General features: G+C 48.2%; 3 protein-coding genes and 1 pseudogene across 3 annotated transcripts; 3 read left to right on the forward strand and 1 right to left on the reverse strand.

Annotated features, from left to right (window-relative positions):
* Positions 1-21,037: 21,037 nt before the first annotated feature.
* CCDC12 (coiled-coil domain containing 12) lies at positions 21,038-50,551 on the reverse strand. The gene is made up of 7 exons (XM_066628053.1): positions 50,455-50,551; positions 33,131-33,210; positions 27,508-27,587; positions 26,453-26,514; positions 26,284-26,318; positions 24,251-24,327; positions 21,038-23,614 (listed from the first exon to the last, which is right to left on the reverse strand). The coding sequence occupies exons 1-7, from the start codon at positions 50,548-50,550 to the stop codon at positions 23,535-23,537; spliced, it is 510 nt and encodes a 169-aa protein (XP_066484150.1). The 5' UTR covers position 50,551; the 3' UTR covers positions 21,038-23,534.
* An 8,576-nt stretch (positions 50,552-59,127) lies between these two features.
* On the forward strand, positions 59,128-217,831 carry NBEAL2 (neurobeachin like 2). Its single transcript, XM_066631445.1, has 55 exons — positions 59,128-59,281; positions 123,258-123,346; positions 128,680-128,844; positions 143,019-143,100; positions 143,764-143,888; positions 147,316-147,398; positions 150,011-150,096; positions 152,633-152,939; positions 154,571-154,677; positions 158,643-158,720; positions 163,740-163,823; positions 164,492-164,590; positions 169,759-170,342; positions 171,709-171,841; positions 172,232-172,351; positions 173,465-173,792; positions 174,578-174,660; positions 175,192-175,284; positions 175,784-175,955; positions 177,045-177,178; positions 178,660-178,819; positions 179,071-179,173; positions 180,062-180,215; positions 181,164-181,322; positions 182,473-182,632; positions 184,685-184,770; positions 185,275-186,006; positions 187,305-187,483; positions 188,436-188,595; positions 189,393-189,530; positions 189,822-190,127; positions 191,533-191,682; positions 192,029-192,186; positions 193,712-193,836; positions 195,185-195,305; positions 195,470-195,627; positions 197,015-197,148; positions 197,319-197,426; positions 198,329-198,424; positions 198,539-198,663; positions 198,771-198,911; positions 200,332-200,462; positions 201,259-201,368; positions 202,111-202,228; positions 203,354-203,451; positions 203,918-204,034; positions 204,246-204,335; positions 204,837-204,946; positions 205,062-205,234; positions 206,996-207,090; positions 207,575-207,691; positions 208,227-208,388; positions 208,747-208,895; positions 209,257-209,392; positions 212,340-217,831. The coding sequence occupies exons 1-55, from the start codon at positions 59,231-59,233 to the stop codon at positions 212,439-212,441; spliced, it is 8,364 nt and encodes a 2,787-aa protein (XP_066487542.1). The 5' UTR covers positions 59,128-59,230; the 3' UTR covers positions 212,442-217,831.
* LOC136654488 (5S ribosomal RNA) lies at positions 76,345-76,462 on the forward strand (annotated as a pseudogene).
* Positions 217,832-222,612: 4,781 nt separating the features above from the next.
* LOC136654426 (D-serine dehydratase-like) lies at positions 222,613-242,880 on the forward strand. The gene is made up of 9 exons (XM_066631444.1): positions 222,613-222,759; positions 224,136-224,370; positions 225,467-225,615; positions 227,496-227,776; positions 228,308-228,485; positions 239,203-239,324; positions 241,332-241,521; positions 242,368-242,473; positions 242,649-242,880. Exons 3-9 carry the CDS (start codon positions 225,467-225,469, stop codon positions 242,736-242,738), a joined length of 1,116 nt encoding a protein of 371 aa, XP_066487541.1. The 5' UTR covers positions 222,613-222,759; positions 224,136-224,370; the 3' UTR covers positions 242,739-242,880.
* The last annotated feature ends 913 nt before the right edge of the window (positions 242,881-243,793 follow it).

Below are 243,793 nucleotides of genomic sequence, written 5' to 3' on the forward strand. Positions count from 1 at the left end.
AATATTCTGTGCAATGGTTGAAGTGATCAAGATACAACTGACGGAGGTGGTCAACATAGAGAGGTTGGTCTCCCGTAGTGTATATGCAGTGTCTGTCCATACTGTGAAAATTAGGTCAACTTAAGGAGGTGGTCAATATAGAGAGGTGGTCAACTTTGGAGGTTCTACTGTAGTTAAAGGTGGATTTGGTAAATCGGCCTTTAAGGAAGGAGCAGGTTTGTTAAATTTAATCACGAGTTTTCCTCAGCCTGGCAATAACATGGAATCAAGTTCTGGAGGAGAGCAATTAAATTGGTGGAGCTCTGTGGGGGGAGGGGGGAGGCAGTTTGCTGCCCCGGTTATAAAATGTGCCTGGGTAGCTTGACAGTAATGCAACTTGATTTCTGCCAGGATTCACTCTGCAGCCTATAGATCATACTGATGCATTTCTAGCCCTGCTGACATTAGCTGAAGCAATGGTAGCATTTTAAGTCAGCCTGTATAGTCACTAAACTGTAAACCTGCTAAGCAAACTGGGTTGCCAACACCTTTTTTCTGGTGCTGCTCCAGTGCCTTTCACAATAAGCCTGAACTGGTGGAAATGAAGCAAGCAACATTTCCCCCGCCTTGCCTAGAAAGGTCTCTTCAGTTGCTAACCAAGCTGCTTGTTAAAGGTGCAGGAGCCGGGCCAGGATATGAAGGTGGCTCAGTGCCCAGCAAAAGACATGCTGACGCCTGTTCGTGACAGAGCTTGTGCCTTGCTCAAGCAGACAGAAGGAACAGAACACCCAGCCCAGCATCTTGTGGTCAGTAGGATGCTTCAGGGAAGCTGACAAGCGGGAGAGGAAGGCAAGGGAACCCCTGCAGTGCTGCCCCAGGAGTTCACAGGGATGCAGCTTCCACACATGAAACCACAGCAGGAACAGATGTTTACGACCTCAGCTCTGCTCCCACCCTGGTCCTGAACTGGTTCCTGAATCCAGGTACTGTTCTCCTCCCACTGGGGCTGCAGCCCCCACCCTGTGAGACTCCTGGTGGCACAAGAAGAGTGAAGACCCTCAAGTGAATAACTTGCCTAAGAACATGTGCCAGCCTGGCCTTGGCCACAGGGAGGGATTCCTTGACTGGCAAAGGAAACATGCCAGGGGCCGCACTGGGCACTTGGAAACAATCCACAAGCTGCAGGTGCATAAGACCTTTGCCTTAAGAACATAAGAACAGCCCCACTGGATCAGGCCATATGCCCATCTAGTCCAGCTTCCTGTATCTCACAGCTGCTCACCAAATGCCCCAGGGAGCACATTCTTATGTTCTTATCCACAAGCTGCAGGTGCAGAAGACCTTCTCCTTGGCGCCAACTAAAGGCCCAAACTAGATGCAACTGTCTGTGCATGTGTACACACATGCAGGTTTTTTGAGAAAGGTCACAGGTCTTCTGGGCCTCTTACATTTCGTGGCCATCTGGTCCCGTGGATTACCAATCATTCCCCCCCCCATACATGAATGTATGCAGGTCCAGCCATAGGGGCTGCAGGGCCCAATGCTGAGCAGCTTTACAGGGCCCCCACCACCCCACAGACACCCCCCCCCCATGGGAGGAGCAGCAGCAGTGACAAGGTCAGGGACGATGGTGCCTTGTGCAAACCACGGCTCCCAGAAGTAGATGAGGGTGCCGTGATAGTGTCACTGCCAACTGCTTGCAGGAGGGGTGCTATTTCAGTCCATACAGATCCAGGCTGCACTGGCCTGTCTCATTTCATGCAACAAGTGAGGGGGGATCAGGTCCTGACAGTGTAGGGCACACCAAACTGTTCATGTGTTCCTTCAAGTGCCCCAAAGCCAGTCATGTCCCATTGCATTGTGGTCTCTTAGTGACATCTAGTGGCCATTCAAAAACAGAAAGAAAACCCTGACATCCAGAATGGTGGTGACATGCAGTGGGTTGCTGCAAACACCACAAAGAGTCTTCAGGCATCCTCAGGACTCCTGCATTTGTTTTGACAGGCATGTTCGTGGACAAGAGTTGACATCATCAGATGATCATCATCATCAGATCAGATCCTCAGATGCTCTTAATGTGACAACTACCCTATCCAAAGCACACCCCTCTGTCCACTAGGCCTAACTGTTTTGCAGACCCATGGACAGAAAACAAGGTAAATCATTCTGTTTGTCATTCTGTGAGTGACATTCTGCGAGTCACTGTTAAGCAGTTGTGGGCTCTTTTCCTCTGATAGTACTTAGGAAGATCCTCACATCTGTGGCAAACTGAAGGCGCAGGAAATGCTTTCTCCTTCTGTTCCTCAGCAGGTTCATCTGAGCCATGGAAAGTCTTTCTGTGGCAAGATGCGGAGAAGCCACATGCAGGTGTGGCTACTGACTAGGAGGGCATCTCCTTGCTCCAGGAAGAAAGGAGAAGGCAACACAGACCTGCCCTGGGCAGGCTTTGCCTTTCCGCTGGCTCTTCATCCCCTCAGCTGCTTTAGTTATTTGATTTTTCTCTGTAAACCGCTTTGTGAACTTTTAGTTGAAAAGCGGTATACAAATACTGTTAATTAATTAATTGATTGATTGATTGATTAGAAAATGAGCCCTTGGGATGGCAGTGAGGGCTGCGTGCCATTCCTTCCTCCTCTCCCCTTCCCAGGCCTCTGCACTCTCTGCCCCTGAGATGGAGAAATGCAAAAGCAGGATGCAGGAGGTTTCCAGGTCTGCCCAATGTGGGAAGGATCAGCTGTGTTGCATTTACTCTTTCCTGTAGTGGTGGCAGGCTTAGGCTAGGAACCTCTGTTGTGGTTGCAACAGAACTGCAACATGTGACTAGCTCTCCTTTAGAGCACACGTTTACCATTTGTTGATTTCGCTTATTTTTTTTGCACCTTTCCCCAACCCAAGGCAGCCGTGCAACCCACCTTTGTCTCCTTAGAATTCAGTCCCAGGGCTGGAACTGCCAGTCCCAAGACTGACAAGGGGCTCAGTACTGAGCCAACCAAGAGACCCACCCAGATGCCTTGCAGGAGGGCACCCAAAATTCTGAATCTAGTGATGGCCTTGGAAAAGGTGCACAAGTAAGTGTCCTTAGAGTTATGGCCCAGCCTTATGCATGTCTATTCAGGAGTAAGTTTTACTACACTAAGGGCCCAATCCTATTCCATTTTCCAGTGCTGGTGCTGGTATGTCACTGGGGGGTGTGCTGCATCCTGTGGTTGAGGGGCAGTCACTGGGGGCTGCTCAAGGTATGCAACATGTATTCCCTTACTACAGGGCTGCATTGTAGCTACAGGGGAGCTGGAAAGTTGGATAGGGTTGGGCCTTAAATTGTTATTCATGATGATGATGATGTTGATTTGTAAACCAGTTTTCAACAAAAAGTAGTTCAAAAAGTGGTTTACATAGTGTGATGAATATGTACAGTTTAGGCCTAGTGACATGTAAAGCCTGAACCAAGCTGAAACAGTAACACAGAAGTGGCTTGCAGTCCTAGCTGCTAAGAATTTACAACTCAATGGAAGGTGATTATGTAGCACCTAGACAGCCAGAAAGATGCCCATCAAGGATGGAATGCAGCTGTAGATCTCCAGGGGGGAGGGAAGAGCTGAGAGGGCGAGCATCCAGCCCCACTTCCAGAGGACAGGGTCTTTTTGGTCTTTGTCTCTTGGTGGAAAAGGTGGTGGGTGCACATCCTGCCCCGCCAGGACCATGTGGCCTCTGAGGTAACTGAACTGAGGATCTACAAAAGAAGCTGACCCAGGTGAGAGTTACAGAATAATAGCCAGTTAGCTTTGTTGTTTTATGCTGATATGTTTCCTAGAAGTTTTTATGCCTCTAGCATTTGCTGCCTTTTTGTAACTCTATGTACTTAATAAAGTAAAAATCTTTTTACCATGTTGGTTCATTGTCTGTTGGGGACAAAGGTTCAGAATCCTGCCTAGCCGTTCAGCAAGCTACCAAAAACCCTCATTGTGGACTAGTAACTTGAGGACTGAGACTTTAAGTAAAGAAAGTGCTCAGTGCCTACAACGGAGATAGTTAAGCCTAGAGGGTCTCGGTGTCCCTGGACCGAGGCACTGGCTCTTACAGGGTGGTGGCAGTACTACCGAACAGGGATCTTTGAGGGCTCTAGGGTTCAGAACCAACAACTCTGAGCACCCCAAAACCCTGGGAGTGTAAGACAAGTATACGACACATAGCACAAAAAAATCAATAAATGGAGTTTGGTGGCGCCAGGTTCTGAGCATGTGTGCACAGGAAGACACCCTGAATGCTGCAATGTCAGTTACAGGGTATTCACCTGTAAGGTTGGTTCATTAATATTCGTACCATCCATATCAAGGGCATACAAAGGACCGTGCACTAGGAAGCATCAGGTTGTGCTGGGCTCTTGCATACTTGCCTCGTGGGCCCCTGAGTGCATGCACTGAGAGCGGGAATGAGCGGTGCTCCCACGGCTTCCTTCAACCCTCCACTTTCTTCCATTATTGCCACTGTTGTCCACACAGCAACATGGACAGGCAAGTGGGTGGGTCAGTAGACAACTTGATTGGCTGGGGGGGGTGGTTGGAGGAAGGAGGCAGGACCTGTGTGAAATTGGCACTAATCCCCCCACTGCCCCCCATTTCCCTGGCAAATCAAACTCATTTCTCCTGGAAAAGAACCCAGCAACCCCCAAGGAGGCAGCCATAGAGTGAGGTGCTCAGCTGCTTACATCATAAGGGCAACTGTCAGGACACTTCACAGGCTGGTCAGGTAGGAATTTTGTAGACCCTCAGCCAGTACCCGCCAACCTGGACAACCTCTGGCACTGCCCATGAACAAGACACGCTGTGCCTGGTTTCAATGATATCCGATGAAGGTCTCTGGATGGCCAAGGGTGAGAGATGCCCACTAAAGACCCAGACTGTTCTCATCCGTATAAGCCCCCTTGAGAAATAATCACATCATAAGGCAGAGAACCACTTTTTAACAAAATAAATCGAACAAGAAGCCAACTTTTTCAAAGTTCTTTACTGAAACCCACAGCTGCACACTATTAACATGTGGCAAACTCTGGGAGGGATGGGGGGGTACAAAGCCTTCTGGAGCAGGAAAATATTCCTTTGACCCACAGGATCATGCAGGCTGGCCCCCTTTGTTAAGCTGCTTGTGTGCACGCCCCAGTTGTGCTTCCCAGGAGGCCTGGAGGTCAGGTTCCACTTTCTAGTTGGCAACAGACAATATTATCTTGTCTTTTCCACTGAGAAAAGTCTTGCAACTCGGCCGCCATTTCCAAATTTTTCTGCCATTTTCCACAACCAAGTAAGAACACCCACGCTTTGGGGGGGCGGGGTGCCGCACCCTCAGTCCCTGCAAAGAAGAGACCTGTGGGAGAGAACCCGAGCTGAATGGTGGGAAATGAGGGGGAGAATTACATGCGTGCACGCACAGAGCAGAGCTGTTCCAACAGGTCGCAATTCCTCGCTAACGTGATGGAAAATTGCTAACATTGTGGAACTGTTACCCTGCAGATGGCTGATCTCGTCTGATCTTGGAAGCTAAGCAGGTTCAGGCCTGGTTAGTACTTGGATGGGAGACCTCCTGGGAATACTGGGCTTATACTGTAGGCTTATACCATAGTCTTTCGAGAATGAAGGTTGCCAACCATGTGGAACTTTGTTTCTGCTCTCTAGAGCAGTACAAGCAAGGCCACTGGTCCAACCGCAACACCCCTGCTCTCAAGGCTCTCCCCCCAGCCCCAACACATGCACACATTGCAGAAGGCTGGAAGCTTTCTAGCACGTGCAGTGCCACATCCTTGGGCAAACATGCTCAAATCCCTCCAAAATGTTGACAAATCACTCTGAGCTCTAAAGGGCTCTGAAGCGCAATTGAACTGAACAAGCAGCCTGCCAAAAACCTCTTGCTCTGCAGTAGCCTGCCCTAGCCTGACTGAAAGAGGAAGGGGACCCTTCTGCATTTGGTCAAAGGTGAAAAAGGAGCCAAACATAAGGAGAAGCTGTGAATGGACCAGCATGAACCAGGGACATGCAGTGGGTGGAGAGGCAGAGCCTCCCCAACAGAGTCCTTCAAAAAGTACCTTACACAGCAGCAGCAGCAGCACTCTTCAAATGACTCCAGTGGGGAGGCTCTGCCTCACCCGCCTCCCCACCCACCACATGTCCCTGCCATGAACCTCCCCAGCTGTATGTCAAGCAGCAGGCTACATGCAGAACAAACAAGCCTGGGCTGCCGAGTCTGCCCTCCGGCATCAGAAGGTCTTTGCTCATCCGACCAGGGCCTGCTTTGTCCAGTCTCCTTTGCAAGACTCCCAGGTCCAGGCTGTTCCCCCCTAAAAAGGCCTTTCCTGACCAGCTGCAACTTCTTTCCCACCCAGCCCTGCTGCAGCAGCCTTCTGTGTGGCTGTACCTGGGTACCCACTTGCAGGTGCCTGCACCCCATCCCAGCCCATGTGCAGAGGGAATGTCGAGTGGCAGGGCCAGAAACTCAGGCCTCTCCCCAGCCAGGAAGCGCTTTTTGTAATCAAGCAGGTATCACATGCCCCAGCTCTGCACTCACCCGCAGCACCTCCTTTCGGGCTCCATCCTCTGGATTTTCTCCTGCTGCTTCCAGGGTGGAACCTCCAGAAGCAGAGGGGCCTTGCCTGGGGGCAGCCCAACCCAATTCCAAACCCACCATAAGCAAGAGCAGCCAGGCACAGTGCATGGCCTCCTGAGACCAGTAGGTTGCAGGTCTGCAAGCCGAGAGCCTCCTTCTGTCAAGGAGAAGGAACAAGACGGGGTGGTTTGAGGGACACTGCTTCGGGGGAACTGGAACAAGGAACATGAAACCGCCTCTCAGCAGTTGCCGCCCCAAGATTTCCACACTGCATGAAAACTCAGTGTGCAGTTGGAGTGTCCTCAGGGGGCTTGCACAAGAAGCGACAACCTTGGCTGCGGACTTGCCAGCACTCAGTTCAGGCCGGCAGCCACATAGAGAAACATGCACAAGCCTATCCTTGTTCTTCAAGATCCGTCCACTGCTCCTACAGGCTGATCATGCAGACTCCCAAAATGGGACATTGCAGGCTGACTTTCCCTGCCTGTCGGTCATCACAAATGGCTCTACAAGTATTTTTTTATTTTTCCCCTAGTGCGAGAGCCCTTAGGCCTGGCGCCCAGCTGGGAGCAATTGATCCAATTGTCTGAAAGCTGACTTGGGACAAGGGCTTGTATGAGGCAAGCTGGATCTTCAGCCCCTCCACCTCTCCAGGGAAACATCCACATTCCCCAGAGGGAGGATCAGATGTGGGGTGACTGAATGCAGGAGAATTCACACAGGTGTGTGCATTGCAAAATGTCTGGCATGTGCCAGTGAGCCATCCCACATCTTGCCAATTTGTGAAGTGGCTTGTGTGCGCTTCCCTGTCATGTTTCCCAAGAGTCCTGAAGGTCGGGTTCCTCTTGCAGACAATATTTTGTTCTTTTCTTCAGATCCACAACTAAGGCTACACCTGGAGTATTGTGTCCAGTTCTGGTCGCCACATCTCAAAAAGGACGTAGTGGAAATGGAAAAGGTGCAAAAGAGAGCGACTAAGGGTGCAATCCTAACCCCTTATGTCAGTGATTTCCAGCACTGACATAAGGGCAATGCAGCTCTGAGGTAAAGAAACAAACATTCCCTTACTTTGAGGAGACCTCCGTGAGTGACACTCAACTGCAGGATGCAGCACATGTCCCATTGGCACCGCTATGCCAGTGCTGGAAAGCACTGACATAAGGGGTTAAGATTGCACCCTAAGATGATTACTGGGCTGTGACATCTTCCTTATGAGGATAGGCTGCAACGTTTGGGCCTCTTCAGCCTAGAAAAGAGGCGCCTGAGGGGGGACTTGATTGAGACATACAAAATCATGCAGGGAAGGATAAATTGGATAGAGAGATGCTCTTTACACTCTCACATAACACCAGAACCAGGGGACATCCACTCAAATTGAGTGTTGGGAGAGTTAGGTCAAACAAAAGAAAATATTTCTTTACTCAGTGAGTAGTTGATCTGTGGAACTCCTTCCCATAGGATGTGGTGATGGCAAGTTTCTGGAGGAAAAATCCATTACAGGTTACAAGCCATGATGTGTATGTGCAACCTCCTGAATTTAGAAATGGGCTATGTCAGATGCAAGGGAGGGCTCCAGGATGCAGGTCACTTGTTGTCTGGTGTGCTCCCTGGGGCGTTTGGTGGGCCGCTGTGGGATGCAGGAAGCTGGACTAGATGGGCCTACGGCCTGATCCAGTGGGGCTGTTTTCCCTGTTTCCAGGGTTCACGGGAAAAACTCAAGCAGCCAGGTCGCCATTTCAAAACCTTTTTGCCGTTTTCCACTACAACGTAGGAGCACCAATGCCTTGTTGGGTTGGCAGAGCGCTGCACCTTCTCATACTCCAAAAAAGATATCTGTGGGAGACAGCAAGAACCCAGGCTGAAGTGGTGGGGAATGAGGCAGAGAAGGCAAGCATGTACGTACACACACAGACTTTTCAAAGAGTCAGCTCTAGCTGCACAATTCTATTTCCTCACACACCCTTCTGCTGTCCACACTCCCCACCTCCCTCCCAGGGGGTGATTGTGTGAGACAAGAATCCTGCAGCAGACCTCTTCCAATGGGTCACAATGTATCACTAACAGCTCTCTGGAGCAGCACAAACAGGGCCACTTTGGCCAGTTCACAACACTCCAGCTCTCAAACCATGGATCACTCATTGAACCTTCCCCCATCCGCCCCCCAACACATGCACACATTACACAAAGCTGAAAGATCTTTTGTACATGCTGTGCCACTTGCCAGAACAAGCCACCATAAACAGCACTGCGTGCTCTGGAGGGAGCAAAGGGAAAAGGAGGCGCTCGGGCCCTTTGGAGACATTTCCAAGTATCTACCTGGACATTTCCTGTTGCTCTCAATGAACACAATGAATGAAAAAAGCAGCTTGGATGAAGATGCTCAAGTCCCTCCAAAATGTTTACAACTCACCCTGAGCTTTAAAGGGCGCTAAGAGGCAAGAAGCTCCTCTCCCCGGCTCCTGCCTTACCCTCTTGCTCTGCACCAGCCTGCCCTAGTCTGGTTGAAAGGGAAAAGGGGATGGATCCTTGTGTATTTGGTCAGTGGTGCAAGAGGAGGCGAAAGGCGCTGTCATGAATGGACCAGCATGAACCTGACCAGCTGTGAGTCGAGCAGCAGTCTGGGGGTGACCACAAGGAATCACCAGGCCTGCACTGACTAGCGCCAATATTGTCTGGCCTGTTTTTTCTTTTTACTCAAATCACCATCATCGCTAAAATTGAGTGTTCTAAAACAAAAGAAACTGTTTCTTTAACCAGCGTGTGATTGGTCTATGGAACTCCTTGCCATGGGATGTGGTGATGGCACCTGTAGGCCTAGATGCCTTTAAAAGAGGTTGGATAGATGGATGGAGAAAAAGTCCATCACAAGATAAAAGCATGACGGGTGTGTGCAACCTCCAGGTTTTTTAAATAGGCTACCGCAGAATGCCAGATGCAAGAGAGGGCACCAGGATGCAGGTTTCTTGAGGGCTCCCCAAGGCGTCTGCTGGGCCACTGGAAGATACAGGAAGCTGGACTAGGTGGGCCTTTGGCCTGATCCAGCAGGGCTCTTCTGAAGTTCTTATGTTCTTATTCAGCAGTGCAGATTCAACTTGCAGAGCAAGTGAACATGGCCTGCCAAGCCTGCCCTCTGGCATCAGAAGGTCCTTGCTCATCCGACCAGGGCCTGCCTTGTCCAGTCTCCTTTGCAAGACTCCCAGGTCCAGGCTGTTCCCCCCTAAAAAGGCCTTTCCGTGCAACTTCTTTCCCACCCAGTCCTGCTGCAGCAGCCTTCTGTGTGGCTGTTCCTGGGTGTCCACTTGAAGACGCCTACATCCCATCCCATCCCATGTGCAGAGGGAATGTCAAGTGGCAGGGCCAGAAACTCAGGCCTCTCCCCAGCCAGGAAGGGCTGTTTGCCATCGAGCAGGTATCACGTGCACCAGCTCTGCACTCACCCGCAGCATCTCCTGTTGGACTTCATCCTCTGGATCTCCTCCTGCTGCTTCCAGGGTGGAACCTCCAGAAGCAGAGGGGCCTTGCTTGGGGGCAGCCCAGCCCAGTACCAAACCCACCATAAGCAAGAGCAGCCAGGCCCAGCGCATGGCCTCCTGAGACCAGCAGGTTGCAGATCTGCAAGCTGAGAGCCTCCTCCTGTCAAGGAGAAGGAACAAGACGGAGTGGTTTGAGGGACACCTTCCTCCAAAGGGAAGTGCCTGAACCTCTGACTGCTCCAGGGGAAGCAGGGATGGGGAACATGAAACCGCCTCTCAGCAGTTGCCGCCCCAAGATTTCCACACTGCATGAAAACTCAGTGTGCAGTTGGAGTGTCGTCAGGGGGCTTGCACAAGAAGCGACACCTTGGCTGCGGACCTGCCAGTGTTTGGTTCAGGCCGGCAGCCCCACAGGAAAACACACAAGGGCCCTGTCCTCCTCCTTCAAGATCCGTCCACTGCTCCTACAGGCTGACCACACAGACTCCCGAAACAGGACATTGCAGAGTGACTTTCCCTGCCTGTCGGTCATCACAAATGGCTGCAGATGTTGTAGATTTGGGACCAGGCTTTTAGGAGGGAAGCTGGAGCTTCAGCTCCAGGCCTTGCTGAGGGAGAGTCAGCATGGCTTCTGTAAGGGTAAGTCTTGCCTCACAAACCTTATAGAATTCTTTGAAAAGGTCAACAGGCATGTGGATGCGGGAGAACCCGTGGACATTATATATCTGGACTTTCAGAAGGCGTTTGACACGGTCCCTCACCAAAGGCTACTGAAAAAACTCCACAGTCAGGGAATTAGAGGACAGGTCCTCTCGTGGATTGAGAACTGGTTGGAGGCCAGGAAGCAGAGAGTGGGTGTCAATGGGCAATTTTCACAATGGAGAGAGGTGAAAAGCGGTGTGCCCCAAGGATCTGTCCTGGGACCGGTGCTTTTCAACCTCTTCATAAATGACCTGGAGACAGGGTTGAGCAGTGAAGTGGCTAAGTTTGCAGACGACACCAAACTTTTCCGAGTGGTAAAGACCAGAAGTGATTGTGAGGAGCTCCAGAAGGATCTCTCCAGACTGGCAGAATGGGCAGCAAAATGGCAGATGCGCTTCAATGTCAGTAAGTGTAAAGTCATGCACATTGGGGCAAAAAATCAAAACTTTAGATATAGGCTGATGGGTTCTGAGCTGTCTGTGACAGATCAGGAGAGAGATCTTGGGGTGGTGGTGGACAGGTCGATGAAAGTGTCGACCCAATGTGCGGCGGCAGTGAAGAAGGCCAATTCTATGCTTGGGATCATTAGGAAGGGTATTGAGAACAAAACGGCTAGTATTATAATGCCGTTGTACAAATCTATGGTAAGGCCACACCTGGAGTATTGTGTCCAGTTCTGGTCGCCGCATCTCAAAAAAGACATAGTGGAAGTGGAAAAGGTGCAAAAGAGAGCGACTAAGATGATTACGGGGCTGGGGCACCTTCTTATGAGGAAAGGCTACGGCGTTTGGGCCTCTTCAGCCTAGAAAAGAGACGCTTGAGGGGGGACATGATTGAGACATACAAAATTATGCAGGGGATGGACAGAGTGGATAGGGAGATGCTCTTTACACTCTCACATAATACCAGAACCAGGGGACATCCACTAAAATTGAGTGTTGGGCGGGTTAGGACAGACAAAAGAAAATATTTCTTTACTCAGCGCGTGGTCGGTCTGTGGAACTCCTTGCCACAGGATGTGGTGCTGGCGTCTAGCCTAGACGCCTTTAAAAGGGGATTGGACGAGTTTCTGGAGGAAAAATCCATTATGGGGTACAAGCGATGATGTGTATGCGCAACCTCCTGATTTTAGGAATGGGTTAAGTCAGAATGCCAGATGTAGGGGAGAGCACCAGGATGAGGTCTCTTGTTATCTGGTGTGCTCCCTGGGGCATTTGGTGGGCCGCTGTGAGATACAGGAAGCTGGACTAGATGGGCCTATGGCCTGATCCAGTGGGGCTGTTCTTATGTTCACCACCACCTGTCCTGGGAAATACAGAAGTACCAGAGGGAAGGTCAGGTGTGGGGTGGCTGAAGCAGGAGGATTCACACAGGTCTCTGCGTTGCAAAATGAGTGGCCTGTATCAATGAGCCATTCCCGATATCTCCCCACAGACAACCTCCTCCAACCCAAATCTAATGGAGGAGGAGGACTAAAAGGTCACTTTCATCACCAAGGCAGAAAAGTTCAGATTTGAAGGAATTATGCAATGGGGTTTCATGTGGGAATGAGGCCCGAATGTCCTTTAGGGCAGCAGCTTCTTCAGCCTTTTGCTGACCTTGCAAAATCTTTTGCCGCAATAACTCTTTTGAAAGCTGCCTTCTGTTCAGTGGTGTAGCTAGAAGGGGTGCAAAGCACTAAGTTTTGCAGGAGCCTCAATGCTCCATGCAAGCGGTCTCCTCAGGGTAAGGGGACATTTACCCCCTTGCTCTGAGTTAAAACCCATCAGCCACTGTGGGTCAGAAGTGTGAGTTTTCTGTTCAGGCGGATCGGGCCCAGGAAGGAAGTTAAGATTCCGCATATGCTTGCTGCTGAAACTACCTCACTCCCAGACCTGATCCCTAGTTCACCACTGTGGGAAGGGGCTGGACCTTTGGTGTGACCCACCACGGCTCTCCTTGGGGAGCCAGGACAAGGGTTGCCGACCCAATGCTTTCCATTCACCCAAGTCACACAGCAGGAGTCAGCAACATACCGCCCCCAGGCCAGATCCAGCCTGCTACAGAAAGTTATCTGGCCCATGCAGAGCTCAGCGAAGCCTCCCACCCAATTTGCCGTATGCTGCACAAGCCCCAGGTCACACAAGCAGCTGTGCCGCTTCCTATATGGCAAACAGCAGTGATCCTTTGCAGTGGCATAGCTAGAAGGGGTGCAAAGCACTAAGTCTTGCAGGGAGCCTCACCGCATCATGCAAGGGACCCCTCCCCCTTGGAGCCATTCTGGGCATACACCTCCGTTTTGCTCCCACTACCTGAAATGGCTCTGAAGGGGAAGGGGAGGAGCCCCTTGCATGCTGCGGTGATGCTCCTGCAGAACTTAATGCTTTGCACCCCTTCTACCCATACAGCTAAACCTTTACCTCCCAGGCCAAGCTCCACACAGCCGCTTCCAGGAGCTTGGCAACCCAAAAGTTTGTCCCCTTTGCCAACCCTTGCCATACAGGGTGGTTTGTTTTAAATATCAAGGGTTGCAGTAGATCCGGATTGTCACACCCTTTGCTACATGCTCATGCTGGACTTGCAACTCCCCAACCTCACTGATGGGGCATGTACTTATGCCTTGCCACCCCAGCACCAGAACATAAGAACATAAGAACAGCCCCACTGGATCAGGCCATAGGCCCATCTAGTCCAGCTTCCTGTATCTCACAGCGGCCCACCAAATGCCCCAGGGAGCACACCAGATAACAAGAGACCTCATCCTGGTGCCCTCCCCAGGTAAGCCATAGGACACATGGGGGAAGTGACTGCAGTGCCAAGGAAATCTCTCCTGACTTCTGAGTAGGTGAGGGGTGGAGGTGCAGGCACGCACCCCTAAAATAATGCCCCCAACGAGGCTTGTGCCCCAGGGCTCCCACCAAGCTGGCATCAACCCTGGCAGTGAGAGTTTTTGTATTCCCAACCTCTACAAACTTAAAGGGAAAATGTATTTTGCAAAAATCAATGAGTTTGGCAGTTTCCTCTTCCCCGCATGCTGTGCCCAACTGCTAAGTTTTTTAGCAGGGCACAGGGAGAATGACATCTTTAATAAAGATAGGAAAGAAAGCAAACTCATCACCAACGATCACTCCAAGAACAGCCACTCGTGCTCAGGGTGTCGCTGTGTTTTCTCTCTCCCACCTCACTTTCTGGCTAACCACTGGGTTTTCTGGTTCTTAAGCTCCGCCTTTCAAGATAGCAGCAGGTGACTGTTCAAAAGAAACTTCCAAGATGATGGTTTTCAAGACAGCAGCACCGAGCTCTCCGTGACCTGCTGAAAATAGGCTCATAGCCCCCAGATTGGGAATGACCAGCACAGATCAACACTGCCACCTGGCTGGATTTGAAGGGGCCTTTTGGAGCCCAGCAGCAGACCACACTCTTCCAGGTGTCTTAGCTCCAAGGCCACAATAGCAGTTCACTCCAGAGTTGGCAGCCCAGGAAGCTACCCAAGCAAACAGGAAGGGGCAGAGCCAGCTAGCCCAGCCACCAATTCAGTAAGCTTCAGCTAAAGAGTAGGGGGGAGTACTACCAGCTTCCATTCCTGCTTGATTCTGACCCCTGAGCAGAGCGATTATCACTCTGCTCCAACCTTCAATTTTATTTTTTGTTCACATGAGAAGATTCCTGCATCCTGGAATTGCAATGGTCTTCATCCTGGGTGTCGCACTTTATCTACTTCCAGCCTGCTCACCCAGTAAGAAAATACCAGTGTTTTGTCTTCTGAGGTTATTTTCTCTTTTTTCATACTAGGAACATGAAGGCACAGGTAGATTACCCCTTATTCAGACATCCAAAATCCAGAAACCTTCCCATCCCAACCACAATAGAAACTATCAGGGAAGGGTCACAATTAGTGACCGATGCATTAACCGAAACATGTTACTGCAACAATAAAATTATCATTCATTAGAGACAAAATAAAACTTGGACTTACACAGCACCCCTGCCATTTATTTACCCAGCATGTCATTGATCTGTGGAACTCCATGCCACAGGATGTAGTGATGGCACCTGGCCTGAGTGCCTTTAAACCATTCTGCCCAACGTTGCATATACACAACAGGGATCAAACGTGTATGGCATCGATCTGTGGAACTCCATGCCACAGGATGTAGTGATGGCACCTGGCCTGGGTGCCTTTAAACCATTCTGCGCAACGTTGCATATACACAACAGGGATCAAATGTGTATACCTGTGGGCTGGGCAGAAATGGGTTAAAAGGGGATTGGACAGATTTCTAGAAGAAAAGCCCATCACAGGTTACAATGGTTATGTAACGGTTATGGTTGTGTGTCACCTCCTGGTTTTAGAAGCAGGCTACCTGAGAATGCCAGGTGCAATGGAGTGGCAAAGGATGTAGGTGTCATGCAGATCCCTGAGGCATCTGGTGGGCCCTGTGAAATACAGGAAGCTGGACTCGGTGGGTCTATCCAGTGGGGCTCTTTTTATGTTATGTTCTTTTTTCATTCTAGGAAAACTGGCAGATCACTCACTTACCCAAGCAAGCCAGATTCATGCAGTGCTAAAGAGGTGAGAGACTGGCAGTAAAAAGTGGTGGACATTTCAATGGTTGGACAACCACCTGCTCAATAAGCAGTGGTGGACTAGATGACCTTCAAGATCATTCCCAGCTTGAACATTCGACAAGGACACACTGGCCTTGACCACCTGAGCATTTAGTGAGTGGAAAGCAGAACGAAGCACCTCCACAAGTTTAGTGGGTTGAAAGGAGGGAGTGGCAGATGTGGCCTGAAACCGTCTTGATAGAAGCCACAGTGGTCATGCCATGCACAGGACAGCCTCACTTGTATGTTCACCCTGAAGAGGCGGTCAGTGAACAGGATCTCTAAACCACAATGTTTTGTGGGAGCAAAGTTTAGATGACTAGTTTTAACTGAAAACCAGAAACAATACAGTACTCTGACAAGTGCTTAATGTCCCCATTTTTATTGCAATACACCCTGAAATACCACATCAAATTCAGCAGAATTTCAAGACACGAAGATCCACTTTCCAAGACTAAAGCAACAGGACAATTTCAGAAATTTGTAGGCATCTTGCATGCAACGGACAAAAATTAAGCACCCTTTCAATTCAGACCTGCATCTTCATCACTTAATGCAGTTTTTCTCAAACTGTGGGTCAGGACCCACAGGGTGAATCACAAATCAATTTCAGGTCCGTCCCCATTCCTTTTAATGTATAACCGCCCTTGAAGACGGTTCGGAAACTACAATTAGTACAGAATGCGGCGGCCCGTGTGGTCACTGGAGCTAGGCGGTTTGACTCTGTCAGTCCGCTTCTCCGGGGGCTATATTGGCTGCCCATTCGTTTCCGGGCCCAATTCAAGGTGCTGGTTTTGACCTTTAAAGCCCTATACTGCTCTGGGCCAGGGTATCTTAGAGACCGCCTACTCCCGTACAATCCGGCTCGCCATCTCAGGTCATCAGAGAAGGCCTTTTTGCAAGTGCCGCTACCCAAGGAGGTCCGGGGGGCGGCTGCAAGAAATAGGGCCTTCTCAGTAGTGGCACCAACATTATGGAACTCCCTTCCCCTTGATTTGAGAATGGCTCCCTCTCTTGAGAGTTTTCGGCGAGGCCTGAAAACACTGTTGTTTAAACAAGCCTTATGATTTCTGGCCTTCTTAACATTTTTATACATCTTTTAGTTTGTTACAGGCTTGATTCCTTGGTGACTTGCTCTTTTATTCTGTCTTTTAATCTGACTACTGTTTTTATGGCCTCTGTAATGTGGTTTTAAATGTTTTTATCTGCTATGTATAAATGTTTTTAAAATCTGTTTTTTTAATATGTTGTTAGCCACCCTGGGTCCCATTAGGGAGAAGGGCGGGATAAAAAAATTTATTATTATTATTTTTAATGTATTAGACTTTATGCTACCTTGGCAGGTGACTGCATTTGGGAAATGTTACAAATCTGTACTTTTAACAGGCTACTCTATAGCTTGCTCCCAGGAAAGCGTGGATAGGATTGTAGCCTAAGAATGATAATGAATGGGGCTTACTCCTGGGCAAGTGTAAATAGGATTGCAGCCTTTGGGATGTTTGGGGAATTTTTTTTGAACAGATCAGCCTCTGCTTGGGAGGGGTAGGAAGGTTCTCCTTTATTTTAAAAAACAAATTTTTAAACTTATACTTAATGTAAACTACTTGATTCTGTTGCATGGGAGGATGTTAAAAAAATTTCCTGCTTAATGATGTCACTTCTGTTCATGACATCACTTCTGGTGGGTCCCAAAAGATTGTCATTTTAAAAAGTGGGTCCCGGTGCGAAAAAGTTTGAGAATCACTAACTTAATGGATAGCCAAGAAATGAACCATCAGGGATCAACTGTTATAGCAGAGCTTGTACATCACTCAACGTCCCCCAAACGCAAGCCGCAGCAACGGCAGTTTCACATGTTCAGCTGTCAGTCACTGGAGGCTGAGCAATGAAGTGCCACAGCCCAGACATGTTGAGCACCTCTAGCTGGAGGTATCCAATTGTACCCACTTAAGTCACGCGCAAATAAAGTTTCTGAACTGCAGCGAGTCATGGACTCTTCGCTCACAACAGGAGAGGAAACCGAACGCTTTCCACATGCGCTGCCTCCGATGCATCCTCGGCATCACCTGGCAGGACAAAGTTCCAAACACAGTCCTGGAACGAGCTGGAATTCCTAGCATGTATGCACTGCTGAAACAGAGATGCCTGCGTTGGCTCATTCATGTCGTGAGAATGGATGATGGCCGGATCCCAAAGGATCTCCTCTATGGTGAACTCGTGCAAGGAAAGCGCCCTACAGGTAGACCACAGCTGTGATACAAGGACATCTGCAAGAGGGATCTGAAGGCCTTAGGAATGGACCTCAACAGGTGGGAAACCCTGGCCTCTGAGCGGTCCGCTTGGAGGCAGGCTGTGCAGCATGGCCTTTGCCAGTTTGAAGAGACACTTGGCCAACAGACTGAGGCAAAGAGGCAAAGAAGGAAGGCCCATAGCCAGGGAGACAGACCAGGGACAGACTGCACTTGCTCCCGGTGTGGAAGGGATTGTCACTCCCGGATTGGCCTTTTCAGCCACACTAGACGCTGTGCCAGAACCACCTTTCGGAGCGCAATACCATAGTCTTTCGAGACTGAAGGTTGCCAACATTCAAATAAAGTTTAGTGTTATGGTAAAATACATAGAAAATTCGGAGCGCCCTGTAATGTTGGAGAAGGCAGGTGTCTGTCTGTCTGGTCCAGAGAGAAAATGCGACGCCCTCCTGCAGAGCTGGCTGCAGTGAGAAACGGGCAGTTTGTAGAGGCGCAGCAATTCTGTAACACCCCCAGAAAACGGTGCTGCAGCAGACTTTGTGCCCATGGTGGTCAAGGCTTGCACCTGCAAGGTCAAAAACCCCTTCCAGGGCCACTGTTACCAAAGGGAGAGTACATCCCAGGCCGAGGTGTCCCCTTCTTCCACCAGGCGTGGGGCGGCCGCACAGTTGGTCTCTGAAATACAAAATCCAAGACACCAAGAGTTGGGGTGGAGCTCGGGTGGCTCCCGAGGCTGACCTGAATCAACTGGCCCCAGGAACTATCCTGCCCTTTGGCCCTGCTCACTCCCCCTGGAGAGTATGTGTCCTCCCTGGGTCCCAATATTTGGCTTTCTAGGATGGCAGGGTGACCTCTTCTGGGTGAGAGCAAAGTCATTTCTCAAGTCTCCACGTCCTTCCCAGGGTCTTAAGATGTTTAATCCCCCTCTATGCAACTAATTGCTAGTGCACATGTAGATCATTGGGGGGGGGGGGTTTTGCTCCTCTGAGCACTTTGAAAGAAACATGAATGAATAAATGGAAAGGGTCAGCTTCTATGATTATGTCATCTTTTCCTGAACTGGACCACCACTTTTAAGTGACAAGAGAAGTGCACTTCACACATGCTCAGACAACCTCTCCCCATTGCTGCTAATTTCTGTGAGCCTCAAGAGAGAGAACCTGAACACTTATTATTCTCTGACTGGCTTCAATCCTGACATCCCACTCAACTCCCCACCCCCAGAAAACAAGTTCCTGGCACCACACTCAGTACTCACCACTGGCTGCTCAGGAATGGACCCCCCCTCTGGCTGCGATGCCCCTTCTGAGGTCCCTGGCTCCTGCACAACTGGCGCAGCCAGGGTGGTCATTGCCAGGAAAAGACTGGCCAGCAGCGCCCACAGCAGCCATGGTCTCTGCATGGTCCCTGGATCTCTGCACTTGGGAGAGTGGACTCAGCCCTCTGGACTGCCTTCTGCAACAGAACCGCTTCCTGGGCACCTTTTAATGTCTGCTGCCGAGTGCGTCAGAAATTCCCTTCCTTCCTTCCCAGGGTAAACAAGACGTGTTGCAATCTACTTCTTGGGAGATTCCTCATCAGGTTGCCTCACCACAGACACCTGAGCGTCACCCCTTGCAATTCTCCCCACACCCACTTATCCTCCTTCCGCCAGACAAAAAACCCTGAAGTTAGCTGGATTTCCCCAGGCCAGCCAGCCAGCCAGGATCCTTCCTCAGGATCCGCCCAGGGACTGCTTTTCACATCCCATTTATGGAATTTGCTGTCATCAGATATGGTGATATTTCTGTAAACATTTTATTTTTCATAATTAGATCAAATGGGTACAAGCTGCAAGAGAGGAGATTCCGGCTGGACATCACAAAGAAATTTTTGACAGTCAGAGTGGTTCAGCAGTTGAACAGGTTGCCAAGACAGACAGTAGATTGGGTCCCTTTAGGGAGAAGGGTGGGATATAAATAAAGTTTATTATTTTTATTATTAGATTCTCCCTCCTGGAGATCTTCAAGCAGAGGCTTGACACGCACCTGCTGGAGATGCTCTCAGAGGATCTCCTGCTACAGGCAGGCAGTTGGACTAGATGAGCTGTGGGTACCTCCATGCAGCAGCTGTTAGAAGCATGGGAACGTGCGAGCTCAGCCCCCTTGCCTGAAAATGTTGCCAACCCATTCTCCCAGGTGGTTTGTTTCAATGGTCAGGGGTGCAGGAGTGTAGAGCTGGATTGTCACCCCTTTGCCACAAGTTTACGCTAGTCTTGCAACTTCCTAACCCGGCAGCCCAGAATCCAATCTAATGTCTAAAGTTTGAATTTGCCTGTCTGAAGAAAGCTCACTAAAAGATCACTGCTTCTCCAGGAGAGTTTGTTCTAACTGCTCTTGCAAAAGCCCCTGTGGTGAAGAACCAATTCCCCTTGGGCTGGATCAGGCACCGATCAGGGATCTCTTTGGAGACAGACAACACGAGACTTAGAAGCAGTTGCCCGTCAGCTCATGCAATAATTGAGGTCTCCCATCCAAGTCAATACATGAAAAGAAACTGTTCAAGAGGAAAGATTAGTCAGGCCTCTTGCTCAAGGAGAGGAAGTTCCACCCTCATCTGCAAGACCAAAAATGCCACAGGCTTTCCAAGTTGGGCCAAGGGTGACCTCACATTTAGGCACATGGACAGTTTCCTGGAAGTTCTCAGATGCAATCGGTAATAGGTCCCCTGAAATCTCTGATTTTGTGACAGAGAGGAACATATGTCTGAGAGCCCATTTCATCAGATGCATTAAGTGGACAGTGGACAGAAATGCCACACACACAGGAGACACTGTAAATGGTGGAAACCAACAGCCAGGAGATGCAAGAGGTACAGCTCAAATGTGATAGTGACTTTCCAAATTCCACATTTCAAGCGGGGGTCCACATACATACAGAACACCACAGTAGTCCAGTTGGAAGGTTACCATCCTTCTACGGGAAGGAGGGCAGCTGGTGTATCCTCAGAAGCTGATCCAAACAGCACTTCTGGCTAGTCTCACCCAGGAGTCCAACAGCAACGCCCACTACAGTGCTATTACTTGGGAGCAAAGCTGACTTCAGCCAGGACAGCCAGTTTTGCCCCTTTTTCAGCAAAAGAGCAACTTCATCTTCTCAGGACTGCCCTTCTTCATTCTCATCCAGCCCATTCCTGACTCCAACCAACCAAAGATAAGACGAACACGGCTGTGTTTGGTGTCCCCTGACACTTAATATCAACAAAACTTAAGATACCTTTTGGAATCCGTTGGAGAGTATCAGTGTGAACAGCAGTGACCCCACTACCAAAGATGGAATGACCATCTCCTCTACACAGATAGAACTGATGGGACAGAATTGAAAATTGAAACTGGAAGAGACTTCAGGCCAACCCCCCCCCCCCCCCGGTCATCAACAGCTTCCTCTATCACACTACTTTGCACATTAGGATCCTGCATGTGGAAGAAGAAGAAGAAGAAACTTTATTTATATCCCGCCCTTCTCCCCGAAGGGACCCTGGGCGGCTTACAACATATTAAAAACAGATTAAAAACATAATTTAACCGCAAATAAAAACATATTAAAACACATTAACAGATACCCATAAAAACAGTAATCAGATAACAAGTCAGATAAAAAGAGCAAAACGCAGCAAATCATAGAGGAATCAAGCCTGTAAAAATACTAAAACAGGGGTGCTCACACTTTTTTGGCTCGAGAGCTACTTTGAAACCCAACAAGGCCCGGAGATCTACCAGAGTTTTTTTTACAATGTTCGCGCCATCATAACATATAACATTTATGTGTACGATGTATGTTGGTGTACCTTGAGCCCCACTGAGTATAACAGGACTTACTCCTGAGTAGACATGCCTAGGATTAGGCTGTGAGGCTGCAATCCTAGCCACACTTACCTGGGAATAAGCCCCATTGAGTACAATGGGCCTTACTCCCAGCTTTCCTCCCAGAGACACCTGAAGGGGGGGGGGGTCGGCACTCAGCGATCTACTCATTTTGCCTCGCGATCTACCGGTAGATCGCGATCCACCTATTGAGCACCCCTGTACTAAAAGATATAGAAAAGATGTTTAAAAAGGCCATGAACTCAGAAGGCTTGTTTAAACAAAAAGGTCTTCAGGCCTTGCCGAAAAGTCTCCAGAGAGGGAGCCATTCTCAAGTCAAGGGGAAGGGAGTTCCACAACGTTGGTGCCACTACTGAGAAGGCCCTGTTTCTTGCCACCGCCCCACGTACCTCCTTAGGTGGCGGCACTTGTAAAAAGGCCTTCTCTGATGACCTAAGAGGACAAGCCGGATTGTACGGAAGTAGGCGATCTCTGAGATACCCTGGCCCAGAGCAATATAGGGCAACACGTGTATTCCCGTACACCAAGGGTGACCAAACTTGCTTAACTTATGCCACATATGAGAAACTTCAAATATTTAAGAGCCACAATATTTGAGCATTTAAATTCTCAAATATATGCATTTTAATCCAGTGGGCGCTCAGTTTATACCTGGTAAATAATTATATACAGCTTAATTTTTTTTAATTCACTTTTTATATTACTTGTGATGCAAAAAGAAGCTTGGCCAACATATTTCTGTGAGTTGCACATTCTGTGTTAAAAAACTGAGTGTGGTTCTGGGACTGCAGTATGGCCACCTCTGCCATATGTCAACACTGTATGGACAAGTACAGGTCAGACATCTTGTCATTACCCATCCAATAGACATACCCATTGGAGTTTGAGTTTGTATATGTGACCACAGTTTGGAGGTAGCTAAACAGCAGGGGGAACAAGGCAAAACAGAGGAGGAGAAGCCCACGTCAGCTTTGGCCTGACTGGAAAATACTGGGAAATTTTAAAGCCCTGCGGAGCTGATCTTCAGCCATGAAAGCTTCCATGCAGCACAAGACATTGTACAAAGTCAGCCTTTTTCCAAATGGGGACTCAACAAGCAAAGGAAGTATACAGAATTGAGGATCAAGATTTTATTGTAAAAAAATAACACAACCCTGCAAAATCAGGGGGAGGCAAAGGGGTTTATAGTATTTTCATAGATCTGAAAACAAGTAAATTAAAGAGCAGGGATTCCTCCTCCAGGCCACAATGCAATACAGACACAGCCTGTAGCCATCCACCAAGAACCACTCAGCTGTTAAACTGTCCCACATATTCACAGAAAACCTCTCTCACACACAAAGGTAAACATGATCGCACAAGGCAGTTGCAACACCAGCCATTTTGACACAGAGGCCAGGTCTTCCTTCCCAGTTGCACACACCACTTGCAGGGTTGCAGCTCCTGGTCCAGGCAGCAGGGCACCCCAGCACCTTGGCCCCCTCAGCGTACAAGCCAAAGGGGCAGCAATGCTCAGGACAACCCCGACTTCTACACTGTGTTCTCAACACAAACTTGTGGTTTTGGTATGCCCCTGCACCCCCCCCCCCTTAAAGTCTTGCACTAAGGGCTGCAAGTGTCTCAGCTCGGTCTGCAACACAGACGAGATGGGGAGAGGACAGGCTCGGCTGAGAGACTGAAGACCTCTCCACTCCCTCTCATGGCTGAGGCATAAAGGGAATCAGTAGGGAACAGCATTTAAGAGCAGTCAAAATTACCAGCCAGGAGTGCAGATTGCTTTGCCAGCCTCATCCCCTTTCTCCCCTCTAATCTGTGGTCTTTCCTATTGAAAACAGCTCTCCGAGGCTGCCCTGCTTCATCCCAATCTCACCCATTAGCTTGCAGTCTGTGAGTAACAGCTCCAGGTGCCTGCCTGATGGAAAGTAAACCCCTCCCTATACACCAAGCATGCCCTGGATGTTGTGAATTTGCAGTACAGATGTTGGGGCTCCTTGATTCACTGGTCCAGAGTCCATGTCAGCTTCTCAACAGGCCACCTGGGTTCAGGCTTGCTTGGCAGGTTACACCAAGAGCATCCATTTCCTGATGGTCTCAGTCCGAATCACTTCCTTCTTGTTTTGCTGAGTCAACTGCAGAAGCCAAGTTCTCCTCCTGGCCCCTGAGCCTCTCTCCTGCAAGGGAAACAGTGGCAGCACACTCAGCAACCATTAGGTTACACAGGTTCACTGGAGTACAAAGCCTAAACAACATCACTGCAAACGTTAGAGGGCCAGCTGATTTCTAGAAAGCCTCCTCACAAGTTAAGTGTAGCAGCTGAACAAGCACCACACTACCCAAATACTCTGGGATCTGGGAAGATTCCATAATCAAAGCAGATGAGAAGCCCTTCCAGGGCCTGCTTCCTCCTCTCCCAGCCTGAAGCCAGAGATGATGGGAGAACATTAATGCCTCTGGGAGATGGGCAATAACCAGAAAATAGAATACAGATATCTAGCAAGCCCTAATCTCAGATAACCCTTGCATACTAGAAGGGAGCCTGAGATGGGCAGTAACACTGATAGGATCCACAAAGGACCTGCCCAAGCCCCAAAGAAATCTGGCTCCTCTCAATGTGGGGGGGGGGGAGAGAGAACACAACTGTGTGACTATGTGCATTACTGAGTCACCAGAATACTGTTGGAAGTGTGTTGGGGGGGCAGTTTGCAATACATGGCTAAAATCAGATGGAAAGGAACAGTTTTCTGCTCCTGCAAAAAACACCCCCCCCCCCTGCTCAACAACATTTCAGCCTGTACATGCTCACGCACTTATTAACTCAGCAATTGCCCTTTGTGTCCGCTTCTCAAGCTTCTCCAGTTTCTTGGCTACGTCTCGCTTTAAGTCCCTAAAGAGCAAGAGGGAAAAAGTGAGACAAATCAAATGTATGCAAGAATATCTGGCAGAACAAAATCCTTTACCACCACACAAGTCCTGGTCTTAGGGCAACAGAGTTTATCCTTTGTACAAGTGGTGCTGGGGTAGGGGTGGGTTAGAACCTCCTGTGCAAGACTGGGGTTGGGTTGGATAGTCTGATGCCTGATACTTTGTGCCAACCCAGCAAAAGGGGGGAAGAGGGAAACTAACTGAATTGCCAATCTTTCAAAAGGAAACCCATCTGATTTAAGGTTCATTCATTACAAAAAGTGCTCAGAGCAGAGAAGGATGACATTCCATTATGAAGAGATATCCACAACTACAGTGTATGCACACCACTCTAAAAATGGGAGAAGCTGCCCCAAACCAACATGTAAACTCTGAAAGTTCGAGACCTAGTAAGAGCTGCTGGGTGCCAGTTATACAGCCCTGAAGCAAGGATTAAAACAGATTTCAGAAAACACAAGGTGAACAAGTTCACACAGGTTCATTCAAATTCGCCCTTCAGCACTCGCCCTCTGGAAAAGCATGCCATTCAAAACAGCACAGTGTGACACCAAGGGCACCTTTCCCTTATGTATGGCATCTGCAGCATGAGATGAATGAAAAGGAGGGGTTGCTACAGCTGGGGAAGGGGCTTTTCTAGGAAACACTGTACTGGAAAACTTCCCATGTTCTAAATCAACTGGGTTCAGACACAGCATGTCCAATTCATATTTAGTGAACTGGTTTGAAAACACATGTGCCATGTCAATTTTACATGCTGCATACAGAGCAGAACCATTTCTTAGAAATGTGGCTAGAAAAGATCCATAAGGTAAAAGTGACAAAAAGTGACTAAACCACTTTTCCCAAAAGACCAAGGGATGTTAAAACTGAACCTGCTGTTTGCCAAGCCAATTCTGAAGTTCAAAAGGTCAAAATCCCCCCAAAATAAAATGGCTCCCAGTCAAAAATCTGATAAATGGCCAAATAAAGTGGGCACAACTTTGCATCTATTATTACATTGTCAATACGCACTAACAGAATTAACATATAGAAGTTTATTTTTTAAAAAACCGTTGGCACCAAACTGTAGTTTGAAATGCATTGTACACATGGTTTTTAAGCTATTTCTATCCTGAGACAGGCAAACAAAATCAAAGTAGGTTTTCAGTATACCCAAATTGTGCAGAAAAAGGCACCACATTTTAGGGTGGGGAAAAAACATATTGTGGAAGGTAGCTTAAGAGTCACAGAATGGGAACCTGAAAGCAAACAGGGTAGAGAAACCAAAGAATGACCCTAGGTGAGCACTAGAGGTGGCAGACAGAAGCTTTTGCAGACTAGTCAGATGCAGGGAGTAAAATCCTCAGTTGCCACCCAAAGAGAAGAAAAAGGAAACCAGGAATGTCAAATGGTTGAAAAAGAAAATGGCTTAAACACACACAAGATAAGCAGGGGGACAGTTCACAGCCATGCTGGGTTAATGGGCTATAACCAACTGCTGCTGCACTGGGTGGTCATAGCTAGGAGCTGCAGGTAGCAACTGGGGAGTCCCATCATTTTCCCTTTGGGGTCTATCTTGCCGTATGCTGTCCTTGGGTACTAGACTGGCCCTGTCAATCCCTCTTCACTTTCCCAGTCAAGTACTATAGGTTTGTGAATGACTACTGTCACTTAAATCCTTCAGATGCGAGTTCCTGACCACTGAACCAAAACAAACATGGTTGTATCATCGGGCCTGCTATAGGTAATAGGTCATGCAATGTGTTCTGAGTGCAAGCAGGGTGTCTAGCACTATGTACTTTCAGAAATAGGAATATGTCCCACAAAAAGAAAATACTACTTTTACTGGCTGCAGTTAAGGAGATACACAGCCATTTTAACCCAATCTAATTTTGGAGTGATCACCTCAGAAAAAAACAAATCGACCCTTCAAACTCACCAATCCGGTTTTCTGGGTGCCAGATTTGCCAAATCCTAGGAAAGGGAACAAAGGTATACAAATCTTTAGTAAAAATCCTTAGATAAGGGATATTCATTTCTCATTCAAAACATGAGACACCGCACTCAATGGCCTAGATGAAGACGGCTTGAAAGAACCAGGAACGTACCACTTCTTCAATGATGGGCTCCGGCTTGGCAGCCTCCAACTGGTCTTTCACCTTGTCCTCCACTAGAGGGAGAGAGAAGACCATGCAGTGAGACCATGAGAACACAGAGAAGTCAGCAGAAGACAAGACAAGACTCCCCCCCCCCCGCCACAAACAGAGTCCACTAAGAGGCCAAGTTGCACTTGGGGAATTTCTAGTGCAAGTCAGTGGCTGCCTTCACTGATGCTGGAGCACAAGGCGACTGGAATTCGCTTAGCTGGCATCCCTTCCCGAAGGAATCCTTGTTAGAGCTCTGAGACTTCATCTTCCCAATGTTTTTAGCTCCCATGTAAAACTACAATCCCCAAGATGCCTCTGGGGGAGCGATGACAAGTTGGTTTATAACTGTGTAATTAGTAGATGCAGCCTCAACCCCTCCTCAAAATTGTGTTCAAAGGGAACAGCAATCTCCAAATGGCTGATCATCACCCTCACAAAGGGCCCCCATACCTTCAGCAGATCTTGTTCTTCAGTATAAACCAGAACTGCCTTACCCCCAGGGCTCAGAGCAAATTAAGAGTTGCTGGAAAGATGCCAACCCATGTTCCCAGGAGAATGACACTCATTCCTGAAGGACAGCAGGTCTCCAGTATTTTTGGCCATGGGAGCTAAGTGGAGCTTAACAACCCAATCCTAACTATGTCCACAGCAATGCAGTGACATCAATGCGGCTACCACTGTATCCTGCAGGGGAATTTAGAGGCCTCCTCAGGGTAAGGGAACACTTGTTCTCTTGCCCCAGAATAAAGCCCAGCAGCCACCATGGGTCAACTCAGACCTGTGCTAGCTTGATGCCTGGCTCAAGTCCACATTAAGCCATACAGATGAACAGGCCTGTGAAGGGGACTAGGATTCTGTGGGTGTGGCTGCCACTGAACCCTGCCTTCCACACGACCCTTGCAAGGCTTACTCGCTCTGACAGGTGGCCAGCAGTCTTTGAGAAAGTTCTGGCCTTCCCACCAGCGCTCCCACTAGGATTGGGCTGCCCCCGTTCTTAGTTCGAGATGATCACCAACCTGAGGCAGGCTTGCCTTGAGGTACCACTCGAGTCTTGAGCTCTTCATCTTCTGGAGCATAATTCCGCAATCTGAGCTCCCTAGAAAGAGGAAGGAAAAAGAGATGCTTCAGCTTTTGCACACTGCCTGCAACATTTTTATACCACTTCCCAAACAAGCAGTTCACAGCAATGTCAAACTCACAATAAAATCAATCAAGTCATATACTAATCATATGAAGTCATAGAAGCCCAGAATTCTTTTAAACCTTACTTCAGCAGTTCACAATTTTTACACAGTGAACAAGAATTGCAACTGTATAGTAACACCTCCCAATTCACATGTTTCCCTGCACTCCCCACAGCAACTCAAACATCCAACACAACACACAGCTAAATTCAATAGAAGAGTGAGAGGTCAGGTATCGGAAAGAAACTCTGTTGGTCTCAGGTTAGCCCTGAAGGCCAAATGCCATCTGGAAGACAGTCGCCTTTGTTAACAGCCTAAAGGTAGCATAGAAACTGGTTAGACGAACCTCCCCGGGCAGATCATTTTCTAACCTGGATGCCACTACAGACTCTACCACCTTTTGCCACATCTTGGAGCAATTGGGGGGTGGGGGGGGGAGCCAGTGGCAGCTTCCTCGCAGCAAAGCCTCCTCAGAAGATAACAGACAAGGGATGATACATTTAGGGCACAATCCTAACCCCTTATGTCAGTGCTTTCCAGCTCTGGCATAGCGGTGCCAATGGGACATGTGCTGCATCCTGCAGTTGGGTGTTACTCACAGAGGCCTCCTCAAAGTAAGGGAATGTTTGTTCCCTTACCTCAGCGCTTCATTGCCCTTATGTCAATGCTGGAAAGCACTGACATAAGGGATTAGGATTGTGCCCTTAAGGAGCTATTTCCAGATTTCCCAGGCCAGGTCACACAGGGCTCTGCATTTTAAAACTAGCACTTTTAATGTGCTCAGAAATCAACCAGGCATGAGTTCCTGAGTACCTTCAGGTGTGGAATATTTCCCCCTGGAGCCTTAGGATCCAAGCTGTGGTATTCTGACCCAGCAGTTTCTTGACGGTCTTCAGAGGTAGCCCCACACAGAGTGCCTTGCGGCAATATAATCAAGACGTTTCCAGGGCTTGTTTTAGGATGGCAAGATCTCTTCTAGCACCAAGAATAAGGAGCAATGGATGCACAGCAAGCCACGTCAGGAAAGGGCGCGCTTGACTCCAGTCGCCACTCAAATCAAACTGCAAGGCTGGATGCAGGAGAACCTTCAGACCTCAAACTTGCTCCTGTGGAAGGACTGCAGCCCTACTAAGACACCTCTCATTCAATTTATTTGTCTCATCCAGGACTGAACTTCAGAGTATTAGCCCTCAACCAGGCCATTACAACTACTGGCAAGTAACTATATCAACTCAGTGAAGTGCTAGGAAAAAGGGAGCAAGAACCATGCACCAACTGCACATGGGTAACACTGAAATCCATAGTCTCTCCTCTATATCATGAAAAGCACAGGCGACAGAAGAGAACCTTACAGTATTCAGCCAGGGATCCCCATACCAGGGTGGGCCAGCCATCTCCCAAGCACCTTGTTTTGGGCCCCACCCAACAAGTAGGAGCAGAGCCATAACAAAGAAGGCACCTCCAATCCTGTCGGGGGGGGGGGGCAGATTTCATGTTCAAAAGTAGCAAAAGCCTTTCAGAAGTCAAGGAGAGTCAAAAAAGAAACATTCACCTTACCCAACTCCCAGCAAAGTTGTTGATTAGCATGACCAAGGTCGTTTCTGTTCTGAAACCAGGCCCAGAGATGGCACAGTGGCACACACAAAGGCACAATGGCCTCCAAGAGGACAGAGAGCACTGCTCTCCTTGAAGAGGCATTAACCCAGCCATTTTCAACCACTGTGCCATGGCACACTGGTGTGGCGTGAATGGTCCCCAGGTGTGCCGCAGAAGTTTGGTGGAGGGTCATTTATTAATAGAACCATTGGGGGATATGAGCTCCCTGCCAACAGTATGGTGTGCCTTGTCAATTGTCAAAAACCGATGGTGTGCCTTGACAATTTTAGTACCTTGTCAGTGTGCCATGAGACAAAAAAGACTGAAAATCACTGCATTAACCAGTCATTGAATGGCCTCAGCCAGCCTCTCCTGGCATCACTCACTGCTCACTACATCTGCAGGTGCAATCTATTTATCCACGGATTTTTTGTCTCAAGGTGAATGGGGGAGGGGAACTGAAAGTCACACACACCTCTGCCTCCTTTGCCCTGCGCTGGCTTCTCACTCTGTTTCCAGGCAGCCCAAAACACTGCAAAAAGGCTCTGCCTCTCCCAGGCAGGGAAATAGCCCTGGAAGAGGTTCCCCTTGCGAAGGAACTGTAACACTCTTGGAGCTCCTGAGCCCGCAGAGGGGCTGAGGAGGGGAAGGGGGGACGGAAAACTTCTGTAGCCAGAGAACGTGCAGCAAGGTGGAGCGCTCTCTCTCTCTCTCACAGACACACAGGGGCAGGTGCGGTAGCAACAGAGGGGATAGCTTCAAAAAACCCAGGGAGTGTTTACCAATTTCCCCCTCCCCCTTGAGAAGGTGCAGGCTCTCCAGCCTACGGAAACAAAACAGTCCAGCAAGCAAGCCTTCAAGCAAGCAAAGCATGAGATTTAGGCTACAATCCTCTCCACACTTTCCTGGGAGTAAGCCCCATTGACTACAATGGGGTTTACTTCTGAGTAGAAACGCATAGGACTGGACTCTTAAAAGCTCAGCATCCCACCTGTGAAAGGGGGAGGAGGGGGAGGCAAAGGAGCTGAGGGGAGGGGATTGAGAACAGCTGCCTTAGTTTCCTTCCAGCCCCAAGTGATAGGCTGTAGCGTATTTGTGTAACTCTATGGAATTTAGCACGAGTTTTTTGTTAATTGCACCGAGTCAACGGAACTAACTCAGATAAATAGGCTCCACCTATACTTACTGCTCGCACTCCCAAGTGCTAGAAGTTATATGGGCAATTGCAAGACCAGGTCCACATTCTCAGCCATGCAAACGTGGTATGGCAAAACCAAGGACAGCTCCACCACAGGAGCCATGGCAGCTACAGCAAATGGCAGAGGTTTGATCTCCAGAGTGCCTTGCAAGCATGAAGGAGCAACTCCCAAGCAGTCTACATTCTCAGGAGGCAACCTGGAATTAAGGAGGCCTCACGCTAATTGGAGAAGCTCTGCCAGACAGGACTGTGCAGATGCAATTGTGGTGGGAAAATATCCACATTTCATCACCATAGAGCACCACAGAGCAGAGCACCTCAAACTCTGGCCCGCAGGCTGGATCCAGAGCTCCAGCATAACAATCTCGGGCGTGGCACGGCAGCGGCGAAGCCTCACTATCCTTTCTTCACATCCAACCTTTGCAGAGGGTCACACCAAGCAATTGCTTCTCCCGGGCAATCGGGGCACAGAGCCTTCTGGGGCAATATGCAGCAGGAGAGGCTGCCTGGCACAACTTTCTGCAAAGATCGGTTTCCAAGAAGGGAGGCTGCGGCATGGAACAGTACAGCTTTACCACTGTCGTGGCATGCCCTACACCAGCCATTTTCAACCACTGTGCTGTAGCACACTGGTGTGCCGTGAATGGTCCCCAGGTGTGCCATGGGATTTGGGAGAGGGTCATTTAATAGTAGAATCATTAGGAGATGTGAGCTCCCCACTGGAAGCACAGCGTCATTTGTCAAAAAATGGATGGTGTGCCTTGACCATTTTAGTGCCTTGCCAGTGTGCCATAAGATGGAAAAGGTCAAAAATCACTGCCCTAGACCATGATGCTGGAACACTGATCCAGCCTGTGGCCACAGTTTGGAGGCCCCTGCAATAGAGTAACCTGGGGTCTCTAACCCATGTCTTCACTGTACCATGAAGCACTGCAAATTCTAGTCAGTAGACAAGAACACAGTTCCAACAATCTGTGCCAGTTCTCCATTCCAGCAGCTTCGGAGCAGAGGTGGGGTAGGGGAGGCCACCAAACAGAGAGTGGAGATGGGGGAGGGGGACACACAAGCAATGTGTCAAGCTCTTTCCCAGGACTAAATGGGGAGCAAATTAAGTGGGCAGACCTGGCACAGCTCAGATGGATGGGATTTAAATACAAATATTTTTAAGCAAGGTGAGCTAAGGCCAAATATGTGAGAGGATTGTAACAGCAATATTCTAATGTGTGAGATTGTGCAGAATTGGACAGGAACTTGAATTCATGTTCAGAACTCTTAAATAACAGAACAACATTTTTAGTAGACAGCATCAAGTTCTGGAGATACTTGAGCGACGGGGCTCGTGACATTTTTCACAGTCACAGGTGGCCAAAGGAAAATGTTTCTAGTGAGCAGCGCCATGCAGCAACAGACCTTCCCTTTCTCAGGTAAGACACAGTCTCTCTACCACTAGACATCATAGAAAAAACCAAACAGGGCTTAGTCATCTGATGGGACATTTCCACCTGCACATCATATCAGACAACCAGAGTGTTTATTGGCCCCTCAATGTTCCTGCGATGCTGCCTTGCAGGAGACATGACACTCAGGGTACCTGTTTTTACAGTGCATTCCACTAATTAGCCCCGAATCAACAGAAACACCAGGAAATGCAATCGCAAGGTCATTTATTATTCACCAACCTCGGGATCACATAACACACCACCAGGCAGCTCGCTTTCCTCAGACATGGCAACAGGAAAAGCATGTTTGCTCACGACAAACAACGCCGGTCTTTCCCTCCTCAGCAGGGGGGAACAGGAGGTTCGAAGCATGGCTCCCAGTTTGCAAAACACAATTCACATGGAGCCAGATCAGATTATACTCGGCTCAGCAGGGGAGAAGGAACATGGTTTCCTCCCCCTGCACATCTGCCACATCCCCAACACTCATATGAGGATATCACCTTCAGATACAGTCTATACACACAGGTTAGGGCTTTTCAAACTGGGGCGTCGCGACGCCTCAGCCTGTGGGCCCTGGCTTCTGTCCCCTTAAGGGGTGGGGGCAGCCTGGAGGCAGGGAGAAGGCAGAGGCACGATCCCCAGGATTGCGCTGCTCAGGGGGCTGCAGGGGCTTGGGTGCACTTACCCAAGCCTCCTGTAGCCTCCCAGGGGTGTGGGGAGCCCAGCGCGACCTTCAGCAGGGCTCCCTGCAGCAGTGAAAGTGACAGCGGAGCAATCGCGCTCCACTTCCTCTTTAGCGGAACTTTGGGTTCCGCTAAAACTTTAGTGCACTTTGGGTAAGTGCACCCAAGCCCCTGCAGCCCCCTGAGTGGCGCGATCCTGGGGATTGTGCTGCTGCCTTCCCCCCCCCAGCCCCACTGCCCCCCCACAAGCACTTACAGTGGCTCAAACTCTCCACTAGAGTTTGAAAACCACTGACACAGGTTATAATCATTTCTAGGGCATCTGCCATGCAATTTTGACTGAGACTGTACTCAAAAGTGACCGTCTTGTAAGGACATCTCGGATGGGGCATACATAATGGGGGTGCAAAAAGGGCAGAGGCACTCCTGTTCCCCTCCACCTCATGGGCTGGATTGGGGGGGGGGGTGTAATCTGACTAAGGAAGCATATCTGCACAGGTTAAGACAGCCAAGTTATGAACATAGAGAAAACCTACTTGTGCTTCGCCACCTCCTCTTCCTCCTCTTTAGTGTCACCTCTGAAATGCTTGACCTCTGGTTCACCATCACCTTTATTCTGCAGGAGAGAAAGAAAACTGGGTCAGTGAGAACGCCCACCAAGCCTGAAGCTAACCTAGCACAGCAAGGCAAAAACAGGGCTGCCGCACGAACTGCGTGTAAATGATGGCTCAGGCACCAGCATTTGGGCTTCATCTTGTTTTGCTCTAGACTTGCCTCTCAGCAATTTCCCACTGCGTGTGCTCCGCATGAAAGAAATGGAAAAGGAAGAGCTGGGATGCACCAAGCAGTTATATTTCTATTATTGCTGGTTGCCTGAGCCCATTCAGCAAGGCAAGCAGAAAGCAGGGCCTTTGTTGATACTGGAGCAACTTTTAAAATTGTGGTCCACAGACCAAAAGTGGTCTGGACTGCATCATCAGGTGGTACGAGTAGAGGCACTGGTTTCCGGTGAGCAAGACAGGATTATAGCCTTAATTTTACCGAACACAATGGACTTACTTCCGAGTACAATAAATAACACTGTTTTCAAATACCTCCAGGTACAAGATTATGATAAAAAACTAGTACACTGCTGGAGGCCCTTTTTGGAATGAGAATAATGTCAAAATCATCCTGCACTCCAGTGCAACGATGCATTTGTGTAGCGCTTTCAGAACATGCAAAATGCTTCACATTATGTTGAAGAAAACCCAACAACCCCGCTGTATGTTAAGAATAAATGTGGCAATCCCTAAAGGATGAGCAAACCAGAATCACGCACAGAGTGCTCAATACAACAATGCTGAAGATTAAAAAAACAAAATGATAGAAGGGAGACTGAGGAACAGTTTTCCATGCAAAGTACTTTGAAAACTTTTTTTTTAATTGAAAAGCAGCATATTCAATATTTCAGTAATCATCAACCTGCTGATCAGCCTAGAAGTTCTTCTAATGGAACGGTGGCAGGCAAATTTTTCCAATAAAAGGTTTCTATCAAATGATGCTCAAAACATACACGTTGTTCTATCACTGGTTAAATCAGGTATCAGCACAAACAAGACTAGAACCTCAGTTCTTTAGATCCAGGGAAAGAAACCTGGGAAACTATGTCTACCACCTTCTTGGTCTCCTTTAGGAATTCCTGACAAGCTCCCTGGTCAATCTTCCAATTGTCTGAGAGCTGGATACAAGCCCCACTCCTGAAAATTCTCCTGGTGACCAGCAAGTTGAGACCCCCCTAACTAAGCTGGCTCCCCTGCCCGCAGCTCCTCTTCCCCACAGGTTCCAAGCTTCAACATAAACCTTCTCGACTACAGTCAGTTTCTCATCTAAGAAACCTAAGACCCCTTCTAGAAACTCAACCCAAAGGCTAGTTTGGGCCCAACACACAAGCAGACTTATAAGAACCTGTGAAACAGCCTTACACCAAGGCTGACCACCTAGTCCAACATGGCCTACACTGCCTGGTGGCAGTTCCCCAGGGTGCCAGTTCTTTCTCCATCACTTGCCACCTGCAATGCGTGGGACTTTGAGCCATTTGTCAGCAGAGAAAAACTGGTCCCAATTTCCAAGATTCTGCTCAGCTTTTTAGTGACATTTCCCTGCTGTTTCAACAAGCCTTCTGATTTCTTGGCCTTCTTAACTTTTTTTATACATCTTTTAGTTTTTTACAGGCCAGATTCCTCTGTGATTTGCTCTTTTATGCTCTTTTTATTCTGTCTACTGTTTTTATGGTCTCTGTTAATGTGTTTTTAATATGTTTTTTATCTGCTATTTATTGCCAATTTATGTTTTTTAAATCTGTTTTTACATGTTGTTAGCCACCCTGGGTCCCTTTTAGGGAGAAGGGTGGGATACAAATAAAGTTTATTATTATTATATTATTATTCCCCCTTTTTTCTGCAACTCTCTTGTCTCCAGCAACAGTTTCAGTCTTGTCAGCCCTCTGGGACCTTTATCAGAGGGTGGAATTTTCGAACCGAGCAAACTGGAGAGCTTACTCACTGCATCTGCTGATGGACAGATGGTGACAAAACTCCACTTGGCTGCAATACACTAAACAGATGGCAGGTGGCGACACAAGAGCCAATCACAGACAGAGGCAGGGCCAAATGCTCTCCTCTTCCCTGCTTCTGGAACCAACTGCTTTGCTCAGGAGTTTAACTCTCTAAGAACCATCTAGGTGAGCAGAACTTCTTCAGACCCCTACAGATCAACAGCAAAATCTGTTTTCTGGATTCCCTTCCCCACTTCTGGGGAACATATGGAGGACTATTTCCTTTGCTGCTAATTTTTGTTTAAATGTGGGCACTGAGCACACCCAACTCAGAGTAAATGGGGTAAACTTTGGGGGATGGGGAATTTGAAGAATGCCGCCTTGCCTGCTCACAAAGGCAGAAGTTTCTGCACCCCTGCCATTCCAAGGTACTGCAGGGGCTCTTGCTACAAAAGGGCCACTGTCTGTTTTGCTTGGGCTGTCTGAAATTCCATTTATACAACTGATGTAACATACACCTCCTCCACACCTGGTATTCAAGATGGAAAGCAGAGGTATTTCACCTCATTTTCCAAGCAAGCTACAGTTAGCAATCAGAGGGTGCTACCCTACTGCCTTCGAGCAGATGCTCAAAAAGATTAGAAGCAGGGCGAGTTTCATGGCTTGCCTCCAAGCTTGGCAACCATCCAGCAAGGAGTCAAGGATCATGCCCCTGCCTCTTCATCACCACCAATGCACAGAAGACGGTTGCGACACTGGGGCTGCAGATCTGCTGCAAGCGAAGGGAGATGCTGGAAACATTCCAAGCACCCAGGAATAAGTCAACTGGGAAAGCGTCTCCCAAACCTTTGCTTCCTAACTGCTGTAGGGCGTTCAGTAACGGTACCCAGGATTGGAGGTTGCTGCTTTGTTCCCCCCAGCCCTGCTGTAAGGGCACGCAGGATTTAAACATCCTTCAGACATGCCCACCTACTTGGAGAGGAATGTGCTTATCTCCTCCACCAGTTTCCCCAGAGCCAGCTTGCCTGAGAGTTCTCTTAAAAGCTCCGCGGCTTGGCCTTCTTGAAGTCATAATCCTTGTTCAAGCACGGTGGGTTGCTATGGAAATGACTGATATCACCAGCCTGAATGTAGGACTTCACACAGGAAAACAAACAGGGGGAGGGGGAAGACTTAAAAACCAAAGGCCCTTCAGTGCTTCCATGAAAGTCAAATCCTTGCACTCCTCCCTACTGAGCCAATGCAAGCACACGTGTGCATCAGTCACAAGGGCCACAGGTATTTTCCCTGTAACAGAACAGAGAGCGGGGCTGTCAAAAGGTGGAATCCTCGCAAAAAATCTGCTGCCCTATACAATGTATAGCATTATGGCGCTAATGGGGAACCACAGCCAATGGCCCAGTAGGTGAAGGGAACTGCCAGTCAAAAAAATTTGGGAATCGCTGAGGTAAGGGAATGACTGTTCCTCGTCTCAGGCCTGGACTGCAGCTGCATCAGCGCTAGAAAGCTGGATGGCATTGGGCTCTTACAAACTCTCTTAAGCATGGTTCCACACATTCCTACTCTCATGGGTCCCAAAATATGGTCACAAGGGGCAACCACCACACTCATTCTGGAGACCACACACCTCTGGTTTCCCACAGGAAGGAAGCCTTCAACTTTCCCTGTATTCTCTGGGCACTGCAGAGAATACAGGGAAAGGTGAAGGCTTCCTTCCTGTGGGAAACCAGGTGTGTGGTCTCCAGAATGAGTGTATTCTCTGGGCACTGCAGAGAATACAGAGGCAGAAGGAATCTCATTTGGGGCTGAAGATACCCACCACTCCCACCCCTCTTCTGAGTACTCTGCTATTTGCAGAGGATTCAAGAGGGACAAGGCTAGTCTTGCAGGGCATGTCAAGACATGGGCACACTCAGGGGCAGCCACAGAATTTCACCGTTGCTTCAAAAGCTCAGCTTGAAGGGAGAGACTGATCTCCTCTTTCTTAAATTGACTGCATGGGCTAGACAGGATGGGGGAGGGAGAGGAAATCAGAGGCTGTAAGTCATGGCTAGCTACCAACACCAAGAAAAAACCGTAGTCCAGAGGTTCCCAAATTTGTTAGCATTGGAACCCACTTTAAAAAAGCATCAAACTATCAGCTGCTCAAAGCTGTGTGGTTATAATGATGATTGGGCTGCAGTGATCCCCCCCCCCCCAGTAGCAGGTTGTTTAACCTATAATGCACAGAGGCAAATCCACCTTGTCAATTTCACAACCCAACAAAAACTGGGTCCTGGATCTAGTTTGGGAACTGCTACTGACTTTATGTCCCCATCCTCTTGACTTTATGGAGAATGTCAATAAAACCCAAACAGTAGCTTAGTAGGGCCCACTGCACTGCGAGAGAGAGTTTAACGGGGAAAGAAAACCTTGTCCAGGCAGCCACATTCCAGAGGCAGCCCTATTTTAAGCACCTCATGTTTGCTCCTCTTCCCGCTGTTATCAGAGATTGCAGGCTTCTGTGCCACCCAACTAAAGGCTAAAATGTTCCCTTGGATTTTCACAGTGCTGAAGCAGGTGGTGGCGTGGAGGGAAACACAAGCCAAAATCCCATCCACTTGAAAAAATCTAGATTGTGCAAAAAAGGGCAGTATGACCAGGACAAAACTGGAGAGGATGCAGAAAATATTCAGATTTTTAAGTTATGCCAGTTAAAAACCCACTTCCCCCCACCAAGACAAAGAGGTGAGACAACTGCTAATGATACACACAGCTGATGTACCCTCCCAAGGAGAAAAAGGGGGATAAGGGAAACTGATAGTACACGTATGCAGAACGTATTTCTCAGAAGGTAGAATTTGTAGGGGGACGGGGAGCCTCATCTGCTCACTTTAGGATTCTGGGTTCTTCCCATTTACACAGTCACAGAACAAAGAAGAAGCTTAACTTCCTCAGCCAGGGCTGTGCCAAAAGGGATCATAACTGAGAAATATAATCTACCATAAGCTACTCAAAGGCAAAAGCCTCTCTTGAGCACGGTATCCACTGTCAAGTGCCGTGTACAGCAACATGGCTACGTTAACTCTCATATTTAAGTCAGGAGCAGCTATTTATATATGTATGATACACGCACACTCATAATAGGTTAATTTCCAGCAACACCAGGGACTCCTTTGCAAATGTAACTCACATGCTTTACACATACCAATTAAGCACCCTGACTTGGGTGCAAGACAGATCTCACTGTGCATTTATGGACGTGATCATTAACCAGTTTCTTGAACCTTTTCTCCCGTTCCATCCCGCTTCAAAAACTAAGTGAAAAGGGCCTGCTGCAAAAAGCCAAAGCTACCTGACAAGGGACAGCTCCCCAACGCTGCAAGCCTCATTAGCCAAGTCAGGGCTTGTTCTCCTCCCCCCACCCATTTTTAGAAAAGAAGCTTCTCTCTCACAAACTCCCCTTTCCTGGTAGTGGTTGGCTTCTTCCCAAAAGGAGTCCCCTCTGCTGGTATCTCTGGAAGATAAGCTTAAAAAAAGAGGGGGACTGGGGATGGGTCAATCATGCAAGATGACCTTGGATTTAAGCAACTCCTGCAGTCAAGCGCTCCAGAATAGGGTCAGTGTGTGCCAAGTCAATGGAAGCATACAGGTGGGGGGGCACACTTGACCACTGCACCAAGCTGCCACTATGAAAGAGAATTCTCTGGAACCAAGCCCACTGGCGTCAAGAGGGCCACCTTGGGCACTCAACATCTATTCTGTCAGCACTGAAAAGCAACAATGAAAACTCTTACTAGTCTGCCCACCCACCAGCACATACCTATGAAAGTAACTTGTTGATGCAAAGGAAACAAGAGCCCTCTTTTTGTTGGGCAAAGATCACCTGGAGAAGATCCTGACTCGCCAACCTGTTCCGTCAATTGACAAGTTTTGCCTTCTAAGAAATCTTCTTGCATATTTTTACTATTCAACATTCCCCCTTTTTCCCCTAATAGTAAAGCAGACCAGTGCATTTTAACTTTCCCCCTCCACTGTTGATAGTATCTAGAACAGCAGTCTTCAAATGATGGACCGCTGCTCTTTGGAAAACTTGTCCCCAGAGCAAACAGAGCTAACCAATTTGTAGGGCAGCCTCATATCTTCCTTCCTGATCTCCCCAGAACCTCGTGCTGGGCAGTCATGTCTGTTTGTGCTGGGCAGCCATGTCTGCCCAGAAATACAGGTGCAGAGCCTGCTGGGGAAAAGGGCAGAGAAAGTGGCTTACTGGTGCAAAGTTCTGGGGAGATCAGGAAGGAAGATACTAGGCTGTCCTGCAGGACAGTAAGTTTTGTTCATGTGGGGGCTGTTCTTGGACGCTGGATCTGGGCCACAGGCAGGTGTTTGATGCCCGCTGATCTAGAACATTCAACTTCTAGCTTGACTTTGCTACTCAAGGTCAAGCATGCATGGACATGCTTCTTGGATGTCTCAGTATCTTGACTCAGCCACCTAAGAATTTGAAACATTTTTCAGCCCTGTGAAAGCCTGGCACTTCACATTTTGAAAAGCTTTCCTGCCCAAGAATTTTTTCCCCAAAAAAGTAAGTCACTAGCAGCCAACAAGTACAAACTGAGCCATCTGGGAGTAGGTAATACACTCTGTTGGTGATTCACAGAAGAAGATTGCAGCTTGTTTGTCACAGGGACATGGCATGCACACAGTCCTGCTGCAATACATATGGTTGATCCTGGCTTGAGGCAAGCTCATTCCATAGGGAGAGAGTGCTGCGGGTCTCCGACTGGAGAGCCTTGTGGCAGAGCCCAGGCACCCGATTCCCTGAGCCACCCAGACTGAAGAAGCTCTTGGCTCGATCTGCACTGCAGACCTGCAGCAACACCACCACCACGGCCAGAGCTGGTACTGCTCCTTTTGTGCCCAGGGAATCTGAACAGAAAACAAGAGCCTGGTTAGATCTCCACAGCAGTTTCTACAGGCCCAGGTCCCTTAGTCCGAGTAACATTACTCAGCTGAAGTTACAAAACAAAATGCCCTGCCTCCTTCAGTACTCAACCCCACACCATGCTTAACTAAGCTTTCTCTCTCTGACCCTTCTGACTACAGACTGAGCCTCATTATTCCCTTTTGAGTAATGGGTTCTGTTCCCTGAATTCAGTGGATGGCAAAAATCCCACTAAAGCAAATCAATTTTAAAAAACAATGTAACTATGTCCCTTTGCTCAGTGATTTAAAAACAGCCTTGCTGACCTTTGTTATGTTAAGACAAAGTCACTATCAGTCTCTCTCCAGGAGAGCCAGCAACCCCTCCCTTCACCCAGAGCAAAGTGATCTTTCTTTCATGTGCTGGGGGAAGGGAGGGGTCCCTTTGCCTTGGAGTGAAGCTTGGAAAGAGAATGATTTCAGCTGGCTGCCCTCTCTCACATTAAGGCTATTGTTAAATGATGGTTTTCCTTTAATTTAAAAAGCCTTTCTCATGAGCTGAGAAAGAAAAATCTGTGGAATCTGGATAATTAGGTTATACCTATAATCACTTACATGACTGTCTCTCTACAATAGTGAAAAAACAGGTTTTTAAACTGTGATTTTGAAGGGATGCATTTTTCCCCTTCTCTGCGGATCAGCACGTTCCTTCTCATTTGCGATGGCCATTCCTGTTAAGTCAAATCAGTATATAAAAAATCTGTGTATAACAAGGCTAGACCTGTATTGTCTGTCTGACTCAGCACTTGATCCCAGCCTGTCTTGACTACATTGGCAAGCTCCACAATTGGACCCCACTAGTGGCAGTATGGTTCCAAGCCAGACCAAGGCCTGACAAGGAGTAGGGGATGCTTGACACACATGCAACTGATCAAAAGATAGTTCAAGTGCACTATTGCCCCTCCTGGCAAAAATTCCCTCAAGTAACCATTACACAAAAAAAACCTGAATATACAGAGGGAATAATGTGACCCAGTGGAAAAATTTATGGACTCTAAAAAAGAAACAAAAGGAACACAATGGTTATATGTGGAAGGTATTTTGCTACAAATCCTTCCATTTTCCAAGTACTTGTAAAATGTGTTTAGAAAGTCCTCTCACAATCATGCCTGCTCACCCACTTCATGATTTATACAGCACACTGACTGGCGCCAACAGGTTTAAAAATACAACTGTTAATTCTCAGAGTTGTCACATTCACCATGCTGAACCTGAGATATTTCAGCATTTTTCATACCATCAGCTGGCATCCTGAGAGTCTGAACTTCCTGCTGACTCCAAACACCAGTTCAACACTTCTTAGAATCAGTATTTTAGGAGAAGGTGACCTGAATCATAGCCTGGAGCTTGCTGGAAAAGCGAAAAGATACAACTTTCTAAACCTGAAGGGGCTTTCTCAAAGCAAGGCAGCTAATTTCCTTAGCAATGCCAAAATATTGTAATTACTTACAGTACAGGCCAGTGGTTCCCTAACTTACTAAAATCACAGTGCCCTTCGTCCATGGCACTCTGTCGCAGAGGCACCAAAAGCCAGCACTCCCCCGAAATTGCACAAACTTTGTACAAGATCTCGCAAGAATCCCATGAGCTCTCTCATGACCTGAGGTTAGCCAAGATGGTGGAACCTGGAAGAGCCGGAAGAAGAGGCCACCAGGGACTTTCCGTGACACCCCTATGAGTTTGCCACAGCACAGTTTGGGAACCACAGGTATAGGCTACATCACAAACTTGGCTCACGGTACTTTACCAGGCATTTTCTAAGACATGAGTAACATGTGCCTACGGTGGAAATCTACTATATGAGCAGGGATCAAGTGCAGTGGCTCAAGGCCCAATCCCACTGAATGGGATGAAATGAGGATGAGGACAAAGATATGGGTGCAACAACATACAGCTTTTGTTGCAGGGATGACATTGTTGCACAATGACTGGGGAATAAAAAAGAATACCATCACTCACCCAACTAGGTCTCACCACCAGGAGTTTCTAGGCTGGAGGAAATCCTTTACAAGGAGAAGGGAGTGCATAATGGAGGGACGGAGGGGAGAGGGAAGCCAGATGTTAGCATGGAAACCAGAGAGAATACCTGGAGAAACAGAGGCTAAAGAGCGGGGGGGGGGGTTACGCAGTGGCAGAAGGATTATAATGCCGTTGTACAAATCTATGGTAAGGCCACACCTGGAGTATTGTGTCCAGTTCTGGTCGCCGCATCTCAAAAAAGACATAGTGGAAATGGAAAAGGTGCAAAAGAGAGCGACTAAGATGATTACGGGGCTGGGGCACCTTCCTTATGAGGAAAGGCTACGGCGTTTGGGCCTCTTCAGCCTAGAAAAGAGACGCCTGAGGGCAGACATGATTGAGACATACAAAATTATGCAGGGGAAGGACAGAGTGGATAGAGAGATGCTCTTTACACTCTCACATAATACCAGAACCAGGGGACATCCACTAAAATTGAGTGTTGGGCGGGTTAGGACAGACAAGAGAAAATATTTCTTTACTCAGCGCGTGGTCGGTCTGTGGAACTCCTTGCCACAGGATGTGGTGCTGGCGTCTAGCCTAGACGCCTTTAAAAGGGGATTGGACGAGTTTCTGGAGGAAAAATCCATTATGGGGTACAAGCCATGATGTGTATGCGCAACCTCCTGATTTTAGGAATGGGTTAAGTCAGAATGCCAGATGTAGGGGAGAGCACCAGGATGAGGTCTCTTGTTATCTGGTGTGCTCCCTGGGGCATTTGGTGGGCCGCTGTGAGATACAGGAAGCTGGACTAGATGGGCCTATGGCCTGATCCAGTGGGGCTGTTCTTATGTTCTTATGTTCTTAAGGAGAAGACTGGGGAAAAGGAAAGAAGGAGCCCGAAGATTCCAACTACAGCACAAAACCATGGCTGAGTCTGTGTTCACTGTGGCCTAAATCACAGCTACAGGCAAGGAACAATCCCCTTGGTGTGCTACCCAAACTCTTGCAGTGGGAAAAACGTGCCTCTCTCACCAGGCAGTTCCTCCTACCCAACACTGCAGGTACTCAGTGTCATTTCAGTTGGGCAACCCAGCTGTTCAAGCAGCCACAGCAATGGCTGAGGCAGTTCACAGTATGCCTGAGGCCAGGCTCCCTTCCTTAACTGGTAAAAGTTCTGGACTCCAACACACATAACACAAAGAAAAGGATAGTAATTCTAACAATGTTGTCAGTTTGACTGTATACAAGACACAAAAGATGGGGGGGGGGCAATGGACAGGGTTGCAGAGGCCAAAGGATTTACCTGTATCTGCTGGGAGGAGGAGGGGATGTTTCAGAGATTGTGGGGCTGGGGTACTAACACTGTGATCTCCAGGTTCGGTGATGGGAAAAGGCAGACTAGCCTCAGCTAGTTCCAAGGAGGGAAACCAGCAAAGGGGGAGGGGAATATGTGCTCTAATGAAATAAAGCTTGGTCTTTTCCCTAAGGGTCTGCAGGACCTGGTGCTCTGCCATCAGTCCAAGCAAAATCACGCAACTTACACAAGTGAACAAGGCTGCAACTAGCAGTGAGTTCTCTTCTGGAACCAGAGACAGATTCTCACAGAAAATGGGAATTCACTGGTTCTAGCCCCTCTATCATACTGGACCTTCTACGGCCTTCACACTGGCCTCCAAGAGTCAGCAGGAGACCCTCAATTCTATCTGTCCTACCTGCCCTCTTGTCATACTTCAACTGATGTACTGGACTAGAGCCAAGTAAAGGAAAAAAAAACCAGATTCAGGTCAGACCAAAACCCAAGGGCTTCCCAGGAAAGAGACAGATGGAGCCTGGCAGTTTAGCTCCCTTTCCCCCCATTTATATTCTACTGCTCAGTTCCTACATCTATTTGTGTGTCACTAGGTCCCATGACAGGTCTGAGAACCAGGGCTGCAGAGTCAATCCAAAAAGAAAAAGGGGCCAATTTAAATCATGTTTCCAACTTTCTGAATATGCATGTAACTGTCTAGTTTCTGTAACAAACAAAAGTTTCCTTTACAGCAGAAGCCTTGTATTTGTCAAGACCACCATTCCAAATCTCTGGTCATGTATCCCAAAGGTCTGGTCTCTTATCCCACAGGATATGGGGGAGCAATTATGAAATTAAGAATTTCTCTTTGGCTCCCCTTATACATGTGGGGACACTAAGCATGACCACTATTTGAAAATGAAATTCCCAGAAGCAAAGGTTGGCAATCATGGCAGAACAGCATTTTCCCATCACATCAAAAGTAAATGTTCAGGCTCTTTGGCTTACACCATATGAACAACCACCACAAGACATGGTCCATTTTAAAACACCAGAAACCACCATGCATTTTTGTCCCTGGTTTGCTTTTTTTTTTTTTTTTTAAACAAACACATAGGAAAACAGGCTGTAAGGACTTTATGGGTGTCCAATGGGTGTCAAGAGATTTAAACACATTCTTATCTCTTCTGCTGTAACCAAAGCATGTGCTTATATCCCTGCCATTGAAATGAATGGGGTAGTTGACAGAACCCTGCCCAATGGGTGGGATAGTAGGGTTATGAGATAGTAGGGTTATGAGATTTTAAGATATGTTTAATATGTATGTTTGTATTACACTCAAATATTTTAAACCAGGTTTTTAAGAAACACTTAATGTAACATTTTTAAACCTAAATTAAACTTGATTTAATTTTTTAAAGAGACTTTCCCTTTTAAAAATCACCAGTTTTTATTCGTCCTAAGTCTTGATAATGACTGCTTGCTAAAACAATGAGCAAGTCCAACAGCCAGTTAAATTTATTATCTGCAACTTGATTCCTGAATTTAAACAGCAGCGCATGAATTAAGCTTCCTCCTTCAGCCAGAGCAAGCCACATACCTTATCACACCAGTCCAACTAGTGTTCTCTTTCCTTTCTGTATTATTTGGGAAAAAAAAAAAAAAAGACTTTGCTTACTGTGAGCCAAAGCTGCCTGTGAAGACAGACAATGCACCAGTGAAGCACACACAGGGACTCCAACACATAGCCAACCAGAGCTGTTGCACCCATGACCAAATGCAACCAGAATAATTTACTTGTGTAAAATGCTACACTTGGTTTCTCAGAGTGAGAGGAATGAAGTACAATCAATTACTAGCAGAGCTGCAAGACTTTCTACCCAGATTTTAGGAAATTTGAACTGAGACACAAGGCAAAGTATCAGACCACTTACAACTCCTGAGCCTCCCCTTTTGGATTGGCGCAACTAGTTGTGTGGGGTCCAACACACTTCCATCCTTGATCCCCAATCCCACCATATTGAATAATATTGAATTATGCAGGGAGAATTCCCTTGGTGGATCTGACCAAAGACTTACTCAATCTAAGAGGCCGTCTTCCCCCAAATGAACCTGCTTACCATTTAGTTCTGCTTTAGTGCCTTCCTTTCCCCTGGGGGCTGCGGGATAAGAATAGGCCCTAAGTTTGGCTGTACTTGTTGTAAGAGGTGACTAAACAGCCACCGGGTAGATGGGACTTGTCAGACTGGGAAGGCAGCTCATCTGAGAGAAGGAAAACTCTGATCCCAAACCTCCACTGCCTTGTGGCTACATCCAGTTATGGAAAAGGCTTCAGGAGTCAACCTCCAGGCAAAATCTGGAGCCGGAGTCCCTGAGGCAGTTCATGGTTGAACACAGTCATGTTCTGGCAACTCCTGCGACACCGCTGGAACCAACCGTATTGGCCTCTGCCTTTCCATTGGACCATTTCAGCGATGTAGAGAGGGGGGATTTGCTGCATGGGTAACAGCCTATCCTCCATACCTACTTTACCCAGGCTTCGCACACTGGAGAGGACACTCTGTTCCAGAACCACCATTCAGAGTGTGACACCATAGTCTTCGGAGACTGAAGGATGCCAACACACAGTGCCTTCCTCCACTCACCTTCTTAGGTTAGGTGGGTGGCTACTAAAGAGAGGGTCTCTTCAGTGTCGGTCGGGTGTCCAAACTGTAGAACTCCCACCCACGCATGTGCACCTGGCACTCATGTTGCTATCCTTTAGGCACCAGGCAGAGTCCATCCTGGTCTCTGGTGCCCTGAATAACTTTTAAAAATGCCTGAGACCTGGCCAATCAGGTTTTTTGCTGCTTGCTGATGTTTTATTGTTCTTCCCTCCAATTTTAAGGCTTTTTTCTACTTTTGTTTTACTGCTCTTGTCATGTGCCTTGAGATCATCTGGTGATAAGACAGGTTACAAATCTTATAAATGCATCACTGAACAGTCTGTTTCCAATTGCAGCCAGTCAGGCACCTCTGGAAAGCTTACAAGCGAGGCCATCCTAGTTCAGTGATTTTCAGCCTTTTCCATTTTATTGCACACTGAGAAGACATTAAAATTGTCAAGGCACACCATCAGTTTTTTTGACAATTGACAAGGTACACTGCCCTGCTGATCATGGGCTCACATCTCCCAATGGCCCTACTAATATATGACCCTCCTCCGAACTCCTGCAGCACACCTGCAGACCATTTGTGGCACACCAATGTGCCACAGCAGAGTGCTTGAAAATCACTGCTCTAGTCTATTGTTTTGGCCCAGCAGATGCTATTGCTGGAATACACTGCCTCTGTCTGTGGAGACCACATTTAATCCTCAACGACCAGGTTATAGTTAATTTATAAATGGGGCTCAATTTTTGCCCACACCAAGAGCTCAAGAAAGGTGACAAATGTGGAAATTCCATTCACATCAAAAAGACCATCCCCCATGCCAGGAGTGCTTGGTGGCACCTTTTAACACCTAAAAGGTCACCCAGGAGGTTATCAGAGTTCCCCAAAGCAAATTCCAGCAGAACTTCAGAAGCAAGGCTTGTCCCAAGCAATCTGTTTTCTGGAACTGTCAGAAAACTTCATTAGTCAAACTATTAATAAACCATGAGCTGTGGGGAAGGCAGCTTATCTTGCCAGCCAGGCCAGACAGATCACTTTATTCTGAACATGGATAATTCATAGAAACACAGCTTCTCAGGGGCACCAGAGGCAAGGAGAGAGCTGTCAAAACCTCTGCTATCATCTTTCTTTTTAATTAAAAATGTAAAAGGCTTACTAGTGACAAAAGCAACCACCACTGAAGTAGGCAATAGCACAAGAGAGAACAAGGGCCTAGTTAGCATGAAAAAGCCTCAACTGCAAATGACCAAGGCTACCCCTCCTCTATGGTGAACTCCTGCAAGGAAAGCGCCCTACAGGTAGACCACAGCTGAGATACAAGGACATCTGCAAGAGGGATCTGAAGGCCTTAGGAGTGGACCTCAACAAGTGGGAAACCCTGGCCTCTGAGCGGCCCACTTGGAGGCAGGCTGTGCAGCATGGCCTTTCCCAGTTTGAAGAGACACTTTGCCAACAGTCTGAGGCAAAGAGGCAAAGAAGGAAGGCCCACAGCCAGGGAGACAGACCAGGGACAGACTGCACTTGCTCCCGGTGTGGAAGGGATTGTCACTCCTAGATTGGCCTTTTCAGTCACACTAGACGCTGTGCGCAACTTTCAGAGCGCGATACCATAGTCTTTCGAGACTGAAGGTTGCCAATACAATACATCCCCTCTCATGTAAAAAAACAAAATGACCAATTCACTTCTCACTGGCCAGTTAACTCAGTGTTTTGCACAAGTTTTAACAGAAAAGAAGAAAGCTATACGAACCTTCTTATGTTAAATCCATGTGGAAAAGCTCAGAGAAGATCCACTCAAATAATGTAAACAGATGAACTGCCTAATAACTTACTCCAGCCCAGCAATCTAACAGAAGCTGGCCAGATGCCCCTGGGAAGTTCACAAGCAAGGCATGGTGGAAATAACCAACTCTCATTTGCCCCCACCATCTGGCAAATCAAAAGACTTCTGAATAAGGAGGCTCCCATTCCAGCTATCCCGGCTAAAGGCTACTGACAGACCCCATCCCTCAAGGAATCTGTCAGATTCTTTTTAAAGCAATGTATTTATTTCAAAAGTGCAACCCACTCTTCATTGAGAAAGTTCCCAGAACAGCTAACAATAATTACAATACTGTACACAATGTTAACAATTAAACATAAGCATCCAAAAACAAAGAGCAACAATAATAAAAACTTAGTTTAAAAAATGAAACAGGCAGGAAAACAAAAGGATCAGCAATAGACACCAGCAAACTGCCAGGCTGAACTGTTTGGGCAAATAAGAAGGGTCACTGCCAGCCAGCAGAAAGTTAAGAAGTTTGGGCTCCAGCAAGCAGGCTGCACAAGCTAGTCTACTGCTGGTGGGCACTTTTCTACCAGGTCCAATTTAAGGTGCTGGCTTTGAGTATCCTGAACCTGGGGGTCTCCATCTGAATCTGCTGGTCAGCTGAGGTTATCTGAAAAGGCCCAGCTCCAGATGTATCTCATGGGAAATTGGGGGTGGGGCCTTTTTTGCCATCATGACAAGGCTATGGAACACCTGTCTCCCAGGAGGCTCACTGGACCTGTTCAATTTCATTCTCCAGCAGTAACCACCCTGTGTCACCAGGCCTGTAGCTTAAGGTGAGAATTCTAGCTAGTACAGAATTTCTGTTTGCTGTTCTAGTCCATTTCGGTTGACTTGTTTTTATTTCTGTTTCAGTAATGCTAATCTTGAAAATGTTTGTTTCTAAGCTTGTACACAGTATGGGATATTTTGGAGAAAAGCAATCTATACATTTCTAAAAAGATCACATTTTGAAATGCTCCCCTATACAATAAGGTCTCTGACTACAATAAATTAGTACATCACTGAGAAATTTTAGATTGAGGAGGTGCGTTTAAAACTGTGGCAAGTGTGTGAAACTGAGAAGCTTCCAATAATTATATCTCCCTCTTATGATCCAAAAATGTAGGGCCCAGAATTCAGCAACCTCATTCAGTTATATGCAAAAACCATACCAAATGAGAGGCATAATTAAGTTACAAAATTCACAACCCACAAGACGCAGTACTAGTCACTGGCATGCAGACAGCTTTAAAAGGGGTTTGCACAGATTCATGAAGGACAGGGCCTATCAACAGCTATTAGTGGGGGTTGCTAAGTGAAATTTTCATGATCAGAGGCAATGCTGTAGGACAAACAGAAGGAGATGGTTGCCACCTTCACCTCCTGCTTGTAAGCTTCCCAGAAATCTGACTAGAGGAAGGGACCTCATTCTGATCCAGCACGGTTCTTCTTATGGACCCCTGGGGGAGAGTATCGCACTGCAGCTATTAAGCAGAATAGCTGGATGAAATCGCCATGCTCAAATATGCAGTATACCTCTAAATACCCGATACTGAAAAGCAGCAGTAATGCATCTCTGTCCTATCAGCAGGTTAGATAATGATGGACTCATCTGATTTAGGAAGGTACTTATTAGCTATGATAGCTAAGTGGGACCTCCAAATTTAGGGACCATATACCTCTGAATACTGCAGCAGAATGCAGCAGACCTCTTCAGATAGCAATAAATAGCCCCGTTAACAACTCACAGCAAAGAGCAAGTGAGGCAAGGTCCCCCGCCTGCGTCCTTCATAAAGCACTGCTGCCATGTGAGATGAGGCAGAACCTCCCCACCAGAGTACTTTGAAAAGTGCTGCTATCACCAGGTTAGGTGCTTAAGCACATTCAACCCATGTACTTCATGTGTGGGTTGAGTGTGCTTGAGCACCTCCCATGGTGGTGGCAGCACTTTTCAAAGGACTTGTGGGGAGGCTCTGCCTCACCTGCCACCCCACTTCATGAAGGGTTCCAGGGGAGGCTCTGCCTCACCTGCCTCCACACCCACCTGCTGTGCAGCAGCGCAAGCTCCAGTTGCTGCTTTCCTGGCTTCCTAGGAAGCCCCAATGCAGGGGCTTCTGGGTGGCCACTGTCTGGGACGGTCCTTCAGCCAGACCGACTCCCAGGACTGCTCCCCCCTGGGGTTGAGGGCAGGGCTGAGCAGCAGCCACCAGGCCAGCCAAGCGGGGCAAAGCCACGTGGTCAGCCCCTCCCCACTGCGTGCCTGGCTCAGGGGGCAGCAGGAAGCAGTGGCGTAGCTGGAGGGGGTGGAGCGCCCAGTCTGGCGGGGAGTGGGCAAGCGGCCCCTCCCTTCGGAGCCATTCCCGGGGTACGGCTCCGTTTTGCTCCCCCCGCCGGGAATGGCTGCGAAGGGAGGGACCGCTTGCCCGCTCCACAGCTCCAGCTACGCCACCGGCAGGAAGCCTCCTTTGGGCGCCTCTGCTGTTCAAATACACGTGGAATGACGTCCCCACGCAAGGCCCCGCATAATCTGCATAGCCACGCCCACTTTCCAACGGCGCCCCCACAGCACTGAGGCAGAGCCCGCGCGCGCATGCGCACTCCGCCCCAGCCCTCCCTGCCCGCACCCGCGAACCGACCTCCCGCACCGCCCGACCTGTCTGGCCGCCGCCCCGGTGCGCGCCCGCAGAGCCTTCAGCCGCTCCTTCCGCTTCAGCGCCTCCTCCTGCAGCCCTCCCGGAGCAGCCGCCATCTTGGTGTGCACTGCGCAGGCGTGCGCGACGTCTTCGGAGCAGCCGCAGGCAGGAGCAGGCGAGCGCCGAGCCATCGAGCGAGCGCATCAATCGGGAAGCTGGACCTTGAGGAAGGGCTGGGGAGTGGCACGTGTGCCTGTGCAGGGGGCAGCAGGGGCTATGGCAGGGCTGCACAGAAGGGGAGGCTCAGGCGGAAGGCCTCCTTTTATTATTTATCATGGTTGTCCTCTTAGCTGGAAGAGTTGATGATCTCAACTCTTAATAAACCTTTACCCCTGTGACTGTTTTGGTGGGCTGGTTCTCAGGCGGGATCTCAGCCTTGTGACAGAGTCCTGGGGGCAATGGCATAGCTGGAGGGGGGCTGAGCGCCCAGTCTGGTGGGGAGCGGGCAAGCGGCCCCTCCCTTCGGAGCCATTCCCGGCAGGGGGAGCTTTCTCCCTGCCCCCCCATACGGCTCTGTTTTGCTCCCCCCCCCGCTGGGAATGGCTCCAAAGGGAGGGGCCGCTTGCCCGCCCCACTGGACAGGCTGCTCCACCCGCCCTCCAGCTACACCAGTGCCTGGGGGCAAAGACCCTGCCATTCCCCCCCCCAAGGTCTCTTTTCTAGAATGCCTCCCTGCTTCTCTCCTCCCTTTCCTGCTTCCGGGGTGTGCACATCACTGCTGTTCCCACTGGCCCCTGGTGCCAGAGTGGATGGTGCAGAACAAACCCAATTTCTCCACTCCAGAAGCCCAGCTCCCACCACAAGATCTGGCCTGAGCTCTTGCTCCTTTTATAGGTCCAGCCAGATTGCAGTCAGAACAAAGTAAGGCTCACAGGGTCCCTTCCCCTGCCACCCAACTGTTCCATAACTTCACAAATTTTTTCCCCAACTTAGGGACCAATCCTATCCAATTTTCAAGCTCTGGGGTAGTCACAATGCAGCCTTGTGATAAGAGAACACATGTTCCCATACATTGAGAAGGCCCCAGTGACCACCCCACCACCACAGGATGCAATGCACACCCCACTGGCACAACTGCACCAGCACTGGAAAATTGGATAAGGTTGGGCCATTAGGGCCCAGTCCTATCCAACTTTCCAGCATCGGTGCAGCCCAGAGGCAAGGGAACAAATGTTCCCTTACCTTGTGGAGGCCTCCATGACTACCATCCCACCACAAGATGCAATGCACTCCCCATTGACACAGCTACACCAGGACTGAAATTGGAAAGGATTTGGCTCATACACTCTCCTGACAGTGTTCCAGGGAAGCAGATCAAGTTAACTTTAGAGTTCACGACAGTTTCCTTTATTCACAGTCAACCCATATTTGCGCTCTCTGGGCACAACCAGTCATACCTTATGCAATACAACCCTCACAATCTGTGGATGTACCATCCTGGTATCTCGCTTCTCTGGGAAGAACGGAAGCTTGTCATACATGGCTACTCATTGTAGGGTTACCAGCTCCCAATTTACAGTTGGGCCAGCCTGTCTCAACATTCGTCCCCAGGCATACCACTTCACATGGCCCACCTATGAAAAATACCACCAGAAGTAACTAGTGATGATGTCATCGCCAGTTACTTCTGGATTAGGAAGCCAGATGTGATACAACTAAGGGCACAATCCTAACCCACTTTCCAGCACTGGCATAGCTGTGCCAGTGGGGCATATGCTGCATCCTGCAGTTGGGGGGCAGGCACAGAGGCCTCCTCAAGGTATGGCAATGTTCGTTCCCTTACCTCGAAGTTGCATTACCCTTATGTTGGTGCTGAAAAATGGGTTAGGATTGCACCCTAACACAGGTAAGAGGCTCATGGCAGATGGGAGGGCTTTCTGAAGCATGGCTACATGTCATTTCTGTCCTGCTGTGTTCAACACACAGTATGTAATCATATGTTATCTGTTTATTTTCTCATTATTACTCATGGTTACTCATTATAGGGTTACCAGATACAAAGGCATATGCCTTTTGCTCTAGAGCAGGGGTGCCCAAACCCTGGCCCTGGGGCCACTTGCAGCCCTCAAGGACTCCCAATACGGCCCTCAGGGAGACCCCAGTCCCCAATGAGCCTCTGGCCATCTGGAGACTTGCTGGAGCCCATGCTGGCCTGATGCAACTGCTCTCAATGTGACGGTCAACTGTTCGACCTCTTGTGCAATCTGTGGGATGAGGGCTCCCTCCACTACTTGCTGTTTCACAGCTGTGATGCTGCAGCAGCAGAAAAGGAAAAGCTGGCCTTGCTTTGTGGAAGGCCTTTTATAGTTCCATCTCTAAAATATTCATTTATGTAAATTTATTCAATTTGAAATGTAAATTAATTCTTTTTTTTCCTGGCCCCCGACACAGTGTCAGAGAGATGATGTGGCTCTCCTACCAGAAAGTTTGGACACCCCTGCTCTAGAGGAATGGCTCTGAAGCAGAGGGGGAGGGGCCGCTTACACACTGTGCTTTGCACCCCCTCTAGTTATGCTACTGCTGAGAGACAAAACATTGGCAAAGCCACTTTGTGTCTGTGGTCACATTCTTCAGCTCCCAATGTACAATTAAGCCAGCATTTCTCAACATTTGTGTCCTGCCATACCACTTCACATGGCCCACCTATGAGAAGTACCACCGGCAGTAGCCAATTACTTCCGGATTGGGAAGCCAGATGTGACACAACAAACACAGGTAAGAGGCTCAGGGTGGACAGGAGGGCTTTTTCAAGCATGCAAAAAGCGCGTGCTGTGGCTCTGCCCACCAAGCCAAGTCTCCTACTGTGCTGCTGGCCTCACTGCCAGGCAACAGGGGGTCCCATGAGTACAACCAGACACTGCCTCATGTACCACTGGTGGTACTAGTACAAAAGAACATAGAAGAGCCCCGCAGGATCAGGTTATAGGCCCATCTAGTATCTCACAATGGCCCAACAGATGCCTCCTGGAGCACACAAGACCACAAGAGACCCGCATCGTGGTGCCCTCCCTTGCATCTGGCATTCTGAGGTAGTCTGCCTCTAAAATCAGGAGGATGCACATACCCATCATGGCAGGGACATGGGGAGTAAATGGTGAGTAAATATATTTAAGAATGTAAATGCTTCTTAAGTATTGCATTCCGCAAACATCACAAGATGCCTGTTTGATGACAAAATATGGTTGTCTTTCACAGAACCGTTAGAAATGGGTCCCCTGTGAATGCCCAAGGCACCACCAAGAAATGTTTACATAATGGTAACTCCACCTCCCAGGGTCTCCAGCACCACCCCACTGCCTGCAACTGCCATCACAGCCACTGCACTGCCTGGACCCACATGGCTGCCCCGCTGTCTGCCAGGTGGCTTGATCAAAACAACCTTCTGTGGACACAGCTCCTGCACTTGCTGCAAATTGTTAGAAAGAGAGTAGAGAAGCCAGTGCGCCACTGTAGAGCTAGGAAAGCAGCCCCTGTGAATCTTCATAAGAAAAGTCCCGCTGGATCAGGCCATGGGCCCATCTAGTCCAGCCTCCTGTATCTCACAGATTTGGTGGTATCACCACCAAATGCCCCAGGGAGCACACCAGATAACAAGAGACCTGCAGATCATGAAATCCATGAAGTGCTTCAGCTCTGAACCCCTGAATTTGTGTCACAAAAATCCCCCTCCAGCTCTCACCCAGTCTCAAAACTGTCAGTATTTTTTCATGCTGCTCACAAGTAAGAGGTCATTGTTCCAATTCAGTCTTACAACTAAAGATGTGCAAAGCCAGTCTCAATTTTTCTGGCTTATTTTATTCAGATGTTTGCATTTTAAATAATTTAGAAGGCATTGTATGAAGCAGACATCAAAGCAAACAGACAGGAGTAGCAGAGTCAGCATAATGAGGCATTGGACAAAGGCATCTCTGGCTACACTTTTAAGTGCCAAAGAGGATGAAGGACAGAGATTAATGCCTCTTCCTAGAATAAATTACTCAGCCTTTCAGAGGTTATTTCAGAGAGATTCTGCAAGATGAGACACATGTGAATATGAAATTCTGCCCTTGTGAACATGACTCTTGCTGTGTTGCAATGTAATAGACTGCTTTACTGAGCAGTTCACCAGAATATTGTGTGTGTGTGTGTGTGTGTGTACGGGCCCAGTCCTATCCAATTTTCCAGCACCAGTGCAGACGCAATGCAGCCCCAAGGTAATAATAACAATAACTAGGTATTTATATACTGCCTTTACGGTCATCGGTTTACTCCTCTGACTTTATTCAAGGCGGTTTACATAGGCAGGCGTTTCTAAATCCCTCAAGGGGATTTTTACAATCATAGAGGTTCTCTCTTTCAAGAACCAACAACATTTCAGAATGGATCTTCCTGATTTGGTCTCACTTCTGGCCTCCAGTTCTCCCAGCAGGCTGGCAAGCAGCTCCATCTCTCACACGAAGGGCAGCCAAGACGCTTCTTGCTCACACCAAGAGCAGGTGGAATCACTCAGCTGGGCTTGTCAGCTGCTTCGAGTTCTCGCCATTCTCAGCCGTTCAGGTTCAGGGAGCTGCCGGTGTCCTCGAACTGGCGACCTTCTAATGTTATCTTCGGGCTAATGGAGGCTCTACCCTCTAGACCAGACCTCCTGCCCATACCATGTTCCCATACCTTCAGGAGGCTTCTGTGACTGCTGCCCTACCACAAGATGCAGTGCATGCCCCATTGGCACAGCTACACCGGCACTGGAAAATAGGATTGGGCCCTGTATGTGTGTGTGTGTGTGTGTGTGTGTGTGTGTGTGTGTGTGTGTGTGTGTGTGAGAGAGAGAGAGAGAGAGAGAGAGAGAGAGAGAAGGGTTTCTTCCCATTGTTCAGAATGTTCATAGAGAGAAGCTCGTAACTCAGAGCCCAAACCTGAGCTTAGTGTGCCAGCCTCATGCCGGCGCCAAGTGTTGAAAATGTGCCAGAAGGCACACCTGCAACACTCAGCTCTGGGTCAGCACTGGCACTGGTCCAGCACCAGTCCAAGCTGAGCCCAGTGCCAGCCAGAAACTAGCAGCACACTGCCCAGAGCAAGGGAAGAATTCCAGGCAGCAGTTTACTGGGGTGGGGAGGAAGGGGGCACTGCCGAATGCTGAACCCTGTGTTGGATCTTCTGACCCGACATGAGTCCTCTTAACTCTGCACTGGCAAAATAGCCAGCTCTGAGTTGAGTAGACCCATTGCAGGGCCAGGGGAAAGGGATGAATGTCCCCTGGTTTGAGGAGACGCCGGTAGCTGCCTGGCATGCATAGGATGCAGTGGCAGCCTTTTTTGTGCTGCTGCTCCTCTGGGTGCTGGGCAGCTCAGGATTGGGTTGTCAACTACAAAAATGTCTTGGAGAGATGCCCTCCGTTGTATGTTTGCATGTCCCATCTTTTAATGTGATGCTTTGCTGTAGATGAAATTGGGATTCTGATATACGGTGGCCATGAAGTGCCTGTTATCCAGTGGCTGTATTTGGAGCAGAGGCAAATGGAAGTATTGATCTCCCTCTGCAATACCGGGTAGATGGGACTCGTCAGCCTAGGAAGGTAGCTCATCTAAGAGAAGGAAAACTCTGATCTCAAACCTCCACTGCCTTGTGGCCATATCCAGTTGTGGAAAAGGCTTCAGGAGTCAACCTCGAGGCAAAATCAAGAGCCGGAGTCCCTGAGGCAGTTCATGGCTGAACACATTCTGGCAACTCCTGCGATGCCGCTGGAACCGTATTGGCCTCTGCCTTTCCATTGGACCATTCCAGCGACGTGGAGAGGGGGGATTTGCTGCATGGGTAACAGCCTATCCTTCATACCTTCTTTACCCAGGCTTCGCGCACTGGAGAGGACACTCCAACTTCGCCATACAGCGTCGGCACAACCCAGAACCACCATTCAGAGCGCGATACCATAGTCTTTCGAGACTGAAGGTTGCCAACAAAAATTTGAGCAGATAAACTAGTGAGGAACACAGCTATGTCCCAAGTTATTCAAATGAAAAAATGAAAATAAGAAAATGTCCATCAGCTCTGAAGGCTTTTCTCACATTCACTCTGGTCTGGTTTCTTTCAAGGAACAACAAAATGGAAGCCTGCATTTCATCTTTGCTGTACTGCCTGCTACACGGAGGCCCCCAAAACCTACTTAGGGGGACTAGATACCAATGAGCTGTCCCTTATATTGGTGGGTCTTGGGGCAGCGTGTGGTATGCTTACCTTACTGGCAGTAATCTGGTTCTTTAGAAATTCTGCCAATGTTCAGGAGGTGAGTGGAGAAGACCTTAACCTGGAATGAGGGACTGCTTACCTGGAAGAGGTACCCTAGAGAGGCTTGCAGCCCCACTGCTCCAGTGCTGGATAGGATTGGGCTGCCCAAAACTTAGATATCTCAGAATGCATATATGAACCAGCCATTTATTGTTACACATTCCCCCTTCCTCAAGCTTTCAAGTAGTTCTGATGCCCAGCTTTTCAAGATGCCAGAGCCCAGCACTCTGCAACTCCCTGAAAACTGGCTTATGAACCTTGGGCATCAATGACCCTAGATTGGGAACCAGTGCATTAGTGAGACATAGGGCACAATCCTAACCCCTTATGTCAATGCTTTTCAGCACTGGCATAGCAGTGCCAATGGGGCATGTGCTGCATCCTGCAGTTGGGTGTCATTCATGGAGGCCTCCTCAAAGTAAGGGAATGCTTGTTCCCTTACCTCAGAGCTGGAAAGCACTGACATAAGGGGTTAGAATTGCGCCCATAGCCTCTCAGTTCATTACCTGTAGAATGGCACATCTCCGTCTCCAACCTGCTGTATCGGGCAAACACAGAATCCAGCTCAGGCACGCCAGGTTAAGAGTGCTAGCTCAGCCGCTGCCAGAGCATGAGCGTCCCGTCAGTGGTGTAGCTAAGGGGGTGCACGGGGTAGCAATTGCACCAGGCAATGCTTTAGGGAGGCAACAACCTGAGCTTGACACTAGTGGCCAAAATTGTGAAAACCTTGGTATTTTTGAATAATACCATCATGGTATATAGCATTCAATGCAGAATTTAACGCAGAATGCAGTGAAACAAGCCACATCAGAATATCTCTATTCTATCAAAAGTTATAGCCAAATATCCAGAAAATAAAAACACAACTGCATTATGTAAAAAAACTGGATTTTCTTAACTCAATACTGACCAATGAGACTGATTGTTTCAAGAGCCAATTAGGAGTTATTATGATACAGCAGGGAACCAATAAAGTGTTAATATGGGAGGAGGTGGCAGAGCAAGTGGGTGGCAAGCTGCTGGGAGGAGAAGGTGGATTTTCTCCCTTTTTCACTTTTTTAAAAGCCCGGGCCTGACGTCACTTCAGGGGCATCATTCTGAGCTCAGCACCAGCTCACGATTATTAACTACACCACTGCACTCCATCATGGATTCCCCCATGCCTCCAATACAGTGAGCTTGGCTAAGGGGGGAGCCATCCTGTGCCACTAGCTTTTATTCCGGCTGGATTTTGAGCCCTGAGCAGAGACAATTAGGACGCCTTAGGGTTAGGGCCTTAGGGTTGGCAGCCGATTCTAGATGTGATGCTGAGCCCCTGCAGGGACCCTTCCACCCCCTTTTGCCCTAACCTGGTTTTCAGACCAAAAGAAGTACTGGCTGCAGTGGCATAGCCAGAGAGGGGGCAAAGCATGGCTCCAAAGGGGAGGGTCCCTTGCACGCCACGGTGACACTCTCTGAAAAACTTAGTGCTTTGCCCCCCCTCTGGCTATGCCACTGATCATGCTTCAGAGGAACTGAACCCCACTGAACTTGGGGGAAAGCTGGGTGGCATCACACTGCACCTCTAGAGATACGCAGCCCAGTCCTGGGCAGGCTTACTCAGGAGTAAAGCGCTCCCAGTTAAATGGAGCTGGCGTACTTGCTTGGGTACCTCCCAAGTAAGAGTTTGATTTTATGCCTGTCTACTCAGAAGTAAGCCCTATTCTAGTCAATAGGCTTTACTCTCTGGTCAGTGGGTACAGGATTGCAGCCTGAGAGGCTATGCTATGCTTGTCTACTCAGAAGCAAGTCCCACTATAGTCAATGGGGCTTACTCCCACGAAAGTGTGGCTAGGACTGCAGCCTCTGTGAGCAAAGGATTTCGGGTCTCTACTCCCCTACTCGGGAGTAAGTCTCAATCCAGGTCCGACAAGTGGACCGGTGATCCAGCCCAGCATGCTTAGTGTACCGTACTCTCTACTCGGAAGTAAATCCGACTCCAGCGAGTGGGGCTTACTTCCGAGTAGACCTGGCGGGCTCCAACCGCAAAGGTGCCGGTCTGCCTTCAGCGCAGAGGCGGAGGCAGCGTTTCTCCAACGGGTCTACTCTAAAGCCAGCCGGATCGGGACCGCGGCGCCGGGTCACCTGACTGCCGGGCAGCAGCCGCGGGAGGAGGCTGGGCCGTTCGCACCTGGAGGCTCCCTGCGCGCCTGCCTCCCCCGCCCTCTTCCTCCCCCGGGGCCGGGCAGGGCTGCGAATCAGGTGCTGCGAGAGGAGGAGCCGCAGCCGCCGGAGGGGCCGAAGCGGCCGCTGCTGCCCGCGCCATGGCGGAGGAGGCGGCGAAGGCGAGCCGGGCAGCCCGGAGGAGGCAGGGGCGCTAGAGCCGGAGCGGCGCGGCTGGCTGTGCCCGGGGACGGCGCTGCGATGGAGCCGGGCGCGGCTGGCAGGCTCGCCGCCGCCCTGTGAGCGGGAGGGCGATCGCCGGGCGTGCGCAGCATGGCTTCGAAGGAGCGCCTCTACGAGCTGTGGATGCTCTACTTCGCCAAGGTAGCCGCGCTCTGCCCCTCCGGGCACCTGGAAGGCGGCTCCTGGGGGCACCCGCCCTCTGCCCCCTTCCCAGCCTCGCCCCCCCCGCCTCCCTAGTCCTGAGGCAGAGCCTCCCCCCAGAGCCCACTGAAGAGTCGCTGGCAGGCGAGGCAGAGCCTCCTGGCTGGAGTCCTTTGGAAATTGTGGCTGCCAGGTGAGGCAGAGCCTCCCCGTGGGAGTCCTCTGAAAAGTAGTGCCACTGCCCTGTGAGGTGCTGCTTTTCAGAGGACTCCCGTGGGGAGGCCCTGCCTCACCTGGCAGCCACACTTTTCAATCAACTCCACCAGGTGCCTCGCGTGGTAGCAGCACTTTCTGAAGAACTGTCATGGGGAGGCTCTGCCTCACCTCCTGCATCAGTGGTGCTTTTCAAGGACTGTGCTTTTCGGGGGGGGGGGCGTTCTGCCTCACCAACCTCTCCACCCCTTGTAGCCCCCTCTACAGGTTGCTTCAGTTCTCCTCCTCAAAGCTCCTTTCTGGGGCGCCAGCACCATGTCTCAGGGTACCTGCTGCATCCCCCCTCAGGACAACAGCTTTCCTGGCCAGGTGGGGCTCCTTGTCTCCAGGGTCTGCAGCATTTCTCCACCTGGAGTGACCTGCACCCCCACAGCTGTCCCTTGGTTGTTCACCTCTGCCCCCTTCTTTGTCTCCTCTGGGAGACACCCCCCCTTTCTTGCCCCTTAGAATCTCTTCATTGGGTTTCAGCAAAGCCCCTTCTGGTCCTGGGGGAGGCCTTGGACTCCACTAGGTTCCTTAGTTCTGGGGGGGGTGTATTTCTGGGAGGCAAATCTGCCCTCTCTCCATTAGGGCAATGGGTCTTTTTCAGCTACCTCTTGCTTCTCCCCCTGCCCCAATTTTCTTTGACTTTCACATAGGGGGATATCACTCCCTTCTGTCACTCTCCTGCTCCCTCTTTGCCCCACACCTCTTCACTTCCCTGTTCTTTCAGACGCTTGACACTGGGATCTCTTCATGCTTTGGGGTGGGAATAAGAGTCCCCTGTTGCCTGGGGTGAGCTGCTGCCCCACTTCTGGGCTCCCTCCCCCTTTTTCCTCTACACTGTGGGGTGTCTGCTGTATCTCTCACCTAGCCCAAGGCCTCCCACTCCCCCAGCCTCTTACAGGAGACCCCTGCCACTTTTTGTCCTTCTCAGGTCCACCCTGCCACTTTGGGGGCATCTACAACCACTCCCCTCCTTCTCTGCCCCCATCGACCACTCCAGTGTTGCTTCTTGCCTACTCACTGCTCTTTTTCCCTCTCCTCCCCCCCTTTCCTAGACTTGGATGGGGGGGGTTGGGGCATATCTTTTGTTGCAGCTTTTCTCATGATTAAGAGCAGAATATGCAACCTGAACAGAGGGTCTCAGTTCTTCTCTTTCTGCCTTCTGAACCCTCCCACCCCCCCATGTGCTGCTTTGCTTTTTCTTTGCACTTTAAAGTCTGGATTGTTTCTGCATCCTTGTTCCATAGAGAGGTTCTGGCGGACAGTGGACCTTGCTGTTCTCCTGGAATCCACATTCCAGTCCCCTTTGCATTAGCAATTCTACGTGACAGTCTGGGGTGTGTTGTTTGTTAGCTCAAGGGCTGGACTTGATGACCTTCAGGTCACCCCCTTCCCTCCCTGGGATAGTGACTGGGCTATTCCTTTTTTGCTGAGCTGCTAGCTTTTCTTTGATATGTGTGGAGTGGAGAGGTCAGTGGCAGGGGTTGGCTTCTAATACCTTCCTCTTTCACCCTCCCACCACCCCGTTGCACCTGAAGCAGGCAGCAGGGAATTGTGGGGTGAGCTTGGGGGCAGGGAAGGAGAGAGAAATCCGAAGGGAGCAGCTGGTCTACTTCCTGGGTCCCTGTTTGTGTTTGTAATGTTGCCTGCCTATTTGACATGGCTTTGTTCCTCATGCCCTCCTCCTTTTTCATGAGTAAGAGTGGTTTGGAAATGTTTGCATGCACTGCTGCTTGTGGCACCAAGATGCACGCCTGACCGCTCTGTGAGTGTGTGTTAAAAAGCACAATAGCATGAAGAAGTTTAGGTGGCAGCGAGGAAGGCGCGGCAGCTCTCGGAAATCCTGCTTTGTGTGTGACTACAGAGTGCCTCTTTCCAAGGAGGATCCCTATTGGCTGTGCAGAAACAGTTAAAAAGAAAATGAGATGGGATTTTGTGAATGATCTGTGAAATGCCTTGAATTGACAGTCTGACTGAGGGTGAACTGATAGCCAAGTTGGTGGGGGCCTGGGGACAGCATATCTGAAAGTGATATTTAGCTAAACTCTGTGTGTGTGTGTGTGTGTGTGTGTGTGTGTGTGTGTGGTTCCTTTGGATTTGGGCTCACTGATGTAATGGTGTAATATTTGGCTCAGTAGCTGACAAGCCGATGATGGCTCACATGCTGTGTGTGGAAAATCCTAGGCTGATTCCCCTTCCCATCTCCATCTGATGCAAAGCTTGGAGGGCGAGCCTGGTAGCCTTATCCTTTGTGTTAGCGACTCTCTGGGGGGGGGGGGAGTGTGATTTGGCTAATATAGCAGGCAGGGGGGAGTTACTGCTCGATACCTTCTGCCCATCCGGAAGTCCTCGGTTGGATAGACCAACAGTGTGATTTGGTGTAAGAGAGATTCCTATGAACATGTTCCCATTTGGAAAAGGTGCTTCAGCTCATTGGTACAGCTCATGCTTTGCCCATTAGAAGTCTCCAGGCGCAGTCCCTGTTGTCGCCACCAAGAGATTTTGGATAGTGCTTGTCAGAAAAGATTCACAAGAGCCTGTGGAACCGCTAGATAGACGTGATATAAGGCAGCAGCACTGTACATTCAAAGCTAGCCATGGGATGGGGCAAAAGGCCCTTACTTAGGCCCTTACTTAGTCTGATTGGTCTGGCACATTTTAGGGTTGGGAACTGATTATCTTTTGACTTTATTTCATATGTGTCTATCCCACCTTGTTTCCATCATTCTGCAGCTGCCACTCTTTTAGGCACTGGCCAAATGTAGACCTGTTTCACTTGGTAGCTTGGAATAATACAAGCAAAAAAGCAGGTCTCTGCCCCAAGGATCTCGCTCGAAGGTGGAGGGGCTGAGACAAAAGAGGGAAGATGTTGTAAGGCAGGGGAATAAGAAGGAAGATGTCAGGACATAGGCTGCAATCATAAGAACATAAGAACAGCCCTGCTGGATCAGGCCATAGGCCCATCTAGTCCAGCTTCCTGTATCTCACAGCGGCCCACCAAATGCCCCAGGGAGCACACCAGATAACAAGAGACCTGCATCCTGGTGCCATCCCTTGCATCTGACTTCCTGACATAGCCCATTTCTAAAATCAGGAGGTTGCATATACACATCATGGCTTGTAACCAGTAATGGATTTTTCCTCTGAAACTTGTCCAATTCCCTTTTAAAGGCGTCCAGGCAAGATGCCGTCACCACATCCTGTGGCAAGAAGTTCCAAAGACCAACCACATGCTGACTAAAGAATATTTTCTTTTGTCTGTTCTAACTCTCCCAACACTCAGTTTTAGTGGATGTCCCCTGGTTCTGGTGTTATGTGAGAGTGTAAAGAGCATCTCTCTATCCACTTTATCCTTTCCATGCATAATTTTGTATGTCTCAATCATGTCCCCCTCAGGTGCCTCTTTTCTAGGCTCAAGAGGCCCAAACGCTATAGCATTTCCTCATAAGGAAGGTGCCCCAGCCCCGCAATCATCTTAGTCGCTCTCTTTTGCACCTTTTCCATTTCCACTATGTCTTTTTTGAGATGCGGCAACCAGAACTGGACACAATACTCCAGGTGTGGCCTTACCATCGATTTGTACAACAGCATTATAATATTAGCTGTTTTGTTCTCAATACATTTTCTAATGATCCCCAGCATAGAATTGGCCTTCTTCACTGCTGCTGCACATTGAGTCAACACTTTCATTGACTTGTCCACCACCACCCCAAGATCTCTCTCCTGATCTGTCACTGATAGCTCAGGACCCATCAGCCTATATGTGAAGTTTTGATTTTTTGCCCCAATGTGCATGACCTTACACTTACTAACATTGAAGCGCTTCTGCCATTTTGCTGCCCATTCTGCCAGTTTGGAGAGATCCTTCTGGAGCTCCTCACAATCACTTCTGGTCTTCACCACTCAGAAAAGTTTGGTGTCGTCTGCAAACTTAGCCACCTCACTGCTCACCCCTGTCTCCAGGTCATTTATGAAGAGATTGAAAAGCACCGGTCCCAGGACAAATCCTTGGGGCACACCGCTTCTTCTCCATTGTGAAAATTGCCCATTGACACCCACTCTCTGTTTCCTGGTCTTCAACCAGTTCTCAATCCAGGAGAGGACCTGCCTTCTAATTCCCTGACTGTGGAGTTTTCTCAGCAGCCTTTGGTGAGGGACCATGTCGAACGCCTTCTGAAAGTCCAGATATATAATGTCCACGGGTTCTCCTGCATCCACATGCTTGTTGACCTTTTCAAAGAATTCTAAAAGGTTTGTGAGGCAAGACGTACCCTTACAGAAGCCAGGCTGATTCTCCCTCAGCAAGGCCTCTTCGTCTATGTGTTTTGAGATTCTATCTTTGATGAGGCATTCCACCATCTTACCTGGAATAGATGTTAGGCTGACCAGGTTTATAGTTTCCCGGGTCCCCCCTCCTTCCTTCCTTCCTTCCTTCCTTCCACACTTTCCTGAGAGTAAGTCCCATTGAACAAAATAGGACTTATTTCTGAGTAGACCTAGTTAGGATTGCACCCTTAATATTGGAGTGGCTGGTAAGCAGAGCACAGCGACAGAGGTAAGAGAAAGCTCTTCTTGTGATTAAAAATGATTTACTACCACTGGGCTGCTTGTTCTTAAGGAATAAAAACTTAAGGCGGAGGTTAAAATACTTTTCTTACAGTTTTTAATTACTTATTTGTGAAGGATTTTGTTTAGGACCAGAGATTCTAACAGCTTTGTAAACATAAAACATAACCTAGTTTGTTACTTACTCCTGCTTGGAGAGTACTAGAAAGAACTAACTGCTGAGAGAGCCCAACAATGCACATCCATTGATTAAATTGTCACAGGTGATTGACAGGCTGGTAACTGCTTCATGGAATGTTGTCGCTCTTGGCTGCAGCCGATGTGGCAGTTTTTTCTAACTTTTGAGGCGTGGTATTTCTGTGGTACCCATTGCATGTGCAAAGCGCTTCATAAGTTGCCTTTACAACAGCCTTGCAATGTAGGGACAGTAAGGGAGAGCTTCTTGGTATTGGATTATGAGCTTTGCCAGATGCTGTCCAGCCCTTGGTGATCCCTGGATCATTGTTACTCTGGTTACTGCCCTGGTCTAGCAACTGGGTCACCATGTGCATGACTGCCAAGCTGCTTGTCCCCAGGCAGCTTCCATAGCCTGTTACTGTGGCGCCATCGCCAAGCCAGACTCAGCATGCATGCACGGGGGCTGACGAGTTTCCAAGCTGGGAGTGCTCCTGGGCAATTTGGACAGCAGTCTGTTGGGAGTGCCAGACAGTTGGATCTTGGACTTTCCAAGCGTTACTGCAGTATTATACCTGGATTGTTGCTGTGCCTTAAGAGGAGACCGCCTGGTGAGAAGAGACCACAGCAAAGGCAGGCTCTGAACTGGGAAGGTTTGGTGTCTCTCAGCTCTCGACCAATGCTTTTGCAGGTGCTTGAGCACCACTTTGCTGGTGATGGGGAGCAAAGGGGTTGTGCCAAAAGATGCCCAGCTGAGCTGGGTTTAAAGGGAGAAAGAGGTTGGCACCATCTCCATGGTCTGGGAGGAGCACAGAGGAGCAGTTGCTGCTGACAGGTGGTGGCTGCCTTTCCCTGTGCATACAAGTGCCGACCTCGGCACATAGATTGCTTCAAAGTTGCCGCAGGACCAGTCTGCTGTGTGAGGGTAATAATAATAATAATAATAATAATAATAATAAAACTTTATTTTTATCCCGCCCTTCTCCCAAAAAGGGACCCAGGGCAGCTAACAACATATAAAACAAATTAAAACATAATTTCACAGATAAAAACATATTAAAAAACACATTAGCAGGGTAACGGATTCTCCTCCCTGTCTGAATGCCTCTGGAATTCTTGCTGGGTGATCATGAACCTGAAAGCCAGAGTGTGAGGCCTGCTGTGCAGAAGGCTCTGGTGCCCAAAGCTCAAGGATTATGCTGTGGGGCGCGAAGCATGTTTGGGGCAGAGAATTCTGTCCCACGGCATTTGCTGGCTGGGAATTATCCTGGAAATGGCTGGAGTGGGGAAGAGAGAAATTGGGCAACACAGGGTCTCTGCACTGGTCTCATATACATTATCACAGGTGGAACCTCTTGTCCTGATCAACTTTTCTCCTGTGTTTGTATAGTCCAGGGGTGTCAAGCATAAGGCCCGGGGGCCGGATGCAGCCCGCAGAAGCTTTTTATATGGCCCTCAGGCTTTCAGTTGCTGTGTAGTGCTGAGGTGTTACTGCTGAAAGGGCAGCCCACGTGAGAATTAGGCTCTCCCATATCTTGAAATATGATCAAGATTCATATATTTTCTCTTTTGTCATTTGCAGCTAATGAGTTCCTAACCGGAAAAAGTGTTTATTTTTGGTTATGACCTGTTTAATGACATCACTTCTTGCCTGATGACATCACTTCTGGCCCTCAACAGGCATCTTGAATGCTATGTGGCCCTCCGTATGAAATGAGTTTGACACACCTGGTATAGTCTAATATAGATATGTGTTGATGGTCTGCCTTGGCTGGATTCCACCATATATGTATACTGGATTTTGAAATTCTGCTGTACTGGAAACATTTCTAAAGCAGAACTCAGACCTTCTGCCTATATGGGTCCCCTGATAGATTTCTGGGATTTTGCAGACTGGAAGTGGGGAGGGCTCATCTCTCACTTGCACCGTAGCTCAGCCGGAAGAGAGAGAAGACTTGTCCTCTTGACTTTTATCTTCCCCAAACTGCACAAATTTTTAAAAAAGAGAATAATATGAAAGTGATGGCACATGGCTGAATAGATTCCTCCACCATTCTGAAATCTGAACCTGTCACTGGTATTTACTGTCACTGCTCTGGTATTTAACCAGAGCAAGACCAAAGGGATGTGGAAATCTCAGAATGACAATGAAATAGAGCAGAGAGCATCCACTCACTATGCCCCCTGCCAACAGAGAACAATACTTTGTGCCTCTAATGAAGGAGGCCTTCAGTGGGTCTGGCAGTGACTGTAGAGGAGAGCTTTGGGTTGTGGTGGGCAGCTTGAGGTGAGCCTCAGCTCAGTGCACAGTAAGGGAAAGGAGAGGTGCCTCCCATGTCATGCCATGCCATTACGGAAATCTATGACGCAGCAGCCTGAATACACTGCACAGGTTTACAGGCCATGATGACCGTATGCAACATCCAGGTTTTAGAGGCAGCCCTTCTCCAAATGCCAGGTGCGAGGGAGTGACGACAGGTGCGCATCAGGTTGTCCCGAGTGCTCCCTGAGGCATCTTTTCTGGAGTTGGCTCACATCACATCTTCTGCATGCAAAGCATGTGCTCTTCCACTGAGCCAAGGTCTGTTCCCTGTGTCGGATCACCAATTTGTAATTCAGATTCCCAAATCCAGTTGATGCTTCACCTCCAAGCATGGAGATAGAAACCAAAGGTGCTTCTGTTTCAGCCCAGAAGAAGTGTGTGCTTCTCCAGCCAGGCTCCCTTTGCTGCTCTTATCTCAGGGTCTGCACACTGGGTAGGTTATAAGATAGTCTCTTCACCTCCAACTTTTTTTCTGGTTTTTTTGGCTGAAGTCCCTCATTAGGCAAACTGGTCTCCTACAACAAGATCTTTGTGTTCGTTCTGCAAAGACTCTGCTGCACGGAGGGAAAATTCCTCTTTTTGTTGTTGTTGTGGAGAGGAGGAAGTTGCCGTGGCTTACAGCATACTAATAAAGCTAATGGAGGAAAACGAACATTTCTGATTGGCTTGAAATGAACATCTACAATAATTTTTTGAAAAGCGGAGCAGGCATGCTGCAGCTCAGAATCAGTCCCTTCCTTTTGCTTTAGGTTTGTACAGATTGGAAGATAAGGGTGGCAGAAGAGGAGACTGAAACGTAAAATAAATTCAGATAGCAAGATAACAAACTGGGTCATGCTGTTTCCAGCTAGCCTGCCTCTACTTATTCCATTTTGTTACTGATTGGCAGCATAATAGCGCCACCAATGTGCTGCTTTTTGGAAGATAAGAGGCACTTCCCTGTCCCGAGGAGCTTGCAGTCTGAAATGGGACTCGCATAGGATATGAGCTAATCTTAAACTACAGCTTATTCTCAGGGTGGTGGTGGTGGTTCTTAGGGCAGTGTGAGCAGGTCGAGTGACTGGTCCCCCATCAGAGTTTCTGGGCTCCAGTCTGGCATCTGTTTGCAAAAGTACCCAGTCTGATGCCTCAGGGAAGCTCACAGGCAAGTTCTGCTGTGGGAAGCGATCCCCTCTGAACTGCCCCACCCCCTGGCTTTAAAGGTCTCCTGCCTCCTTACATGAAGGTTCCCTGAACTCTTGTGGGCAATAAGTGTTTATGGATCCCCCCTCCCAACATGGAATTGCCTCATTTCCCTTGAAAACCAGGAAGGGTGGAGGGCATCCTTCAGACATCTGAACGCAAAGGTTCTTGGACTTGATTCCTGTCATCTGCAATTTAAATGTGTTCAAAGAATTTGAGACCCTGGAGAGCAGACAGTGCTGGGTTAGGCAGACCAGTGGCAGCACCATAGTGAACTACGCACTGCACAGAGTCCTTTTGCCTGACCTGAACTGTGAGTCTGCTTCAGAAGGCGATCCGGAACCCCTGGTCTCTTTGGGTGTACATACACAGAGGCACCAATGAAGCTTCAGTCTCTTGATTCTCTCTACTCCGTTTTATAGATCTCACTTGTGCCTCTTCAGAAATTTCTGTGCACCCTGCACAGGCAAGTTTTAGAAAGGAAGGAAAAAACACCCTTTGTTCTCCAGTACTGCCCCTTCTATGGAACCATAAAAGGTTGAGGTTTGGGGCTGGCTGCCAACCCCAAACCAGACCCTCTAGCTAGCCATTCCTCCTGCAGCCAAGTATCTGAGGTCTCCCATCTTCCATGCGACTTGGTGAGGGCAACAGCCAGGCTTGCCATCTGAAGAATCCTGTAGCAGTCCTGTTAAATGGGCATATGCACCATACGTCTGTGTATTTAAAAAGCACTTCTGTGGGTGTCTTGCCTTGGTGGTTTTCTGCTCTTGAAAGAAATGAACACATGTCAGTTGCTTTGAGAGAGTGTTCCACTGGAAAATGACTAAAGTATTGAATCAATAATGTCTAGCACAGCAGGGGAGCGTTTAGGACCTGAGAAAGGGGAGTGCTATTTTTTCTTTCTCTGCCTACCCCCTGCCCCCCTCTGAACAATAACTACAGGGACCTGGAACCCAGAAGGAAGGCTGCACTGAACAGGCACCTATGAGGTTGTTTGATTCTATAATTATAGCTACACGGAGCGTATCCTCCTAGGTAATATTAATACTCTTTGTAATTGTAAATGAGCATGGCTTTGTGGTCAGATTATCCAATTAGCATGCATAATTGTTTAGGAATGTAGAAACTTGATTTAACTTGATGGCAAGTTTTGGGCAAGATTTAACTTGATGGCTGACTTAGCCTCTCTTTGGGGGTTATTTTAGTCATGTTTGAATTGGCCCTGATTTTATATCAATCTACCCTATTGTGTTTGTATGCCGCTATCGCTGCAAGGGAGTACAGGTTGAGTACCTCAACAGCCCTGTGAGGTTGGCTGGGCTAAGAGGATCATACATAAGAACATAAGAACAGCCCCACTGGATCAGGCCCTAGGCCCATCTAGTCCAGCTTCCTGTATCTCACAGCGGCCCACCAAATGCCCCAGGGAGCACCCCAGATAACAAGAGACCTCATCCTGGTGCCCTCCCTTGCATCTGGCATTCTGACATAACCCATTTCTAAAATCAGGAGGTTGCGCATACACATCATGGCTTGTAACCCATAATGTAACACATCATGGCGGCTTGTAACCCATAATTGGTTCTGGTATGTGAGAGTGTAAAGAGCATCTCCCTATCCACTCTGTCCATCCCCTGCATAATTTTGTATGTCTCAATCATGTCCCCCCTCAGGCGTCTCTTTTCTAGGCTGAAGAGGCCCAAATGCCGTAGCCTTTCCTCATAAGGAAGGTGCCCCAGCCCCGCAATCATCTTAGTCGCTCTCTTTTGCACCTTTTCCATTTCCACTATGTCTTTTTTGAGATGCGGCGACCAGAACTGGACACAATACTCCAGGTGTGGCCTTACCATAGATTTGTACAACGGCATTATAATACTAGCCGTTTTGTTCTCAATACCCTTCCTAATGATCCCAAGCATAGAATTGGCCTTCTTCATGGAGAGGCTTCTCTGGAGGAGGGAGTGCTGGTCTTGCAACAGAGGCCTGCTGTAACCCTGTTACAGGAGGCTTCAAGGTTGCAATAAATGGCCTAATTCCTTAGATACCATTGGGTTCCAAGGGCGCGCCTCTAGTATGTTGTGCTCTCGTTCTCTCCTTCGCCCCCCCCCACCCCACTCTTGGTTTTACGCTCTGTTTAATCTGACTCTTGTAACCTGTAGCTCTGGGTAGCATAGCCTGCAAATGTGTTTGGGTGAAAGAGAAGTACGTCTAGTAAAGTGGCACAAACGCATGCAAGAGAGAATGTGCCATGCTAGCCAGACTTCCACAGCCAAGTCCCAGCCTGTCTTCGGTTTGTGGCTTTCCAGTCTTGCAAGAGAACCGAAAATGTCTTGTGCAACCCAGGTTTTGAAGTTCCCCAGTTTTGCACAGTGCTAGTAATCGGAATACAAGTTTTCTGGCTGCCCAGTTGGAGGCAATCAGCTGGTGTGCAATTGCTAAGACATGTGCTGAATGCATATGACACAACTTAACTCCAGCTCCTGCACCAAAGTTACCCCTAGAGCATCGTCCACAATGTGGACTGGTACCACAGGTGCATGCAACATGGATGGGGCTTCTAACTGAAGAAGGTGGTGCCACATGCCCCTGTAGGTGTTCGAGAGGAATCATCAAGTCCACCTTTTGGCATCCTTCCCTTCTCATGGTAGCTACTAATGCTGCTGGAACTGATCGCATTTCCTGTCTCACACTCCAGTTCCTCTTTTGCAGGAAGCCAGAGCTTCTTGCTGCCTAGAAGTTGGTGAAGGGGTCCTGAGAGAGAGACTGGCAGGTGCCTCTGGGTTCCTTGATGAAAGAATATCAGCAGCTGACTGGCGCTCTGTGTGGCTGGTGGCAGGGCCTAAAACGCTGTGGTGTAAAACCATTCCAGGACACAATCCTAACCCACTTTCCAGCACCGGCATAATGGCAATGCAGCTCCAAGGTAAGGGAACATACGTTCCCTTCCTCTGAGGAGGCTTCCATGAGTGCCCCCCCAACTGCAGGATGCAGCACATGTCCCATAGGCACAGCTGTGCCAGTGCTGGAAAGTGGGTTAGGATTTGGGCCCCAGTTGGTTAAAACTTGGGAAGAGCCCTTCCCTCTGAATCTCAGTCCCTGGTGAATGTGTTGAGAGAGAAGCTGCATCACAAAGGGATCCTGGTAGGGAGCTCCAGAAATAAAGGGTGACATGGGAAAGGGATCAGTGACTGTTTCCCATGATCTTGGCCAGGCATCTGTGCAAAGCTGGAATTGGAGTTCCTCCTTCTTTGAAATCCAACATGAACTGTAAGCAGCTGCCACCTTCTTCCATGTACCCTCACCCACTTCTGTGATTCAGACTGGCTTAGGATAAGTGCCGTGGCAGTCCCTTATGGCCTCATCCAGCCATGAGAGTCTGGGTGTGGTCGGTTGTTTCAAGGTGCGGCCCAGAGGAGCAAAAGCTTTGGCAGCCTTCCAACTACTGGTTCTGGGATCGACTCTGAGCGGCCTGTGGTTACCTGGTGTGTGTTATCTGCCTTCTGTTCCCATTCTGCCCCACACACCCTCCCAAAATCATTTCCCAGCTCATCAGAAGGGAGTATTTGCCCAGGGACATTCAGGGTGTTTAATATTTAATCGAGAGTTTCTTGCCTGAACACTTTCTGGACTGGCTGTATTGGGAGTTCTCCCCGTCACTTGTGGTGTGCGGGTGAGGCTGCAGAGACCAAATGTGCCCAGGTAAAGTTCTGCCACTGAGCACTGATGACAACGGCAACCTGTGCTCCTTGAGGGTCTGTTTCGGTGATCAGGGGATCCTGGATTACAGCTTCTATTTTGCTTACAGGTACCAGGAGTGGGTCAGAGCAAAGGTTGAAGTGAGGTGAGGCTACTGCCCCAAGCAAGATCAGGAGTTCTGGGGTAGTGATTCCTGTAGCCTCTGACCTTGGTGCTGTACAGTGGTGATATAGCAACTTGCCTGTGAGCCTTTTATGGTTTGAATAAGAAATGGGGACGCCTTCATGGGCCTGCCAGTTTTGCTGCTTGTCTTCCCTTCAGTGGTCAACAGCAGGGTGGTTACCTCTGACAGGCAGACGTGACCAGTCCTACAGCAGAGGAACAGGAGATCTTTAGAATGACTTGGAATAATCAGTGAAGTCCTGTGTCCAGTTCTGGGCACCTCACTTTAAGAAAGATGCACCCAAACTGCAGCGGGTTCAGAGGAGAGCAATGGGGATGAACAGAGGGCTGGAGAACAAGCCCCATGAAGGAAAGGTTGAGAGAAATTATTATGTTCAACATGGAGAAGAGAAGGTTGAGAAGGGAAATGATGTCTCTCTTCAAATACCTGAAGGGCTATTATTTGGAAGAAGGGACTGTTTGTTCTCAACTGCCTCTGAAAGTAGAACTAGAGCCAGTGAGTACAAACTGCAAGAGAAGAGATTCCGACTGGGTATCAGGAACAAATTTCTGATGGTCAGGGCAGTTTGGAAATGGAACAGATTGCCAAGGGAGGTGGTGGACTCTCCCTCACTGGCCATCTTCAAGCAGAGGCTCAACAAGCACCTGTTGGAGATGTGGGAGGATCTCCTGCGACAGGCAGGGGGTTGGACTAGATGACCTCCTGGGTCCCTTCCAACTCTAGGATTGTATGTATGGAATATCAATATGCCTTGTACATCTTCAGCCAAGAGTGTTCTAGGCCTTGGCCAGGGTCAGGGCAGGTGGATCTTGGGACCTGAGGGAGCTGGCAGTCAGTCTAGTCAGTTGGGCAGGAGGTCTGGTCTAGAGGGTAGAGCTTCCATTTGCCTGAAGATAACATCCACAATGTTGTGGTTCTTGTAAGATAGAACCTTCTTTCAATTGTAAAAATCCCTATGGGGATTTAAATAGCCTGCCTATGTAAACCGCCTTGAATAAAGTCTTGAATAAAGACCAAGAAAGGTGGTATATAAATACCTGTATTATTATTAGTCCAGACAGATGGGGAATTGAGCAGCTGGGCAAAGGCAGGCACACCTTGGTCAGAGTCCCGAAGAGCCCCCGTTTTCTGGTTGCCCCCACTTTTTGCTCCCTACCCCTGCCTTGTGCAGCAAAAAAAAACCCACCGAAGCCTTCCTCCTCCCCATCACGCTACTCCTCTATTTGCCTTGCCTTCTGGAACCTACCCTCCCACCACATCTGCTCAGAAAGGTGGCGGCCTCCATCCAGATCCCCACAAGGTCTTATGGCGAGACGCAGGAGCGGCAGAGAAAAAAAGCTCGAAATGACTTTGAGTCGAGTACGAGTCTTTGAAGGACATGATTCAAGTGTGAGTCTTTGAAGGAATTGACTCAAGCGCAACTTAAGGACAAGTCACACAAGTTGAGTGCCCATCCCTGGTATAAACTGGTCTTTTTCAAACCCAGACCGAAACTCAAATATCAAGCATGGTGCCTTAAAAACTTGGGGAGAGAGCCAGCTACTCTGCAGATGTATACCACTCCTGCAGCACATTCACCAGTGCTTTTCAGTTGGAAATGGGGAAGCCTTATGTAAATCGTTGCAAAAATCCTTGCAACTCCCCCCCCCCCCGCATATTACTGAAGATTCTCTTCTGAAGCAGTCTTATTATCATAACATGATGGAAAATGTCCTTAAAAATTGTTTAAAGCTGAATGCCTTCCTTGATAAAGTGGCTCAGAATTCTGAAGTCACAAAAGACCCTGCTGCTTTCTCCATCTGTGCCTGCTTCCCAAGGTGAGAGCAACAGGACTTCTCCCATGCATCCCAAGACAGGTGGATTCCTTCAGGTGGAGACGTTCCCCAAGGATGCAGACCTCCAGGGATTTAGGGATCCTGACATTAAACCGGAGTCTCACCTTGGATGGATTGTCCCGTGGGCAGAACACATACAAATTCTTCACATGCATCATTTAAGGCTCTCTTACTCATCTATGCAAACAGTCTTGGGAGGTTTATAGATGGGGAGCAGAGGTTGAGAAGGAATGACATGTCCCAATCTGCCTGTCATTTCTTGCCTTCCTAGGTCTGTGTCCACGACTCTTTCCATGGCTATTTCTTGGAGAGGAGAGTTAAATGGTGTGAAGTTTGGCAGGGAGTAAAAACATTTGTTAATACAAGTATTGAGCAAGAAACTCAATACTTTCATGCTGCCTCTAAGGAAAACTCCCCTCCCGTTTCTGCACCCTTTTGCAAAGTGTGTTGTCAGGATTCGGGAAGGGAAGGGTAACTGGACAAGCACTTCCTTGCCTCGATTCTGTTGCTGCAGAGTAGGGGGTGTCCACTGAAATGGTTAAGCTCATCCACATTGTGCCGTAACTAGCCAAGTATAACTGTGCATGACCAAAGCTGCACCAATATTTGTTCCCCTGTCAGCCCTGAGTTACAAAATCGGATGTAGGAAGAGATCTAGAGAGAGAACTAGGACTGAGACCAGCCCATTCATCAGACAGGTGAACAATTGTTCATTGTGCCAGGCCAGCTTGAATTCATGGACCGACGCGTGACTACATTGGCTGTGGTATAAATGGCAGGATAGGCAGGAGTTCAATCTGCAAACAAAAACCCACCCTAACACCGTTGTGGCTGCCATAGTGTTGGAGTGGTTGTTAAGCAGAGCAGAGCAACACGGGTAAAAGAGAGCTTGTAATCAAAAATAATTTGCTACCACCAGGCTGCTTGCCACGAAGACAATATGATGCACTTAAGGAATAGAAACTGAGGCTGAGATTAAAAGCTCGGACAAATCCTTCACAGTATTTAAATGCTTATTTGTAAAGCATCTGGCTTTGGACCAGAGGTTCTAACAGCTTTGAGAACATAAAACATAACCTACTTTGTTAATTACTCCTGACTGGAGAGTACTAGAAAGAACTAACTGCTGAAAACTTAGCAATGCACGACCATCTCTCTAGAAGTTCAGTTAAGGTTGGTTAAACTGTCAGAGATGATTGACAGATTGGTAGCTACTCCATAGAATGTTATGTCACTCTTTGCAGCTTCTGTAACAACAACAGTATTTATATACCACTTTTCAACAAAAAGTTCACAAAGCGGTTTACAGAGAAAATCATAAATCTAATGGCTCCCTGTCCCAAAAGGGCTCACAATCTAAAAAGATGCAAAAGAACGCCAGCAGACAGCCACTAGAAAAGACACTGCTGGGGTTGAGGTGGGCCAATTACTCTCCCCCTGCTAAATAAAAGAGGAGCACCCTCTTGAAAAAGTGCCTCTTAACCAGTTAGCAGGGGTAACTGATGTTGCTCTTATTCTTACACCCTTCTCTACACTGGATGCAGGAATGCCCTAGGTTTAGTTCTTCTTGCAGACTCCGAAAATGCTTTCCCAACAAAGGCCTGGCTGTGGTGTCTGCCGCCCTGGTCTGCCCTGGGAACAATGTCTTTGCAAGACAGAACACTCCATGTTTTGAAGATAGTATGCCTTTAGTTTCTCTGATGATCTTCTGGCCTGTTGCACTGGTATCCGTTCTGATATTCAGTGGCGTCACTGGCGGGTGCGGGCCCCTCCAGGTGACGCACATGGGGGGGAGTAACACTACTACTGGACAAAATTTTTAAAATCTTGGTGTTTTTGAATAATACCATCATGTTATATATCACCCGATGCGTAATTTCATGCAGAATGCAATGAAACAAACTGCATTGAAATTATTTTATCAAAAGTTATAGCAAAAAAACCAGTGAGGCAGACAATGGTGCATCACCACGCCCATCGCCTGGGGCGTTGCCCCACCCACTGCATGGGACGAGGTCCATCATGGGTGGCACTGTACTATAACTCTTCATCTGTTACCCTGCACATGCCCAATCTTGTCTGATCTTGGAAGCTAAGCAGGGTCATGCCTGGTTGGTACTTGGATGGGAGACCGCCTGGGAATACTGGGTGCAGTAGGCTTATACCATAGTCTTTCGAGACTGAAGGTTGCCAACCGTTTGTTTCTGATGATTCTTGAATGAAGCTTTGGCTCATGTATTTTTTCACGTTCTGCAAAATATAATGCATGTCATTTTTCAAGTATATGGATCTGTAGCCTTTAGTATTTTGAGCATATCCAACAAATATACCTGCTTCTGCTTTGACATTTAACTTTGATCTCTTATCCTTTGGAATATAGCTATAACCCTTACAAGCACATACCAGCAGATGCTCCATACTAGGTGGTCTGCCCTGCCACATTTCATAAGGAGTCTTTGCTGTACCTCTCATAGACAGCCCATTTTGCACATAATTTGCTATAGTCACTGCTTCTCCCACAAATTTGTAAGTTTTGCACTTACGAGCATGCACCCGATTACTACAATAGACCTGTTCTTCCTTTCGGCCAGACTGTTTCGCACTGGTGTGTAAGGTACTGTATACCTAGGTGTAATGTCTTGGTTCTCTAAATATGACTGAGTGAGGTGTGACACATACTCACCTCTGTTGTCTGTAGGCAGCACCTTCAGCTCTCTCCCAAAAGTGTTGCTTAGCACCCACAGACATCTTGATCATGTCATATGTTTTGTTTGTGTTCTTCAATAAATAAATTGTGGTGTACCTCAAGTAATCATCTATAAAGGTCAGATTATACTTATTCCCTATTGATGGCACTAATCCCTGCACATGCCCACTCTCATCTGATCTTGGAAGCTAAGCAGGGTCAGGCCTGGTTAGTACTTGGATGGGAGACCGCTTGGGAATACCAGGTGCTGTAGGCTTATACCATAGTCTTTCGAGACTGAAGGTTACCAACCAATCAGTTCTAATGGTTTATTGGTGTGAGGCTCATTCCTCTGTGGAAAGGATGATCTGGCACCCTTTTCTTCAGTGCAATCTGTGCATCTTGATTTTACCTTTGTACCTGTTGCATGGCTACTTCTCTGAATGTCTAAGATAGCATTTGTGTCTCTGTGCCCAAGACATTGATCAAGAGACTCCCACTTGCAGTTGTCCTGTGTAGACATTATCTGATCACACTAGATCTAATTAAGCCTTCATGTTGGAAGGCTTGAGCAATCAGCTCATCATCCTTTCTTATAATACATTTTATGACTGGAGAACAGTAGGCCTTTGTTATCCAGTTGTGAAACACTTAATATATTTGCATGTCATTCCAGAATAAACAATACCTCCTTGGCAATTGCACTAACAATCCTTCTATTTGCATTACAACTGAATTCTCCTTGACCTCTTCCATTGATCTCTAATGTTTCTCCACTTACTACAGATACCTTTCCTATAGTTTCATCATTCTAGACTGAAAAAAAATATCTGAGGAGTTGTGACTAGAAGCTCCTGAGTCCACTAACCAAATTTTCTTAACTGTTGTCTTTGGTTGATGTAAGCGCAGAAGTCTTTCCCTCACTTGAAAATGGCATTCTGAGTTTGATCCTTTGCTTTGTTTGGGAACCGCTGCTGTCGAAGTTCAGTTAAGATCAGTTAAACTGTCATAGATGATTGACAGGCAGATAAAATTCTATCATATTAACAATAATTTTATTAAAACAAAGGAGAATGATTTTCTTATTCAATGCATGACCTGCAATATATAAATGCAGTTACTTAGGACTGGGCAGCAATCCTTTGGGTTGCTGATGGAACAGACCCTTGTTGTCTTACCGGCATCAGTCCAAAAGACTGAGCCCGAATGGAGCTCTCCTTGCTCTTTTATAGCCCCTCTGTGGAAGCTTCTGGCAGAATGTCCTGACATGGGCCGGGCTTCCTGTTCAACCTCAACCTGATCGTCTTCCCACAGGTCAGGGGCAAAGAGAAAAGACAGTTGGAAAACCCTTTCCCACCTGCCTACCCCCCTTGATCAAGCTTCTTTGAGGTAACTTTTACTAGTCAAACCAATGACATTAAAATATACAATAGTCACATTGCTTTAGCAGTTTAACTTCTGCCTTTCTTCTCCCACAAGGTGAAAATAATCTCTATTGATCTTGAGGTAATAAGATCTGTCTTTCATTTTTATTATTATTATTATTATTTTAAAACAATAATTCCCCCTCCAGGGCACATCCCTGATTATAGAAAGGGATATAGTTCTCAGCTGGGTTGGTTATGAAATGTCTCTTTTTCTCCAGGTAAGTCAAGTTCAGTTAGTGGTAGATTCAGCAGGTTGGTTATCCTAGGATAACATTTGTCAATGAAGGATTTCCCAAACCATTTTCCTATAGAGGTAGGGTATATGGGGTTTTGTGAAACTAATGGGCTTATCCCTGGTAGTGAAGTCGGTGTACCTGCCAATACCCTACAGTCCTTGTCACTGAGGAATTTCACAAGATTCAGTTTGATGGAGTGTCAGTTCTGAAGTGTTAAGATCTTTATTCCTTTTGTCTTGGTTTTCATTCTGTAAGTACATCACCAGTATTTTGCAAATTTTATTATTCCCTTGGCTCAGTGAGTCAAAATACTGAATGATTGGTTTTGTTAACTCTATAACTTGTGGAACTCCTTGCCACAGGATGTGGTGATGGCATCTGGCCTGGATGCCTTTAAAAGGGGATTGGACAAGTTTCTGGAGGAAAAATCCATTATGGGTTACAAGCCATGATGTGCATGTGCAACCTCCTGATTTTAGAAATGGGCTACATCAGAATGCCAGATGCAAGGGAGGGCACCAGGATGCAGGTCACTTGTTATCTGGTGTGCTCCCTGGGGCATTTGGTGGGCCGCTGTGAGATCCAGGAAGCTGGACTAGATGGGCCTATGGCCTGATCCAGTGGGGCTGTTCTTATGTTCTTTTGTTCTTTTAACAGCCAAACCCCAATGTACCTTCTCATATAATGGCTCCAGGATTATATCATATTGGAACAAGTCCTCTTTTTTGTCTACTTTCTCACTTCCTGGTCTTAACTTGGGGTAGAAGAAGGTATAAAATACATAGAGTGTTGGTAGCTCTCCATTTTGTCTGGGTTTCACTAAAAGGTTAATACAGAAATTGATGATCACATCACTGAGCCATCTGTGATTGCCTAAGGTCTGAATGTCCCCTTTTGTAAGTTTCAGTTCAAAAACTTCTTGGACCACCTGTTCTATTGGTCCATCATTTAAGGCGTTATCTATGTCCTTATTCATTTTCTCAGTTAAGTTTGGAAAATACTCTTTATATCTGCCAGTAGAGAGTCTGGTCCAACAAGAAGCTGACGGAACATACCAAGATCCAGGTCTACAGAGCTTGCGTCCTGAGTACACTTCTGTACTGCAGCGAGTCATGGACTCTTCGCTCACAACAGGAGAGGAAACTGAGCGCTTTCCACATGCGCTGCCTCCGACGCATCCTTGGCATCACCTGGCAGGACAAAGTTCCAAACAACACAGTCCTGGAACGTGCTGGAATCCCTAGCATGTATTCACTGCTGAAACAGAGACGCCTGCGTTGGCTTGGTCATGTCGTGAGAATGGATGATGGCCGGATCCCAAAGGATCTCCTCTATGGAGAACTCGTGCAAGGAAAGCGCCCTACAGGTAGACCACAGCTGCGATACAAGGACATCTGCAAGAGGGATCTGAAGGCCTTAGGGATGGACTTCAACAAGTGGGAAACCCTGGCCTCTGAGCGGCCCGCTTGGAGGCAGGCTGTGCAGCATGGCCTTTCCCAGTTTGAAGAGACACTTTGCCAACAGTCTGAGGCTAAGAGGCAAAGAAGGAAGGCCCATAGCCAGGGAGACAGACCAGGGACAGACTGCACTTGCTCCTGGTGTGGAAGGGATTGTCACTCCCGGATTGGCCTTTTCAGCCACACTAGACGCTGTGCCAGAACCACCTTTCAGAGCGCGATACCATAGTCTTTCGAGACTGAAGGTTGCCAATACAAATAGCCATACACTGGATGTTGAAGCAGTAGCTACTGGCACCTTAAGAACATAAGAACAGCCCCACTGGATCAGGCCCTAGGCCCATCTAGTCCAGCTTCCTGTATCTCACAGCGGCCCACCAAATGCCCCAGGGAGCACACCAGATAACAAGAGACCTCATACTGGTGCCCTCCCTTGCATCTGGCATTCTGACATAACCCATTTCTAAAATCAGGAGGTTGCGCATACACATCATGGCTTGTACCCCATAATGGATTTTTCCTCCAGAAACTTGTCCAATCCCCTTTTAAAGGTGTCTAGGCTAGACGCCAGCACCACATCCTGTGGCAAGGAGTTCCACAGACCGACCACACGCTGAGTAAAGAAATATTTTCTTTTGCCTGTCCTAACCCGCCCAACACTCAATTTTAGTGGATGTCCCCTGGTTCTGGTATTATGTCAGAGTGTAAAGAGCATCTCCCTATCCACTCTATCCATCCCCTGCATAATTTTGTATGTCTCAATCATGTCCCCCCTCAGGCGTCTCTTTTCTAGGCTGAAGAGGCCCAAACGCCGTAGCCTTTCCTCATAAGGAATGTGCCCCAGCCCCGTAATCATCTTAGTCGCTCTCTTTTGCACCTTTTCCATTTCTACTATGTCTTTTTTGAGATGCGGCGACCAGAACTGGACACAATACTCCAGGTGTGGCCTTACCATCGATTTGTACAACGGCATTATAATACTAGCCGTTTTGTTCTCAATACCCTTCCTAATGATCCCAAGCATAGAATTGGCCTTCTTCACTGTCGCCGCACATTGGGTTGACATTTTCATCGACCTGTCCACCACCACCCCAAGATCTCTCTCCTGATCTGTCACAGACAGCTCAGAACCCATCAGCCTATATGTGAAGTTTTGATTTTTTGCCCCAATGTGCATGACTTTACACTTACTGACATTGAAGCGCATCTGCCATTTTTCTGCCCATTCTGCCAGTCTGGAGAGATCCTTCTGGAGCTCCTCACAATCACTTCTGGTCTTTACCACTCGGAAAAGTTTGGTGTCGTCTGCAAACTTAGCCACTTCACTGCTCAACCCTGCCTCCAGGTCATTTATGAAGAGGTTGAAAAGCACCGGTCCCAGGACAGATCCTTGGGGCACACGGCTTCTCACCTCTCTCCATTGTGAAAATTGCCCATTGACACCCACTCTCTGCTTCCTGGCCTCCAACCAGTTCTCAATCCATGAGAGGACCTATCCTCTAATTCCCTGACTGTGGAGTTTTTTCAGTAGCCTTTGGTGAGGGACCGTGTCAAACGCCTTCTGAAAGTCTAGATATATAATGTCCACGGGTTCTCCCGCATCCACATGCCTGTTGACCTTTTCAAAGAATTCTAAAAGGTTCGTGAGGCAAGACTTACCCTTACAGAAGCCATGCTGACTCTCCCTCAGCAAGGCCTGTTCATCTATGTGTTTTGAGATCCTATCTTTGATGAGGCATTCCACCATCTTACCCGGTATGGATGTTAGGCTGACCAGCCTATAGTTTCCCGGGTCCCCCCTCTTTCCCTTTTTAAAAATAGGCGTGACATTTGCTATCCTCCAATCTTCTGGCACCGTGGCCGTTTTGAGGGACAAGTTGCATACCTTAGTCAAGAGATCTGCAACTTCATTCTTCAATTCCTTAATAACTCTTGGGTGGATGCCATCAGGGCCCGGTGACTTATTGATCTTTAATTTATCAATGAAGTCTGAAACATCTTCTCTTTTAACCTCTATCTGACTTAACTCCTCAGTCAGGTGGGGCCGTTCGGGCAGCGGTATCTGCCCGAGGTCTTCTGCCATGAAGACAGATGCAAAGAACTCATTTAATTTCTCTGCCATCTCTAAGTCTCCCTTTATCTCCCCTTAAGAACATAAGAACATAAGAACAGCCCCACTGGATCAGGCCATAGGCCCATCTAGTCCAGCTTCCTGCATCTCACAGCGGCCCACCAAATGCCCCAGGGAGCACACCAGATAACAAGAGACCTCATCCTGGTGCTCTCCCCTACATCTGGCATTCTGACTTAACCCATTCCTAAAATCAGGAGGTTGCGCATACACATCATGGCTTGTACCCCATAATGGATTTTTCCTCCAGAAACTCGTCCAATCCCCTTTTAAAGGCGTCTAGGCTAGACGCCAGCACCACATCCTGTGGCAAGGAGTTCCACAGACCGACCACGCGCTGAGTAAAGAAATATTTTCTTTTGTCTGTCCTAACCCGCCCAACAATCAATTTTAGTGGATGTCCCCTGGTTCTGGTATTATGTGAGAGTGTAAAGAGCATCTCCCTATCCACTCTGTCCATCCCCTGCATAATTTTGTATGTCTCAATCATGTCCCCCCTCAAGCGTCTCTTTTCTAGGCTGAAGAGGCCCAAACGCCGTAGCCTTTCCTCATAAGGAAGGTGCCCCAGCCCCGTAATCATCTTAGTCGCTCTCTTTTGCACCTTTTCCATTTCCACTATGTCTTTTTTGAGATGCGGCGACCAGAACTGGACACAATACTCCAGGTGTGGCCTTACCATAGATTTGTACAACGGCATTATAATACTAACCGTTTTGTTCTCAATACCCTTCCTAATGATCCCAAGCATAGAATTGGCCTTCTTCACTGCTGCCGCACATTGGGTCGACACTTTCATCGACCTGTCCACCACCACCCCAAGATCTCTCTCCTGATCTGTCACAGACAGCTCAGAACCCATCAGCCTATATGTGAAGTTTTGATTTTTTGCCCCAATGTGCATGACTTTACACTTACTGACATTGAAGCGCATCTGCCATTTTGCTGCCCATTCTGCCAGTCTGGAGAGATCCTTCTGGAGCTCCTCACAATCACTTCTGGTCTTTACCACTCGGAAAAGTTTGGTGTCATCTGCAAACTTAGCCACTTCACTGCTCAACCCTGCCTCCAGGTCATTTATGAAGAGGTTGAAAAGCACCGGTCCCAGGACAGATCCTTGGGGCACACCGCTTTTCACCTCTCTCCATTGTGAAAATTGCCCATTGACACCCACTCTCTGCCTCCTGGCCTCCAACCAGTTCTCAATCCAGGAGAGGACCTGTCCTCTAATTCCCTGACTGTGGAGTTTTTTCAGTAGCCTTTGGTGAGGGACCGTGTCAAACGCCTTCTGAAAGTCCAGATATATAATGTCCACGGGTTCTCCCGCATCCACATGCCTGTTGACCTTTTCAAAGAATTCTATAAGGTTCGTGAGGCAAGACTTACCCTTACAGAAGCCATGCTGACTCTCCCTCAGCAAGGCCTGTTCGTCTATGTGTTTTGAGATCCTATCTTTGATGAGGCATTCCACCATCTTACCCGGTATAGATGTTAGGCTGACCGGCCTATAGTTTCCCGGGTCCCCCCTCTTTCCCTTTTTAAAAATAGGCGTGACATTTGCTATCCTCCAATCTTCCCCCTTTCCCTCCCTCACCATCCAGAGGGCCAACCGCTTCTCTGGCGGGTTTCCTGCTTCTAACATATTTGAAGAAGCTTTTATTATTCCCCTTAATGTTGCTGGCCATGCATTCCTCATAGTCTCGTTTGGCCTCCCGTATCACCTTCTTACATTTCTTTTGCCACAGTATGTTCCCTTTTATTCTCCTCATTATGGCAAGACTTCCATTTATGGAAGGAAGCTTCCTTGCCCTTCACAGCTTCTCTAACTTGGCTGGTTAGCCATGCGGGCACCTTCCTGGATTTAGTGGAGCCCTTCTTTCTTTGCGGTATATACCTCTGCTGGGCCTCTATTACTGTTGTTTTAAGCAGCCTCCATGCACTCTGGAGAGATTGGACTCTTTTTACCCTCCCTTTCAACCTCCTTCTAACCAGCCTCCTCATTTGAGGGAAGTCTGCCCGTCGGAAGTCAAGGGTTTTTGTTAGAGATTTGCCTGGTATTCTTCCCCCAACGTGCACGTCAAAACGGATTGCAGCATGATCACTATTCCCCAATGGCTCAGTAACGTTTACATCTCTAACCAGGTCCTGCGTACCGCACAATATTAAATCCAGAGTCACCTGTCCTCTGGTGGGCTCAGTGACTAGCTGCTCTAAGCCACAGTCATTTAGCACATCAAGAAATCCGGTTTCCTTATCAAGACCAGAACACAAATTGACCCAGTCAATATGAGGATAATTGAAGTCCCCCATGATTACAACCCTGTCCCTCCTTGTCACCTCCCTGATCTGTTTCCTCATTTCAAGGTCCCCATCCGATTTCTGGTCTGGAGGACGATAGCACGCCCCCAGTATTACATCGCTGCACAAGCCTGGTAATTTAACCCACAGAGATTCTACGGTGGAGTCGGACCCACCTTCAATCTCTACTTTGCTGGATTCTATCCCTTCCTTAACATAAACGGCCACCCCACCTCCAACACGCCTCTGCCTGTCCCTCCTGTAGAGTTTATAGCCCGGGATTGCGGTATCCCACTGATTCTCTGCATTCCACCAGGTTTCCGTTATGCCCACTATGTCAATATTTTTCCCTTGTCACCAGACGTTCCAGTTCTCCCAACTTTGCTCGTAGACTTCGGGCATTCGCATAAAAGCATAAAAGCACCTTAATACTCCTGACACTTGATAGTTTTTTCTTCCCCCTGTGCTTCTGACCTGAGAAGGAGGCAAGCTCGGTGCTCCCTGCTTGTGTGTTGTCCAGATTTTTTTTCTTTTATGGCTGCTTGGGCAAGCGTCAGTTTTTGATTTTGCATGAGGAAATCTTAAAACTTTCATTTCCTCCCTTGGGGGTTTCATTTTCACTTGAGTTTTAAAATTCAGATCTTTCTTCCACCAAACTGTTTATTGGCCTAGCATTCTGTCCATCACTTGGACCCTTCTTTCCCTTTCTCAGATAGTCTGGATTCAGCATGATGGAGGGTCTTACTGAGCATGTGATGGATTTTACTTTCACATCCCATCAGCAGCAGGCTCGCATTCATATACTGGTTGATTTTCTCGTACGTACTTGTTGGAACCAGCAGAGTCGAGGCACTCTGTAGTACCCGTGTGCTGAAGACCATCTTCAGATAGTTTATCCAACCGTTTGGGATTCTTTTCCAAGGGTGCCCCAATTTCTAATTCCGTTTCCCAAATTACAGGCCAAATTAGAGTTTAACTGACACAGGCGAAATTGAAAATTTCTTCCCAGAGTGGAAGTCTGCTCTTGCCAAGGTGTGTACCTGCCACTGGATACCAGTAGGGGTCTGTTTAGGAGACCCGCATTTCTTCTGAATTGCAGTTTAGCCCAGCTGTATCCTGCCTTGGAAGGGTAATGCATTTTGACCCACTTGGCAACTCCAGCCCAAAATCCAAATTAATTAATTAATTAACAGTATTTATATACCGCTTTTCAACTGAACGTTCACAAAGCGGTTTACAGAGAAAAATCAAATAACTAAATGGCTCCGCTTGGAAATCAACTCCGCTTGGAAGTGGAGCCAAGGCACTCCAAGATCTCGGTTGAGCTAGAGCCCTTCCTGGGACTCCCAGTGCACTGCTGTGATAAAAATCAAAAGTGCAACCCCACCCCCCTTTCTAATGAGCATACAGTGGGCCAAGCTTGCTTTGAAACCCAGGGCCCAAAGGAGAGCTGCCAGGGATTGACCCTGTGTAGGCCTGGTTCATTTGGGAAACCCGGATGGAGGTTGTTGGGGACGCTAACCCCCTATACATGCGTCTTCTATATAGCACCTACCAATAAAAGTATTCTTATAAATAATCGTACTCCCTACTGTGCCCCTTTCATCCTCCTTTTTTCCAAGCACTCCAGTCTGGTGGGTATGAGAGTAGAAAGTTGCCCCACTGGCTCTCCAAACACCCCTGGCTGTTGGGTTTCCCCTCACAGTATGTCTTGAGTGGGAAAGAGAACACTACACTAAGGGCTAACTTGAAATCTGAGTGTGCACAGTCACATAGACATCTTAGGTTGTGTTTGGAAATGTGCAGGCCTTAACTCTTGATGTTTGAGAATTACTGCGAAAAATCCTTGGGTTGCCTTCGGCCCCTTCAGGGAAATAAAGAAATCCTTTCTGGCTCCAGTTTTCTTTCCTCCTTCACCATCAGGAGTTTCCCACTTCATGAAAACAGCCATTGGGGCAGTTTCCCCTTTGCTACTTTGGATGAAACAGTGAAGTCACCTTAGGGGGGTTGGTTGGTCTTGGTTTGCAAAGGGCCTTTTTTGTGGTGACCTCCACCATGTGGGTCGCCCTGTCCGGGGATAGTCTTTCACTGTGCCTTTGATGTTGTTCCACTGCATTTAAAAACATGTCTTTTTCACCAAGCCTTTTGATTTCTGCAGTTTTTCCTTTTTGAATGGATTTGTCCTGCTGCCCTGCTGCTTTTTAGTGATGTTGTTTTCGATGGAGAGTTTCTGGTGCTGCTTCTACTATGGGCCACTGAGTGCAGCTTCAAAGGGGAAAAGTGGGTTATACATTTGTAGATAAAGAGAAATGACCCTTGAGGCTCTTCATACAAAGTGGTGGGTGTGAGAACTGTTCAGGAGGCAAGTTCAGGGCTCCATCTCATCTGCAAGAGGGATCTGAAGGCCTTAGGAGTGGACCTCAACAAGTGGGAAACCCTGGCCTCTGAGCAGCCCGCTTGGAGGCAGGCTGTGCAGCATGGCCTTTCCTAGTTTGAAGAGACACTTGGCCAACAGTCTGAGGCAAAGAGGCAAAGAAGGAAGGCCCATAGCCAGGGAGACAGACCAGGGACAGACTGCACTTGCTCCCAGTGTGGAAGGGATTGTCACTCCCGAATTGGCCTTTTCAGCCACACTAGACGCTGTGCCAGAACCACCTTTCAGAGCACGATACCAGAGTCTTTTGAGACTGAAGGTTGCCAACACGAGTGTGTGAGAGAGATCTTTTTTCCCATAGGAGTTAAACACTGTTCAAACACCAGCTGCGGCTACTGAAGCGAGCTCTGCAAGCACCAGCTACCCAGTTTGCTGGTGCATTGGATGATTAGCAGACCTCCCCTCTGGAGAAATGGCTGGCATGCAGGGCCCAAACAGTGAGCACAAATATGGGGTGGGAAAGCCCCATGAGCTCGCCCTTGGTTGCTCTGTTTGCATGTCAGCCTTTTCCCTGAAGGGTCAGCTTTCAAAATTCCTCCCCCAGGGTCTTTTCTACACATCTCTGCCTGCCAAGCACCCTTTATGTGCATTACAGGGGATTATGGGACACATACTAGAGCAGCTCACACAAAGTGCTGTTTATGGTCCTAACAAAGCCTCTCTGTTGACCGCGCTGCAGACCAGGTGCAGCATCACCTTAGAATGGTTGCATGCTACATCTTCAAGGTGTGAGTCCAGAAGACCTCAGGATGAGAAGGCCATGTGAGAACTGGAGGCAAGAGTTTCGGTTTTGCCACAGAAGTGAGTGGACCATAGAATGTTCTCAGGGGCTGCTGGACTAGAAAGGGTTGCAGTTGTCCATTTTGGCACCTCCCGGGCTTGCAGCCTTCCTCTGGGTGAAGTGAGGACTGCTGCCTTCTCCACGTTTAGTGTTAAAGGTGGGGAGGCAGCAGCTGGCACTGTGTCTCCGCACTTGCTCATTGAGGGAAATCCCCGTCCAAGTGTTTTGGCTGCAGGGGTTTGCCACAAGGTGCACAGACTGTCTACTGAAGTATGCTTAAATCCTGCTTCTGTTTATCCTCTCTAGAGAGAGGCAGCATTTGTTATGCACAAGGCCTTCTGCAGAAACTCTCGATTGCGTGAAGCCGAAGATAAATGATTAGCCAGACACCTGCCTGTGTACAGGAAATGCAGTCCCTGAAACTTGGTCTGCGATGATGTCTTCACCCATAAAATTCTGAACTAGTAAAAAACACATTTGTATTTACATTTTGAATTTGAAATGGTGCTTAGCATTCGGCAAGAGGAAGGTCTCTTGCCAGCTGAGGCAGATGAACCCAGACTTCTGACTAGGCACTTGGCTGTAGCAACCAGTTGAAGACACAGGTGAAGGAGCGAAATAAGGAACCCACTGAATAGGGTCCTATCCTGCCTGCTTTCCATCCTGGAATGCATGCAGCAGGCTGCAACTCATCCAGGTACTGACCAGATCTGCTTAGCTTCAGACCATACCTAGAATGTCGGGACTTGAGCAGGCTGCCAGCCCATAGTTCTGCTCACTGCTTTGTGAAGGAGTACCCTCTCCTTCTGCCATTGGGCTGATTGTGATGGCTGAGTGACACCCATGCTTCAAAGGAGCGGGTCTGTGCCCTTTGGGAACGTTTTGTAATGGAAAAATTCAGGAGAGCTTTTGGAAGCTCCTAGAAATAGCTGGACATGTTCCTAGTGTTGCCACAGTCTTGGTGTCTATTGATTAACCTAGAACTTCCTCTTCCTAGACATCACCCCCTTATTTCAGGAAGCTGAGTTTGCAATATCTGGGAAAAAGCTTTCCTGACTCTGAAATAGAGATGCCTTTCTTGTGGGATCTGGTTCTTTTGGAAAAGAGTGTTAATTCATACTTCTCTGGCAAGCAGAATGATGATGAGATATGTGTGATTCTGTCTGAGTGACCAGAAAGGGCTCCACTTGGGTCATCTTGACCAATGATGTTTATGAGAAGGGGGATCATTGAACCCCTTTAAATATGCAATGACTTTTGTGGACTGGTATGCCAGGCTTGGATTAAGGCTTCCCAGGGAGGAGTGTGTAAAGGTCTGTCCAGAGACCACTGAAGGCCTGGAATGTGTGATGCTCTTACAGTGCATGGGGAGTGGTGGAATGCATTCTGAGGGGCAGAAGCTGAACCTTGACCGTGGTTGGCCTGACATTACAAAGAGAAAAAAACCCAGCTGTGCTTTGGGGCAGAAGGAATCTCGGATGGAACATACAGAACAAATGTAGCTCTGTCTTCTCCTCGTGTGTATTGCTGTAAATTGCCAAAGAATAACCCTCCTCCTGCTGTTTTGACGGAGGTGCTTTACTGGAGTGATAGTTGATAGTTTTACTGGAGTGACCAGTTGATAGTCTGGCCCTGGTCCTGCTCTTTAGGCCAGGCTTAAATGGCAAAGGCAGTCATGAAGCAGATCTGCTCTGATGGCAGATGACCTGTACAGAGTGGATCAGGGCACCTTGGGGTGGCGCCAGCCAAGCCATATGTCGCTTGTTGACTCACAGTGTCTCAACGGCTGGCTGGCTCTTGTACGACTTGCAATTTTGGAGAATCAACAATGTGTCTAAAAACACCCTTTTCCTGGCATTTGCATCAATAGCTGCCTTAGGATGCAGATGTCTTTTGCAAATACTGTGGTGGCTAAACAGTCAACCCTGTGCTTACCTTGCATTGTGGCTGTTTTTCTTCGTCATGCTGTTTCATTGTGTGGTTGCAGACGCATGCGTCACAGAAGCCCCTGCAGCCACCTGTATTATGTTGGTTTGTAACATAGAAAGGCTTCCCTCCATGTCTAATTTCTCATGAATGGGGATCTGAAAAAGGCACTACTAGTTTCTGCACCACCATATAGTCTCATCTGGCAAGCTTGCACGATGGTGTGCGCTTTCACAAGGGCAGGCTTGCGTTATGCTATATTTCATTGTGAAACTTGGTTGTGTGTTTAAAGGCTTTGCACGTGGGCATTGTCAAGACTTTGGAAATGAGGGTCAGTCTGTGAAATGAACAGGAAATGGAAGTGGTTCTGCAATTCTGTGCTTCTGTGCCTCCTTTGCTAAACCTTTTAGCAGAAAATACGACATGGCCTGAAGCTGTTTTTCGATGGTGTCATGAGGACAAGGGGTTTTTATAAGTGACCATGAAATTTCGGTGCCTAATGGCAACATTTTTGTGAGGCAGTTGGCTCCACGGAGTTGAGAACTGGAGATGCATTGTTCTATGCTTGTCTGCCTCTGCGTAGAATTTAGCATCTTGGAGACTCTTGGCTTTTTCTCTCTGTGTTACGTGCTAGTTTCTAATCTTGAGAGGGGCCATAGTTCTGAAACGGCACATAGTCTGCCTGCTAAAGGTTCAATTCAGGAAAGGACTGGGTAGCAAGTGATGAGAAGGGCCTTCCTGTGCCCGACACCTTGAAGGTATGCTGCCTGTTAGAGCCAAGAGAACTGAGCTAGAGGGACCAATGGTCTCACTTGGTGGGAAACAGCTCCATGTGTTCTGAAGACTATGCCAGTACTGGAAAGTTGGTTAGGATGGAGCCCTATGTCAGTTGACTCTGCAGAATGAAGGAGGCCCAAAGTGAATTTGTGTATATTTGCTTAGTGTCATGAAGAAAATTAAAGTCCTGCATGTTGATTTCTGTGACTTAAAAATTTTTTTATATATATAAAATATAAATTTTATATATTTATATAAAATATATATATGTTTCCATAGCCTTGATCACTTCCAAATATCACCCCCTGAACTGGCCTGGAAGCCAGAATTTCAGATATGTGGCAGCAGGGTTGGGCAGTTGTGCATCTGCAAGAGATTATGAGTGGTGGCTCAGTGAAGGGGAAGGGGCACTCTGCATATGCTCCATGATGCACTTCCATTTGATGGGAATGAGCAGGAGAAGAATGCAGATTTTCAGCAGGATGTGCTTAGACGCGTCTTCCTGCACCTGTGGATTAAATCCTGGCATTAAGAACAAATCCCCACACTGAGCCAGAGTGAGCCCTGGCTCAGACAGAGCCTGGAAGGCATGGAGCCTGCTCCAACCCACATATAGCTCACTTGGGAGCTTGATTTTTGTAAGGACTATACCAAGAACTAGGCAGTGACATAGCTAAGTGGGTGCAGGGGGTAGCAGGGCATCAAGTGGGTGCAGGGGTTACACCGGGCATCAAGCTTTAGGGGGGCAACAAGCTGAGCTTGACACTAGTGACCAAAATTGTGAAAATCTTGGGATATATGATTAATACCATCATGTTATATATCATTGGAAAGGTAATTTAATGTAGAATGCAATGAAACAAACCCAATTGGAATATCTGTATTCTATCAAAAGTTATGACCAATTAATGAGAAAATGAAAAAAACAATTGCGTTATAGAACAAAAAGTGGATTTTCTTAACTCAGAACTGACCTATGAAACTGATTGTTGTTCAAGAGGTGCCCCTCTTATATTTAGCAAGAGAAGAATAACCATTCCTCTTCACCCCAAGACAGTGTCTTGAACCTACCAGGGGCACACTTTTTATTTATTTACTTAATTAATTTGATTTTGTATGGAGGGTGCTATAAATCTTCTTTGACCCCAGGTGGCAGATGGATGCCTTTTCACTTTTGAAAAAGCCCAGGTGTGACATCACTTCCGGTTGTGACATGACTTCTGGGGCAACATTTTGAGCTTGGCACCAGGCTACACAATCATTAGCTACGCCACTGGAGCAAGGTGTTCATTCTGTCAGTTTTTTCCTGCCTCAAGCAACCTTCTTAAAGGCGTGTCTTCCTTAATTTGCATTATAAAGGAGGAAAATGTCTTCAAGAGATTATCTTCTTGGTGGCTCTTCGCTCTCTTTTGGGTGAACCAAGAGTATAGACAAAGGTGGCACACACGTTGAAAACATAATGTATCCTTCCACATGCGGTGAAAATGCCTTAAAATGCCATGCTGCGGGCCCCTCTTTGATAGAAAACCAAGGGGCTGGTAGCATCTTGTGATGACTCTCTTCTTCGGAACTAGATCATGTCAAGACGCTCTTCTTTCATCCCTTCCTTGCTGAGTGCTGCTGAAATGGGAATTGCAGAAAGCGACACAGGTTAAAAATGCTGGGGGGGGGAGAGGTGGTCTGCCAAGATGGCACCAGGGCCGGCCCATCATTGAGGCAAACTGGAGCAGTTGCCTCAGGCAGCTGATTGGTGTGGGAGTGCCCACTTGCCTCCACTACTGCTCCTCTTCCTCCCCCTTTTTGGATAAGAAAAGGGGGACAGAAGATGTGTGGAGGAGAAGAAGGTGGTGGGCCAGAGTGTTGGAGAAAAGAAACTGCAGATTGCCAGGTAAGGAGGCAGTATTTGGTGCAGTGCCAGGACGCCTTGGGCCAGCCCTGCATTGCACAAATGTCAACACTTCCTGAATTGGTGAGATGGGCAAAATTAGTGAGAGGAGTGCTTTGTATTTCTTCAGTCAACATAGAGTCCACTTATTTGATTTCTGGGTGAAACAAAACATTGCATTGCTAGAAATGTGGTTCAGTTCCATAATGCTAGCTTAATTGTTTACCTTTCAAAGTGTGATAAAAACTTGTTTATATTGCTTTCTTGGCGCCAGGCTGGATGAGCAAAATTCCCTTTGTGTGTGGGGGGGGGAGGGGAAAAGGCCTCTAGGGGGAAGGGGCTTAACTCTTTGCCCCTGCACCTATTCCCCATCTTACAGCTCAGTTCTATGCTCTGGTGGTGCCCAGTGGTACAACAGTGCTGAAATGGCTCAGTCTCCTCAGGGTAAGAAAACAAACGTTCTGCCTATCAAAAAAGTTTGGGAACCACCACTCTAATGTGTAGTTCTCCAATCCCTCCCATCTGGACAGGCAGTTGCAGTGGAGAAGGGAAGCAATGCACAGGTGTTCAGATGTGCATACATGTGCCCTCAAGTCCAGCTGTGTCCTTAAATTCTGGAAGATGGGATTAGCAACTGAAGAATGGCAACAGATCTGGTGACTTTGTAAGAAGGCCTCCTTAAAATATTTCCCACAATAAGCACAACGATTTAGCAGAGGAGGAGACCCGAACATGCAGCCTGGCTTTGGTAAATGGAGACAGTTGGAGCATATGTGCTGATGGGCATCGGAATAGCCTGTGTTGTCATGGTTGCTTTTGGCCTTGAGACTGCTCTGTGTTCAAGAGTCCCCCAGGCTTGGTATCTCTTTTAAAGAAGAAGCCTTGGGGGGGGGGGATGCATAAAGTTTATCAGAGCGGCTGATTTTGGTTTCACTTGATTCGCTCCCTGCAAAGTGCATTCCCAGAGCATGAGTGAGCAAATGAGTCAGAGGAAAAATATAGCTTGCTTCTCACCCCCACCACAGCTTGTCAGTTTGATCAATTTGAACTTTACCACCCCCAAATTAGAGAGGCGGAGGAGAGGTGATAAATCAACTGCTGACTGGTGAACAGCAGGCAAGAGGGGAAAAAGGTTTTTTTGTTTAATCTGTTTCTTTGCAGTGATAGGATTGCGCATGCTGGCAGGGCGGGGAGGTCGTGGGTTTGATATGAGCCGGAAAATCTGCTTCGGCAACAAACAAGTGTAGGCAGGAAGGAGGATGGTGGAAACAGACCCTCTGGCTGACTGTTCCTGTACCTGTATATTCAGCTGGTGGCGCTTAGAGCTGCAGACCTTTCAGGATCTTATTGACCCAGGCTCTAGTCCAGGCCCTGGCTCGGTGCTGAAATGTCATATGTGTTTTCACTGTGACTTCCCTCCTTCCTACAAAATCGGGAGTGCACTACATGTGCTTAAGGGCACAAAGAGGAGTCCCTGTGGCATGTTCAGAATGTTCCTTGCCAGTTTATGTGCCTTGCTCCCGCTGGTAGTGAGGCACTCGGCATCAGTAGAGTGAGACTTTGTGCTTCTGGCCTATTTTTAAAGTAGTCAATTCATAAAGAAAAAATTTTTTGCTCATGTATTATTGAGCATTTTGTATAGCACTTTCTGAGTATGCAAAGGACTTTGTATGTATATTATATTGTTACGCTTACAGCAAGCCGGTCAGGTCTCCATATTGCAGCTGAGGCTCAGAGGGAGGGGGTGACTTGCTCCCCTTGGTGATCATGGCAGTGGCCAAGCTTGAACTGAGAGAACTCGGTTTGTAACTCGGTTTGTAACTCGGTCTCTTGGCCGCTGCACTGCGCCAGATCTGATAACCGGAACTGTATCCTGGATGCAGCTCTTCTTGGCTACCTGAGTGTAACAAGCTGGCAAGTACTGGCTGTGTTGAAACAACAGTCTTCCTCGTGGAAGGTCTGCTGTGCATATAATGAGAGGTGCTCAACTGGAAATGTCACAATTTTTGAAATGTGGTCATGTTTGTGTTGTATAACTGACGTTGCTTGGATCGTAACTGGGACTTGTGGGCCTGCTTGTTCCAATCTGGGCCTGTTCAGTTGGATTGTACCTGGAATGCGCAGAGGCTTCTCCTTTCCCGTGAAGCCACTGGGGCACTCTCTTCACCCCCATAGCTTCCCGTGGTTGAGTCCCTGTATGTGTAACTACATTTTCTTTTTCTGTTGACCCCTTTCTTCATTTGTTTTTCCAGGGACAAATTTAAGTTGTAAGCCACTGGGGGAAGGGTTTGGTCATCCTGGACTATGTGAAGTGCCATGCTCACTGGTGGTAGTGTAAATAATAGCAGTTGCTCATGAGGGTGGGGTGGGAACCAACCCCAGCAGGAAGCGTGTGAACTGGGTTAGTATGTTTCAGAATCAAATGCATGCCATTCTGACCAAGGGAGGCGGTGAACGATCTGAGATGCCTTGAGCAAGCTGCCATTATAGACATACAACCTTTCTATAGACATATAGCCCAGGTGACTAAGGGCAACCAAGCAGTGAATGATCAGCAAAATAAGTTGATCCATATTTATCTTACTGCTGTCTAAAGCAATTTGGAGATTAAAAACAACAGCAGCTGGGTCTTAATTTAAAAACAGCACTGGAAAAAAATGCTTGCTGAGCTCACAACCTTTACTACGCACTAGAAGGTGACTAGCAGTGGGGTGCACAAACCTCTCTTGGGAGATTGTCCCACCACACAGACACACAAACACACTCAGCAAAAGGGCCTTCCTAGCCAATCATGTTGCATGGGTTGGTTCATCTTGGGGAAGGGTTAGTGGAAATGGAAAAGGTGCAAAAGAGAGCGACTAAGATGATTATGGGGCTGGGGCACCTTTCTTATGAGGAAGAGGCTTTGGGCCTCTTCAGCCTAGAAAAGAGACGCCTGAGGGGGGACATGATTGAGACAATCAAAATTATGCAGGGGATGGACAGAGTGGATAGGGAGATGCTCTTTACACTCTCACATAACACCAAGAACCAGGGGACATCCACTAAAATTGAGTGTTGGGAGGGTTAGGACAGACAAAAGAGAATATTTCTTTACTCAGCATGTGGTCGGTCTGTGGAACTCCTTGCCACAGGATGTGGTGCTGGCGTCTAGCCTAGATGCCTTTAAAAGGGGATTGGACAAGTTTCTGGAGGAAAAATCCATTACGGGGTACAAGCCATGATGTGTATGCGCAACCTCCTGATTTTAGAAATGGGCTATGTCAGAAGGCCAGATGCAGGGGAGGGCACCAGGATGCAGGTCTCTTGTTATCTGGTGTGCTCCCTGGGGCATTTGGTGGGCTGCTGTGAGATACAGGAAGCTGGACTAGATGGGCCTATGGCCTGATCCAGTGGGGCTGTTCTTATGTTCTTATGTTCTTATGTAAGGTGATTCTTAAGAAAGGCTGGTTCTATTTAGTTGCATGTTTGCAGTTATTTATTTAATTGGAATACTTGCATAATTTAACTTTCATACTGATGGCCCCAGTAGCTATGGTGTGTCGAGGAACCCTGATCCTGTTTTAGCTTCAGACTCTTTCACAGATCTCCACCCAAACAGCAGAGCTTAATTTAGTTCTCGAATTTCCTTCTTAATGTGTTTGTTTAAGGAAATGGGAAAGGTGGACCAGAGCCAGTGGATTATATCTCTGTGTCATCCATGAAAAGCTCATGGAGACCCAGCAGGAGGTGAATCTTTTGTTTCATACTCTCATGGAAGTCGATCATGGGAACTAACTTTGAGAACTAGATTTGCGGCTGTATTTGCTACAAAAGGCTGGTGCAAAGAAACATTTGGTGACAAACAAAATTATCTTTGCCCCTCTCGAATCTGGATTCTTTCAGTTTACATAATGCAAATTAATTTAAAACTTCTGTTTCCTTTGCATTTAGCTTCCCTGTTCCAGGACTGAGTTCCCAACACAGTCACTTTTAGCACCGTCTCTTGTTGAGCCCTGGCTAATGTAAATCTGGACAAGACTGACAAGCAGCCCAATCCTAACTTGCCCTGGAGCGGACAGGCTAGCCGGCCTGCGCTGCATCCGGAGCAAGGCTGGGCCAGGTTGCAGCGCAACTCAGAGTAAGGAAAATTAATTCCCCTTACCCCGTGCCACGCGGCAACTGCCCCTATGGGGCTACTCAGATCTGCACCACCTAAAGAGGTGATGCAGATCTGAACAGCTCGGTGTAAGTCTGGGCTGCTCAGGAGGGAGTTAGGATGTCAGGGTTAGAAAACAACCCGGGGAAATTTGGCCTGGATAAGGTTGGGCCTAAGCTGTGTAAAATGCTGAATCACCAAGAGTCAGGTGGATAGAGAGCTCACTAAACGTAATATGTGTTGAGCTAGCAACAGGAGGAGGAGACACCACCCTTCCTAATTCATGCACAGTGCTTCAAAAGGACTGCAAGAGCCCTCATGTGTGGGAAGGCAGGGGAGGCTGGTGGTCATGTATATTGCACGTTGTGCCATCTTTAGGTTTCTTTGCTATGCTGCTGTTATTTTTCCGTTACCTTGTAAATACAGACTGAAATAATGAAGGATTTATTTCTGAAGTGCTCTTTGTGTGGGCTGAGTCTTTGAGGCTGCATTCCGCAGGCAGCAACAGATAAGAAGCTGCTCCTCCCTCGACATAGGATCCGGCCTAAGTGCCAGATCCTGTTCCCACCTACCCCTGACCTGGTCTTCCTACTGCCCTGAAACGCCCCCAGATCTCCCTCCCTGAACCCCTGCACCAGTCGAGGCAGGCTGGCGCAAACTTGCTGGGTGCTGGCGCTCCAGAGGCCAGCAAGCATCTGTGCGTTGGCCTGCCTACTTCCGCGGTGGTGCAGAAGTGCCTTATGGCGTTTTTGTGACACCTGGAAGCAGCCTAGGGCACCATCTGGGTTGCATCCTAGATCTCCTAGTCAGGAGATCTACTGATTCAGAAACAGTCTGTTTACTTGTTCTGGATGAGTTTGCATCCAATGAAAATCTAGGCATTGGAAAATCTACTATTTTATTCAATTTTTTCAGATTTTTAAAATACCACCCTTCCTCCAAGGAGCTCAGGGTTGTGTGCATAGTTTCTACCCTTGTGTCCTTGCAACAACCCTGTGAGGTAGGTGAGGCTGAGAGGTAGTGACTGACCCAGGGTCACCCCAGGAAACTTTATGGCTGAGCAGGGATTTGAACCGGAATCTTCCACGTCTAAGTCCATCACAACCACTACATCATCCTGGCTCTCATTCGATAAACAACATTTTCAAAAAGTGCCCCATTTCTCTTGGTCCTAGTAAACTGGCACCAGCATGTGTGCATGTCTAAATCTGAGCACTGTGGCTTGAGAAGGCTTTTTGCTCATAGGCTGCTGCTGCCTGGCCCCCGTCACACTTCCATTTGCATGGGGAAGGCAAGCGGCAGTTGATGGCAGCCTCTTAGGAAGCCCACAGGCTGCCTGTCGTGCTCTCTGGCCAGGCCCCTGGCAGGCAGAAGCGGATGCCACAGAGGCTCTTTTCCAGCTCATTTTGCTTTAACCATCACTAACAGACTCAACGGGATTTGTTGTCAGATAGAATTTGCCTCTTGCCATCCCTGCGTCATAATGCCAGAGACCTTGTTTGCTCCAGGTGGCAGGGTGGCGGCAGGCACTAGTCTGATCAGAGGAGGTGCAACCTTGCACAGTGTGCAAGTTTATGAAACACTCAAGATACAGGAATGGTGGATGCAGGGTAAGATATGAGTGTGTAAAACAAGGGCACTCTCTTGTTCTGTGTGAAGGGGGAATTTGTCGCTGCCAGGACCCCAGAGGGAGTTGCCATCTGTCTTTCTGTGCCAGGTGGGAATTGCCGGCAGCAGGCCAATGTTTCCAACAGCTCCATTCCCATGGCAGGAAAAGCTCTACCTGTTGAACTGCATGCCTGTCGTGCAGCTTCCACTCTTTCCGATTTCCTTCCAGCATTCAGGTGGGCTGCCGATAGATTTCTGGACCTGGCAGGAAGATGGACAAGTGCTGTACCCGGTGGCGTAGCTGGAGGGGGGCAGAGCGCTCAGGCTGGCAGGGAGCCTCCGCGAGGAGGGCAAGTGACCCCTCCCTTCAGAGCCATTCCCATAGGGCTCTGTTTTACTCCCCTCACCGGGAATGGCTGCGAAGGCAGGGGCTGCTTGCCCACCTCGCGGAGGCTGCCTGCCAGCCTGAGCGCTCCGCCCGCCCTCCAGCTACACCACCGGCTCTACCCTTTTCACCCCCCAGCACCACAGGTGCTCGGGTCAGAGCCCTGGGTCTTCAGCTCTTTCACGTGGCCAGTGAGAAGAACACCGGCAAACCCCAGTTGCTGGGTCAGGGGCAGATGAGCACCTCTTGAGGAGGCCATTGATGGGCCCGGTTACCATGGCAACCTGAGCAGCTGCTGCAGTGGAGAGTCAACATGAGGGAGCCCTTCCTCCTCCCTCTCCCCTCTTGTATCTGATGATGCTGAGCAACTCGACCTAGAGTCAATATTGAACAAGGGTGTCTTGGAGCTGTGGGATCAGATCAGGGCTTTGGGTTTTTCTAAAGATCTACCCCGCGTATGCTGGAGGCTCCACTGTGTTTGGGCAGTTTTCGGTACCCAGGAGGGAAGGTGTCATTGTGCGCGCGCGCGTGTGTGTGTGTTGTCGCCCCCCCCCCATATGCTGCTGTCATTCTTGCCACTCTGGGCGCATTCCTAACAAACTTTCCAGCACCAACATAAGGGCAATGCAGCTCTAAGGTAAGGGAACAAACACTGCCTTACCTTGAGGAGATCTCTGTGACTGTCCCCTAACATGCCCCATTGGCACCACTTTGCCAGTGCTGGAAAGTTGGTTAGGATTGCGCCCTGTGATTGCTAAAAAAACCAACACCAGCAATGCAAAGCTGCAGAGATCACCCTCCGCCTTGGTGCCTAGTTGTGTGTTGACCACAAGCAGCCCTGCAGCTCTTTGACTTTTCAAGAAACCAGTGCTGGTGCGTTGTGGCTGCAAACGTCTCTCCAGTTCGCGTTTCGCGTCCGCCATGAGCTCAGTGAGAGGCCTTAGGCAAGCTGGTTCCCTTGGGCTTAGCCTCTCAGTTGCAGTGTACCTCTGGCCTACTTTCTAGGGTTGTTGTGAAGGATGCAGAGTTGGTACAATATTAGGAGAGTGGAATATAAATGCAACTCGGTGTGAGCTGGAAATGCTCAACATCAGAGTTGGCCAACTGTCAGCCTGCAGATTGGATCCAGACTCCAAAGCAAGCTTATCTTGTGCATGTAAGGCCTGAACAAATGTTGGTTAATGTGTGGTGAACATTTGACTCCAGGTGGATTGATGTTCAACTATTATTTAAATTGTCAAAAGCCAAAGGCTGCTTTTAAATCATTGATTTGAACAAATTTCACATTGGTACTTCATATATTTTTTAATTCTATTGTTATAGTTAACACTGTGATATAAAGATCACTGTATTTGTGTTTTTATTGGTCTTAGTATTTTGTTACCGAGTTCATTTGGAAGTCAGGCAGGATATAAACTCTTTAAGTGTTCTTTAGTGTTCCACTCAATCACAGTAGTTCAGTGGTTCTCACACTTTTAGCAATGGGATCTACTTTTTAGAATGAGAATCTGTTGGGACACACTGGAAATGATGTCATGACAGGAAGTGACATCAAGTAGGGAAATTTTTAACAATTCTAGGCTGTAATCCTACCCACACTTACCCAGTAGGAAAAAGCATAAACATAGTAGCCTGTTCAAAGTACAGACCTGTCACATTTCCCCAAATGCAGTCACACACCATGGTAGCATCGTAATATAAAATTTTAATTTTGTATTAAAAATAAAATATTGAAATGAATGGGGGCCCACCTGAAATTGGCTCATGACCCACCTAGTGTTTATGTCACTGTTTGAGAAACAGTGCAGTTGTTGGTCACTAAACAGAGACACATGCAGGGGCAACTTCAGAGGGCAGCCAGTTGGGACACTGGCCAAGGGCCTGCACCCATCAGAGGACCCAGCTGGTCAGGCCAACCCCTGAACCCTCAAAACTGGTGGTAGTGCCCAATGTGCTGGTGGGGGCCTGGAAGGGACTTTGCTCCCAAAGTCCCCAACAACCTGACGGAGTATGTGTGCATGAGTATATGGTCTCACTTGTGCACACAATAGTGGTTCGGGTGTTAGACCTGGAATATCCAGGTTCAGATCCATGCTCATTTCTGGATGACCTTGGGCTAGTCACAGTCTCTCAGCCTCACCTACCTCACAAGGTTGTTGTGAGGACAAAAGGAGGGAAGGAGCTCTGTACACTGCCTGATCTCCTTGGAGGAAGGGTGGTTAAAAAAATGTGAAAAATATGATGTTGTGGAAAATGTTCACATGGTACAATGGTTATTGAATAACTTGGCTCATTATGTATATCAGAAGCATGGGTCGGTTGATGCCAGTCGGAGTTGTTTCATAATATGAAAAGGAAACACTTGTTTTTATAGAGTAAATATCCATAATGTAAGAACAGCAAATTGCAGTGCTTGGGCAATTAAAAACGTAAGCCCTGGTTGCCTGCCAGATCGCTCTGGTTGCACAGCAGATGAGACTCCTGGAGGGATGCATAACATAACATTCCTTGGAGTTGGGGGGCCGGCTGGCTGGCTCCCAGCGCACATGGCAACTCAGTACATGACCCCACATTAGGAAGCCTATAACAGCTCAGTTCAGCACTTCTGTCTGGTTAGAGACCAGAGTACGGGTGCAAGTCAAAAATGGATGAAAGTCAAAGCAGACCCCGATTTAGCTTGCAAATGTATTTTGGCCAGTGAAAAACATGCATAACTTAATTTATTCGCAGTAGTATTCCACAGAGGAAATCTTATAGGTATTTGTTCTCTCTGCAGAGCAAATAGGAGTGGTGGGGGGAGCAATTTTAATTGGAGAAATTGACGGAAGAAGAATTACTAGGTTGAATTCTGTGAGGTTTCAAGCTCTCCTTGGGTGTGAGAGAGACCTTGATCCCACTGAGGGGAGTAGGAGCCCTCCAAAGCTCAACACTGTATAGTGCTTGCATTTACGACTAGGGGATCTGGTACTTGGCTGGAAACAATCTTGAGAATAACAGAAAACTTGGGAGGTTGGCCAAGGGGGACTGAGTAACTAGAGCATTTTGGGGAAAGTGTGTGTTTCTGCTGCTTTTCCTTGGTGCAGTGCAAAGCCCCAGGAGCCTTTGGACGCCTTTTGAAGAGGCCTCTGCTCTCAATTGCTCTTATCTGCCAAGCTCTCTTCACAGTTTCTCTTCTTTTGCCTGGAAGGAAATTGATTTCTTCATTGTCGCCAAATGCTTGCAAGAGATTCTCCCTTCGCTGGCAGGCAAAGGAGCAATTTAATCTGTTTGTGAGATGGGAAAGATACCTGCTGTCTTTCCTGCAGAGGAGGCGGCCAACACACCCACTTGTGTCTCTGCCACAGCTTCCGAGACGAAGACGGGCTTTGCTTCTCATGAAAGAAAAATGAATGAGCCAGTCCAGAGCTCCCTTTGGGCTCAGTCCCAATATCGCTTCTTGTACTTTGACTGAGACCTGGATATCAATAGGAATTCCGCTAAGGAAGTGGTTCTCAAACTTTTTAGCACCGGGACCCACTTTTTAGAATGACCATCTGTCGGAACCCACCAGAAGTGATGTCATTAACCTGGAAGTGATGTTATGGCCAGAAGGAACATCAGCTGAGGCTTCAAACCCAAGCCACGATCAGCCAAAGGTCCCAATTGTTATTTTTTTGCATAGCTCAGAATTCAAACACTCCAACTCGGAAGTGAAAGCGGAATGCAGACTTGGGTCCGTCTTCCGCCACACAGCCCTTCTCCTTTTCCAGCATCCCATCTTCCCACTTGTTCAGGGCCAAACACCAGGCCTCTCTCCCAGTGGAAGCCTGCCGTGCTCAACTGCTCTGTACCCTGTATTTTCAGCTCTGTGTTTTCAATGGCGGCTGAGCTAGGTGCTATACGACCCACCTGAAACTGGCTCGCAACCCACCCAGTGGGTCCCGAGCCACAGTTTGAGAAACACTGCACTAAGGTATTAGTCAATCAGGGCCATAGCGTGTAATCAACAACTTGCTGATTAGATTCATTAAATTTTTAACTCCCATTTTGCTTGATTGACAAAGTGTCCCCAGTGAATTGGGAGGAAGGGTGGAATTTTTAAAACACGTGCTTACTGCAGGTGACAAAAGCAGGTGACCCTGTGAGAGGCTTTCCCTCTCATGTGTGAGATAGAAGAGGGAATGCCTTGCATGCATGCATCTTACCGGTTCTTGCTTCAGAATAATCATTTCACTCAAATGCCAGTTTCACGGATTAAAGACCTCCTTCCCTGAGGCTGCAGTCCTAGAATGCTTGAGAGTGAATTCCATTGAACTCAGTGGGTCTGAAAAGACACAGCTAGGATAGTACCAAAAGATTTCTTTAACATGGTGACTGTCCTAAAATGAATTAATATCTTGATAGGTGCAGAACGGCTACTATCTTGGTTCTGTCACTGAGAAGATTTTTTTTAGAGTTTTCTTGTACACTGTTTTCCACTTGTGCCATTTTATTTTGTGCAGGGAGCTGTTGGGAAAGCAGTGAGTCAGGGAATTCCCATCCTGAAGTTTGTGAAGGTATATCCAAGGACGACTGTACCACTTCCCAGCATGTAGTTCAACCTTCAGTGGCCGGATGCTCAAACTGCTGGGTCACTGAGTCTGGGGAAATCCTAAAGACCTTTTCTGTGTGGTGTTTTGTAAAACCAACTTCTGGTCCTTACGGCTACTCAGGAAACAATTAAGTAACACCTAGTGAAAAGGGAGCATAAGTTGGATTTGCAGCTCCCAGGAAGTGGAGCTTTTAATCTCTTGCACTGGTGTTTGTCCCCAACCAGCTTATTTCCGTTGGTGCTCTTTGATGTTGAAATCACTGTTGTATTGCATGTGAACAAACACTGGGAGGGGATGCAAGCAGGTACTAATGCATAAAAAGTCTGTTCCCAGACTTTCCATCACCCTGGCTTGTCCAGGAAACAGCACTTGTGGGGTTATGCAGTTTGAGAGGCCCATGCTAATATTTATTATTTAGAATACTGAGGTAGTGCTATTCAACAAACAAGATGGTTTCTGTCACTATTGTTGTTGGCAACCTTCAGTCTCGAAAGACTCTGGTATCGCGCTCTGAATGGTGGTTCTGGAACAGCGTCTAGTGTGGCTGAAAAGGCCAATTCGGGAGTGACAATCTTTTCCACACTGAGGGCAAGTGCAGTCTGTCCCTGGTCTGTTTCCCTGGCTATGGGCCTTCCTTCTTTGCCTCAGTCTTTTGGCCAAGTGTCTCTTCAAACTGGGAAAGGCCATGCTGCACAGCCTGCCTCCAAGCGGGCTGCTCAGAGGCCAGAGTTTCCCACCTGTTGAGGTCCACTCCTAAGGCCTTCAGATCCCTCTTGCAGATGTCCTTGTATCGCAGCTGTGGTCTACCTGTAGGGCGCTTTCCTTGCACGAGTTCTCCATAGAGGAGATCCTTTGGGATACGGCCATCATCCATTCTCACGACATGACCGAGCCAATGCAGGCATCTTCTGTCGCTAAATAAATGCCTCCCAAAAGTTTCCACAGTCTTGAAAGGGGCACAGAGCCAGTCACTGGAAAGGAAGTGATGCTGGTGTGAGTAGGGGCAGTTGCTCTCCCCCTACTAGATAGAAGAAGCTCTTGAGTTGTTGCCTTGGCTGAATGTTGGAACTGTTTCCCAAGGAAAGCATTCGTTCCATTCAGACCGTGCTTCAAACTATGGCTTTGGAGGACTGCAGACAAGGCACACTCCCTCTCTTAATGCACACCATTTGTCTCCTATTTAGCACTAACCATAGTTTGCTGTGACATCTAGGTCATCCCACTAGGTTGAAACTGTAGCTTCCAGTTTGGGGGCTCCAGTTTCCCAGCTGGCCACATCAGATATCGAAGCAACTGTCCTTAGCACTAAGGAAGGGTTGGAACTGGGGAGTGCACCATTCTCAGCCCAGGCCCACTCTTTATAGTCTCCTGGCTATGGCAGGTCCCCCCCCCTTCCTGGTTCCATCTTCCCTGTCTGGACACACTCTGGATCCTAAGCCTCCTTTCAGGGAAGATGGGGAGGCTCCTCCAACCACTTGCTGTCCCTGGCTGCTCCTTGTCCACTCTAGCCTCTTGCAGCCCACACCCAGCCCAGGCTGCCTCCTCGGTCAGACAGGTTCAGCCCCGGATGCTCCCAAATGACTTGTTGATTGGAAAGTGAAGGTTCCAGAGGTTAGTATGGGGCCCCGTTCTGGTTTCTGTACATTTTTGGGTGGGGTGTACTATATGCGAATGTTGAGGATAAGGTGTGAGGAGAGATGCAACAAGGGGGTGATCAGGGGATGGAGAACATACCCGAGACTTGTGTGCCACGTGGTTTCCTGTTTTAAATGTGGACTTTCACAGAGCTAATCTTGACTCTGAATTGAAATATTAATTGATGGAATGATCTGCCCAGCCCAGGAACAGCAGCCAAACAGGCTCTGCAGGCTGGGCCGGGCCCCAGGTTGGGAAGGGAAAGGATGATGATGTGGATCAAGGCTGCTGCTGCTCACCTGAGAGGAAACACCCGCGTATGTGTGTGTGTGTCTTGAGGGCCACCAGGCTGCCTTCCACTTCCCTACTGGAGCGTGTTGGTACAGGAGAGCTGAACTCCAGGCGCTCCAGGGAAGCTCTCTCCCTGCTGTCTGTTTGCATAGTTTGGGTTTTTGCCTTCAAAGGGCTTCAAGGCAGCTCCACAAGGAGTGCTCAGCATTCTGTTTAGGTAACTGTCCAAAAATCCCACAGGTGCAATTGGGGCCCAGCCATGTGGAGGTGCCTGAGCATGTCTTTCTGACGACAGCACAGGCGCAGCCCATTCCCGGCGTGGCGCTAAGCCACGCCCCGCTGCCTCAGAGGAGTAGGTGAGCCAGAGCCGGCAAAGGTGGACTCCGTGGAGCGGCTGTGATGCTTGAGGTGGGGACCTCCCAGGAGAGAACGGCTCTTGGTGGCACTGATACTGGGAGGACGGTAAGCAGTGGCAGCAGCTAAGCTGGCTTGGTTGCTTTGCCTGTGTGGGGGGGAATGTGGGACACCCCCCCAAAAAGGAGGTCTTTGAGATGCAGGGCAGGTGTCAGGCCAGGCTGGTGGCTTGAGGAGAGCTGCTGCCAGGAGCCGGACTGAATGCAGGAGGCTGCCAGAGTGGGGGCTGTCTGGCCAGCTGGGCTGACCCTGTTCCTGCAGGAGCGCATCCGGGATCAGTTGACGACAAGGCCGAGGCCCTTCTGTGGCGATAAAGGCCTTAGCTGGGCTCTGTGTGGGGAAGAAGCTTGTGGCAGAGTGCCAGGAGCAGGCCAAGGAGGCTGGGAGCCCTGGGGAAGGACAGCTGGGGTTGGATGTAATCTGGGCGAGGGCGGCAGGCGAGGCCTCAGGCTGGCACCTGTTTGCCATGGCCTGTCCAGGTGCCTGCATGGGGATCCTTGTCCATGAGCCCCTCGGGGCCTGAAGAGTCTCCAAACCAGGAGAGCTGGGGCAGTTCCATGACTCTGCTGGCTCCATGGTGAAGCCATTGCCAGGGGGCATAGCCGTGGCACTGTGCTGACATCAGACACCTGTTCAGCAGGGCATTCTGGGGTCAAGCCCAAAAGGAGCTGTCAGTGGAAAGATATTTCCCAAATGGGAAATTCAAAGCAGTGGCCCCTTCAGCTTAAAAACAGAACAATAAGCAGCCTTGGAACAGGCAGCTGCATTATTGGGTTGACTGACTTTGACTGACTGACTGACTGACTGATAGGCATTGGGCTATGTACCTGCTGCAGCCTACTTTGTGTGGGGGCTGATCCCTAAGGTGTTAGGCAGGGGTCTTTGCCCATCCTCTTGCCAGAGCTCCTTTAGCTGGAGATGTTGGGACCTGAATGTGGAACCTTCACACGGCAGGTGCCCTGTTCCTGAAAAAAATTGCTTCTCTCGCACTTCCACCGAACTGCCTGGTAAGACTTCAAGCAGACAGAAGGAAATATTTATTTACCCAGCATGTAGATAAATCTGTGGAACTCCTTGCCACAGGATGTTGTGATAGCACCTGGCCTTAGCTGCCTTCAAAAGGGGATTAGACAGATTGTTAGAGGAAAAGTCCGTCGCAGGTTACAAGCCGGGATGAATATATGCAGCCTCCAGGTTTGAGAGGGAGCCTCTCTCCGTATACCAGATGCAAGAAAGTGGCAACAGGATATGGGTATCTTGTTATCGTCAATGGTCTCTGAGTCATCTGGTGGGCAGTAAGTGAGAGTTAGAGGAAGCTGAATGAGATGGGCCCTTGGCCTAATCCAGCAGGGCTGTTGTGTTCTTATGAAGTGGTGGTGGTGTCAGGGATGGACAAGCCGTGAGGCTATCTTTGAGGTTGTCTCAAAGCCTCTTCTATCCAATTATTGATCTCCGCTGGTGTTCTTCGAAACACTTTAGCCTGGTGCCTCGGTGCTTTCCGCCTACTCCATCCCCAGTACAGGGAGGGGTGGGAGCAGCTGAGGCTGGCACATCACCAGGAAAGGTGGGGCAGGATCTGACCCACTTCTTAAGGCACCAGGGATCTTGGGCTTGTCTTTACTGGTGCAGCCAACCAGGCCTGCAGACACTACTCTTCCCCTGGCCTCTCCATGGTTGCATCAGTGGCAGATTGCGGTGTGGGAGGGAAGAGGGTGAAGAATTCAGGGTCCCTTCACCCTGGGTCTGCCCCCACCTCCCTCCAGACTGCTGTGGATGCCAGCTGTATTCTGCCCACTAAAAGTATCTGTCTCTTTATCCTGCTCCTTGAGGACTTTCTGCAAACACAGAAGTGCAGAACTTCCAGTTTGATTTACAGGGAAATGGCGATCAAAGGAGCTCCTTTGTGTGTGCAGTTTCTCCTCTGTAAATAAAACTGGAAGCCCGGCACGTCCACATCTGAAGAATCCATGCAAGGAGCCTAAAGGGGGGCTTGTTTTTATAGTGCAGAGAGGAGCATTGGGCAGCATTATGGACTGCATCACACCCACCCCACCTGCTTTTCTCTGAAATGCATGTTGCCAACCCCCCCCCCCCCAAGTGTGGCATATAATTGTGCCTTAACTTCAGCTTTTACTGCATTTTGATTTCTGCTCGTCATGCCCTTCCTACAAAGTCCTTCCTCAGGACAGCTTACCCGGGGCTATTTAACAATAACTCTGGAAGGAGAGTGAGGCGAAGACGATGGTGACTGGCCAATGGGCAAGAAGCAGAATTCTGATTCAGGTGATAAACCCACATTTGGACTGCATGTGGGGCCCCTACTAAGCATTTGTGTAGTACTTCAATGCACTTTACGGGTAACAGGTGCAAAGTGCACAAGCAGTGTAATCCCCATGTTACTGAGGCTGGCGCAGAGTTAGATTGACTTGCCGAAGGCCACCTGGGTAGTGCATGGCGGAGGCAAGATTTGAACCGGGGACTTGTGAGTCATAGCTCAGCCTTTTAGCCCTTAAGTTACACCAACTCGGTTAGTAGAAAAAACCACCCTGTGTGCAAAGCACCACAAACCCTGAGTCAGAGAAAAGGCTCATCTAGGAGTGTTCTCACCAGGGTGCTTGTTCCTGTGTGCAGAGATCTTTGGCGTAGAGGAACATGAGAGCCAAGCCCCTGCTTGCTGCCTGATGTGGTGTGATCCAGTCACAGGTATGCCGTTGAGCCACAGTGACTGGTTTGTGGTTGAGAGGGCAGTCGGCCTGAGACAGATGGAGATTTCGACCCAGCTGTCCATGGGTCAGGTCCCAAGTCAAGCCATTTGGTTGATATGTTCCCCAGAGTGCTCTTCAGTTTGCTGTGACCTTGTACACTAGTTGCCCCAGGCCATGGGGGAGGGAGCCCTTGTGCCACTGGTGTGTCTCTCCTTTCTCCAGGTCCGCTTCTATCTTAGGGCCAAAATCAGGAGGCTGCCGCCATGAGGACCAAGCCAGGCAAAGGGACCGTGCAACGAAGGAGAGGGTAGCAAAGCGGATTGCCCCTACCCATGTCCAAAAAAGCTACGTAGGATTATGTGAGGAAGGAGCAAGGGTAGGGAAGCAGCCCCTTATCTCTTTCTTTCCTAGTCAGCCCTAGTCAGTGTGCGGTTGCACAGGTTATGCTCCCAGCATGTCCATTTGGTCAAAAAAACGGATCGCGGTAGGTGGCTTCATGTTCTTGGAGGTGAGCAGTGAGTGTGGCACAGAGACCAGCGGCTTCAGACAGTGGCTCTGGTTGGGCAGTCCATAGGCATTGGCGGTAGACCATAGCTACATCACAAGCAGGTGATTACAGGCAACCTTAAAAACAAAAGAATTCCCCAACACACCTACATGTCAAGTGCCCTAAGCGGCATTGTACTTATTCCGAGTTCAGCTTGAAGAGTTTGTCAGACCTCCCTGATCTCCAGGAGGCTGGTGAAAGCTTTAGCCACACACATAGATACCGCCTCTGAGGGAGCTGAGCATCCAGGCATGCTTGGCCTTAAGAAGCTTGGGGTTGGATGATGTCACTGGCCTGACTGACCTGATCAGGTGTGCCTTGATGCCCAATTGGCTGGTCCATGCCAATCCCAGCAGGTGGGCTGGCTAGGGCTGTTGTCTTGGCTGGACCCAGACATAGAAGATGGTAGAGCCTGTTACTGGGTGTGTGTTTAAACATGCATAATGTGCACGCGTGCAAAAACTAATTCATGTGCGGGGTCCTGTGTAGCCAGAAGCTTGATGGGGCAGGAGGAGGGAGGCCAAGATGTCAAGTGAGACAAAACAGGCTTTATTGTGGGTATAGCTTGTAATAATGGGGAAGGAGCAATCCAACAAAGCAATACAATATCATCTAGCTAGCGAGTGCACCATATCTTTGCTGTTCCTTTGCAAAGTGCGAGTGTATGGTCCATGCTATAAGGGCCAGGGGCAGGAGAGGAGAGGGGAGGAGAAAGGAAGTCCCTGGAAGGGAAAAGGGTGCATCATGGTCCAAGTGTGTGGGGGGGGGGGGAGAAGGGAAGTAAGCAGTGATGTGGGCTTCCCAGAGAGACCTGGTGTTGGGGAAGTGGAGATTTTGTGGCATGCAGAAAGAAGGAAAAGAATGGAAGTTAAGGAAACGGAAGGAAGAGGTTCCTGTGGTTCATGCCTTGGAAAAAGGCCATGGCTGGAGAAGGGGTCTCTGTGGCCTGAACCATGGATAGCAGATAAAGGAACCAAGGAAAGCAGATAAACAAAACACTAGTGTTGAAGGAGCTTGTCTCTCCTACCAGACAAACATTCCTAACCATCCTGGCAGCTGTTCGAAGGAGCTCAGTTGAGCAAACTGGATGTGAGTAACTGGGATGTTGGTCAAAGGAGGTCCTTGATGGAGGCCTGGGTCTGATCCTGAGTTGCCCCTGAAGCAGTTTCTTTCACACACAGCAGAAAGGAGGAAAATCACAAGCACTGAGTATGTGGCCATTTTGACTGTATACGCAATGAAAGATAGTGGCGAGTCTGTGGATTTGTGGCAAGGCTGCTCAACAGGTCAAGGTTACCAGTTCATACTCAGTCCAGCCAATATGGTATGTTGCAGCAGCCCAGTGCAGTGGTGCCAAGGCCAGGCAAAGCTCTTGATTTAAAAGAGCACAAAGGCAGGAAGAGAGTTTTTAAGCCAGTCACAGGAATTAGGCAGTAGTCTGGCTTCACCTGGGGGAGGGAAGCAGGTGAGAGAGCCAGAGAGAAGGGGCACTTGGGCTGACACTGGGGCTTTTTTCCACTCAGGGAGGGAAGCGGGGAGACAAGCTGGAATGGAGACAGGATTGGCAAGTCTTGATGCCACTTGGCATGGTGGGTCCTTGGTTTGTGGCTGGAATGGGGGTGGCAAGGCAAGGAGCGAAAGATGGGATCCTCCTGATCCAGGTTTTTATACTTTCCTCCTTAGGGATCCTCCATGGGATCTTCTGTGGTGTGAGCTGATCAAGGGATGGGTGCTGTTTTTATCTCTGCACTTGGCAGAAGTAGAACTAGCCAGTTCAGGAGGTCCATTGATTCATTAACTGACTCCTGAACTGAGCCTAGCTGCAAAGTTGTTGCAGACAGTGAGTGTTGGAGATGCTCCTTTTGTTTTGCTAACAGCTGGATCAGGAGGTTCCTAGGAGGTTTCTGTTGTCACTGGGTCAAACTTGGGCGCAGTGGCTTCATTAGCATTTTGGAGCGGGCAGCACTCCACCTAAGCCGGAAAGGGTGGGGCAGTTGGTCTGATACATCCAAAGGGTGGCCCTCCCTTTGGCATGTGGATCGAAAGCCTCTTGCCAACCGTCCCAGAGCCAGCCTCATGTTACTGGCCTGGACTGTTCTCTCATGGCAGGCACCCCAGCACGCACATGTGTTTGCTGCACACCTCAAATAAAAACCGTCACGGTTCCAGCCACAAAATCTGCCTGCTGGTTCATGCAATCTTTCTGCATTGGATGGATTTCACAGTGTCTCAGGGAAGTCGCTTTCCTGTTGAACCCTCCTGAAGAGAAGTTGGGGCCAAAAGAAATGAGCAAGGCGCATTGCTTCATCACACCTGGCAACTCTCCTTGGGACAACAAAGGGTCAGTGCTGGGCTGAACATGGGTGGGAGTCTTAGGTGTGAGTGTGTGGTGTACTGATAGTGCCATATCACCCCTCCTCCCTAAAGCAATAATTGTACCCAGTATAAACAATGTCCTTCCTTCCCACAACAGGTCACATACCTGTTGAAATGTTCTCATTGGCTTATTTGTGTGGAAAAGCTTGGATCCTTTTGTAAATTTATGGCCTCCTTTCTTCTTCCATCCCACCCCAGCACTAGCAATCTGGTTTCACAGCAGAGCCTGTAGAAATCCTTGCACCTAGTTGCATATGTGCAGCTTACCACTTTGTACAAATGTCTTGCCTTGGGTTACTAATCCGATGCCGGCATTACAAAGGGGAATTGAAAAAGATACTGAGGAGTCCCACCTACAACCACAAGCAGGGAACCAGCAGCAGCTCTCTCCAAATTAAGAACATAAGAAGAGCACCACTGGGTCAGGCCAAAGGCCTGTAGTCCAGCTTCCTGTATCTCACAGTGGCCCACCAAATGCCTGAGGGAGCACACAAGACAACAGACACAACCTGTGTCCTGGTGCCCCTTCCTAAGGTTGGGGTCCCCTTCCCTCCCCTCCCCTCCCACAAATCCGATATGAATCAGGGATGATCCCCTATTGAAAGCTTGGCTGGTTTGGGCAGGAATACTCCACCTGCCTTGGTGCTCTCTCGCACAGGGACTTTGTGCACACTGGTGTCTTGTGCTCTTCGTGAAGACAGTTGGTCCCATAGCTTAACAACTACTGCATTCAGGTGAAGAAGAGCAAAAAAGCACAGATGGCACTGCAATGGAGCATGCAGTGAAAGAGATCCTTTCCACTATCAGTTGTCCTTCCACTCTGCAGGGCCAAGTTGGGTACAGAGACTGGGAGGTGATCAGCAACCACTCACTGAGCCGTGTTGTCAGAGCCATTCAAAGCAGGAACCTGAGTTTCGGTTTTTGGCTGGCAGGAGCAGAGGAAGTGGTGAGAAGCCTGTTTTTGCTGAAAGAATCGGCGGTCTTTCAGATCCTATTTGCTGCATGTGGGGACTTTCTCTTTTTACTCCAATACTTTGAGAAACATCTCCATTCTCCAGGGCTGTCTTTGATGTTGCTTATCCAGGCTTGTTGGGGAAGGGGAGAGAAGTGTCCCTCTGCCCCTGTCACCAGAGCCTCTCAGCATTTCTTTTGAGCAGTTGATGGAGAGGGCCCTGGTGGTCTCCCATCAGGGCACTCAAAGGCTGAGACTACCTAAGCTATGCAAGGACATTAACCCCCTCTGGTGTGGGGTTTCTGGTGCCTTGCAACCAACCAAATCTGCCACAGTAGTGGCATTTCTGCTTTGTATGTGTGGGAATTGGGGCTGTGGCTCAAATTTAACCCATTTTTGCCCAGCCCATTTGGTCCCTGATGCTTATATGCAACATTGTGCAGAAATGGCTTAAGATGCCTTAGCTGATGAGTTGTTGCCCCTGGAAAGTCACCCCAATTGCGGTACGTCCTCCGTCAAGCTGCTTGCCTGGCATTGTTGGTGATCTTTTAGGCACCAGGTAAAGTCAATCCTGCCCTTTGGTTATGGGCTGTGCCGTCCTTCCTCCCCCTCCACCCATGTGTGTCCTTTTTCATTGATTGTGGTCAGTTGTTGTGTGTTATCTGCTTGGTTTTGTACAGTATTAAAAAAAATCCATGTATTTCATTCAGTGCAGTGTCATGCTTTTCAGAGTATTCAAGGTCAGGTCCCTTGCTGGAGAGCTTACAATCTAAAACTTGACATATGAGACAGAGGAAGTGGAGGCAGGAGAAAACAGGGGAAGGATATGCAATTATCTGTTGATTGTTGGCTGCCTTCAGGCGCTACTGAGAGGCAGAGGATGCACTCTTAACTGAAATACTTGGTTTTAGTCCATGTCACAGGTTGCACTTGCCTTTGAGTCCAGTGGTAGAGCTGAAACAGAGGGCGTGCTTGCTTTTGTGTTTGACATGCGGGCACACAGATGTGTCTTATTTTAAAAGAGCAGGTTGAGCTAATTGGGTAACTGATGAGTAGCGAACCAGTGGACCTGGGGGAGAAGGCGGAATTTTTGCGAGACTCTCCCTCTCATTTTGTTTAGCGCGTGTCTTACCTGTCTGTGTGCTGTGCTATAAAGAATCCCAGTGCTTGATGTACAGTGCAACATATGAATCTGCGTTAGCCTGCCTGGGGCCATCGGTCACCTAGCCCTGGATTGGCTCCTCTGACTGGCGGTTGCTCCCCAGGGTCTTCTGTGCTGCAGCAGCAGGTGATGTGCCCAGTCATCCTAAAAGGGATTCTTCTGCTCTGGGTTTGCTTTTGCAAAGTTGCGAGGTGCAGGCAAGCTGCAATCTGGCCAGCCCCTCCTTTCCCAGCAAGCTGACTTGTTTAATCACCACTTACCCAATTGGGGGGGGGGAGTAGGGGAAGAAGGGCACTGCAGGATTGCAAAACTGCCGGTGAGGACTGTCTTTTTGTCCAAGCCGTTTCCCTGATCTCCTCTCCTGGGTTAGGTTTCCAGGCTGCCTGCCTTTGGTTCTTGCTTCCCCCCCCCCCATTTTTCCTCCTCCTCCTCAATTCCAAGAATCCAAGGAGACCCCCAGCTTGCGGCAAGAACCAAGAGGTAGCCAGTGCTACAAGACGAGGCCCCCAGTGTAAAGACTGGCTCTAAGAATAAGAGTCTGACTTGTGGAGGAGGAGCATGCCGTCCACAGCCGCTAATCCCAGTGGAGCACCACTGTCTGGCACTCTGCTTCAGAGTGCCCATTCCCAGGAAGTAAGCGGTAGACAAAGGCCATTGTGGCCATTTCCAAGAGCACCGGGATAATCATTCTGGGAAGCTGGATGAGAGAGACCTTCAATCAGATCAAGCAAAGCAGCTCCTGTGTTCTTAGACGCTGCCCGGAAGCCACATCCTTCATCTAAAACTGGTGTTGTTTGTATTCCTGTTCTTAAAGGAAACGGCCACCCCAATTACCTGCCGAGGCAGCAGAAATTTTGCACAAATTGCACAGACCTTGCAGATTGAGTGTTGCTGTAATTTGCCCTGTACAGGATTGCATTTTTCAGCTTTTGCTAGTCGAAGGAACTACCTGGAACTCTGGCAGGCAGTGAAGCCCAAGGGGGCCAGACGTCCAAGCCATCAGGTTTGGAGTTCATGAGTATTGGTTGTCAAAGGCCAGAGATAAGTAGCGCAGTCCAGGCAGGCATAGGTCAAAAACCTGAAACAGCTGCCAGAGGAGCACGAGGCTGGTCATGTAGTCCAAACCCAGAAAGGAGAGGCTGGCAAGATGAAGGTTCAGGCTCTGGAGCGCATCTGCTCTGGCTATGGAGTTGCTCAAAGGGCGCCACGCCTGATGCAGCTATGCTATGCGTGGCCAGTAGGGTCTCCCTCCATTGACTCCTGGATTGCCAGGAGCCTAACGACCTGCACTACATCTCCCCTTTCCCAACCATGATCAGAATAGCGCCTTAGAGCAGGAAGGATCAGACCTGCAGTTTCGTTCACCTGTGAGCTGTCCTGGTGATGTAGGGAGTACGAGGCCTGTGTCTGGTTGCCAAATTCCCTAGTTTTCAAAGCCACTGGTACTAACAATATGGAAACGAAAGTCTACATAAAAAACCTCATTTCCCCAAACAATTTAGTACCAATATCAACAGTTAAATAACACTGTTATGCTCATAAAAACTGTGTATTAAAATCTGTTGCTGTGTTACTTAAAGACACCTTTTTGATTAAAATCTTTTTTTAATTGGAAGCTTAAATGTTGCATCCTTAAAGATGCTCATCAGTCTCCAATGTTGAATATCAGAGAATTCAGTAGAATTGATGCATGTTGCAGTTCCACTGGCAGAGCTGGGAGGCTGGTGTGGTATGGAGATGCCCGTAAGCTGGCTGTGAGATTTTCTGAGCTTGTGGGGGAGGGGAAGGATGATGGGGGATCCCAGAGATCAGCATTGACAGCTGTTCCTCCAAACACGGTGGTGTAGTTGGAGGGGGGCGGAGCACCCAGAGCCCCCGGGGGGTGGAGCTTCCCCGCCGGGAATGGCTCCGAAGGGACGGGCCGCTCGCCCGCTCTGGGTGCTCCGCCCCCCTCTCCAGCTACGCCACCACCCAAACACGCCCTTTGTGGAAAGGGCGGGGCTTTCAACCACAGCCTTGCAAGGTCTGTTTCTGCGAGGCAGCAGCCATGAGCACCGGAGTGGGTGACTTGCTCCACGATTGGGACTTTGCATCCTTCTCCCCCAAACCATGCCTTCTTAGAGGCACCCCCCCAGCCACCTCTGCTTTAGCAGGGTTGGGCCAGATGGGGCAGTGCAGTGTGGTGGTAGTGGGTGCACTGGTTGAAAACACTGGTGCTGGCAGCCTTTTGCCTGGGCTGCCACACCAGCCTAGCAGTGCCCTACGTAAACATGTGAAGTGACACCTCTGCAGTCTTGCTGGCCATCAGATCCAGGAGCTTCCAGACTGGCTCTGGATATAGCAGGGCTGTTGGCAGGCCAGACTCCTGTGTCAACAAAGTCGAACGCTACAGGTTTGCAGGACTCTTAGGCCTGCAATAAAGTGATGTGTGGGTGAACCCTGTGCCTGCGAGTGGGGCCCTGCTTCAGGCTGTTTTGCACCCAGCGAGAAGGATTGTCGCAGACACCAGCGTCTTGAGACAGTGTGTTCTTGTGGTGGTTCTGTTGCAGCGGAGAAAGGAAGTGTTGTCGGTTGTAGTGACTTAGCATTTCCTGACTCTCTTTTTTACTCAAGAAGCCTCACTCCTCCAGAGCCGCTTTCTGGTTTAGCTGCTTTCTTAGAGTTCTTGCAGCCTGTGGTTGGTCCTGGCTGCTGGCTGTGAACACTCCTCCACATGGACTCCCTCCTGCCTGTGTTGTCCACAGGGATCAGCGGCCTCTAGAGTTCTCCCAGCCCCCTCCACTGGTCGAGATGGAGCTTCTGGGTTATCTGCCAAAGTTCCCTGCTCTTCCCTGCCAGGTAAAATTTATGGAGTAGCAGTTTCTGCAGTGGCTGCTGTGCGTCTGCCTCTAGGGTGCGATGGGACAGTGCTGGAATGTTTGTCCTTGCAGACTTAATGGAGGAATGTTGTGTTGAGACACTGCAAACAGAAGGAGAGAAACATGCTACTGAGCCCCGTTGGTTGTCATGGGTGTGTGTTGTGGATGATCAATCTTTTCCAGACGTCTTATATTTCTGAGCGGCAAATTGGTCCAGTCCAAACTTCTCCGCCCCATGACTCCCCTCCTGGCTTTGGTCTGTTGCAGGCATAGGATACCCACAAGAGTCAGGTGACTGTTCTGAATAAGTAGAGGAGCCTTTCTATAGGCAGTGGCTGACTGTCCAACTGTGTAGAGAAAGACTTTCTAGAGAAGAGACCGATCTCTTGGCCCTGCTGCACTGTTGAATGGTTTTGGCTGCTGCATTGGGGACATACCCAGGTGGGCTTCTAAAATTCATGTGTTTCCACTCAAATTTAGCAGTCTGCCTGGCTTCCTTCCATGATCCTCCCACATTGCGTCTTCAGATATGATGGGTGATGAAATGCCCTGGGTTGCTACTGCTGCTCCTGTATGCTGAAGCTCCTGGGTGGAGGAGGATGCTTCTGTACCGAGTCCTGTCTTTGGGGTATCCAGCCTGATGATATCTGTGTCAAACAGCAGCAGCTCTCTTGGACCTTCTCTATGCAAAATGAGTGAATCGTCATTGCACTGTTACGGCCCCTCCTCTAACTAATCTTGTTTGTGCTGTGACTACATTGGTGGTGATGGGAAGGCTTTCTTGTATGGGGTGTGTGGCAGTGAAGGCTGACGTTGGCTGAGCTGTGTGTGGTTACCCATATTTCAGCGACTTTAAGGAGAAAGCTATCTGAGTGTTTGCAGTTCAGTTTGTGAGGGAAGAAGACATTGTTGGTTTTTCTGGGATTAAAACTTCACTAAGGGTCGTTTGAGGACTGAGATGAGGCCCTGAGTGTAGGGGAAAGCCAATGGACAGGGGGCCAAGAGGCTAAATGAAGGATGCAGTCTACGGGGCCATAGGCTGACAAAATGGAACCTGGGGGAAGGGTGATTGGGAAGTGTGGCGTAAGGGGGGAGCAGTGAAAGGTGAGTCTGGAAAAAGAACTCTGGATTGATCAAGAGAGGTTTTAAGTGTTGCCAGGAGGGAGATATGCAGGACTGAGGCTGACCCAAGTCCACAGGAAAAGGGCTGATGGAGAGAGAACTGAAGAAGAACCAAGAAGAAATTGGCACTATGGCCCAGGCAAGAAAGTTGACACAGACAGGCAGGGGGAGTTGGGGAGGCTGAGAACTGTGGGTCAAGGAGCCAAAGAGTTGCTAACGCTTTCAGCTACTTTCAGAGAGACCCAGAACCTGCCACTTCTCCCCGTTGTGGCTTCTACTGTCCCTAGTGCATTGTGACCTGACAGCTGAGGAAACAAGAAATGGTGGGTAGGGCCAGGGGGAGGGGGGCTGGATTTTCCATATTGATTTGAACCAGCCAGCCAATTTGGCTCCTGGTAGCTTAAACCTCTCTGGAGGTCTACCAAGTCCTGCGTCCTGCTTTCCACAGTGCCCAACAAGTTGCCTCTGGAAGCCCACAGGCAGGACTTGAGAGCAACTGCTTTTCCCTGCTGTGTCGCCTGTTCCCAGCCGCAGGTGTTTAGCGATATACTGGCTCTGCGCATGGAGGTTTAGGGCTTCTCCAGTTCAAATCTTACCTCTGCTGTGAACTAGCTGGTTGACTTCTAGCAAACCCCACCTCCTAAGCTGTTGTCTTATGTGCTCCCCGGGGCATTTGGTGGGCATTTGGTGAGATACAGGAAGCTGGACTTCTTCTTTTTCTTCTTTGGTGGGCCACTATGAGATACAGGAAGCTGGACTAGATGGGCCTTTGGCCTGATCCAGCGGGGCTCTTCTTATGCTCTTACAAGGTGGGTGGGTGGATATCATAATTCTTACAGAGTTGTTTGTAAGGGTAATGTACACATCAAGTGTGTTGCACACTGAAGAGCCCTGTGCAAATGCTAAATATGACATAGCCACCATAGCCCTTTTAAAATGCAGACCAGCAGCCAGTAGAGTGAAATCCAAAAGGAACTACTTGCCTTTGGCTTTTGGGCTTGTTTCCGGCTTCTGAATTGGAAGAAGTTCCCAATGAAAACAAACCAAAGCAAAGCTGATAGAAGAACCACATCGGGGGCCAAAACGCCCATCCTTTTCTCCTCCAGACAGCAGTGGACATGCTTTCAGCAGAAAGGAGGCAACCATCCCCTGGCGTTGTTTTTGCCCTTGTCTCCTGCGTGAATTTTGGCTGTAAATAGTGAGGGAGCCTGGCTGTGCAGTGCAGCCCCATCTCCTCGTGTTTGCCAACAAAGATTAGCATCAAGCATTAACTCTTGTTTTCAGAGAACTGTCGGTCTGGAAACAAACCTGAAGGTCACCTGCTTTGATGGCAGAGAACACAGAGGGCGGCACTGCCTGCTTCTGTTGCTGCTAGAAGCACCCTTGGTATAGAAGGCTCTGGGAATCCCGCCTGGGCGCAAGGCAGCGGGAAACGGGGCTCAGTGCTCTGCATGCTGCGGGGCCCTGCCAGGTTCCATTCTCCACCTGAAAGTCTCTCTGGCAGCAGGGCTAGGAGGACACTGCTGTCAGTGGGAGCAGGCAATACTGGACCAGTGTTCTGGCCTGGTTAGGGCAGCTTGGCACATGTGGCATTGGCCTTAAAGTCAAATTTTTCCATGGTCACTTTTTGGTCCTGGGTATCATAGTTGCTATAAGAAGATCCACTGAAAAGTGAGATGTTCCATTAATGATGCGCATTTGACACACTGGCTGCAAGAGGCAGCTGTTCCCCGCAGGAATTCAACCACGCAGTGCAGCTGTGGTCGTTACCAGATCACAGTGTGGATAAGTGAAGACTGTTGTGACAAGGTGGCACTTGTACTTGTCACTATCCATATGCTGCTAGGTGGGGATGGGAATGTGACCACTCACTTGCTCCCCTAGATTCCACTTGAGTTTGAAATGGGTGGTAGAATTCTCCTTAATTGGCTGGCTATTCAGGGAAGATCCTCACCTTGTGATGGAATTTATTTATTCGATTTATTCAATCCTTGGGCCTCTTCAGCCTAGGAAAGAGGCGCCTGAGAGGGGACATGATTGAGACATACAAAATTATGCAGGGGATGGACAGAGTGGATAGGGAGATGCTCTTTACACTCTCACACAACACCAGAACCAGGGGACAACCACTCAAATTGAGTGTTGAGAGATTGTTGAAAGAGTTAGGACAGGCAAAAGAAAATATTTCTTTACTCAGCATGTAATTAGTCTGTGGAATTCCTTGCTGCAGGATGTGGTCACATGTGCCCCCATGTGAGGTGCTCAAGCACACTCCACCCATGCGCAGAGCATGTGTGTTGAGTGTGCTTGGGCACCTCATGCAGTGGTGCTGCTTTTTGAAGGACTCCAGTAGGGAGGTTCTGCCTCACCTGCCTCCCCACTCACCACACGTCCCTAGGATCCTGTAATAAGTTACAATCTGAAGCATAGCACAGCTCAGGAGGGCACAGAATTGCTAAGTGCTGAAAGCATTTGTAGGCCCCAAAATTGGATGTAAACCTATATCTAGCAGACAGTGGTAATTATGTTGGATTTATAAAACTTGCAATTTGGGGTGGGGGTGGATTCACTAGAGCCGTAGCCAGATCATTATTGGCACAAAACTTTTCTATTTGGTTTCCTTGCAGGGGGGAGGGGCTGGGGGCTTAAGCAAACTAGAACTCGACTGCATTCAGCTATCTCTTTGGTAGGATTGCAAAAGTGGGAAGGACATTATTGTTAAGAATATATACCACTTTTTTCAACAGTCAAAAGAAGTTCTCAAAGCCATTTGCATAGCAAAAGAATAAGAAACTGAATCTGTGTTATTGCAGTCTTTTAAAAAAAAAAATAGAAGAGACTCCAGCAAAGTCACAGAGAGGAATTCTCTGCTGGGATGAAGAGACGTTGTGTCCTGCTCTCCCCGTCATGAGAGCCCCCACTTCAAAATGTGCCTCTTTGCCCAACTAGTGGGGTAATGTGGAGTTTAATCCACGGCTGCTTCTTCCCTGAACTAGGATTCCCAGAAAAAGGCTGTTCATGATAGCTGAATACTCTGTGCTCTTGAAAAGAGGTTGGTTAGTATAGCCTGGCAGCTCAGAGACGGAGCTGCCAGTTGGGAACTTGCCAGTTCAAATCTCACCTCTGCCGTGAACTCACTAGGTGACCTTAGACCAGCCACCCCCTCTCAACCTCGACTGGGATATTTGTCCTACACAGTGGTTGCAAGGGCAAGATAATGCCCATGAAAAGCTCTGCGCCCTCGGAAAGGACTCTATAAATATTATTATTCATTACTTTACAAATATGTATTCTGCAAGTTGATGTTTCCAATCCTGCAAAAACTGAGGGTGGCCTGTCAGTGGCATTAAACTGCTATTCAAATGGAAAAGTAAACCATTAAAATGGCAGCAAAAACTCCAAACAAGAACCAGAAAAAAATGGGCTCCTATTATATATTGGCAACCTTCAGTCTCGAGAGACTCTGGTATCGCTCTCTGAAAGGTGGTTCTGGAACAGCGTCTAGTGTGGCTGAAAAGGCTAATTCGGGAGTGACAATCCCTTCCACCCCGGGAGCAAGTGCAATCTGTCCCTGGTCGTCTCCCTGGCTATGGGCCTTCCTTCTTTGCCTCTTTGCCTCAGACTGTTGGCCAAGTGTCTCTTCAAACTGGGAAAGGCCATGCTGCACAGCCTGCCTCCAAGCGGGCCGCTCAGAGGCCAGGGTTTCCCACCTGTTGAGGTCCACTCCTAAGGCCTTCAGATCCCTCTTGCAGATGTCCTTGTATCCCCCTTAAAATCTCTGCGGTCCACTAATATGCTAAAATTACCAAAGGAGGGTGTTAGAGCTGATGTGATTTTGCATTTGTGCTCTTGCTTAAAGACTATCTTGCTGGATTAGACAGAGGTTCCCCTGACACATCATCCTTTACACAGCCTTGGCACTGGATGCTCTACCAACAGTTGGCAGGTGTACCACTTTCTGCCCACCCATGCTATGAAATCCAAGGTACAAATTGCCTTCCTGGATTGAACTAGGGTCTGTCAAATCCAGTGTTTGCAAGAATCCACATAAAGAGCTTTGTCACTATATAGTCCACCAGGAACTGGCAAGTTGACCTGCTTCCTGCCCGTCCCTGCTTTATGAAATCTGCTGCTGGTTCTTCTAACTTAGACCATACATCCCAGAACACCTCTCTTCTTTCTTCAAAACCCACCTGATCTGCAAAGGTTTAGGCACAACAGCTTTGCCCCCAAACTGTGCTGTGACTAGGCGGAAGAATGTGTGACTGAAATCTCTGCACGATCTTTCCTTGTCTTCCACACCTCTGATTTTCACTGTTGCCTTGTCCACCTAAAGTTTTAGATTGTGAGCTCCTTGGGGCAGGGACCTGTCACCCTCATTCTTTGTAATGGGATGTTTAAATAGATGTTGTTGCTATATAAATAGAATAATAATATTTAGAATAATAATGCGATCTTAGCAATGTTGGCAGGTACTGAGGGGCACACTAAGAGTTAGTACAATTCTGTACAATTAGTACTAACAATTACAATTCTGTACAATTAGTACAAGAGTTAGTACATTCTGTACAATTAGTACAGAATGCGGCGGCCCGTGTGGTCACCGGAGCCAGGCGGTTTGACTCTGTCAGCCCGCTTCTCCGGGGGCTGCATTGGCTGCCCATTCGTTTCCGGGCCCAATTCAAGGTGCTGGTTTTGACCTTTAAAGCCCTATACTGCTCTGGGCCAGGATATCTTAGAGACCACCTACTCCCGTACAATCCGGCTCGCCATCTCAGGTCATCAGAGAAGGCCTTTTTGCAAGTGCCGCCACCCAAGGAGGTCCGGGGGGTGGCTGCAAGAAATAGGGCCTTCTCGGTAGTGGCACCAACATTATGGAACTCCCTTCCCCTTGACTTGAGAATGGCTCCCTCTCTTGAGAGCTTTCGGCGAGGCCTGAAAACACTGTTGTTTAAACAAGCCTTCTGATTTCTGGCCTTCTTAACTTTTTATACATCTTTTAGTTTTACAGGCTTGTTTCCTCGGTGATCTGCTCTTTTACTCTTTTAATCTGACTACTGTTTTTATGGCCCTGTAGTGTGTTTTTAAATGTTTTTATCTGTCTGTATTAATGTTCTTTAAATTTTATTGTTTTTAATATGTTGTTAGCCGCCCTGGGTCCCGTTAGGGAGAAGGGCGGGATAAAAATAAAGTTTTATTATTATTATTATTATTATTAAGAGTTGGATTCTTGAGCTCTACCACCACCAGCACCCAGAATTTGTGGTGAGATGTGGTGAGAGAATGTGTGCTTGGAAGCATTCACATATTCACACTCGCAATGAACAAGGCTGGGAGCTCTCTTCCAACAGTGTTGTGATACTCTGGCTATTTCTTGGAGTTGAGAGACATGTGATTGAGATGCAATGACAGTGCAGAGTACTGGGCTACGTTCTTGAGGCTGGGTGGCTGGCTTGCACATAGGGATAGTCATTGGAGTTTGACAAAGCTGTTTGTGTGCAAACTGATGTATTGAACTGGGGAGGTCCAAGGTATTCAGAAGTGATGTGCGGCGGCAGTAAAGAAGGCCAATTCTATGCTTGGGATCATTAGAAAAGGTATTGAGAACAAAACGGCTAATATTATAATGCTCTTGTACAAATCGATGGTAAGGCCACACCTGGAGTATTGTGTCCAGTTCTGGTCGCCGCATCTCAAAAAGGACATAGTAGAAATGGAAAAGATGCAAAAGAGAGTGACTAAGATGATTACTGGGCTGGGGCACCTTCCTTATGAGGAAAGGCTATGGTGTTTGGGCCTCTTCAGCCTAGAAAAGAGACGCCTGTGGGGGGACATGATTGAGACATACAAAATGATGCAGGGGATGGACAGAGTGGATAGAGAGATGCTCTTTACACTCTCACATAACACCAGAACCAGGGGACATCCACTAAAATTGAGTGGACAAAAGAGTGGACAAAAATAGAACAGACAAAAGAAAATATTTCTTTACTCAGCGTGTGGTTGGTCTGTAGAACTCCTTGCCACAGGATGTGGTGATGGCGTCTGGCCTGGACGCCTTTAAAAGGGGATTGGACAAGTTTCTGGAGGAAAAATCCATAACGGTTTTCAAGCCATGATGTGCATGTACAACCTCCTGATTTTAGAAATGGGCTATGTCAGAATGGCAGATGCAAGGGAGGGCACCAGGATGCAGGTCTCCTTATCTGGTGTGCTCCCTGGGGCATTTGGTGGGCCGCTGTGAAATACAGGAAGCTGGACTAGATGGGCCTATGGCCTGATCCAGTGGGGCTGTTCTTATGATGATGGTCTCAAAGCAGTGGAACTAAGGCCATACGGAATATTTGGTGGTTCAAAATTTCCAATCAAAGCTTGAGATCTTGATAAGCTGGAAGACTCTGTGTGGTTTGCACTTTGCTGCTGATTTCTCCTTTCCAAACTGGTAAAATGTTTGATTCCACCCAGCAGGCATCTGGTACTGAATAGGTCATTGCCATATTACACCTGACCAATGATGTCAATGTGTTGGCTCATCCAGTCAGATTTGACCCAAGGTGATGGTGCTGGTGGCAGCTGAGAGTGAGGGCAGCTTTAATGAAGTGAATATTTTTGCTGGGACTGCCAACAGGTTGCAAAATGGGGGACAGTGGTTGGCACTGCCAAAAATATTTATGGAAAACTGTAGTTTGGGCGCTATAGAACTGGTTTGGTGTGCAGGGTGAGGGTGGCTAGGAGGACAGTCTGAAGTGGTCCTCTGGCTGTCAGAAACACATCTGCCCCCTCGACCATACCTGCTTGAGGAGCTGCACAATGCGTCTCTGTGAAGAGCCATGAACTTGTACTCTGGAACGTCAGGCCTCTGACTCTGGTGCCACCAACCGGAGAGCTAGCTCTGTGAGAGGGGGCTTGGGGGAAAAGATGGCCGTCTCTTACCATTTCCCCTTTTTGTTCTTTTCCAGAAAGATTTGGCATATCTGCAACAATGGCTGGAAGCATTTGTCACAAATTTTGAGAAGATCATCGCTGTACATTCGTTGGAACCAAGAAGGTAAAGCTTTCTCCTGCAAGCCCAGCGCAGCTAAATGATTGAATGCTTGGCACACAGAGTTGAGCTCTGGTACCTGAGGGTGAGATGGACAGAGGTGGCTGAATGAGAATATATACCAGGGGTGGCTAAATGTGCTTAACACAAGAACCATATATGATATACTCCAGATGTTTGAGAGTCACAGAATTTGAGAGGCATTGAAATTCTTAAATGTATTTACTCACCATGAACATTAAACTTATGTTTTAATCCAGTGGACTCTCAGTTTATACCTAGTAAATAACACAGGCCTAGAAAATTGAGGGTCAGAAAAGTTTTTCCCAAACTTTATGGTGGTTTGATATGAATTTGGGGTGCCAATTCCAAAAATGGCATCCATTTTGCCCTATCACATCTAGTTTTGGAGATATAGTATAGCCTCATTAGTGAATGGTTCAAGCAGCTTCCTCATGAGGAAGCCATGGTGTAGGCTTCCTCATGAGGAAGCTGCTTGAACCATTCACTAAAGAGGCTATGTTGTGTCTCCAAAACTAGACATGATAGGGCAAAACGGATGCCATTTTTGGAATTGGCACCCTAAATATACACAGGAATTGGTGTAACTTTTAAGGAAGCGAAATGTGTGTTGGCCTGTGTAATTATAAAGCTCAAAAATTATTAAATTATCTTTTTAAAGTAATTTTGATGCAAAAGGGAGCTCAGCCAACATATTTCTGAGAGCTGCAGTTTATATGTCAAAGAGCTCCGTTTGGCTCCCAAGCTGCAGTTTGGCCACCCCAATATATACATACAAGAGGGGTTCCATAGCAAAATGTAACAGTATGCGCAACTTCCTGTAAGACCTGCTGACTCAAACGTGTCTTGGATTACAGTTTTGGGTCGCAAGATCCAGTATTCAACAGACCATCTTGCCTTTCTCTCCCTCTTTTGCTCTCTGCTTCCAGTCCTTTAGCCAGTTTTTTCTTTGTGTCTCCAATCTCTTCCTCCCCCCCCCCCCTTTGCACATAGTATGTCATGAAGAACAGTTCCAAATTTTGCTGGAATAACCTTGAAAATGAAACTGGAAAACCTTCCCAAAAATTCTAAGTCATAGTCTAATCAAGGTATCCTGGATGCAGCATGTGCTGTGACTCTCTCTCTCTCTCCCCCTCTCTCCTCCCCCCATTCATTTTTCTCTTTCTTTCCAAAAGTGTCCTCCTCTGAAGTTCAGTACTCAGAAATTTCCATATTCCCTGTGGGTGATTCTGTGTTGGCTACATTTCCTATTGGCATAGATGTGAGGGACTTTAGAAATAGATTATATACGTACAGTACTTCCATATAGACTATATGTGTGCAGCAGCCGTCAGGATGCCTAGCTGGCAGGACTGGGCTGCTGCCTGTTGGTGACTACTTCTGTGTAACTTTCATTTTTTGTAACAGAGACATAGACATTATCCTCCCTCACTCTGACTTGGCAACACCAGCTGTTTGATAGAAGTTGCTTTGCTTACTACTGGAACTACAAAAATCTGCCCTGATTTTTCATTTCATTTTATTTCAGCATTTCTGTTCTGCTCTTTCAGTCCACAAGAACCACTAAGGTGGCTTTCAAAATAACATAAAACAGAAAAGAGTATTAGATATTATGACTTCCTTTGCACAGACTTTGGTTGCCCTCTTTCAGCATCCTTTCCAGCTCTATGATTTCCTTTTTTGTTAAGGGACAGCCAGAACAGTTCACAGAATTCCAGATGTGACCAGGCCGTAGATCTGTGTCACGGGGCATGTGCCTGTGGGCATGGTGGGAAATGGCCTTTTTCAGGGGGAAAAAAGGCAGTTCTCCAAACAAGAAGCAGAAGTCGTGGCGCTGACTTGGTGCCATCTGTATCTTCATTGCATGGGAAGGGCTGCAGTTTGCCCAACAGGTGAACTGGGCCTCGTCAGGCCAGCTGACCAAACTCTACTTGGGTGTTAGCTGGTACAGCAGTCTCTTTCCGAATCCTGCTGCCGTATGCTGAGCAACATGGGCGGGGGAGGCAGCCTTGTAAACCATGCAAGGTCCATTTGGAGAAGCCACTGGCGCCAAGTCTTCCATCTGACCCCCCAGCTCCCTCTCCCCTTTCTTCTCTCCTGTTTGCACTTAGCACAGAGAGGGTGCTGATTTCCCCACTGCCGCCTTACCAACGGCAGTGCCTGATGCAATCGCTGCTGCTTGAGACGGTCCATCTGCAGAGCAGTTTCCTGCCCCCCTTCCACTCTCTTTCCCCTTTTGCGTGCATATTTAAGAGAGAAACTAGGTGCTGGGCTGGAAGGACTCTTTTTGCCCTGTTGTGCAGAGCGATATTTCTCTACTCTACAACCACCTTTCCCAGCTGTGCCTCTGCCTTTGCTTTGTGGAATACCACAGTCTGGGTGCTACAGGTTGACCTGTGTGATGATGTCAGACGTGTGGCCTTGCCCTTGGATAGGGGTCCGGGTTGGGAGAACTTAGCTTCTTGCTGCTCTGGTGTTATGATTGGTATATGATGCAGAATTTCTGTTCCTACACACTATCAGTCTCCCTCCTTGTGAAAACAGGTTTTAAGATCTCATGGCTGTAGCGAGGTTTGCAGGCTTGTGAAACCCAGCAAAACTAGACATCCTGAGAATAAGCAGCGCTTCTCATCCTCACAGTTGCAGAGACAGGGTTAAAAATGCATAAAAAGTGTCTCAACAGATTCATGACATTGAACCAAAAGCTGACAAAAAGTGTGAATCTTGAGGAGAGTGGGCCTGTGTGTCCTTACTTCTGCCTCTAACCGCCTTGTTCCTAGTCACAGTTCCTTTTCCTGGACCAATATTATGTGACTTCACTTCTGAAAGCAAAATTGTGTAACAAGGCATGCCAATCTGCTGCAATATTCTGAGAACAAAACGAGGAGTCTTTGGAGCAACGTTTTTGAGTCAATGTCTTTTGCACCAAACGTACAGAATTATTGATCGACTCACTACACTTCCAGGCTGCCTTTCTTCCAAAACGCATGATGTGGTTCACAGTTGAAAATAAATGGCTTGCAGTCTTAGGTTGTGTGATACACAAGGTGTCACGTATGAGAAACCACCTCTCACTCTGCTGCAGCCGGACGGAATTATCACTCCTGTTTTGCTATCATTTGAGTGATCTCATTTGAAGTAAAGAACACTTATTAAGAACTACCTTCCTATTGTATCTAGTTAGAGGTCTTCCATTATATCCAACAGATATGCATGGTAGTGTTTTTAAATGAAAATTGTAAAGAGAAAATCGTTGCTACAAAAGAGATCCTTCTCTGCAGTAGGTTGTTACGATTTCCTTTCCAAAGTGTTGTCAGTCTGTGGAATTTCTGCACTTCAGCTACTGAAAGTGTTTTTCTGAACATGGAGTTTAATAGTCCATGTAGATTTCCAGGGATTTGCACCAACAAGATGAGCGGTTGCTGGCAGGCTTTCAGTAAGAACCTGATCCCATGTATGTGATATGTGTGCTGTAAAAACACAGCAGCATACTTGTATCACACAATCAGCCTGGTTACAACTTGCATCTGGTTTTGTTAAATGAATGGCACAAGGGAGAAGCCTAAACCCTGTCACCCAGTTTGGAGAGGCCATTTTGGAGCCCTTCACAATCTACAACAATACTCTGGTTTTTATGACCCTGAGAAGCTTGGTATCGTCAGCAAACTTGGCCACCTCATTGTTTACCCCTAACTCCATCTTGCTTCTGAGCAAGCTAAAAAGCACCTGTCCAAATACAGATCCTTGGGGGACCCCACTTCCTTCCACGGTGAAAATTGTCCATTTATTCTTACACTCAGCTTCCTATTCTTTAACCATTACCACAAAAAGATATGTCCTCTTATTCCATGACTACTAAGTTTATTCAATTCTTGGAGGAATTTGGTTGAAAGCTTTTGTAAATCCAAGTATACAACATAAACAGAATCACCTCTATCCACACTTCTATCCAACTGTAGAAGGTTGGTGAGGCAGGACTTCCTTTTGCAGAAATATACTGACTCTTCTTCAGCAATACCCAGTCTCCTATTTGCTTAATTGTTTTTTAATTATACATTTCGCCAGTTTACTGGGAACAGATGTTAAGGTGACCAGCCTTGTACTTTCGTGGATCCTTTCTCAAATTGGCTACCTTCCAGTCCTCTAGCATGAAGTCTAATTTAAAGGAAAACTTACATATTTTTAATCAAGATCCACAATTTCACATACAGTACTTGGGTGGACGTCATCTGGACCCAGTGGTTTGTTAATGTTTGTCAGTTAGCTCTAGAACCTTATTCTTGTCACTTCTGTTTGACTTGGTTCTTACATCTTTTGTCAGAGTTTGTGTTCCTTTTTGTTCTCATTTTGGAAATGTATTGCTGAACTTCTCTTTGACCTTTGTTAGGGCCAAGGAAGAAAAGATCTCCCACCTCCTTTTCTGAATTTCTGCAGAGAGTAGTCAGTGGAAGCCACATTTAGATTGGGAGCATGGCCTGGGGAGAGAGGGAACTCTACTCCTACACTGTTTCCCAATTGAAAATTGCCTCCCTAGCTACTGTTTGACGCATCAAGGTTTATGCCTAAATTTTCCCTAATGGGGCAAATTGCAACTAAATAAATTTATTTTTTTCACCAGGAAAACAAAGGCAAATGAGTGAATCCCTTCCCTCTCCTAGTGCTGCAGTTCTGATCCAACTTCTCTGTTTCTGTTGCTGTTGCTGGAAGTTTGATATAGAGATCTAGTCACCTCTAGTTTGACCAGCTTCTCTTGAGGCTGAAAACGTTTATGCAGTTCTGTGATGTGTGTAGCTTTATATTTCATGAATCTTGCACTGTACTGACATCATCTCAGGTTTTTGTGGCCAATCTTTGCTGCACTGGAACAGCATCATGGAACATTATGTAGAGCTTTCTAGATCTGCAACTTCCTCCCTAATCACTGCTGTCATGATACTGCCTGGTGGCTGTTTGTTCATCTCATAGCCTTGAAGGATGTTTAGTGTCTCTGACAGTTCCGTTTTAAAAAGTCCTCTAAGGAAGTGGATGGCTCTTTCCACTTTCCCTCCAATGATTAGCCTTCTAGATCTCTTGCCATAGTTGGAGATGCTCCTGAAACTGTGGTGCTAGGTAGACCAGAGGAGAGCTTATCTGTTAGACTCATTTGTGTGTTGTCACTCAAGGCAGTGTATGTATAGTTTTCTTGTGATATGTTATCTCCGCAACTCCACAGCTGAGTCAGATTTCCCTGTGCTAGTTTAGAACTGTGTGGTGTTTTCAGCAATTGCTTCAATGGGGAAAGAGTTTGGAAATGTAATACTTTTTCATCCCTGTTCTAGGCCTGAGGAGTCTGTCTCTGAGATTCCACTACTCCCCGACAATGTCCTCCACTTGCTCACCCAGCAGCTGACATACTGCGTTTCCCAGATTTCACGTCAAGATGTGGTTGAGGTAGGCCTCAACCAGGCTCTCCTGCTTGTCAAGTTCTTCATCATTATTTGCAGGTATGTGGGTTGAATTGCCCTGGGCGGGGGGGGGGGGTCTGGCTAGGACTGGTTTTTGTATTTTGAATGTGGTCCAGTTGCCATAAAGTGATTGTGCAGTGTTGGTTTTACAAAGAACCATTCATACAGAAAGTGTGTGTGTGATGGAAATCCAGCATTTTTTTAAACACTTCAGGGAATCAAGGATTTACTAGTGTGTTTTCTGACTTTTCTGTACAAAGACACTGAAATTAAGCAAAAACTGATATACAGGTCCAGCCTAGTTATACACGGATTTTTTATACAGGAATTTGACTCAACAGGAATGGCCACTACAAATGAGAAGGTATGTGCTGATCCCTGGAGAAGGGGAAAAATGCATCCCTTTAAAATCAGTTTAACAATAGCCTTCTTAATGAGGGGGGGGGGGAAGCTGGCTGACAATCCATCAATCCTTCTCTCTCCAGGCGACCCCTCCCTTCCCCTGAACATGTGAAAGAAAGGTGAATGCTTTGCATTGGTGAAGGTAGGGGCTGCGTGAAGTGCCTTTCCAAGTGCTTGGAGGATGACTGATTGATGGATTGTCTTCTTAATGACTCTTATCTTACATCACAAAGGTCAGCAAGGCTGTTTTTAAATCACTGGAGCAAAGAAACTTTGTTTTTTAAATTGATTTGCTATAGTGTGTTTTTTGACATCCACCTGAGTGCTTGGAAGGGAACCCACACGAATAGTGAGGCTCAACCTGTAGTAACATTGGTTCATTAAAATATGGTTTTAAAAATGCCTTAACAATGCACTCTGTTCCTTTCTGATCTGTTTCTTTCTTATCTCTTTTCCCTACTTGAATTCTAAGAAAGAAGATGAGGTAGTCATCTCTTCTCAGGCATCCAGTCTTTTTTTCCCTGGGAATGGTCAGGCGTGAACCTGAGATATACCTGAATATAGCGGAGTTCTTAGAACTTGCCCGCATGCAAATCTTGGGCACATCTGAGGAGCCTGTCTAGATGTGGTTCATTTGGTTTCTTAACAGGCTGAGTTGGGGGGAGAGAGCACCTGAAATCAGACCTTTTGGCCTTTCAAACCTATATCTAGCTGGGACTTAATCCTCTCTCTGACTGAGGCATTCAATTTTTCCTTCCCTTTCTAGCAGGGTGATAGACTTAGAAAGGGGGGGGGGGTGAATAATGTTGCAAAGAAGAAGGTGGGGGGCAGAGCATTGGCTCCCCCTAGCAGCTGCCCTGCATAATCAGAAATTTCCCATGATATATTTTGCAGAGTAGCAAAGGACACTGGAATGCTATTCAGTTCTTATCACCTACCACCCGCCTTCCCCTAAGAATATTGCCAACCCTTGCAAATGTTTGGATTTCTTGTAGAGGCAAGTTCCCTGGTTGAGGATTAGATTTGAAACTGGTAAGGCAAGGTATGAAAACCTAGAGCTGAAGAGGCTGTCCTTTCCAGAACTTGCTGTGGGGCACGAGAAATGTAGAATGGAAATGCATCAAGTATAGGAATTTTCGTGATGGCTTCTTTACTTAGACTGACATGGGAATTTGTCTGGTTCTTATGTGTTACTTCAAAAGCACTTATCTGCTGAGTGCTCGTGTGTTGGCATCCTTCAGTCTCGGAAGACTATGGTGTCACACTCTGAATGGTGGTTCTGGAACAGATTGTCCTCTCCAGTGCGTGAAGCCTGGGTAAAGTAGGTATGGAGGATAGGCTGTTACCCATGCAGCAAATCCCCCCTCTCCACGTCGCTGAAATGGTCCAATGGAAAGGCAGAGGCCAATACAGTTGGTTCCAGCGGCGTTGCAGGAGTTGCCAGAACGTGACTGTGTTCAGCCATGAACTGCCTCAGGGACTCCGGCTCCAGATTTTGCCTCGAGGTTGACTCCTGAAGCCTTTTCCATAACTGGATGTAGCCACAAGGCAGTGGAGGTTTGGGATCAGAGTTTTCCTTCTCTCAGATGAGCTGCCTTCCCAGGCTGACGAGTCCCATCTACCCGGTGGCTGTTTAGTCGCCTCTTACGACAAGTACAGCCAAACTGAGGGCCTATTCTTATCCCCAGCCCCCATATAGCACATGCTGAGTGCTATACATGTGTAAAAGAGCTGGTGAGCCTTTAGGAGAGGAGAATCCAACCTACCTATATTTTCAGCAACCCCCTGAGCCCAAGGAATGGGGTGATCATATGAACTGTGGAATAAGTAGAGTCTCGGGATACAGGACTGGGGCCAGAGGTTCCTAGAAATTGCAAGACAAAATATTCCTAGCCAATAACAATGAACATGGTGAGGAGGACAGAAAAGAAGAGGGTACATCCTTGCTTGGGACGGGCTTGCTATCTAGACAAGGGGAGGGAAATGGAGGCTGAGTGGATTTGGGCATCGTGTACGGGTATGCCCAGCACTTAACTAGTGACTGGTCTTTCCTACATTTTGAATTCTTGGATGCATGAACAATTTTTTTTCCCTAAGGTATAGAAAATGAGCATTTGTGATGAGTAGAAATGAACATTTTTGTAGGTAAAACTTGTGAAAGTTTATACAGTTGTCAAAGGCAATCTTTTGAATTGCGAGTGTGCGCTTGGTGTATGTGTGCCCGTGTACATTCATTACAAATATATTGGTATATATTGGTAAGGATGAAAGAGAAGAACCTTAGTGGCTGCTTGAAACCTGCAAAAACCTAAACTTAGCCCTTGTCTAGTAAAACCCAAATTCACCTAGGTTCTACTGTTTTATACAGTCATTGTTTAGGGCAGGGGTGTCCAAACCCCGGCCCTGGGGCCACTTGCGGCCCTCGAGGCCTCTCAATGCGGCCCTCAGGGAGCCCCCAGTCTCCAATGAGCCTCTGGCCCTCTGGAGATTTGTTGTAGCCCACACTGGCCCAATGCAACTGCTCTCAGCGTGAGAGCAACTGACCTCTCGTGTGAGCTGTGGGATGAGGGCTTCTTCCACTGCTTGCTGTTTCACGTCTGTGATGCAGTAGCGGCAGCAAAGGAAAGGCTAGCCTTGCTTTGCGCAAGGCCTTTTATAGGCCTTGAGCTATTGCAAGACCTTCATTCATTTATATAAGTTCATCTTTAATATATTCATTTCTGTAAATTTATTCAAATTTTAAATGTAAATTAATTCTTTTTATCCCCAGCCCCCAACACAGTGTCAGAGAGATGATGTGGCCCTCTTGCCAAAAACTTTGGACACCCCTGGTTTAGGGCATCACAGCACATGGTCATGTCCCCATGGATATGGCTGCGTTCTTTTTTCGGTTCTAGTATGCCAGCCATGCTAGAATTTTTCCTACGAGATTAGAGCTAGAAAAAATGGCTGCCATTATTCTTACCTCCCTTCTGCCTCTCTTCGATAAAAATGAATGCAGGAACCTGTCAAGAATATGGCGGCCTCCGTAGTGTATGCAGTTTATGGTGACAACATGGTGACCTCCGTACAATTGATTTTAATGACAGGGTGCCATTTTGTATTTTTTAAAATAACTGTGCTGGAAGCATGTTAGCAGCATGCTGGAAGCATCACTTCCACTTTTTTCTAACGATAAAAAGCATGCAACCTAAACTATTTCCCTGGGAGACTGCCATCCCTACACTCCCTACTTTTAAGCAGTTCAGACATTCTTAATTTGTAAGGGGGGGTGTGTGTGCACGTGTCTGTGCTTCTGCCTTTGTTCTAGGGACATGCAGTGGGTGGGGAGGCAGGTGAGGCAGAGCCTCCCCACAGGAGTCCTTCGAAAAATGCTGCTGCCGTGTGAGGTGCCCAAGGTGTCTCACATGGTGGTGGCACTTTTCAAAAGACTCTGGTGGGGAGGCTCTGTCTTATCTGCCTCCCCACCCACTGCACGTCCCTGCTTTGTTCTGGTCTGATGTTTTTACGTCACTTATTTTATTGTACTGTATCCTATAGTTCTGACATTGTACATGGGTCGGGGGGAGGTTTCCTATTTTTAAATGCAATATAATTTCACAAGGCTGTGTAGAATTTGGATGTAAATAGGGCATTCCTGGATGCTGCAGCCATAGACCTTGTGTGGTTAGCTGTTTGATTCAATCAGAAGGCTCCTGATCATGTCATCTTACAGGCTTGCTTTGCGCTTGAAAACCTCCATGTCAAATAGATGGTCCTGGCTGTTGCTGAGCCACAGGACACAGTTTTTCATGGGTCTTCTCAATATCACTGTTTTTGGTTTGACAAGCCCAGTTTCTTCCAAACCCATAAGGTTAGAGAGGCATTGAAGGGAACACTGTCAGTTCCTGGAGGTCTGGCATTCCTCTTGCTCCCTTCACTGAGACCTCCGCCTGTGTTTCGGCAAGAGGCTGTTCTCCACCACCCTCCCTTATCGTTCAGAACAAAACTTGGCAACATGGAGTTGGATGTCTTCCACGATGTCTGTTTCCATGGAAACCAGTCCACCATCATTTCCAGCACATCCTTCAATTCTTGAAGCAAGATCCTTCTCCCGCTGCTCTGGCCTTAACCCCGATCTTTGCCCTCAGAGCATTTGGAGAGCCTCGGCCTCCCAAGAGCTGGACGTCTATCTTGTTGCCTGGGAGAAGAGACCTGTCGCCCAAGCAGGCCTGCTTGAAGTTGTTAATCCCTCAGCCTTGGTTCTTCAGCCAAGAGTGCCCATAACCAATTGAGAGAATGGCTTTCAGTCACTTGGCCTCCTGAGGAGCTGAGGTGGGGCTCCTCCGTTTTGTCCTGAACCAGTTTTCACCAGGGACGTGCAGTGGGTGGGGAGGCAGGTGAGGCAGAGCCTCCCTACAGGAGCCCGTTAAAAAGTGATGCCGCATGTGAGGTGTGCAAGCACGTGGGTTGTGTATGCTTGCCCACCTCATATGCACTGACGCTTTTCGAAGGACTCCCGTGGGGAGGCTCTACCTCACCTGCCTCCCCACCCACTGCATGTCCCTGGTTTTTACCCTTGAGCAGGTGGGCCCTCTGCATCAGTTTCTCAACCCAAAGAGATGAAGAAGCTGAGATTAGGTGGCCGGATCAGAGTCTGTCTGTGCAGTCTATTGCTGTTTGTAGTGTCTGAAACTGTCACAGTAGATCAAAAGCCACAGAGCTGCTTAGTGGAAATCACTGTAGGCTCCTTTTGTGTGTTTGACCAGTTTCAAGACAAAGCTGCTGCCTTGGGGTGCAGCCCCACACCACTGGGGAGAGAGTATTATTGTGGCTGAGTGGGCTAAAGCACTCTTGCATGTGTTCCACTGGAAGGCCCTGGGTGACCCAGTAGTTTATCTGCATGCATTGAGGCTGAGGGCTGGCTGGGCTGCTTCTGAATCTGAAATTATGAGCTGTCACAGTTTCTCACAATCTGCTTTAGGCTTTGTGGCATTGCTGGAGCAGCCTGGTAACAAGGCAAGAGGCCTGGGCATTGCTCTGGCTCCTCTTCTCTATGTGGCCCCGACCTGGGTGCCAGGATTTTCAAAATCAAGCTGACAACTCTAGGTGTAGAGGGAGTTTGTGTGGTAATAAACCTGAAAGGTGAACTTGTCCAGCTGCGGAGTTCCAGCATTCTCCACTTGTTTTCACATAGTGGAAGGAAATTGGAGAGTCATAAACGTTTAAGCTTCTGCTGCTAAATAGTAGTATCCATATATAAGCCCCTACAGAGAGATCTACACAATCTATATGACACACAGGCCGCAATTGTAAAGAGCAGTTACAAATGTGGCACTTGAGATGGCTCAGGTAAATGAGCCCAGCCATTTGCTAAACATGTGGGCTCAGGTAGCAGTAGCAAGGGGACAGACCAGCAGGGCTGGAAAGGGGCTTGGTTCCTTAGAGGACAGCATCAGTTGTTTCTCCCAGGAGGAGGGGCATGGGTATTCAGTCCCACTGGTAAGTTGAAACCGTCCTGTTGAGTTCAGATGCCAGCCTTCCATCTTGGTTTATGCTGTGAGCTACTTCTTGCAAGGGAGATAGGAAAGGTTCTCTACTCCCATGAATGCTTGGAAGCAGAAACAGAAGAGTTAGGACCAGAGGGCCTTTTCTATGCAGAATTCAGCTTTGCTTTGCCCTAGCATCTCTCAAATCTTGGCGTGGGGAGGCTTGGCAGAATTTTTTAATTAAGCATTTTTCAAATACTTGATAATTCTGCACCCTTTTCTACAATGCAAAGAACAAAGCAAGATTGCTACCCCAGAGCAGGGTGACCACATGCAGTGGAAGACAGCATGTCTATACCTTTAGCTATTGTATAGAAGAGGCAGTTTTGCACGTGCAGCTCAACATGGAAGGGTTTTTAAAGCTGTACCTGCCAAAATTCCCTTTTCTAACAGTGTTAAAGGTATAGGCACGCTGTGGTCACCCTGCCTCAGAGGTACCCGCAAGGTAGATAATCCCCAATTTCAAAGGTGGTGGACAGACTGAGGGGAACTGCTCTGCCCAAGGATCAAATATTTATGGCTGGATAGTGTCAGGAATTTGAATTTGTCCAAAGCCTGTCCCTGTTCTTTCCTGTCCAAAGCCGTCCCTGTTCACTGCTGCTCAAGAAATAATGGAAGGAATTGGATGCTTAGTGACCCATTAGAAAGCACAATGTGCTTCTTACTATTAACATTGCATGTTAAAATATGCAAAGTCAAGATTAGCATTAACAGTGCATACCTTATTTGCTCATCATTCCCCATGCTGCTAATAGCTTTTACGCCAGCACATCTTTAAGCAATGCTCCTGCTGATTGCAGAAAAGCCAAGTGATAAGAATAAAAATGCAATGTTACATTTAACAAAAATGTTCTGACTCCCTGACTAATGTAGATTATGCAGTAATGCTGATACATGCAGTGATATGAACTAGTCTACCAAGCCTGGCTACGGCCACCCGGTTGTTCTGGGATTGAACTGTGCTGGCGCTCCCATTGTTGGGTCACAACTGCTGCTAGGGCATGCATGGAAACGTGTTGCCCTTTGTGCCAAAGCCAGCTAAAATTCATGATTTTGGTCCCCTGACTCTAAAATGAGAAACCTCCTGGCTTTTTCTAAAAAAAAGTCCATGAAACAAGGTGATGGGAATGCTCTGTGTATCCCTGTGCAGGATACGAATTGAAGAACACAGCATTTTTGGCCCAGCGTTAAAAAGGTGGCAGAGCAGCTTTTAAACTGATCCCTGGGGGAAGGCCGACAGGAGCCGAGGGGCATCCAGTTTGGGACTCCTCATCCCTATGGGACGAGGATGGGGAGGTTAGAGAACAACAAGGCAAAGGCAGAGTAGGAGAAGAAATTGGGAATGGTAGCATGATGGGATGTGATAGACGGTTTGGCACAATGAGAGGATGCGGGGACAAAGGAGCGAATAAGCAGCCCATCCTGGGGCATTCCATGTACAAATGCTTTTATGCAAATGCCGAAGTCTCCGAGCAAAGATGGGAGAACTGGAATGTCTGGTGATAAGGGAAAACATTGACATAGTGGGCATAACGGAAACCTGGTGGAATGCGGAAAACCAGTGGGATACCGCAATCCCGGGCTATAAACTCTACAGGAGGGACAGGGAGGGGCATGTTGGAGGTGGGGTGGCTGTTTCTGTTAAGGAGGAGATAGAATCCAGCAAAGTAGAGATTGAAGGTGGGTCCAACTCCACCGTAGAATCTCTGTGGGTTAAATTACCAGGCCTGAGGAGCGATGTAATACTGGGGGCGTACTATTGTCCTCCAGACCAGAAATCGGATGGGGACCTTGAAATGAGGAAACAGATCAGGGAGGTGTCAAGGAGGGTTATAATCATGGGGGGACTCCAATATTATCCTCATATTGACTGGGTCAATTTGTGTTCTGGTCACGAAAAGGAGACCGGATTCCTTGACATGCTAAATGACTGTGCCTTAGAGCAGCTAGTCATGGAGCCCACCAGAGGACAGGTGACTCTGGATTTAATAATGTGCGGTACTCAGGACCTGGTTAGAGATGTCAATGTTACGGGGCCATTGGGGAACGGTGATCATGCTGCGAACCGTTTCAACAAGCATGTTGGGGGAAGAATCCCAGGCAAATCTCTCACAAAAACCCTTGACTTCCGACAAGTGGACTTCCCTCAAATGAGGAGGCTGGTTAGAAGGAGGTTGAAAGGGAAGGTAAAAAGAGTCCAATCTCTCCACAGTACATGAAGGCTGCTTAAAACAACAGTAACAGAGGCCCAGTGGAAGTGTATACCGCAAAGGAAGAAGGGCTCCACTAAGCAGCCAAGTTAGAGAGGCCGTAAAGGGCAAGGAAGCTTCCTTCTGTAAATGGAATTCTTGCCCTAATGAGGAGATTAAAAAGGAACATAAACTGTGGCTAAAGAAATGTAAGAAGGTGATACGGGAGGCCAAGAGAGACTATGAGGAACGCATGGCCAGCAGCATTAAGGGGAATGATAAAAGCTTCTTCAAATATGTTAGAAGCAGGAAACCCGCCAGAGAAGCGGTTGACCCTCTGGATGGTGAGGGAGGGAAAGGGGAGATAAAAGGAGACTTAGAGATGGCAGAGAAATTAAATGAGTTCTTTGCATCTGTCTTCACGGCAGAAGACCTCGGGCAGATACAGCTGCCCGAACGGCCCCTCCTGACCAAGGAGTTAAGTCAGATAGAGGTTAAAAGAGAAGATGTTTCAGACCTCATTGATAAATTAAAGATCAGTGTCACCGGGCCCTGATGGCATCCACCCAAGAGTTATTAAGGAACTGAAGATTGAAGTTGCTGAGCTCTTGACTAAAATATGCAACTTGTCCCTCAAAACAGCCATGGTGCCAGAGGATTGGAGGATAGCAAATGTCACGCCGATCTTTTAAAAGGGAAGGAAGGGGAACCTGGGAAACTATAGGCCGGTCAGCCTAACATCTATACTGGGTAAGATGGTGGAATGCCTCATCAAAGATAGGATCTCAAAACACATAGATGAACAGGCCTTGCTGAGGGAGAGTCAGCATGGCTTCTGTAAGGGTAAGTCTTGCCTCACAAACCTTTTAGAATTCTTTGAAAAGGTCAACAGGCATGTGGATGCGGGAGAACCTGTAGACATTATATATCTGGACTTTCAGAAGGTGTTCGACACAGTCCCTCAACAAATGCTACTGAAAAAACTCCACAGTCAGGGAATTAGAGGACAGGTCCTCTCGTGGATTGAGAACTGGTTGGAGGCCAGGAAGCAGAGAGTGGGTGTCAATGGGCAATTTTCACAATGGAGAGAGGTGAAAAGCGGTGTGCCCCAAGGATCTGTCCTGGGACCAGTGCTTTTCAACCTCTTCATAAGTGACCTGGAGGCAGGGTTGAGCAGTGAAGTGGCTAAGTTTGCAGACGACACCAAACTTTTCTGAGTGGTGAAGACCAGAAGTGATTGTGAGGAGCTCCAGAAGGATCTCTCCCAACTGGCAGAATGGGCAGCAAAATGGCAGGTGCATTTCAACGTCAGTAAGTGTAAAGTCATGCACATTGGGGCAAAAAATCAAAACTTCACATATAAGCTGATGGGTTCTGAGCTGTCTGTGACAGATCAGGAGAGAGATTTTGGGGGGATGGTGGAAAGGTCGATGAAAGTGTCGACCCCATGTGCGGCAGCAGTGAAGAAGGCCAATTTTATGCTGGGGATCATTAGAAAAGGTATTGAGAACAAAACGACTAATCTTATAATGCCGTTGTACAAATCGATGGTAAGGCCACACCTGGAGTATTGTGTCCAGTTCTGGCCGCTACATGTCAAAAAGGATATAGTGGAAATGGAAAAGGCGCAAAAGAAAGCGACTAAGATGATTACTGGGCTTGGGCACCTTCCTTATGAGGAAAGGCTACGGCGTTTGGGCCTCTTCAGCCTAGAAAAGAGGTGCCTGAGGGGGAACATGATTGAGACATACAAAATTATGCATGGGAAGGATAAAGTGGATAGAGAGATACTCTTTACGCTCTCACATAACACCACACCCAGGAGACATCCACTCAAATTGAGTGTTGGGAGAATTAGAACAGACAAAAGAAAATATTTCTTTACGCAGCGTGTGGCTAGTCTGTGGAACTCCTTGCCGCAGGATGTGGTGATGGCATCTGGCCTGAATGCCTTTAAAAGGCCGAGCCAGTTGGACAAGTTTCTGGAGGAAAAATCCATTACGGGTTACATGCCATGATGTGTTTGTGCAACCTCCTGATTTTAGGAATGGGTTAAGTCAGAATGCCAGATGTAGGGGAGAGCACCAGGACGAGGTCTCTTGTTATCTGGTGTGCTCCCTGGGGCATTTGGTGGGCCGCTGTGAGATACAGGAAGCTGGACTAGATGGGCCTATGGCCTGATCCAGTGGGGCTGTTCTTATGTTCTTATGTTCTTAACCTCCTGATTTTAGAAATGGGCAATGTCAGAATGCCAGATGCAGGGGAGGGCACCAGGATGCAAGTCTCTTGTTATCAGGTGTGCTCCCTGGGGCATTTGGTGGGCCGCTGTGAGATCCAGGAAGCTGGACTAGATGGGCCTTTGGCCTGATCCAGTGGGGCTCTTCTTATGTTCTTGACTACAATTCCCAGGATGCCTTGCAGGTCTCTTGTGATCTGGTGTGCTCCCTGGGGCATTTGGTGGGCTGCTGTGAGATACAGGAAGCTGGACTAGATGGGCCTTTGGCCTGAGCCAGTGGGGCTGTTCTTATGTTCTTAACTACAATTCCCAGGAGGCCTTGCAGGTCTCTTGTTATCTGGTGTGCTCCCTGGGGCATTTGGTGGGCCGCTGTGAGATCCAGGAAGCTGGACTAGATGGGCCTATGGCCTGATCCAGTGGGTCTGTTCTTATGTTTTTAATGGCTGGTGGCGTAGCTGGAGGGGGGTGGAGCACTTGGTCTGGCAGCTCCCCTCACTGGGAATGGCTCCGAAGGGAGTGCCACTTGCCCGCCTTGCTGCCAGCCTGAGTGCTCCGCCCCCCTCCAGTTATGCCACTGCCAATGGCGATGCAGTAGCTACAGTGTTAAGCATCGATGTCCACCTTCTTCCCTGGTGTTCCCTTTTGGTCGACTCCACCTCTCACACTTGCTATGAAGCGAAAACATGCCTCTCTGAACTCCTTGAGAGGAAGGGCAGGATACATATCTTATAAACAAGGTTGTGGCTTGATGGAACGGAGGAAGTTTAATTTTTGGAACAGGAAATGTTCCAAAATCTAGGTGGGTTTTCTAGCAGCAGCTCACTCTGGAGAAGGAAAAAATAAGTTTGACTGCAATCTCAAACTTTCATATGCTTCATTAATTTACTGCAGCCAACTTGCTTCCCCCTTGCTTAGCATTCACAGTTGCTGATGTCTCCACCTCTGAACGTGTCTTGGTGGTGAGGAGCCGAGATTGCAAGCATAGGTCTGTTCCTGCCAGTTTGAAGGAGGAGGCCAGTAAAAAAGATCAGGTCTGGGGAAGTCTGGGAGTGCTCCGTTTTTGACATTTTGAGAAGTCTTATCCCTAGAATAGAGATGCAACTTTGGAAGATGAGGGAAGATAAAGCAATTCTGAGCATGTACAGAGTTTTTTGCTCGCTGTCAAGCAGCATGGAAGGTCTCATAGCTCAGTGGAAGAACATCTGTTTTGCAGGCAGAAAGTTGCAGGCTCAATCCTTGGCATCTCCCAGTGGGGCAGAGAAAAAATCCCGCCTGAAATCTTGGAGAACCTCTACCAGTTAATGCTAATAGGTGCTGAGGTGATAGAGCAAGCTTCTGACAGTATAGGGTAGCTTTCTGTGTCCTTCCATGTGGTAGCCTGTCTGTTTGGTGGGGAGTTGGAGGCAGAGAACCACTCTGGATCTTGCTGTGAATCTGTCTTCTGTGCCTCTGCAGTGCCTCCTGGTGAACAGATGACAGAGCTGCCTTGAAATCTCCCTTGCACTTTTCTTTGAAGGAAGGTGACCTTGTTTGATGTCAACTTCCCACCTCCTAGGGAGGAGAGAGCATGGGACAGAATCTTGCTGTGGAGTCCTCCAGCCCTTCATTGCTTGCTTTTGGATGCTTGCCACATGGGTGTCCGGTGGTTTGGAACCTGGGGTCACTCTTGCCTTGCCAATGAGCGATCCTTTTGCTCAAAACCCCCTTTCCTTCCTCCACCCTGGAGTGCGTTGCCTCCTCTCTGCCCATTTTGTTGCCACTAAAGTGTTGTGGCTGCGAGTCAGGCTCCCTGGGGCCCTCTCTAAGACAGTAGGTTATTCTTGGCTTAGCACATAGGAAAGGCTTGCACTCAGTGGTCTTCCTGTGAGGCCTGTGCTCTGCGAGCAAGAGATAAGCCCAGCTGATAATTGCTTCCCTCGAACAGTTACCAAGACTGGGGGCAGGGACCTGGGGGGAGGTTTGGCAAGAGCTGCCCTGATTAATGATGCAGGTCAGGAATGCCTTTGAAGGAGACTTGTGGGGGGAGCGGGCTGCCCACCTGCCTCTTCTGGAGTGCGTTCTTGCAGGAAACCCTCCCCCTTCCCCCCCTCTCTCTCTCTCACACACACACACACACACACACACACACACACTTGGTGGAGCTGCCCGTTCTGGAGCCCTGCCACTTGCAGACGGCATGTGTGAGTGTGTGTGGTGCCTGTGTGTGCGTGCCAGGAGCGGAGACAAGTTTGTTCAGAATAATGGAGTTCAGTGAGAGGTGCCAGCGGAGGCCTGGCGGACTGGTTGTTCTCCCCTCACAGGAGGAAGGCAGAGGAAACCGTCCGCTTTCTCCAGGGACAATTTTCAGGCTTGGCCGAGCCGGTTTTTATTCCATGCGCAGCTAAACATGGCCTGCAAATTCAGGTCTTGAGCCTGCTGCCAGTGCGCATCACACAGATTGGGACGGGGGTGGGTGGGAAGGGGGTCCAAGTGCTGGATGATTCCCCTGTTTAGTAGCTCAGGTTAGGGCACAGATATCTCCTCCCTTTGGAAGATGCTTTTCCCATCTTCTGCTGAATAGTATCTGTTACCATTTTGCCTGCTGTGCAGCTCTGAGGAAGGGGAGCTCCACCAGGAACATGGGGGTGGGGAAGACAAGTGCCTCACACCCTGCCCTATTGACAGAATCCATAACTGAAAATCAAAATAAAGCTGCAATCTTAAGTATCCTTACTGAAAGGCAACTCTATAAAACCAATAGGTCTTCTGCAAGCCTGAGTTTATAGGAAATGTAGCATTATCTCTCAGAATCTCTCTCAAAGCTTTCCCACCCTCAGGGTACTTTTATCTCTTCTGTGCCCCCTGAATGTGCTGCCACTGGCCAAGGGAACTGTGGTAACCCCAGGAGGAATGAAGGGGGAGGAATAATGCCTGCTCTGGGTTAGAGACATGAGGCGGAGCCTGGGCACTGGGGAGTCCCTGTGACAGAAGCAGGTGCTTGTTGTCGTTAGGGTTGATACTGGGGGTTTTCCGTGGGGAACGTTGTTGATTTTTCCCTCTTGTGGTGGCAGAAGCAGGACAGGCTTTCTCGTATTGCAAATTGCCATGACTATTTTGGAAGGGCGACTTAAGTTAAAAGCACGCTAGTAACTTCCTCACTGAGGACTGACTGGGCTGTGTTGCATTTCAGCCTAATAAGTGCCGTCTTTGCGCTCCTCATTTGTCTCTTGTGCGCAGCCACAGGCGGGCTGACAGATTTCCTCTGGGGACAGTCTGACCCCATGGAGACAACTTGTTCATTCTCAGGCTTGCTTTCTGATGAGCCTGTTGGTGGTTCTGCGCAAAACAAGTTTGCCTCTGAATCGTGAAAGGGACTGTATTGGTCAAGGGGGAGCAGCTAAAACAGAGCTAGGGAACTTTGCCCCTGCAACACTGAAGGTTTTGCAAAAGAGCATCCTCGATCTCCACAACCCTGAGGCCCGGAAAATTTGCTGTAGTTAAAGCTGAGGTGTCCAGGAATTCATGCTCTGTAAATTGATGTTCAAGAATTCATTTATATGCAAATTTCTGCCTGTGAAGAATTGCAGACCAGCAGCCCTTCTTCCTCACCTGCTCCTCACACGCACACTGCCATTCCCCCTCTCTGCCTCTTGCAGCCACAATGGAGGGGACTTAGTTGCTGCACAGCGCCCGGTGTTGAGGCGCATCATAAATAATAAATACGATCATTATGGCTCTGTTCTCTACTACATTAGCATTCAGTAACTAAATTTACTGGGTTGGGATTTGCTGTTGCAGATTGGGACGGACACTGCGCCTCCCCAGACAACTGCTGGAGCTCTGGATTCTTTCTCATGGTTTCATGTTGCTTTTCTGCAGGAATCTAGAAAATGTCCAAGGGGACCGGCTTGCAGTGTTCATTCGTGAAGTGATCGGTTTGCTGTCTGCTTATTCAAACAAGGTAAGCTTGCACTTCTGACACCAGGTAACCAGGGCTGGGTGACCACTTTAAATGTCTTGGAGCCAAAGAGGAGCAGATTGTGGAAGATGGCAGATGAAATTCACCTGCCCCACATGGAGTCTTTAAGGGGAGGCCTGGGGGTTCCGCTAAGGAAGAGACTGAAGCTGGCTTGGCACTTGCTGTAGGGTGGACCTTGCAGGAGCTAAAGCATCAGTTGCAGCTGAAATTAACTTGGCTCTGCTTCCCCCCTGCCCCGCCCCGCCCCCCATTCACTGTTCTTCGCTACATCCCTGAACAAGTATGGACCAGCAGGATGGTGGGACCATGCAACTAATCTTCCTGGACGAAATTTTTTTTTTGGTCCCTTTCTGGATCATTATTGCAGTATACAAAACTGTGTCCAAAGGTGACCTTCTAAAGGCTTTTGCTTCAGAGCCAGAGTTGTTTGTGACTGTTTTTCTTTCCTTTTTAACTCTGAAATGGGTTTGTTATCAAATGAATCAAATTGACCCCAATGGTCTATTTCAGTGTTTTGTATCTTCAAAGCACCCTTAATTATATGAATTTATCACACCAGCGTGTGTTTGCTGGGGGGAGGGGGACTTTTTTTTCAAAAAGAAAACCCAATCAACAGATTAACTAGGCGTCATGTGTCCCTCGCAGCTCAAGAACACCCAGAGGCAGCCATTGTCTTTCAGGAGTCAGTTGGACAGTGTAGCCCTCTATGCTCTGCACCTCTGCGAGTGCCTCTTTGATCCGTACCAGACGTGGAGGAGACAGCTGAGTGGGTGAGTATCCCTTGGCTTTGACTGTCTTGTGAAGGGGGCTCCTGCTGCCATGAGTGGACTGGCCTTTGTCTGGCTCTGGCTGGTGTTTAGTGGGCTCTACCTTGCAGTACGTCACGTTTGCAAAGGAACTTGCAGGTCGCTGGTGCTGCTTGGCTGTAGAACTGATTCTTTTCCTAGTGCCAAATGTCATTGCGTTGCTCTCTGTGACTGAATTGTTTGTTTTGCTGCTTACATGTTATATTGCAAAGCCAAGGAAATGTTAAGGTTTTACATGAACACACAACATAACAACATAAGAAGAGCCCCATTGGATCAGGCCAAAGGCCCATTTAGTCCAACTTCCTGTATCTCACAGTGGCCCACCAAATGCCTCAAGACAAGACAGCAAGACACAACCTGCATCCTGGTGCCTTCTCTTACATCTGGCAATCTGAGGTAGCCTACCTCTTTAACCAGGAGCTTGCACATACCTACCATGACTTGTTACATGTGATGAACTTTTCCTCCAGAAATTTGTCCAATCCCCTCTTAAAGGCATCTAGGCAAGATGCTGTCACTACTTCCTATGGCAAGGAGTTCCACAGACTAATTACATGCTGAGTGAAGAAATATTTTCTTTTGTCTGTCCTAACACTCCCAACACTCAATTTAGTGGCTGTCCCCTGGTTCTGGTGTTATGTGAGAGAGAAAGGAGCATCTTTCTATCCACTCTATCCATTCCCTGCATAATTTTGTATGTCTTAATCATGTCCCCCCTCAAGCACCCTTTTTTTTCTAGACTGAAGAGCCCCAGACACTGTAGTCTTTCCTCATAAGGGAGGAGCCCCAGCCCAGTAATCATTTTGGTTGCTTTTCTGCACCTCACCCATCTCCACTATATCTCCACTAAATTTTCCACTATATCTGTCTTATACTGAGTTGGCTGTGGATCCTTTAGCTCAGTGCTCTGACCACTTCTGCAGATTCCACCTCTAAGCCGCAATAAAGGCCACATTCGTGTTCTTTCAATACCTTTAGAGCTGCTTTTCATTTGAGATTTTGTGTGAACACATAGCATGTACATTGCAAATGATGGATGAGTGTGTTTTGAAACAGTTTCATCACCCCCCCCCCCACATTAAGATTCATGGGTTACATTCAGACAACAGTTTTGTCATAGACCTTCCATTGATATGGGATAAAATACTGGATGTGTGGCAAATTTTCCTTTATCCTTGGCAGGCTGATAAAAATTATGATGTTAACCTGGATAGGTTAGAGCAGTGATTTTCAACCTTTTTCATCTCATGGCACACTGGCAAGGCACTAAAGTGGTCAAGGCACACCATCAGTTTTTGACAATTGACAAAGCACACTGTGCTGTCACATCCCCCCAGTGGACCTACTAATAAATGACCCTCTCCCAAATTTCCAAGGCACACCTGGGGACCAGTCATGGCACACCAGTGTGCCATGGCACAGAGGTTGAAAATGCCTGGGTTAGAGCCTACTTAATGAAGACTTTTCCCACCGTATTGGGTCAGGCAACCAGTTTACCAAGAGGTTAAATGTTTATGTGTTAAGCAGTGGTGATTCTTGTATCCACCCATGAAAGCCCGAAGTTTGAATTCTTGCCTGTCGAGCACTGCAGAAGAGTTTCAGATTTTTTTTAAGCTTGCACCCAGTTACCCAAAACACATGTGTCTACTGTGTCATCTGAACCTGTGTACATGGAGGTGTTGATATGCAGATGCTGTTCCAGAACCACCATTCAGAGCTCGACACCATAGTCTTCTGAGGCTGAAGGATGCCAACACATTCTGCCCCAGTAGTCAAGCAGGGAGAGACAAGATGCTTGGCAAAGGATGAAGATGCTACTTGCACCTGATTACTGGCACTCTCTAAAATGCCCCTTTCCCATTCTCTGGCTCCACCAGATTTCAAAGCAGTCATCTGCACTACCAGTGCCAGGAACCAAGGGCAGCAGCTGAGGAATACATTACTTTAGAACAGTGATTTTCAACCTTTTTCAGCTCACGGCACACTGACAAGGCACACCATGCTGCCAGCGGGGGCTCACATCTCCCATTGGCCCTATTAATAAATGACCTTCCCCCCAAATTCCTGTGGCACACCTGAGGACCACTCGTGGCACACCAGTGTGCCATGGCACAGTGGTTGAAAATGTTTGGAATGTTCATTTTGAGATCAAGGTTTCTAAGCATGGCCTGTTAGGATATATTCTACATTAGTGAAGCACCTTGTTAAAATGGCCTTTACAGTAAATGGTTGGTATTGAATATGGCTGTGGGAATTGAATTGATCTTTATCAACCAAGTTGCACTGTGGATTTTCTCAGTCAAGGGTATAGTGAAGTTAGATGTGTGTTATCTTTCCAGTCCTTATTGACAATGGAGGGTGTTTGGAGATACAGTTTGAACTTGGAACATAAAATAATATCCTGAACATGCACACCAACATCCACTGCATTTCTCCATTTTTAAGGGAGATATTCTATTGAAGTATACTTCTCCTTTTTCTTCCTTGTCTAAGAGCAAGCAGTTGCTTCAAGCTGATACTTGAATTTGAAACATAAAATGGTATTCTAAGCACACGTGGCAGAATCAGATTTGTTATCTTTTCAGGAAGAAATAATCAGTTTTATTTTTTTGCAGATTTTAATGTTTTCCAAAGATAGAAGTGTAGAAAGCAGTATTATGTGTTTTTATTCCAAGGGTGCATTTTTGAAAGTTATAATTGTAAATTATCACTTTAAAAGTGTTCTAGGTAGGTGATATAGGTAGTGTAGTGTCAACATATGCAGACACGTGCATGAAGAGGTGTTAGAGAATATGTAGAGGTGTTAGAGAATGGTTTTATATTTTCACAGGTTTTACAGATTTTGGATTTTTTTTTTTTTTTTACAAAAGCAGGTGCAGAAAGCAGTATTATGTGATTTTATTTCATTATCACCAAAAAAACCCACCTCCAATCATCATGTTCTAAACAGGGAATGCCAAGCAGGAGAATTAATCAAAGCTGTCAAATTTGTTCCCATCCAGTGACAGTCTAGGAATGGTTCGATATGCTTTTTTATTCACCAGTTGTGCTTCTTTAACTGGAAAACTGGTACAAACAGTGAAGGTAGTGAGGTCTAGAAACTTACTTTTGGTAGATGCAGGATGTGAGGAGATGAAGAAGAAAGTGAGTACTCTGGTTCTCAGACTGCTGAATTTTGTGTGCCAGATGCCAAACTCCATTTTATTTGTTTGTTCTGTGATCACAGTCATATGGGAATATTATGGCCCTTTTTCCAACTACTGTAGCTCTTGGCCACAGGAGCATTTGTCACAGGGAGAGGGGTACGTGTGTGTGGAACTGCTTTCAAGACAGGAGTGCTGAGTGTGAAGCCTCTCTCATGCACTTCTTCATTTCTTGCCTCCCTCAGGGAGATTGTCAGCATGAAAGAGAAGAGCAAATACAAATTTGCACCAGCTGTGTTGCCTCCAGAGTTCAACTCTTTCTTCCAAGGTAAGTCTTACCACATCAGACTCTTTCCTCCCCTCCTCTTCAAATTGGCAGCCTGCCTGTCTCCGTGCCAGTGATCTCGCTGTTCAAAGAGCTCTTCTGTTCTGGAACATCTTAGTGTCCCAACTCTGTGTTCCAGCATTCTAGTACAAAGCATCAGTTTCCTAGCTTTGTGTTTTGCCGAGCAAAGCTGCCTTGACTTCAACTCCTGCAAGCTTCCGCACTTCATAACCTTTTTCACTGTACAGGATGGGAAAACCAGCTGTTGTTCTGACCTGACAGACTTCTGTTTAACTCAGCATCCCTCTTCCTTTTGCAAGTCATGTTTGTTGGATTGCCATTTAGCTTAAGAGACTGGATTTCTGTATGGATTTCTCAGCCTGCACTTGTCCTTTCTGGAGCTATTTTCTCTGTTCTGACTCCTTTTCTTCCCAACAGAAACTAACAATATTCCAGTCATTCCTTCCCCTTCTTATTGTAATCTTAAGTGTAATACGGGGTGGGGGCCATATCCGCGGATCCCATATCCTTGCCTAGGCATCTTACTGTGCTTTTAGTCAATGTGGAATACACTCAGCCCTTATTGTACCAGAACTGTTCAGGAGTTTGTAATGTTGGACCAGCTCAGACCTAGAGGGAATCAGTTTATCTTCTAGGGTTGGTTTTGGGGTTTTTTTTTTGGGGGGGGGGGCGTAATTCCCCACCCCAAAAAAGCAAAACCCCAAAACAAACCCTTGAAGATAAACTGAGTTCCTCTAGTTGTGCATTTTAGAAGTGGGCTATGTCAGAAGGCCAGATGCAAGGGAGGGCACCAGGATGAGGTCTCTTGTTGTCTGGTGTGCTCCCTGGGGCATTTGGTGGGCCTCTGTGAGATACAGGAAGCTGCACTAGATGGGCCTATGGCCTGATCCAGCAGGGCTGTTCTTATGTTCTTATGCAGTTCTGGTCACTTCAGGTGTTTGCAGCTCGCTTCCTTGCTTTAAGCCTGCTTCTGAAAGTGCTAAAGGCAACCCTCTGACTGTCTATTTAAAAAAACCCAGGGGTTGAAGGGTAGTCAGTCTGTATTAGCATTTTTTTAAATGTCCGCCCTGGGAGATGGGGCATCCCAAGAATCCTTCTTTGTCACTTTTAGCCAGCTTCATCTCCTGCCAAGTTAGTCATTAGATCCACATATGAGCTTCAAAGGAGTTCAGTGCAAATTTTATATATAGATCATCATCTCCTCCTCTTCTGGTAGATTACATCTCTGAATGATTAAATTAAAAAAAAAAGCAGACAAGATGCAACTTTTGCTGTTTTGCCAGGCATTGTGAAGTACCATTATCTCTCCCCTATCCCACCGATCCAAATTTGATTTTCTCTTTTTGATTGCTTTATTTTTTTCTGCTGGGATGTTGGAAGGATGTCTGGTCAACTAGTGCTTGGCTAAATCCCATGAGAAGAGGAATCTGTGCAGTTGGTGATGCATGTGAATCTTCTCAAAAAGCATCAAATTGAAAAAAGCAACTGGAGATACAGAAAGCGTGTCAGATGTATTTTTTATTTTATCTTCTTTTAATTCCCTGGGAGTTTTAGGGGCTTTTCTGCCAGGTGTCTGTGACTGAGAAAGACTTGAATTGTCTTTTTATGGTTTGGTGCAGAAGGGGGATTTCTCATGGTCACTTTGGGAGCTGAGAGGAGCCACAGACACTTTCAGCAGGCAGTTAAGCAGCCATGTGATTGCCTTGCCATCTGTGCCTGTGGGTGTTCCCCCTGTGCTTGCCCTGCTCCCAGTGGCGAAGCTGGAGGGGAGGCAGAGCACCCAGCCTGGCAGGGAGCCTCAGCGCGGCGGGCAAGCAGCTCCTCCCTTCAGAGCCATTCCTGTATGGGGGAGCAAAATGGAGCCACCCACCCTCCAACTATACCACTGCCTGATCCATCCACTTTATGAACTTCACTACATTTTATAGACTGCCTTTCTGACAAAGCACTCAGGACCTTGAAGGAGACCAAATGAAGGAGACCAAATTCTCACCAAAATTGGCTGGAGGAGGGAGCAAAAAGCATTCATACTGACAGCCCTCAGTAGAATGGTGATTGAAGGAGGTGTGCTTAGCTGGAATCTGGGTCGGTGGGTTGGTTGGTTTTAGATGTGGGGGGATGGATCTGGAACTGGGACAGCTAGTCATGTCCAGGGCTATCACCCCCCCCTTCCGCTGTCCCCTCCTGATTTACCTATTGTCAAAATATCATGAATGAAAGTCCTTTCATTGCTTCTCAGTGTGGTAGCAGAAGGACTGTTGCAACTTAGAGCGACTTGACATTCGCTCACAGCATTGTCCACCTCTGTAATCAAAGGGTTCTTTCCATGCAGTCCAAACTAACCAAGTCTCTCAAGACAGGTCATCTTTTGGGGGCACATCCCCCACACAGAGTGATGATTGGACAACACTTGGGTGTGGAAACATGTAGAGATGAAAACTGCTCTGCAATGTCCAGTCCAGTGTGGGAAGCTGGGGGACCAGACTGGTCATGGGAACTGAGGTGCCTGGAGTCCAGCTGTACCTTCTGGTTCTGTCTACTGCTGGCACTCCATTCACAAATCCAGGCTAAATGTCTCTCTCCTTGTTTGCTAGAATCTTTCCAGGAGGGCGACCAGTTTCCTGAGGCACTTCAACTGCGGCTAATTCATCTCTTTGGAGCAGTTATCTCTGGAGCCAAGGCAAGGTTTTTTCTTGCTCTTTACCTCGTTGCTTTGTGGACGTTATGCTTTATGTTCCACAGGAGCTGAGCAGGAGTAGCCTAATGCCGTAGTACTTCTGTTATTGCTTTTTTGTTTGTTCTGAAGCCTCAAATGTGATGTGAGGTCTGTGACCAAATGTGGATTCTGCCTTCCTCATTATATTCTCTCAGTAGGCTAGGCTGAGAGAAAATAAGAGTTCTGCCCCACGGCACCAAAGGATCTATAGGACTGATGAAGCTTGAGCCCAGATCTTTCTAGCCCACTTGCAATGCCTACTCCACCATGCTCTACTCCACCATGCTCTACTCCATGCTCTACTCTCTACTCCACCATGCTCTACTCAATATTGATCCAATGCTGACTCCAGTAAAACTTCCTGTTGATGAACTTTGGATCCCAATAACGCATAATCTGTCAAGGGAAATCTCTCTCCATCCTTGCCAGGGAAATGTTCTTGATTGTTCAGGGGCCCCCCAAATCTTACCCAGACAACATGAATATTTTTTTTAGAAACCCAGGAACTTCCGGAGGGATACGGGTGTGTGTTTTGCATGTTGCAGAAAAACAGTCTTGTTACACCTTGGGCCAAAACTTTTATTGAAATGTACACTTTTGTTCAAGAGCCCACTTCATCAGGTGCATAAAGAGTTCCTCACAGTTGGCAGGTATGCATGGAGTTGACGCACTTAATACTTTAAACCAGGGGTGGCCAACCCACAGCACACATGCCACTCGTGGCACATGGACACTTTCTAAGTGGCACATGCAAAGTCACCATATGTTTTTGAAAAACATTTAAATAATAACAAAGAAAGCACTGCAGCCGTTTACAGTGTACTTGATTTCTTTGCTACTCCTACACAATGTGCCTCCAAGTTTCTAATGCTATAATGGGCACATTCAGGACAGCCATGCCTACTCTGCTTGATTTGCTCTGGTTGAAAAATGGGGGGAAAGCTAGGAAAAGAATGATGGACAGGAGAGAGAGCCAACAGGGGCAGATGCTTGTGAGTTGCATTCCATGAATTGGCAGGTCACTCATTTACCCGAGAGAGACTATATTGGTGGAGTGCTGAATAAGCAAGAGGCAAGCTGTAGAGGGCGGCAAGGGCTGGGTGGAGCAGCACAGAGATGTCTAACGAGATGGCAAAGCCCAGGTGGCCCAGCAGGGTGGAGATACCATCTTCAATAAAATCATCTGCAAAGAGATCATCTTTGAAGACACAAAGGTGGGCAGGCAAAGGGGGGCTGTGCAGAAGGGCAATGAACACACATTATACACACACAGCCTTCTGAGTTCCTGGCCATTTTAACATCTTTTTAACATATTTTAATATCTTTTTTAACATCTGGTCACAGGCCTGATCCTTTTCTAATTTGCTGCGCTATGCTCTTTTACCTGGTTATTTTTTTCTTATCTGACTACTGTTTTTATGATATGTTATGTTTTTATCTGTTTTTAAATTATGTTTTGTAAGTTGTTTTTTTAACCTTGTTTGTAAGCCGCCTTGAGTCCCTTCGGGAAGACAGGCGGGGTAAAAATAAAGTTAGTAATAATAATAATAATAATTATTATATGGACCTTGGAATGAGTCCTACTGGACCAGACTAAAGGTCCATGCAGGCCACCTTTGGCCTTCATTGGCAATCAACCAGGTGTCTTTGGAAAGCCTCCAGTAGGCAATAGCCTGTTCTCTACCTTCTGTCTCCTGTGATTCTATCCTTGGCCTGTACTTTCTGGTGCTCGGAGATATACTGCCCTTGAACTTGGAGGCTCTATTTAGCTACCGTGGTAATCGCTAAAAGCAACATTAAGGTGGAGTGGCACATTGAAGATTCTCCACATAAAAAGTGGCAATTTGCATGCTGAGGGTTGCCCACCCCTGCTTTAACTAATACTAGGAAATATTGTTACTCTATTCAAGCTCAGCTGTAAAAATGAAGGAATCCTAAAGGGAACTGTTGACTAATCCTCTGAGGACATACTACACTAAAGCCTTGTGCTAGTTTAAGTGTCCAGGCTCTTCCCTGCTCCAAAAAACAGTTCTGGAAACTGGAATTAGGTGAGGGTGCTGAGAATTCTGTAACAGATCCCTGGCCTCCCTTGCTGAATACAATTCCTTGGACAGAGGATGACAGTCAAACTGGTTGAAAGTAACTGGAGAACCAACAAAGTCTTCAAATAGTGCTTAGAGAGGAATGGAGGAGGATGTTTAGAGGGGAGAGGCACACTGCAGCAAAGGCCTGCTTACCCTGATCCCCCTACTCCAGGATCTCTGTTAGTGGTATGTGCAGGGCAAGGTGCAAAGAGCTGGAAAACAGTGAACTGTCTTAAAAGGACTCTCCTGTTCTCCATCATGTTTATACACTGCAGTCTACTCCTTGCATCACCGAATTTTGATGCTTTCATGAGGTCTGTCATGCACAGGTTCTGCAGCATTTTCCTCAGTTGTACCTTTAACCTGCTGTTCCACATTCACTGGGTTGTAAAGCAGACCTTGCTTATTCTTCACAGGAAAATGCGCTTCTGGTGGTCACTCCATCCTCAGTTGAGGTTCTCATGTTGGTGCTCAGGAGGTGGTGCTCCCCGGCAAGCGGCGCACCCAAAGACCCAAAGTTACTGCAACTAACTCTGAAGAGCCTGGTTGGGATGGTCCACGTTCTCCATGCTAGCAACTACGACCAACGCAAGGTGGAGATCAGGGCCATCCTGGACAGTTACTTCAAGGTCCTCAACTCGGACCAGCCCATGGCCTCACTGGAAGGTTCACCAGGCCCTCACTGGGAGGAAAGGCTAATTGCCCTCAGGGTGAACATGCTGGGTAGGTGGCTGTAGAGGGTTACTGCATGTAGTTGATCAACCATCGAGTTCAGGAGTAGATTCAGATCTCTCAGGTCTTTACCATGTCATTGGAGGGTGTGTTCATACCAGTACCCCCCCGCCCCCCGCCCTGACCAAAGCTGCAGCCGCTTGGGAGCTCCAGGTACCATGTGCCCATCTTGCGCACATGTTTCAAAATGTCAAACGTTGTCATTTTTAGCTTGTACTGTGAGGAGCACACATGAAAAAATGTAATGTATGAAACAGTCCAGTTTGCCCTGGACTGCAAAATTGGCCTGATTCCATGCAAGTAGTTCTCTAGCCCTTTGAAAAGGAAACATTCAGGATTTGGCTGTCCAGGAGTGCCTGCTACAACTCTCTCTGTGGTTTAAGTAAAGGGCAGTCCCTGAAGCTCTTCGAGGGAAAATTTAACTTGCCAGTTGAGTGCTGTTCTAGAATTAAGGTGGAAGGGTTGCCATAGAAACAGATTATGTTGCTAGAACAGGGTGTTGCACGATGGAGAGAATCACTTGGGTAAATGGAATCAGTTTGGTACTTCTCTGGGGCGTTAATGAAAATGAAAGAGATCGTTTATTGTGCTGAAGCCCCCTCAGGAACATCTTTCTGCTAGCCATTACCACCTGAACAACCTGGAGTATCGCACTGCAAGTGGAATGATGGAAAAAGAAAGGTTCCCTCTGTTGCTTTTGCTGTCGCAGGCAGACCCAGCCACGATGCCCCATGTCTTGGTTGCCTGACAAATAGGTGGCTCTGTTGTTGTTGTTAACATTTCTGCATCAGTCCTAGTTCCTGCAGAAGGTACATAATAAGCAGCACAGTTCCCAGCACTGAGCACGGCAGTTGTGCTTGGTGATAACAAGCCTTTAGATGTTGCCTGTGGTCAGCTGCGCGAGGCTCCGTGCCCGGGGCATTTGCCCCATCGACTAAATGGGAGGTCCGCCACTGGAAGAAAGTGCTTATCTCTGGTCATGACCTGCTTAACTACATCACTTCCGGCCCTTCGGCCAGCTGTATGAAACAGGTTTGGCACCTCTGAGCTAGAGAGAGTGCGCATGTGCTTTTGGGCCTGCTGCGCTAGTCTGCTCTGTTCATCTGCACATCACAGCCATTTTGAGATTTAAGGAAAGGTCTTCTACAACCCTCGGCACAGTGAGAATAGAATACTGCAAGGCGCTCTGCCTGGGGCTTCAGCTGGTCCACATTGTGGCATCCTGGGTTTCTTGGGAACATGTCGCTCCTATTTTGTATTGCCTGGGCCGGCAGCCAGTTCATTTCCAGGCTCCATTCAACTTGTTGCTTTGGGCTTTTAAAGGCCTAAACAGCCTGGGACCAGGTTACGTGACTGACTGTCTATATGTGAACTCTAAATTTTTAATTTATAGTTTTAATTTTGATATGTGAGGGGTATCTTTTGTAACTGTTCAGGGTTTTGCAGAATTCCTGTATTCTTTCCCCAGTGCTTTAATGAGCAAAATACTGGACTTCTTTGTTGATCTTCATTTCTTTATCTAGTTCTGCTTAGGATTTTGAGGAACAGCACCATGATGAGCCCAGCCTGGCAGATTCTGCCTGGTTTAATGAGGTCCTCTGTCCTCTCTCTCTCCACTTTAGATGCCATTCCGGAAATGCTTAACTGTGATGACCGACCTGCTTTGCAGGCCATCTTCCTCAGCAATAACTGCTTTGAACATATTATCCGGCTGATCCAGAACAGCAAGGTATGGTAGCAAAGCTGCTCTGCCCGGGGGCATTCACATCTCTTCTGCCGGAGTAGCTTTTTCTCTTTGTTCTGTCTCACAAAAGATCAGTCCTTGCTTTGCCCAGGATCTGTGGCCACTTTCACAGTAGATGGTTGAATGCATTTGAACATCCCATGCTGGCACCAAACTAGATGCAGCATTAAGCATCATCTAGTTGGGTGTGTGGGGTGAAGTGTTTTGCTTTAAGATATCGGGGGGGGGGGAGAAGTGGGCCAACTGATGATTTTATTTATTCATTTATTACATTTTTATACCGCCCTTCCTCCAAAGAGCTCAGGGCGGCGTACATGGCTGCTCCCCTCCTTTTTTCCTCACAACAACCCTGTGAGGTAGGTGAGGCTGAGAGAAAGTGACTGACCAGGGTCACCCAGGAAGCTTTGTGGCTGAGGGGGGATTTGAACCTGGATCTTCCAGGTCTGAGTCCAACCCCCAAACCACTACACCACCCTGGCTCTCACACCATCCTGGCTCTCTGCATCAGGACTATGGTGCATACTAGAGGATATTTAACCCTTTAATTCTGCACTATCTTCCTGCCAAAAATACCCCCATAGTGGCTGTTTGCCCCCAACGGTACAACTGGCTGCAGTGGTACATGCAGTGGCAAACAGCTAATGTGGGGGGAGATGGTGTAGCAGGAAAGCAGCGCAGAATTAAAAAGTTAAACAGCCTCTACCCTGACGCTGAAGTCTCAAATCTGATCAAGACCCTCTCCATCCACAATTGGTACTTTAGAGGAAAAGGGGTGTTGCCCTATTCAGAACACCTTGCACACCATTTTCTAGTGCACGAGAGGCCACTAGAGAGGCCACCAGGAAAAGAGCCAAAATTCCTTTGTCTACAGCAGTTGCACTCATTTTAAGATGGTAATTCTTAGCATTTATGAAGTGCTTTACAGTGCAGTCCTATATTCAGAATTAAGTGCCCTTAATAGAACTTTATCGCAGGTAAATGTGTAGGATTGCAGACTTAGAGTGTTGAAAATGTACTTCATGCATGTTCTCAGTAATCCCTGTAGCAGCCTTGTGGGCTGAGAGTGCTTGCACACCTCCCACGGTGGTGGCGTTTTTCAAAGGTCTCCGGTGGGGAGGCTCTGCCTCACCTGCCTCCCCATCCACTGCACATCCCTGTTGGGGACATTGACCAGTTCTCACAAGGAGCATGACAGAAGTCTGAGGATGACGGGGTCACCACTTTCCATACGCCCAGTTAGACTTGGGGCCAGTTCTCGCATGCTTGTTCATCGGTGGCGATGAGCAAGCAGTGACTTGTTTGTGTGAAGGGAGCTTGGTGGCTCAAGCACTGCCAACAAAAACTTTGTACTGCCTCAAACATAATGCTCTTCAGTGGAGGCAGCTCACACTTTCTGCCATGCATGATCCTTGGGGAAGCTTCCTAACTGAAAGAGCGCTTCAGCCATGGAGTAAAGAAGTCTTTGGTTGTTATGAGATCCCCTTCCATGGAGACTTTGAAGTAGAGGTTGGCCAAGGTGAGCATCTCTCTACAGCAACACAAGGATAGAATATCCTAATTCAAGACAAGATCTTGGATATGGACATGATGTTGCAGAGGGCCTCCTTCAGTTCTGCTGTGACAGTGATATCACAGCACATGGTGTGTCAGACAGTGTGATTGCTCTTCTGAGCATTGTTCTTGACTTGGGGGGTATCTGGCTCTGGCTCTGGCTTTGGGCCCATACATGGCCAGCCATGTCTCTTGAAACCCTAATAAATCTTGGGAGTTTGTACATTTAAAACGAAAGATTTATGTGTGTTATGATTAAACTGAAGCAAGACACCCAACAGAATCTTGTGCGCACACTCAAAAGTTTATTTTTAACTTGTTTAAACAAACTAGGTGCAGTTTTTCTTTCCTCTCTTCTTTGGAAATGTTTCTGTTTTAAGGCTGCCTTTATGTACCTGTTTTACATCGAGACCGACCAGTGGTCCATCCAGCCTTGCTCCTATTTGCTGCACCAACTTTTAAGTGTGTTTGGGATTTTTAAGTTTTTGAAATTTGTGTAATTACATGTTGTATTGTATTGAGTGACATAAGCCACCTTGAGCTTCTGGAAAGGCGAGGTATAAACGTTCAAAAGAAATAACTTGATCCATTGCCTGGTGGACGTTCTCCAAGATCTTGGGCAGACACAGCTTTCACAGCACTGCTCCCAAGGTGTGGATTAACCTGGAGGCTGGGTCCCCTCAAAAGCTGCCCTACCATGGGGTTAGATGTGGGGTTCTTTGTGGTCCTGGAGGAAGAAGCCTTGACTAGCCCAGGACATTTGAAAAGTACTGATTTTGATCCAACTTTCTCCACCAGTTCCAGGATCTCCCCCATCTTGGCTTACCCCCAGTTTTGACTGTTGGTTGACTGGCAGCCCTATATTATTCAACTCGTCCCCGGTCTTGGATATTCTGTTAGCAACCCATGGAAGCAGACTATTTCCTTCTCCAAATCACCGGTGTCACTGGCTCCCATTTTCCCTTACCTGCCTCTCTCCCCACTCCTGATATTTCTTTTCAGATCTCATTACAAATTTCTGCTTGTCCAACTGTGATCAAACTTGGTGTGGGCTCTGAATCCACCCAGCTCCCAGTAGGAACAGCTGTTTGTCAGTGCAGCTCTCAACATTAAATCCAGCAATCAGAGCAGGCAAGAGATGCTTAGCAACCTTCTAAGGAATACATCAGACTGGGGGCATGGTCCCCTTTTCTACTCAGGTTGCCTTGCTGCTTGGCTGCTTTCTCTGCCTTTTGCCTTGAATATATGCAGCTGAATCTCTGGTGAAACTTCAGAGCGGAGAGAGGGAGGAGATGGTCAGGTCTTCCTGCTGGTCAAAGCAAGGTGCTTCAGTGCTAGAAGCACAAATGTACCCACTTGGCCTTTCTTCATGGCTATCTGGAATAGAATAAATTATGCAAATATATGAATTTGCATAATCTTGCTAAGCATGGCATTTGCTTTTCTTGCTGCATAATTTATGTAGTGGACCTTCCTGCAATCCTCATCCTTGGAGGGGATTGTGTGTATATGTTTTTGTTTTATTTCACCTGGATGCCAGTTTGCTACAGGCAGGTTCAAATCTACCAATCTAATGTTGTAGAAGGAGTAGAAATGACTTGCTTGTTCTTTGCTTCCCTGGGTCAACTGCTGAGCTGGCCTCCCAGAGGTGTTACGCTCCCATCTCAACAGTAAATGCGTTTGATGCTATTGGCTGCAATCCTCCTTAAGGGGATATAGCGTTGGTTGAAATCTTCTCCCTTCCTCTACCCTGCAATTTAAGCATCAGTGGAATGTCTGTGCTGTGGGAAGCCTGAGGAAAATCGTTTTATAAACCATGCTGTAGGCTTTTATTGCCACTACTGTTTCTAAGAGCTAAAGGCAAATTCTCATTTATTTAACCATCTTCCTCATGTACAAAAATGTGGGTTTTTGTTGGTTTTGAATATATAAATCTGCCTTGTATGAAGTCAGATCATTGATATCTGAAAGTTGAGACTGGGGAAGTGGATTTGTAGTATTCCATAGAATATGCTTTTTGTCCATTTCTGCGTATTCTTGGCATACACACAGTCCTGACAGTTACCGTTCCCATGTAACGTACATAATCCTCATGCAACAGTGTGGGCTTGCATGGATCAGTGTTAAAAAGGAAATCAGCCCTAGAACTGGGATCCAGCTCATGTGCTCTCTGTGTCATGTACTTCTGGTTCCAGTCACATTCTAGACCACTTGCATGCCTTGGTCACCTGAAAATTTTTCTATATTTGGAGCAGCGTTGATACATGCGGTGCACAAGGCAGCTGCATCTAACCTTCTTCCAGCTTGTGTTCACCCTGCTCCTCTCGGTTCTCTTTCCACCTAACACCCTCTCTCTCCCCTTTTGAATGACGTTGCTTTTCTGACCCCATTTCCGACAGCTATATCTGAGCGGTGAGTGCAAAGCATCTGGGAGTGATCTCGCCATGCGGTTGCTGACTGAGATGGATGTCCATCAGGTATTGCCTGCCGCTTGTGGTGTGATAGGTTTGCACGTGGGGTGCATGAGGTCAGCTGTCCTTTGCAAGGGGTGCCTCGCCAACCTTTGCCTACTTAAATAAATGAAGCTGTCACCATTCAGAAAGCCTAGAGGGGAGGAGAGCAGTGATCGTCTTGTAATGAGAGGACTGGGTTGAAAGGACTTGTGATTGGGTAAAGGAGGAAGCAGGTCCTTGTTTCCCTGTAGCCGTATTTCCTGCAGACTAGACCCTATGGGACAATGGGTGGAACTGAGAGAGTAGCACCTGGTGGTGGCTGCCTCAACGCAGATCAAGGTTTCTCCATTTTTCTGGGATCGCTGGCTTAGATGACTTTAAAGAGGGCGCATTCATGGAGAAGGAGAGAGTCCATCAGTGGCAGCGCATCATGATGGCTCTATACTGCCTGAGTCCCAGTTGCAGAGGAGCCCTGTTATGGAAAGGGGATGCTTCAGCTACTGTTTGTGGGCTACCCAGAGATAATTGCTGGACCACAGTAGGAAACAGGATGCTAGACTAGATGGAGGGTTTTCAGCCTGGTCTATTGGGGGTTTTTTTGCATTCTTTTCTTATAACTGGATTATTAATGTGTGGGGCAGGTGCCCTTAAGAGTGCAAGCAGTCTCTAGGTGGGTACAAACCTTTCACTGGCACGCATGTAGCACCCTTCCAATTTGTGCATGTCTTGACCCCCAACGCCAGGAGCGCTATAAGAGTTTAAGAGATAATGAAGCAACTCACCCGTGCTTTTGTAGTATCTTCCTTTCTGCCTCTGTGTTCTGTTGCTTTTCAGCACAAAACAGTTTGTATAGCTAAAGAAACGGTTCCCTGTGCCCAGAGGCTCACAGTCTAAAAATGCTTGACATACAGGAAGCTTGCAATGCGCACAGTGTGCTTGGGTGCTGATTTATCGGGCCTGGTTCTTCTTGTATGTTGTCTTTTTTTCGATGTGTTGAAGTTGCAAGATCAATCAGTCTTCATCTCTGTGCTGAATGTTTCTTTCTGAGCACTCCCTCGTGTGGTCAGAGCTGGGATTTACCAAATCATTGTTTTCCTTTTGTGTGGTAAATATTCAGCTCTGGTCTGCGGGTATGTCTAGCCAAGTTTTGACCATATGCCAGTGTTCTTCAACCTGTAAGCCATGACCGCAATGGGGTTGCAAAGTCTCATTTCAGGGGGTCACGGTAAACTTTCAAAGCCTGAGCCAGAGAGGATTTTGATCCAATCCAACCAAAACTAAGTTCTTGATATAATCCTGCACAGACTTTTCTCTCTGTCTTGTCCCACATGCAGCTAGCTCCTAAATCTGGCCCAGCTCAGGCTGCTATCTTACAGGGTTGTTGTGAAGACAGAAGAGGTAGGGGAAGATGGGGGGGGCAGGGGCAGAGGGTGGGCAGTGACAGGGGTGGGGAGTTGGTAGATGTGGTGCCGGGAGGGGGACAGGATTGCCGGTGGGTCTCATTATTTATCTATTAATTGGGGTCATGGCACAAAAAGGTTGAAGACTACCGCCATATGCAGTTACCTATCTTGAATTGCCTGTGGCTTCTTGTGTTGCTGTTTGATGTGAGCTGTTCTTTGGGGGTAGCGAAAACGACCTGGCTCTTGATTTGGGAATCAGTGTTGCAGGGGAAGCTGTCTGTCTCTCTGTCATAGCCAGGAGGTGGACTCTGCTGTGGCTATTCTAGGGTAGCTGGCTTTGTTGATGCCTCTGGGCCAAGGCATAAATGCAGTTCCTGTTCTTTTCCTTTATTCAGAAGTCTTGTGTCCTGCTTCCTGCATGGAGTCCCCAAAGTGGCTCACAATAATCCGTTAATCAAATGAAAGAGAACCAGTAATCACTCTGGTGATTATGCAGGGGATGGACAGAGTGGATAGGGAGACGCTCTTTACACTCACACATAACACCAGAACCAGGGGACATCCACTAAAATTGAGTGTTGGGAGAGTTAGAACAGACAAGAGAAAATATTTCTTTACACAGCATGTGGTTGGTCTGTGGAACTCCTTGCCACAGGATGTGGTGACGGCATCTGGCCTGGACGCCTTTAAAAAGGGATTGGACAAGTTTCTGGAGGAAAAATCCATTACGGGGTACAAGCCATGATGTGTATGCGCAACCTCCTGATTTTAGGAATGGGTTAAGTCAGAATGCCAGATGTAGGGGAGGGCACCAGGATGAGGTCTCTTGTTATCTGGTGTGCTCCCTGGGGCATAGGCCAATTCTATGCTTGGGATCATTAGGAAGGGTATTGAGAACAAAACGGCTAGTATTATAATGCCGTTGTACAAATCGATGGTAAGGCCACACCTGGAGTATTGTGTCCAGTTCTGGTCGCTGCATCTCAAAAAAGACATAGTGGAAATGGAAAAGGTGCAAAAGAGAGCAACTAAGATGATTACGGGGCTGGGGCACCTTCCTTATGAGGAAAGGCTACGGCGTTTGGGCCTCTTCAGCCTAGAAAAGAGACGCTTGAGGGGGGACATGATTGAGACATACAAAATTATGCAGGGGATGGACAGAGTGGATAGGGAGATGCTCTTTACACTCTCACATAATACCAGAACTAGGGGACATCCACTAAAATTGAGTGTTGGGCGGGTTAGGACAGACAAAAGAAAATATTTCTTTACTCAGCGCGTGGTCGGTCTGTGGAACTCCTTGCCACAGGATGTGGTGCTGGCATCTAGCCTAGACGCCTTTAAAAGGGGATTGGACGAGTTTCTGGAGGAAAAATCCATTATGGGGTACAAGCCATGATGTGTATGCGCAACCTCCTGATTTTAGGAATGGGTTAAGTCAGAATGCCAGATGTAGGGGAGGGCACCAGGATGAGGTCTCTTGTTATCTGGTGTTCTCCCTGGGGCATTTGGTGGGCCGCTGTGAGATACAGGAAGCTGGACTAGATGGGCCTATGGCCTGATCCAGTGGGGCTGTTCTTATGTTCTTATTCTGCACTTGGAAAGCAGAAAAGGGGAGTGATGGTGTCTTCCTCTGCATCTGTCCCACTCCAGGGCAGTTGATCTTAACAGCTAATGGTGGGCAAATACCCTGCATGGGAAGGTGGAAACTCTCCCTAAAAGTAGAGGCTCGAAGTTTATATCTCTCTTTTGACTTGGGGACACGCTCTGTGACTGACTCTGAGACTCCTTGTCCTTGTTCCTGTAGCCAGGATGGGGCTCTTAGCCTTCCAAAAGGAAGTTTAACACATGGGTAGGCAAGATCAAGCAAAAAAGAGGTGAGGGAGAGGACTCAATAACCAAACCTCGAAGTTAAGATAACAATCAGTTTTTTATACCCAGAAGAGGGTCTACTGGGGTCTGTCTGGTTCTGCCATCCAAGACTGATTGACAGTCTCCCAAGAGCTTTACCAGTTCAAGAGGTGTGTGTGAATTTGATCTTTCAAAATGTTGGGATGCCACTGAACCCCTGAGACACCAATGACCTGGAAGCTCCAAATCTTTTGCCTTCAGTGTTGAATGTGTTCCAACTGAGATACTGGAGCATTCTTATTGTGGAGTTTGGGGGTTGGAAGCAAATTTTGCATCTGGAACATATCTGTTGGTTACTGTCACCCAATTCTGTTTTGTGCCGGTCACCATCCCATGTTGTAGACAGCTGTGAATGCAGCAGGAAGAACTTTGTGGCACCTGAAAGATGAATTCATTCATTGCTTTTTGCAAACCAGAACCTACTTGATGGGATGTGCTAAGGCAATAGCAGCACACAAACTCCTGCTCAAATGAAGAGGGACAAGCTGTTAGTGCTATTCCTGATTCAGAAGTACCTGCAACGCAAACTGTGGTTATAGCAAACCACGGGCAGAGAGGGAGCGTGCAGGCTCTTAGCATCTGCCTGGTATTCAAACTGTGTAGAGAACTCGTGCAGGGAAAGCGCCCTACAGGTAGACCACAGCTGTGATACAAGGACATCTGCCAGAGGGATCTGAAGGCCTTAGGAGTGGACCTCAACAGGTGGGAAACCCTGGCCTCTGAGCGGCCCGCTTGGAGGCAGGCTGTGCAGCATGGCCTTTCCCAGTTTGAAGAGACACTTGGCCAATAGACTGAGGCAAAGAGGCAAAGAAGGAAGGCCCATAGCCAGGGAGACAGGCCAGGGACAGACTGCACTTGCTCCCGGTGTGGAAGGAATTGTCACTCCCGAATCGGCCTTTTCAGCCACACTAGACGCTGTTCCAGAACCACCATTCAGAGCGCGATACCGCAGTCTTTCGAGACTGAATATTGCCAACTACATGTCTGAATTGAGCCTGTGTGTTGTCCCAAACCTATTGTGACCAGCAGCAGCTTTTTCTATAACAGTAAGCCACTTTCCCTTCCCCCACAACCAATATGGCCCAGTTCCATGCCAGCATTACTGGCAATACAGTACCCAGGGAAACAGGCAAAGGGTCTTCAAAAGTTGCCATCTGGGCTCCAAGCAGCAAGTCTTTGGGGTGCTTTAAAATTACATTGGCCTGGAGAAGCCAGTCAGATGCTATCCAAGAGAGAAACAGAGAGAATCCCTTAACCAGTTGGGTGATCTTGACCTAGCAGGTAAAACAGCGGATTGCAGAGAGCCATTCCCTTTAAAAATGTGATTTAATAGCACAAGATAACACTAAACACAACAGAACAGAAAACCCAAGTGAGTGTAAAGGTTCCTCTTTCCTCATTGCCTCTCCACCCTCTTGAATATCTATTGTATTCATTAATTTGATCTGTTGGGTGGACTTGCCATTTTTGTCCGTGGTGCTGTGGTGTGTGTTGTAGCTTGATATAGCAGCTGAAGTTCTTTTGCTTTGCTTCCTCCTTGCTCACCAGATTTAAGAAGTGTGTCTCTTTGTTTTCTGTCCTTCCTTGGTACGTACCTATTAACATTTCCTTGCAATATTTCCATTTGAAAACGAAGAGGCTTGATTCTCCATGGTGTGTTAGTGTCCCTCTTCTAATTCCCTAAGAGGCTGATGACCTTTGCTCACCTGTTGCCTTCCTTTGTCTTCAGGTCTTTGACAACAGTTCTGATGCCATTGCCATTCATGCCATAGGGGTGCTGACCTCGATCATGAATAGTTCTCCCTCAGCCAAGGTAAAAGAGCCAGTTTTGCTTTTTGAGAATATTTTGAGTAATGGCAAGATGGAGTGGGAAATTATATTGTTGCTCTCAATAAAGAGAAGGACAAAAAGTAGTCTCAGCCCAGAAGGTTGAAGAAGCAAAACGTAAATTATCTGAGGTGGTCTGTTGACCAAAATCCTGTTTGCCTCATTCTGGACCGTCTGAAGTTGGAGACTGCCTTCAAAGGCAACTCCATGTAAAATACATTATTCACTCCAACCTGCACATATACACACAATCATTGGCGTAGCTGGAGGGGGGGCGGAGCGCTCAACCTGGCAGGGAGGTGGGCGAGCGGCCCCTCCCTTCGGAGCCATTCTCGGCGGGGAGGCAAAACGGAGCCGTACGGCTCCATTTTGCCTCCCCGCCGAGAATGGCTCCAAAGGGAGGGGCAGCTCACGAACCTCTCTGCCAGGCTGAGTGCTCTGCCCCCCCTCCAGCTACACCACTGCACACAACAGAGCGGATGCCGAAATCCCTGGGACAGCAGGCTTGTCTTCTATTCATGCAACAAATCTGCTGTGTCAGCTTTTGAGCAAAGTTAGTGTCCGAGGAAGGTTTTTGTGATTTCATATCTTTGTAGCATGATTATCTTAACTGAGTTTTATGCTTTTTAGACCTAACCGCTGTTCCTTTTTCAGGAGGTGTTCAAAGAAAGAATCGGTTACTCCCACTTATATGAAGTTTTGAAGAGCCAGAGTCCACCAACCAGGAGGCTTCTGCAGGAGCTCTTGAACATGGTGAGATCTTAACCCGCATTGACCTGGTGATCATGGTAACTTTGGTCCTCCCAAGGCAGGAGAGGAGAGCTAATGTGTCAGAGTGATTTGGCCCTTCACATCATGGCCTTGGAGATGGAACATATGATTATAAAAATGACAAAATCCAGTTCCTGCAACCTGGATATGAGTTATCAGTTGATCATATCAGAGTGCATTTTCTCAGTTTGTACCTGGCAGCTATCTGGACCTTGGGAGGAGGAGAGGTTAATCAGGAACTTTTGTTGGCATCCTTCAGTCTCGGAAGGCTATGGTATCGCGCTCTGAATGGTGGTTCTGGAACAGAGTGTTCTCTCCAGTGCGCGAAGCCTGGGTAAAGTAGGTATGGAGGATAGACTGTTACCCATGCAGCAAATCCCCCCTCTCCACGTCGCTGAAATGGTCCAGTGGAAAGGGAGAGGCCAATACGGTTGGTTCCAGCAACGTCGCAGGAGTTGCCAGAACGTGACTGTGTTCAGCCGTGAACTGCCTTAGGGACTCCGTCTCCGGATTTTGCCTCAAGGTTGACTCCTGAAGCCTTTTCTATAACTGGATGTAGCCAGGAACTAATTGGCAGAAAATATGCCATCCACAGAAACCTTAGGAGCTCTTCACAGGGGCTTAAGTAATGCTTTTCGGTAGAAAGCTGCCTTTGCCAGCCCGTGTTCTGAGCATTATGACTGTAGGAATGCAAAATGGAATCTTCCTCATTGGTCCCCAGTCAAGAACCTCAGCAACCTGGGTGACCTTGTGGAACATGATAAATTGCCCTCCCAGAAGCTGGTGGGTTTTGTCTGCCTATAAAGCTGGCTGGAGCATCCTAGAACAACCAGCTTCCCTGTCCATACATCTGGAAGTACAGGGGCTGGGGCTATGGGTGAGACTGGCTACAGCTCCAAGAGCATATTTTAGTGGAACAGAGCAAGCATTGGAACTCATCGGTTGCATGGAGTTCCAAGAAAGGGGGGGGGAGAGTGCTGGTGATGTGAGTTCTTTCCCATAATTAGCTCTCTGAGCTTAAGCTAATCAAGAAGAGAGGAGCCCTATTGCTGAGGGATTGTGAAGCACATAGTGACAAGGCTGCAGAATTTTTGATGTAGGCAAGGGGAATGCTGGTGAATTGCTTTCCCTGGAAGTGGAAGATCAGGGAGGTGACAAGGAAGGAAAGGGTTGTAATCATGGGGGACTTCAATTATCTTCATATTGACTGGGTCAATTTGTGTTCTGGTCACAATAAGGAAACCGGATTTCTTGACGTGCTGAATGACTGTGGCTTAGATCAGCTAGTCACGGAGCCCACCAGAGGACAGGTGACTCTGGATTTAATTTTGTGCGGTACGCAGGACCTGGTTAGAGATGTAAACGTTACTGAGCCATTGGGGAACAGTGATCATGCTGCGATCCGTTTTGACGTGCACGTTGGGGGAAGAATACCAGGCAAATCTCTAACAAAAACCCTTGACTTCCGACGGGCGGACTTCCCTCAAATGAGGAGGCTGGTTAGAAGGAGGTTGAAAGGGAGGGTAAAAAGAGTCCAGTCTCTCCAGAATGCATGGAGGCTGCTTAAAACAACAGTAATAGAGGCCCAGCAGAGGTGTATACCGCAAAGAAAGAAGGGTTCCACTAAATCCAGGAGAGTGCCCGCATGGCTAACCAGCCAAGTTAGAGAGGCTGTGAAGGGCAAGGAAGCTTCCTTCCGTAAATGGAAGTCTTGCCCTAATGAAGAGAATAAAAAGGAACATAAACTGTGGCAAAAGAAATGTAAGAAGGTGATAGGGGAGGCCAAGCGAGACTATGAGGAACGCATGGCCAGCAACATTAAGGGGAATAATAAAAGCTTCTTCAAATATGTTAGAAGCAGGAAACCCGCCAGAGAAGCGGTTGGCCCTCTGGATGGTGAGGGAGGGAAAGGGGAGATAAAAGGAGACTTAGAGATGGCAGAGAAATTAAATGAGTTCTTTGCATCTGTCTTCACGGCAGAAGACCTCGGGCAGATACCGCTGCCCGAACGGCCCCTCCTAACCGAGGAGTTAAGTCAGATAGAGGTTAAAAGAGAAGATGTTTCAGACCTCATTGATAAATTAAAGATCAATAAGTCACCGGGCCCTGATGGCATACACCCAAGGGTTATTAAGGAATTGAAGAATGAAGTTGCAGATCTCTTGACTAAGGTATGCAACTTGTCCCTCAAAACGGCCACAGTGCCAGAAGATTGGAGGATAGCAAATGTCACGCCTATTTTTAAAAAGGGAAAGAGGGGGGACCCGGGAAACTATAGGCCGGTCAGCCTAACATCCATACCGGGTAAGATGGTGGAATGCCTCATCAAAGATAGGATCTCAAAACACATAGACGAACAGGCCTTGCTGAGGGAGAGTCAGCATGGCTTCTGTAAGGGTAAGTCTTGCCTCACAAACCTTATAGAATTCTTTGAAAAGGTCAACAGGCATGTGGATGCGGGAGAACCCGTGGACATTATATATCTGGACTTTCAGAAGGCGTTTGACACGGTCCCTCACCAAAGGCTACTGAAAAAACTCCACAGTCAGGGAATTAGAGGACAGGTCCTCTCGTGGATTGAGAACTGGTTGGAGGCCAGGAAGCAGAGAGTGGGTGTCAATGGGCAATTTTCACAATGGAGAGAGGTGAAAAGCGGTGTGCCCCAAGGATCTGTCCTGGGACCGGTGCTTTTCAACCTCTTCATAAATGACCTGGAGACAGGGTTGAGCAGTGAAGTGGCTAAGTTTGCAGACGACACCAAACTTTTCCGAGTGGTAAAGACCAGAAGTGATTGTGAGGAGCTCCAGAAGGATCTCTCCAGACTGGCAGAATGGGCAGCAAAATGGCAGATGCGCTTCAATGTCAGTAAGTGTAAAGTCATGCACATTGGGGCAAAAAATCAAAACTTCACATATAGGCTGATGGGTTCTGAGCTGTCTGTGACAGATCAGGAGAGAGATCTTGGGGTGGTGGTGGACAGGTCGATGAAAGTGTCGACCCAATGTGCGGTGGCAGTGAAGAAGGCCAATTCTATGCTTGGGATCATTAGGAAGGGTATTGAGAACAAAACGGTTAGTATTATAATGCCATTGTACAAATCGATGGTAAGGCCACACCTGGAGTATTGTGTCCAGTTCTGGTCGCCGCATCTCAAAAAAGACATAGTGGAAATGGAAAAGGTGCAAAAGAGAGCGACTAAGATGATTACGGGGCTGAGGCACCTTCCTTATGAGGAAAGGCTACGGCGTTTGGGCCTCTTCAGCCTAGAAAAGAGACGCTTGAGGGGGGACATGATTGAGACATACAAAATTATGCAGGGGATGGACAGAGTGGATAGGGAGATGCTCTTTACACTCTCACATAATACCAGAACCAGGGGACATCCACTAAAATTGAGTGTTGGGCGGGTTAGGACAGACAAAAGAAAATATTTCTTTACTCAGCGCGTGGTCGGTCTGTGGAACTCCTTGCCACAGGATGTGGTGCTGGCGTCTAGCCTAGACGCCTTTAAAAGGGGATTGGACGAGTTTCTGGAGGAAAAATCCATTATGGGGTACAAGCCATGATGTGTATGCGCAACCTCCTGATTTTAGAAATGGGCTATGTCAGATGCAAGGGAGTGCACCAGGATGCAGGTCTCTTGTTATCTGGTGTGCTCCCTGGGGCATTTGGTGGGCCGCTGTGAGATACAGGAAGCTGGACTCGATGGGCCTATGGCCTGATCCAGTGGGGCTGCTCTTATGTTCTTAACTACAATTCCCAGGAAGCCTTGCAGGTCTCTTGTTATCTGGTGTGCTCCTGGGGCATTTGGTGGGCCGCTGTGAGATACAGGAAGCTGGACTAGATGGGCCTATGGCCTGATCCAGTGGGGCTGTTCTTATGGTCTTAACTACAATTCCCAGGAAGCCTTGCAGGTCTCTTGTTATCTGGTGTGCTCCCTGGGGCATTTGGTGGGCCGCTGTGAGATACAGGAAGCTGGACTAGATGGGCCTATGGCCTGATCCAGTGGGGCTGTTCTTATGTTCTTATGTTCTTATGTTCTTAAGATGCCTATGAGAGAATTTCTGCTAAAATGCTTCCTTTGGTTTTTCTGGATTCCCCCTTGGAGACATTTGGCTGCCTTATGGAACAGAGTAAAATTAAGTGAAGGACATAACATGCCATTTTACCCCTATTTTATTGTTCACTTTTAGTGGATGAGGGGGGCACATTAGAGACTGTCATGGGAACTTGTCTCTTTTCTCACCCCTATTTTTTCCAAGACTCAGCCATACTTCCCCCCCCCCCCGACTAGGAGTGCTTGACTCCCTCTTGGTGCATCATATGCCAGATTGGTTAACTGCACAGCTACCCTGTCATAGCACCACCTTATCCCCTTTCATGTCCTAAGAACATGAGAAATGCCTTGCTGGGACAGACGAAGGGTCCATCTAGCCCAACATCCTCTTTTAACAGTGGTCAGCCAGGTGCCTCCAGAAGCCCACAAAAACAGAACAAAGCTCTTTCCCCTTTTACCCCAACATCTGGAATCCAGCAGTTTTCTGCCTCTGAAGATGGAGGTTTCATTCGACCATGATCAACAAGTCTATAAACCGTTGTTGGTCCAATCTTTTTAAAGCCATTTGTCTGGTGGCTGCTGATTCAGTTTCTCATTCAGGTAGTGGAACCTTGAAAGGCTCAACCTTAGCGAGACCAGGAGCTCCTGACTTGTGCACCTAGGTTTTTAGCTAATGTCATGGAGACATTAGCAGGTTTCTGTTTTGGGTGGAGCTCACTTTGTGACCCAAATTCAATGGGTTGCTGACCAAAACATCTCACAGTTCCTTGGTTGTGTTGGATGGATTTATATTGGATGGAGAACCTTCGCTGGAAATATTGAGGATATAGAAGTTCTGGGCCTGGACTTACAGAGGATAAACCCTGGCATAGCAGTACGTTATGGGATAGAGATGGTTATGGTAATCCATTTAGGATATCCCACAATGCAATGTAGTTGGACAATTATGCTTGAAACAGGGTCAAAGTTCAAGAAAGGGCCAGCCCTGCTGATATTTTACCCCATTTTTGCCTGAGGGGTGTGAGTGTGCTTCCGATATTTAACTGGGAGTTGATTAAAACATGACCCATGAGCTTGTTTTTTTATTTGTTAGGCAGTTGAAGGTGACCACAGCTCCTTTCCTACGCGTCGGATTCACAATGAACAGCCGCTTTTGATTCTGATCATGTGGATTCCAGAGCTGAAGTCCCGGGACCTCCAGGTTTTCCTTTCTGACTGGCTAAAGAAAATATGTGACTCATCCCTTCAGAGTCGAACTACATGTGTGAAGGCAGGGATGGTCAGCTGCCTCTTGGATGCCCTGCGCACCGCCGAGCACGAACTGGATGCGAAATGTGCTGAGAACCTCATCTACCTGTTGCAGGTCCTGGGCAGCCTCTCTGTCTTGCCGAGCGAACTTAAGCAGCTCATCAAGTTGCTCCGGACTGACCAGGGGAAGGGAGCCCATCCGTACACCAACCAGGTTATCCGGGCTCTCTCAGGGATGGCCCGGAAGGGTGGGCCAGAGCGGGCTCTGCAATACTTTGATCTCACCCCAAGCATGGCTGGGATTATGGTGCCTACCATTCAGAAATGGCCGGGAAGTGGATTTTCCTTCCATGCCTGGGTGTGCCTCGTTGAAGAGACAAAGGAGTCCTTAGAGGAGGTGGCCAGGATGAAAAGGAAGCAGCTGTACAGGTATGGGGAAAACTGGAGAGGAATGGATGTATGCTGTTGGGACCCCCAGGATTTTGGGACCCCAGAGCAAACAGGTGCTCACCCTCTAAACTGTGTTTAATAGTTTTTGTTTTATGACAGTTTTTATAAGTATAAAACCCCAGTTTTTATTTCATAGGTATAAAACCCAAGTATAAAATTTTTTTATAAGTATAAAACCCAAATATGTCTACAGTCATCCTCCCATATCCACAGACCCGATATCCATGGATTCTCTTATCCATGGTTCCCTCTCAGCGCAGTGTATTGTTCTTTATATAGGGTCCCCCATATCTGTGGTTTCCGTATCTGCAGGAGGGGCTTGAACAGAACCCCTGTGCATACAGGGGGACACCTGTATGTATTATAACTTGTCTCACGATGTAGAAAAGAAATATTTCATGGTGTTCTATAATCCTGGAAAAACCTGAATATAGTCATTTGTGTTTAAGTAATTTTCTCAGTCATTCAAAACACCAGTCACAGCATTTGCAAATTAGTACTGGGAATTGTACAATCATCTAAACTGCATCATTCTTTAGTCGAAGATGTGCCTGGATTCTTACAGTTGTCTGGTAACCTCATTCAAATGCTTGCTGACAAATTACTAACCAGATCCTTATTGTTTTAGACCCAGATCTGTAAAGTGCTCTGTCATCTGTTTCCCCCACACAACCAAGTTTTTTCCTTACTACTTGTGCGCTGTTAATGGGCTCTTCATCTTGCACTCCCCCTTGTGACAGTCTTTGGAATATTCCTGCATCTTTTCTTTTCAGTTCTTCCATCTCACTCTTGATTGCCCCCTCCCCAAAGCCAGCAGGTTTTTTTAATCCCTAATTTAAAATCCCCAAGGTGTTGTGATAGGCACGCTCCAAGACCAATCCCCGCCTAGGACAGCTGCATCAGTATTGCCCCATGCTTTTCTCCCAGGCAGTGCTTAGTTGATCAAGGGTGTGCATTACACCCTGCCTTCTTTGTCTCTATATTTTGAATAGACATTTGAATACAGGTATACTGTGTTCATGGTCCAATTGCTTCTCAAGCATTGACGGCTCTTGTACTTGCCTGATTTTTCCCCAAAACAATAAAGTGTATTTTCAGGGGAAGAAAAGGTGGGGAGGAGTGCTGTGCCATCAACCATCAAAGGTTCTGAAGAAAGGCTTCTGGCTGTCCATTTTTCCTCTCAAACCCCAGCATGACAACATAATTGCTCATGCAACCTGAGAGGAGCTAGGCATCAGCTTGCGGTTGGGCTTCTTTGGCCTGCTCTGGGAGGGAGGAGCCTTGCCTTCCAAGCTGTAGCCAGCTCAGTTCTCTGAAGTTCTGTCTTTCATTGCACCCTGATCAGCTTCTTCACAGCCAGCGGGACAGGCTTTGAGGCCTTCTTCACAACTGATGGGATGCTAGTGGTGGCTGTCTGCACCAAAAAGGAGTACATGACAGTGGCCCTGCCGGAGTTCCCGTTCAGTGATGCAGCCTGGGTGAGTTAAACGCTGGACCAAACCAGATTGTACGTTCTTGCGCATTTGAGTTCCAGATTTCAGACGGCTTCCCTGGAGCCTCGCATCCTGCTGAAACAAAACCGAAGAGCCTGGAACTGCATCTGTGCCACTTTTACTTTTTTCTCTCCCTCTCCTTTCCCTCTTTTGAAATTTTTATTGTAAGCTCCTTGGGCGCAGGGATGTCTCTGTAAAGCACTATGTACACTATTGGTGCTGTGTAATAATTCAAAAATACAAAATGAGTAGAGAGACTTATTGGAATAAATACTTTGTGGATTTTGCAAGCATTTCGTAGCTGCCCAGTTGCATAGAGGTGACGCACTCCATGGATAGCCTAGAAATGCTTCCTTTTTCATCTTCTTATTGTAGCATTGCATCGATATCCTCCACATCACTGGCCGCCGACCCTTTGGCCAAAACCTTGTGAACATCTACGTGGATGGGCAGCTCCGGAAAGTGGCTCAACTGCGCTTTCCCTCCCTTGGTGAGGTAATGACTTCCCTGGGCAAGGGCTGTAACTTGGTGGTAGAGCCCCTCTTTGCACACAGAAAGGCTCAGGTTCAGTCCCTGCCTGAAATTCTGGAGTGCTGCTGCCAGTCGATGTCGCCAATACTGGGCGTGATGGACCAGTGGTCCGACGGCATTTCAGAGAGCTTCCTCTGTTCGTGCAGTGCCATAAATGCTGCGGTGACAGAGGAGAATGTTAAGACTCTCCCCTCTTCCCTGCCCAAGTCTGTGAAAACATTGTCCTTGATAGTGGTGTAGGAGCTGGACTGTTGCATTTGCTATGAGCCAAGAGAAGCTAGAACATGGAAACTTCTCTATTCTACCCTTCCCTTTAGCAAAAGAAATAATAATTTGTGTGTATTTTGAAGCCTTCACAGCAGTTTACAAAATCAGTAATTTTGTACAAAATCTTAGATCATAAAAGCAAGTGGAAGCACACAGACCACAAAATGTAATCAAGCTAAGGGTTAAAATCAATTAATTTCCAGCTGCATTTATGAAACAAACTGTTAGCCTGATATCTCATGCCTTAATACACTAGTCAGTGGTTCCCAAAATGTGAGCCAGGACCCACTGGTGGGCCATGACCTGATTTTTTGTGGGTCGCCAAAGGATGATAGAAAGATCTCTAATTGCCTCAAGCCTTGTGGCTGTTCAGAAACCAGATACTGTAGCTGCTACTTATCGTGTAAATTACCCTTTGCAGGGTATTTAGCAGCTACAAACTAAGCTGAGAACTGCTCAGCTCCAGCAGTTTGCAAGCATGTGTAAATGTAGGGAGATAAGTTCTCTTGTCTGGTTATTATTACTTATAAATAAATCTTATAATGCTAAGTGGGTCCTGATAGAGTGTCATTTTTAAAAGTAGGTCCCAGTGCTAAAAAGTTTGGGAACCACTGCACTAGCTACTACGGGATTAGCACTGTGGAAAAATATTCCGTAGTTGTGGGTGGGGGATAACTGAGCCACCCCTCTTCTGAATGGCTGCCCAGTGCTCCTTTGGCATGGCACTAGGAGAAGGGCACATCTTGATGCTTGTGAACCTTCATGTATTGCTTCAAGATTTAAGCCCTCCTTTCCCTTTTTTTCTTCCAGTCCTTCACTTCTTGCTGCATTGGCTCCGCCGGCCACCGGACGACCACCACTTCCACCATCTACCCCTCTCCGTCTCACTCGCCAGATCTGGGCTTCCCTTCTCACCCCTCACTGAGCCGCTCCCAGTCCTTCCCAGCCTCTCTGGCACCTCATGCTTGGACACCCATCCCCTCCCAGCCCCCCAGGGAAGGCCTGGTTTCCACGATAGTTGCAGGAAGTCAAGACACCGAGTGGGGGACACCCACATCTCTAGAGGGACACCTGGGATCAGTCGCCATCTTTTATGAAGCACTCCAACAAACGCAAGTGAAGGCGCTCTTCTCATTAGGTATATGTCTAGCAAAGAGAATGCATTCCTGGGGGCGGGGGGAGGGGAGAATGGGAATCCATCCTGTCCAAACTTGCCTTTTGAAATGCCAGGCTGGAGAAATGGACCTATAAGTGGGTATTAAGTCTCTCTGATCCATTTATCTTTCAATGTGTGCCACAGCCCTTTGTTCTAGTATTGACAAATACAGATATGTTCTGAAAAAAGCACACACAGGGAAGAAATGAGAGGAGATGCCATCCATGTGAAACAAAAGAACCGTATGCAGAGCTTCAGACCATTCCTGACTCCCCTTTCCTCCAAAAACTGGAACCCGCTTCATATATAGAAGCAGCAGCGCCTCGCTGATGAGGTGCCACCAGTTGACCTCTGCGTCCAGATTGCAGCTTTTGCCTGCTGCACTGACTGTAGAGGCAGCCTGTTCCACATGGCTACTTGGCATGTGTTGGACCAGGAGAAAGCTCTTGAGAACCCATTTCACTGTACCCCCCCCCGTACATTACATGTGCAAGATTCTTATTTGGGTCTGTATTGGAGGTGCTGTTTTTCCAGCACTGAAAGCAGAGTCCTTCATGCCAGTGGGTGCGCGTGAGTCGCTCACCACGGGTCAGTGGGCACCATTTGCAGGCTTCTCTTGCACCCATTTAATTATGTGATGGTGCTCTGACTCAGGGCAAGTTTAGTTCTTCTGTACGTTTTGTAAATGAAGTGTGGTTATGTCGTGCAGAATCTTGGTTCTTGTAAGGCATCCTTTGAGGCTCTTCCATTTTTCATCCCTCCTGCAGGACCAAATGTTACATCACCCTTTAAGCCAGAAGGGGATTTTCTGGAGCTCAGTAGCAAACTGCTCTTGTATTACACGCCACAGGTAAGGCCGGAAACGCTCTCTTCCTGATCCCACTCTACCACCACCACCACCCCATGAAAGTTATTAATGCAGCTATATTGTCTGCTATTGCCAGGCACGTGCAACCACTGAAGATGAAAAGGACCGTTTATCCTGCCTCCAATATATTGAAACTTAAATCACGTACAACAGTCCTGACAAAATGCTGAAGTTGCATTTTCACAGTGTCATTGAGTGACCTACAAATATTCAAGCTCTTCTGTCCCCTTTTAAGGGTAGCAATTGTATTAAAGTTTTCATGAACTGAAGCATACTTTAGCATATGCATGATATTATCCTTAATGGCCTGCCTTTAAGTTACAGCCTATATAACACCTGTTCAGTCATATTGGGCAGTTCTTTACGGGGGTGGGGGGAGGGAGCCAGAACCATTCTAAGCACTCAGGCAGAAGATTTATTCTTGTTTACATCAATGATTTCAGGATATGTGCGAAATCTCCAGGATGGCATCGGAGCTGGTACTAAAAGTCTCTCACCTGTTTGGATTTCTAGGCCTATAAACCCAAAGGCTGCCTGGACCTGTCTCCAAACCACTTCTTTGATGGAAGGCTGACTGGACACAAAGTGGTGAACTGGGATGTCAAGGTACAGGAATTGTGTGTCTGTGGGATATAAAGGTAGTGCAGAGACCTGAAAAAATACAGAGCAATCCATTGAATCCTAGTACTGTCAGTCAGTACTACATAATGCACTCGGCTGCCTGATTTCAAGATGCCAGAGGCTTGAATAAATGGGGCCTAATTCAGGCCATGCTATATTACTGCCCCAGTATTTTGCCGTGGAATATGTGAGGCAGTAGTAAAGAAGAGTAGCATGCTCTTGCATTCTAGTAATCCGTCGGTCCAGACAAATCTGGAGCTGCAGAGCAAGGCAGTCCAGATCAAAGAGCATGGCTTCCAACCCTATTATGTTTCTTGTTAGAAATCATGGACTGCTCAGTGAAATTTGGAGCTTCTTTAGGAAGCTCATTCACCATTTCCCTTAGGAATCTGTTTGCAGGACACTTGGAGGTCTTTTGCAATTTAAAAAGGGTGAACAGTTATGGTTTTCTGTGAGCCACATGATGACTTTGTGCTTCCTGTAGGATGTGGTGAACTGTGTTGGTGGGATGGGAGTGCTGCTCCCCCTACTGGATCAGCTGGCATCTCAGAGGAAAGAGCCTGAAGACAACCAGGAAACACATGACTTGGTTGGCCCAGAACTGACGTCTTCGCAGAATGCCCAGGGCCTGCTCATCCCACTGGGGAAGTCCTCAGGTGATCAGGGCAGGGTTGGGTAGTATGGGCAGTGTATTGTAAGAACTTAAGAACAGCCCCACTGGATCAGGCCATAGGCCCATCTAGTCCAGCTTCCTGTATCTCACAGCGGCCCACCAAATGCCCAGGGAGCACACCAGATAACAAGAGACCTGCAAGGCCTCCTGGGAATTGTAGTTAAGAACAGAAGAACAGCCCCACTGGATCAGGCCACAGGCCCATCTAGTCCAGCTTCCTGTATCTCACAGCGGCCCGCCAAATGCCCCAGGGAGCACACCAGATAACAAGAGACCTCATCCTGGTGCCTTCCCTTGCATCTGGCATTCTGACATAGCCCATTTCTAAAATCAGGAAGTTGCACATACACATTATGGCTTGTAACCCATAATGGATTTTTCCTCCAGAAACTTGTCCAATCCCCTTTTAAAGGTGTCCAGGCCAGATGCTGTCACCACATCCTGTGGCAAGGAGTTCCACAGACCAACCACACACTGAATAAAAAAATATTTTCTTTTGTCTGTTCTAACTCTCCCAACACTCAATTTGAGTGGATGTCCCCTGGTTCTGGTGTTATGTGAGAGTGTAAAGAGCATCTCTCTATCCACTCTGTCCATCCCCTGCATAATTTTGTATGTCTCAATCATGTCCCCCCTCAGGCATCTCTTTTCTAGGCTCAAGAGGCCCAAACGCCGTAGCCTTTCCTCATAAGGAAGGTGCCCCAGCCCAGCAATCATCTTAGTCACTCTCTTTTGCACCTTTTCCATTTCCACTATGTCTTTTTTGAGATGCGGCGACTAGAACTGGACACAGTACTCCAGGTGTGGCCTTACCATTGATTTGTACAACGGCATTATAATATTAGCCACTGTAGAATTAGCAATTGTAGAATTGCACTCTAAAAGAAACCAAAACAATTTCACAATTGTGTGTCTGTAACTGGAGTTCACTATTACATGGGTGATGTTTCTTCTGGAGCCAATATTTTTCTCTGAGCCTCTAGGTCTCTTTAACTTAAGTGATTCCCTCCTTTTCCTATGGGCAGACAATGCCTTTTTGGAGCTGACCTAGTTGTCTTGCTTACATTCCTAGAAGGCAGACTGGAGAGAAACGGGGTGGCTGCCTTTCTGCTGCTAGTGAAGAACTTTATCCGAGGTCATCCTGTCAATCAGGAGAGCCTGGTGCAGTGCCATGGGCCAGCGATCATTGGAGCCCTGCTCCAGAAGGTAAGAACTTCAAGGCTCATGCCAGAAAAGGCCAGGTGTTCAAGGACCTAGGGCAGGGATCAGCAACCTATGGCCCTTGGGTCAGATCTGACCCACCAGCCAAAGTCTGACCTACACAGAGTTCAGCTTGGGAGATGAAGCCTCCCACCCAAGTCATGTGCTGGACAGGGAATAACAGAGCTGCCCTCTGGGTGTGTGGAGTGCTGCTGTGCTTCCGGCAACCCAGAAGTTCAGCAGTGGCATGATGACATCACTGCTGAATGTCTAGCCCAGCCATTTTCAGCCACTGTGCCTTGGCACACTGGTGTGCCGCAAGTGGTCCACAGGTGTGCCACAGGAATTTGGGGGAAAGTCATTTTTTAATAAGGCCAATGGGAGATGTGAGCCCCCTCTGGCAGCATGGTGTGCCTTGTCAATTGTCAAACACCTGGTGGTCTGCCTTGACCATTTTAGTGCCTTGTCCGTGTGCCATGAGATGAAAAAGGTTGAAAATCACTGGTGTAGCCCCTTTAAAGGTTGCTGAACCCTGACCTTGGTAAGGATGGGTTGTGAGTGAGAAGTGTCAAACTTCTCTGGGTAAAGCTGTGCACAGTCTTATCCCACCATGCCTGCCATAAGAGCAGTTTCACTGTTCAGCCACCATTATTATAGAGCCATGAAATAGGCAAGTCTCCTTTCCAGCTTAAAAAAAACTACTCAAACAAGACACATGGTGCGACTAATACTCAGTCCTTTGTAAGCACTCCGCTTCCAAGAGCACTCCTATGATGCTGCCCACCCAAATTGGCTGGTCAGTTCCCAAGTCCTTCCCGTGATGCCTTATTGACATTTGCTGGTTGATCTTCTGTAGCCCCAGAGCTCACTGCTCCAAAGCTCCCAAAGCTGTGGTTGTCATCTTAAATTTAGTGGGATAACTGTGCAGCTAATGGGCAGGGCAAAGCCGCAGCAGCAAACTAGTAAGGGTGTGAAGAACTTGGCCTTTTGTGGAATCAAGCAAGCCCTTGTCCCTCCAGCTCAGATATCTACACTGACAATCAGCAGATCTCCAAGAACTCGAGCAGAGAGCTTTCCTAGTATTTGATGCCTGGTCCTTGTGACTAGAGATGGAATCATAGAGTTGGAAGGGGCCTAATAGGTCATCTAGTCCAACCCCCTGCCTGTAGCAGGAAGTCCTCCTAGAGCATCTCCAACAGATGCTTGTCTGGCCTGTGCTTGAAGATCTCCAGTGAGGGAGAGTCCACCACCTCTCTCGGCAATCTGTCCTTCTTCTTTTGCAGTTTGTACCCACTGGATCTAGTTCTACTTTCAGAGACAGAGATCTTGAGCCTTTCTCCATGCAAGGCATGCTATCTAGCACTGAGCTACAGCCCCTGAACTCGGGGCTAAGGGGGAATGCAAGCAAGTGTTGGCCATGCCATCTCAGCCTGCTTGTTTGGGCCACGTTTCCCTCATACAAGCTGCCAGACCTCTGTGTTCCACAGGTTTCCAGCCAGATGATAGACATGAGTGTATTGATGGCATCGCAGATCCTCATGGAACAGGTGGCCTCTGAAGGAAACAACCTTCTGCTGCACTTCCTGTACCAGTACCTGCTGTTCGACTTCCGCATCTGGAGCAACAGTGACTTTGCTGTCCGATTGGGTGAGCATAGACTAGTCCTGGTCAGATCACTGCAGGGATCCACCAGGTCACTGAACCGACTCTCTCCAAGCTGAGAGAGAAACTGAAAGCAGGTGGCCCCCCAGCAGCAGCAAAAGGAGGACGAAACCATTCACAAGATGCAGGTTGATGTGAGCGGCTTTGGGAGAGGATGAACTTTATATTTGAGGTCTCTCAAATGAGCCAGGCTGTCCTCTCTCTCTCCCTCCCCCACCCCACTCCCTCTCTTACAGGGCATATCCAGTACCTGTCAAACATAATTAAAGATCACAAACAAAGAATCCGCAAGAAGTATGGTGTTCAGTACCTTCTTGACTCTATCCGGACATATTATGGGTGAGTCAAGTCTTCTCTTCCCCAACTTGAAATGAAGGCACTGTGCAGGTGATTTTTGTAATGTCCACGTTGTGCTACTAGCTGTGACTTGGATCACAACCATCTGAGCCACGGGTGGCCTTGGAGAAATCCAATGTGTGTTACCTCCTAACATGGGGTTATTTTGTTTGGGGCAATAGTGCCACAGGTTTTGGAGGGGCATTTAAGAAACCAGATCTGTCCTAGGGCAGAGGATGCAGAGTTTACACAGACTCTCCTGCAAATGTTGATGACTCTCCATCATACTGTTGATGACTCTGTGACTAGGCCCTCCACATCCCTGAAATGTAGATTTAGAATATTAAGGCTGGGTTGGGACAGTGGCCATGTCACTAGCTGCCTGGGCACCTAAGCCCTGTCTGCTGTTTTCTGATGTTTGGAGTTTGGTGCTGGTTGTTGGAACCTCTGTGGAGCCCATGTTGGAAAACGGGGGCTGATCTAGTGTGGTGGCCAAGAGGCAGAGCTGCAAATTAGGACTTGCAAGTTCAAATTTTGCTTCTGCTCTGGGTGGCCACTGCAACTTAGGGTGACAATACTAACTTACCTTACATTGTAGGTGTAAGGATAACATCGAGGTGACACTCATGAAGTGCTTTACACACTTGGAAAGTGCAGCCAAAATGCGAAGTGGTGGTGTTGCTGAGTGAAGCAGTAGAAACCATCCCATAACCTTTCCCACTAGCACAGTGCCCATATTTGTGTGACCTCACATCTAGCCCTGTTTTCAGGGTCATATGAACCACACTGTTGGTCTCTGAATGTCAGTGTTACTTACCATTGGCAGGGATGGCGGGCCTTTTGTCTAATCCAGCAAGACATGTCCTACCTGTGATGCTTTTCTCTCCTCAGAATGTATAAGGAGAAGCCAGTAGCAACAGATGACATCAAGACAGTGCAAACATCCCTCTTCAGCCTGATAAAGGACTTCTTCTGTAGAAACTTCTCCCCGGAGGAGATGCAAAGCACCCTGAGCTATCTGGCTGCTGTGAATGATGAGCAGCAGGTAGGGAATGAGAAGCACAAGCAGCAGCCTGTTTGGGGCAGAGAATTTCCTAGGTTTTCCTGGGTGGAGGGGTGAGGATTTGAGAGTTCAGTGGCAGTAACAAAAGCAAACCGTGTTTTACTTCCAGTTTTCCTTGATGCACGTTTTCAGGAATCCAGAGTGCAGGACTCTGGAGCAAAGCCTCTGGTCTGTGTGCTGGTAGATCCAAAAGTTGGGTATCTTTCCGTCAGAAGGCTTCTCCTGATTCACCTAGTAGCCTACCTACTGGGGGGTGGGTGGGTAGGGTTTTTGTATGTGTGATTTTATGCCTGACTCTGAAATGTGCTTGTGAGAATCCAGTACACATTCTTGGAAGCTCTAAGATGCTGTTTATTATTGCAGATTTCTATAATGATCAGCACTTCTGGGGCATTATTGTTAGTCTCTTTTCCTCCACATTCATGGTTCAGTTCCCCTTCTCTCATCCTCCCAGGAGTGGGTGGAAAACAAAAACAAGCACTGCGATGTTTGTGCACATTCACATTTCTCCGCAGTGATTAAAAACACTGTGCTTGTATTGCCTTGGGCTGTTTTGGTGGGTTTATGTAGGCTGGCATGAAACATACAGAAAATATGCCAAACAGCAATAGTTGGGATGAGGGAGGAATGGGGGCGGGTGTCTTTGCAGACATCCCCATCAAGTTCAATTCTCTGAAGCTGGAATTGGTGTATCGGGTTCAGTTATACCCTGGGCTTGCCTGTACTTTATGCAGCCAGAGAATAAATCCTCAAAAGTGCTAGGGAGAATTTGCATGTAAAGCAGAACTGATTCTGAGTTGATGCTGGGTGAGATTTGGCCCTGCCTAGTGCCACGCTGGCAAGCTTCTAAAAGACATGACTACAAATGGAGTCAAGATTTAGAGACCAGCAGGCCACTTTCCAAAGCAGTTCTTGTTATATGTCTTGCAGGTGTGCGGGATACTGGAGGTGATCCATGGCCTGCAGAAGAGCTCCCCTTCCCAGGAGCAACTTTACACTTTCTTATTTGAGCCCGGAAATGTGGAGATCCTGTTCTCATTGCTTATTCAGAGGAAGTTCTCAGATGACGTACGCGAGAGAATTTTCAAGGTAAGGGAACTCTGGGGTTTCCCCCACCCGTGTTTCTAGTCTCCCTTGCTGTGCTCTGCTAGGTGGGTCCTGAGAACTGTACCTGATTCACCCAGCATCATCACTATAAAATGGGAGTTGATTCAAGCAGCCGTTCTACGAGAGTTCATATGCCTGTGGCCCACAATCATGGCTCCTAAGCACCCCTTGGAGTCCTAAACACAAATGTGTCCTGTTTGGCAGGCAAGGCAGACGAAAAAGGTGAAATCTGCTCAGACCCAGAGATGGGTCTTTTCAGTGTGACAGCCTGTCTTTGGACTGTCCACAGGGAGGTGTGACTGGCTCACTCTTTGCCCATCTTTCAATGGAGGTAAAAAACTGTTTATTGCATAACATTTTTTAAAATTACATGCTTTTAATCCACTGAACAGGGTTTGTGTTGCCACATTGCTACTTGTAATGTTGTGCTGCCATTTTTGAATCTCTGAATTTTTGGTGCTTTTTATTGTTTTTTATTTTATTTTATTGTTTAGATGCCTTGAGCTGGTATTTTTACAGAAAAGGCAGGATGCAAATGCTTAAAATGGAGACTAAATAAAAACGCCACTATGCAGTTCACATTAGGCTGCTTTCTAATGTTAGCCGTGTCAGTTTTGTGTTTGATAAATGAGGCCGTAAGGAAAGCTTTGAGCCTTAGGGGAGCAATTTTCATGCGCTTGCATCTTCACCCCATGCAGTCCAATATAAAATATCCATGAGATTGCCCTACTGATTAAGAATAGTAGAATAAGTACCCCTTAAGGCTGCAATTAGATATTGACACAGCCAATACGTGGTTCCTCTGAAAACAGCAACCTGAGACTCCACCGGAAATGTCAAATACTTGATATAGGATCGAAGCCCTCTGTTTCCTCTCCTCCGCCAAGTGGCAGCCAGTGCAATACAGCATGGCCATGGAAATACAAACACAGGGGCGCATTGTGCATTTTGTATTGCTAGATGTTAGGGAGGGGGGAAGACTCAGGGCTGCTGTTTTCAGCAACGGCAGCCAGGCAGCTTTCATCACTTCTGGGTAAAAGAAAAAATTTAAGTTGAGAGGAGTTTGTTCTTCATCACAATAAATAAAGGGAACCAGGTCTGATATTGTCTGCATTACCTTTGCTGCACACAGATCCTATACAAATTGCTGAAGTATGAGAAAGTGAATGAGCGGAGCAAACACCGTTTGAAGCTGAAGGACATTGGCTATCAGGGCTTCATCTCCTACCTGAATGACATCCCAGTCTCCATGCTTCTGTCCCGGTGCCTCTTGGAGCAAGTGCTTGGGTCAGGTAAGGGATCAGCACATGACAACGGCTGATTTTGCCTATTTTTGTTTGTTTTATATCCCAGTGTCAACTGTTGGGTCCCCAAAGCAGCTTACAAAATTTCCAAATACAGTTTTAATTCGCAGGAGCAGGGCACTCTCTCATGTGATTCTTCCTTAGCCAGACCAAGGCTAGTCTAATGTGATCTACTCAGACTAGCAACAAATCTATGGTTGGTTGGTTGGCAACCTTCAGTCTCGAAAGACTATGGTATAAGCCTACAGGACCCGGTATTCCCAGGCGGTCTCCCATCCAAGTACTAACCAGGCCTGACCCTGCTTAGCTTCCGAGATCAGACAAGATCGCAGGGTGCAGGGTAACAGTCAACAAATCTATGAAGCTTCTGAACTGGAGGTACTGCCTGGAATTGAACCTCGACCTTCCTTGTTCACTGTAGGCCCTCTCCAGTTGCCTTGTCAGATCATTAGTTTGTCTTATCCAGATTTGTCTAGTGAAAGGTGGTTCTCCAAGACCTCAGGCAGGAGATGGCTCACAGCTCTGCTCCCTGAGCTGCTTCTAGCTGATGATGTCTCGGGCCTTACCTTCTACATGCAAAACATTACTAGTGAGCTGTTGATTGACACAACAAAGGTCATGCACAGTGCATCCATTTACTAGGTTGCTTCAACAAACAGCAAGATAGTCGTATACATTGGTTCCAAAGCCACATACTGGCCAGAACTGGCACATTTTTCTGGGCTGGCTGGCTTCTGGAGATAATACAAGGCAAGTTACTGTTTCTGTGCCCCCAAACCACCCCACCTTGTGGGTCAGTAGCTGCTTCTGCCTGGTTGTACTTTAGCTGCTTAACAGAAAACTTGTGTTGTGGTGGGACTGGAAAAACCTGCCATTCTGGTTCCACATGGCTGTCTTGTTTGAGAGGTTGTCTGTGGAGCACAAGTATCCACACTGCTTGTGTTCAGCAGTTGTAGCAGAGGGGGAGAAATGTCATAATTTCCTGAAGAGAGTATATTCACTGAGTAACTATGTTCACACTTGAGATGAGAGTGGAAGTCAATACTCATTAACCCCCTTCCCTCTTTAGGGGTAAGCATGAGTATGAACTCACCTTCAGCGTAGGGCTGTCCAATTCATGCAGGTAGTACATGGTGGCATGTGTAGAACACATTGTGTGCCTGAACAGGACTGTATATGCTTGTGCATATGCAAGTATGTTCCTCCTATGCAATTTTTCTGCCCCAAAAGTGCGTATTTATGGATGCATACACCATGAAGAGAAGCAGTGGCTCGTCACAGAATATGTGCTACATATATGATGGGACCATATGTCTGCGCACCTGGGTCCTGTGTGAACCAGCCCTTGCATTAATTCTGCACTACTTTCAGCCACACTAGACGCTGTGCCAGAACCACCTTTCAGAGCGCGATACCATAGTCTTTCAAGACTGAAGGTTGCCAATACAATACATACTTCCTCATGCCAGAGAAAGTACAAATCGATGGTAAGGCCACACCTGGAGTTTTGCGTCCAGTTCTGGTCTGGTCCAGTTCTAGAAAAGAGGCACCTGAGGGGGGACATGATTGAGACATACAGAATCATGCAGGGGATGGACAGAGTGGATAGAGAGACGCTGTTTTCCCTCTCACATAACACCAGAACCAGGGGACATCCATGAAAGTTGAGTGTTGGGAGAGTTAGGACAGACTGAATAAAATATTTCTTTATCCAGCATGTGATTAGTCTGTGGAACTCTTTGCCATAGGAAGTAGTGATGGCATCTTGCCTGGATGCCTTTAAGAGGGGATTGGACACATTTTTGGAGGAAAATTTGGAGGTTGCGTCTTATTGTCTTGTGTGCTCCCTGGGACATTTGGTGGGCCACTGTGAGATACAGGAAGCTGGACTAGATGGGCCCCTGTCCTGATCCAGCAGGGCTCTTCTTATGTTCTTAAAGTATGAAAAATTATGAAAATTGTGCCCGAGATGCAAAACCGGGAATCTCAGTGCTTCCATTCGGTCTAACTTTGTTCTCTCTCTTGCTTTCTTCTCCCCAGACTCTCCAAATTACAAGGATTTGTTGGCTGTGGTTTACCTCTCTCACAGGGCTGATTTGACCGTCAGACTGGACATCTGCAGGAAGGTGAATAGGAACTTTGGGCAGAAACTTGTAGCTCCGAGATGGTTCAGTTAAGTTGAGTGAAGTAGCCACTTCCCACTGAAGCATACAAAACTGACTTTATCTGTTTAACGTGGTATTATCTACTCTAACTGACAGTATCATGATCTCAACCACCCCACTATTTCCCAGACCTGCTTCCCAAAATTTGTTGTTAAAAATGTCAGAGACCTTCTGCATGAAAAACGTATACTCCACCACTGAGATCTGATGTTCTTGGAGATCATGCAGGAGGGTTGTGGATAATATTCCCCCCCCCCCCACACACACACACCTATAAATACTGTAATTCTCACCTGCCTCCAATCCCAACAGATTTGTGGCCTGTTTCTATAAATTGCCCACCATAAGAGGAAGGCACAATGGCTGTTCCTAGCAGGTCCCATCTTGTATTGTCTTTCATCAAGCTAATCATTTGCTACTGCAGGCTGGTCACTGATGCCTTACTGCTTTTCTTTCTCTTTCCAGCTCTTCCACCTGATCTACTCCCAACATGACCTGGTGAAGCAGCTGGCCAAGCTCGCGGGCTGGCAGGACACTCTCACCAAGCTCTATGTCAAGGAGTCCTACGAGTCTCGCCAACACAGCTTGTCAGGCTCTGCCAACAATGGAGGCTGCCTTGACCTCTTGAAGATCTCTGATCAGTCAGGTGCAGAAGTGGGGAAGGAGTCCATTGACTCAGTAAACCCCTCTGCTACTGACCTCCAGGACCTGGATGTCTTCCTTCCGCTGGGCTATGAGACCCCAGACCAAGACCTTTCTGAGGGATTTTCAGATCACTCCATATCTCCCACAAACCAAAAGAGCAAGTCCTTCCACCCTTATGGCTTCAAGTCATTTGACTCCTTAGACCTGGCCAGCCATTCCTCCTCTTCCAACATCGTTGATTTTTCTGGGCAGGCGGAGGCCCAGGCTGGTGACACCTTCCAGGCAGACAGGACCTACCACCCCCTCTCTCCTTTCTCCATGTCACCCTTCGATCTTGGTTTGGATTTGGGTAGTACAACCTCTGTGACCACAGCAGAGAGTGGAAACCAGACACCAGTGAGCCTGCCAGGAACCCCATCCCCTCTTGAGAACTTCAAGCCTTTCCCAGGGACACGGGTTAGAAAAAGCTCAAGCCTCTCCAATGTGTTGGATGAAACCAGCAATCAAGAGACTCTGCCCAGTGACAGCATCTCTAATGCAAGCAATCCTCAGGTGAGCTTTGTCTTCTTTTTCCTTAGCTTGCTGTGGGCAGAGAAAGCCATTCAGCTTAGCCAAAGTACAAAGCCCAGAGTGTCTCACTCGAGTGGTGGGGCACACACTTTATATGTCAAAAGTCACTGGCTTTGGCATTGCCTCTTAAGAGCCACTTCCAATCATGGTAGACAATAAAGAGGCTAAATGGAGCAGTGGCCAAACTCTGTTTCATAAGTACTTCAGATGGCAACCACAGCTTGGTAAGATGAGATAGAAGAGAAATGCTTGAGTGTGGCGTGGAAAACCCTAACAGAAAAATATTCAGTGGTCTCTCGGGAGATTTCAGAAGCGAAAACCTTTTATTTGGCTGAGTAATCTACAAAATACTAAGTAGGATGTTGGACTATATCTTCACTTCTTATGTGTTGAAGGCATTTAATTTCAGCAGTGTCAGAGCATTTTATAGCCATATAAAGTTCGTGACACTTTATAGCATAAGCACTAAATCGTTTTCCTGCTCTGCTGTGCTTACAGCCTGCTAGTGGAGAGAAGACAAGTAAAAGCAGTCAGGGAAGACACAAGGTTGGAGAGGAATTGTCAGACAAAGGCAGTGACACCTGCTTAGGCTTTGTTATGGTGGCAGCTGGACAGGTTCAGACCCAGCTCTCTGGCCTCCTAGACCTTGAGGGGGCACCCCTGCATAATCTCATCCACCCCTATTTTTCTTTAAAATTCCTGAGTATGGCCAGAGCGCATCTCTCTGCCCCTCTCCTTGGGTTCCAAAGCTCCACTCTGATCTTCTGGGGCAGCAGTAGTGGAGACAGCAGCCACTGCCAGTGGAACTTCCAATGGAACCAATGCTTCTCCTCCCTTCTGCCTCGGGTCTTGCCCTCTGCAACATCAGCTTCCTTGCTTAGGCCATCCAGCCTTCCTGGCTCCTGCAGTTTAAGAGCAGCAGGTCAAACACAGCAAAAATGAAGTGAGGGGGAGGAGCCCCTTTTCCTTCCCTCCTTCCTTCCTTTTCACTGGTCTTCCCCTGCTGTTCTTTTTTTATAAAAAAAAACTCTGGGGGGGGAGGGTAGAGGTAATCTGGACAAGGTGGAGGAGTGCATAGTACAGGTGAACGGGGTGGGGATCAAGGAGCGCCCTGTCCTGCAAGTGACAAGGGACCCTGACTTGGAACTTGTGAGGCAGGCTGCCAATGAGGCTCTTTAAAGCAGGGGGCCAGAAGGTTAGTGGGAATGTACTGCAGGTGGCCAGGACTTGGAAACAAAGACCCAGAGGGCCTTAGCATCTCTCTTGGTTTCACCCTCCAGCAAACCCCAGAAGAAGAGCTCTGCAATCTGCTCACCAACATTATATTTTCTGTGACCTGGCGTGGGGTGGAAGGCTGGGATGATGCCGCCTGGAAAGAGCGGGGGCAGGTCTTCTCTGTCCTGACCAAGCTGGGCTCGGCCTGTGAGCTGGTTCACCCGCCAGATGAGATCAAGCGGAGGTAGGTAGGCCGGGCGGGTGGGTGGACAAAGCAGAAGGTCCTTGGGACAGGACGAAACAGCTTGGCTCTCTGTCCAGGGTTCTCCTGCGAGGGCCGTGGCCTGCCTTGTGTGTTGAGCAGAAAGGGCAGAAACTGTGGTTTGTGTCACAACAAATGCCAGTTTGTTCAGCTGAGGTGGGCTGGTGTTGGGAGGGCTCCAGGATTAATCGCTGGAGAAGAAAATGCCGTGAGGAGTCCCTAGCAAAGGAGGCAACTGGGGAAGAAAAGAGAAAGGAGGAGCTTACAGACCGAGTTTGCAGGTCTCTCCCACCCAGAAAGGTCTTTGTAGGGCCCTGCTAGCCAAGCCAAAGCCTCCCTTGGCTTGCAGGCGGGGCCCGGTCTTCTCAGCAGCAGCACCTGGACTTTGAATTGCTCTTCCCCTGGCAAGTCCCCTGCTGCTTCCTGACTTCCAGCTGCCTTTTAAAGGTGGCTTTTGACTGCTGAGGATTGGGGGGACTGGTTTCTGTGGTGCTGAGTCTTTATCCCGTCTCTAGCATTCCATGCTGAGCTTTTCATTGTACATTTAATCTTGTTCTGGTATTGCGATCAGCTGCTGTGAAGCCTTAGGATGAAAAAGCGGCATGTAAAACCTTAAAACAAAATTCCCCCTGCTGTGGGCCAGGGGCAATATCACAGCTCTGTTCTAATAAGGACAGGAATCCTAGATGGCAGGAGATGGCCGTTCTGGGGCCAGTGCAGACTGCAGGGGGCCAAGGAGTTGTGCCTGGAAATGGGGGGGGGGGGAGAGAGAAATGTGTCTAATGTGCCCTCTATACCTTGTTTCCTTAATCTTAATGGTTAAGCGCATGAGCCATGAGCACAGTGTGAGAAGCTGCCACCTGAACACTCTGTACAGGAGATGCTTAGAAGCCTGGTCCTGAACCCCCCTCTTCTGTCCCTCTTTCACTCCCAGCCTCCTGGAGATGATGATGGAGTCAGCATTGACGGACATCAAGGAAGCCACCTCCGCCATGCTGCCTAGCCTTGCCCAGAACGCACTCAAGCTGCTGCGGCTCCTTCAGGATTTCTTGTTCTCAGAGGGCCACAACAACCAAGCCTTATGGAGTGAGAAGGTGAGTTGTTTGTGGCTCCCTGTGCTGTCTGAAGCCATCTAATCAAAACAATCCTCTGGCTATATGCCATGGAGCCCTGACTGAGGTCACCACCGACTAGCTGCAATGCCTCACTGCTGAGGTTCAACCCACGGCACTTGCCTCCCCCGCTTGACTCCCTAGAGTGCCCCCTTAGTTCCAGATGTCATACTCCGTATGTAGCAACTGTTACGCTGCACATGCCCGATCTCGTCTGATCTCGGAAGCTCAGCAGGGTCAGGCCTGGTTAGTACTTGGATGGGAGACCACCTTGGAATACTGAGTGCTACTGTAGGCTTATACCATAGTCTTTCGAGACTGAAGGTTGCCAACCAACCAACCAACTCCGTATGCCTGCCCTCTCTGACATGGAAACCAGCCTTTGCACTATTTTTATGCATGTAGTTTTTATATTTGATCCTCCTTTCTATGAAAAATAATGGAAATAAATCAGTAGGATTCTGTGGGGATTTACCTGTTATATCCCCAAATGGTATATTGGAAAGGCAAAGCTTGAGTTTACTGGGAGGTTCTCATCCCTGACTGCAGCAAGGAGTCAGATGCTAGACTGCACCCTTGTGATAAAAAGAGCATTCTGGATATGCTCAGATACTCTAAGAATCCTGTTGGGCTCAGATAAGCATCCATATCAGTTTATTGGATTTGAGGGCTTGATTTCGAGCATTTATGAGCCTGACAAGTCGAGTGGAAGGATTTGAGGGATGGAATGTGATTCTTGTAACTTACCTTAGTGACTTTTGTTTGCCCTCTGGCTCTAGGTCTTCGAGGGTATCAACAGCCTCCTGGACAAGTTGGGCGTCTGGTACCATTTGGCAAATGGCACCTCTGACTTGAAGGAGATGGCGCAGATAGGCTTGCGTGTGCTGGTTGGGTATATCATGCTGGAGGATGCACAGGTAAACCACAAGAGCTCTTTCCCCACTCAGGGGTGGGTGTGTGTGTTTGTGTGTGTGTGTGAGTTCTTCATGCACTTTAGAGTTTGAAGTGTGCAGATGAAGGCAGACATAATTTGTTCAAGTGGCAGAATTTAGAGTTCCAGGTTAATCAAGAATTCTGTTCCCCTTCTGGCCCTACCCACACCTTCAGTGCAGGGAAAGTCCTCTCCGTTACTTGTTCAAATTCTGGTGCACTTCTGCGGCTCTTGTCTTTCACTGAACCCCATTCTCTTCTGTGTTCTCTCTGGCCAGTTGCAGTCCATGGCTTATGTGAAGCTGCACAGTCTTCTCCAGACAGCCTCCGTTCCCAAGAAGGAAGAAGCCTGTTACCTCCTGGGCAAACTAGACACCCCCCTTCGGCGCTCGCTGAACACCAAGTCGGATACTTTCTCCTGGCTGGTGCCCATCATTCGCACCTTGATGGATCAGTGCTATGGCACCTTGCAGCTGCAGCACTTCCTTCCTTCTCTGCCCCCCACTAATGGCAGTCCCACCTTCTATGAGGACTTCCAGGTGTTCTGCACTAGCCTAGAATGGAAGACATTCATTGAGAAGCATGTAAGTGGAAGAACATACAATCCCCAGGTGCCTGGTAGTATCGGAAGCACCTAGAAGGGCAACCAGATGGCCAGCTTGGCCAACCCAAAGCAGTCTTATTCACTCCACTCATTCACGCAAGCCCAGCCTGAGCACCTTTTCTCAGGCTTGGGAGGCATGTTGCAGATAGCATGTTGCATGTGCAGAGTGCACAGCAAGTGAATCAAATTACCCTTTACAGCAAGGAAAGCAGAAAACAAAGGAGGTCTGCAATCATCAGTGGAATGAACTGGGAGATTAGATGGCCAATCCTGTGATGTGATAACATGCTAGAGCGCTGTGTTCATGTTCCTGGCCTGTATGCATTGAATTGCCTCTTGGAACACTTGTGTGATGCCAGATCCCTCCTTGAAATCCATCTTTGCTGTGAGGCTTTTGGCACAGTCTCCTATTTTCCCCATAGCCTGTGGTAACCAACAATGAATGTTATTCTTCCTCCTTTTTACCATAACCTCCATCTCCTCCCCCTTTCCCTGTGTCTACTTTTAGACTGTAAGTCTCTCAGGGCAGGGGCCTAACTTCCTGATCTTTGTAAAGCACAGCGTATGTTGATGGTGCTGCTGTAATTAAAAAAAACTTTCTTCTCTTCTGCCAGCTTCCCTTAAGTTGGAGTACTAGTTCAGTGCAAAATCCTGTCCAGTTTTCCAGCACCTGTGCAGCTGGCCAATGGGACATCCTGAGGTGAGGGAGCAATCATGGAGGCCTCTACAAGTAAGGGAACATTTGTTCCCTTTCCTCAAGGCTGCATTATTATTATTATTATTATTATTATTATTATTATTATTATTATTATTATTATTATTATTATTATTATTATTATTAACAGTATTTATATACTGCTTTTCAACTAAAAATTTACAAAGCGGTTTACAGAGAAAAATCAAATAACTAAATGGCTCCCTGTCCCAAAAGGGCTCACAATCTAAAAAGATGCAAATGAATACCAGCAGACAGCCACTAGAACAGACAGTGCTGGGGTGAGGTGGGCCAGTTACTGGCTGCACCAGCACTGGAAAATTGGATAGGATTGGGCCCTTAGATCGCCCAAGGCCACTCATGCACTTTGAACGCAAAGTTCTTTGACACTAATTTACAAGGCATGGCTACCCCACAAGAAGTCCAGGAATGATAGCTGAGGGTGCCAAGAAATTCCTTGCTCTTTTTGTAAAACGGATGTTTTCAGAATTCCTTGGCTGGAAGTCATTGCAGGTAAGCAGGCTTGAAAGTGGCCTCAAGCTAGGGAGGAGGCCAGCTCCCAAGCCTGTTTGTGACACATTTTGTGTGTGCGTGCACATGCTCACATGCTGCACACACTGGTACAACCTTGCAGTGATTTCCCTGTAACCGGGTCCCCCTTCCTCACCAGGTGCAGCCTACTATGGCTCAGTTTGAAATAGACACGTTTGCAAAGAGCCATGATCACATGTCGAACTTCTGGAACTCCTGCTTTGATGCCCTGATGAGCAGTTCTCAGAGGAGGGAGAAGGAGAGAGCAGAGAGCAGGAGGAAGTTCCAGGTAGGAAGCAGCAAGATTGGGGTGGTTCTGCCACAGGCCTTTACACACCAAATGCTGTTATAAATGATTATGTCCTGTTCAGTACAATCCAACAACTGTTGCAGCATCCTGAGAGCAACTGTGGTCTTCTTAAAGAGCAAGTTTCTAACCCTTGGGGTGATTCAGATCAGGCTGCAAGCATTCAGCAGCATCTATGCAAGGTTCCAGTGTTTGCAAGCAAGACTCCCTTGTCTTGCTTTCTGTTGCTACCCAACAGAGCCCCTTTAGGCTATCCTCTCTCTGTGTTGCACCTTTTTGCCTCATTTTCCTCCCTTTCCCCGCCCCTTTTGGTTTCCTCCTTTGCTAGGAGCTCATCTCGGAACCAGTAATGAAGCGGGCCAAGTGTGAGAACATCCGGCACACAAATATGCTGAAGCAAGTCAACAACCACCACAACACCGTCTTGAAACACTGGAAGGCACTGAGGCGCCTGCTCACCTCCCAGCGCTCTGCTTGGGCTGACCGGTATGGGCAAAATCCATCTTGGCAGATAGGAGAGAGATGGCCTTAGAGAGCCATGCTGTAGAGAACAACCATTAAGCACACAGGGTCCCTCCAATATGTAACTAGCTAGAAAAAAAACAAGCCCTGTCTTCATCTGCTCCTAAAAATGGTCTGTGCTGGCTTCCAGGGATTTGGGAAGTGGCTTGCCCTGCCGGGGTTCTGCCCTGACCAGAGTGCCTACACGCCTCAAGATGTTGCCTCTGATAGCTACAAAGCTGACAGTGGCAGCTGGGAAAACGCTTCTAAAACGGAAGCTCTGGTGGTACTGGTGTCCAGCACTATTTTTAGTGCTCATTTTCTTTGACAGACGTGTTCTGCTCTAAAACTTGATGAGGGCAGCAGGAGTCAGGTTTGGCAGTTCACATTTTCTTAGCAGGCAGAACATCCAAGGTTCAACCATGGCACCTCTGCCCCATTGGTGTCCCCAGACACTGCAGTCATTGTCAGGGGCTCTCCTTTGGGTGCTCTTGCCCCCCCCCCCACGAGGCAAGTGGAAATTGGAGGAGGAGGCTGCCTCAGCCTTCAGAACACTCTCTCCAGGGAGGCTCACCTGGCGTCTAGCTTGGCTTGTCTTACTATCCTTGGTCCTGGGTGTTAAGCAGGAACAGTTTAATCTGCTGTGCTTTTGTTTTGTATTTCTTGAATTCTCTGAACTATGCTTTTGTGTTGCAAGGCAGGATATAAATTTGTGTTTAAAAAAATCAGCCAATCTTTGATGAAAAATTGATTGGGTGGCAAGTGATGAGAGAGACCACTTATTCTGAAACCCTGGAGAGCTACTGTTGGCATAGATCAGGTGTGCCCAAACGCCGGCCCTGGGGACACTTGCGGCCCTCCAGGGCTCCCAGTCCAGCCCGCGGGGAGCCCCCAGTCTCCAGTGAGCCTCTGGCCCTCCGGAGACTTGCTGGAGGCCATGCTAGCCCGACACAGCTGCTCTCTGCTTGGGGGTGACTGTTCGACCGCTTGCATGAGCTGTGGGATGAGGGTTCCCTCCACCCCTTGCTGTTCCATATCTGTGATGCAGCAGCGGCAGCGAAGGAAAGGTCAGCCTTGCTTTGTGCAAGGCCTTTATAGGCCTTGAGCTACTGCAAGACCTTCATTCATTCATATAAGCTCCATCTCTAATATATTCATTTATGTAAATTTATTCAAATTTGAAATGTAAATTAATTCTTTTTTTTCCTGGCCCCCGACACAGTGTCAGAGAGATGATGTGGCCCTCCTGCCAAAATGTTTGGACACCCCTGGCATAGACAATGCTGGACTAAAAGTACAATCTTAGGGATGTTTACTCAGGAGTAAGTCCCACTATATTGAATGGGATTTACTCCCAAGTAAGTGTGCAGTCTAGTGGACAATGATCTGGCTTGGTATGAGACTGTTTTGTACAGTGGCTTTGTATGAGTGACACTGGAGCCTTCTTCTCCTTAATGCCAGGTGTTTAGGAGGGGGAATGATCCCACTAAAAACTCCCCTCTCTTTTCAGGAATCCTCCAGAGACACACTGGAAGTTATCAGGTGCAGAGACTTACTCTCGAATGAGACTCCGGCTGGTGCCCAATTACAACTTTGACTGCCACGCAGAGGCAAGCGCTCTTCGTGACAATTTGGGTAAGGGTGAGAGCAATGAGTGGCTTTGGCCAATTGGCTTTGACAATTTGGGTTGCTGTGGGAACAATGAGTGGCTTTGGCCAGGAGAGCACTGAGCCTTCAAGGAAGGGACAGACAATTTCTTCAGGCAGCGTGATCAGTTTGCCACATCTTGGCCACTGTTCCTTCCCAAGATACTCTTTGAAGCAGTGACCATTTCAGTCCTATGCTGGTACTGACATTGCTCAGTTCCAGAGCAGGCATGTAAGTAAGTAGCATGTTTGTAAATAGCATGTCTGTGTAGAGTCTGATTCTGCAGGTGCTGTCTTCCAAAGTCCATGGGAATGTTTTTTCCTTTAAAAACGGAATCCATGGGGGGGATGCAGTTCATATTGGGACTACAGCAGAGACAAGGTGTGACAGCATCCTGCCCCAGTCCTCTTCTGGATCTCATCCATTTACAAAAGAAAATAACCTTCATGTGGTTGCAGTGAGAGCTGAGTGTGAGTTCTCCATGTGATTCAGAGCCTTGCTTTGAGTTCAGACAATGCAGGTGCAGTTGTGAGTTAATCGTGTTCTGGCCCCAGTTTCTGCCATGGATTTGGGGAATGAGTAGAGTACTGACTTGAGACTAGCAAGACCTGAGTTTGTCTCTGGAGTCCCTTGGGTGATCTTGGTACCAAGTGCTCATTTGTTACTCCGATCTCTTTTCTCTACACTCAGTGTGGTTGGAAGAATCGAATCAGTGATGAATGTTCTGTGCTTTGCCTTGAATAAAGGATACTCAGCAATACAATTTCCACTTTTGCAAAAATGAAATATAGTTGTAGTTATTGACAGTAACTGTTATAGTGGTATCTCTTGATCAGGCAGTATTGGGAAATTGAACTTAGAGCTCTAATCAGCAACTGGTTTTGCTGAGTACTGTTTGAGTACTGTTTGGAGGTTGGGGCACGAAAACGTCACAGCAAGAGGGCCTTGCAGTGAGCCCCTGGGCCACCCCTCCCCGTGTGCACAGACTTTCTGTTGCCAGGTTGGAACTTGGACCGGGCTGGGAAATGGCATCCTTCTATGGGATAAGATTGGTTCAGTGGTTGTAAGTTGCTAATCTCTGTCCTGAGTTCAGAGAACAAGAGCAAGTAAGAATCTATAGCTCTTGACCTCAATGTCTTGGAATCGAAACAAAGTGACTGGTGACATTCCTAGCAACTCATAGCCTACATGATGGGATCTGATAGCTCATCTTGTGACACTTCCTTGTTTTCCAAGGAAACAAGTTTCCCATTAAGTAAGGTAATTGGCTGCTTCAATACAGCCTGCCTGTACCCGGAACTAGCAAGATGAGACTCTCGAACCCTTTCCCTTCCAGGTGCTGACTATTTGCACAACCCAGCAGAGTCCCTCCCCTTAGCAGTTGCCAAGGAGGCGAAGGTCAGTGAAATGCAGGATGACCAGTTGGCAGAAGAAGATCTCTTGTTCCTGGGCAATCAGTGAGTTCTTCCTGACCACTTCTTGGTGCACTTCCACAGGGAGGAGATTCACTTGGCAGGGGTTCAGATATCTTAAACCAGAAAACTGGATGTTTAGGAGGATGGAGGAGCCACTGATCAGCTCTACTCCAAGGAATGCCCATTAAACCTTCCACTTCTTCTAGGGTGGAGCCCAAAGAACAAAGTCAGCGAGAGAAGCTGGTGATTTCAGAGGACTGTGAACTGATCACCATTGTGGCTGTGATCCCAGGGCGCCTGGAAGTCACCACCCAGCACATCTATTTTTATGATGGCAGCAGTGAGAAGGAGGAGACTGAGGAAGGTAAAGTCATGTTGGAGGAAATTAAAAATAGTTTCATCTTTGGGGGGGGAAGCAGAGTAGCTTAAGCAGCAGACCCCCTTTGGGTATCACCCAAGGGAACCTCCCTCACCCAGCTGACTGCTAATCAATAAAAAAAAAGACAAAGAGACAATGGCTTGTTAAAGTTGCAAAAAGGAAGTTGTTTACTTACAGTTCCATTGAGTGTATATTTACAGCATCTGATTAGGATCAGAGGTTCAGCTAACACTTAGAGATAGCAAGGCCCTGGAGCTGCCTCGCCCTGCATGCCTTGTGCTCAAGATGGGCTGGGCATCAGAGCCCTGGTGTGCCCATCTTAACAAGTTGGTCAGAGGACAAGAGGAAGTGCTCAGAGGAGAAGGGAAGGATCAAGGGTTAGGGCCACACCCCAAAAGGATCACAGAGAGAATGGGTAGAAAGGTCAGAGTCACTGGGTCATAGCTTGACCCCTTCTGGACAGCATCCTGCCCCCTCTGGACAGCAGACGGAGTTGCATCAACTCCAACAAGTCAGAGGCAGCCCTTTTCTCAGAATGCACTGCAGCTAAAGCCATTCTTAGGTTAAGGAGGGTTTAGAATCACTTTTTGTTGAAAAGCAGTATGAAGTCTTACTAATAAGAATAAACTGTGGTTTCATCGCCTTCTGCCATGTAAGTGGGGCAGCAGGACCTGGTTCTGTTTCTGTGTGTGCAAGGAACAGAGGCAGTGTCATTTCCAATCAGCCCCTTTCTGGATGGCCCCTCAGAGAGGTTTGGCTTTTGTTGTCTGTTGCAGACTGTTCTTCCGTTAATGCGAGCCCCACGTCTTCTGGTGTTTCCGCATTACAGATTTTGTATGTATTCTGGCTTGAAATGCCCGAATGCATTCCAGATGAAGTGCTGAGTCTGAATTAATGAAAGCATGGGAAGGGGAAAGGTCCAGATCTGTGAGGCTGTCCTCTTCTTAAACTGGCTCTGTATGTGCAAGTGGCACTCCCTTCCTCTATGCCAGCCACCAAGATCTGGAGTGCCTGTGGCACAGTCCCTCAAAGAGAAAGAGGCATTGCCCCTTGAGTTCTGAACCCCAACTGCCACTGAACTACAGGCTGCTTGATGTCAAAGGCCACAGCTTAGTGAGAGAGAACCTGCTTTGCATGTGGGAGATCCCGTGTTCAGTTCTATTACACCTTCACTTAAAAGGATCTTGGGTGGCAGGGAGGGAAGAATCCCTGGAATGAATTTTTGGAGAGCCACATCCAGTCAGACTTGACATTATATACTTGGCTCAGTGGCCTTAGGTCTAAGGTCACTTCATCTATATGTGCCTTACAAATGTTGGTTAGTTTGTTCTTGAGAGAATAAGAGCTGTGCCATCTTTCCCCCCCTCTCCAGGAATTGGTTATGATTTCAAGCGCCCCCTCTCTCAGCTCCGGGAGCTACACCTCCGCCGCTACAACCTGCGTAGATCTGCTCTGGAATTCTTCTTCATTGACCAGGCCAATTACTTCCTCAATTTCAGGAAAAAGGTGATGGCCACCAGATCCTGCCAGGTCCTCCTCCTCCTGTATCTTTTGGACTTGTAACAGACTGTATATAATGCATTTGTGACCATGCAGCATTTTCAGAACACGTTGACCGAAGCCACCTTGAGACATGGATGATTTCCTAATTTCATGGTGTTGTTTTGCACCTGCAGGTTCGGAACAAGGTTTATTCTTCCATTCTCGGCCTACATCCACCAAATCAGATCTATTTTGGTAGCCGGTCACCACAGGAGCTGCTGAAGGCCTCGGGGTTGACTCAGGTGCTTGATTTTTTTTTCCGAGGGCAACTAAGGCCCAAATCCTAACCCACTTTCCAGCACTGGCATAGCTGTGCCTATGGGACGTATGCTGCATCCTGCAGTTGTGTGGCACTCATGGAAGCCTCCTCAAGACAAGGGAATGTTTGTTCCCTTATCTCGGAGATGCATTGCCCTTATGTCGGTGCTGGAAAGTGTATTAGGATTGCGCCCTAAATCTTTTATTCCCTGCCCTTCTCCCTCCCCATCCTTCAGTGTGAACACTTTTTCAATTTGGAAAAGCAGGAAGTAGTTGTCAACAGGGTACCATGATTGTGGCACTGGCAGACCCAAACTTGAATCCTTGTTGAGTCATGCAGTTTTGGGGAGAGCTTATTTAATATACTCCTGCCCTGCCCCAAGTCCTTGGCATAGGAAAGCAGTCTCAGTCTAGGCCAGGCTTCCCTTGTGCTGAGTCTAGTCACTTTCAGGTTTGAATCTGATGCAAGACTAAGGAGATGGAAACATTTCTAGTGGAATTTAGCATTCCTTTGACCACCCACAGGGTGCATTTTCCTTATTGCTGTCCCAGCAACCCCCTTCCCGAAGCTAAGAAGTGAGGGGGAGCAGCTTCTGGGTAAAAGAGTAGGATTTGTTTTGGGAGGAGTTTACTCCCAGCATGTTTCACTTTAAAAACTAGGCACTCAGGATTTTGTTTTGCTGTACCTCTGTGATTCTAATGGCTCAGGATTTCTTCAGGGCCCAATTCCCCTTGATGTCCTGCATGACCCAGACCACTTAGCAACACAGGCAATTATCACACTCCTTAATTTTGATCAAAAGTCCTCCCATGTCCCTTGGAGGCTATTACCTCCCCCATGTTTGTTTTTTTTAAGAATGACTCAATTAAGTGAATTCTCTTTCAGAAATGGGTTAACAGGGAGATCTCCAATTTTGAATACCTCATGCAGCTAAACACCATTGCAGGCCGCACATACAATGACCTTTCCCAATATCCTGTGGTAAGCATCTGAAACCAGAGGGCAGGGTGGGGAAAACTGTGAGCGTGAGCCACAGGTGTTGGTTAGACACACACTGGACCAACCGTGACACCATTTCTCTCTCTTTCTGTGAAGTTTCCATGGATCCTGCAAGATTATGTCTCAGAGACACTGGATCTCAGCAACCCTGCCGTGTTCCGGGATCTTTCCAAGCCCATTGGGGTAGCCAATGAGAGACATGCCAAGGACGTTAAGGAGAAGTGAGTGAAATGTTTTCTTGGAGGCAAACGCTTCCTTTCATGGGTTGGGTGCAGCAATGTACTCGGAGTTTGGATGCTGACTGTTTTTACCTTTCCGTCCTCCTCAGGTATGAGAGTTTCGAGGATCCCACAAACACGATTGACAAGTTTCATTATGGCACCCACTACTCTAATGCGGCAGGCGTCATGCACTACCTGATCCGCACAGAGCCATTTACTACCCTGCACATCCAGCTTCAGAGTGGAAGGTGAGCAGAAGCCAACAGGCTTGGGTAAGCACCTCTTGGCTCCAGTTCACGTTACACACAGCAGTGCCCTCACCTCAAGTTTTCTGGGCAATAACTCATTTCACTACCTATTTGGACACTTAAGATTGCACACAATCTTGACTATGTCCTGCTACCTTCCCCTCACCTTGTATTTTAAAAAGTACAGGTCAAGAAATGGTGACTGCCCCCTACCACATTCTCACAGCCTGGGAATTCAGGAAAGCAGGTCGCCCTCAGCGTTTGGTCATGCGGCAAGGCAGCTCCCCCCAGGGATGGGAGAGTCCTGCGCGGCTTGACTCAGGTTGAGTCACGAGTCTCTGCCCCCCCCACCTCAAAAACAACTCAAAAACAAGTCCTAATGGGGGAACTTTCCAGGTCACCCAGAGCTTTTTGGCAACTCTAACAGACAAGTCCCAAGTATTTCCGCTAAAAAAGCCAGTCATGGCTCAGCAGAAAAAAATGGAGCAGCTGTTGGGCTGTGTGTGTGTGCCAGAGTTCTCGTTAACCACTTTCCTGATATCCCCATCCCATCTGTAAACAAGGTGGGAGGGGGTAGGACGGACCGCATGAGAGTGGGGAAAGAAGTGGCAAGAGGGAAGAGAGTCGCACACAGCAACTGAGAGGCTTACCAGTATAACCCAATCCTTTGCAGCTCTACTCAGAAGTAGTCCCATGTGTGCCAGTTGTTCAGTGAGCTTCCTCCTCCCAAGTAACAATAGAGCCAAAAGGAGCCATGTGTTTGGAAGCATGATCGCTATGAACCGCCTCTCCCTCCCCGGGCTTCTCCAACCAAGTCTAAAGCAAAAAACCCCCTTGGGCTCCTCCTTCTGTCCTCCCTCATCGAAAGGAAAAAATTAGACCACCCATCCTTTGTTCAGTGACCATTGGTTCCTTCAGAGACAGAAAAGAGAGCACTCAGTGCAAAATAAAAACATTAACTCTTTCCTGGCTCCTGGTTGGAACTTCCCTGCTGCTCGCCCGGTCTGAATGATGGACCCACGAGGTCTTTCACACTGTGAAAAAGTAAGCAAGCACACCCAGACACAGACAGACTAGAGTCTGCGTGTGTGGGGACCAAAAGCCAAGTCAGTGTCCTCAGACTCAAGTCAGTGCCAGCGTCATCGACGCAGGTGACTGAAATGTACACGAGTCAACAAAAACACTTGTTTTTGTTACTTGGACTTGAGACACTTGACTCAAGTTCCCATCCCTGGCTCTCACCTCATCTGCAACCTATCATAAACGCCAAAAATTGTCTCACCATTTGACCAACTGCTGCTCAAGTCGTTGCAAGTCTGTCCCTTTTGAAGCTTCCAAGGGGTGACCCCATGATAAATGGCGACCTGTAGTTAAACTCTGGACCGGTCTTCAGAGTCCCTTCTGTGTACTTTGCTGACAGGTTTGACTGCTCTGACCGCCAGTTTCACTCTGTTCCTGCTGCCTGGCAAGCCCGCATGGAGAACCCTGTGGATGTGAAGGAGTTAATCCCAGAATTCTTCTACTTTACAGACTTCTTGGAAAACCAAAATGGTAAGAACATTTGTGCTGATTCAGGCAGATAGACCGTTGATCTTAGTGTTATATTGACCAACAGTGACCAGAAAGATGTTCACCTTCATAGAGTTCATAAGCAAGGCCCAACGGTGACAGCAGTCCTTGGCCATTTCCAGCGTCTGGGAGCTGGAAGCCCCCCTTTTCAAACATATTGGCCTTCAGTGGACACATCCCACATATCAGCATCCCATCCTCATTTTCTTTTTTTTTAGCAGTTAGTGAATTACAATTGTACCATCCTGCTTTTAGAATCGTTGTTTAGTTCTAGCCATGTGTTCGATGCTGTATAGAAGTGCTTGCAGACTGCGCCAGAAAAAAGTGCAAACATTCACAAAATCCAATGATTTGAGTGATGGGGGGAATGTGTTGTGATATCACAGGTGCCAACCAATAGACACCATCCAGATGCAGGTATTTCTCATTTAAGAACCAAAAAGTCACAGAATGGTTTTTTTTCAGAGTGCATTTTGGTCCAAGTGTGGTGAGAGTGTTTCCAAACAGACCCTTGTATGTTGCTGTGTCTATTTTGGTCTTAGATGGGCAAAACAGGGTTTGGGATCATGGATTGCCAATAAAAGATGTGGGGGCAGGGGGGAAGATGTGAAGCTGAGTTTCACTGGTTGATTGTGCATCATGTGAAGTGCTTGTGCTTGATTCTTCTGTCCAATTGTCTTTGGAGCTTCAGTGAGCAAAGGCTTGGCAGGGAAGTTGGGAGGAGAGGAAAGTTAGTATGGGCCTGATGCAATATGAGCCTGTGTCTTTTTCCCTCCAGGTTTTGATTTGGGCTGTCTTCAAATTTCAAATGAAAAGGTGGGTGACGTCGTCCTTCCCAAGTGGGCCCAATCCCCAGAAGATTTCATCCATAAGCACCGTAAAGCCCTAGTAAGAGGAACTACATAGCTATATGCTGGGAGGGGGGGTTGACTGTGCATCTTGTAAAGTTCTTGTGTGATTCTTCTGTCCAATCATCTTTGGAGGGAAGAGGGTGGCATATTTTATGAATTCCTTGTTGCTTTTTCCCCCCCAATAGTTTAACTAAGGGCTGTTTGCTTTTAATGAGTGATGCCCAATATTAACCGGAGAGGGGAAATTTTCATCAGTGTTGCTGAGGGCTAAGGGCATATTTGTGTGTCGATTCTGGTGTTTTGCTGCAATTAAGAGCAAAAGAAGGTCTTTGCCATGGCCTTTCCTTCTAACAGTCAGCAGTGGGTTTAGTTAAATTGCTTCTTAGCATTGCAGAAAGCCACATGTGGAGGTCTTAGTAATATACAGACTGACTTCAGTCAATCAATCAATCAATCAAAAAGTAGATGCTTTGAGCTTCAAAAACGTCACAGCAGGGCTGCCTGTCCTCTGATAGCATTGAGTCAAGCAACCCTCTCCTCCTCCTCTGCTGCTTCTCCAGGGCTTCCTGTGCCAGGCTTTGGAAACTCCATAGTTTGTAATGATATGACATTGCAAGTTAATTTCCCCTGCCTCTGAAAGCCAAGCATGTTCGCAAATGTACAAACTCTTGTCAAGAAACCAGCCTGCCAAGGTGTTTCTTCAAAGCCCAAACTGGAGGGGGAAGGAGTGCAGGCCCTGAGCCCAGCTTATATCCCTTCCTGCATTGTGTCCCTGGTAGGAGTCGGAGTATGTCTCTGCCCATCTCCATGAGTGGATTGACTTAATTTTTGGGTACAAGCAGAGGGGTCCAGCAGCTGTGGAGGCGCTGAATGTCTTCTATTACTGCACGTACGAAGGTAAGGCTGGATCCCAGTGGATGCTGTCAGGGCACTTGCTGGGCAATGCCTGTTCTGTGTCCCTTAACACGGTAGTTCTGGGCTTCTGCTTCCTAGCAAAAGTTTCCAGTTCTTGCAAGGAGAGTTGGCTCTTTCTTTCCTTGTCCAGTTTTCATATGCTGGATATAACTTGGGTTACGTACAACCCTCTTTGGAGAAGGATTTCATCTTCATTTACACAGGAGTGGGTAAAAATATTCATGAAAGCATAAATTAACCAATGAGTTGTTCTAATCTGCTTCTTGGCAAGCTCAAATTCCCTGAACAACCTGGAAGAACACTTTACAGAGATGGAGAAATGGCACTATACAGACTGTCAAACGAGTAAATAAAGTTAAAATTATGAGGCTGAAGAGCATGTCAGCCTCAGTGAGCAAAAAGCTGTCTGAACACAAAGCTCAGGCTTTGAGTGGATAGGGAGAAGCTCAGGCTGCTGCTGGGCGGGCCGTCCCTCCAACCCAGGAGAGCTGGTGATCTCAAGATGACCTTGACTCATGTTCAACTAGCTATACCTGTGACGGGCGCAGAGAAGGCAAGCTCACTATGGCTTCAAAGCTGTGATCTTGAATTGTGTCCAGAAGCAAATGAGCAGACTGCCTTACATTAGAATCACCTCATCTATCTGTGTAGCCTAGTACTGGCTGCACAGAGTGGCTGCTCTGTGCTTAGCAGGTTGTTAGTAGCCCCTGTAAAGGGGAAGGGTATCAAAAAGGAGGGTGCCATGATGTTGGGGGATGTTGGGGCAGGTTAGCTCTTTCCCAATGCAAATTTCCCTACTTGGAGCTGCTGTTAGCTACAAAGGTGAAAACGTACAGGCTACTTATATTTTGCCTCTGTGTTTTCCCACCTGCTAGTAGCTTGTGAGTCTTAATGCCTTTTTGATGCTTTTCTAAAACTTTCCCCAAGGTCAGAAAAAGGACAGAGATTCACCAGAGACTGCCTCTAGTAAATGTGAATTATTGGCGTGGGTGAGCATGGTCAGCAAGCACCAAAAGCAAGGCTGACTTGCTCTGAAGGTGCTGAATAAGCTGCAGACCTCAAAGGAGAGCTTCTGCTAAGCTGAGGTGTTCTCCCTTTTCTTTTAAGGGGCCGTCGATTTGGATGCCATTGCTGATGAAACACAAAGGAAGGCTTTGGAGGGCATCATTAGCAACTTTGGCCAGACCCCATGCCAGCTGCTGAAGGTAGGAGGAGTTGGCTAGACAAGCAAGATGTGTTTTGGCTTCCTCTTTGGGAAGCCTGCTTGGAAGGGCAGCAGTGCTGGCCTAAAATGCAGCTTGTAGACCGGGTGGTAGCAAGGAGGTTCTTTGCTAATACAGGACCATCAGCCTGTAGTTCTGGCCTTTGCCTGAGAATTCACCTCAGTCAGGTCCTTGCAGGAGAGATTGGCTTCCTTCTGGAAGGAAAAGTGGGCCATAAGCAAGACTGATGTCACAGGTCAGTCAGGTCAGGCACTAGCCAAGGGTTTACGTGGCAGGACTGACCTCTCATACTAGTGGCAGTGGTACCACCCAGTGCATCATCAGATACAGGACAGGACTATGCCCCAGGGTGGGCAAAGAATCCCTTAAAATAAAATGTAGATTTAGGCTCAAATTACACAGGAGGGGAGATTTAAGTGTTCTATCCTTCCATGCCTCCTTCACGCAGGAGCCCCACCCAGCTCGCCTCTCTGCCGAAGATGCTTCCAGGAGACTGTCTCGGCTGGACACCTTTTCGCCCAATATTTTTGAAAACCTTGACCAGCTGAAATCCTTCTTTGCTGAAGTAAGGGCACTTCTTTCGGACAAGGGATAATCCAAGACTTCATGTTGCCACCAACCTTTGGCAGGTTGTGGGTGACTTATTTTGGGGAATAGGCAGGAGGGTGGAAATCTTTCTGTACAGAAGGGGGGAATAGTTGTGAAAATTGTCCTCAAACATTCCCTCTGTTTGACCATCGTTGAGGATCTCTGCCAAGCATATCTTTTCATTTTAGAGCATCAGTGAAGGAATCCCACTGGTGCAAGTCGTGGTCCCCAAGAACCAAGCCCATTCCTTCATGACTCAGGGATCTCCTGATATGCTGGCAAGTACCCAACAGTTCCTGATTTCCTTCCAGTAGCTTCTGTTTCTGATCCTTGTGACCTGGAAGTGTGTGGCGAAGTGGTGGGTGGGTGTGCCAGGAAACTTTTGTGCGGTGCTCTGCTTCTCTTTGAACATAAAAGTTGTCTTGCTGGATCAGACCAAGGTGGGTTGATCTAGTAGTCCAGGAAACAGCTTCTCACAGTGACCCAACTAAATGTCCCTAGGAGCCCCACCAGCAGGACACAAAGGTGACAGGATCCCCACCCCTGTCCTCTGACAGCTCATAACGAGAACCTGGAAGTTCAATGTAGCTATTAGGACTTCAGTTCTGTGAATTAATCTCATCTAAAAGTAGCAGCCATCATCACATCTGTTAGCAACAAATGCCATAAATTCTGGGTTGTGTGAAGCAATGCTTGTCCCTTAAGTCGCCCCTCGCGATGCATACCTTCCCAACACATTGGTAGCAAATCTTCATTTGCAAATCTTGCCCTCCCTCTAGGTCACTGTAAGTGCCAACGGCCTGCTGGGCACCCACGATTGGCTGCCCTATGATAAAAACATCTCCAACTATTTCAGCTTCACCAAAGATCCTACCATCTCCAACGCAAAGTGAGTCTGTCTCTCTTCTTCTTGGCATCTTTGCTCTGACCCCAGACTTCTTGTTTGCTCCAACACAGGCCCCACCGCACAGTAGACATCCTTTTTTCTTTCTCTTTCCTGCTAGGACCCAGCGCTACCTGTATGGCCCCTTTGCTCCGGAGGTGGACATATCCTCAAAGACGCTGGCCATTTCCCACGATGGCAAGCTCCTCTTCAGTGGCGGGCACTGGGACAACAGCTTGCGTGTGACGTCGCTGAGTAAAGGGAAGGTCGTGGGACACATCAGTAGGCACATAGGTAGGGGGCAAGAAAGAAATTGGCTACCTAGTGGGCTGTGCACAGAAAAGGACCAGGCCGCTGAAAATTGAGGAATTTGAAAAAGAGATACTGCAAGCTGTGTACAGTGGGGGAGGAGGGTGTCCTGTTAATCTGCGCTGGACAGAATTTGTTTTCTGTTTTTTGTGTCTTGAAAATGTATGTGTTTCGTCTTTGTGGGTGTAGAGAGAGAAGGCTGAAGGTGTCTTCGTGCTGTTTTCTTTTCAATGAAACTGCTACAGATAATAACAATTATGGGGGTCCCTTGCAGCAAAAAGTGGCAGTGTTGTTGCCACCTCTGCGCTGGTACCTTTTGAGCTGACTGGACTGATGGTTCCTCCCCACCCCCCCCACCCCCGTTATAGAGGTCATAAAACCATCAACTGCCCTTCAAGGAGAAGGAGCGAAGAGATTGTTTGTTTGTAAATTTACAACATCAATTAGGCATAACCTCCCCTCCCCCCATACGTACATGCTCACCCCTTTTCCTGTTGTAGTGATTTCCCCAGTGATTAACTTTCAGCAAGTAACTCTGGGAGCCTTGTTGGCTGAAGAATGGGAAAGAAATGCTTTAAATAAACTCTGAACCATGTTTTCAAAAATGCTAATTGAAGCATTTGGATATAGGAATGCAAGGTACCTAATGTGATCAGACTGCAGTTACCTGATCGGATGAATGGCACTCACCTGGCCACTACATCCCACTCATTTGTTCAGACAGGTTTGGCTGCACAGTCAGTAGGTACCGTTCTCAGTAGGAGCCATAAATACCAGGATTCGAGGCTGAGGAGGAGCAAGATTTGTGTTCACAGACCAGCAGTGTTTGTCTCCTAATTGTGCAAGTTTCAGCACATGGGGTTCTGCATGCTTTGAATTTTCTCAGGAGTTGAGAAGGCCTTGGCAGTGCCTGAGATAGCGGAGGGAGAGGCAGGCAGTTGCCCTTGGTGAGAGGTCAGGAGGAGTTTTTATTTTGTCCACATTGGTTGGACAGATACTCACTGCTCACTGAGATTGTAAACCCCACTTCATACTGCAGGCAAGAACCTTTGTGCTTGAATGTTGCTTAATGAACAAAAAAAACCTCCTGCATATAGAAAGCTAGCACGTCAGGTGACTCAAGCCTCATTGTCTAGTTTTCCGTGTGAAGGAGCATTCCGCCAACAGAGAGCCATCTCTGTGGCTGGATGCTGTGGGCTCATAGGAACTTCCCAGTATGAAATTGGTTTCTCTTGGCACTCTGGCAGCACTCTGGGGACTCCCTTAGGGCACGACCCTAACCCCTTATGTCAGTGCTTTCCAGCATTGACATAGCTGTGCCAACGGGATGTGTGCTGAATCCTGCAGTTGGGTGGCACTCACGGAGGCCTCCTCAGAGTAAGGGATTGTTTGTTTCCTTACCTCAGAGCTGCATTGCCCTGATGTCAGTGCTGGAAAGGGGTTAGGATTGCGCCCTTAGTGTGTTTGGACACCAAGTTTGGCACCTTGGTCTAGCACGGTGATTTTCAGCCACTGTGCTGCTGCACATTAGTGTGCCGCAAATGGTTACCAGGTGTGTTGCAGGAGTTTGGGAGGAGACCATTGGGCGATGTGAGCACTCCCCATCCCCCACCAGCAGTGTGTTGTGCCTTGTCAGTTGTCAAAAAACTTTTAGCACCTTCTCAGTGTGCTGTGAGATGAAAAAGGTTGACAGTTGCTGTTCTCGCGTCTCTCCAGTTCTCAGACCTGCTTCTTCTCCTATTGCAGATATTGTCACTTGCCTGGCCTTAGATCTGTGTGGAATCTACCTCATTTCTGGGTCACGGGATACCACCTGTATGGTGTGGCAGGTCCTGCAGCAGGTGAGATGTGGTGGCTCTTCCACTTGCTCTGAGTCAAGAAGGGGGAACCCTCACCTTGCAACTCTTTCAGTTTGGAGATACGTCTGCTGGAGACTTAGAATGCTTCCTATTGTGTTTCCCATGGGGTGCTTGGTGTTCTAATGTGCCGTCGTATTACACTGTTCCCATTGGAAAGGTTGTCAGCCTTTTCTTGCTCATCTTGTGGAGGTGAGTTCACAATTGTTCCAAGTGAGTGTGACTGAGATGCAGCAGATCTTTGCAGACCACCCCCCCCCCCCAGCTTCATGGCTGAGGTGAGGTGGGAGTGGAATCCCAGCATCTGCATCCAGCTGTCTCCTCCTGCCTTGCTCATTCATCTTGCTTCCCTCAAGCTGCTAGCAGGCTGGACTGGGTTTTGGGGTGATGTAATCATTGCTGGCTGCTTTGCAAATGCTCGTGGTAGTCCTGAGACTTTCCCCACAACCTGTGTTCTTTTTCTGTCTAGGGTGGCATCTCCTGTGGCCTGGCCCCCAAGCCTGTTCAGGTTCTCTACGGGCATGATGACGAAGTCACGTGTGTTGCCATCAGCACTGAGCTGGACGTGGTGGTGTCAGGGTCAAAGGTGAGTTGCTGCTGTCTCTGGCTTCTTTGGAGTTAGCTGCTTCCATAGTAAACCCTTTGTCGTCCCCCCCCTTGAATGTGATCTGACTCATTGGACCTCAAGTCCTATTTGAATAATGCTTTGCAGCTACCTTATGGAAGGCCCAATGGTCATAAAGTTCCATAAGTTGACTTTTTCCCATGTCCTCGCCTTCCCCTGCACATGATGCAGGACAAGAGCAGCAATAGGCATCTGGCACAGGTCAGCATTGGCCTTAAAATTCCCCTTGGCTCTCAAGCGGAGCCGTCTTTAGTTCTGGGAAGAATTTCCTCTGGGATGACAGGTGGGCTCTTCTAGCAAGAGGGACCACAATGGAAGGGGTTTTCCCTTTTGTTACTGGATAGGCCCTCTCTGGCTAACAGGATTCTGGCACTGCTGAGCACTACTGAATTTTATTATCTTGACCGTTCTCTTCCTTTTACTGTCTGCTCCTGCGGGTGTCCTTGTTGAGCAGCCATCACTGTGGAAGTGTTCTCTCCTCTCCCTCCCCCAACAGGATGGCACCATCATAGTGCACACCATCCGCCGAGGTCAGTTCATGAAATCGCTCAAGCCCCCCTGTGAGAGCTCCCTGCCCATCACCATCTCCAACCTTGCCATGGGCCAACAGGGGCAGATCATTGTCCAGACAACTGTGGAAGGGAGAGCTTCCCTGAAGGTGGGTCATACAAGGTGTGGGGTGAGAGAGAGGAGAGCACTCTGGGATACACTGTGAGGAATGAGTGATTTGCTGACAGCAGCCAGCATTTCTCTGCAGTCCGGGGGAACTTGAAGACTTGGGAGCTTGGAGTGGGAGTGGGGAAACCAGCTGAGCAGTCTGTGAGGTCCCCACATGAGTCCCCAGCAGTTGCCTGACATGTAGGCAGGCAAAGCTTGAGTTTGGCCCATTGGCAGAAGCCAGAGCAGTGGGGCCAGAGGGTGTCTGATGAGGAGATGGGCTCCCGAATGACTTTGTGTGCAGTTCTAAAGAGTTTGTGAATGTGCTTCACTAACCACTTGCCTCTTACTCACTGAAGGACAAGTTTGCCCTGCACCTCTACTCCGTCAACGGCAAGCACTTATCCTCCATCCCCCTGGATGAGCAAGTCACTTCCTTGTGTGTCACCGAGGACTTTGTGGTGCTGGGGACCATTCAGTGCTCATTGCAGATCAGGGACCTTCTGAGGTAAGTATCTTCCCTCCAGGCCCCTCTCCCCAGTGTTTTCCCTCCTTAATATATGACTGATACAGTCCCACGGTTCTGAGTCCAGCGCACATCACATCCTTTGGGGGAGCCAAACAGCCCTTATTCACATCTTATTTGAATACTTCTGATAAGTTCTCCCTCCTCACACTGTTAGTTCAAATAGACTCCCAGCATCTTAGTGCTTGTGCAGTACTTCTCCTTCAGTCTGCTTTTCAGTGTCCCGCCGCAAGACTAACACGCATAACACACACGTGCCTTTTCCACGCCCCTTGATGATGGGGTCCATATTTCTACTCCTCCAGGACTTCAGTGCTGTTCTTGCCCCTTGCTCTCATTTCAGCCTTCAAGCAGTTGTTGCCCCTCTGGCCATGAAGGTCCCCATCCACAGCGTCTCTGTGACCAAGGAGAAAAGTCACATCTTAGTGGGCCTGATGGACGGGAAATTGATCGTGGTTGGAGCAGGGCAGCCCTCTGAGGTGAGTGGTGGGCGTTTTCTGCTTTTCTTTGCTTGGCGTTCTTGGCGCTCAGTTTGGGTCCTGCAGAAGCACTGCAAGCTGGCATAAAGGGTGAAAGACTGAAAAGTACTTCTAGCCACAGCAATGCAGTTTTGTCTTTGACCAAGCAGATAGAAATGTGGTTGGTGGGATGTGATGGTGGGGCAAAATCCCCATGGATAAGAGGAGGAGAAAACGGTTTTATTTTTTTGTGAATTGCAACATTTTGCGAAGTTGGAAGTGTAGAAAGTGGTGTTGTTTTTATTCAAAGTCTACATTGTAATATAATAACTTTAAAAGTGCACTAAGTACACCTACTTAGTACATTTTTGAAGTTATATGTATATATAATTGTGTCAGCAGATGAAGCCAGAGATTACCCGTGCATCCACTCCCATTCAATAATAAATAAGAACCAAAGGCTGTGTTCTTGCACCAACCTTGTTTGGGATTTTCTTCGCTGTCCTGCTGAAGCAGGCCTTTGGAACTGCAACAGAAGGCATCTATCTCCGGACCAGATCAGACGGAAAGCTCTTCAACCTCTCCAGACTGAGAGCAAAATCCAAAGTCCAGCTGAAATGTCTGCGTGACTTCCTCTTTGCCGACGATGCAGCTGTCACTACCCACTCTGCCAAAGATCTCCAGCAGCTCATGGATCGTTTTAGCAAGGCCTGCCAAGATTTTGGACTGACAATCAGCCTGAAGAAAACACAGGTCATGGTTCAGGATGTGGACTCACCTCCCTGCATTACAATCTCTGAGCATGAACTGGAGGTTGTCCATGACTTTGTGTACCTTGGCTCAACGATCTCCGACACTCATTCTCTCGATGCCGAGCTAAACAGGCGCATCGGTAAAGCAGCTACCACGTTTTCCAGACTCACAAAGAGAGTCTGGTCCAACAAGAAGCTGACGGAACATACCAAGATCCAGGTCTACAGAGCTTGCGTCCTGAGTACACTTCTGTACTGCAGCGAGTCATGGACTCTTCGCCCACAACAGGAGAGGAAACTGAGCACTTTCCACATGCGCTGCCTCCGACGCATCCTCGGCATCACCTGGCAGGACAAAGTTCCAAACAACACAGTCCTGGAACGTGCTGGAATCCCTAGCATGTATTCACTGCTGAAACAGAGACGCCTGCGTTGGCTTGGTCATGTCGTGAGAATGGATGATGGCCGGATCCCAAAGGATCTCCTCTATGGAGAACTCGTGCAAGGAAAGTGCCCTACAGGTAGACCACAGCTGCGATACAAGGACATCTGCAAGAGGGATCTGAAGGCCTTAGGGATGGACCTCAACAAGTGGGAAACCCTGGCCTCTGAGCGGCCCGCTTGGAGGCAGGCTGTGCAGCATGGCCTTTCCCAGTTTGAAGAGACACTTTGCCAACAGTCTGAGGCTAAGAGGCAAAGAAGGAAGGCCCATAGCCAGGGAGACAGACCAGGGACAGACTGCACTTGCTCCTGGTGTGGAAGGGATTGTCACTCCCGGATTGGCCTTTTCAGCCACACTAGACGCTGTGCCAGAACCACCTTTCAGAGCGCGATACCATAGTCTTTCGAGACTGAAGGTTGCCAATACAAGAACCAAATAAAATGGTTTTATTTTTTTTGCAGATTTTGGGTTCTTGTGTGTGTTGACAAAAATGAGACGTGCAGAAAGCGGCGTTATGTGTTTTTATTTCATTATCACCATTTTCTCCCACCAATACCTGTGATTTATTAGAAAGGGATTGAGAAAAAGACTGCCCTTATCATAATGTCCATTATACAGATGTCAGGTGCCTGCATTTAAATACTATCTATAGTTCTGGTTGCTACATTTCAAAAAGGACCAACAAAAAATGCAGAAAAGGGCAGCTGGATGATCAAGGACTTGAAGCACCTTTCTGAAGAGGAAAGACCAGCACATCTGAGGAAAAGATCACCTCAGAGGGCTGCCCTGCTCCAACCACGATCAATTTCCCATCCATCAGGCCCACTAAGATGTGACTTTTCTCCTTGGTCACAGAGACGCTGTGGATGGGGACCTTCATGGCCAGAGGGGCAACAACTGCTTGAAGGCTGAAATGAGAGCAAGGAGCAAAGAGCACATCTGTCGTTTTGAAAAATGACAGCTAAGGGTGTGATGTGATGCGGATCTCTATAGTTAGGCCTGGTGCAGAGAGACAAGACAGCTCCTTCTCCCATAACTAGAACCCAAAGTCATCCCATGAAACTAATTGGCACAAGATCTGGTGTGCTCCCTGGGGCATTTGGTGGGTCGCTGTGATATACAGGAAGCTGAACTAGATGGGCCTATGGCCTGATCCAGTGGGGCTGGTCTTGTGTTCTTAAGATCCAGGGCAAGCAAAAGAGAGGGCTTCACATAGTTTGACTTAGGTGTTGCTACAAGATGTGATGATTGTGACAAGGTTGGGGGTTTTATAAGGGGATCGCCAAAATTTATGGAGTAGGGGAGATTGGCCAATGACTCCTGACTGTAATAGCTAAATAGAGGTGGGATGTCACTGAACGCCAGTGACTGGGGAAGGATCTTGTACAAGCTGTACTTGTGGGCTTCCTGTTTGGGGCATCTGCTTGGCCACAGTGGGAAGCAGGAAGTGGGATCAGATGGGCCCCCTTTGGCTTGGGCAACGCTGCTGCTCTTCTGTTTACCAGTAATTTTTCCACTGCTCTACCTGGGATGTGAGAGGGCTTTTTGGCCCAGCTGTTTTGGATGTTTGTGGTGGTAATGCTCTGGATCACCTGGGATCCCTTGAGAATCCCAGCTGGAATTACACCCAGTCATCCTAGTTTGGGGTCGAGACCCTCCGTCCATCAGACAGCATACCTTTAAGCAAACCCCACAGAGGCAACCCATTCACACAGTTCTGCAGATCAGTGTCTAAGGCTGCTGCTCTCCCCTTGACTATCTTGTCTTTCTCCAGGTAAGGACAGGGCAGTTCCACAGGCGGTTGTGGCGCTCAACACGGCGCATCTCCCAAGTGTCATCAGGCGAGACGGAATACAACCCGACGGAGTCCAAATGACTGGCTTGAGTCATCTAACCGTCCTGTTGCCTTGTGTCCTCTGTGGCGCACACACAGCTGCAACATTCATCCAGCCTTTCCTGCAGGGGGAGTTCTGAGCTGCTCCCCTGCTAGAGGCCCTGCTGCTAATGGTCTCTTTGTGCTGTCCCTGGCGTGTGGCAGTCTGCAGAGTTCGCACATGGAACCTGCCTTGAGAAACTCCTTTGCAAGCCAGAGGTTAATACGCATCTAGAATAACCCTCTGAGTGTGGGTGTGCACAGGACAATCTCGAGGGGATTTCTAGAGTCCATCCAGCTGTTCCCCATTTCCTGATTCTTGTTGTTTGATTCCTGTGGAGCTTGAAGTGGCAAATGTTTGTATTAATCTTACACTGGAAAGGGAGGACTGTTTGAAGTGGAGGGGAGAGCATGTACATTTGCCACCTCCTGCTGTTCGGCAGGGACAAAAAAATGCAATAGACAGACCAGCCTCAAAACTGCAGCCTGGTCTTTTTCTGGTGGCCTTAAGCAGACCCTTTCTTGCACTACACAGAACCCTTGCACCAAAACCAAGGACTGCTGCTTCTGTTTGCCCAGGCGGGAGGTCAGTCTGCTCTCTCTGCAAGAAAGCTTTAACGGTAGACAGAAAGATTGCTCAGAGGAGCCTGTTCTCAAGTTGGTTGCAAGGGGGCGCTCTCCACTCGGCAGAAAGCTTGGGCAAGGCAGCAAAGCCTGCAAGCATTAAGCCAGAGACTGATGGCAAACCACCAAAGCCACACTGTTGCTTAAGGAAGAGAGAGGCGATTCATTCTGTGGATTGGGTTTCTTAGCACTGGTGGCCCCAAGGAGGGGGTCTGCTGCTTGTTGGGGTGGAATGTCTGTGGACCTGGTGCACCTCTGGATAGCAGGCTGGGGTATGGGCTCCACAGGTGGTTTCACCAGCAATAAAACCCTGCTGCTCATCCTCAGCCTTGTGTCTTCACCCAGCCTTAGCTGGCTTTTATTTCCTCCAGCCAGGTAGCTGTGACTTGTCTGTCCTTTGCATAACAGGGGAGGCCTGTGTAAAATCTTGTGCTCCATGGAGGGGAAGGTAGCCTTTCCTTGCAAAATGTTGTTCAGAATGGAGTACCCTTGGAAGGCGAATCCGCCTTTTGGCCTGCCAGTCTCACTACCTTGCACCGTGACCTCCAGATTAGTCCAGTGGTCCCTCCTTGAAGAGAGTTCTTGCGCTGCCTACCCAGCCATGAGCCTTAAACATCTGGGTGGCAGCTGGCTGAGCTGCTTGTATCTGAGACCTGAGGAGTGTCTGGCTTGGGCTGTTGGTGATATTGCAAAGAAGGACCTCAGTGACACCTGTCAGTTTCTAGGGCAGAGACAGGTCGTTATCTGTGTAGTTCTCCTCTGATAACCAGAACTATCCAGGGTCTACAAGTGAAATGAAATAGAGATGCCAGAGGAGACTTCGTTGGTCCACAGCAGGAAACATTTTTATACCAGGTTTGGTGGAAAATGTTTCCTATTCCCTTCCTCTTGCAGCCCTACATGGTTTTCTCCAGCCTGCCCTGAAAATAAGGTTCTGCTTCAGTTCCTTATGTTGTTGAAGTCTTGCCATGATGTGGGTGTGAATGAAGGCTAAAGTCAATATTGGTGGAATAGAACAAGGGTTGGTTTGGCACTGAACCCTGGAGTCTGTCTGGTTGTGCTGAGATGCTACATGCAACCTATAGCAAGCACTCCTTGGATTCCGTTGGTTTGAGAAACCAGTTGAAGTTGCACAAGGCTAGAGAAATCACTCCCCATAGTCTTCTTCCAACCCTTTCGGGCATTCACATCCGTGTGTTCATCCATCACTTGGACAGAGAAGACTGGACTCTCTCTAGGTTTCATGTCAATCCTCGACCAGGAGTGGCCCATTCATGAAGCTAGGTGACATAGGGAGAACAGGAGGGTGATAGATTTGGGGTGCCCTTCACAGAGTCTGCTGCTGCCACTGCCTCCCCCCAGTCTGCCACAGATGTGATCTGCACTGTTCCACTTTCCACCTGCTAAAGCCAAGCAGGAAGTGCATCATCTGCTTCTCTACCTGGCACCTGGAGTGGCTTCTTCAAACAGCTGTGGAGAACTTCCAGTTTGATTGACAGGGACCGCGTGAACAAAGGCGCTCCTTATTTGCACAGTCCCTGTAAATCAAACCAGAAGTCCTGCTCTGATGTGTTTTGAAGGAACCAAACCAGGAGTTGAGGCAAGGAGCACTCTGTGTGCAGAAGTGGCAGTGGCTGACCCGAGGCAGCAGGGGGCAGTGTTCTGGGTTGTACAATCCCTGCCCTCCACATGCCACCTTCAGTCAGCCATCCCTTGTACCCTTCCCCAAAAGGACAACTTCATATCCTTCTATCACATGAATCGCCAGTGATCAAAATTGAGCTTGAGTTGGGAAGACACGGGATGGTTTGATAGCTGCCCATTGGGTCTTAAGACTTAGTTCTTTGGCACAGGGGAGAACAGGACTGCAGAAGTCTGAAGAGAAACTCATGCTGTGGCTTCGAACAGTTTCCCTGCATTCTTCCATGCAGCAGAAACTCCTGTTATTCTCCCCACAACATAAGGATTGCAATTCCTCCCAGCTCCACATTTGCAGTTCTTGAACCTGTTGGAGGCTTCTGTGGGTGACCCTGGAAAGCCCTCTTTCCCTTGAGCACTTATAGTTTCACTGGTGACTCTTGGTTGCTCCCAAGCCCTGTGCTTCTCTGTTGCCTCTGTCTGTTACAATGTGGGTCAGGAGGGGGGAAAACAGCACTGCTGTTGGGGATGGTTTGTTGCTTATGAAGCTGGTTCAGGGACATTTAGCACTTTGCAGGCTTTGTTGTCTGTCACTTATTTGCTAATGCCATGGCGGGTGGGATAAGAGGACAGCCTGTGCTTCCATTTTTTTCAGACCATTCAGTCTGATGGCTTTAAAATCTACTGAAATGTAAAAGGGGCATCAGCTGTTCTGGAACTCTGGCTGTTTCATAGATTCTTTCCAGCAGAGTTCAAAAAGGAAAAGGTGACACTGGGCTGCATGACCACCTCACAAGAAGAAGCGTGTGCTGGTGGTGGGACTGAGGACAAAGCACTGTGACTCTTGACATGATATGAAGGAAGATGGTTGGGACTTAACTGTTGACTACTAAAGGGCTTTTAATTGCATAGAGGATCCCTTGATTTGCAAACTTTTCCCTCCCTTTGATGACCCACCAACTCGCCTTCTTTCAAGTGAGTGCCAGGCTCAGTGGAGGATGGCTTGGGATCATAACATATGGACACTTGCATTGGTCCATCCTTTTTATAAGGAGAAGATCCAGGCTCTTAAAGCAATGCCCCTGCGCCCCTCTTCTCTGCCCCCTGCACCTCTCCTGAAAATAATCATTCCTAGGGGAACACCAAGTGCAATATTTGCATTTTGCATAAAAATCTGTTCTTTTCTGCCTGTCCTGCTGTATCACTGTTTTCTGTGTACATAAGTATATATAATATATAAATCAGGTTTTGTAATTTTATGGATAATGTCAATCCAATGTTTTCTACTTTTTTGTACTTAATGAAGAAAAGAGTTGCTCTGAGTTTAAGATTCCTTCTGGCGTTGAGAGGGCATAGATCCAAATCTCGGTGTGGATTTGTCCTTGGTTCAGAGTGAGCATCCAAGAGGAGGGGGCTACTGTCCTCTTTCCTTGCTGCAAATGCCTTCCTGAAATGGCTGCTTGGTGGCTGAATGTCCAACAGATCTCTTTTTCTCCTTGTCTTGCTTTGCTCCTGATGTATCTGGATTTATGGCAATGACAAAGGGAAATGGGGGGGGGGAGAGAGAGAGAGAGAGGCTGCAACTCTGTGCTGATACTTCTGAGACAACATTGGAGTGGTCCTTTGGGTTTCCTGGTGAACCAGATTGGCTGTCAAGATTGGAAGGTTGAGGTCACACCTCAGGTGACACTTCCCAGAGAGACTGGATTGCTGTGGAGGGTCAGACTATAGAAGTGATTCAGAAGCTCTGATCTTTTTCATACTCAAATCAGCTACTGCAGGGGTGGGGACACAATTTGGACTGGGAACATGGAGCTGGCAGAGTAGGGATTTAACCTTTTGCCCCTATGCTGATAAATTTACTCTTCCTCCCCCAGGTGCTCTAACTGAAAGGGAAAATTTGCCAATTGGTACTCATAAGTATTCCCTTCTGTGACTTAATAGCAGGTCTGATCTGGACTGGGGCCACAGTGCCAGATAACGTTGCTAGATCTCTCTCCTCTTCCTCCTCCAGTGCCTTTTTCCAGAGCACTCCCCCTGTCTTAGCTGCCTGTGGAGAGAGAAAAAGTCACTGGGTGCTTCAAACAGAACTTACACATCTAGTTTGTCCTACGACCACATCTTCACACTCCTAATTGAAGTGCAGGAATAATGAGAGAGATCTGCAAAGGTTTGCAGGGTGGGGAGAAGACAAAATTAAGTGGTGAGCCATTGCTAGTATCTGTTCATGGGGCTTTGTGTTTTCTGTTGGGACACTGAGGTCTACAGGAAAGATCTCACACATGAGATGAGTTTAGGATTTCAGAAAGAGGGAACCTTTCTGCAGTCTTGACAGGTGCATGTTCCATTCACCTGAATGATCCCATTCATAGAATTGCACAGAACACCCCTCAAAGGACTAGTGAATGGAACTTTTTTGGGTTTGGGGGGGGGTATTAATAAGCTTTGGTTCCTTTTTCTATGCCTGCATGCAGTCATTTTTTTTCTGGTGTTCAATGAAATCTGGCATCTATGGGGGCCATATAGCATATTGCAGCCATATGGAGGGGGAGGGCTTGGATGCTTTAAGGAACAGTACATACCTTAATTTAACCTCCTGGAGTCTGAGGTTGTTCCCAACATCTGGATTTAAGTCCCACTTTCCCTTCAGAACTTAATTAGAGATTACACAAAGACAGACCAAAGTTCTGATGTTGAGGGAAAACCTGGATCAATTTCCATTTCCAAATTGGTAGCTTAATGTGGCCACAAGTGGTTATTGATGGGCTTCTATCGCTGGCTTTGCTCCTTGTTGGTGTGCAAGGCTAGTTTGCACTCAGAGGTTCACAGGACTTGCTCTCTATAGCGCTGAGAATTCCCCCCCCCCCCAGCAACAGATGCAGAAGCTTGGAAGAACAGGACAAATCCACCCCAGATTATCTCCTCTCTGGAAAGCAAATGTGATGCAGGGGGTTGAGTCTGTCCACAGCTCTACTTTCCCAAAAGGAAATAAATAAAGCACAATCTGAACTCTTCAGTTGGGGAAAGGAGCTTATGCCTTAAACTTGAAAATGACTGCTTGCCTTCAACTGTGCTGGCTTTACCCCAAGACTTGATGGTATCTGTTTGTGTGACTTTAAATAAACCTTCAGAATGGAATTGGCCTCCTGCGTAGTCCTTGCCTGGCTCTCACAGTTCTGCCACTTTCTGAATTAAAGGTGATCCAGCAGGAAGTCCTCATGCACAGGCCCTCACCGAGGGGAATGATAATGGCACAAGAGCGCAGCATGGACAGCTCAGTGGGTCCCGTGCATAAGCATTGCTTGCCAATGTGCCTTCTACTTATGGATGATGGGGGGGGGGGGAATATCCAGCTACTTTGTCCACACTGGATTACATGTTACATAGCTGGAGCCAGTATGGAACTTTTGAGATTCCAGTTCTGCTTTTGCTCCACATCATTTCCAAATTCCCAGGGGTCTACTAAGGTCAGATGTGCTGCTTCTGAAGCCAGCAGCCACCAGCAGTAGTGTAGCTAGAGCGGGTGCAAAGCACTTACAGGGCACTTCACCGTGGTGTGCAAGTGGCCCCTCCCCTTTGGAGCCATTCCAGATGCTAGAGCAGTGTTTCTAAACAAGTGGTATGGGTAAGAACATAAGAACATAAGACAAGACAAAGGCAGGGTAGGAGAAGAAATTGGGAAAGGTAGGGTGATGGGATGTGATAGACGGTTTGGCACAATGAGAGGATGCGGGGACAAAGGAGCGAATAAGCAGCCCATCCTGGGGCATTCCGTGTATAAATGCTTTTATGCGAATGCCCGAAGTCTACGAGCAAAGGTGGGAGAACTGGAATGTCTGGTGACAAGGGAAAATATTGACATAGTGGGCATAACGGAAACCTGGTGGAATGCGGAGAATCAGTGGGATACCGCAATCCCGGGCTATAAACTCTACAGGAGGGACAGGCAGGGGCGTGTTGGAGGTGGGGTGGCCCTTTATGTTAAGGAAGGGATAGAATCCAGCAAAGTAGAGATTGAAGGTGGGTCCGACTCCACCGTAGAATCTCTGTGGGTTAAATTACCAGGCTTGTGCAGCGATGTAATACTGGGGGCGTGCTATCGTCCTCCAGACCAGAAATCTGATGGGGACCTTGAAATGAGGAAACAGATCAGGGAGGTGACAAGGAGGGACAGGGTTGTAATCATGGGGGATTTCAATTATCCTCATATTGACTGGGCCAATTTGTGTTCTGGTCACGATAAGGAAACCGGATTTCTTGACGTGCTAAATGACTGTGGCTTGGATCAGCTAGTCACGGAGCCCACCAGAGGACAGGTGACTCTGGATTTAATTTTGTGCGGTACGCAGGACCTGGTTAGAGATGTAAACGTTACTGAGCCATTGGGGAACAGTGATCATGCTGCGATCCGTTTTGACGTGCACGTTGGGGGAAGAATACCAGGCAAATCTCTAACAAAAACCCTTGACTTCCGACGGGCGGACTTCCCTCAAATGAGGAGGCTGGTTAGAAGGAGGTTGAAAGGGAGGGTAAAAAGAGTCCAGTCTCTCCAGAGTGCATGGAGGCTGCTTAAAACAACAGTAATAGAGGCCCAGCAGAGGTGTATACCGCAAAGAAAGAAGGGTTCCACTAAATCCAGGAGAGTGCCCGCATGGCTAACCAGCCAAGTTAGAGAGGCTGTGAAGGGCAAGGAAGCTTCCTTCCGTAAATGGAAGTCTTGCCCTAATGAAGAGAATAAAAAGGAACATAAACTGTGGCAAAAGAAATGTAAGAAGGTGATAGGGGAGGCCAAGCGAGACTATGAGGAACGCATGGCCAGCAACATTAAGGGGAATAATAAAAGCTTCTTCAAATATGTTAGAAGCAGGAAACCCGCCAGAGAAGCGGTTGGCCCTCTGGATGGTGAGGGAGGGAAAGGGGAGATAAAAGGAGACTTAGAGATGGCAGAGAAATTAAATGAGTTCTTTGCATCTGTCTTCACGGCAGAAGACCTCGGGCAGATACCGCTGCCCGAACGGCCCCTCCTGACCGAGGAGTTAAGTCAGATAGAGGTTAAAAGAGAAGATGTTTCAGACCTCATTGATAAATTAAAGATCAATAAGTCACCGGGCCCTGATGGCATACACCCAAGGGTTATTAAGGAATTGAAGAATGAAGTTGCAGATCTCTTGACTAAGGTATGCAACTTGTCCCTCAAAACGGCCATAGTGCCAGAAGATTGGAGGATAGCAAATGTCACGCCTATTTTTAAAAAGGGAAAGAGGGGGGACCCGGGAAACTATAGGCCGGTCAGCCTAACATCCATACCGGGTAAGATGGTGGAATGCCTCATCAAAGATAGGATCTCAAAACACATAGACGAACAGGCCTTGCTGAGGGAGAGTCAGCATGGCTTCTGTAAGGGTAAGTCTTGCCTCACGAACCTTATAGAATTCTTTGAAAAGGTCAACAGGCATGTGGATGCGGGAGAACCCGTGGACATTATATATCTGGACTTTCAGAAGGCGTTTGACACGGTCCCTCACCAAAGACTACTGAAAAAACTCCACAGTCAGGGAATTAGAGGACAGGTCCTCTCGTGGATTGAGAACTGGTTGGAGGCCAGGAAGCAGAGAGTGGGTGTCAATGGGCAATTTTCACAATGGAGAGAGGTGAAAAGCGGTGTGCCCCAAGGATCTGTCCTGGGACCGGTGCTTTTCAACCTCTTCATAAATGACCTGGAGACAGGGTTGAGCAGTGAAGTGGCTAAGTTTGCAGATGACACCAAACTTTTCCGAGTGGTAAAGACCAGAAGTGATTGTGAGGAGCTCCAGAAGGATCTCTCCAGACTGGCAGAATGGGCAGCAAAATGGCAGATGCGCTTCAATGTCAGTAAGTGTAAAGTCATGCACATTGGGGCAAAAAATCAAAACTTTAGATATAGGCTGATGGGTTCTGAGCTGTCTGTGACAGATCAGGAGAGAGATCTTGGGGTGGTGGTGGACAGGTCGATGAAAGTGTCGACCCAATGTGCGGCGGCAGTGAAGAAGGCCAATTCTATGCTTGGGATCATTAGGAAGGGTATTGAGAACAAAACGGTTAGTATTATAATGCCGTTGTACAAATCGATGGTAAGGCCACACCTGGAGTATTGTGTCCAGTTCTGGTCGCCGCATCTCAAAAAAGACATAGTGGAAATGGAAAAGGTGCAAAATAGAGCGACTAAGATGATTACGGGGCTGGGGCACCTTCCTTATGAGGAAAGGCTACGGCGTTTGGGCCTCTTCAGCCTAGAAAAGAGACGCTTGAGGGGGGACATGATTGAGACATACAAAATTATGCAGGGGATGGACAGAGTGGATAGGGAGATGCTCTTTACACTCTCACATAATACCAGAACCAGGGGACATCCACTAAAATTGAGTGTTGGGCGGGTTAGGACAGACAAAAGAAAATATTTCTTTACTCAGCGCGTGGTCGGTCTGTGGAACTCCTTGCCACAGGATGTGGTGCTGGCGTCTAGCCTAGACGCCTTTAAAAGGGGATTGGACGAGTTTCTGGAGGAAAAATCCATTATGGGGTACAAGCCATGATGTGTATGCGCAACCTCCTGATTTTAGGAATGGGTTAAGTCAGAATGCCAGATGTAGGGGAGGGCACCAGGATGAGGTCTCTTGTTATCTGGTGTGCTCCCTGGGGCATTTGGTGGGCCGCTGTGAGTTACAGGAAGCTGGACTAGATGGGCCTATGGCCTGATCCAGTGGGGCTGTTCTTATGTTCTTATGTTCTTATAAAACATTGATATGTGCAGAACTTGGGCTCAGTTGACTGCTGTAACTTGGCCTGGTAGGGTCGTAGCTGTGCCTTTCATGAGCCAATAGACAGCCTGTCAGTCTGAGCCAATAGTTACAAAGTTTCGTCCGAGCCAATGGGCTCACTGTTGAGGAAAGTGAACTGCATATGACCATGTAACAAGCCCTTGAGAGTTGGAGGACCAAAGGGAAAACTGCTGCATTGGAGAGACAGGAGGAGGACTGGGAGGGGCTGAGCAGGAGACTTGAGAGCCTGTGCAAAAAGGCTGCAGTACCATCAAAAGGAAGCTAGAGGGCTGCTGTGTGCAGAGAGCCACTGAGGCTATAAAAGGGGCTGCACCCGCTCAGAGACCACCAGAGAAGAGCTGCCCAGAGGAGCTTCAGGACCGGGCTCTGCCACAGAGGTTCTGTGAGGAGTGTCTACAGAGAAGGAGCTGGAAGAGCAAGCTGCGGAGACCTCCAGGAAGAGAAGCTGTGAGGAGCGAGGTGGGAGAGACCAAGCTGCAGAGCGGAGCTGAAACCTGAGCTCTGTGGAGAGAGCTGCTGGAAGGAGCCCCTGGGAGAGCCTCTGAGAACCAGAGAGGGGAAGCTTTGCCCTCAAGCCTGCCTCAGGGAATTTGGAACAAGGTCATTTTGATTTGTTTGGTTCAGGTTCCATTCCCCCTAATAAAAAGCCTTAAACTTAGCTTGGTGTCAGTGGTCTCTTTCGATCCTGTACAACAACACGATGGCATTAATGGAAACTAGCAAGATTTTCCACATTGCCCGTTTTTCTCTGGTGCCCAGAAGGGCTCCAAAAGGCAGTGCCCATTTGCATGCTGCGGTGATGTGCCCTGCAAAACTGAGTGCTTTGCACCCCCTCTAGCTATGCTACTGGCCACCTTGCACCTCATCCTCCACCTGCCTCCTGGTGCTCGGGCAGAGGCAGCAGCAGCCAGTGGCCTGCCCAGCCCCTGTAGCCCAAGGGGGTCACAGGACCTTTGCAACTTGCATGTAGCTTATATGCAGGAAGGGGGGGAGTGCTAAGCCGACCTCCACGCTGCAGGGTGCGCTGTCGGCACAGCCGACTCCCTTGGGCAGAGCAGGGAGGAGTGCTGAGCCGCCCGCAGTGAAAAGAGAGGACGTTGCGAAGTTGTTGGCTCTGCGGTTTTCCTCCGGGAGAAGCTCAAATACCTGCGCGGGCGGGCGACAACAAACCCCAAAAGCTAACTCTGTGCTGCCCAGGACCCCGGGGAGGAAGAGGAGCAGGAGGGAGCCTGTCAGGAGAAGTGAGGAGGATCCCCTGGTGCTGCTAGCGGGGGGGGGGGGATTGGTATCACATGCACAAGAGCAGCAGGGGTTAGGAAAAGTTGGCAGCCTGCAAGCTCCTGGGAGACCCTGTGCACTGATGCACACCCTGCACACTTTGCACACTAATGCACGCTGCTTAACCCTGAGGCTCCCTGCAAAACTGAGTGCTTTGCACCCCCTCTAGCTATGCCACTGACCATCTCTTGCTTGCAATGCCTCCAGCTTGACCCTTCTTGTCAGCGCAGGGGCTGGCTCCAGCCCTCCTGGCCCCTGAGGCAGAGGGTCAAATGCTGCTCCTGTGCCAGCTTCTGATGGTCCTGAGCCCTGGAAGGGAGATGCAGGAGCGGAGCAGAAGAGGAAGTGCAGAGAAGAGGCCAGGGGGGGTGACAGCACTTGCTTCTCTTCCACAGTTCCTTTTTTGTTCAAGCTCCTTCTCTTGTTCCATCCAGGGGGTGGGAAGAGGGGTAGCAGCAGTGGAGGCGTGTAATGGATAGCAGGGACTTGCAGTGGGTGGGGATGCAGGTGAGGCAGTGCCTCCCCAACCTGAGCCCTTTGGAAAGCACTGCCACTGTGGGAGGTGCTCAAGCACTCCTTGCCAAAGGATGTGGAGATGGCATCTGGCCTGGATGCCTTTAAAAGGGGATTGGATACATTTCTGGAGGAAAAATCCATTACTGGTTACAAGCCATGATGTGTATGCACAACCTCCTAATTTTAGAAATGGGCTACGTCAGATGCAAGGGAGGGCACCAGGATGCAGGTCTCTTGTTATCTGGTGTGCTCCCTGGGCATTTGGTGGGGCGCTGTGAGATACAGGAAGCTGGACTGGATGGGCCTATGGCCTGATCCAGTGGGGCTCTTTTAGCAGTCACAACCCATGTGCCTCCCCACCCACTGTATGTCCCTGGTGGATAGACATAGGCACCCCCTCTTACACAGCTTAATAACCTTGCATCTGAGTATTCTGAGATAATAAACATCTTCAGACTTGTAGGGTCTCCTCCTTAGTTTTTGCTGACTTCAAACCACCCACCCCCAGCTTAACACTGGGATCTTTTTAGGAAGCTGCTTCAAGAGTTCTTGCCAAGTGATGTTGATGGACCCCCCCAAATTGGAGCTGCTCGTCGGGAATGGGTTTCAAAACCAGCAGTGCGTTTCAGGAGCTTCAGCCGGTCATGTGCAAGAAATGAGCTCTTTGCCTGCTGTTTCACGCTTCTCCCTTGGAACTTTTATTGTGGTGCACACGAGTGGCAGGCTGCCTCTGTCCTGCCTGGCTTGGCCAGCGGGCTCCTACGGCGGAGCCTGACCTCCTGTCATGTGACATCAGCTGTGACAATTGTCCCTTTTGTTTCAGAACTGAACTTTCCCCAGGACTGGGAAGAGCTGGAACTGAGTAAGAGCCACTGTGCAAAGAGCTGAACTTCTGTTTTCCTCTCACAAGCCCCAGAGAGGAAGAGACACCTCAAAGGGTGCAAAGGTGCCTGCAATCTGGGAGGAGAGTCTCTGCTTCTCTGGCAAGCAGCAGGCCCAGCAGTGTAAAGATCACCTCCCTGGCCCCGGAGCTCCCCCTGCACTGCACCTCAGAGAAGGTAAGAAACAGAAGAGTCTCTTCTGCACCTTCCCCAAACTTCAGCACCAGTGAGGTAAGATGCCCCTTTCTCCCCTCGGCGTGTGCCCCAGGACTTCAGGAGGGGGCTGGTGGCAGCCATAAGCAATAGCTGACTGTGTAAGCCCCTAACAGAGGATGGTGGTGAAAGGCAGGAGAGCCAGGCCTGAGCCCCAGCACATGGCTTTACTCCTGGATCAACCCTGGAACCTGCTGGATAGGAATGCCTGGGTTCTTGGTAGCGCAAAGCCAAATCTCCCATATCTTTGTCTTCCCAGCTCCCAGGCAATATATATTTGGAACAAGGGCCAGTGTATGTCACAGATGGTTAATTCCCTCTCCCCAGGGTACTTTGGGAACTAATTCTGGGAGGAAGAGTTCAGGATTTGTGGAGAAGTCTCCACGCTCTCACCAAACTAAGACTCCCAGATCAACTTCTAATGTAGTTATGCCTGAAAAATTAGCCCCCAAACAGAGGAGTGGAATTCAGTGCAGTGGAATTTGGTTTGAGCTCATGACCACTGACAGGCCTGGAGCCCACAAATCCTGGACTTTGCAAAGCAGGTCCATCCAGTCCAGCATGCAGCATCCCACAGTGGCCAAGCAGATGCCCCCGGGATGCTCCCCAGCGGGGCAGGCAGGAAGGCGGGAACCCTCTCTTGCTGTTACTGCCCAACATCTGGAGCGCAGGGGCTGGCTGCCCTTGAATATGGAGGCTCTATTCAGCGAACATGGTCAGGAACTGTGCAGCTGACGAGGAGCCCTGCTGGGTTAAGCTTCCTGCACCTTCAGTCCAGGGCCGGCCATAGGCCTCTGGGATCCTGCAGGCAGGGCACGAAGGCTGTTCCCCACCACCAGTGATGCTGAGAGGCCTGCTGCTCCAGGACAAGGTCTGGTTGTGGCCCATCACTGCTGAGTAGCCCGCCATTGTTGTTGGTCATTGCCCAGCCCTTCCCTCTCCATAGTCCTCTACATGGCTGAGGTGAAGCTGTGTCTTGCCTCCCATGGGGCCAGGGATTGGTGGGGAGGTGGAGCAGCCACTAGCCCTTCCCTCAGTCTCATTTCATGTGTCTCAACAGATGTGGGCAGGACGGCGCGTGGAGGAGCTGCCGACCCCCACGTTCACCGTGGACCTTGACGTGGCGAAGAGGAATGCGCAGCGGATGAGTGAGCGCTGCAGGGCCCTGGGGGTGAGCCTGCGGCCTCACATGAAAACACACAAGACACTGTGAGTGGAGTCTTCTGGCATGGCCTCCCCTCTGAGCAGAGCTTGAACCCTTCATCACTGTGCTGCCAGGCCTGTTCTGGGGGAACCTTCTCAAGAATGATGCTCTTTCTTAGAGGCCAGGCAGCCAAGCACCTTTGTGGTTTGCTTTCTTGCCTTGCTTCTGCAAAATCCTTGATGCTCATCCCTGGATTGGGCCTAACGGCCAGTCCCAAGCATGCTTACTAGGAAGTAAGCAGCACTGCAAATGGGTAGCAGTACGCTTTTGTCACCTGCCCTTTCCACTTGGGTGCTGCCCCCATTCTTCACTTTGGGGTGCCCTTCCTTCCTTCCTTCCTTCCTTCCTTCCTTCCTTCCTTCCTTCCTTTGCAAGCAGCTGCCTACAGTGCTGCTTGCTGCATCTCAAAAAAGACATTGCAGGAGTGGAAAAGGCAGCCTCTGTGGTGTCAAGGCTGGGGTATCAGGCTATGCCTGGGGGGACCTGGGTTCAAATCCTTACTCAGCCATGAAACTCTGAGTGATCCTTGGTCCACATTCGCTCATCCTAACCCATCTCATTCCGTTGTTGCAAGGATAAAATGGGGGAGGATGCATTCTACATACACTGCCCTGAGTTCCTTGTAAATAAAATGAGCCAGGCATTGGAACATCTCCCCTTAAACAAAAGCTTTGGGGCCTTTTAGCTTGGAAAAATCTATGTTCTGTATTAATGTGGGCAAAGTTTCTTCACTGCCTTGATTAAAATTAAGTTGAGCACATAGGTAAGTCCAGGAGCCAGGATGAACCCATCTTGATCCCCCAGGATGAACCCAGCTTGATCCTTGCCATAAAATGTTGCCTTGTGCAAAGTATCTTCTTTCACCACAAAGTCCTCTGCACATTATTCAGCAGGGCTTACTCCCAGGTAAAGATATGTAGGGATTGTGATTGTTATCTCCTGTTCTTCTCCAGTTTTCCATCCATTGTCCATAACACAGACCTACAAAACTAAGGGTCAGAAAAGTTTTTCCCAAACTTTATGGTGATTTAATATGAATTTGGGGTGCCGATTCCAAAAATGGCATCCGTTTTGCCCTATCACGTCTTGTTGTTGTTGTTGTTATTGTTATTAACAGTATTTATATACCGCTTTTCAACTAAAAGTTCACAAAGCGGTTTACAGAGAAAAATCAAATAACTAAATGGCTCACTGTCCCAAAAGGGCTCACAATCTAAAAAGATGCAAATGAATACCAGCAGACAGCCACTAGAACAGACACTGCTGGGGTGAGGTGGGCCAGTTACTCTCCCCCTGCTAAAAAAAAAAGGAGCACCCACTTGAAAAACTGCCTCTTACTAGTTTTGGAGATATAGTATAGTCTCATTAGTGAATGGTTCAAGCAGCTTCCTCATGAGGAAGCCATGGTGTAGGCTTCCTCATGAGGAAGTGGCATGAACCATTCACTAAAAAGGCGATGCCACATTCTCCCAAACTAGACGTGATAGGGCAAAACGGATGCCATTTTTGGAATCGGCACCCCAAATATACCCAGGAATTGGTGTAACTTTTAAGGAAGCGAAATGTGTGTTGGCTTGTGTAATCATTGGTTCGTGTCACGGGGGGGGAAGCATCCCAGAAATTTTCTTTAGCTCTCTGTGTTTGTTTTATATTTTGCTAATCCATTGGGAGATCATTTGAGCTGCCTATGAATTCCACATCTGAGCAATACCCAGCTTGGCTGCCTGTCCTGATTTGTTAATCAATCTCTTATGTGTATGAAAGGCAAATATCTCCTTGGTTGCATTGCTCATTGCGAGGCTCAAAAAACAGATCTGTAGCAAAGCTGTGACCCAGATTGAGAACCTGAGAGAGCCCCTTCTTCTTCTTGGTGCCCCTACCTTAGGGAGGGCGGAGACCTCATGACTGGGGGCACAAGGCGGAGAATCGTGGTGTCCACACTGGCTGAGGCCAGGTTCTTTGCGGATGGTGGCTTCGATGATATCTTGTATGCATACCCGCTGCCCTTTGACAAGGTGGATGAATGCGCTGCCTTGGCCGAGAGGCTGGAGAGCTTCCATGTGCTAGTAGACAGCCCTGAGGCCCTGGGTCTCTTGAAGAGGAGGAACCTGAGTCTGGGAAAGCGCTGGAAGGTGTGGCTGAAGATCGACTGTGAAAATGGCCGAGGTACCATGGGCCTTCCTGGGAACAGCATGGTGTGGCCAACTTGCCTCACCTGGGTAGGGCCAGGCAGGTAATGCCGAGGCATAGATGGATGGGATGGGGAAGAGCTTGGAAGAATCTGGTGTGAAACCTGGAGCCAGAGCAGAATTGGGTGGGGCTGGTTGAAGCCCAAGGGGGAGCTTGTGGAGCTCCAGGGGGCCTGGGTGGGGGTCCCAGCTGTTCACCCCTCCAGTCACTGGCCAAATGTAGCCCTGCTTGGCTCCAGCAAGGCAGCGGTATGGTGTGTATGATCATACCCTGCATTCCTCAGGACTCAGCTCCAACTGCTTGTGACCTGCTCTGGAGAGGGTTTCTATGTGGAAGCAACAGGAATCTGTGCTTAGGAAGTTGGAACCATGACCTAACTACACCCCTCGTCTGTGGTACCCCCACCTGCCACTAGGGGGCACTGCACTGCTTGTGATGTTGCTGGTGCTGCGTCTTATTGGAGCCCAGCCTGTGCTGCTCTCATTCCTGTCTCTGCTTTGTTTTCAGCTGGCCTGAGGCATGCTGATCCTGCTGCTCTTGACTTGGCCAAGGCCATTGCGGAGGGTGCCACAGAGCTAGCAGGCATCTATGCGCATTGTGGCAACTCCTACCACTGCCATGGGGTCTCTGAAATCCAGTCTGTTGCACGGGCGACCACCCTGTCGACCCTGGCGTTCCTCAACAAGTGAGTGTGATCCCAGGTGCTTGCTTCCGCTCTCCTCCAGGCTTGTCTTGTTGAAACCAACTCGGGTGTAAGGGTGCAGGAGTAAGGGTGCAGGAATCACTTGGCCGGATCAGACCCTGAGGGTTCTGTTTCCAGCCAGGGCTGGCCAAGTGCCAGGGGTGAAAAAGTCTCTCTTCCTTCTCAGCGTCCTCCACATGCATTCTTGGAGGTGGATGGGGAGAACTGGGACAACGGAGAGAAAATCAATCCCACATCTTCCGGTCCCGCTGCAGGGCAAGCTGTCTAAGCAGAGCCATGTGCTCCGTGACATGGTTCCCATTTTTGGCAGTGCTCTGTGGGCATGGGGTGGGGGTGGGGCATAGGGAAGAGACTCTAAAGTCTGACTTTGCATCAGATGTCCCAAAACCTGCTGGGGGAGGGGGAGTACTTCATCCTCTTGCAAATCTCTGGCCAGCTCTGTGCTTAACCCATTTATGCCCTGCCCACAAGTGTACACATTTGGTTCCTGTTGTGTATCTGCGACATTGGGCAGAAATGGCTTTAGGAAGTGCTCCTAAATCTGGAGTTGATCTTGAGCCCCTATGAGTGAAGGGGCAGAATGCGGATCAAAATGGGATCCAAAGGTGGTGAGAGTTGTGACAGAAAAGTGGGAGCATTCCTGAATCCTTGAACCAGAGGGATGGTGGAGGGGCAGGAACAACAAGTGTGCCTGGTGGTGTTGGCTGTTACTCCCTCTTGCCAACCCAGAGGCTCTGAGCCAGCCCAAAGGGGCAGCTGTAAGGATGGCTGCATCATTAAGGAACCTCTAAATACTTCTCCTGCCACCTTTTGAAAACCTCTCTTTTTCTTTTACTTTCCCTGTATTATTGTACTGAAATAGTTTTGGATGCCCCAGTTTCTTTTTCTCTTTCTTTCTGATCTTGCTCTTTCTTCTTTTGTCTTGTCATGATCTCTTCCTATCCTTCCTTACTCCTTTTACTTTCATCTTATATACATTTAAGTGAATGTACAAGTTTGCTCCTCATGCAGTACTTGTACACTTGTGATAAACAAGGATGGAGCAAAGGAGTGTGGGCATATTAACCCCCAAAAGGGAGGTGGAGATTGGGTAATATCCACTCTCATTTGTCACCTGCAGATTTTATGCAAGTAAAATGCATAATTTTATAAACTTATGTCGTGTCCTGTCCTACAACCCAGTTCTATCTCTGAGATACCCAGAAGTCCACCAACCAACCAACAGCCCCCCACCCCCCACCCCAGTGCTTGTACAATGCCATGCCAGCACAGGTCAAACACCTGGACAAAATGGGGGGGGGGGAATAGACTCTTCCTTGTTCCACCCAACGTACTCCAACGCATCTGTGAATATCATTTGTAAGCATTAAATAATACCAGGCATATGTGAGGATTTTGCATTTCACATATACAGTGGTGCCTCGCATAACGAAATTAATTCGTTCCGCAAGTCCTTTCGTTATGCAAGTTTTTCGTTTTGCGAAGCGCATTTTCCCATAGGAATGCATTGAAATTTAATTAATGCGTTCCTATGGGCAAGAAAAGTCAGAACAAAGTCAAATTTGGTTTACAAAGTGTTTATTAAGTGTTCTTTAAAGGCATACATACTGTAATGAGGATTTCAAAAACGGGGGGGGGATGCTGAGTGGGGAGCTTGAAGGCTGTAATCCTGTGCACACTTTCCTGGGAGCAAGCACAATGGGACTTACTTACATAAACTGACATGAAGATCCTCCCCTTACTAGGGTGAACAGGATCATAAACTGACATGAAGATCCTCCCCTTACTAGGGTGAACGGGATCATAAACTGGCATGAAGATCCTCCCCTTACTAGGGTGAACGGGATCATAAACTGACATGAAGATCCTCCCCTTACTAGGGTGGACGGGATCATAAACTGACATGAAGATCCTCCCCTTACTAGGGTGAACGGGATCATAAACTGACATGAAGATCCTCCCCTTACTAGGGTGAACAGGATCATAAACTGACATGAAGATCCTCCCCTTACTAGGGTGAAGGGGATCATAAACTGACATGAAGATCCTCCCCTTACTAGGGTGAACGGGATCATAAACTGGCATGAAGATCCTCCCCTTACTAGGGTGAAGGGGATCATAAACTGGCATGAAGATCCTCCCCTTACTAGGGTGAAGGGGATCATAAACTGACATGAAGATCCTCCCCTTACTAGGGTGAACGGGATCATAAACTGGCATGAAGATCCTCCCCTTAAAACAAACCAAAACAAACCAAAAAAAAAAATTCGTCTTGCGAAGCACGGGTCATAAAAATTCGTTGTGCAAGTTACCAAACTTCGCAAAACGCTTTCGTTCTGCGAGATTTTCGGTGCGCGGGGCATTTGTTATGCGAGGTACCACTGTATCTGGGAATATGCGGGGAATGCAGACAAAGATTAAGACACCCCTTGATCCTGGGTGAAGTAGTAGAGACATGGCAGAGCACTTTGAGATGGGTATGTGCACTGGCACAAGGACGACTAGATTCCCCTCTTCTGATTTCAAAAGCTGGCTAGTGCCAAACGTCCAACACTTCCAGTTCTTGAGTTTCATCAGGTCCTTGCCCACTTAGTCATCCGGCTGTTCTTTCTGGGGATTGGCCTTGGCCCGCTTGTCCCTAAGAAAGCTCTGCTGGATGAGACCACAATCCCCTCTGATCCAGCACCCCATCTCAGGCGCCTCCTAGAAACTCGCGTGTTGGGCTTGAAGGCAAGGGCCCTCTTCTGTTGTGGCCAGAGATCACCTGGCGTGCATTTAAAGCTGCCTCAGAACATGGAGGCTCAACCCATACCTCGCCATCCCCTCCATGAATGTGTTTGATCCCCTTTGGCAGTCCCCCGGCCTCTTGTGGCAGCAAGTTCCAGGGGTTGATTCTGCACTGCGCAACATGCTTATCCCCTGGAACATCATAGCCAGCTTCTCTGGGATGACAGTGGCTCCAACATCCTCCCTCTCCCCACTTGCTGTGCTGCTGGAGTTCAGGAGGCTGGTCATAAATGCTGGTCTCTGGCCTGCCTTTATGACCCCCAGATGGCGACACCCTACCTAGAGCTTCCTGCATCAACCTCCTCCAAGAGGGAGGGCAAAGATGTGCCCGCCTGGCTTCCTCAGGCCTTCAGGTGAGCGCCTGGCCTTTGAAGCTGCCTCTTCAAAGCCACCGAAGGGGTGCAGCTGCCTGACCTACCCCTGCCACTCCCACATCCCTGGGAGTGCCCCCTCTGTCCCCTCCTCACTCTCACAAAGCCAGGTCCCAGTTCACATCCAGGAGCGAATGGGTTTAGCACTTGGCTGCAAAAGACAAGGGGGGAGGAAGAAACCAGCCCCCAGGTTCCCAGATCCTCCTCCTCCTGAACTTTCTGCTGGTTGTGATTAATTGGAGCGGCAATGGGAACCATAAACACTCCCAAAAATGTTTGCTGCCTCAAGGCCTGGAGGATCTTCTCTTGCTGCCTGCTGCAGCTTCTTTTGTTTGCCACAAGATAAAAACCAAAGCAAGCACAGCAAGGAAAAGGCTCCTTTTGACTTGGGAATGCTGTGCTTAAGATCTCAAAGCTTGCAGTGACATCTCAAGAGTCAGCAGTGTTATGTACTACAGCAGGATTCCACAGCAGAGAGTCTTGACTGGCTGACAGTTTCGGTCAGACAAAAGAAAGTACTTCACACAGCTTATAGAACTCATGGCCACAAGATAGGCTGATGACCACTGACTGAGATATCTTTGTGGTCCCATGATATGAGAGCCCAGGTGGTGTAGTGGTTTGGGAGGTGAACTTAGACCTGGAAGATCCAGGTTCAAATTCCCCCTCAGTCATGAAGCTTCCTGGGTGACCTTGGGCCAGTCACGCTCTCTCATCCTCACCTACCTCACAAGGTTGTTGTGAGGACAAAAGGAGGGGAGTAGTTGTGTACACCGCCCTGAGCTCTCTGGAGGAAGGGCAGTATAAAAATGTGAAAAATAAATGTACTAATAGCACATGACAGATCATGTGGTCGGTCTGTGGAACTCCTTGCCGCAGGATGTGGTGACGGCATCTGGCCTGGACGCCTTTAAAAGGGGATTGGACAAGTTTCTGGAGGAAAAATCCATTATGGGTTACAAGCCATGATGTGTATGTGCAACCTCCTGATTTTAGAAATGGGTTATGTCAGAATGCCAGATGCAAGGGAGGGCACCAGGATGAGGTCTCTTGTTATCTGGTGTGCTCCCTGGGGCATTTGGTGGGCCGCTGTGAGATCCAGGAAGCTGGACTAGATGGGCCTATGGCCTGATCCAGTGGGGCTGTTCTTATGGTGCAGCAAACTTATAGAACTGAGGTTGCAATCCTTTGTATGCTTACCTGGGAGTAAATCCAACTGACTCCATTAGAACTTACTTCTGAGTAGACACTCCTAGGATTGCCCTGTAAGTAGGCATGGTTTAGCCACAGCCTGCCTCATGTAAGCTACCTAGAAAGAAAGGCAGGACATAGATGTAAGAAATAATTTCTTTTAAAGAGACAAATTCATGAAGGAGGGTCTATCAATAATTACTGACCATGATAGCAGGATAGAACCTCCACGTGCAGAGGCAGTTACCTCTGAATACCAGCTTCTGGGAGCACGGAGAAGCATTTTGCATCATGCTGGCAAGTTTCATGGAGGCATCTTCTTTAAATTATTCTTAATTTGTTGTAAATGTTGCAAAAATGTGGAGTGTCCTTATAAATTAATAACCAGCAATTGTAAAACAAAAGGCCATTCTTAGAAACAATATTCGTTACAAATTCATCAAAACATGGCTAAAACTGAACATGGAACACTCATTCTCACAATGTCTGAAATCCAGTTTCCAGCACTGACATCCATTGAAATATTTTTGGCTGCTCTTGTGTAATAAGGCCTTGTCCCACCCTGTTGCAGTGCCATACAGTTCCAAGTCCCAAAAGGCATGATGCATTTCTGAACATCCATCTGCAAACTTGAAGCCTAGAATCTTACCTTTGTAAAAAAGAAGAAAAAGAACTTGGAGTTCAGTGGCTTAGCTAGAGGGGGTGCAAAGCACTAAGTTTTGCAGGGAGCTACTCCATAGTGTGCAAGTAGCCTGTCCCCCTCCCCTTCAGAGCCATTCCGGGGGGGGGGGCAAAATGGAGGCATTCGCCTCCCTGCATTGACCCCTATTTTGCTCCCCCACCCAGCATGGCTCCTGCTTGCACACTGCAGGGAGGCTCCCTGCAAAACTTAGTGCTTTGCACCCCCTCTAGCTACACCACTGTTTGAGGGTCTAATCTGGATTTTAGAGCTGAATGCCAGAAGTGTAGCTAGAGGAGCGGCCACAGGACATGGGTCTCCTGCTGTCTTGTGTGCTCCCAGAGGCATCTGGTGGGCCACTGTGAGATACAGGAAGCTGGAGTCGCAGGGCCTGGACCTGATCCAGCAGGGCTCTTCCTTTAAGCTTTCTGCTCAGGCTGCAGGACTCTAGATGGGTCTTCCACACTGTTCTGTGCATTCAAAGCCCTGCCATATTCGTGACCGCTGGTGGTATTTGGCCCGGTGTGGGATCTGCCTGGGGAAGGTGTGGGAGAGAGTATGGCCATTTTCAGTGCAGCCTGAAACCTTCTGCTCGTCGAGCTGCCCAGGGACAGGGCAGGCGGATTAGGGCTCTTCCTGCCTTGCTGTAGCAAACCCACATCAGAGCAGTGGAGTTATTATTAGCCTTGCTGGGTGTGCAGAAGGAGATTTCTCCTGCTGCATCTTAGTGGCTCTTTCTCCTGCTGTTGCTGACCAGATTGCCTTCAAGGAAGGAATGCCTGCCAGATGTTTCTCTTGAAAAATCCCCCCTCCCGCCAGGCTGGCTTCTGAGTGGGGGTGGAGGAAAGTGAAGGGTCCGGGAACAAAAGGTTGGTGTTTTTCAAGGATAAACGTGAGCCCAACACCCTTTAAGGAATGAGTCTGATCTGGTAAATTCCACTATCAGACAAGCCATCAAGTGGAGGGGGTGTCAGGCAAACCCCTGCAATGCACAGAAAACATCTCTATTGGTTCAGACAAGCAGGAAACCCAGCAGGGCAATTACCTGGATGGGCATCCTGTGCTGTTCTGTGGCATCCACCCATGCAGGGTAGACCAGTGGCAGTCTTCAGCTTGTGGTGTGTGGCTGAAGGGGGTGTGTTTCCTCCAGGGGCTGGAGCAGGCAGCCAGTGTCACAGATGGCCTCCTCTGGTTTGGGGCTGTCACAGGAGCACCTTACCTCCTGCACCAGAGCAAGGTCCAGAGAGGGCAGTCCTGTCTTACGAGATCTACTTTGTTCTCTACCAGAACCTGGAGGGCCACCAAGCAGAGCCCAGGTGCGAAGCAGGGCTGGTGGGGTCACCACTGAGGTGATCCTACACTTACAAGTCTGCCTCTGAGCTGCTGCAGATCATGGCTTTGAACACCACCCTCTAGAACTGGTAGAAACAGCTGCCTGAGGACCACGCAGGATTGCCCAGTGTTTCCACAGTGTTAGCACAGGAGCAGCAGCCACAGAAGGTCACTTTTTTTTTGTTTTCACTTGCTGGTACTACGAAGTTGGGAATCAGGAAGCCCTGATTCTTCCGAACTCTACCAGCAAATCCTTGTCTCCCTTGCACCTGCCCCAGGTCTGGGCTCTCCAACCATGAGGCATTTGGGTGCCTTTGGGATGCAAATAAGCAGGGCTCAGTCTTTCTCCCCTGCATCTTGAACTCTTGTTACACCAACTCTCTGAGTGGGGGGGGGCTTAGCCCCCAGTTTGCTCTTAGTTGCAGAACCAGCACCCTGGGCTTCTCCACTTTCATGCAGAAGGGGCAGTCCTACCCATGTGGGAGTGAAGAGGGGGTGCCACTTGTCGCCTCCACCTTTGAAAAGTATGTGCGTTAAATATAATGTATTGCAAAACTGCTTCCCGACCAACAGGAGTAAAAGGTTTAACTTAACTCACGAAAGTATTTCCCATCAGCCCTAACTTATTTCAATGTCTTCCCCCACTTTTTGGTCCTCAAAGCGGCTTATAGTAAAAAGAGTTTTAAAAATACAGAACCAATAGCATAAAATGCCCCAAGACATGGCATGCAAGGGATTAAGACCACAATCGGGATCAGATCATTTGTCCCTTGGTCTTTGCCCAAACGGAGCTGTCAGGAAACAGGGGTGCTGCAGTGTTTGGGAGAAGAGCCTGGCTTCCTGCCCAGAGCATCCTGGCATTCCAGCGGCCTCTGCTGCTGCCCTGTTATTTATGGGCTGACGTAGCTCGCTCCAGCTGGATTCCGTTGATGCTCTCCAGGCACTGAGCTGAAGCAAGATGCGGCCAGGCTTTTGCCTCTCCTTCTCCAGGCACCTCTTCCTTCTTCCTGTGATCATCAAAGAAGGGGAAGGGGAGCAAATGTCAAGTTTTTGCCAGCAGCCCTTAGAATCTGCTTGGAGGCAGGCTGTGCAGCATGGCCTTTCCCAGTTTGAAGAGACACTTGGCCAACAGCCAGAGGCAAAGAAGGAAGGCCCACAGCCAGGGAGACAGACCAGGGACAGACTGCACTTGCTCCCGGTGTGGAAGGAATTGTCACTCCCGAATTGGCCTTTTCAGCCAAACTAGATGCTGTTCCAGAACCACCTTTCAGAGCGCGATACCAGAGTCTTTCGAGACTGAAGGTTGCCTACTACTACCTTAGAATTGCCTGACTGTCCTACAGAAAAACCACCTTTTTCAGGAGGGGGGAATAGAGCTGAAGACAGGCAGGCCGGAGGCAAATGGGGAATCTGCCTGTTGATCCCTGTAGGGTTTGCAAGAGAGTGGCCGGGACTTCTGGCTTCCAGTGGTTGAACTACAGCAGCACCAGGAGCAGGCTTTGGTGTGGAAGGAAGATGGGCTCAGCCCTGGCCCTAACAACAGATTTCTGGGCAGCATATGTGCTGAGAGGCACCCCTTGGTTCTTCATTCCATTATAGAAATCGATGGAAAGGCCACACCTGGAGTATTGCGTCTGGTTCTGGTCGCCACATCTCAAAAAAGACATAGTGGAAATGGAAAAGGTGCAAAAGAGAGTGACTAAGGTGATTACTGGGCTGGGGCACCTTCCTTATGAGGAAAGGCTACGGCGTTTGGACCCTTCAGCCTAGAAAAGAGGTTCCTCAGGGGGGACATGATTGAGACATACAAAATTATGCAGGGGATAGACAGAGTGGATAGAGGGATGTTCTTTTCCCTCTCATACAACACCAGAACCAGGGGACATCCACTAAAATTGAGTGTCCGGAGAGTTAGGACAGGGAAAAGAAAATATTTATTTACCCAGTTAGACTGTGGAACTCCTTGCCACAGGATTTGGTGATGGCATCTGGCCTGAATGCCTTTAAAAGGGGATTGGACAAATTTCTGAAGGAAAGGTCCATCACAGATTACAAGCCATGATGGGAATGTGCAACCTACTGATTTTAGAAGTGGGTTACTTCAGAATGGAGGGCACCAGGATGCAGGTAGTTTGTTGTCTTGTGTGCTTCCTGAGGCATCTGGTGGACCATTGAGATACAGGGAGATGGGCATTTGGCCTGATCTAGCAGGGCTCTTCTGGTATTCATTTGCGTTTGAGTGGAAAGGCAAAGCAGGTCATCCACACCTGAAGGCTGCCGGCCTCTGGCTCCAGCGTGAGGCAGAAAAGGCTCTTTAGTGGTTGCTGCTCTTTCCACACTGTGGAGTAAACTGAAGCAGCTGCTTCATAGGAGGCTTTAGATGGGGGGAAGGTTCCTTTCCTTGGGCTTTGTGCAAGATTGCCCCCCTGCTAATTGGTGAAAGGGGTTTTGTTTTGTGCTTTTGGGGGGGGGGAGTAGTTTTTCCACCTCTTCTCCAAAACGTCCCTGGCCAGTCACATTTATGTCATTCCCAAAGGCCATCCTTCCTTTTTTTGATTTCTCAATAGCTGTGGAGGTAGAGCAGCCAGGATCAGGACCATACTATGGGAAGGGGGGCTCCACCTGGCATGGTTCCAGGATGAGCCCCCCCTTCCCATAGCATAGTCCCCACCTAGACTTTCCCAGGGTTGCCTTGCTAGCCTGATGTGGAGTTTGGCCCAAAGAGAGGGTGTCTGGGAGACACCTGTGAGCCTCTGAGGGCTGTCCGGGGCATTCAGCAGCAAAACCAACCAGGGTGAGGACGCTGGGCTCATTGGGTGTGGGGGGTATGGGCTGCACCAGAGTTAGGAGCTACCGCGTCGCGCAATGCACTGTTGGATGTGGAATGGCCGGCAGAGTGCAGTGCAAAAATCGCTCCTTCCGTTCAAAAGGCCAAAAAAACCCGAAGGAAAAAAATGCATGGAGCCCTATGGAAAGTGAGCCGCATCATGCGTTTACTCTCGAGTAGGCATACTTGCCTTAGTCCGTTGGAAAGGGCAGGCTGAGAGGAATCCAACGACACCACAATGGTCCCGATCCAATGAATGCAGCCCCCCAAAAACACCCGAGAAGCTCCCCCCTCCCAGCTGCAAGTCTGAGCCCGAAACAAAGCCACGTGGTCACGTTTACTCACAAGTAGGCAGACTTGCCTTAGTTGAGGCAGGCTGAGAGGCTCCAAGGACGTCAGAATGGTCCTCATCCAATGAGTGCAGCCCCAAAAAACACTGGGGAAGGAGTTCCTCCCTGCCAGCTGCCTCCCTCCCAGTCTATGGAGCCCTATGGAAAGCAAAGCAGCTGCACAGTCGTGTTTACTCATGAGTAGGCAGACGTGCCTTGGCTGGTGGTCAGGCCATACAAAGGGGAATGTGAGGACACCAGAACGGTCCCGATCCAATGGAGCTGCTCCAGAAGGCAGCCTCCCCCCCAAAAAAGAACAAAAAAGAGGCTTGAATGGTAAGGGGAAAGTTTTCTATTGTGAAGCCAGGAGGGTCTTTATTCTGATGTGCCTGAATTGGGCACTGGGAGGGCTGAAGAGCTCACTGATTCTTTTGGGGGGGGGGGGGGTTGTTATTGCAGGCAGACTACAGAGTAAGCTCCATTGACCACTATGGGATTTACTTCAGAGTAGATTCACTTGGAGGAACAGGACTGGCTCCCCCTTATTTAATTATTTTATTTTAGTTTAATTATTTATAATTATTTATTTTAATTTGCTTGATGATGTCACTTCCAATGGGTCCTGGACAGATTGTCATTCTAAAAAGTGGGTCCCAGTGCTAAAAGTTTGAGAACTGCTGCAATAAGCTGTTAGTAAGTTGACATGGGGGGGTGCATGTGTGAGACTCTACAAGTTTTCAAAATCACTAAAATCAGAATTTGGAGGAATAAGACTATCATGTTATATATCAATCAATGCGTAATTTCATGCAGAATGCAATGAAACAATCCACATTGAAATATCTGTGTTCTAACAAAAGGTACAGCCAAAAAACCAGTGGGGGCGGGGTGATGGTACATCACCACGCCCACCTGGGGCATTGCCCCGCCCACTACATGGGGTGACACACAGACCTCCTGCACCAGGTGACGCGAATCCTAGTGACGCCACTAGCTGGGCTTCCAGCCTCCAGAGTTGTTGGTGTCCACAGCCAGTGCTGACAGGCTGCTTGGGAACTTTCGCTGCAGTTCCATTTTCTGTGCCTTGTGAGCTGCTTTGGGAGTTGCTTTTGTGGAAAGCAGCATCCAAGTGCAGTAGTGGTGCCTGGTGCTGAGCTCCTCGTCTCTGCTTTCTCACCGTCAGGCTGCAGCAAGCAGGGGTGGCCTGTCCCATCTCCAGCATTGGCTCCACACCATCCTGCAGTCACCCGGTGCCGGAAATGGCCAAGCTCCAGGAAGTCCACCCTGGGAACTACATCTTCTATGGTAAGCCTTGCAAGGTTCCTGCAGCCATGAACTCCTGTGGAAGCCTGGACCAGAGTGTGTGCCTGCTGGCAGTCATTTATTTATCTCCTGGCCTTCCCCCCCCCCGTCAAAGTGTGCTGTGAGTGAGTGTGTGTGTGTGTGTTCTAAGAAACCTCAAAGAAAGCAAACTCACCAGGCCTTGCAGTTTCCTTAATCCAGGGAAAATTCCTAACTGCAAAAACAGTCCAGGTACAAAATCCACACCTAGTACAGGATAACATAAAAGCTACGTACACGTCACGTACAACCATAATAGTCTGTACAGGCGTACGTAATTCTCAGATCTCTTTCAGAACAGCCTAAAATGCCCTGCCCTCATTTGAATGAGCTCCCTGGAGACAGTTATTTAAAAAATAAAAGTTGTTCCTTAAAACAAGTTTAAAAAGAAAATTCCTCATGCCAGTCCTGTGGGAAGTGGGGATTCCAACCCAGGAACCCTGATCTGAGTCCACGGCACTCTCCACTCTGCCAGAGGTTCGCAGAAAGTCAGGTTTGGATCGCAAAGTGCCAGTCTTCTGGCCATGGCAAAGCTTTGGAATGTGAGTGCGCCACTGCCCTTTGATCAGGTCTGACCAATGTGCAAGCTGCCCCAGTGTTGGCCATGGTCAACACTGTGGTCTGTGGTCTTTCCCAGCCAGTTGCCGGGCAGCTTTTTAATTGCCAGGGATCCAACTCAGGAACTTCTGCTTTGAGGGCACATGCTCAACCCTGGCCTGTGCAGGCAACACATGGAAAAGGTTACTCTGAGATGCAGACTCCACCTGGGTTGCACTGGAAAGATCCGAAGGTCTGGCAGGCATCAGGACAAGTCCGGGGCTCTGCTCAGTGTACTCTCCCTGCATAATTTATGTAGATTTACCATTCCATTTCCAGCCTAACACATTCCATGTGTCCTCCCCCCTCCCCCAAGGGATCGTTCCAAAGCAGGCCCAAAGTGGAAGGAATTATGGTAATCTGTCCTTAGTGGTTAGAACATGCAAAGCTGACCAGACTGCACAAGTGACCCAGGAGGTTCTTGGCAGCAGCACCAAGGTTCGTAGAGGTGCTCTTGAAGAAGCAGATGATCCAATAGGTCCTCTGCCCATTGCTGCTGCATGCGCTCTGAGAGTTACTTCGCATCCTTTGTGCTGTGGCGAGTTTCTGGGAGGTACCTCTCTGTGTGATTTATCTTCTCGGATGGGAAAATGTCCTGGGCTGTTCTTGGAGAAAAATCTCTGCATATGTTCAGGGGCACTCTCTGCCTTGAGCAAACCTGCAGGGAAACTGGTACTAGTACATGTGTGATTTGAGAGGTTCCAGTTCTTGAGACTGTCCCTTTCTAAAGCATGTCCAGGGTCTGATGCCAGGATTCCAGATCATATTAAGCACAACAGACTGAAGGTGGAGAGGAGGAGAGATTGTCCAGACTTCAGACAGCTCGGGCTCTAGGGGTGCTGGCTACCAGTCCAAGCAGACCAGAAGCAGTTGGGGTGACTGAGCCTGGCAGGGATCCTGTTCTGGAGCAGCAGACAAAGGTCAGAGGCACCAGAGGCTACTGCGCAGTGGACGCCAGGCAGGGCCAAGAGCCAAGGGGGTGTTGGGGTAAGGAGCAGTGCTGAAGCTCAGGCCTTGCACCAGAGACAGAAAGTCAGTGAGGATTGAACAGAACCAGTTTGCTCAGACCAAGGTGCCAGTGCCCTGGTTCTACTTGACAGGACCTTGCCAGTGAGGATTTGGGGGCCAGAGGCCTCAATGGTGCACTCGCGGCACACAGCTTAAATCTGCCAGACTCACAGTGGCAGTTGGTGCCCAAGGTCCGGCCCTGGAGCCTGCCTGCCTGCTGGAAGCCCTGGTACAAGGAGACCCACCTGGCCACTACCTGTTCCATGTGACCTTCCCCCAAACCTTTGGCTTCTGGAGTTGTGAAGAGTGTGACCTCGCCTGGCTCTCTCTGCAGTCCTGGCTCCAGCAGCGCCTTTCTCTCTTCAGATGTCCAGCAGATGATGATTGGCTCTTGCCAGCTGGAGGACGTCGCCGTCCGGGTCCTGACGAGGGTCATCGGCCACTACCCGCATCGCAACCAGCTGCTGGTGGACTGTGGTTGGACTGGGCTCAGTCTCCACAGCCTGGGCCAGTTGCCCACGGGCTATGCCCTGGTGGAAGGCCATCCCAGCCTCAAGTAAAGGAAGCTCGTGTTCTTCCTAGGTGTGGGTGTGAGACCGGTGTGTGTGTGTGTGTGTGTGTGATCATGCTCCATGGGCAGCCCCAGGCAACAACAACTCTCCCAGCCCTCGTCCATACCTGTCAGAAGGAGGACTTCCTGGGTTGGCCCAAAGGCTGTCCTATGCCAGCATCCTGTTGCTAACATGGGTGCAAAGGCAAACAGTCCACACAGAAAGAAAGACAATCAAACAATCAAGAAAGAGGTGAATGAACAATGGCCAGGAAGAGGGACAATGTGAATCTTCTGCCCCTGCCAAATATTTGCACCTCTTTAACAAGGTGCAAGATTTTGCAAGAGGAACAAACAAAATAGAGTGAAAGCAGGTGGGCATCCTGGGATGTGGCCTGGAGTGTCCTTAAGCCACACCTCATGCAAATATCACAAGCACATGTCAGAAAAATGCTGCCGCTGTGGATTAACTACGTAGACTCTAGAGCAGCCATTTTCAACCGTTTTCATCTCACGGCACACTGACAAACTGCTGATTGTCAAGGCACGCCATTGGTTTTTTGAGAAACGACAAGGCGCACTGCACTGCTGGTGGGAGGCTTACAACCCCCAATGGCTAATAAGTGACCCTCCCCCACACTTCCACGGCAAACCTTTCACCATGCACCAATATTGGTGCTATGGCTGCTCTAGAGCCTCAAAAAGAAATCACCTTTGAGGCCTTCCTGACATAGAGTAGCCCTATGGAATGAGAGCCAAGGAGTGCCAGAGTGGGGCTGGCCCTGGGATTGCCTGGAGATGGAGGCCTGAAAAATACTGGAGGCTCATTTCCCTCACCCCCCTCCTTTGCAGGCTTGTGGGGATGACCCAGGAACACGGCAAAATCGAGCCCATTTCGGGGAAGCTGGACTTCACCAAATACCGCCTGGGAAGCCTTCTGGCACTTATTCCTTACCACGTAAGTCTGTCTCTCTCTTCCACCACTTCTCTACGTACGTGTTTGCTTGCTGGTGGGGAGAATTTTGTTCCCTCCCCACCAAGTAGCGCCAATGCTTCTGTGTGCAACTGGCTGCCCTCCTCATGCTGGTCTCTTTCACACAACCCCTTGGTCTGCCCCTTTGTGTCTATGACAGGCCTGCGCCACGGCTGCCATGCACCCCTTGTACTACATCCACACCAGTGGCCGTGTGGTGGCTACATGGAAGCCTGTCAGAGGTTGGTAAAGAAGAGGAACTGAGCCAAATCTGCAGAATGGCCTGGCCAGGAGGGGCCTTCTGAAGGACGAATGGTGTTTTTCTTTCTGGTTGAAATTGTCTCAGTTTTAATAACAAAAAGGAGAAACATATTTCAAAAGTAAAATTCTTTCAAGCCTGATACATTGACAGCATGTATTCCAGCAATCCAATCGACAGAGCATAATCATTTATCCATGACTGTGATGTGCTAAGCATCCTTTTCTTTGATGCGCTAAATCACTCCACTTGTCCATCCACACAATGGCCAAAGATCTCAGAAGCCCTTCTCTACCCGAGGAGAAGGACCTTGAGTACTGCCAGTGAAGGGCCCCAAACAAGGCCATTATTAACCTGCTCCTCATAGCAAATTTAACTGCAAGTCCTTTATTTCCCGGGATGTTAAACAGAACCAACATTGGTTGCGTAGTTAGAACTTCCTGCGTCAGAGAGAAAAGGTGAGAACTGCCTCCAAAAAGCCTGAGTGACAGAAGAGTCTCCCACAACCTGGATTTGGTCTGGATGCAGCTCTGAGCATTTCCAGCACTTAAACCAAGTGCTGCAGCAAACCCTGTAGCTGTGTGCAAGGAGAGGGGACTTAAAACTGCACCAGTGCTCCCGCCTCACCCTGCCCCTGTGGCAGTACATTCACCACAGGTGTGAAAGCTTGGTTTGGAGACCTGCGAGAGCGCCACCAGTGTATGCCCCTTTCTGTACAGCACCAGAAGCATCTCTTTGCTTCTGCCAAAGTTCTCCTCCAAAAAAAGCAGCTGCTGTCCCTCAGCTGGGGTGGCCCCGAGGTTCTCAGAGAGGCTGCAGCCAGACCACTCTTGTAAACTGCTTGGGTTTGTGGGCTCAGAAACAAACCCCCTGCCCCCACCCCACCCATCCCCTTAACAGAGGGATTAAGAGCAACTTACACACAAGTTGGCCAGAACAGCAGTAATAAAAAGATCCCAGGACTTGAAAGGGATCCAGCCAGTGGATCATAAAATTCTATTGCCCTCCCCTTCCCGGTGGGGGAATTTTGATTGCACTTTGGTCCT

Source organism: Tiliqua scincoides, chromosome 5 (assembly GCF_035046505.1).
Source record: "Tiliqua scincoides isolate rTilSci1 chromosome 5, rTilSci1.hap2, whole genome shotgun sequence".
NCBI classification, from domain to species: domain Eukaryota; kingdom Metazoa; phylum Chordata; class Lepidosauria; order Squamata; family Scincidae; genus Tiliqua; species Tiliqua scincoides.

Bases quoted from the DNA above. Each gene is read 5' to 3' on its own strand.
- CCDC12 (XM_066628053.1), bottom strand. From the start codon at position 50,550: ATGGCGGCTGCTCCGGGAGGGCTGCAGGAGGAGGCGCTGAAGCGGAAG. The intron at 26,319-26,452 runs GTACGTTCCTGG...TCCCTTTCCTAG, and splicing joins AGCCCATCATTGAAGAAGTG to GATTTGGCAAATCTGGCACC. The intron at 24,328-26,283 runs GTGAGTTTGAAG...CTTGCTCTTTAG, and splicing joins GCACCCAGAAAACCGGATTG to GGACTTAAAGCGAGACGTAG.
- NBEAL2 (XM_066631445.1), top strand. From the start codon at position 59,231: ATGGCTTCGAAGGAGCGCCTCTACGAGCTGTGGATGCTCTACTTCGCC. The intron at 177,179-178,659 runs GTAAGAACTTCA...TGTGTTCCACAG, and splicing joins TTGGAGCCCTGCTCCAGAAG to GTTTCCAGCCAGATGATAGA. The intron at 192,187-193,711 runs GTATGGGCAAAA...CTCTCTTTTCAG, and splicing joins CGCTCTGCTTGGGCTGACCG to GAATCCTCCAGAGACACACT.
- LOC136654426 (XM_066631444.1), top strand. From the start codon at position 225,467: ATGTGGGCAGGACGGCGCGTGGAGGAGCTGCCGACCCCCACGTTCACC. The intron at 239,325-241,331 runs GTAAGCCTTGCA...TTCTCTCTTCAG, and splicing joins TGGGAACTACATCTTCTATG to ATGTCCAGCAGATGATGATT. The intron at 241,522-242,367 runs GTAAAGGAAGCT...CCTCCTTTGCAG, and splicing joins GAAGGCCATCCCAGCCTCAA to GCTTGTGGGGATGACCCAGG.